Source organism: Anopheles moucheti, chromosome 2, assembly GCF_943734755.1.
Source record: "Anopheles moucheti chromosome 2, idAnoMoucSN_F20_07, whole genome shotgun sequence".
NCBI lineage: Eukaryota > Metazoa > Arthropoda > Insecta > Diptera > Culicidae > Anopheles > Anopheles moucheti.
The window spans coordinates 51104376-51389130 of record NC_069140.1 but is presented as its reverse complement, the minus strand read 5'-3'; the positions used below and the strand labels follow the sequence as shown (position 1 = coordinate 51389130).

The following is a 284755-nucleotide window of genomic DNA, read 5'->3' as shown; positions in this document are numbered from 1 at the left end:
ATTTTGTAGCACAGTGCTTTATCGAGGCAATTTGCTCTGCAAGTCAAACTGAATGCACCATTGTAAATTTACTATTATGTACGTTCATCAAACAAACGTCGTTTCATTTAGCGTAATAGTAACCTTTCACTGGTGCTGCAGCTTTACTTTTTATTTTATGCGATCATAAATACTATTAGCGATTGTGTACCGTACGCGTTTCAAAGTCTTCCCATTAGCAGAACAATAGTCGCCGCAGTTCGGAAAGTTGTACATCTTCACAAATCGTTAGCCGATGATGCTTGCGGAGTGGTGGGACGTCAGCTGTGGGGCATCATTTGTTACGCCAACCGGGTGCCACCGGTGCTCGGGTGTGGTTAATGTGCGGCAATGTTTACGTTTTTTTTTTTTTACAGTGACGCTAACGATTTTATGCGTTTTTATGAACCATTCTTCTCGACGATACACTTTCTTCATCCACATCGGCGTCGCTCTGACACGCTTCTCCATCCCAACAACGTTTAAATTGATGAGTGAATTTAGTAGTTGTTTTTTTGTGTACATATTATTATATTCCCATTTTGCACCTTTTTTGCATCCACAATCTACAGTTTATTTCCGCGTTTTATACTCCCGTGGTCGTATGGTACATCTTCGCTATTGCTTTTCATTTTTGCCTAAATAATCACGATCAAAGCAAACTTCAGTTCGATAGACCAAGTCCGTTTCAGTCATCTTATCTTAGTATTGGTTTGTTTATCTAATTTGACACTAAGAGTGAAAACGCCCTCTGTTATGAAATATTGCAAGTAGTACTGGTGAGTAGCGTAATTATTTATTTATTAACCCATTCGATTTGCATTAGGTACAATTATTTCTAGTTTTACCGAGTGTCGATTGGGGAATTAATCTTTACATGCAAACGACAATCTCACAGCCCACACTACTGTTTTGCTCGTAAATTTGCATTGCTGCGTAATCCTTTACGCTTTACGCATTCATTTCACTTCAAATCCCACAACATCCACGAACATGGAGTGTGAAGTTTGTTTGTTTTTGCATACCATTTACTGCGTGTTCGCTGAAACCGGGTTTTATGGCGTTCGGTATCTGGTGATTTGATAGACAGATTCTTAGTTTCGACACTTCCGCCTAGGCGGGACGCCCATAACGCGACTCGGTTCATTTGTCGTCGAATTAATCGGTTCGCCAACCAGCCATCCAAAAGCATTACGCTATACGTTTATTGTTTATTACGGTTTGCATTTCGTGCTTATGCTGCTAACCTTTCAAACTACTCGTCGTGCGATATATAATTTAGCTGTTCACAAATGAAGCGAATACAAAAAAAACACCCAAAGGCGAAACGAAACAAACACCTTTACCGAATATGGCCGACGACCTTTCCACTGGCAGCTTTAAAGTAGGAGATCGACAGGAGTAGAATACAGGTTTCCAAATAGTGGTGTTGCCTTCGTGACGAAATCTACACTCCAAGCCATAGTGCACACCGGCATGGCATGAGCCCAATAATTTGAGCCACATTGCGTAGGTGAGCAAGGGCGTACCGGTCGTGCATTTCGTTCCGCCGGCTGCTCCAGCTGTCATAATTCGGGAGTCGGTCGTGACGCATTCGAGTGACTCCACTGCAGCGCATCGTGCGATGAACGTTGAATGTCTTATGCGCTTTTGTGGAACCACAGGCTCCAATTCCACTCACACTGACAGTGGAGCTTCGAGGCTGTTTTGATTAAATTTCGACTTTGGCTATGACTTCGTGTTTGGCTCCGCTGAACGCCACCCATCATTAACTGTGACTGCACATTTCGCCCAAGGTTCCAAGGTCGACGGGCCAGAAGTTCACAGCAGTGGAGGCGCACCGGTGAACCCTCATTAGCTGGCGTACGTGGTGTGGCGTCGTGTCTGCAGAACACGGCGTGCTCCATACGCCTCAACTTCGGGCACGGTGCGTATGCAAAGTGTGCTACTGATTGTGTTGCAGTTGCAGCGGCAGTCTGTGTGACCCTTCGGAGCCGCTAGCTAATGAGCGTGAACGCAGATGATTCTCAGACGATGGTGTGAAGGACGTGGAGCTTAAGGGGGTGTTGTGGAACGAGTTTTTATTTGCCTGCGTGCGCCTAGAAGGTGACTGATTAAACCGATAACTCTAGACACTGACTTTGTCGATACTGGAGGAGAGAGGCCGGATCGTTTGAGTGGTTGTTATATTTATAAAATAAGCCTGAAACAGTAAATCAGTAAACGCGACATGAAGGCCTTTCAAGATACCCGCATTTATTAGCTACTGCTTAGGAGAGTCTAATCCTTTTATATGCATCGGCTACATTATTGACAATGGCATTCATGTTGTAGAAAAACTTTAATCCATATTTCGAACTGTACGGTCTAGTGAATCATTTATCGTTCAGTATGTTAGGTTAGGAGTAAATTGTACGTTTTTTTGTTCAATTCAAATGCAAAAATTAGCCTCTAATTGATATTAGTTCAGATGTTAATTTATGCGGAGATACGGACTTTATTAAATATTTCGTGCAATTAAATGTATTTAACAATACAATTATCCACAGTATAACATATAAACAGTGGTATATAATAGTATGCCAAGAATCATAACAATTGTTTTACAACTTAAGACAATCAATTGTCTAACAACACACCTTTTAGTTTCTTGTTTCACCATTAGTATTCCGCTACAAAACTCGTACATTTTCATTCAATCGTTGGGTTCCCTTTTACTAAACTAACTCTTTATTCCTTGTAGATCAGATTCGGAGTGTCCGTTTTTAGAACATTGCGCAGATCATTCAACTGACATTTGTGTAGCTGTCAGTTCGGCAAGGTTGGGTAGTTTCGGTGTGACATTACAAAATATTACAAATAATGTAATTATACCACCTATTACTAAATGCTTATTCGTCCAATGTGGCAGCACAACTTCTTTATTCGTCAGACGATCGAGCACCATCGTCTTCTTCTCAAGACAACAACAATCTCAAGAGATCTAAGCCTGCCACCTTTTCTGGCTTTCTTAGACTTTTTTTACTCTAAGGTGAATGGTCAGTCCTGCGTATGGAGGCCATCATCATCCTTAATACCAAGGACCATCATTCCATCACACCACTACTCATCTATCAATGTTGTCATAGATCATGACGAGGACCTCTGGATTTTTCGATGTCATTCTAATGCCCATCTAATGTCATTCCCTTCATCATAAATTATATAAATACTGCTATTTATTTTATTACCATTGCTATTACGGCTGGTACCAATATTAACACTTCTGCTGCCACTACTGCTGTGGCGGATTATTTTACTTTCTATTTTAATATTTGTTTCTATTTTCTTCTTCTCTTTTGTCTCAGTAGATCTGTTATTCACCAGTCCCGTCGTATGAAGACCCGGACCACTCTCACTATAACTACTGGGACCGACAGCAAAAAACAATTAACAAGACGTGAGTAGAAGATTGTAATTTAAGTAGAAAATGCGGCAATATAATATTCATTGCACATTGCACATCAATACATTAAATGTAACTTTCATTGCACAAAAAAAAATATTGCTGTTGGTATTCTATTAATCTCTATGTAGAAAGATAATTACAAAAAGTAAGAAAAAGTGCAACCAATTTCCACCTGATGACCTGCTCATCGATTGCACTGGAGCCACCACTACTTTCAGCAAGTTTTACAATAAATCATTTGCATACTCGTTAAACTGCAACCATAGTGTGCCGTTTAATCGCATTATTCTCCCTTGCTTAAACTGTTCCAACCATGATCGCCGTCCCACGCGATCACCCTGCCCTCGCTGACGTCGCCTATCAGAGAGGCAAACGCCGTGTACGGTGTACAATTTCTCACCGACGACACCATAATTCCTTTCGGGTGGTTAGAGCCATCATAAATTCTCGATGCTGACGATTGCTAAACTTCATCACTTTAATTTTTTATGCACCACACGGCTCATCATAGTCGTAATCTTGTACGCTATTTCATCCGAGCAGGGCTGGCAAGCAACGAAAAAAAAAACCCACCTAAACCATTGCACGCCACCGCTCTCGATCAAATAAGACTGCGCAGCCCCTTTTTTTTTTGGTCTAGCGTTGTTGCTATCCGCAGGGCTCAGGGCAAGGGCACAGAGACGTTTCTTCATGAGCGAAGAATGAAAACGGTTCGTAAAAAAATAGTAACGAGTTGTGGAAAACCTCAACACCACCGAAAGCTCGCTCACCCTCTAATACAACCGCAGCATCAACGGCTATGAGGATCGTGACATAATCTTAGCATAAATCATAGTGCACCATCTTCGCAGCCGAAGTAGACGAAACTTTGTGCAACAACGACAACGACGACAACGGCGGCGACTTTTGCCAACCGGCGATCTGGCGACTTTGGTGCGGTCGTAGCTGCCTCGCACCTCCGGTGTTGGAAAATTCCCCGCCAGGGTGGGGGCAGGCCCGAGTTGTGGCGATGCGACCTCGCGTTAACTTCTTGGCAATTTCCATAATTATCCCACCCGGCAAATGGGAGAGATACCACACCAAACCCCGGCTGCCCTTCATCATGATTACCATCGGCACGGCAGAACGTACCGTGCGTGGTGGATCAGGCAAGAAGGGCCAATGATGATGAGGAAAAAAATGTGTGCCATTTGTGGTGCAGTTTGGAAAAAGTTTGGAAAAATGCAACATATTCCACATTCGTTGGTAATTTCGTTCAGTTTAGTTGGTTACGGGTTGCTGACGAAACCCTTACGATGGCAAGCAAGATTATTGTTAAATGTACAATTTTATCACAATTTTAGAAGTTTGAAGATAATACGATTTTATGGTTAATAATTGTTTTTTGTAACAATGGCTAAAATGAACAATTATTTTTGGCAATATTTTGGGTTTGTATTTGCAAAACAGCTCTGAAATTAATAAAGATAATAACAAACAATTTTACGAACAGTATCAGCGTTGTCAACTAACAAATAAACTCAGAAAACGTTCCAATTAATTAGAATAGGTACTTTAATTAGAGCAGGTATTAAGAATTTGATGATTTAATTACGTCCGATACTGAGAATGACGTCAATCAACATCGATTTTTTTCTCAACTCTCCACAGACGTTATGTGGAGCTTCAGTTAGTGTTTTAAGCCGTTAGGATATTAAAACCACCCAAGGGTTAGGCGCTTTAACTTTGTCTAAAGCTATCTTCTACCAGCATACCGTGATAATGTGATGTACAGATACAAATTTAAATACGAAACGTTGCATCATCGCATAGCGCACGCCATAGCTCTGGGGGTGCGTGTGCACTTTTGCTGTGGTTGTTGTTCCGTGCCATGCAAGATGCAGCCGGTTGCATTTCACAGGAAGATGAAATGTCTTGCGCACATACACATCCACGCACCGAAGGGCGCACACACATGGCTGTGAGCGTTTTTTTTTGTGTCACGCTATCTTTTTCATGTGCACAATTGTGCATATTTGTTGATCGTGCCGAGATGCTGCTAAAAAGCAACAGCATCCACAGCACCACAGCACAATTCCCACCTTCGCACCTTACCCGATCCCTTCGTCACATAATATGCGTCCCACAATGAGTGCGAAAAACTCAAACAACAGAGTGGAAGAAAAAAAAACAGCGAACAGCCGCCCCGTAGCTGTGCCAACATTTTAACGAGTTCGCGTACCGCACGGCGATGACATATTTTAATTTTCCACAAGCTTTTCCACCATTCGCGCTTGCCGTATGCCTAATCCGCTTCGTGGCTTTCGAAAAAGGGCAAGCAAAGCGCTCAAAAGTTGAAAGTTTAACCATAAAACATATTTTATGCTTGTTTCTCAAACATTTGCCACTTTGCACTTTGCGCAGCCCTTTGCATTCAAATTGCATCGTGGGTCCGGGTGGTAACGGGACGAAAAGAAGGGTGCCTACCCTTAAACTGTGACAACGGGGAAAAAAACATACACACAGCTAAAGTGTGATTGTACGCGAAAGGCGCACTAGTGACACAAACAACTTTGTGCAACCGTCATAGGAGTCACAATTGACGCCCCTTCTCGGTGGTTTCATTCAACTGCTTGGCTCCAAAACTCTCAATGATTGTTCCGTTTAATGTTTCTTTTTTTTCATTTGAAACGACTTTGATGTTGGAAGATTTCGCCCATACCATGAAACACCCGAAGAACTTAAGGCTGACTGCAAGAGCCGTGGAGAAATGCATTCACTTTCATCAGCGTCGATCGCCTACGAAATGTGTTTGTCAACAATCGACTGTGTGGGTTGTTTTTTTGTTTATGCTTTTAGTAAAAGCGTGATCGATTTATTAGATTCAACAGAGCCCCTGTTGCGCGATATGATGTGAAAATACGTCGCTCGATTATTGACTAGAATAAGAAGTGAGTTTTTTCGTTCGTTCCAGGGGTTTATATAAAGCATAACCATACAAGACTTACGAAATACTAAATCATTTCAATTATATGAAATAAAATAAATGGATAAAGTTGATCATTTGGAAAAAGAAAGAATTTTTCTTCAAGAATTTTGAAAGCTGGAAGAATAAAGAACATTTTAACTGTTCTTCGAGTTATGAAGTTTAATTACTTCTATGCGATTTTCCATACCTTTCAAAAGAGTGAAAATTTTTATCAATCTACGTATGAAATTTGAAGCATACATTTAATGGCTTTTTTTATTGATTTCATGTCTTTCCAATACCTATCAATCAAAAAGCCATTTTCTATCAACGAACTCTTCCTCTCATGGTCAATAAAGTAGAATTACAACACACCGAAAGCGCACTAAATATACGGTGTCACTTTACAGTCCAACAGAAAAATAACAAAAACCAAATGATAAATGATCATTGTGCAGCAGCACGCAAACACTGCACTATTCTACCCACTGAACCCAGGAACGTTCTTTATTCTGATCCGTACACTTGCGACAGAGCCGTGGCACAATTTATTGGTTACCATCGCATCGCGGATGGTCTGTTTGCCACATGTGTAATGGATAGAATTTAAACAATTATATCACACTCTCCATTCTGTGTAGCTACCACTGGCTTCAATTCCGCTGGGTTTTATTGCCGACATAGCTCGTGAAACTACTGAACCTAAACCAGATGGCTTTAACGCTTCCAGGGGCGTATTTCATCGACCGCACTGCAGCACAGATAATGCACCGCTATGGATGTCAATAATTACATTATAAAATTATGATGTGCATGAGATTATGGTTCTTTTTTTTGCCGTATATTTTATAATGTTGCGTAGCTGGAGGTGGTGTAGCGTGGTAACAACAAATAGGCCATTTTGTAATAAAGCATGGTGCAAAAATAGCCCGAACCCAGCATTACACACCGCCGTCAATGTTTGCGTGTTTGCGGATATCCAGACCAACCGACGTCGACCTCAAAAGCCGTTTAGTGAGATTTCGTCATTTGCCATTGCGAGCGATCCATATGCATGGATGATGCACCGCCGCTGGATTACATTTTATGTGTTAACGATCTTTCCGGTTTCCGGCCAATTCCGGAATTTCCTCCACATGTGCTCGCTCCTGCCATGAGTTTAATGTACCCAGTCGGTATACCTTCACCGATTGTGTCGCTGATTACGCTGCACGCAACCCATGGAAAGCCTTTTTTATTGCCAATGACTGGTGCAATGCTCCAGCGTGCAGTTTCTACTAACGAATTTGCAGCGAGATCAATTTCATCGCTTCGTTTCTATGGCACACATTAATTCGCACGATAATTGGCTCAATTGCAACAAATTCGCATACATCAATCTAGTTTCATCTAGTCCAAATGAGCTGTAGGGAAATTTTATTGCGTTTCCTATAAGTACTGCAAGCTGCACAAGTAACACAATCAATCCATCAATACATAAATCCTAAACTATTAGCTCGTTATCAGCACTGATTACCTGAACACCTTACTGTGTCTTTTCGGTTGCCGATTGGTCGCCGTTGTATTGATGTTAATTTGTTTCGCATTTTGCTATCGATGTTTCGTACAATGACCGATCGTTAATTCGCTTCCAATCTGCGAAAGTGTGCACAAACAAACCATCCATTACAGGCACACGCAGGCGGGAAATGCTCACGACACTGTGTACGATCGAGCTTTCCACCGCCCAGAGGCTTTCCCAGCAAGGGAAGGGAAAACATAAATAAGGTAAACATAAAATCATCACAGGCTCCGATTTTAAGGCGTATCGAAAAGCACGAACCAATAACGCAAGTAATTACACCACGCAGGAGCTGAGCGCAGTAAAAAATGTTTACCCAATACGATACCGATGAAACTGGTGAAAGATTACAATTTGTCTCAACCGTGGTACAGCACCACTACTGCCACGATCGGCAGGCAAGCGTGCGCGTGCATGCTGATGGTTTGCTACAAAATTGCTCATTTATCAATGTCGGTAATCGGGCGTCTGCTGCCGGAAGGTGAAAGTTGCAAAAAGTGATTAAAAGTTTGGTCCGGTTCTTCCCGTTTTTTTTGTTTGCATTGACACATACCGGAAAATTGAGCGAGCGTGTGTGTGCTTCGTTCTGGCAGGTAATCGGAATGATTCGTTTTACGATTCGGGCATGACAAGCGAAATTAATTACAAATTGAAAACACACGTGCCAAATGGAAACTTAGCAAGTGAAAATGTGCAAGTTTACAGATTTCAAATGTAACCATGTTGGTCTGTTACATGTCTTTCGGTGGTTGTAGCTTAAAACTTTTTATCAGGCCTGTCTGCATGCTGAATAGTGCTTTGAGGCAGCTGAGAATCAACCGGTACTACTCGAGTAATCGAAATGACTATTTCATAGCACTGCTGTAATGAGTATATTTAATTCATTTGTTGCGACAAGCAACAGCGTTCTTTCAATAACGTAAAACACTAATGCGCAAACATAATAAAAACGCACAAACAGGACTTTCTTTAGCACACTTTATTTGTGGAGCTAAAAAATCACGTCCTCGTTCACCGGGTTAGCTTTATAGATTCCTCTACTCCTGGTCTTTTTATCCTTTTAGTTCGGGCGTGCTCGGCTCGATCAGTTACTCCGCTCGAAGTGGCGCCCTCTACAGCCAAACGGTCGACACCAATTGTCGCATTTGAATCGACCGTTGAATACTATTCAACACATTCGATGATCTTTGATATACCAGTCCGTATGCTGAGGCCTAAATCCACGACTAATCAAGAATTCCATGCTGCTACAAATCTACAATAGAGTCAAGTCCCGAGATACGCCGAAAATGTGCTCCAGAGATATCTACCTAATTAACCTAAATATTCTTCAAAACATCGCTTATACATCATATTAATGGATTGAATACTTATTTCACTTGGCGTTATTAAATTTAAAATCACATTCCACCATCACAACACCAGAAACTGTCAAAATTTACAAAATCCGCTTAAGTCGACACCTTTGCTATCAACAGTAAAATGGTCAGAAGTTGTTCTACGCTTTGTGCGTTATACGCTTCCTTAAAATCCTGATAACTTTTTCTTCAGCCATAGAAAATCCTGTTTCAACCAATTTTCATTAAACTGCCAATAGAACTTGAATGCAATTTTTTTAATTTAACATATTAGTTAATATATACTATTAACACTTGCAGATTAGTTTTAAGCTTAAAACACTTACAGATTGCTTGGTCCAAGCGATTGTTGGGGTTTTATTATCATCAAGAAAAACAACATTAATCTTGTAACAAAAATGGCCTTATAGCTCGATACGCAACCATTGGCATTATTCCCACCACCGCTTCTAAGCACATAATACCATCTACAAAGTAAACACATCGCCGCCAACAAGTGTTCACTTTTAAGGCCAAAGTGAACTACATTTCGCTCGAAACCGTGGGATATTTTTCGTTAAAGGTCTTCTTTGGGACTAAGAAGGGTAAAACCCAAAAAAAATCTACTTCCTCAACAATGTAACCTGCAACCTACAACAGAAAACCCCGCGACGCGACATTGTGCTATTATTGTGCCATGACTTGGCGCGAAAGAAAGCCAATTTCGTCAAATACGTACCATCGTCTCTGGTACGTCCTTCGCAATGACACTCAACCAGTCGGTGCCTCAATCCACATCCAATACGTCAAGGATCGTCAAGGGAAAAGAAATCTGAAACACCTTCCCGGCAGCGGAAGGTTCCACGCGTACACTGACTGGTACTGTTCATGATCCCACCGTGCAAGCTCACACAGTTTGTTTGGAGGCATCCCGTGTGGCAAATATTGCATTCGCAGTGTTTAATTAGTTTTCGGTTCCACGCAAGGCTTCCGGTGCATCTCGCTATGATGAAATTTTACAGCTATAGATTTGAAGTGGATTGGAGCAAAAAACGACTGCGTATAACGACTTTATACGGCAGCTTTAATGCTCGCACACGCACACACAATCCGTAGTTCGCGATGTGCTGGTCTGTTGGCAGCTGGCAACGAATCTGAAACAAAGTTAATCCCCTTAGGATGGAGAGTTTGGCCATAGACTCATCTCCGGAAGTAGTTTTCGCCGCCAGCGCGCATGTTGCCAGCACAAGAGCCCACACGACCGGACGAAGGACATGAGAAGGAACGTGAGAACCAGCGTCAGCTTTACGAGTGGGCCGTATGCATCATACGCTGTCGATGCTGATCGAGCAATTTTTGTTTTTGAGGCCGACCACGCGTACGAGATTTGTATCAATCTTTATTAAATCTTGTATCTAGATTCCAAAATTCCATTCCAGCGCTTGGCCTCTCCGGATGCATTTTTTTTTCTCTCTAAAACCCCCATCAGGTTACTTTCAACTTATTGGAACGAGAAAAAATTGCTGACGTGACTAGTTTGCTTTCTGCCGAAATCTTGTCTCATTTCTCGCTTAGAAGGTCGTTTTTTTTTTGAGGACGAAGGGATGGAGGGGCACCAACAGAACTGTTCGTCTTCAAGTGGCTTAAAGCTAAGCCGAAAATCACTTCAGCACCATGGCGCATGGATGTGCTGGATGCTTGAAGTTCGCTTTTCTCGCTTGCCAAATGGTAACCGATTAATTGGTCGGTTGTCTTCTCAATCTCTGCCAGCCGATAATTGGTTGCTGCCTTTACTCCCGTCCCGAGACATGCGAACGAAACGAAATGGGCGTTAGCAGAAGTGAGCCTTCTGCTTGCTTTAGCACCAGAATCGTTGTTGGCATGGTGTTTTCGGTGTTGGGGGTGTGTAAATCCCGGTCGAAGCTGTACCAGTGCAATCGAATGCCTTGCGCTAGCAGGAATCATCGGTAATTAGAGCTTTTGCTCGTTTGCTGGTACCTGAAAACGGTACGGTCGATTGATTAAACGTGTAATCCAGATACGGGCGCTGGCACTTTCATTTTACAGTCAGCGGTAAAATGAAGCTTCATTTTAAAGTTTCATTCTGTAATTTGTTGAACGCTTCACGTATTAAATCGTTTTAGGCTATTTGTGTGGAATTTGTTACAATTTGTTATGGCAATTAATAAAAAGTCTTACGAACCTTTAGGAACTTTATCGTTACGGTATGGTATGGTCAGCCACAGATGGAGGAGTAACGATGAAATAAGATACACAAACTATTATCTTAGATTTTGATTTTAACTGTTAACACCAATATAACCTCAGCATGAAAATACTGACAAATTTATCTGTTCTTGTCTGTTACTTAAAAGTTTGTTATTATATATCGAAGGTCGTAAAACCAATGTATAATTAATTCTGACAAAGTATGTCTTTTCATTAGAGTTAGCCAATATAACCGGCATAACCTAGGATACCGCGCTCTGAAGAGTCACACGAGTTAAACAGAAGAAAACCCACACAGAAGGAAATACACACAAGTATTCGATTTTTCAGATGACTGGGGACGCATTAAGCATTCCTATATTAAAAACCTTGCTCAGCTGTACCAAACAGAGCTTATCCCGTCTAGTAGGAATTAGTAAAAAGACTGGTTATTAAAACATTTACAAGTAAATGGGAATCAAAACTAACTGAGTCGTGTCGCGTAAACCCACAAAAAGTCCTACAAAATATGAACACCTTTCATGGAGTAAAAAATATTGTATTTCTTGTTTTCATTGCGTGCGCTCAAAATTTTACGCTCATTGGAAATTCCATCAAATCAATAAAAGTTTTCCCCTTACGAAAACATTTATACAATGTAGGTATCGAACACAACAAGTTTCGTACCATAGATATACACAAATTGTACATCTCAACAATGTTGCCACACCACAATATGAAGTTACTATTGTTACTACGCACAAACCATATCAATTGTGCTCAAGAGGCATCATAAAACTCGAAACTCATTTGCCCAAACAAAACTGTTTCTCTCACTTTCTGCTTGAAACAATATCATTTCGACTGGACAAGTTTCTCCTAGTGCAGCCGGCTAACGTGTTGCAGCTGGCGTCTTGCTGGTTGGTGTACTTTAGGGTGGTATTTTGTTTTATTTTGGTTTTACTTTCACCACTGTGTGGCTTAATTTTTGATAGCCACCGTCCAATCCAACCTTCAGCCCGTCGCGCCAAAGTTCCGCTGGGGTACTTTTATTGATACTAAAAATTTGAAACCCCTGGAAGGAAGTCGACTTGTATATGGTGGGTGCTAAGCTAACTTTACTATTATTATTTTTCTTCATCTTGCTAAAAATTGAATAAACGCAACAGCCCGCTGATCGGTAGGGCTGTACGCTTAGTAACGCCTATTGCGAGCTCCGCTAGCCGTGTGCTGCGGTATAATTCATTAGCATGCGCAAGTGCACGCCAAACTGCACGATGACGCTCAGCGGAACTAACTTTGGTCCGAACTGGTATCAACATTACCGGCGTAGAACAAGGTATGGAAATTAAATGAAGAACAACCACACACCCGGCTGGGGAACCACACACCCAGAAACACCCGGCTAGGGAAGCATGCAACGTGGACGCCGTAAAGTTCTTCCACCGCCAGGTAGTGCGTACCAGTGTGGTACCAGCGCAGCCTGCGAAAAGTTTTACTGCAACGTAACTTGCCGAAGAATTCCACGCTTCGCGTTCGTGTGCGCCACGACTTCATTCATCCATCCACGTTTTACCAGGGAACCAGCGATCTTGAGACAGCAAAAGTACAGAAACGCGTTACATCAGGCCGGTAAGGTAATTAAATTTAATATTTGAAACCATTATCTCAGCCGTCCATTTTAGCATAAAAACTGTATCATACCGTGGTCGATGGTACAACAGACAGCGTACCATTTCGTTGGCCTTGCTATGCTGCCAACACCCGTCAACTTTGTGCGGGTGCTTCCGAGTTTTCTCCGATGCGATGGGATGTGGGGGATGTAGATTTTTCACCGGGAGTGTGTAAGCGATTTGGACTGGAAGTTTTCGAGACTTTTTTGTTATTTATTTTCTGGTGTATGGCTATCGTATTTTATCTTTCGTTTTTTTTTTTTCAAACTCTTCCCTAATGTTTTTTGCTCTTTGACCCAACCATACATACGTAAACTGCCAGACAAAGCGCGTTGAAAGTACATCATAGTAGCATACCATGTGCATGTTGCATCATCATCGCCTACGCCGTATGCACCATTACGCCGTGCAAAAAGGGAATTTTTCTTCTGCCATTTCTCACACACCCACCGAAACGCACGACACGAACGATCTCAGTGAAGTTGAGGTGAGAAATTGAAAATAAATCAAAAAGACCGTTTAAGAAGTTATCCGTAGCCGGTTACCACAGTGCATAAAAATAAAACGCCAAAAGAAACAACGGTTGGAAAATAGCGTTAGTACATTTTTGTACATAATTTCTGAAAAACTTGGCCCAAATTACGTATCTCGCCTGTTGGTGTAACGATTTATGAACGTCAGGGTGCGCCCTCAACAAATTTAAGTCGAGCCGATCTACCGGTTCCAATGAAACGGTAGAAAATAACATAACAAAGCCATTAGAATTTATCCCAAGGACCGTTCGAGACTACCGCACTGTTTATTGATTTTACACTTCAAAAGCTCGTTCATGCCGTACGTTCGAAACACGTGCATCGTACCGGGCTGGGGCTTTCTTCAAGTGCATCCCAATCGAAGGATTTTTCCCTTACCACCACAACTGCTGCAATCGGTATCGATCCGATACCGATCATAAAATCATCAGCTAACGGAGAACGGAAGACAGCGAAGGCTACCGACATGCTAATGAAGTTCAGGCTGGGGAAAGATTTTGGGTTGCAGCAAGCAGCAGGCAAGACAATGCCCGTTACGCTTCCAACGCAAGTTCGTTCAATCTGTAGTAGTAGTAGCAGCAGTAGCAGCCGGAAATATCGCCAAATTCCAATGGCAGACTACTAACCCACATCAACGTCGACACCTGGAACGTTTGCTGCTGGTAACCCGTTCGGTAGTGATTTCACAACTCCGACCCCACTGATGCCTAGCTCCTCTGATTGAGTGGTATTTTGCATACCTCCGTCAGCAACACAACCGGGACGTGCCGAGAGTTTTGAACTATTCGAGCGAGTTTTGCGGATGTGGCCCTAGTGGAATAAATGCATGACGATGGGAAAATAGGATAAACATCAACACCGAGCATCGAGACCACCCCAGCACTCAACACTATCATCAACGTTCGCCTTCGTTCGCAATCCGTACCCCGTTCATTATGTTGATGTTTGTCTCTGCAGCGTTGTGGCCATCGTCGAAAGCATAACAATTCGATTCGGGGCTCGATGAGAAACTTACGTCTGCGGACAAAACGCATCGATAGAGGTGGGTTCGAGATAGCTACGAATCGTAACGAATGCACTTAAGAATTGGTGTGCGCTATCGAGCTCTCGGTACTGGCACGCATGCAAGACACACGGTCAGAAGACGATTAATGGGACGATCGACACTGGGCCCTTTGGGGCGGATTGCATTCTATTGCTTCCTGCTGAAACCTTCCAATCGATGAAACCTGCATGCACTAATCAAAAGCAGACACACTTTTCTTCAGAACCATACCGATTGCATCGTTTGATTGGTCGGAATCGGATAACCTTTTCTCACTCTTGAGCGTTTGAGCGGACGCCTCCGCCAAGTGGACGTGCGTGTTAACGATTAGCACGTGATATTTGTCTACCGCAAACTGAAGTGCTCGTCCCACTTTGAATAAATCCCGAAACGGGGGAAGATTTCTTTCCATCGGATGTGTACTTAGGCCGCTTTCCACATTCAGCCGAACTCGCACACTCCAAAGCACGCGCAAAACCACGCCATGGATCGTCTATTGATCGTGGTGAGATTTTTAGTTTTGTTTTTTTGCCGACCAATGCAGAAAAACAGTAGCTCCTCTTTATGCGTCCCATGCGTCTCAAAATCTTCGCTCGACCGACCCAGGCCCAGGCCGGTTTCTCGTTTTGTGGTTACGCATTTGCGCGTAATGCGGTCAATTGCAGGCTGCGGTCTTGGGCTGTAATTAAAACTCGTTCCGCTTCCGATGCACCCGCAGATTGGTTTATGCCACCGAGTGAAAACCACATCGGATACTTTCCACATTATGATACTTGTTTTAGTGTGTGTGCGTGTGTGTGTGTGTGTGTGTGTAAGGTACACTTTTCCTATCGATTTTCCCATCGTCGGTATCTGCAAAATCTGTGACGGGTGACAATCAATTAAAATAAAAATGTATACATTTTCCAACCCCACCGCTAGCGAGGCATGAAAAACCAAATAGCGTGGTGAGTTCAAGGGATGAGATATTAATTTTTCCCTCAAACAAACGCAACATTTCCTGCAGTGCAGTGGTCAGCAAAGTTGTGTTCCCAAAATTTTGAATTTCACTTCGTTTGTATGTATGCGATCATTATTTTCCCAGTTCCCTGTTTTTCGTTGACTTTTGCACCACGGTCACGGTACATAATTTGTATACTGTCATCAATTTCCGACGGTTGCATTTTATTATGGGAATTCGTTTTTCATGCCGGTGCCGGTTAAACACACCAATTTTAAATTGTGTTTTTTTTTCAACACACCGAACAGGGGCACGCTACAATGACCTTCTGGTGAGATCGATTGAATATTTAGGGGCTTGTTAAATAATTCATTATCGCCACCGGTAATTGCGAGCATAACCCCCTTAGCACGCTGTAGCTCAGCGTTTGTCGATGTCTACGATGCATCCGGTAGCACTTCCACCCAAGCTCGCTCCATTGCCCTGCGGCACTATAGCTGCTAAAGAAAGCTGCGAAATTTAGCGTACGTGTGACAAATTTTTAGGTGTACGTACATTGAAATTTAGCTACGGGAGTGTTTTGAGATGGTTGTATCATTTTAGCCAACGATATTTATTTAAGATTTTACAAAGAAGAGGCTATGAGTTTCATCGCAGTTTATGGTTTTTTTACAATGACTCAACGGTCGATACACACTAAAATTTACAAAAAAAGTAGCGTTTGCGATTTTTTCATGAAAGGGAATAATATTATTGATTTATTTGTATAAGTATTTCACCATGGGGATCCAATTTTTTTCTATTTTCTTTTTTCTTCTTTCATTCTTTTTCTTAAGATGTAATATCTTAAAGATTTGTTTGTTATTATCTAACTAAAATTTGTTAATTTAAACAGCAATTGTAGGACGATTAAATGAAGGTTTATGGTTTAATGTTCTAGTGTTGGCTTAACATTTGCCAGTATGTTGCCTATTAATGGAAAAAACAGTTTTCGTCAATAAATTGTAAAAAATTTCTGTTTGGAAATCTCCGGAAAAACTCAAGTCAATCGTTTCGCAGTTTTTTCAGTGTAGTTTTTCAAAACATTGTTGAAAAAAAGATTTTGAACTTTAAACATATAGATTTTTTATATGAGATACATTCACGTTTTTGGGCTGACGATTAGTTTATTTTCAGGATTTTTTACCGAGCTTTTAACCAGAATTTGAGCTACTTTAAAAGTCAGTACAAGAAACGCTTTTTTCACATGCTGATTGTATATCTGATTGTTAAATAACAAGTAATGAGCATAACTTATATGTGAATTGGATAAACCCATTATACTGCTTAGTTGCCCGGTGACATGCGATGGTCGGGAGTATCGAGATGTTGAAAATCAAGACATTTTTGAGTTAAGCATCATCCCACTCCTCTCTGTTTGACCTATTAACTTGTTAGTGACATAATTTTTGTATTCCCTTTTCATCCTCTTGGACTAATAAATAAGCTTACTTAACTTATTTTTTCCACATACGCGTATAATAATTCATTAATCAATATAATTCCAAGAAAAGCTACAAGTCTAGATGAGAATCAATCCACCATTCTCGGTGTATTAAACCGAGCCGCTAGACACAGGACCGTCGGGCCACGTAACCCTGTGCAGCTTTAAACCCCTATTTCATACACCCAATCGCTAAAAAAAAATCTACCAAGAAACTCAAGTTCATTCAGCTATCTCTTAATCAGCTTCATTAAATTAGGCTTGCAATTGGCTTGGACTGAAATTTCATACTTGTAAACAAACCGCTTAGATTGGGCACGCTAAAACCACGCAAACAAAAAGAGGCCATTAAATGTGATGAGTTCATCAAAAGTAAAACATAATTAATCATACGGCACCGTGCGGTGGTTGTACGCCACTGCCCTGTTGGCCGTATGCCGATGAGATGGCACAAAATGGCCGGAAACCGAGTACAACAGATCATGTTCGCGCACTATCGCTACAGCCTAGATCTATGGTACAGAAAATGGGAAGCACGTATTCCGGTAGTGCCGGTAGCATGTGTAAGCATGTGCCGCTCCGAACGATCGTTCATCTTGCAAATGATTTGGACTATCCGCAACGGGGGTTGCGTTTGTTGCAGCTGTCCGGTCTCGCACACTCTCCAACATCTTCGTGTTCTCGTGTTTCATCAGCATCCGATTAACTGGCCGGTGGGGTGGGTGTATTCGGCCCCTCCGATGCGTTTTACGTTGCGACGGCGTTCGTGCGTGATGTGAAGTTGGCCTACATTTTTGGCAACGACGTCCGGCAACGGCGGATGCCAACCCCCGGGTGGCTAATGCTATCGTGCATGATCGCACCCAAAACCGCACCACATCCCTTCCACCAAACGTCCGGTCGTGTAGATTCCACCCCACCCACACCGACACTCTCACGATCACCTTCCTTCAAGGGGTGGGATTTTGTTTGCACGATCTCTTCTGTTTTGGTCCGGCTGGTGTAACAATTTGTGTCGGCCTTTTCAAGTTCAGCTGTGGATGTGGAAATATTGCCCAGCGCATTTCGTATCCCCCCCCGAACCGAACTCATCGCCGATCGCCGCTCGTTGGTTCATTTGCACAAATTTGTACAATATTTATTTCACACGCCACGTAGAGCGCGCTGCTGTCCATTCGCATCGATGGAATTCGCACAAAGGCGGGCCTGACAGTGCGCGTCTCGCGTACACCGCAAAGCGTCTTCGCAGGGCCCTTTTTCTCGCTTGCCGTGTGTTGCCTCATCGCGATAACGATTTCAAGATGCCTATCGACTGCACACCACAAACAAACAGATCGCGCGTGCAGTGCCTTATGGGGCGGATGGTGAAGTCTTTCCCATTTTGTTTTGTTGCTCCACTTGAATTCTTTTCGCCCTTCTCTTGTGGCCCTTCGTCGTGCAGGTACATTACCTCACTGTTTTGTGTAGATTAATTCACCTAAAGGACCAGTGAATATTCCAACAAGATGTATTTGACTATTTGATGCACAAACTTGAGAGATATCTCTGATGTCTATGTAATCAATACTTCACAAAGAACGAGGCTAAGAAGTAGCGGATATTTAAGAGGACATTTTATATTTTACAACCGAAATTACCCTAGGCTATTAAAGCTTAAACTTCCAACAAATTGGCAATAAACAACAACATCGATGTGCTGCAGTCACGTCTCTGCAGGGAATTAGCAAGCCACCCCATTGCATGCTCTCTTGCGCAGCATCTTTACCCACAGGCGGACCGAATTTCCCAGACCGAAAGCAGCGGATTCGCATCTGAACGGAAATTGCATGTTTTCCTACCATTGACCAACAAACCCACCGCTTACAAGCAAGTCCAGCAAAAGGTGGTTGAGCAAAACTGTTTTTCACGAAACCGTTCGACCACATCCGGACATCGGTGTACCGCCTGCAATGCCATATCGCACATCTTCAAAGCGTTTCTGCCCTACCGCCCCAGGTGTGTTTGTCCCGCATTGTACATTGCTTTTATTTTTTCATATTTAAATCTTTACATCTACAATCGATCGATGCCATAACGAACAACCAGTTGGACGTGCCGATGACCCAAATGTACAGGCACGAAATTGGAACCACGCTGTACATGTGGTGTGTTTTTCATTAGGCGGCGTAAACGGGAAGCTGTTTAGCGGGAACCATTTGTCAAATGTGCAACTACACGAGCTACATTTTAATTAAACGCCGACTCTAGCGCTACGTGTGGTGTTGGCCCTTAGGGTTTCAGATTAATAAGCATATATTTTCCCCCGTTTTCGTCATCCGTTTCCTATCAGCCTGAGTTTACAACGTGACCAACCATTACCATTGTCCAACAGCGTGCAAACCTCAAACCAGTGGATTAATACATGTACCTCCCGCTCGAAAAAGGGCTTCGTCGTTTGATCGTATATCAAACGCGCAAAATATTCGCCAAACCGTGCCATTCGTGTCTCGCGACCAACACGGCACCGCGTGATTGATTTATCTCGTAATAATTGTTTCACTCTCCCGAGCCCGAGTACGACTACGATTAGCGCGTCGTCATGCCAACCAAACGGGCGCACGAATGCTTTTGCAAATCAGGTGGGTTTATGGTTTGTTTTTTTGAGGGAAAACAAAGCCCCCTTCATTCGGGCGTTGTGATGTAGATTAATGAAATTTTTCGATCAAAACCTCTCACGTTGACGTTGACCGGCCACCAAGGCGGGGGGGTTGAGTTTTCGGACGCCCTTACAAGTCAATAATATTATGGCGGCGCTAAAGTTTCCTGCAAAAAAAAAAACAGCACACAATCGCGGAAAGAGTTGTGATTTATGGAACTTTTCGCGTAATGACTCCTTTTCCCGGTCGGTTTTGTGGTCCGAAGGATTGGCAGCGTGAATAAATGGGTTTTGTTGTCAGCTAGCGCCGCGGTACAGGCGAACCGAGGGGGACATGAGCGCTACAAATGATAATTTCATGCTTGCCGGCCGGAGCTTTGCCTGCTCAGCTGGAAGCTGGAAGGCCGGTGGTCACTAGCGCTTAGAAAGTGCACGATCTACCAACGCGCACTGTTTCGCTGTTTTAAAAAGGTGCAAAAACGAGACACCCCGCGTTAGATCGCAATCGAAATCCGGTAGCCTAATAGGCAAACATTCGTTTTTTTTCCATTTCAATCACACCATTTACTAGCGCGACACGGGCCCAACACGCTACGCTTATGGTCTCAATTTAGCAGCAAAAGTGATTAGTAGGATGTAAGCTCGAACTTCAAGGCTCTTTCTTAATGTAAACTTTTTCGCGTCTTATTTTGTGTCTGTCTTTCAATTTAGTAGCGAAGCATATTTCATTCCGCGCCGTTACGATTACTCTTAGAGGTTACTTAGTAACGCTTTTAGTTAATTTATGTAATGAAAATTAATTCCGCTTGTGGTGTAAGCAATCCTAATGTGCATCCACCAAATAGACCATTTTGCTCAACGTTCCCTTTTGTATTACAAAATATTTTTCGAATCGCGCAAACCGGGTGCGTGTTCCTTTCATAATGAACCGTGCAATCTAATCAGAACCCACCCAAAACTTCCATTTCAAGTCCTCCATTAATCCTTCGGCCGGTCCTTCCACTTAATCAACTCATTAAATTTCAATCGAAGAAGCATCAAACCATAACCAAACGCTCATTATTGCAGGTTCGCGGGGTTGTTACACCGGTAGGTTCTAATCGAGACTGCCAGACGCAATCGAACCGCCACGCAATTGACACTAACAAGAAAGATTAGCTTGCGGGTCTAATTAAATTTCGTACCAAACCACCGAAACGCTATCGCGACGGCGAATGCTTTAAGCTCGATTTGAAACGCTTCGCAGCCATCACGGCTATTTCCCACATTTCCTCACCAAGTTTCGTTCACAAAACTCATTCATCTTCATTCGCAAAGGGGCCCTTCCCCAATCACCCATCAAAGTTGGAGCGCTTTTGCGTATCGATTGATGTCAATTACTACGTTTTCGGGAGCAAACTTCGATTCAGACCATTGCCAACACCTCGCACTCGAAGCAATAGCAACAATAATAGCAGTTGCATAACGCTTACGAGCCTAATCTCGTTTGGAAAGCGTGTGCCCTCGTGGTATGCGGGCTATGATGGTTTGGAATGGATGAGCTTGAACTAAAGAGGCCTAGACTGTTGCAATGGTTTGATTTGAATTATGGCGAGTGGTAGTCACTTCCAAAGGATGCACCGTAAGAGGTTGTTCAACATCGCGCAATGACACCGTTCGATTATGCATTCACATTACCCCTACACTGGTCATACAGTAATGAAATCCTCTCCGGTCACCGAATGTCGATCGCCTACCGATGGTCGAAGATGCACCACCTATCAGCTCCTTCATCATAGTGCACGCTTTGCAACACCTCGAGCACCAATATCACTTGTGAATCTCGTTAAAAATCTTCATAAAATCATCAGACGGTCTTTAGCTTTAGCTCCACAGTCGGTGGTTAATTAGCCGCTTCTTACCCACACAAGGGCGCGGCACTGGAGCTGTGTCTAAAGTAGAGAAACACTAAGGTAGAAAAACATCCCAATCACTCAAGCAAACTATCAATCCATCAACTCCTTCTTTATTATGTTTTCATTTGCTTTGTTTCGTTTTCCAAAAACGTTCACGTTTTCCCTTCTCTCTGCCTTCTCTGCTCCCCTTTCTGTTCCCTTTTATTCATATGTGCACCCGCTGCATATTGCACAAACTCCAGGGGAGGAGCCCGTGGTGAAATAATTATGTTTTCACTTTCCATCAAACCGCACGCACACGGCTTTTGTGTTGGGATGGGACTCGTGCTATCTAAGTTTCGGTTTCGGTCGGGACGAGCTGGATGATGGATGATGGAAGGAAGTGATAGATTTACGACTGTATGGGTTAGACAATTTGCAACACAGCGGCGGTTACAGTTGCGGCGGCAGGTATTTAAAGAGGCTATTAGTTAAAGTTTTTTTTTTTTGCAATCGGATCGCACGAACCGCAAAAGTTTTAATGGGCAGAACCATCGAAACATTGGGGCAACAACCATTTGCATCGATTAGAATGTTCGTAATTACGTTTTGTTGGAAATGTATTGGCAAAAAACCAGTAATCGTTTATGGACGTGTACAAGAAGCCCTTTTTTAGAAAACTGTCCGAATAATATTGAATAAACCATTTATATATCATGGAGAATTACGCCCGAAAGTGATCCTTAACTCAATACTTTTTTGTGCTTACTAATCAATACTATATTCCAATGGTTGTAGCCATTAAAATCAATGACAAAAGTACGAATTTTGATAATTAAATTCCTCGGAATTCTATTTGCTTAAAATAGATTTTGTAGAAAGATCTGCAACATAAAATGGTTACATAATGTATTATTTATGGAGAAAACTTTAATAAACACTACTAAGAATATTACATATTACATTACTATTGAGTCTAGTAGTTCATCTACAGTATAGTTGAAATGCCAACGCCAAATGGATGTATAATAATATTATATGTAATAATATTATATTATAATGAATGAATAAATTTAAGATAACCACCTACATGTATGCAAACATACTACAAAACAAGCAAAAACTATTTTTTCACAAATCATTTGATATGTAAGCACAATAGCAGCAATTCTTTTTTGTTTCAGGAAGTAGCATTCATCGTTTTCCATGTAACTTGTTAATACTTGAATCTATACCAAATAATCGTTTAACGTAAATTCCTAACGCAACTGCCGGACAAATTTTACGTCCCCACTCTTAATTAATAACTTTAATAGCGCAATGTTTAATAATCACGGCTTGATTCCCTCATCCATTCAAACTAGTCGGGATGAAAGCCCTAACACACACGTACAAACTGTCATCCCCACAATTATCTGAAAGCTATCAGGCGTCCCCAAAGATATCATTCACCATGAATAGGCCACAGTGACATACACAAGACAGGCAATTCAATCGGAAGAAACATTTCCATTACCGCACACATCCATCCCGTGTTTGCTGCATTATGGTCGGCATTGGCGCAATAATCGTCCCACACGCACTGGCCCCAGTCCCTCTTGCATCACGTAACCATTCATTTCTAATTGTCCCTTTGTTGGGTGGCTTATGATGGGTCGGATCACTAAAGTGAATGATTCCCTCAATCACACATCAGTCCCCATTGGTCCCGCCAATCCAAAGCGAACCAAGAGATGATGAGCAACCGAAGGGGGAGAAACAGTTTACACGAATTCCTGCACAAATGGCTATTTCAATTCTACACTACCCTAGGGTGCGTACGGAACACCCGGCGTAAATCTTCTACACTCCCATCTTTTCTCCCCGAAGGGCGCTTTACTGTTAATTAATTTGATCCATAAACACAAAGAGCATCTCGCCGGACGCAAAACGGTTCGGGCGCAGGGAAGCATTTAAAGCACCCGAAACATTCGATTACAATTTGGACGCTGTTGCTACAGTAAACCGTCACTCCTAATTCGGCCAACAACTGATGAAACATTTCAAATCCCAAACCACCCCAGAACGCGGCGCAGACCACGGCTTGAAGCGACTATTAATAAGTGTGCTACCTACTCCCTCGCACACTCCCACGTGGCAACGATTCAATCAAGCTTCAGCTTCATTAAACTGCAATTGCACCCGTGACTGCAATCGGGAGAAGAAGGGTTTATCGCCACCACCGTAACGCCGCATTGCCCCTCTCTCTCTCTCTGTAAAGTGCCCCGAGAGCAGAACGCGTAATTCAATTGCCAAAATGACGCCTTCCTCCCTCACCGAGTCTATAGTGGGACTTCAGCCAAAGGAACCATTTTTGCGTTCGATTGGGCAACCCCAAACGGGGCCCGGGGAATTGTGCGTATCGTGCGAATTATGCGCATGAAAATTATACCCCCTTTTAATGCGCTCCGTACCGCCTGTGCACAGCTGAGCAACGATTTGCATATGTGATTGTACGCATCGTTTTCTGTTTGATGCCAGACAACAAAATCATTATGGCTGTTTTGTCGACATTTGGTGATCGTGTGATAAATCGCGTTACGTTGCGAGAACGAACGAGACAAAGTGGAGCGAGGAAACATTTTCCCGGCAACTGGTTAGGACGTGCTTTATGGATTTTTGAATGTGCGAATAGGTTATTAATGTAATCGCAGCATACTACGGTTGTTAGGGTTCATACATGGGTCACATTTATTTTCAATTCCTTTTTTCTTCTAGACAGGCCTGACTGTATTGCTTTGTTTTCAATTACATTCTATTAATGTTATTGCTTGTTGTTGTTTTTTCCAGAACACTACATTACCATGATAGCAGCATAAGCTGGTAAGTGTCCAAATATTTAGAAATTATTTATTGTTTGTTATTAAATTTCCTTTCCGTCATACTTAAGTTATTCATAGTTCTTAGTAATTTGTTCTATTCTGTGTTTTGATTTTGTTTTCTCCTCGCAATCATCTTTTTTTCTAACAGTGTCTGAGTATAATTATATTTTTCGTTTTCATTGGAATTGTCATATTTACCTGGTTACTGGTTTTCTAAAGAATTTACTAATTATGAATTCAATGCAGTATTATTTTTTTATTATTACAGAATACTTATAAATTTATATTATTGCTGTAAATTATATCTTAATCTGTCAAAAAATAGGAGCGGCAAAAAATCTTTATGGTTTCGTAAATTGGTTCTGATTGGTTCGCGTTTTACGAGATGCCACATTACTGAGAAGAGCTCTACCGACCAAAGCTTGCATAAATCATCGACCAACTGTGACGTTTCGAAGCATGTTAAATTATTCAAACATAAGGTACAGATTATCTTTTATCACTGTCCATGCTCTCGAAGTATCCTGCGGCGAGTTTTTCGGAAATTCATTTTTCACCGATGTAGTCCCGTTGCCTACGCTCTTCCGCTACCCACGTAAAGCACCATCGATAGGACCGCCTGAAACATTGTTGCTAATTTCGAAGCAATTAAGATTTATCGGGTCAATAAATTTATCCTCTTACTGAAATCCGGCGATCCACTTCGATTCAGTCGCTCAACCCCCTCCAATACTGATGGCTTTTCGAAGTATCACCAGCCGGACGAGGAAAAAAAAAGCTTCAAATCGAATAGATGCCATTTTTATGTACGTATTCCATTTTTGCGCGACCTATAAACAGGAAGCGGAAACTTGAACCAATGGGTACATCCTTTCACTCCTATCCCTGTCGCAGCGTACAATCGACTGAACGACGGTCTGTTTTTCCTACCATCCCACATACAGAATCGTTCTTTTTCTCGATCCAGTGACCGTTTAACGTTCCTCGCTACCTCGTGAGGTTTAGCCATAAAAAGCGTACGAGAGGCTTAAAGCAGCGGGCTCAAAACAAAAAGAAAACCAAGAACACACCACATAAACCGTTCAACGAGGACGACAACGCAACGCAGCCTCACCCCTAATATGGCCTGGGAAGACTAGGCGAGCGCTTCACAAACATCCACCAAACTTCGGGGTGCAAGTTTGTAGCGAAACGTAAAAAGAAAACGGTTCACGTTTTTGTTTTACGTGAAAAATGCTTCCGATTTACTTTCGCGCATTCCCACGACTCTTTTCCTCTGGAGAATTTGTGTCCGGGAAAATGCATTCTTGGTAGAGTTCGTTCCAAAGCGCGATCAACTGCTTTGACACATACGGTCGCTTGCGGCATGAACGGTTTTTGGTTTTGGTTGAGGAACAGAAAACTTTAGCCATTAGTAACGGGGTTGCATTCTCTAGATACAGAACCATAGAAGGGGCATAGTGGGAAAACGTTAGACTTATGATCAGACAAATATTTTTAAGTTCTCTTTTATGAATTCTATCACTGTACGCATCTTTAAAAGAAATTAAAATACATTACGATGTGCTGCCTTAAATGTTACTTGAAGTTTACAGAGTTCAAGTGGTAAATTTCGGTTAACTGTTCAAGTTAAACTAGAATTTATTGAAATAGACGACAAAGGCTTTCCACTACACTTAACAGACGCATTAGTGATATCGAATAGCTTTGTCGGTATGTTGGCTAAAAAAGCTTTACACAATATCTATTTTACCTTACCAAGGCTCGAGAACCCCGGTTACCCAAAGTGGGGTTACCCAAGAACACCGAGGTAGTCCGAGGAGACGATCTAATTGATCTTACGTAGGACGAAATTTCCCATATGTTCACAGTGTTAGAGATGTATACAGCGTTCTTTATTAATTGTCTATCGCTAAATTATGAATTTCTTGCAATGTTGGAATTGTTGCAATTTCTTCTGTTTTGGTCTGCTTTCTGTACGAACCAATGTATATGGAAAGCTCTTTCAAAACCGAAACTTAAATTCGCGTATTATTAACCATATTTCTTTTCTCTAACATCTTTTATGTCCATATCTTTATCACTGTTCGGCATGAAAACTATGGAAAAAAATAAAACATCGCGTAGGCAAAAAATAGCCGCATTTGGATTGAGCTTTTCTCTACATCTACTTTTTATATTTTCCCCACCGATTTCGCGTATGTTTTTTATTCTTCTCTATAACTTCACCTGTTCTAAATACCTTTCGATGACCTCCGACCGGCATGCTTTCCATCGCAAGTGGTGAAAAACAAAAAAAACGGTTCCATACACATTTCCACACCGGCTTCAGTCACACCGTGCGGAAAATAGTTTACTTGCGCATTTGTGAGAAAATGGTAGAAATCAGGGTTAAAAGTTTTTAAGTTGTCGGTTGATTTATTCAAACCGTTTGCACAATCTTTACCTTGTTCGGTAGCCCTTTGAGTGCGATTTTATCATCGCTGCTGTTAGATCTATATCCACCGAGTTCAGTAATAGTTAAGATGTAAATCCGAGATGAAAAAGCACAGAAAAATCCCCTTTTCTATACACACATTGCTGTATAGATTCGAATAAAAAATCCTGGAATAATTATATCAACAAAGGAACTCCTACTTTTAAGCAAAGTTGAATGAAATTCGATATGATTTCAATTATTCGCGCTTCACCATTCGAACAAAAAACGAGAAACCGTAAATCACCACTACGAAGATGGAATAAAACAGACACAGAAATCTGTAACGCTTCACCAATTATACTGAACCGAGAGAATGATGAAACCTCGACGCGCCATCCAGTTGTCCATCCGCCGGACACATGAACGAGCTGAAAAGGATCTCACCCATCACCGGGGTAAATCCGGCATGCGGCAAATAAAAATCGACCATCGAGTGTGAGATCGAAAGTGATGAGATTATTGAATACGCTCCGTTCGCTCGAACCCACCACCACCCACAATATTGACCGTTGTGGTAGAATGGCAGCAACAGTAACTTCTTTATGCCCACGGTTCCCATTTCCACTGTGTGTTCCAGCATCGATCGCTGGTCAGACTGATGCAGTCGTAAAAAGTCGGTAAAAAATCAAATAACGAATGATCACATAATTCCTACCCGGCGCTTTTCGCCACCACCCTAAACCCGTCTCTCGTCCGCAGTTCGCAGCATCTCTCGGCAGCTAGGCGATTACTACGATTGACAGACAAATAAATCCTTATCCGCCAGCGTATCGGGATGGGAAGGCGAAATCGAAATAGAAACATTATTCTTTTCCCAGCTACTGTTACAAGCTACTACTTCTACTACTACTACTACTACTGCTGCTGTTCCGTACATTTTTGGGCACCATTTTGATGGCCATTTTGCACCAAAGTTTGCTGTGTATGCACTCTCGTTGCTTTCCGTTTCCAAATGCGACCTGGACGCATGAGGGAGTATCATGATCCCGCTGATCTCTTTTGTCGGGCGGAAAATCATAAAACTACCGTCCCGACCCAGCACATAATCAGAATTGGGGCGCAAACGATTTGTGTGATTTATTTTCAATTGTTTCAGCACCGTTTGGTACCGGCATTCGGTGGCTCTGGAAGAAGGAGAGAGGGGGATTTTTCGGTGCTGCTTGAAGTGGAAAAAATTCGAGTCCGTATGCAGTGCAGGACTCCCAAACGTTGACAAACGTTAACGAACTGAACCGCATTGACCCGAACCACAAATTTGTCCCCTGCTGTTGAACTCGTCGCTACGGACGGATCAGCCACTTAACCGACCACACGAATGAATAACGATGATCGTACCAAAGGCACTGGGAATGTATCGTCGTCTTCTGACCGGAACGAGATGCGGGACCAATCTCGACCACCGATACGAGACGACAAATGCCGTCCGGCTTTTCTAACGAGATTACACTCGAGTAAGGGAGCTTTGGTTCATGTACACTTTTTTTTCGGTTCTCAGCCTAATCTCGATGATACTTGAGGGACAAGAGAATTTCGTCCGGCCGTTGGGATGAGAAATCGAAACACACCCACTAGAGAAGCACCAGCACTGAAAGCCCAACAAACACACGACAACGATTGTCAGTTTTAATTTAATTCAAATACCACTACCCAAGCTACTGACGGTACGACAAATAAGGTCGAACGGTTCGAGCGTGCCGTCAGCACGTACCATTCGCAAAACTATCAAAAGCATCCCTGTGACACAAGTGTTTATAATCATCTACCTTCTTCACTCCGAAGCGGCCCACCGAAGGCCTTTTCTAATGCGGGACTAATTAATTAATCCTTTTATGGGATTTGCCGCACCGTACAAGCAGGAATGACTGGCATGTGGGTGGTTCCTCGGTGTGCGCAACCCACAACCCGCTTCTCGATAAGGATTTAATTTTGATAAGCCACAGCGCACGGTCTAAGGTTAAGAATTTTACTGAAACTCCCGGGAGTCAACGTAAACTGCCATATCAAATTCAATTTTTGCAAACCTGAGAATCTGCTTGCTCTAGAAGGAATGGCAAACCCCCTTCCAGTCCAAACACAACACATCCAATGGTGATTGTTAAAAAAAAAACACACACACACACACACACACATTTCACTCATTCCAATTTGGCCTCGTACGAAACGAATTCGAAAGCACCGAAAAGTGGAAAGGATTTCATGCATCACACACAAATGCGCTCTGCTCGAATGTCTGTCATTTTATCGACGGTCTGTTGACGTGTAATCTCGTGTGGGAGCTAGCCAACTTTGCGATTCATACCTCCTACCTTCTGGTTCTGGTCCTCTTTCCCATCACCGTTCCATTAAGAAGCGCTACGTCGAAATGTCACCGGACGAAAACGGGATGAACGAAAAGCTTCTCCGGTATGTGCTTCGCCGGCATAGAGGACACGAAATCATACACCATTGAAGGACAGATACGAACGCGCAATTGATATCGTTCTAGTACGGAACGTTAAAAAAAACCGGAGTAGCGTTAGTAGTGATGTGGAGAAATCGCTTTCATCTGGGTAGGGATTTGTTTTCCTTCTTACAGCATTCGATTCGCAAAGAAACGTGACAGAAGCAACGTTGTTTGACAGCTGATACTTTCCTACTACTACTACTTCTATCACCATTACACTACGGGGTGGGAGGTTCCAACAATCATAAATGTTATTTTGTTGCATCAATTAGGCTTTATATCACGTAGAATCTTGTTTAATGCGATTATTGCTTGTATAAACCCCTATTCTAAGTGTTTCAGTTGATGCTATTGTTACATACTTTTTAGCCACTACTTAGTACAGATTAGTTGAACATAAAAATTCATCTCTTCTTGAACATTTAATTTTTGTGTTGCCTTTACAGTTACAAATCTCTTAAAATAACTGTCTTCATTGTTAACCACACACAATATCGTTTATGGTTGAACTTCCTGTTCCTGTGGAAGCTTAATAACGGTTTTCCTCTTTTGTTCGTTAAATGTTCAGTAATCTGTCAGCTTTTTTAAAAAAATAACGCGTTACTGAAACTGAAATCAAACTTAGTATATCGTATACTAAGTATGCTATATCAACCCTTGAAAGGGGTTTATCAACAAATGTTTTAATTTTTAATACTTGAGTTTTGTATGATTAACTACAGAAGTCGCGTATCACATATAATATATCCGCATATAATATACCTGCCTGTACAAGATTATAAGTAGGTAGTCTACGATGTACACTATGCATATCTCTTTCCGAGTGTGTCAAATACCAGTACAGTATCGTTTATATTAATAGAGTTATGAAGTCGACTCTATAAACTCTCTCTTTCATTCTAAATCGAGTCGAAACGCTATCAAAGATCACAAAAAATGTTGGATTGCATTGTTCAAATTATAACAAGGTTTCTTGTGAATCTCCATGATCAGATCAGATGTAACACAAGTACATTCAGCATCACCGGCAAAAAATGTAGTCATACATTCAGCCCATTTACAGTCCCAACGACATCAAATTTAGTTTGTGAAAGCTTTAAACATATGAAGCTCTAGTCATTTCATTACCGATTTATAAATTAAACTCTAAACAATTTATCAAACGATCGAACATTCTTTATTGTAATTGATTACATACATCACCTGACTGTATAAACCTGGGGTTTGATATTTTCACATGACATAAAAAATACTTACACAATGTTTACGATTTGTTTAAAAGTCATACACATAAATATGCTTCAAACTGATTTTAAACATTATCAATTAAATGTTTAGAAAGCACTATAACAACAACCAAACCACCATTATTTTAATAATCATTATATTTAAAATTCACATTCCGTTTGTGAAAAATTAAAACAATTATTCAAGTGATTTGGTTATAAAAAATCTTGCTTCTATCACTTTAAAATACTTATTAATAATGTTTAAAAAGAGATATAAAATGAACTCTTCATCGGTTACTCCCGATAGTGCATTATGCTGCTAGATCGGTTCGTGCAAACAAACATTCACAGCTGTATCGGTTACAGTAGTGAAGAAGATGGGATTCACTCGACTAGATATATGCCAAAGGAATTTTCCTTTTTATGTGAAATTTGAATCGAAACCTATTGATGCGCATGCTAGTATAGAAATATCTTTCAATGATATATTCTGGGTATAACTGAATAGTTTTTTTTTTATGTGCGTGTCCTTTTTTCCCTTAAGATGGTTGCCCATTTTCCTACTCAAATCTTTCTGAGCGAGGAAAGTCGTGCGGATCATATCACGACTTATCAATCAACGTAATATATGCTGATGTAGTCTGCAGCTGAGTGACAAAAATCGTTACGCCAACGTCTGGGCCGCATGAACATGGGAAAGATTCACCATTTGACGACAAGAAATCCCCCGTACCCTTCGGCGGACCTCCAAAGGACACGTCAATCATTTGCAATGCCGATCCCTTCGCTTCACCGCAGCTATTGCAATGAATTATGTCACAATCTGCATGGGGATGCGGTGCACACGGCTGTCGCAGGAGGTCGACATAGCCACAAAAGTCATGCCACGATGATGTTTTCCTTTTCCGGTTGTGGTTCGAACGATGTCAAAACTTCCACTTGAAAGCGTTACGCCGGGTATGGAAACGCAATCGTTTGCCGATGAAGACATCGGCAACCGTAATCAATACCGGGTATCTTATTCTTCCCGGGTCACTGCAGTCAATGTCGGGTGTATCGATCCGTCGTTCGGTACGGTTCACTTGGTTTGTTGCAAAATCGAAGATCCATCGCCTGATGTTTTGTTACGTGGCCTAACGTTTCCCATTCCTGCGGGAATCGCACGGTATGCATCACACAGGGCTGCCGACAGCAGGAAGCTCTTTGCGCTCCCACCTACTGGCAAGGCTCATGGAAACCGAAATGAAGTGCTTCAGGTCTTGCCTGTGTGTGTGCTAACAACGGATGGCAACAAAACGATTAGCTTCCCGTCCTCGGAGAGATGCTGCTGCCTGCTAGCAATATCATCACAGGAATAGTTTCAGTTGACCTCAAAACCTCTTGGTAAAAGCTCGACAAACTCGGCAAAAGACACCCTGCTGCACACATACCATAAGGTTCCACTGCAAACTGCAATTCGTCGGTGTGCACCGATGTGCACCCATCAAAAGCATGGTCGATTTCATTCTAATTTACGGCTACTTTGAGGTTATAAGCCACATTGGTTTGGAAACCCTCCTGGCGCACCGTGTGGAGCTGATGAATAAGCTCAGCCTTGCACAAAGACAACCGTGCTCGGGTGACAACATTCTCCCTAACCTCTCAACATTGCTCCTACACCATCCATTGTTGTGCTTTATGGGTAAATATGGCAGATGTACTATCAGCACTCGAGTAGACCGGTGTGGTGTAGAAAACCACAAGAAGCAACTCCACCCGAACGGAAACGCTGGTGAGAATTAATTTGCAAAAGATTATAATTGATATCCTACCAATCGAGCTGATAAATGGAAAAAAAATACTAATGCATCCTTTTGATTCGCTCTGTGTTCAAGATACGCAAAGAAACAAAGACATTTGTGATAAATCCGCTCAGAACAGCTGCGATGATCAATTAATAAAACATTCTTTTCAAAAACTACGTCCTTTATCATACCATCGTCACGTGGTGCATTTGCAAACGATTGTTTTAGTTAAAAACTTGCCATTGCTAATCTCCTAACAACTAATCTCAATTTAGGTTTAAATTTAAACCATTTACTCGAATGAAAAAATCAAAACCATCCTTCGCCCACCAAAAAGGTTTCACAACACACCCTGTGCTATCTACAATGGTGTGATCTTTATGGTCCATTAGGATAATTAGAAACAAAAAATCGTAACATTCGCCAATTAATGCTCCAATTTAAATGGTACCGAACAATACTTCTAACGCTGAAATTAACTCAATTTATGGGTTTGCTCTTTAGCGCATCTCTTTTCTCCTTTTTAAGGTTGAATGCATTTTTTTTCTGCGCCACATTTTGGCTCGTAAACATTCTAACCCCTGCTGGAAACGAATGTTACTACACGCATAACCCATGCTTTAAATTCTGTCGATTAAACCCCCCGAAAGCTAGCCTCCAATGGTTGGAAACTTACACAAAGTCGTAAAACAGCATAACAACATTGCTCAGTAAGGCGAAAAATACAATTTACAACGATAATGATTGCGCCATTCCGAGGGGGGGAACATTGTGCCAGGGGGTTCGAGAATTCAGCGTGATTGGGTGGGTATGGACAGATTTTTTACACCGTGCACAACCATATCGCTTATCATCATAAATTAAAATCTAATTGCATCTAATTAATACGATGTGTCCAGTCAACCATTGGCGCGAGATAAAGTGTGCCGCCATTCCGCTCACTCTATCGTTCCATGCCATTGGGTTTTGTTTAGCAACAGATTCGATGACATTGTGGGACGAAATGTTTAAATTAAACCACTACACAGCATGACCACAACTATTAAAGCAAATTAAGTTAAAAAATGGGTACCCGTGTTCAAAACATTACACGCCCCATTGGTGTTTGGATTGGATTCATAGGGGGGCGGGGAAGAGGGAGCATCAAACGCACCCCCAAAACACACGCCTCATTTGAATACGCATCGCCCTCCAACCGTTTGCCTCCTGGCAAATCAGTTACTCACACCGAATCCGTATCCAATCCGAATTCATTTTCCCGATGCCTTTTCGCGCCAAATGACCAAAAGCTGGGCAGGTGTAATGCACCGTTAAAATGGTAGTTTTCTCCATCATTTTCCTTCGCCGACAGGGTGGTTTAGGACATAAATGTCTAATTACGTCTCCCAGTGCGGTAGGTGCCTCTCTCGCTGGCTCTAGTAGGTTTACCAGTGAGGTAGCTGGTTTAAAAGTCGCTAACCAGTCGGTCATATCGTTCCGCACATTTCGCATGTACAATTCTATTTTTAAGTGAAAAAAAAATTTTTGTTCCGTGCAAAAGTTTTGTTTCCCAGTTTAGCTGTTATGAAATTAACCAGGTGGTTAAACTCTGATAAAGTTACATGGTTACTTTACAGCTTGGTACATTCAAATTTTCCACGCCGGTAGAGGGATATTTTATGTATGCAATGTGCGTCACAGCTAGTAAATATTCGTAACTAAATTTTTAACAGATTGTTAGTCATGGACCGAAAAAAAAACTAAAATAACATTGGTTATGCAATTAAAGCTTGCACGAAACAATACAAAGCATTACGACGTATTTACACGGTAACAGCATCAGAATATTTTCAAACAGTGTTACGCTTTTTATAGATTTAATCAACATATAAACACATGAAGAAAACGAAAGCATATCGCTATACATCGCTATACAAATTTTAGTTGGAGGCGACTCATAACGTTTCCATGGTAACATTATTTCCAACACCCTTGGATCATTTTTTTAAGTGGAGCGTTTTGATTTCCCAGCTCTTCTTTAAACTGCTATCTTTCAACGTCTTCTATGATTCCCTCGCCAACAATTTATTTTTCCATGCATACTATGATTTTACCAAATGGAAGTTTTTTACACGGATCGACGTCCACAGACGCGCAATTTGTGAATGTTTTTATGTGTTGTCCTTGGGTATTCGCGCGTTTTCTTGCATTTTCAGTCGGATCCTTTACAAGATTTTCAAAAAGATTTTAATTTTGGTCGGTGATACAGAACGGTGAACGGTTTCTTAAACGACCTATTCGAGCCGTACCCCCGTACGCAGCACTCACTTCTTCTAAGAGGTCTGAACCTGCCATTTCTGGCTTTCTGTATCTTTATTTACCCGAAGCTGGATAGTCAGTCCTGAGTACGGGTGATTGATCCGGATGGGATTTTTGTCAGGTCCGATCGTGTGAAGATCGCTAGGGTCGCTACCATCAAACCACCGGGCCGCTCCAACGCTTCCAAGTGCCAAGTGAGCGACTCACTATCCTGATGAATACAAATCAAGGAAGACCAGAAATGGTCGTTCAATCCACGAAAATAGCAGCATTATTTTCTAAAACAATACCATGCTTTACAGTAGCTTATAAATATTTTAAAGTTAAAGTTTACTGCTTGATTCGCTGCAATTTTTCATGTTTTATTTTTCACTAAAAGAAATGCGAGATTGTTTCAGGAGTAATTGCTGTTGTTGTGCTATGTTGTTTACTTCTCAGTTTAAATAGAGAAATTTTTATCAAACCAGGTAACCGAGAAGATTTTTAGTAGGGTCAATATTTTTTTCAAATCCTCTGTATTTCAATAACCCATGACACAAGCACAACATCAAGAGATATTGGCCAGCAAATTCTGGGCCTTTTAACTTTATTTACCCGCAACCTGGATAGTTGTTCCTGGGAACGAGGGATTGGTTGGGTTGTAATTTTGTACCGGTCCTATCTAAAGAAGACTGGCGCCGCTACATCTGATTAAATGGCACCTTATGAAATTTAAACATGTGTGTGTCTATTACTGGAAAGACATGACTCAAATATACTGTCTGTGTGGAAAAAGTTAGAAAAAAAACATGGGAAATCTGTGGTACCTGAATGTGGATGGCTACTTAACCTTAGATATATCCAATCAGTTGCTTTTATCTGATTGTGAAAGACGTCGACTTTCGACGAAATTATGTGCGATGCCTACGAAAAGCATAAATGCATAGCAAGCAACTGGGGATCTGACGCAAAAATATTATAAAGTGCTTCATTGTAATTTAGAATACTCATGTTAAAATGATATGTTGCATATGATCCAGATGGGAGCTGCACGCAAACACGACGTGACGTATATTTTTACGATACATTTCATTCGTGATAAATGACCAAGGTTCGGGACTTATCAACCACTAAGATCAATATATATATATATATCAGACTAAGAGAAGAACGAAGTCATCAAGGCTCAAGGTCTGTTAAAACTAATAACAACAACAAAAGCTCAAAGCGACTTGGAATATGCTTTGCCAAATAGGTTTTTATGAGAGCCAAAGGGGCCCGAGGTGAGAAATTTGATAATTTATTAAACTAAATAAAATAAAATTAACAACATCCTCCAATTGGGAAGAAAACCTCTTTCTAAAACATCTTTGAGTTTGCGTACACAACAAAATTCTGTTGCATAGCCCTGTAACCGGGCCGATTAGCTAGTTACAAACAAAGTCGACTAACTTATCATCATTAATGGCAATAATAACATTGGGCATTTTCTATTACCAACGAGTGGCGCTAAGGTCAACAAATGATTTAAGTGCTCAAAGTTTTAAAATCAAAGATGTGTTAAACATACGCAAAATTGATTCTTGTGAATATTGAAACAACGCAAGATATACTCTCCGATTCATATACTCTTCGCATCCCGTAAGAACAAAGATGAGCTTTATTCACAAGCAGCAACACCCCATTCTTCGTTCTGTCAGAAATTTGCTAATAAAATATTGATTGTGTGCGGAAAATCATTTAAAATGTTCACTTGAAAATTTCTACTAACAAAATATAGCACAAGACTAGGTTTATCGGGTAAAAATCGGGTAATTAGGTAAAATAGTAATACTAGTACAAATAGATGACACCAGAACAGATGGAAACATATTCTTTTATTTTTTTTAAAAAAAACAGCTTTGAAAATCTATTGCCTCAATGGATTTAAATTTACGCTTTGCCACTCACCATTTCCACCAAGCATCAAGCCGTGAAACACGTTAAGATCTTTTCATAGATGCAAATTAAACATCAACAATCAATTAGCAGATCACCAGAATCAGAAACAGTTATCCCGGTCATTTTTTTCCCCCAACAACATGCTAATGATACCACTAAAGATCGACACGTGATCCGCTCAATAATGCACGCCGAGTGCATTAACATTAACCGCTACACCCATTAACATGCTACCGGCCAGCCTCGTCAATGAAAATTCCGTAGCATACTTGCAGGAGCACGGACTGACCGCAACGGGCACGGAGTCAACCACTCCAGACGATGATGCGATTTGCATACGAAATGCAAATGTCCTCAAACTAGGCGGAACTGTACCAAAGCCAAAACCACGCTAGGCAAACCGTGGTCGTACTAACCGACAAGTAATGGCTGACAGACTCATTACCCCTGGTCGTTTTATGAACCGGACCGTGTACAAGCGGTACAATTCAATTACAGCGTCGAAACCGGAGACGCTACCTACGTACGTACCCCTCCTAGTGGTCCCGTCGGTCAGCTACAGTGAGAAGCACCCAGTCCTTTGTCGACGACCACGAACCGAAGGGGCTCTTAGTATTCGAAGCGCTATAATTTTCATTATGCCATCCGACCGATTGCACAACGAAGATGAACTCGAAACTCCGCTCCCTGTCCACTGTCCATCTCGATTCCGGGTGCATCTTAACGTGCCCCGTAAACGAAGATGCTCCAAACCCACCGCCCGGCCATCGTCAGCGTCAGCCACCAAACGGTGCATGATTGCATTCCGATTGCGCTAGGCGTTCCCAATTTGATAATAGACGACCGTGCACAAAACGTGCACATTAAGTGCATCATTGCATCTGGCCAGCAGTTAGGCGATCGTCTTTGATCGGATGGCCAGCTATTTATGTTACCTCTGATTGTAATTCTATCCGCCTGCCAAACTGTGATAAGCACTGCCTGATATTCCAAAGATTGCACCTCTCCGAGGTGACTTGGTAAGACTACTATTTGGACAATCGAAGAAGGTGGTCATGGGGGGAATGGTCAACTGGCGCGCGAAAGAATAGAAAATGGTTGCAAAACCCAACCGATCGGACACCTTTGCACAGAATGGAGTTAAATAAATACCAGATCGTCCATCCCTGGCCATCGTTCACTAGTCAATTCCGAAATTGACGTAACACCGAACGGATTCGTACCGGCGTGCTTTAATTAATTATGTAGATAGCTTCTTTTACTGTGTGCTATTTCGTGCGACGAGATGCGCTCGTTAATCTACCGATAGTTGGCGAAAACCATTCCGTCTATAAATGCAATCCGTTGGCATTCGGCTGAACCGGCGCTGAAAGCGGAGCATTGGAAGAGCAAATCGATCGAACCACCGGCGCTGCATTTCGTGCAGTGAATATTTTATCACAAACCCATGAAAACGCGAATAGTTCATTATGACTTTTTTTTTCAACAACGGCGGAGAATTTACCCCGGCGAGACGGCTTCCAATCACAATCACGATTGATTACTGGGAATGGGATGGCTGCTAATGCGAGGAAAGCGAAGAGCAGAGGGAGTGGGTACGATTAAAATTTCATCACAATTCTCCCTATCCGCTCATGATGGTACGATAACTGCACGTAACTTTCATTTACTTCCGTCATGCAACGCAGAACTATTTTTAGAATTTACTTTTTTTTTATTCATTATTACTTTCTTTAATTAACATCAGTATAATCTCGCAGGATTAATTGATTAATCTTCTCCTTTAATGTGATTTGCAGGACTTAGCAACTTCTATTGAGAGCTATTTTAGAAGGATCCTGCTGCAACAATCAAGAGATGGATTTTGTGTTCAAGTGCAACATGACATATATTTACGCATAAAACATTGCTCTTCGCCATATTATCATACTATATATGAGCTGTAGTGTACACATTGCGCAAGGTATTTTCTCCTTGTCTTTTGCCCCATCACAGCTATCAGTTTAATTTTCATCTGCCCTTTAATAATAAATTTCAAACACAGTGTCTAAATCGAATTTTATATTTTAAACTAGGATAAATAAAACTTTCAAAACAAATGCACTGGTATTTTCCAAACAAATCTGTTTTTTTTTTGTAATATTGTTGATGTGATAATAGCCATTATACAAAGTTAATTAATTTCTTTATTCAATAGGAACGACTAGGCTTAGACTTAGTCTAAGGTGCAATTTATATTTATTTGAAGACATTTGTTTCTCCTAACAATCAAAGGTCACCTTATCCCAGATATACTAGGCCAAAGTTAAATCATTATGCTGATCTGAAACAATGTGTTTGTTTGTTGAAAAAAACGACTGAAAACATGCTTTTTTCTTATTAGTTTTATTTTATTTATCAGCCTCTTTATTACTCATATTTATAAGCTCAGACTTCAGAGCTCAGACTATAAGGCTTAATTTCATACTTTTCTTAGAAATCTTTTCTTATTATTCCCTATCATTATTATAACATAGCATAATTCCGTAACTTAATGTACCGATTGTTTCGTTATATTACTTGACACAACTTGATTTTATCTTTAACAAAATGCTGTCAAATTTTACATTTTAAAAGAGATTTTTAAGAAGAGGTTGGCTGAATTTATTTTTCCACTGTTACAATCCAACGATAATAACATCATCTCAATTTATTTTCCCTTATATAAATAAATTTTGCTGGACCCGTTTAAACTGAACTTACTAACAAGTATTAAATTATCTTAAATGTAACACTGCTGCTGTTCAAATTCCCAAAACATTCACCAACTTCCCAAAATTTGCGTACAAAATCGAAGGTCATAGGTCATTACATGCATTGTTCGGCCACATGCAGCTTTCCATTACCAAAATTCATTCACGCGACAATTCTAGATTGAACTGCCATTTCATGGTAGGCAGCAGCGTGGCCATTCTGCTCGAAATACCACATACCGGTTCGGAAAGGCATACCGTCCTAAAACAAAAACCGCCAATCTGCAATCAAATCAAAACCATCCAACCGCACAGCGAATGAGTTGGGTGCGTTGTTTTGCGATGCGCTAAACAAAAAGATTGGTAGCAAAATTAAAACACATTCCACACACGGCCGGTTTGTCACATTTGCTCGCTTAATTAATTTAGTAGCCGGCCTATGGTAGCTTCATTTCTGCGTATAATTTACACACTAAACGTTTGTTGATATCGATAAACGGTTGGTTCGATTTTTTCCTTCCTCGTTGTCCATACGTTACGGTCCATGAACGTTGGGAATCGTTTATTTACACCGGATGCCGGATGCTTTACGTTCGCTGAACTTTTTTATCAATCTTATTTGATTGGTTGATGCAATAAAGTAACCCGAAAGTACATAACTTTCCATCTTTTTTTTGTAGTTTGCAAACGCACTACACGGCGCGAAGGTCATGACGACGGGCGCAATAGAATTGCGAATGCATACCACAAATGCGCATCGAATCGATCGTTCCTGCACGCATGGACAGCCATTCCTAAATGCCCGCATCCAGCTGGCCGCGGAATGGACAAACAAAGTCATAATAAAATCTATCCGATGTCAATAGTGACACATAGGCCAAAATATTTGCGCACCATTCGCGCACTGCTGTTGGAAAATAAATAACTAAATAAACAATCACAAAACCACCACCGTGTGGGTGATTTTGCCGTAGCGAACAAAAAAATGCCAGCATTTTTGCATTCCACCTCGGCAATACCGAAAACAGTTGCGGTGCATCAAAATGCCGGTGCAATTGCGTTGCATCAATTGATAACTGATTTGTTTGTTTGTTGGTCAGCAGATACGGCGGGGAGATTGGAGAATTTGCGATTGGGAAACGGGATAGGTGGTTACAAAAAAAAAAGGAATTCGACACAAAATGCGATAAAACGTGCTTTGTTTGGTTGCTTTTTTTCCCATACATACACTATCGGGTTTATGATTTTCCATCTGGAGCAAATGTGATGGCAAGTGTTCCCAACAGCTGAACAAATAACGCATTTATGATGGTTTGTGTCGTATTTTTGTAAGTTTTTCCGAGTTCCCTCGAGACCATTTCCATCCCGATGAACTATGCTGTCCAAGTTTCATGCTGATGTCACTCAATTAACTCAAACGGATAGGAAAACCGAACGTAAGCTGCCTCTTTTGCCACCAACGCTTTGGCTCGTTTGTAGCGTTGGTTTATGTTTTCACAGCACAGAAGAATAGTTTCTGTTTTTTATTTTGTGTTTTGCACTTATTTCTATGTTTATTTCCCGTTCTGTGCGACCGAAATTACAACAGATGGTTGGTAAGAAGATTGTCAACCAAAACGATTGTTTGCAGTCTTCAATGGGTTTTTGGGAGAATGAAACGAATATAAAAAAACGCTCCAGCAAAATGTTTGACTCCCCCGGTCGACCTTTCCTTATGCCCGTTTTCTTGAAAAGATTCTAGCCTGGAGAAATGCTTTCGAAACAACTAACAAAGGCTAGAGTCTGTCATTGGACGGAAATCATCTGACAAAATGGTCCAGCAAATCGTGATGCTCCATTTATGCTTTGTTCTTAGTGTCTGCTGCTATAAATATGGCAGATTTGGGTCATTATTGTTTTGTTGCTGTTGCTATTTTTGTTTTGTGACAATAGAATGTTTGCCAAGGAAGAAAGCAAATGATGTCTCTTGATTGTCTCAAAGGATTTGGAAGTTTGTCGTACGGCGATCGTTAGCTGGGGATATTTGAACAGCTTTTGGAAGCTATTTAGTAGCTATGAAGGATCTTTTCCATCAAACAGTAGAAATGTTGATTTCTGTCTTTTATTGCGATGTTTTTCACCTTTGTTTCAGAATGCTTCATTAACTCACTTTATATTTTTGCGACAAAAGGTAAAAGCTCCTAAATATTTAATCACAACGTTTAAATTTTTTTTTAATAATTTATTTAACGAGGCGGCTAATAATAATAACTTGTCAGATATTATTTGTGAGACCCAATGTATTCTACAGAACTCCATAATATTAATTGAAAGGTATCAAATTACTATTCTATGCATTTATGGCAACAGCATCCACTATTTTTTAAACAACGATACTGTGGCTGAAGAACATATAATAATACTTTATTCAAATACATGTTCAATTTTTTAAATATTCGTTAAGCGCATGAGTTACTTTCAAGTTGGTATGATATATACTATACTATTGATTATTCAATGCTGTTTACAATTTATGCAATTTTTACAACTTATGCAAAGCAATTTTTGCAACTCTCTTCTCGATGTTTATTCTAAAGTTTATAAAAAAAACTATTCGTAGCATTGTGATGCACTAAAGATTAAGAAGCTTGACGTTCCTTTTAATACCCTTGAAATCCCTTGTCGGTTACACACAAGTACAACTCAACAACCTTCAGAAGTTGGTTTACAGACAGATCTTATCTAGTAAACTCACAGACTATATCACACTTAACCATCCATTAGACGTAACGGATTAAGATGACCTTGTCATATTCAGACTGAAGTATTTAAATATACATTATTTATCAATTTTAATCCTGGCCCATGGCATACGCATCTTCAATAAATGCGTTATTACCACCATCAATGAAGAATGTGGCTCAATGAAGAATGTATAGCCAACAAAGCCCTAAAGCATAAAAGCTCCTAACTGATTGTGATGTACATCACGAAAAGGAACATACCGTGAATATTACACCTATGCCTTTCAATGCTATTCACACCCAAGCAAACGACCAAAGGGACTGGGCTACGAGAAAGTGCTTCGCGTAGCATCCAGGGATGTTGGGGGCTTTAACCTAATAGCAATAATAGTAATAATAGTAATCTTCGACAATCAACACGACTTCAAGAACGAGACGGTACGTAGCTCGCATGCTGTCCCGGTTTGTCACTACCAAGACGGCTACGGAGGCTTATACGTTGGAAAATACGTTGCATCTACTTTCACCGTGAGCACGTTCGATGCAAAGGATTCACATTGTTCGCCTTTCATCCAGCTCATATGGGGCAAGCGGTGAAATTCAATCAAATAGTCGTCTGAAGCAATCAGAACGAATGTCCGTACAAGACCATGTAATTGGATCCTTACAATGTCTCGTAAGATGCACATTCTGCCCAATTGAAGCTTAATTGAACTGGTTTAAAGAATCGCTTTGCCTTTTTTAGCACGAATAAAATCAAATCCACCTCCAGTGATGTAATATTGCCTTAAACATTTGCAGTAACATTCATACGAATAAAGGATGGGAGCTACAGTGCAGTTACAAGCTTTTGGTAAAAATGTACAAAAATTTACAACATGAAGTAGTTCACTTCATTGGAATTGGAATACATACGACAATATGTATTGAGTATTGCATACTTTAAGGCTAATTTGTTACGATGCGTGATATTTTGAATCTTACTGACTGATACATTATAGTTTACGATTGTTTTACTTTCTGTTTAATAACACAATTAAATAATTTAACATTTCAAAATACTCTTAAATACTTTATTTTTATGTCTTTTATGTCTGTTCATTACATATGTCCGTCGATCGTTGATCGCAAAAAGTCCTTCTGGTCCTTAAAGTTTAATTTTCTTTTAATACCAACCGTACTCAAGGCTTATTAAATTCATAAACTATTGAACATGGCACACAAAACACATTCAACAAACAATACCATAAACCTATTTCACTGCACCTCTCTAGTATAGCCCGCCACGAACGACACAGCAACCGATATCGTTGTCAATAAATCTCCATCCCATCGTCAAAAATGGTCGCGCTGTGTGGTTTGTAAACCAACGGACTTAAAGCAACCAACCTTATGCTGGATTTAGCTTCCGGCAAAGGATGCGGAATGGTTCTACCACGAGGACCGCTCACCCATCAACAGCACGACTGGAATGTTTTGTCCGTTGGTCTAATATTTACGTGATCGTGTACATTGGCCGTTCGCGCAAAATGGCAACCAAAAACCCACCGCCTAGCGGATGACGAAAACGATGCTACAGATGCTTCCCTGCGTTCCCCCGTGCGTTCCTGCTCCTTCGCTCACAAAACCCATGTGCGGGCGTGATTGCGCTGCCATAAAGCTATCTCCGCACCCATAGCACCACAACGTCACCGATGAAGATAAATTTAATCGCTAATGAAGATGAATAGTGAGATACAATGCACGATTACCGTCGATTACGGTCGCCGCGATACGAAACGGCAGAGTATCGACATAAGCTGCCAACCATCGGTGGACCTAGGATAAGCTAGGGAAAGAAATTGAACGTCCAATGCGAACGGGCCAACACGAGGCTAAAGACAACAGAAATTATCCGTGCGCGTTCGTCCAAGCAGACGATGCATTTAGTAGCCATCGTTGAGCTGTCAAATGGTGCTGTCATCTCGGTAAAGGACACACGTCATAAACACGTACGCACTAAGCTGTCAGCGTTTCCCCGTCTATCGATCCGTCAACGGGTTACTTAGACGACGATAGTGCAGACCTGTATATAATTTGAGATTACATCTTCAGATTTAGAGACAAATTTGTATATTTCCTCAAGAAAAATGCCGATGGATATTATTTTAAGCTAATGGATTAGGTAGTGAAACCCAAATAAAAGCTCAAATGAACATGCTTTTTTATATACCAGGTCGGTTCAGCGGCGTATACACACGATACAAACGAATTTCTCGGCATAGTGCATCCGATGCATGTTTTTATGTACCGCATTTCTCTTCATCCCACACACGATTACATCAAGCTGATGAAGCTCACCGGGTTTTTGCAGCACGAACCCACCGTACACCTGCCCGGTTGATGGATGACTTTCAGCTTGTATTAGCTATGAATTGGTGCAAAATGACCATAAAAATTATGCAATGGGGCACGTTGCCGAACGTAGTCTGGACGAACGTACCACCATTGTTTGCAAGCGGCTGCAGTGATGTGATTGCATCGGGATACTGCAACCTCATCTGGCAAATGTTACGCAGTCAAGCCGTTAGCATGCAGCATACGGTAAGGGGAAGCGATTACTAACTAGCGCTGCTGCACAAAGTGTGAAATGAAGAAATTATCGTAGACATGCTTTCAAACGAGATACTATTTACTTCACGAAATGTCAACGCAATGACACCGGACTTAATTGGTTTTTACATGGTGGACAACCGTTCGTCTACAGGAGGGGTGGTAAAGGAGGGTATTTGTTTGTATTGGTGAGACAAGCTTAATGAAATTTCATTCAATTTCCCTCTTGCTTTAATTATGCAAAATCACAAAATGTTTTGCAATATTATAAATTTTGATTTTTTAAATAATATTGCAATAAATTTTGTAAATAAAATAAAAGAATTTGAAAACATCTTCGTATCAATACACCCTAAAGCGTCCTGTTAATGAGCTTCGGAAAATCTATTGCTCTTGACGCACGAAACGTTCGCGGTCTGACCGGTGCAATCTCTTGCGGCTGACGACGCTTCGAAACAATCCTACCTTATGCAACTCACTCTACCTAAACTTAGGCCAGACCAGAAGACCGCCGGGGGAAAATAACACATCATTCATATAAACATTATTTAATCGATTAGGATTTTTGTCTTCCTATTAGCTCCCCCTACAGCAGCATGAAACATTGCGCAAACGGAAAGTCCTTCACGAACGGGAACGAACACCGTACGCTAGCGAAAGCGAAGAAAAGGTCGTGCAGCGTGTTGTACGATGATTTGATTATCAGTTCGTTCGTGGACGTTCCCGGTCGGTACGCGCCAGTCACGGCAGGTGACATTTTACCATTACACCAGCACACGGCGACAACTGACGGTCGTCACATCGCAACGCGTATCCTACAAGTAGCGTACCCGTCTTGCACACAGGAACTAACATTCGCGTACACTAAAACCGAAGGGAAAAAAGGTTAATTCCATGCTCTTTCACTGCCATAAGCTGTATGCATCGTCGGTGAATGGTTGAACGGTTGAGCGGCGGTGCGCATCAGGGTGAGTTTCGGAAGGCACGAAGGGCAGGAAATGGTTTCTATTTGTCGGTATCGTTTCACCATCATGGATGCAAACGGTTGAAAAGGGTACACGAGAATCATGGGCGCTTGCGATTGAAGATGGGTTAACCGGGAGCCGCGGTACGGAAGGGATGAAATGTTTTACATGAGAAAACACCCCCGAGAAGGTGTTGAAGGTTTCAACACGGCACTACAAATGGCACTTGCCAACGGAATATAAGTAGGTCCTTATTTCATCAAAATGTACGCCACATTGACTACAGTGCCTGTTGGGCAGAGTGGTGCAGTGTGGTTGCTTTACTTTGGTATTTGCTACACCACTTCAGTTAGCGTTTTGACATTCCCAAATTAGCTCATAAATTTTTGGAACCTCCGGCAGATTACTTCGCGGAATGATCACAGTCAACACTGGATGAACCTTTTCCCTAACGACCTTCGCCGAAGTGAGGTTTGAAATGTCAAACGCTTACTACGATGTATCGTCGAAAGAACGCTAAAATGGACCATAGCATTTTGTACATAAATACCCCATAATAACCCGATCCACACACACACACAACACACAAATGGTGCATGAAGACGTTTCGCTGCATAAACAGCACCGAATTGCTCATCCGCTAATGCCAAACAATCGCGTTCGCCTAAAATTCACGCTCATCGAATCTAATTAAACTGTCCAAACGAACTGTTGCATACCCTGCAGGTCGGAGAGTTTTCATTTCCAAATACTTGTACCTTTGGAGCGAACTTGAACCGTCTATTAGCATCCAGCAATGCTGTTTTAAAGTCAATATCTCGAACCAATTGCGAAAGACAAAGTGCGGCCATTCTTTGGATTGGCGTCGTCTAATAGAAGGAGAAGTGGCCGCACTCGAATCTTCATCGGGGGGGGGGCCGGGCCAAGGTTGCGTGTCCAGTGCCCTTCACTCGTGGGGAGTGTTTGGTTTTGGGTATATTTTGGTGCAATTGCTAGCAAAAATCGAATTGAACACATGTATCAATTGTGTGATGGGCTGTGGTTGTGGTTATGAAATTGATGTTACCTGAAACACCCTTACTGACGGCAGTGCACACCATCTTGAACATGTATACTTCTTTTGTTCGTTTTTCTAATTTGAAAATCAGGTAATATTGGGCAAGATCTTGGGGAGAAAAATAAGATACCCGGTATTCGATCTCATAGTGAACTGATTTGAGCTTATTGAGATCTTGCTGTTGTAGCACTCTTAGGGCTCATTCAATTATTACGTAACGCTGATAGGGGGGGGAGGGGGTCAGTACCAGCGTTACGATTTGTTACATAAGGGAGAGGGGGGGGGTTTAACTTTTTGTTACGTAACATATAATAAGATTATACTTAGATTTCCACTTCATAGTATATGTATGAAAAATTTACTTATTTAAGGGATTATTATACAAATTCCATATTACCTATCTACTATTCGACTATTTAAAGGTCAAGTTTCTTGGTATCTTTTTATACCCACTCATTGATGACTTCTGATGTCTACTCAGATGGTGATTTTGGAACCCTGTGTGTTGTAGTGGATCCAGTTTGCATCCATTGTCACATAGCAAGCATCGTCGACTCTTAAAACTTACATTGAGCTTGAAGAGCTCTAAACAGACTCAGAATGATGCATCCAAGTTATCCACTATCTTAAAGAGCTTATACATCAGTTAATTATTCGATATTATTTAGTGCTCGGAAGCTCATTCACGGTACAATGAATAATTTTTGCCAAGTAGAACGTGCAACATCGTGATTGGTGCTTGTATGGCCGTGTTCGAAGTCAGCATACCGGCTAAAATTGTTGGGTCGTCTATTCTGCTGTACGTCTGTAGGTTCGCCGTACAACTCATAGAGCTCATCATTGTAGCGGCTCCATTGTCCTTCCACACATACGGGGCCAAAAAATCATCTGAGCATCTTCTTCTCGAACTCGGCTAAGTCAGTTTTGGACAAAGTCCATATCTCACTGGCGTATGTAAGTATTTGAGCTATTTAAGTTCTATATGCTCCCAGCTTGGTACAACTGAAAATTATTCACTAAATCTACTTTACCAACAAATGTATTTATACTTTCGTTATTTTTAAGATCCTTTAAATTTGTATTTTATCAAAAAATAAGATAGTTAAAAAAGAGAATGAATAATGAGAATTAACAGAAGACAACTACGCTAAAGAAAGGTTGCTGGATCAATAAGAAAGGAATAGTACTGATAAATAATTTACGTGCGAATTCTTGTTCTTAATAGATTACATCGATTCGTCATGTAATGTAAACTTTAAAACGAGCTTCTTAAGCTTCTCTCAGTGGACGATTAGCGAATGAATCCTTCGTTTGGGATCTGTGGTGTCAAAGACTTTTTTACGAAGCGTCTTCCAGAAATTACTATCTTTATTCAGAACCCATCCATCCTAGGTTTAGTTCACTTTGTACATGCCAATGATGAATTATATTGATGAAAGATACGGACAGCCGGAAAACAAACAAGGTTAATGAAGTATCGTACGCAGAATCGTAGCTGTATAGATAGAAGTAGGTTCTAAAACCGCTTCAAATTATTAGCAACGATTAAACAAGTCAGCCTGGCGTGAGTAGTAAATTTATTAGGCATATTTGTTTCTTTTTGCAGTAGTCGAAATACGATGGAATTACATGGATTACTTAAGAAAATTTCTTTTTTTTTTCAAACAAGGGAGGGGGGGGGTCAACGAAATGTTACGTAATTAATGGAGGAGGGTTGCGTCCAGTGTTACGTTTTGTTACAATAGAGGGGGAGGGGGTCGAAAATTGACATTTTTTGCGTTACGTAATAATTGAATGAGCCCTTATAGGAGTGTATTGGCACAGGCTGGAAACCGTCGGCAAGCAGAGACTCAGTTGAACTAGAGACTTTTCGAAGAGAGTGTAAACTCAAAACGACACCTTTACATGACTAACAATAGCTGCAGTAGAGTCTTTGTTTTTTAATGGTTTAGTACTGCTCTTGAAATTGACATTTGGAAGTCCTGTAGGAACAACCCTCATTTTGTTGCTTGCGTCTGATGGCAGCGACACAAAGTCCCTGGAATTAAATAGTAAATTATATTGTTTCGTCCTCATCTTTCACCCCGGACGCCCACTGGCAACCTGTTCTTTGGATGTGTTGATCCTGCCTTCATCAACACTTACTTCGGCACCCAAACCCCCGAAGCGACGATCCATTTGAACAGCTGCGCATCCCAGTCCCCAAGCAAAACAACAATTGGACCATTTTCCCATGTCAATTACGTTTTAAATTTAATTGCGCGTCTACTGCACACGCAAAACTGTTACCTTTGCCGCTACTGTACGGACCACGTGTACGGTTTCTTCGCGCACGCTTGGTACTGTTGCTGCTCCTGTGCTACTCCTGCGGCACCGCTGCAAGCTATCTAGTAGCATCTGAAGTTTGATCGTCCTGCTCCTGAATTGTGCAGAAGAGCTACCGTACCATATGCACCGGCGTAACTGCATCCAAATGTTCGCCTCAGGGTGCGTTTGTTCAACACAAGACAAGCTTTACGCTGTTTTCTTCGCCAATTCCGGCATGTCATCTTCAGCACCGATGACGATGATTACCGACGGGATGGCTGACTGACTGGCTTGGTGGATTGGGTAAATAATGCCACTAGCTACCGGGAACCGTGTTGGATCACGCGACTAATTGGTGCGGCAGAACGAAAACGAGTGTTTGTACAGGGAAAGAAAAGCAAGAATGTGTACAATGCGAATATTTGAAAAAGAGAGAGAATGAAGGGACAATTAGGGCAATTTTGTCACAGGTTATTGTCTGCTGGGAGTGATGCCCTCGATTAGCACGATCATTTAACAATTTTACTTTGCACAAATAATAACTAATTTAGTAAAATATACCTTCATAAAAATGTCAAAAAACTAATCGCAACATTCCCTTTGCATACATTCAGGCGTTATCCTTTATGATACGGGTTAGACACAAATCACTTACCCTCGGGCATGATCCATTTGCCGCTTGTTTTACGTCAAATTAAGCACAATACTTATCCCATCAAGTCGTTTCCAAACATTGTCGCTTGTGTTTTTGATTTTTTTTGCATCAACAATCCTGTGTGTGTCCTGTGGTTGCTAGCAACAATGCATTGCACTCATCAGTTTAAACTCATCCACTCTCCCAGCCTCACCGGAGCACTCCGGAAAGTATGAGTAATTGTCTTTCATACCACGCTGCACAACTGTGTGACACTTTTGTCTCAAAAAAGCTCCATCATACGACGTCGGAGAAGGGTAGTTGCCTCTCTAAGAGCGTTTCAGTGCAGGATTTACTTCAACGCCAAGCGAACCCTGTTCCTAGACGGAATGGGCAACTTCCTGTTAAATAAGTACCGTATAACGAATCCTAGCTCTACAGCGTCATCGTCAGCCGCGCTTACTGTGCTGAGCTTCTCGTCTAATGCTGCCGAGCTTCCCGAACGAATCCTTATCCCACGGATCGAGTGATGGAATGGTTATGGGTTTATGAGTTCCTTCCCGGTAGCAATGCGCGTCCACTATGTTATATTCGGGGAGGATCTGCGCTTGAATATTCATCCCCTTTCCTGGCCGACGGGTAATGAAAATTATTCATTTGGCTTGTTTACAGATGAGAAGCAAAGTTGAACCCGATCGTGTGTACATACAAACTTACATGTAGATTTGCGGTACGTAGGTGCGTTACGTGTGCAATCGTTGCTCATTTCACTGGTTTCGGATCGTGCAATAATGTTGCTACTTCAAACTTCTGCTACACGTGTTGCCAAAGTTCCACGAACTGGTTCTGAAGCTTACTTTATTGCTTAGGCACGCTTTTTAAGCACAAACCATGTTAAGCATTAGTCGTGCGAATAAAATGCGTTTTATGCTATTTTACTGGCCTAATCGTAATATTACTTCTTCACACATTTCTCCATTTAAATTTCGAACGATTTTGTATGCTTACATGCGTTTTAGTTCTCAATTCCATTTCACGCATTATCACCATCACCCAATCCTGGTTAGAGCCACACCTCCACTGCCCCAGAGGAAGCCCTAAGGACCTTAAAGGCTTGGCCATCCAGTGTCATTCTGATGATTTGACCAGCCTTAATGAGTTCATATTACAGCTCGTCATTCGACTCTTCCACTGTCTGTCTAAACATACGAAGCCATAAATCCTTTTGAGCATCTTGCTCTCGAACGTGGTTAAGAGGATTTCATCAGTTTTCATCTGAGTACTAGGACTATATAAGATCTATATATTTCAATAATTCCTACGTAGGCAAACCAGATTCGTTCGTCGAGACAGATAATATGAGTAAAGGAATTTTCCCAAACTCTGGAAAGACTGGTTCACTTCTATTTATAAAATAATTCATGCTCAACGTTATTCAAATGATAAGAATAGTTTCTTTAAATTTTAAGCAAGTTTCTACACTCAAAATAATGTTTACCAACTCATTCTGTTGTTTACAACTTCTTTCACGAACTCGGCAACTGTTGTCCTTTTTCATTCGTATTTGATTAACCGTCAATTTAAATGAAAAACGCACACTTCAAAACAAGCGTTACACCATCAATAAAACTACATTTTTATGTCAACATCTTCTAAAATTAAGCTCATTCAAATACTACAACTACTAATTATCCATAATTATTAGATATGATAATCGAGAAACAAAGCAAAGACTGAAATGAAAATATTTATTTCAAATCTCAAAACGCACACTTCAACGATGGTCCGTCTGGCAACACTGCCGTCAGCTTTGCTGAACGGAAGTAGCAGTGCTGTCACGCGCCGTCATCAGTTGTCAGAGAAAACAACTTTACCTCTCTCTTTTCCGGCCTGTATGGTGTTTGTCTGAACACATTTTTGTTGAGGTGCGATTAAATTTCCGATATTTTAGTGTAATTCTAGCATTGCGGGACTGTTTCGATCACTTAAACGAAGCTCATACCGGTCGCGCGTTGAAATGGATGCTGCATTCGTTGTTGGTTGTTGTAAAATTGGGTTAAATGAAAGCAAACTAACCACTACCGCTTGCCGTGTTGTTGGTGGCGTTCTATGAAAACTTCGTGGCGAACTTGTACTACCGTTAAGCGAGACACAATGCGATATCATTTTCAGATTTTAATCGTATGTTTTTTATCTGTGTAGTGTGCATCAAACCTAAGTGGAAGTTATATTCCTGTAACGCTATGTTAGAATATTCTTGTTTTCGCCAGCAACGACAGCAATCTCTGCTGCATCCATTTTGACGTTCGGGATCCTGCAACAGCAATTGTGATAACTTTGTACTTCGTCAAACTCCTTTCTGACCATACGTTTCTTCTTTTGTGTCGGTTTTAGGCACACGGCAGACAACAAATAACCCGTCAAGATGGTGAAGGGTAATCATATGATTTCTAATGGCCACTTCCATAAGTACTGGCAGCGGCACATTCGCACCTGGTTCAACCAACCGGCCCGCAAGTTCCGCAGACGGCAAAACCGCATTAAGAAGGCGAAGAGAGTCTTCCCCCGTCCGGCCAAGGGTCCGATCCGCCCGATCGTCCACTGCCCGTCGCAACGCTACAACACCAAGATCCGTGCGGGTCGTGGATTTACCCTTGCCGAGCTGAAGGTAAAAAAAACTGCCGGAACCGCTGCCTAGGCCAGTACTGTCCGTTTGGTTTCATTTTTGGTGTCGTTAACTTGATTTGCGCCATTTGGGCAAGAGAATCTATTACTATGGAGAGTACTTGATTAGATGGTATGCTATAGGGGACCAATGATTGATCACGTATTGGTAGACTATGTTGGCAAAAGGACTACACTGTGAGTCCAAGTCCAGTTCGCAAACCAAATTTAAAACCATATGACAGGATGGCTCTGTTACGAGCAGTGATCCCCTCATTTATGCCTCTATTGCCGCCTAGTAGAAATTTTCTTCTCATTCAATGGAAGGGATTTCGGCGGACAACGGAGGCTAGAGTAACACACAAGCGTAAAGTAAAATCGCTTCCAGAAGCTGAGAGGTCTACCGAGTTATTGATCAATGCTAGAAACCGAATAATAATGTAATGCTCTCTCTATTTCTGTGCTTCATCGTTTTAGGGCGCCGGATTGTCGAAGAACTTCGCGCAAACCGTTGGCATTGCGGTGGATCCGCGCCGTCAGAACAAATCGGTCGAAAGCCGCCAGGAGAACGTGCAGCGTCTGAAGGAGTACCGCAGCAAGCTGATTCTGTTCCCGGTGCACCGCAACAAGAAGCCACGCAAGGGCGAGGCCACACCGGAAGAGTGCAAGGTGGCCAAGCAGCTGAAGCGCACGGTGATGCCGATCCGTAACGCACGCCCGAAGGTGACGCTGGAACCGATCACGGAGGAGCAGAAGAAGTTCAGCGCTTACCAGGCACTGCATCAGGCGCGTCTGACCGCCCGGTACTTCGGTGTCCGTGCCAAGAAGGCGAGAGAAGCGGCGGAGAATGAAAGCAACCAGCCCGGCGGTGGTGGTGACAAGAAGGGCAAGAAGTAAACGGTGTTCGGTCGGGGTAGTGTGATTCCGTTTTTCCTCTTGATCCTCCCGTAGTCACCACATCTGTTCTCTGTTGCCGGCCGGTCACCATCATCATACTGGGGAGTGTACACGCGCTTTTAATCGCCTGTGCGCTTGCCGTGTTCCGGCGATTGTTACATTTCCGGCGGATAGAGGAGACAACACAAATAAATACTATTCCCTTACTCGTTTGATGAGCGAATTTATTGTCGAGCAAGGAGCTAAACAACACCGTGGAAATGCTTTATTTGCTTTCGATGTGTAACGGAAGTACCGATGACAAAGATTCCCTTTTTTGCATTGCGATCACAATGGAAAGAAAACGAAATAAATGGGACCCACTCAAAAAGGTAAAGTAGAAGAACAAGTAGATACGAATAAAACCATAGGCATTATCAGCATTCATTAATGAATTTATCGGCAGCTAATAACAACCGCATGATAGTTTACAAACATGCAACAAATAATACCATTAGTTTCATTTAATTATGCTAAATTCTCACTTTAAAATTCATTCAAAATTATAATGTAATTTTTTGAAATCGTTGTGCTAACATTTGTTTTCAACCACCTTGTAGTTGATGATCATCCGGTTAAATATCACCTCCTGATTTGGATTGACTCCTGTTACATAAAACGTAGCAATGGCGCAATTTGTGTACGCGTGACTCTCAAACTATCCATCGGCTGATACGAAATTCCATACAAACCAGCTGTTTTCAGATTTCCGATACCAGGAGAGCATGTTTTTCAAGAGGTGACACCTAGGAGCAAGATGGCGCACAACATTTACAATACATTACATAAACGAATAAATACGTATTACAATCGATTCCCAAAAGGCTACGACAGAAAATTACTTTATACCGTTCACTTTATTGACTGGATAATTCGTACAGTAACGAAAACATGCATTACGTTCCCAACCCCCACTGCCATTGCAGTTGTTTCAATGTACACGAGCAATCTTTACGGCCGGGTACGGTTCCCCTTTATTCATTAAAAAAAAAAACCGAATCTTTTTGACCACATCGATCTCTGCGCCAAGCGTTGCTAAGACAACACGAAGAGTAAAGCAATTCTATCGCCTGCCATGATTTTCACTCACATTTCGGCTATAATTCATTCCGTTCCTTCCCGTCCATAATAGCCAGGTTAAGCACATAAACGTTAAACATATACGTATGTATCGAGAGATGTAAGGCATCTCCCATGTTCCCTGATTTTTGTCAAGCTTTCCCTAGACGATGCGTTCCCAATCTGGCTGAGAATCCTCCCATCCCAAACAGTGAAGTTGTAATTGGAAAGAACGGTTTGACAGCTAGTCGCAGTACCACGTAAATAATCCCAGAAAACAATGATGCAGCACAGAAAAAAACGAGAGGTGCCAAGGGAAACACATTTCAAAAGTAGCCAATTTTCTCGCGTGTACCTACGACTGTTCGTACAGAATGTGCTTTGGTTCCACCGCATCCAGTCCGTCCTACAAAAACAAACGAAAAAATGTGTCCATTACCACCCGCCGTTTACAACAGTATCAACCCAACATCTTCCGGCTGCAAGCTCGGGCAGCGCCAGTTGTACAGGTAGTACTGCAGATTGCCGTCACCGATGCCGAACTTGAGCGGCACCAGAAACTGCTTGTTGTCCATCAGATCGAGCGCATTGAACACGTCGAAGCCGAGGTTTTTGGCCGATATTAGCGCATCGTTCATGAGATCGAGCCAGGGCGTCCGGGTCGATACGTTGTAGAAGCTGTACGCCGCCTTCACGTACTTGTGCACCGCATGGTGCATCACGGTCGAAGGCAGCGTGTAGTAGCTGACCATGTCCGTGATCGTGCCTGGACGGGCCGGATCTTCCACCACGAAACAATCGATGATGCCGTTCTGCGGCAGGAACCAGTGGCGCATCTCCGCCTCGTCAAACACCGGCGTCAGGTTGAAGCGCTGCAGATACGATTCCAGCAGCTTGTGTACCGCCTTTAGGTCCGTTTCGAGCAGCTTCCGGAAGCCGGCGGTTTTCGGCTGATCCGGCAGCTTGTACAGCTTGATCGTACGCTGCATCGTCATGTTGCGGGAAATGTAGGAGAATTTCACCTAAAATTATTCATTAAACAGAGCTGAATTAAGTTACGACCAGTCGCGCACCCGGTATGTCCCACCCGGTGTTGGCAAAATGACACCATTACTACCTCGATTAGTTTCTTCGGGTTTAGCGAACGGTGCCAGTAGCGGCAGGAGGAGACAGGCTTCGGAAGCACCACGCCCGCCGTGTACACTGCCTGGAAGATGCCGGTCAGATTGACGCGTCTCGTAATCTCCCGAATCAATACCGGCGCTAACCGCTTCGAGCGTAGCTTCTTGTGCACGCACAGGAAGTTAATCTCCACCATGCGCTGCTCCTTCCGGTGCACGTTCAACGTACCGGGGATGGCAGAAATAAAACCAACCAACCGTCCCGACTTAACCACACGCACGCCACAGTGCCAGTCACGCTTCCAGCCCGGAGGTTGCAGGGCCCACTGCAAAAATTCCGGCTGATAGTCAAACCGGAACATTGCGTCATCGTCCTCGACGTAATTCTCGTTCAGCAGCGTATACAGCTCCTTTAGCTGTAGCGGATCGTTCAGGTTCATTGTGTCCCAGGTAAACCCGTCCGGCAATGCGTACGGTTCCTGCCGGATCTCACTCAATGGTTTGTCCTCCTCGATCGGTTCGTTCGCCTGTATATTCTCGTCCATGCGCGGAACCGGCTGGGTGGACCAGAACTTGTACGATTTGTGTAGCGCCTCTTCGGGCGTTTTGGCCGGTTTTAGTAACCGCGAGCTGGAGAAGTGATTCGCTTTCAAACGCTCCAACATTTCCTGCACGGTCATCAACATTTCGTCCGGATTCGATCCGAACCCAGTGCCGGACATTCCCTCGCCGCCATCGAGTTCTCCGACCGCTTCCTGGCTTCCTGAGACTGCAACTTCAGACTGGCCCGGTTCTCCATTAAGCTGTGATGCTGCTACCACAGGGGAAACCGCTGGCCCTTGCTCGACCTGATTAGGTTTGTTCTTCTTTTTTTTATTCTTCGATTTTGCACTACCTTCACGGCCTGTCGCTCGTTCTTCCGTCGTCTGACCTCCACTCCCAACCAGCTCACCATTCGTCACAGGCACGGGTTTGCTTTCCTCCTGCTTGGCCGGACCTTTTTGGTGTTTCTTTTTGCTGTTTTTGTTCGTTGTCACTTCACCGCTTCCGGCAGAGCCTGCTACAGCCGTTTCCGCGACCGCAACGTTAACATTTGCATCACTCATCGCTGCAGTTACGTGTTTTCCGATGTTACTGGATAACTTTCTTGTGTACGCGCACCGTTCTACCTGGGAGTTCCGAATCGGTTTACTGCCAGCCTATTACACTGCGTTACTGAACTGCTTTTAGCACACCAGGCCAGAAACACTTGCTTTTGCCACACTCGCTCTCTCCCTTTCACTACCAACCTTCGGGCTAACTTCCACCTTCTACCAGTACGGTTCGGTTCAGGCTTTTGCTATCACGCGATCGATATCCGTGCGAACAAATTTGAACCACCTTTTGGGGGAAGATGATGACACAAGCCCTCCTTCGGAACACACACGCACTCACACACCTGCCAGCCAATACCAGCTCCAAGGTAGCAGTCGTTTTTCACTTCAAGACGGTACTCGACTCTTGTGAACTCCCACTCACACCGGGTTCAGGGGGTTTGAAGTTGAGGCAAAAGGTTCTGTTCTGGCCACTTGAAATCCGACGAGTCCGATGAATGACACGGCCGGGAGCGCTTGTGCAAAAAAGGCCCGAAAGTGTGAGTGGTGCGATTGTGCCGATTTCGATTTTTCCAACAAAAACACAAGCGCGTTGTCAGGTGCGATGACAGATGGAAGAAATGTTCGCAAATTAGCTGGATAAAAAGCACCGTTGTTTTCATTCGTTGGGAAATTAAATTAAATCATTTTGCTCGCAGTAGTATACTTTCTATCGTATGTTCTCAAATGATTAGTTAAAGTTCTTAAAATATCCCCCTTTAGTTTGTCTTCCACGCGGTTGTACATTATGCACAGAATGGAAAACAAATCGATTTCGCTTCTGTCAAAACCCAGCTGTCAACAAAGCATCGGGCGAAAAATGATAAAACTCAAATAGAAACAAACACCAACCTTCTCACCTTCGCGTTGCTTTTGTACTCGTAAAATATTGGTAACGTTGTTTGGTAAAAATGACCTCAAGAAGTCGTTCTCATAGCCGAAACAAGCGTGATACGAAAAGAAGTCATCGAGAAACTAGTTCCGGGTCAAGTTCTTCTACTAGCGATAGTTGTAGCCGCAGCAGCAGCGCCAGTAACCACAATGCAAAACACAAACGTAGCAATAGTGTTGAAACTAAGCGGAGAAACACAGAGAAACTATCCAACAAAAGACGCTCGAGGTCTCCCAAACGCAATGAATTCGTTTCAAAGGATCGTCGAGATGAATCATCGCTAAAGAATCACCATACAGAACGTAGGCGACAGTCTAGAACTCCCGAACGCAAACGCAGAGATTCCCGACACCACGACGAAGATCATCGTAATCGGCGGTCACCTAGTCCGCGAGAACGAAGAAGGGAAGAAAGAAATCGCCGTGGTGAGGATTCACGTACTACGCACAATTCCAGGCATGAACGTCGTCATCACAGATCTCGTAGTCCACGCGAACGAAGAGACATATCTGCTGAACGCTCACGCCGGCCGGATGAACGCAGTACCACACGACGCAGTGAAACCGAACGAAGAAATGGTAATGATCGAGCCAGAAATTCCCATCATCGATCACGCAGCCCGCGTGATCGAGCGGGTACCTCCAGAAATGAACGTAAAGAACGTTCCGACGAAGAACGTAACGATTATGGCAATCGGGGGCAACAGAACCGTTGGATGCATGACATGTATGAGACACACGATTCACAGCGCAATGTCGATCGTAGCTTCCGGAGATCGAATCGCGACACGATGGATGAAGATTTTATGCAGTCGCGACGTTTGCAGCGAGAGATCATCGGCACCGAGGGAGCACCGGATGCATGGGGTGACTCCCCTTCGGAAGGCAACAGTTCGGACGAAGAGTTAGAACCGTCGAAGGGGGCCTCAAAGCACAAAAAAGCCAAAACGAAAGGAAAGGACAAGAAAAAATCTTCCAAACATCGTTCAAAGAAGGATAAGAAAAAGAAGAAATCGTCTAAAAAGTCTAAAAAGACCAAGAGCTCTAAAAAGAAGAAGCAAAAGGCTAAAAAGGTGGAATCATCTTCATCTTCCGAGCCTTCGTCATCTTCTGAATCGTCTTCCTCCGGCGGTGAGGAAGAGGTATGGGTAGAAAAATCGGAAGCATCGGGATCGACAAACGCGAAAGGTACTGGATCCGGATCACTAGCAGCAACCTCACAGGCCCGTTCCGTCGAGGAGGATGGGGACAACCTGGTGGGACCGGTGAAAACGAGCGGTAATCTGAGCCAGAAAGATTTCGGTAGAGCTTTGCTACCTGGTGAAGGTGCAGCGATGGCAGCTTACGTCACTGAAGGCAAGCGAATCCCACGTCGTGGTGAGATCGGATTAACATCCGATGAAATTGCTAACTTTGAGCAGGTCGGGTATGTGATGAGCGGCAGTCGGCATCGACGCATGGAGGCTGTGCGTATACGTAAGGAAAATCAGATCTACTCGGCAGACGAAAAGCGCGCGTTAGCCATGTTCAGTAAGGAGGAAAGGCAGAAGCGCGAAAACAAAATTTTGACACAGTTCAAGGAGATGATCAGCGCAAAGTTGTCAGAGAACAAAAAATGAAATCGCATTTACATTCATGTACATTTCATTTAAATAGGATGAATAAAAAAACCACTACGGTATTGTACAATGGTGTAATTGGTTCACGTTTTTCACGCTGCTTGTTGAATTTATTTTGTAAAAAGTCACCTATCGCAGGTTATGCGTCAACTGCGCCACGATCTATTTTTAGTAGAAACGTGATCACGTGTCGGTTGCTACAGTTTAATATGCATCTCCGGTGCAACACCTCGGCGCATCTACATTTATTCACGGAACAAAGAACGATTCGATTTTGTTTTAGTTTTGTTTTTTTTACAAATCAAACAACAGTTGAGTATAGATGTAATATTTTCTACATGTTTACCGGTACGTTGAATAGTATCATACATTACAGGAACGGACTGGGCATGCGATCAGATGTTTTCTTCCTTGTTCAGCACCATCCTTTCCAAACCACACCCTCCATTCCGTTTGCTAACTACTGCTAACGCATCCTCTAAAAGCGTTTGGTTTCATTTCTCGAGCCCACTTCCATTGCTTATTTGAAACAATCGATAGACGGTGTATACCATCGGTGGATCGGGCTGTTGATAGAAGATGAAGTGAATCATACCGTGTTAGTACGGTAACAGACGGATTTTCCTTCCACCGCAAAAAGAGATGCTGCTCAACAACTAAGCGTTTTCATAGCAACCTAAGAGGTTTTTCTAGCTGAAAAATATCTGGACTCGATTTGTACAAACGAGAGATGAAATATAATCACATGTTTATGATGTTTGAGGATGCATTCGATATTCCCGAACGATGAACAATCGATCTGGCGAATGAAACATTTAATCGTAGATCGTACAACTACGGGATTAAAGATGATGCGAAAGAAACGATTTAGTTCGCTTTGATGTAGTTGCTATCGAAAATTTCCAGCTCATTCATGATGTAGTTGGCCTTATTTTTCAGTAGCTTGATTTGTTTCTGATTAGTTTCGATCACTGCAAGGGAGCTTTCGATTTGCTTCAGTTCTTCGTTCATCTCCGTGCTGGCGGTATCCACTACGCGGCATAAGCGGGCAAACGTACTGGACAGTTCCCTAGAGAAAAGCAGATTATGACGAGTAAGTTTAAATGTAGCAACAAGGATCAGTTTGTTTCACATCTTTTTTTTTTACTTACTGTTGCACTTGATGGCTACAGTTGGCCGAGGTCAAATCGACGATCAGCTTCAGTTTACGTGTTGCGTGTTCTACGTACTGATTCTTAAAGTTTCGTTCCTTTGCCGTGTTCGTCCAGGACAATCGTTCGTATAGGTAAACGCTGCCATATATTACACCTGCGCCGACAATTACTCGCCACCCGATGGTTTTTAACATCTATATGAACGACGAATACATAGAATCAGAAAAACTATAGCTTTAGAAAAGTTTTTTACAAGAAGGCAAACATATATGTTAAGACGTACCAAACCAGCCACCACAAGACCGAGTGTTCCCTGCGATCCTATCGAGGCAATGGCCACCTTTGAAATTACCGACAGTTGCTCGTTGGTTATCAACTCATTTTCTGGCATAAGACACATCGGTGAGGTTGGAGAAAGAACCTGTGACATCTGGAAGTGGATTACATTTTGCATTGATTAGTACACTTTCTTCCTGTTACTCGTATCTGTACGCGTATTCAATTGTAATTACATTCGTTCTGCTGTCCTGTCGCTGATACTTGATCGCTTTCCGGTTATTAGCTCTAATTTTACCATTAAATCGTGCAATCATGGCCCGAATACCCCAGGAGAACCGGAATTCCAGATCCTCCTGGAAATCAGCGCACAGATTCTGGCAATTGAGCGTATATAGCATCTCGAAAGGTTGGGTGCGAACGATCACCTGATGCTGCTGGGCAGCCATCTTTTCCGAGGGTAGCAACGCTGTCATACGGCCCGTCATTTCACGCTGTGCAGTTTCCACATTCATCGCCAGTGCCGTGCTAAGCCGTGCGCGTAAGTTCGATCCCAACCCATTCTCGACGTGCGCATTGATTTCCTTCTTGTACACATTCAGTACGAGCTGGTCCGTGTGGAACGGCAGATTGAACTCGTCCACCAGCACGTTCAACCGCCAGATTTCTTCGTTTAATGCTTTCGCCACCTTCTGTTCAACCTCCTCGACCATCGTGTGAATTTTCATCTTCATCTCGCGCGTTACCTGCATCAGTGAGGTTTCCGTGTTTGCAATACGATCCGTCAGCCGCTTCTTCTGTTCGAGTTTCTGGTTGCGCAACACGTTCGCCCGCTCGTAGATGCTGTCCAACATCATGCGCATATCACTAGCAATGTTTTTGCCCCGCGAGCTGTGCTGTTCGAACTTGGTCCGTACTGCACTTTTCGAAATGCATTCTTCAAATTTGCGCTCAAAGTCCTGAAACTCAAAGTACCGATTCTGAAAGCCGTCCGCAAGTGCACCAGCGATCGGTGGAAGGCCCTCCTGTTCCTTCAGCCGTGCCTGCAGTGTTTCGCGGGCCGACACGAAAAATACGCGCTCTTCGGCCTCTTTCGGTGTGGCTACCTTCAGTTCCTTAACTAGGAAATCTATGCAACGTTCCTGGTGTTGAGCTTTAACCTGGCAAGAGAAACATTAAAAAAGAGACGAGTGTTTAGTACAATGAACGAATTATCTTGAAATACATAAAGTGGTGCAATGCAAAAAAGAGGGAAAACTATTTTACACAAATAGGGCACACGGACAGAAAAGAATGAAAGCGTGCAAGGTTAACGTTCGTTCTGAAGCGATAACTTTCGGTGCACCCGAAACGCATTTCATTACCTTTTCCAGATCCATCTTAATGCGTATTTGGTACAAAATATGAATTGTGAATGGAATCATCGGGGGAAAAAGAGTAACAATTGTATTGGAAATGGTTAACCTCGTCAATGCTGTACCGATACTCACCGATTCTTGGAATTCGGGCTCCGACGCGGAAGCATCCCATCGATTATTCAGCACAAAAATGTTCGGTTTCGATAGCCGTGTCGACACTTCATGAAAGAAGGATTTTTCCTGTAAAAAGAAATAAACAAATTTTGTTTTGTACGACCCGATGCTGTTGATGTGATGCACAATGATGAACAAACATACCGCCAAAGTCATTGTAGACTCAGCATTTAACACCAGCACGAAAACGTCTGCATTCAAGCAGTGGTTATCAATCCAATCGTCGAGATTAGGCGATACGTCCACACCGGGTGAATCAACAAACACGACATCATCCCGCAACAAGCTGCAACGTTCGCGTGGCCAATATATTCGCACCAGCGAGCTTTCGCACAGCTTCTCTTGGCACAGCGCATTTGCCAATTGTTTCACTGACTACAATGGAAAATTAAATTTCTCCTTAATGGAACTTATCGGCAAGGAAACGACATTGATCACATACCGTTACGTTCAGCTTCTCGTCACTTCCCTCCTTCACCAGGTACGCCTCTTGTCCATCAATTCCCTCCACCTGGCAGAAGCAGTTAGTCGTATGCCCAATACCACTCGGAAGTATTTTATCGCGTAACATTGCATTTATGACAGAGCTTTTGCCATTGGATGTACGCCCGAAGAACGCCACCTTCATGTTATCTCTTGCCAACACCTCCCTAATTCCTCGCACCTTGAGCACATAGCTTTTGAACTGTTCTGCTTCCGCTTTGTCCACGATTTCAGTAGCTGCGGGTAGATCTACAAAATGGGAAACAAAGCACATTTAAACAACGGAAACAAGTCTAATGTATCTATGTCTCTTACCCTCGATGAACCCGGTCGTTTCGACAACATAATCATTGATCTCGACGAAGATATCATTGATCTTCTTTTTGGCTCGTACGAAGATCTGAAGCGGTGACACGTCCGTCGCGTTGTTGTGCAGCGTCCGTGCGTTCGGATCGATAAGGGCGGCCGTTTCGTACATGGAAGCGTTTCCGTTGCCGGTTACCATCGACAGTGTGCGATTCAGGTAGGTTGCCATCGGTGGACGAACGGTGGCAAACGGTGACAGTGGATCAGGGTATTAATCACGAAACGAGAGGAAGAGCGATCACGACACGTGACAATTCTTTTCGGCTGTTTTTTGCAACAAATTTCACAACCGATCGTTGCGAATCGAATGAGGATCTTTTATCAAGCAAAGCTCCAATTCGCTCGTTACACACGCTACAAACATAATACTTTTAAAACCGTATTCTTTTCCTAATCCGGTCGCTCGTCGTATACGCTAGGAAAGATAAGTTCGATTCTTCGTTTCCACTTCACGAGTCACGCTCAGTTGTAGCGCTAGGATGACGAAAAGAAAGCGACAACAGGGTACGAAAGATTCAATCCTTCAACACCTTTAGCAACACTCCCGTTCTGGGTGAAATGAATGAATGGTATGGATAAAACAGGCTCAAAATGATAACAAACTAAGCACTTTTTTCGCGGGAACTGATCAAAAATAAATCATTTAACACGGCCAACGTCACACGGCTACGGGTAAAGAAGCGATGGGAAAGGGATCGCGAATGTGGAACTTTCCTCGCGGTGTGCACCCAACCTTATCTACTCGAAATGGGAACTCTTTCTTTCTCCTTCGTACTGGTGCTAAGCAACGAACTGAAAATAAAAAGAAATCATAAGCAAAAAATAGTAAGGAATCAGTACTACGAAATTTAAACTACGGTAAATAGCGAACCAACACGAATGGTGCCTCTATCATCCTCGTCCTATACTGCACATTGGACAAACGGTAGGAAAATAAAAACAAACCAAGTAATCAATGATTGTAGCAAACGAATGGAAAAACTAACGGGAACAAAACAGTGCGGCAAAGGTGATAATTCTCATACGTAGTAGGCATACATGAGAAACCACAGAGTCGCGACCGAGAATATCTTTTTCGGGAACGATACATCGTAATTGCGCTCCCGAACAATTGCTCTTGTTTCACCTTCTTTCGAATGAGCAAAGGCCGCGCGCGAGTGGGTTGTATGATTAGCGTAAAGGCGTGAAGAATGGTATAAAAACACAAGCATGTAAAAAAAACACCGTGTGTTGGTTTTTTTTGTGGTTCGTTCCACTCGGGAAGGAGCTGATAAAACACACGTAATGAATGAGATGGTCAGGAGTACCACAAGGAATCGTGTCGTTTTTGCTCGCAGCAAGTAGAGCTACATCCCGACCCCCAAGACGACTCCACAGCATACCAACCTGCTTTGATTCGGTCATACTTTGTCGCGCCGAGGAAGCTGCCCAATATCCTTCGAGTAATGCTGATTACACAGGACGATGACGTCCTGAACGTTGCGTTCTCTTCCTCTGCGCTACAGCATGCTAGAAAACGCACACGGCGCACTTTTCGCTACCGCTCGGTGATGATTGTGGATCACTTGGCCTGGCTAACTGGTTCGGAATGAAAGCAACTACGCTATCGAGTATGGCCGTTTTACACACTCTGCACAGCGCGAAAACACCCAATCTGGGATATTGTTTGCTCCGATTGCTGCGTTTGTGAAATCGTGATGTAACTCTTTCTGCTGTATATTCGAGGTAACGAACGATGACAAAACGTCGATGAGAAACACGAACACCGTTTCCAGTGCGTTTTTCCGCTGTCAATGGATCGCACGCACACTTTTGCAAGTGAACTGTCAAGAATTTGACGCATGGATGTTTTGTTTACGTTTTCCAAGAAACCGTATGGTTCTAAAGCGTGACATGAATGGACCAATTGTCTGGAAGAGTGAAGTATTTCAAAGAAGTCTAGAATTAAAAAGAAATATCGTGTTAAAGCTAGAGTTGCTTTTATCATCGGAGTAGATATGAGTGAATTAGCTTTAGAATCCTCCGCATGGGAGGACTTAGCCAATATCCCAGCGGATCCACCTAGGATGAGGCCTGTGTGCACCAAATGCTGGTGAGTTGGAACGTCTTGCTTATTCTTGTAATCACGGTATTTCTTTTTTATTTGCTTGACTAAAATAAAAACGATGTACTAAGAAATGTAAATACGATTATAGAAGCATACAATCAACAAATAAAAAAACTGCTTTAAAATATAGTTTCAAGATTATCGAGTAAATGACACCAAAAGTTATGTTAAGAAGGCTTTACGTGAGCATTCCTCGAAGAAAATTACAACCAAAGTGTCTCATTTATAGCTTTACCTTTTTCCCTTTTAGTCGTCCCACACAGGTATGCTGGTGTTCAGCTCTACCTTCAGAACCACTTAATCCCGGTGGTCGCATAGTACTTCTACAGCATCCTGCCGAAGAAAAACGGTCCCTACGCACCGCTCCCATGTTATCTGTTGGACTCGCGCCAGGAAAATGTCTTATTTACAAGGGCAAAAAGTTTCCCCGCCACGATATGGAGCTAGAAACGATATTGGCCGACAAACGATCCCTGTTGCTATATCCCAGCGCAAACTCTGTTCCGATCGAACAAATCGATCCGAGCGAAGGTCCGTACAATTTGATACTGATCGATGGTACTTGGCCACAAGCGAAAGCTATCTATCACAGCTCAACCGCACTACACGGAATGCGACAGGTGAAGCTCGTATCATCCGGCACGAGTAGCTACATTATCCGAACCCAACCTACCGAAGGTTGTCTCAGTACTCTAGAGACGGCAATCGAAGCTCTCAGCGTATTGGAACGAGACGATCGGTACCGGGAACATTTACTGCAACCCCTGCACGTGCTGTGCCAATTCCAGCTGGCAAACGGTGCGGTTACGCATCAGTCGAAAGAGTTCCTCATCCGCCATAACCAATACCCGAAGCTGATCGGACGACGATTGAACCGGTTGCTGAAGCAGGCGGATAACTTTAAAGATGATCCAACGGAACCTACGGAAAGCAAGTCTTCGTAGCGCAATCGAAACAGAATGGTTTTACTTTTTATACTTTTATTATACCACTTTATATTGTACTGATTTCGTAACATAAAATAGAGCATAGCTTTATTATGTGTATATATACATTCACACAGCAGAACTATTGATGACCCATCGTCTGTCTGTCTTGCAGTTACGCTCCTTAACACTACGTTGCCATTTTGACGACTGTACGGTAGTTCTTTTAAAGATTAAATTTAGTTTCAACAATTTATTTTCTTTCGATTAAAATAATCCCCAATCTTAAGTTATTAAAAACGAACCAACGAAACAAACAATAAGGTATAATGCATCAGGTTAAAAAAGCTTCGATCGTAAGAATCAGCACACTTGTGCAGGAGTGATTGACTTGCTCGAATTGAGATTCCAAATGAGTAACTCCTTCGCTTTACCAGCTCTACACTTTCTCCACATGCGTTATCAAATGTAGCTTATCCCGTTGTTTCCTTCCTTTCGGTATGAACAGAACCGTGGTTATGAAATACTTAAACTTTACTGCAACAGCGTGTGCCATACTTCAAACTTGATCCTGCAACCAAAACAACCTCTGCCCCCATCAGTTAGAAATGCTACACTCCAAAGTAATTGGTAACACACTACGTATTCACAGCATTATTCTACGTTGTTTGATTTGCGCTTACCAAGAGTTGTATCTGTATGAGGGAACAGTTTTAAAATAGAACGCATAATACTATCCTTAAAAAGAACCTTTTCGTTTGCTGGGACCATTTCGCTTATGCGATCGCAGAACTATATGTACAACGGTACCGTGAGGTTACCGCTTTTGAGATAGAAATCGAAGCTATAAAAGCACACTTACTGTTTTGTTGCCGGCAACTACCGGGAAGGTACTATCAACTTTAAAAACAAAGCGAAAGTATAACGAACACAACCACACTAGCAATCAATCGCATCGATCCGCCTGTAAGGAGGATCTACTAAACCATTTCCGTACCCTGTCACTACTAACATCTACAGTAAATTAGACCATCCTTTGTCGGTTTTACACCCTTTCTGGCCATGCATTATTCTTGCACGTACATACATACTATTCTTCCAAAGAATCCCCTACGCTAATGGTGTCCTCCTTGGGTTCTTTCATAAAGAACCAATCGTTCGCATCCGTATCTAGGCATTCAAAGGGACAGCAGTACTACTCCTACATATTGACCATAGCCACCGCCTAGTTGCAGTTTATAAGGGCTTGCTTTTAAATATTTGCATTCAGTTTGCATCTTTTGCATCTACTACTGGTAGAGTAAATATGGTGTACCAAATTGTTAGCGTTCCCGTTCATTTCCCGCCTGGAGCGACCCACCAGAGCACTATCCCTTGGCTACGGCATGATCTTAGTGTCTCACTTCTGACAATCTTTTGCGAATTGTATACTTCCAGCTGTTTTTTTTTCTTCATACAAGCCTACAGAAGCACACATCATTTAGGCTAGGAAGGGAGTAGCATCAGCGCTGGAGTAGTATCGCGTGTGTGGAGTGCTTCAGGTGCTCTATTCTTCTTGATTAGCTCATTTGCTCTCATTTAATTTCTAGCCCCAACTGGTGTTGGGAAATCGTTGGAAAAGCGTGTGAAATGCAGTTCGAGTTTTCCAAAAGTCCTCCAAATAGATTCACCGCAACTGTACGTAGCAATCAGAATAGATATCCTTCTCTATGTGATGTGCATCTTTAAGGATCTGTTTAGTGTTTGTATATAATATATGTATATAGAACTCTTTTTGTCAATTTTATTCTTAAGCTCCTTTCTACTAGTGAGAACTAATGATGGGAAGGGTGATGTTGCTTTTGTTTAAATGGCGCTGGAGGTATCGTGTGAGAAGCAGGTGGTATAAAGTGGCGTGAATCATTGGAACTGTTAGATGTTCGATGGTGTTGAGTGATGTATGTAACGCAAAATAGTAAATTCTACACGTTAGACCATCAAAAGCTAGGAGCTACTAAATACTGCACAGATTCTGCGTTGCTAATGGTAATGTGTGTTAAGATGGGCAAAATGTCAGAGAATTCCATGTAGGTGATCAAAACCGATGGCAGTCCCAAGATGTGATGTGCTCGGGACTGAAATTTGTTAATTTGACGTGCTCTTCAATAGATGCCTTGTATGAGTTTTGATTCGCTTGATGGTGGATTCATCCTGGGTGTGTATATATGCTACTACAATTGTCTATCTTGCTCTTGTTCAGTTCATAAGGGACATATAGTCATTTGGTGGTTAACCTATTAAAGGTGAAACATGCTTCATCGAATGAAGAACATAAGCGAAACAAGACCACGACCACTGGGTGAACCTTCTTATTCGCGCAGCTTGTGCCAGTCTGCTATTTGACGACGTGGCGAGTTGCACACTTCCTTCCAGTGGTTCAGAGCCGATCCATTGCTGCGTGGTCCACCCAGCTCCAGACGGCCAATCACCTCATTCTTCGTCACCCGGTCCCAGTCCAGCAGCATCAGCTCGAGCGATACACCGTCCAGCGCGGCACCGGCACCTTCGGTGGTCGGTATGTCAAACGCGAAGCTTTCGTTAAAGACCGGGCTCAGGGTGCGCTTCTTAACGTGCGTCTTCTTCTTGGCGATGCGTTGCCCATTGTACAGCAGGTAGATCTTCACGTACGGATCCGCCAACCCGGTCACGTCCATGCGGGGTAGATTGCGTGCCTTCAGCAAAACCACGGTCAATCGTGCGGCGGCCGGTTGCCAGCAGAGCGAGATCAGCAGCTCACCACGCCCCTGGGCCCGTATCTTCAGGCTGCGCGGTTGGATCTCGCGACTCAGCGCGACCTGCTGGTTCTCGATCTGCTGCAGATCTATGCCACTGAGCGGGCACACCACCTCCCCGATCACGTCGTCCCGGCTGTACCGATCGAAGCTTAGCACCACGAAATGCAACGACATTCCAGTCAGCTCGTTCAGCGTTAATCCGTAGAAGGTAAAGTCCTCGTCGTACACCGGGTTACGGGTGTTGCGTAAAACTCTGGAAGAAAAAACGAACCGTGAAGGAAATGAACGACGGAAAGAAAAGCTGCGAAAATATCCAATCATTGCGATTACTTCGCACTTGAACGCCTGCGAAATGATTGTGTACCGTTGTCAGCACAGCCCTCAGGAAGATTATGCATTTATTTTTGGAAAACATCTGTGACCGCTCGGAAAGGATGGGAAGGAGAAGCGCCGGGAAAGGGTCCCTCTAAATGGATTACTTTTCAATTCCTCGCTCGTTACTGGGGAAAACTTTCTCCGCATCTGTTGCTATATTTATCACCCCAGCTGTTACAGCTTTCATTCGCATCGCAATGGTGGCCAAAGTTTTATTACTGTCGCCGATGTTCCGGCAAGGCATGCGTATGTTTTTCTCTCGCGGATTATTCCTGCTTTCATTCCTTGACCTTCAGAATTAATTGTCCTCCATTCCATTCTCCCCGACCCCGAGGTTCGCTGTGTTGTTGTTCGCTCGTGAGGCTCGATAAGACATTCAAATCCGCGATGAAGTTGAAACTTACCTAGTTTTCACCTTGTGCTGCTTGTCCGGCAACAGCTGCAATTTCACGTACGGATCGGTAGCCGTTTGCTTTCCGTTGGCGCTTCCATTGCACAGCGTACCGCCCGCCATCGTGCTGAGTTCGGCGACCGCCGTTCCATGGTTCTTGCCCGGTAGTCCACGGCACCGGACCACCGACACCACCAGCGCACTTCGGTCGGCCAGAAAGCGCAGCTTGAACACAATGGTACCGAGCTTACCGTGCTCGATGCCGTCGCCATTCTCGCTCATCGGATCGCCCAGTTCCGACACGTCCGGGGACTTTGGTTCCAGCTGCGCATTCTTCGGAATCAGTTCGTTCTCCTCGGTGTACTTGGTCGGCGGTACAATGCTCGTGGTGGTGGTGGTCGTTGTTGCCGCCACCGTCGCCTGCTCGGTCGGTGACTGTGCCGGCAGATGGCCCGGCAGTGGCTTAATGCTTGTCGGTGACGGCGATTTCTTCAGATACTGCGGTGGTTGGCCGCTCGGCGAGCGGACCGCTTTCGGTGGCCGCGGTGGCTGGAACGGTAGCGAGGATGCTTCATGGCCCGCCTTCTTGTTCTGCCGGCGGAAGCGACGGGCACAGAAGCATGCCGTCACGGCCAATATGGCGGCCGCCGTCAGCCCCAACACGGCCGGCACAACTGAAATGAGCACAACATAATCTGAATGAACGGCAACGCGTTAATGTCCTGGAGCCTGGGACGCGTTAGCCGGACGGGAAGCGAAAGAGTTCGGGAATCGGGGCACCGGAAGCACGAACGGGACGGAACGGTCACGGCTATCAAGCATTGCCGGCACCGGAATGGTTCATCTCGCAGGTACACACAGCACCAAGATGCTCGTAAAATGTGCGAAAACACCCAAAAGCATCATAAACTTGGCAGCCAATTCATTTTGCATTGGAAGCCCAATATTCGCTACTTCATTGTTTGGTTCTGGAAGCCCATTTCCAATGCGATGGTTGATTCGTTGGCATCATTACGGCATTACGCGATCCCTGAATGATATGCCGGCATCATAAAGTTGCCCCGGTGCTTTATGTATTGAGCTGCGGTCGGTTTTTCTAAGCGACCATAAGTAGTGCGTCAAATTGAAACCAGGATCAAATGGAATAGACCGAACACGCCAGACGAGCGTGTGTGTGTGTGTACTTTAGGCATATGCTTTATTTCAAAATGGTTTATTTTTCCACACTTTATCAATAATTTTATGTGCTGCCGTATGTTGGCCTCATAAAGCTCATAAAGATAACGTTTTGAGCTTGTTCGCGTACTGAGTTCAGCTCAATACTCAGCTCAGTTTTTATTCAGTAGTAAAAAGCTTATTTAGTTCATGGTGAAATTAAATTAGAGTCACAGATAAAGTTATAAGGGTTTACATAAAAACCTTTCCATTAAAGAGAAAATAATACCACGACAAAATGTAACATTTGCCATTACGTCATTTTAAGCATTCCCTTGCAATAGAGCTTTGGAATGGAAAGCGTTTTACGGGCAAAGAAAGGAAGGTGTATCGTCCATCCAACGCCTATTTGTCTTGTTGTAAAATTTGTTAAAAAAAGGACCCATAGCTGCAATTACGCAACTGCGGTCGTTTTGTCCTGTTCTATCCAATTTCTCTTATCGCCACAATCGCCGGGGTTAGCTTAGATAATGGGAAGCCATCAGCGGCGGATCAAACGGTAGGCGGAGTAGGCAGTCGCCTAGGGCCTCGCCGTATTGGGGGCCCCAAACAACTTGTGCCGATTGTGCGATTTTTTGAAATTTAGCAGCAGAGTTAATTTATAGCACAAAATCTAATTAAAAAGGTAGAAAATTGATCGAAAATATCCTTAGATTTTATACATCCTTGGTAAGATAATATTTTTTTTATTTGATTAGCTATGTCGGCCCGGTTACACGGCTTCGCAAGAGAAGTATGCAGTGTATTCAAACTCCTTCGTCTATATCGGCACGACATCTTTAGGATGTTTAAGCCTACCATTTCTATTTTTTTTTACTTTATTTACCCCCCTTTATTTTTTTAGGATAGTCAGTGCTGCGTACGGAAGTTTGGTGGTCCAAATGAAATTTTTCCGTGGCCCTGTCTTGTACAGACCGACTGCGCTACCAATACACCATCTGGCCGCCCCGTGAACCCTTATATGCCCTTTTACTTCAACCTATTCACGTATTCTACGTCTTGAACGGGATTTCATTCATCTGCTCGTAAATGATCCTACCGTTAGATGCTAGAATAGAAACCATGCTTGTTTTCACTTCCGCAATATTTGCAAGCTATTGCCATTACGATACTGCAGCGGCGGATCAAACGGTAGGCGGAGTAGGCGGTCGCCTAGGGCCTCACCGTGTTGGGGGCCCCAAAAAATTTGTGCCGATTGTGCGATTTTAGGAAATTTTAAAACAAAGTTAAATAATAACAAAAAAAATAATTTACAAGGTAGAAAATTAATCAAAAATATCTTCCTTGGTTATATAAAACATTTGTTTCTATGTGATAAATTAAATGCATAGAAGAATATGCAATGTATGAGAAAGTATGCAATGTTTAAACACTAATTTTCCCGTTGGTCGTGAAAAATTTCTTCGAAAACTACCAGTTTTCGAATGTATAGTACCAGGAGAGCATCCACGGAAGAGGTAGCTCCTGGTACTGCGCCGTAAGGTATGCAATGTGTATACACTAACTTTGCATCCAATTTTCCGCCGTAAGGTATGCAATGTTTATACACTAACTTTGCAACCAATTTTCCGCCGTAAGGTATGCAATGTTTATACACGAACTTTTCATACAAACCAGCTATTTTCAGATTTCCGATACCAGGAGAGCATGTTGTTCAAGAGGTACCATCTTCCATCCCCCTTCCCCCCCTTCCCTTCAAACTGGCAACCAAGATGGCGGCCAAGATGAAGGACACAAGATGGCGGCCAAGATGGCGAACAAGATGGCGGACAAGATGGCGGCCAAGATGGCGGACAAGATGGCGGCGAAGATGGCGGACAAGATGGCGGACAAGATGGCGGACAAGATGGCGGCGAAGATGGCGGACAAGATGGCAAACAAGATGGCGGCCAAGATGGCGGACAAGATGCCGGCCAAAATGGCGGACAAGATGGCGGACAAGATGGCGGACAAGATGGCGGACAAGATGGCGGACACAAGATGGCGGACAAGATGGCGGCGAAGATGGCGGACAAGATGGCGGCCAAGATGGCGGACACAAGATGGCGGACACAAGATGGCGGCCAAGATGGCGGACAAGATGGCGGACAAGATGGCGGCCAAGATGGCGGACAAGATGGCGGCCAAGATGGCGGACAAGATGGCGGCGAAGATGGCGGACAAGATGGCGGACAAGATGGCGGACAAGATGGCGACCAAGATGGCGGACAAGATGGCGGACAAGATGGCGGACACAAGATGGCGGACAAGATGGCGGCCAAGATGAAGGACACAAGATGGCGGCCAAGATGGCGAACAAGATGGCGGACAAGATGGCGGCCAAGATGGCGGACAAGATGGCGGACAAGATGGCGGACAAGATGGCGGCCAAGATGGCGGACAAGATGGCGGACAAGATGGCGGACCAAGATGGCGGACAAGATGGCGGACAAGATGGCGTACACAAGATGGCGGACAAGATGGCGGACAAGATGGCGGACAAGATGGCGTACACAAGATGGCGGACAAGATGGCGGCCAAGATGGCGCACAAGATGGCGGACAAGATGGCGGACAAGATGGTGGACACAAGATGGCGGACAAGATGGCGGCCAAGATGGCGGACAAGATGGCGGACAAGATGGCGGCCCAGATGGCGGCCAAGATGGCGGACACAAGAAGGCGGACAAGATGGCGGACAAGATGGCGGACAAGATGGCGGCCAAGATGGCGAACACGATGGCGGACACAAGATGGCGGACAAGATGGCGGACAAGATGGCGGCCAAGATGGCGGTCAAGATGGCGGACAAGATGGCGGCCAAGATGGCTGACAAGATGGCGGACAAGATGGCGGACACAAGATGGCGGACAAGATGGCGGCGAAGATGGCGGACAAGATGGCGGACAAGATGGCGGACAAGATGGCGGCCAAGATGGCGGCCAAGATGGTGGACAAGATGGCGGACAAGATGGCGGACAAGATGGCGTACACAAGATGGCGGACCAAGATGGCGGACAAGATGGCGGACACAAGATGGCGGACAAGATGGCGGACAAGATGGCGGACAAGATGGCGGACAAGATGGCGGACAAGATGGCGGCCAAGATGGCGGCCAAGATGGCGGACAAGATGGCGGCGAAGATGGCGGACAAGATGGCGGACAAGATGGCGGCCAAGATGGCGGCCAAGATGGCGCACAAGATGGCGGACACAAGATGGCGGACAAGATGGCGGACAAGATGGCGGACACAAGATGGCGGACAAGATGGCGGACAAGATGGCGGACAAGATGGCGTACAAGATGGCGGACAAGATGGCGGCCAAGATGGCGGACAAGATGGCGGACAAGATGGCGGACAAGATGGCGCACAAGATGGCGGACAAGATGGCGGCCCAGATGGTGAACAAGATGGCGGACACAAGATGGCGGACAAGATGGCGGACAAGATGGCGGGCAAGATGGCGGGCAAGATGGCGGCCCAGATGACGGCCAAGATGGTGGACAAGATGGCGGACACAAGATGGCGGACAAGATGGCGGCCAAGATGGCGGACAAGATGGCGGACAAGATGGCAGCCAAGATGGCGGACAAGATGGCGGTCAAGATGGCGGACACAAGATGGCGGACAAGATGGCGGACACAAGATGGCGGACACAAGATGGCGGCCAAGATGGCGGCCAAAATGGTGGACAAGATGGCGGACACAAGATGGCGGACAAGATGGCGGCCAAGATGGCGGACAAGATGGCAGCCAAGATGGCGGACAAGATGGCGGTCAAGATGGCGGACAAGATGGCGGACAAGATGGCGGACACAAGATGGCGGACACAAGATGGCGGCCAAGATGGCGGCCAAGATGGTGGACAAGATGGCAAACAAGATGGCGGCCAAGATGGCGGCCAAGATGGCGCACAAGATGGCGGACACAAGATGGCGGCCAAGATGGCGGACAAGATGGCGGACACAAGATGGCGGACAAGATGGTGGACAAGATGGCGGACAAGATGGCGTACAAGATGGCGGACAAGATGGCGGACAAGATGGCGGACAAGATGGCGGACAAGATGGCGGACAAGATGGCGGACAAGATGGCGGCCAAGATGGCGGCCCAGATGGTGAACAAGATGGCGGACACAAGATGGCGGACAAGATGGCGGACAAGATGGCGGGCAAGATGGCGGCCCAGATGACGGCCAAGATGGTGGACAAGATGGCGGCGAAGATGGCGGACAAGATGGTGGACAAGATGGCGGACACAAGATGGCGGACAAGATGGCGGTCAAGATGGCGGACAAGATGGCGGCCAAGATGGCGGTCAAGATGGCGGACAAGATGGCGGACACAAGATGGCGGACAAGATGGCGGCCAAGATGGCGGACAAGATGGCGGACAAGATGGCGGACAAGATGGCGGCCAAGATGGCGGCCAAGATGGTGGACAAGATGGCGGACAAGATGGCGCACAAGATGGCGGACCAAGATGGCGGACAAGATGGCGGCCAAGATGGCGGACACAAGATGGCGGCCAAGATGGCGGACACAAGATGGCGGACAAGATGGCGGACAAGATGGCGGACAAGATGGCGGACAAGATGGCGGACAAGATGGCGGCCAAGATGGCGGCGAAGATGGCGGACAAGATGGCGGACAAGATGGCGGCCAAGATGGCGGCCAAGATGGCGCACAAGATGGCGGACACAAGATGGCGGACAAGATGGCGGACAAGATGGCGGACACAAGATGGCGGACAAGATGGCGGACAAGATGGCGGACAAGATGGCGTACAAGATGGCGGACAAGATGGCGGCCAAGATGTCGGACAAGATGGCGGACAAGATGGCGGACAAGATGGCGGACAAGATGGCGGACAAGATGGCGGCCCAGATGGTGACCAAGATGGCGGACACAAGATGGCGGACAAGATGGCGGACAAGATGGCGGGCAAGATGGCGGGCAAGATGGCGGCCCAGATGACGGCCAAGATGGTAGACAAGATGGCGGACACAAGATGGCGGACAAGATGGCGGCCAAGATGGCGGACAAGATGGCGGACAAGATGGCAGCCAAGATGGCGGACAAGATGGCGGTCAAGATGGCGGACACAAGATGGCGGACAAGATGGCGGACAAGATGGCGGCCAAGATGGCGGACAAGATGGCGGACAAGATGGTGGACAAGATGGCGGACACAAGATGGCGGACAAGATGGCGGACAAGATGGCGGACAAGATGGCAGCCAAGATGGCGGACAAGATGGCGGTCAAGATGGCGGACACAAGATGGCGGACAAGATGGCGGACACAAGATGGCGGACACAAGATGGCGGCCAAGATGGCGGCCAAGATGGTGGACAAGATGGCGGACACAAGATGGCGGCCAAGATGGCGCACAAGATGGCGGACACAAGATGGCGGACAAGATGGCGGATAAGATGGAGGACACAAGATGGCGGACAAGATGGCGGACAAGATGGCGGACAAGATGGCGTACAAGATGGCGGACAAGATGGCGGCCAAGATGGCGGACAAGATGGCGGACAAGATGGCGGACAAGATGGCGCACAAGATGGCGGACAAGATGGCGGCCCAGATGGTGAACAAGATGGCGGACACAAGATGGCGGACAAGATGGCGGACAAGATGGCGGTCAAGATGGCGGGCAAGATGGCGGCCCAGATGACGGCCAAGATGGTGGACAAGATGGCGGCGAAGATGGCGGACAAGATGGCGGACAAGATGGCGGCCAAGATGGCGGACAAGATGGCGGACAAGATGGCGGACAAGATGGCGGCCAAGATGGCGGACAAGATGGCGGACAAGATGGCGGACACAAGATGGCGGCCAAGATGGCGGCCAAGATGGTGGACAAGATGGCGGACACAAGATGGCGGACAAGATGGCGGCCAAGATGGCGGACAAGATGGCGGCCAAGATGGCGGACAAGATGGCGGTCAAGATGGCGGACACAAGATGGCGGACAAGATGGCGGACACAAGATGGCGGACACAAGATGGCGGCCAAGATGGCGGCCAAGATGGTGGACAAGATGGCGGACACAACATAGCGGCCAAGATGGCGGCCAAGATGGCGGCCAAGATGGCGCACAAGATGGCGGACACAAGATGGCGGACAAGATGGCGGACAAGATGGCGGACACAAGATGGCGGACAAGATGGCGGACAAGATGGCGGACAAGATGGCGGACAAGATGGCGGACAAGATGGCGGCCAAGATGGCGGACAAGATGGCGGACAAGATGGCGGACAAGATGGCGCACAAGATGGCGGACAAGATGGCGGACAAGATGGCGGCCCAGATGGTGAACAAGATGGCGGACACAAGATGGCGGACAAGATGGCGGGCAAGATGGCGGGCAAGATGGCGGCCCAGATGACGGCCAAGATGGTGGACAAGATGGCGGCGAAGATGGCGGACAAGATGGCGGACAAGATGGCGGACAAGATGGCGGCCAAGATGGCGGACAAGATGGCGGACAAGATGGCGGACAAGATGGCGGACAAGATGGCGGACACAAGTTGGCGGCCAAGATGGCGGCCAAGATGGTGGACAAGATGGCGGATACAAGATGGCGGACAAGATGGCGGCCAAGATGGCGGACAAGATGGCGGCCAAGATGGCGGTCAAGATGGCGGACAAGATGGCGGACACAAGATGGCGGACAAGATGGCGGCCAAGATGGCGGACAAGATGGCGGACAAGATGGCGGACACAAGATGGCGGCCAAGATGGCGGCCAAGATGGTGGACAAGATGGCGGACACAAGATGGCGGACAAGATGGCGGCCAAGATGGCGGACACAAGATGGCGGACAAGATGGCGGCCAAGATGGCGGACAAGATGGCGGCCAAGATGGCGGTCAAGATGGCGGACAAGATGGCGGACAAGATGGCGGACAAGATGGCGGACAAGATGGCGGCCAAGATTGGGGCCAAGATGGCGGACAAGATGGCGTACACAAGATGGCGACAAAGAAGGCGGACAAGATGGCGGACAAGATGACGGCCAAGAAGGCGGGTGGTGGGTGGTGACTCGTAGGAGGTTGATGGCGGCCCGTGAGAGGTGAGTGGTGACACTTCTGAGGTGGGTGGTGACCCGTGGGAGGTGGGTGGTGACCCTCAGGTGTCTGAGTGGCTGAGGGTCATCTCTTGAAGTACATGCTCTCCTGGTATCGGAAATCTGAAAACAGCTGGTTTGTATGGAAAGTTAGTGTATAAACATTGCATACCTTTAGGCGGGCAAAATTACCAGGTGCTACCTCTTCCGTGGATGCTCTCCTGGTACTATACATTCGGAAACTGGTAGTTTTCGAAGAAATTTTTCTCCACCAACGGGAAAGTTAGTGTTGAAATATTGCATACCTTTCGGCGGTTTTCGACCAAAATTGCTGTAGAAGGTGCTACCTTCTCCGTGGATGCTCTCCTGGTACTATACACTCGGAAACTGAAGTTTTCGAAGAAATTTTTCACGACCAACGGGAAAGTTGATGTGTAAACATTGCATACCTTTCGGCGGTTTCGAGCAAAATTGCTGTACTATGTGCTCTTCCGTGGATGCTCTCCTGGTATCGGAAATCTGAAAACAGCATCTTCCTTAAACTAGTGAACGCTCTCACGGGTTTGATAGTAGGCAATGCAATAGTGATGGGCAAATTTATTCCACACTGCAGGTGTCACCTCTTGAAAAGCATGCTTTCCTGGTATCGCAAATCAAAAAACAATTGTGTTGTTCATCGCCTAAAACATCAACATGAGCGAAACAGGTTTCTAAGAAAATTCGATGATTGTTACTGAAGAAGTGAACCGATTGAAAACTATACCTTGGGCGAAAAATCGTAGAAGACGTTGGACAAATCAGGAATCGTAAATGTACGTAAATCGTATAAAATGTGATCCAAGTAGTGGCGTTATGGTTCTCCTTAGCTCATACAAACGTTTATATATAGACTAGCTTAACGGCCCGGTTTCAGGGCTACGCAATAGAACTCTGAGTTGTACGCAAGGGAACTTTGTTTTCTATACTTTGCTGATGTTTGTTTGATCATGGAGGTAGTCTTTCAACACAAAAACTTGACTTGATTTTTGTTTTCAAATGCTGAAAGCTATGCAAATCTAACCGGTTGTGCATAACACAAATTACTATTATTATTAAATAAAATTTGCGTTGTTTGCTTAATGGGATACACAATGTTAAACAATCCACTAAATAACAAATAAATAAAAGAATCCAAATTCACAACTTAGTAACTCGCTCATTCTGTATTGCAAATCGTACTGGACTATATTCCTGTTATCAAGACTCGGATCACAAGTTACGGTGATGAACAGATCTGGTTTGCCCAAAAGCACAAACAATGATCATTGAATTTTGATACTGTGTCCTCATGTATCCGCTGCAACTGAGTGTTGCATGGCGAATATCCCGGAAGCACTGCGAGCGAACCAATTCGATGGCAAAGTGCTCCTTGAATGCTGTAGTTGTAAATTCCACCACGTGCTGCTTCTCGAAATTGGCGTACGTATGATTGTAGCTCCATTTAGAAGAGTACAGATACAGTGGTAACTGGTGTTGGTGGTGATATAGCCGGTTCCGTTATTGTATTCGAAGATGGTGATGGCCCTGGCGGACCATTTGAAGAAGATGATTAGGGGTGGCCCAGCGGCGAATAAGACGGTAGGCGGAGTAGGCCCTTTCTTACTGCGCTTTTCGCCTTGTCTCATGCCAAGTCCCCTCAAAGTTCCCCTTCCCTCCTGCATCGATTTTAAAATAAGAGGCCCCAACTATAATTCCGCCCTGGGCCTCCAAGGGGATTGATCCTCCACTGGAAGCCATCCTGCTAAGCAAGCCAGCAGCTGTGCTCTTACAGCTGTAACACAGCTTATAAAATAGCACATAATTGATGACACTTTTATCTGGAAAACACAATTTCATACCAATTGAACGTTGCTAACAAGGGTGATGGTTTCCATCGTATTGGACCGATTGGATTGGAATACACCTCCATTAGCAATGGTGGACTTTTAGTTACTTAAAGAAATGAAAGAAGCTTTGAACGTTATAGAGCCTACCATCTTGGGTAGCACTTGGAGGAATAAATTACATTTGTTTCGAACAGCTGTTTCATTTCATGTAAGTATTCTGATTTATGATTCTGGCGCAAGTTCTGAAATACTCCAAATGCGAAGCAGATGAAATTTCCATTCTAGACAAAATCGCAAGTAAATGAAATGTTATCCCTATGCAATATGCTTCCATTTTTTACGACTTTTGTGACCTTCTGTCTGCTTATCCAGCTTTTCACCCGCTCGTGGTTTAAACCCTCTTGTGAAGCTCAGCAAAACATTCGACCAACGCTGCTACTGCCTACATCGCATCGTTGTTTTACACTATGGGAGCCATATAAAAAAGAGAAATACATTTTCTCAAACCTTGCCATCACAGCAAGAACTCCATTTGCTACGGCTCCCGACACATAGTTTAACGTTGCTTCAAGTCACGATGCGCTTTCCAGCAAAAACAAAATAAAATAACGCGTGTGTTGTGCGCAAAAGGTCGAAAGCTCCGTTTTTCGACAGCACTCACTCAATCGAATTTCGGAATAAAATATTCAACCGGCTACAACCGCACGTCTAACTGTAGCGAAGAATAGTGTTCATCATTTAGTTTCCCCGGGCCGCTCGCAACATGTATAAATAAGTAAACTCGCAGAAAAGTTTCTCGAGGAAATTCGACAACTTGAAAACTGAAAGCTAAGAATAAATTCCCAAACTGTTTTTCTGAATGGTGGAACAGTCAATGGTAAAAGGAAACCAAATTGACATCGGAAAGCCTTATTGTGTCCCGTGTTTCAAACCACTCATTCAGAACGCATTGAATTTGGAATGTATTTTTATCCCTCTTGCCTATGCCGCAATTCGTACTTCAAAGAACGCTTCCATTTTAAGTTATGAAATTCCAAGCTGAGCAAGGGAAAGAAAATCATTTTCTTTCCCTCGAAGAGCGTGCTATAGCAGGTTAGGCACTCGTTACTCGTTCATGCAAATCCACTTTAATTGGATTATTGACGATTGCTGGAACTGTTTGGATAAGCCTGGCTAGCTTTCGATGCAACAAAACCGTCACCTCAGCACAACAACGTAGGTCCCAAAAGTATCAGAATTTCATTAAAACATTTCTATTTCTTGTTGGGGGATTTCTTCTGTTGATCAGGCACGTCTAACGACCGTAATCAGTAACGAGTGTGAGAACGCGTCCAACTTCAACCATATTTGCACACGGTAATCCATTATGTTGGTAAGCGCAGTTGAGTGGACTAATCGATCTGTACTAGAGGGAAGGTACCGGCTGTTCTCCCAAAATGGCATTCCACCAATAGCGTTGGCCTGTAAGTAGTCCTTCCTAACAGCGCATTTTGGGGTCTTTTGTGCTGAATGTCCGATAAACTCCTTACACTGTGCTCTCGTTTGTCGCTGCAGTGGCTTTGGATGTTTGGCTGGACGAGTGTGGACGGTGGTCAACAGCTCTCAAGGGATCGAAAGAATGGGCTACAACGTTTGGTTCGTGCACAACACCCATAACGGCCAGTTGCCACTACCACTCGTGTCCTCACGAAACGACTCCACCGTATAGGGCGCTGGCTTCCGACATCATCTTCATTGAATTCATTTTCATTGCAGATCCACACCATTCGTCTCTTGAGGTGCTCCAATCGAAATACCTTCGCGCTCGTTTGCCTGCAGTGGTGGCAGATCCGTTCCAGGGTTGAAATGGACAAAACCGTCTTGGTTGGAAGTGCGTCTTCCGTGCCGAGTGTAAGTGACAACCCGACATGCAATGCAACGTGTCTCAAAAACTAGGCACCCGCCGGGGAGAAGGAAGCTTTCTCGTAAGATCCCATCCCGCATATTGTTTGCGTCGTTCAGCGCATCTCGGCTTGTTGCTCCCATCCTTTGCGTAGCAGCAGTAAAAGATGCCGGAATGACGGGGACTTTTGTGTCATCGAAGTTCAAGGAAATGCCTCGATGGTGGCAAACGGGCACGCAGCAACGAGGTGCGGGTACCAAGGACGTTGCAATGCTACACACGAAGGCACAGCGGGAATGCTCACGGTTGGCAGTTTCGTTATAAGATGTGGCCCGATGGGTTGGATTGCATTTGCTGCGCTAGTAATGCCAACACGCCTGGACGGGGCCAATCGATAAGAAAGCTCCAGCAATAGCTTCCACACCGAGCGAACGGTGGTGGATGAAAATAAGATGTTCTTCAGTTTTCCGTTTTTTTTTGGTTGTACGTGGATTGTACCTAATGCTGGTATGATTATTCCGCGTCCAGCATTTCGAACGTGACCAGCAATCGAAATGTATCTTATGAGTACCTGCGATAGTTGACACTTTGTGGAATTAGCCCAGCCCATGAATCAATCTCTTTGGTTGGCGGTTGGCGATTGGTGGTTCATAACTTTGCGTGGGAATGTAGGATTGTTGCACGGCGAATCGGTATCCCCAGCCGAAGGCATTACATTCAATCATCCCAACCGGAGAGAGTGGATTATGTTACATCGTTACGTTTGTTTGTCTTGCTTCAGATTTTTGCTGTAGCAATGATAATATCATAACAATAACTATGTGTTACAACAAATAGAAACTCATACGAAACTTAAGCTCCTTACGCAAAAAGCTTTGAGTCTAGATAGTAAAACATTGTAGTCACATCAAATAGGAAAACAAGAGGATAATGAGTTGTACATTGCGTTTAATATTATCCAGCAAATCAGACTAGCCAGAAATATTCAAGGGGGATGAACATGTGATTAGAATGACACCAGGCAACTGCATAGCATTTTTGGGCCGTCGCTTTAAAGAATTCCAGCAACAAAATATATAAAAGTTTTCTTATATACGATAATAACTATAAAACCAATAAATACATATTACTGAGGAATTCTTTACTTTCTGAGGAATACCCTAAACAATATGAAAAGTTGAAGAAGGCAGATATAACAGAGTATCAACAGATATCGCAGATATCGAAAAGATCAACATTTCTAATTGAATGTTAGTTCTTGTCCAATGTCAATCTTGTCCTACAAACAATTTCAAAAATTTTGCTGGTTTGACAGACGATGGGATTTGTATTAAACACCTTCCGGACCTTTTCCCCGTAGCATAAAATACCTATGGCAGTCAAGGTATAACTGAGTGAGTCGTTACACTAGGAAAAAAATTTCTGTACTCAATATTGTACTGTTGAGGCACTTTTGTATATGGGAAAGGCACGATTCAGTGTACATTTGCTCCCAGAGCTGACTTATTGTTGAGCCGTGTATATCCTAATCTTCTGTTTAATCCAGTCAGAATATGCACAGACGCTTCTAGAGTATCCCCACTAGAGTCTTCGTATCGCAAACCTATGCAATGGTTGTTGTGACACAGTTGGAACGTTGTGCCATGGTTATATAGCGTATCTTGAATAGATGCCAAGAAGCTTAATCTTATAACCAACAACAACCCAAACTCCGTGATGGACATGTGAAAATGCTAAAATCACCCAATCGACAATTAATGATCCGAAATACATACTGTTTAAAATCGATGCCTGTAAACTGGGAACATTAATTTTGCATTTATTATTGAACTTGCAACGAATTCCTCTTAGATGCATGTACATTCGTTTGAGATGTTCTTGTATGTACCGTAAGAACTGTTGGTGCCGCTGAGGTATATTCAGGACATTGCACTTTTCGCACCGTATGACTCATTGATCAGATGAGTCAGTTACACCTGTACAACCTGGTGGATTGTTTGCCAGTCACATTGGCTCCAGAAAATTACCTTCAGCGTGGTACCGGACAACACGCAACTGCAGGCGTCCGACTGTCGGGTGCATTGGCACCTTCATCAGAGATAATCGTCGAGTGCAATGTCAGCCATGTCCAAAATGCTCTTTTTTATGTACATCATATGCGTGAGTTAATATTTTGCATGTATCCCGGGATAAATAAGGGGAACTTAAACTCTGGATTGCCTCTTGTCCTATCAGCATTCATATAACCAAGCTATATGAAACTTCTCCTGTTCGAAGATGTCTGCCAATATCCTACCAATGCCGCCGGACACACTCGTTCCATCTTTCGTTCCCGTCCGCGTGGGCAGAATGCCCTACAACTGAAGTAGCCCTATATTACCAGTCTCCAGCGTGTTCATGTCCGGGCCGTGGTCGCCCATCTTGTTGATGATTCCGGACTCCACCGTTTTGCCGAACTGGGGCAGGATTCAGGCAGGAAACACACTCCGCGACGTCACCACAATGCACGGAAGATTACACAATTTGCTTAAAATCCGACCAGAAGTTTGATGTCTTCCGGACACGCACACACACACACAGCACACACAGCAGGTGCACACAAACACACCAGCGCACACAATACACAGGGATATGAACGCGCGCGCGCCCACCCACTCGTACAAAGGAGGTGTCCCACGGTATTTTGTGAACCACGTAAAAACGACACTTTTCTTCACTTTCGAGACGTTGGCCGTGTGCAGCAGCACTTGCAAAACGGGAATCTAATTATTGTGACACCTGTATGCAGTACCCACCATCGTGGTATCATTTGATGCGAAAAGCAAAACGGAGAACACTGGGTTGATGTACGGATTGCGTTGCTGAACGGAACTTCGCAATCGGTATGACCGCAATGTCGCACTTTTCCTATACGTGTGAGCAAAGATTCGAGCAGGCAAATCGATAAACCAAGCGGAACTGTACGGAACGCATGCGCCATTACAGCTTCGCTCTCGCTGGCAACACAACAACGACGTCCGGAGCTTTAAAGCTCTCCCTCAACCTCCCCAGCTGTGACAGTTGCTTGTTTTCGTCGCCTACTAATTGCTCCAGTTTTTGACTCCTACGCGGCATTTGGTATGAAATTTCAGAGAGCAGACGACGTAGGAGACAGAACCGCCCTTGAAGCGACAAACCAGCCAGGCCATCTACTGATATGCGGCCGAACTTTTCCGGAAGACTTTCAACTGTCAAAAGGACACGGCTAAACTTCAACGGTTCGTCCTGGTGCTTGTAACGTCATCTCTGTACAGTGGAGGATCAATCCCCTTGGAGGCCCAGGGCGGAAATATAGTTGGGGCCTCTAATTTTAAAAACGATGGAGGGAGGGAAGGGGAACATTGAGGGGACTTGAAATGAGACAAGTCGAAAAGCGCAGTAAGAAGGGGCCTACTCCGCCTACCGTTTGATCCGCCGCTGGGCCACCCCAAATCACCATCTTCGAATACAATAATGGAACCGGCTATATCACCACCAACAACAGTTACCACTGTACCTGCACTCTTCTAAATGGAGCTACAACCATACGTGCGCCAACTTCGAGAAGCTGCACGTGGTGGAATTTACAACTACAGCATCCAAGGAGCACTTTGCCATCGAATTGGTTCGCTCGCTATTCTTCCGGGATATTCGCCATGCAACACTCAGTTATACTTCTTCGATCTTAACTTAACTTAACAAAACACTCAAGCACCAGCATTTGGTGGTGGACATAATCGATATTGTCTGTCCTGCAGCGAGTATTTATCACACGCAATCTCCTAACATGAATGTTCAGTCATACGTATGAACGCATGAACTGTTCGCGATGAACTGCGCCTTTGCCTCCTTTCACGTATACCAGGTATTGACCAGTGCCGGAATAACGCACCGACTGCAGGTGAGGTGGGTCATGTGTGTTTGTGACGATATCACCGGTATCACGGAATATACACGGGAGATTGTGCTGCAACATCGTGCTGCAGGATCCTTAAGGCCAGTGTATGAGACCATCCAGATGATGCGTCCACTACAGTACCCGATCCTGTTTCCACGGGGTGAAGCCGGTTGGACTCATGGTATGGTTAAGATACGTCGCCGAGGAAGACAGCCGAGACCATCGAGCACGGCGACAAACACAGATAGTGGTGACGTCATCAATGAGAATGATCCCCAGATGGAGCCGAATGCAGAGGAAAATTCATCCAATCAAATTACTCCACGTAAATATGCCGCGTATATATTGCATATCCTGGCGGGAGATCGCTCATTCTCTGATGCATTGTGAGGGGTAGTCAGGCTGTCATACATTTTGCAATACAGAATGAGCGAGTTACTAAGTTGTGAAATTCGATTTTGATTTGAACGACTACATCCATGATCATTCGCTCACGTCGATGTTTTAGGCGATGAACAAAAATTAACGATTGATTTCTGCGGTGATCTTCTACTTACTGAACTACTTCAATAATCGATTATGGTTTATAGCATTCTTTGATCCATTAGGTGCACGGCCACGAGAGTTGACAAAATGCTGACAAATTTGTCCAATGACCAAATCAGCTGGTCAACTGTGAAAACCACTATACCATAGCCGCGCACACAATTGTTTTCAGATTTCCGATACCAGGAGAGAATGTTTTCAAGTGGTGACATCTGCAGCTTGGGACAAATTTGCCCATCACTATTGCTATTGCATACTATCAAACACGTGAGATCGCCAATGCAAGTGGGGTGGATGAAATGGGAAGTATCTCTAATCTCTCTCGCTCAAACTTTTCATCGACTGGTACGAAATTCCGTACAAACTCAGCTGTTTTCAGATTTCCGATACCAGGAGAGCATGTTTTTCAAGAGGTGACATCTTCTTTCCCCTCTCCCCCTTCTCCCTTCTTCGCTCACTTCCCGGCGCTTCCCGATAGTTGCAAATCCCAAGTGCAAGTGAGATGGATGAAATGGGAAACACATCTCTCTCGCTCAAACTTTCCATCGACTGGTACGAAATGCCATACAAAACCAGCTGTTTTCAAATTTCCGGTACCAGGAGAGCATGTTTTTCAAGAGGTGACATCTTCTTTCCCCCTCTCGCCCCTTCTCCCTTCATCGATCACTTAACGGCGCTTCCCGATGATAGTCGCAAATCCCAAGTGCAAGTGAGATGGACGAAATGAGAAGTATCCCTGATCTATCTCGCTCAAACTTTCCATTGACTGGTACGAAATTCCATACTAAACCAGCTGTTTGCAGATTTCCCATACCAGGAGAGTAAGTTTTTCAAGAGGTGACACCTGGTACAGCCGAGCAATATGGCGGTAGATGGCGTGCCACTTTTTAAGCAATTCCATGCCAATTCCATGCTATTTAGCCGTCTATTGGCCGTCGATTAGCCGTCGATTAGCCGTCTATTAGCCGTCTATAAGCCGTCGATTAACCGTCAATAAGCCGTCAATAAGCTGCCAACTAGCCGTCAAATGGCCGTCTATTAGCAAAAAATTAGCCGTTAATTAGCCGTCTATTAGCCGTCGATAAGCCGTCGATTAGCCGTCGATTGACCATCAATTAGCCGTCAATAAGCCGTCATCTCACCCACGTGTCACCTCACTCCTCGTGTCATCTCCCCCTCCCACGTGTCACCCCCCCCCTCCCACGTGTCACCCCCCACCTTCCACGGGTCACCATCCACCTCCCACGGGTCACCGCCCACCTCCCACGGGTCCCCACCCACCTCCCACGTGTCATCACCCACCTCCCACGGATCACCACTCACCACTCACGGTTCACCACCCACCTCCCACGGGTCACCACCCACTTCCCACGGGCACCACCCACCTCGCACGTGTCACCACCCACCTCCCACGGGTCACCACCCATCTCCCACGTGTCTCCACCCACCTCCCACGGGCTACCACACACCTCCCACGGGTCACCACCCACCTCCCACGGGTCAACACACACCTCCCATCCGCCTCTTGTCCGCCATCTTGTCCGCCATCTTGGCCGCCTTCTTGGCCGCCATCTTGTCCGCCATCTTGTCCGCCATCTTGTCCGCCATCTTGGTCCGCCATCTTGTCCGCCATCTTGTCCGCCATCTTGTCCGCCATCTTGTCCGCCATCTTGTCCGCCATCTTGGCTGCCATCTTGGACGCCATCTTGTCCGCCATCTTGCCCGCCATCTTCTCCACCATCTTGTCCGCCATCTTGGCCGCCATCTTGTCTGCCATCTTGGCCGCCATCTTGACCGCCATCTTGGTCCGCCATCTTGGCCGCCATCTTGTCCGCCATCTTGGTCCGCCATCTTGTCCGCCATCTTGTCCGCCATCTTGTCCGCCATCTTGGTCCGCCATCTTGGCCACCATCTTGGTCCACCATTTTGGTCCGCCATCTTATCCGCCATCTTGGTCCGCCATCTTGGTCCGCCATCTTGGCCGCCATCTTGTCCGCCATCTTGGCCGCCATCTTAGCCTCCATCTTGGCCGCCATCTTGTCCGCCATCTTGGTCCGCCATCTTGTCCGCCATCTTGTCCGCCATCTTGTCCGCCATCTTGTCCGCCATCTTGTCCGCCATCTTGTCCGCCATCTTGGTCCGCCATCTTGGCCACCATCTTGGTCCACCATTTTGGTCCGCCATCTTGGCCGCCATCTTGGTCCACCATCTTGGACCGCCATCTTGTCCGCCATCTTGGTCCGCCATCTTGGTCGCCATCTTGGTCCGCCATCTTGTCCGCCATCTTGTCCGCCATCTTGGTCCGCCATCTTGGTCCGCCATCTTGTCCGCCATCTTGTCCGCCATCTTGGTCCGCCATCTTGTCCGCCATCTTGTCCGCCATCTTGTCCGCCATCTTGGTCCGCCATCTTGTCCGCCATCTTGTCCGCCATCTTGTGTCCGCCATCTTGGTCCGCCATCTTAGCCGCCATCTTGGTCCGCCATCTTGGTCCGCCATCTTGTCCGCCATCTTGTCCGCCATCTTGTCCGCCATCTTGTCCGCCATCTTGGCCACCATCTTGGTCCGCCATCTTGTCCGCCATCTTGGTCGCCATCTTGGTCCGCCATCTTGTCCGCCATCTTGTCCGCAATCTTGGACCGCCATCTTGGTCCGCCATCTTGTCCGCCATCTTGGTCCGCCATCTTGTCCGCCATCTTGTCCGCCATCTTGTCCGCCATCTTGGCCACCATCTTGGTCCGCCATCTTGTCCACCATCTTGTCCGCCATCTTGGCCGCCATCTTGTCCGCCATCTTGGCCGCCATCTTGGCCGCCATCTTGGTCCGCCATCTTGGCCGCCATCTTGCTCGCCATCTTGGTCCGCCATCTTGTCCGCCATCTTGGTCCGCCACCTTGGCCGCCATCTTGGCCGCCATCTTGTCCGCCATCTTTTCCGCCATCTTGGTCCGCCATCTTATCCGCGATCTTGGTCCGCCATCTTGGTCCGCCATCTTGGCCGCCATCTTGTCCGCCATCTTGGCCACCATCTTAGCCGCCATCTTGGCAGCCATCTTGGCCGCCATCTTGGCCGCCATCTTGTCCGCCATCTTGTCCGCCATCTTGTCCGCCATCTTGTCCGCCATCTTGGCCACCATCTTGGTCCACCATTTTGGTCCGCCATCTTGGTCCGCCATCTTGGCCGCCATATTGTCCGCCATCTTGTCCGCCATCTTGGTCCGCCATCTTGTCCGCCATCTTGTCCGCCATCTTGGTCCGCCATATTGTCCGCCATCTTGGTCCGCAATCTTGGCCGCCATCTTGTCCGCCATCTTGGTCCGCCATCTTGGTCCGCCATCTTGGTCCGCCATCTTGTCCGCCATATTGTCCGCCATCTTGTTTGCCATCTTGGCCGCCATCTTGTCCGCCATCTTGTCCACCATCTTGGTCCGCCATCTTGGCCGCCATCTTGGTCCGCCATCTTGGTCCGCCATCTTGGTCCACCATCTTGGTCCGCCATCTTGTCCGCCATATTGTCCGCCATCTTGTCCGCTATCTTTTCCGCCATCTTGAACGCCATCTTGTCTGCCATCTTGGCCGCCATCTTGTCCGCCATCTTGTCCGCCATCTTGGTCCGCCATCTTGTCCGCCATCTTGTCCGCCATCTTGGCCGCCATCTTGTCCGCCATATTGTCCGCCATCTTGGCCGCCATCTTGTTCGCCATCTTGTCCGCCATCTTGGCCGCCATCTTGGCCGCCATCTTGGTCCGCCATCTTGGCCGCCATCTTGTCCGCCATCTTGGACGCCATCTTGTCCGCCATCTTGTCCGCCATCTTGGCCGCCATCTTGTCCGCCATCTTGATCCGCCATCTTGGCCGCTACCTTGGCCGCCATCTTGGCCGCCATCTTGGTCCGCCATCTTGTCCGCCATCTTGTCCGCCATCTTGTCCGCCATCTTGTCCGCCATCTTGGTCCGCCATCTTGTCCGCCATCTTGGCTGCCATCTTGGTCCGCCATCTTGTCCACCATCTTGTCCGCTATCTTGGCCGCCATCTTGGTCGCCATCTTGTCCGCCATCTTGGTCCGCCATTTTGTCCGCCATCTTGGCTGCCATCTTGGTCCACCACCTTGTCCGCCATCTTGGCCGCCATCTTGCCCGCCATCTTGGTCCGCCATCTTGGTCCGCCACCTTGGCCGCCATCTTGTCCGCCATCTTGTCCGCCATCTTGTCCGCCATCTTTTCCGCCATCTTGAACGCCATCTTGTCTGCCATCTTGGCCGCCATCTTGTCCGCCATTATGGCCACCATCTTGTCCGCCATCTTGTCCGCCATCTTGTCCGCCATCTTGGTCCGCCATCTTGGCCGCCATCTTGGCCGCCATCTTGGCCGCCATCTTGGTCCGCCATCTTGTCCGCCATCTTGTCCACCATCTTGTTCACTATCTTGGCCGCCATCTTGGCCGCCATCTTGTCCGCCATCTTGGTCCGCCATCTTGTCCGCAATCTTGGCTGCCATCTTGGTCCACCATCTTGTCCGCCATCTTGTCCGCCATCTTGGTCCGCCATCTTGTCCGCCATCTTGATCCGCCATCTTGTCCGTCAACTTGGCCGCCATCTTGTCCGCCATCTTGTCCGCCATCTTGGCCGCCATCTTGGCCGCCATCTTGCCCGCCATCTTGGTCCGCCATCTTGTCCGCCATCTTGTCCACCATCTTGTCCGCCATCTTGGTCCGCCATCTTGTCCGCCATCTTGGCCGCCATCTTGGCCGCCATCTTGTCCGCCATCTTGGTCCGCCATCTTGGCCAACATCTTGGTCCGCCATCTTGGTCCGCCATCCTGGTCCGCCATCTTGTCCGCCATCTTGGTCGCTATCTTGGTCCGCAATCTTGGCCGCCATCTTGTCCGCCATCTTGGTCCGCCATCTTGGTCCGCCATCTTGTCCGCCATCTTGTCCGCCATCTTGTCCGCCATCTTGGCCGCCATCTTGGTCCGCCATCTTGTCCGCCATCTTGTCCGCCATTATGGCCGCCATCTTTTCCGCCATATTGTCCGCCATCTTAGCCGCCATCTTGTCCGTCATCTTGGTCCACCATCTTGGTCCGCCATCTTGTCCGCCATATTGTCCGCCATCTTGTCCGCCATCTTTTCCGCCATCTTGAACGCCATCTTGTCTGCCATCTTGGCCGCCATCTTGTCCGCCATCTTGTCCACCATCTTGGTCCGCCATCTTGTCCGCCATCTTGGTCCGCCATCTTGGCCGCCATCTTGGTCCGCCATCTTGGCCGCCATCTTGTCGGCCATCTTGTCCGCCATCTTGGTCCGCCATCTTGGCCGCCATCTTGGCCGCCATCTTGGTCCGCCATATTGTCCGCCATCTAGGCTGCCATCTTTGTCCGCCATCTTGGTCCACCATCTTGTCCGCCATCTTGTCCGCCATCTTGTCCGCCATCTTCTCCACCATCTTGTCCGCCATCTTGTCCGCCATCTTGGCCGCCATCTTGGTCCGCCATCTTGGCCGCCATATTGTAAGCCATCTTGGCCGCCATCTTGTCCGCCATCTTGTCCGCCATATTGTCCGCCATCTTGTCCGCCATGTTGGTCCGCCATCTTGTCCGCCATCTTGGCCGCCATCTTGTCCGCCATCTTGGTCCGCCATCTTGGTCCGCCATCTTGTCCGCCATATTGTCCGCCATCTTGGTCGCCATCTTGGTCCGCCATCTTGTCCGCCATCTTGTCCGCCATCTTGGTCCGCCATCTTGTCCGCCATCTTGGTCCGCCATCTTGGCCGCCATCTTGGTCCGCCATCTTGTTCGCCATCTTGGTCCGCCATCTTGTCCGCCATCTTGGCCGCCATCTTGTCCGCCATCTTGGTCCTTCATCTTGTGTCCGCCATCTTGGTCCGCCATCTTGTCCGCCATCTTGTCCGCCATCTTGTCCGCCATCTTGGCCGCCATCTTGGTCCGCCATCTTGGTCCGCCATCTTGTCCGCCATCTTGGTCCGCCATCTTGGTCCGCCATCTTGTCCGCCATCTTGGTCCGCCATCTTGTCCGCCATCTTGTCCGCCATCTTGGCCGCCATCTTGTCCGCCATCTTGGTCCTTCATCTTGGTCCGCCATCTTGTCCGCCATCTTGTCCGCCATCTTGGTCCGCCATCTATTCCGCCATCTTGTCCGCCATCTTGGCCGCCATCTTGTCCGCCATCTTGGTCCGCCATCTTGTCCGCCATCTTGGTCCGCCATCTTGGTCCGCCATCTTGTCCACCATATTGTCCGCCATCTTGGTCGCCATCTTGGTCCGCCATCTTGTCCGCCATCTTGTGTCCGCCATCTTGGCCGCCATCTTGGCCGCCATCTTGTCCGCCTTATTGTCCGCCATCTTGGTCGCCATGTTGGTCCGCCATCTTGTCCGCCATCTTGGTCCGCCATCTTGTCCGCCATCTTGTCCGCCATCTTGGTCCGCCATCTTAGTCCGCCATCTTGTCCGCCATCTTGTCCGCCATCTTGTCCGCCATCTTGTCCGCCATCTTGTGTCCGCCATCTTGGTCCGCCATCTTAGCCGCCATCTTGGCCGCCATCTTGGCCGCCATCTTGACCGCCATCTTGTCCGCCATCTTGTCCGCCATCTTGTCCGCCATCTTGTGTCCGCCATCTTGGTCCGCCATCTTAGCCGCCATCTTAGCCGCCATCTTGGCCGCCATCTTGACCGCCATCTTGGTCCGCCATCTTGTCCGCCATCTTGGTCCGCCATCTTGGTCCGCCATCTTGTCCGCCATCTTGTCCGCCATCTTGTCCGCCATCTTGTGTCCGCCATCTTGGTCCGCCATCTTAGCCGCCATCTTGGCCGCCATCTTGGCCGCCATCTTGACCGCCATCTTGGCCGCCATCTTGTCCGCCATCTTGTCCGCCATCTTGTCCGCCATCTTGTGTCCGCCATCTTGGCCGCCATCTTGTCCGCCATCTTGTCCGCCATCTTGTGTCCGCCATCTTGTCCGCCATCTTGTCCGCCATCTTGTCCGCCATCTTGTCCGCCATCTTGTGTCCGCCATCTTGTGCGCCATCTTGGCCGCCATCTTGTCCGCCATCTTGTCCGCCATCTTGTGTCCGCCATCTTGGCCGCCATCTTGTCCGCCATCTGGGCCGCCATCTTGTCCGCCATCTTGTCCGCCATCTTGTCCGCCATCTTGTCCGCCATCTTGTGTCCGCCATCTTGGTCCGCCATCTTAGCCGCCATCTTGGCCGCCATCTTGACCGCCATCTTGGTCCGCCATCTTGTCCGCCATCTTGGTCCGCCATCTTGGTCCGCCATCTTGTCCACCATATTGTCCGCCATCTTGGCCGCCATCTTGTCCGCCATCTTGGTCCGCCATCTTGGTCCGCCATCTTGTCCGCCATATTGTCCGCCATCTTGGTCGCCATCTTGGTCCGCCATCTTGTCCGCCATCTTGTCCGCCATCTTGGTCCGCCATCTTGTCCGCCATCTTGGTCCGCCATCTTGGCCGCCATCTTGGTCCGCCATCTTGTTCGCCATCTTGGTCCGCCATCTTGTCCGCCATCTTGGCCGCCATCTTGTCCGCCATCTTGGTCCTTCATCTTGTGTCCGCCATCTTGTCCGCCATCTTGTCCGCCATCTTGTCCGCCATCTTGTCCGCCATCTTGGCCGCCATCTTGGTCCGCCATCTTGGTCCGCCATCTTGTCCGCCATCTTGGTCCGCCATCTTGGTCCGCCATCTTGGTCCGCCATCTTGTCCACCATATTGTCCGCCATCTTGTGCGCCATCTTGGCCGCCATCTTGTCCGCCATCTTGTCCGCCATCTTGTGTCCGCCATCTTGGCCGCCATCTTGTCCGCCATCTTGGCCGCCATCTTGTCCGCCATCTTGGTCCGCCATCTTGTCCGCCATCTTGGTCCGCCATCTTGGTCCGCCATCTTGTCCACCATATTGTCCGCCATCTTGGTCGCCATCTTGGTCCGCCATCTTGTCCGCCATCTTGTGTCCGCCATCTTGGCCGCCATCTTGGCCGCCATCTTGTCCGCCATCGTGGTCCGCCATCTTGTCCGCCATCTTGTCCGCCTTATTGTCCGCCATCTTGGTCGCCATGTTGGTCCGCCATCTTGTCCGCCATCTTGGTCCGCCATCTTGTCCGCCATCTTGTCCGCCATCTTGGTCCGCCATCTTAGTCCGCCATCTTGTCCGCCATATTGTCCGCCATCTTGGCCGCCATCTGGTCCGCCATCTTGTCCGCCATCTTGTCCGCTATCTTGGTCCGCCATCTTGTGCGCCATCTTGTCCGCCATCTTGGCCGCCATCTGGTCCGCCATCTTGTCCGCCATCTTGTCCGCCATCTTGGTCCGCCATCTTGTGCGCCATCTTGTCCGCCATCTTGGTCCGCCATCTTGTCCGCCATCTTGTCCGCCATCTTATCCGCCATCTTGGTCCGCCATCTTGTCCGCCATCTTGGTCCGCCATCTTGGTCCGCCATCTTGTCCGCCATCTTGTCCGCCATCTTGTCCGCCATCTTGTCCGCCATCTTGTGTCCGCCATCTTGTCCGCCATCTTGGTCCGCCATCTTGTGCGCCATCTTGGCCGCCATCTTGTCCGCCATCTTGTCCGCCATCTTGGCCGCCATCTTGTCCGCCATCTTTGTCCGCCATCTTGGCCCGCCATCTTGGCCGCCATCTGGGCCGCCATCTTGTCCGCCATCTTGTCCGCCATCTTATCCGCCATCTTGGTCCGCCATCTTGTCCGCCATCTTGGTCCGCCATCTTGGTCCGCCATCTTGTCCGCCATCTTGTCCGCCATCTTGTCCGCCATCTTATCCGCCATCTTGGTCCGCCATCTTGTCCGCCATCTTGGTCCGCCATCTTGTGCGCCATCTTGGCCGCCATCTTGTCCGCCATCTTGTCCGCCATCTTGGCCGCCATCTTGTCCGCCATCTTTGTCCGCCATCTTGGCCCGCCATCTTGGCCGCCATCTGGGCCGCCATCTTGTCCGCCATCTTGTCCGCCATCTTGTCCGCCATCTTGTCCGCCATCTTGTGTCCGCCATCTTGGTCCGCCATCTTAGCCGCCATCTTGGCCGCCATCTTGGCCGCCATCTTGACCGCCATCTTGGCCGCCATTTATGAGGGGAAGGGGGGGAGGGGGATGGAAGATGTTACCTCTTGAACAACATGCTCTCCTGGTATCGGAAATCTGAAAACAGCTGGTTTGTATGAAAAGTTAGTGTATAAACATTGCATACCTTACGGCGGAAAATTGGTTGCAATTTTAGTGTATACACATTGCATACCTTACGGCGGAAAATTGGTTGCAAAGTTAGTGTATACACATTGCATACTTTACGGCGCAGTACCAGGAGCTACCTCTTCCGTGGATGCTCTCCTGGTACTATACATTCGGAAACTGGTAGTTTTCGAAGAAATTTTGCTCCACCAACGAGAAAGTTAGTGCTTAAACATTGCATACTTTCCGGCGGTTTTCGAGCAAAATTGCTGCAAAATTTTACTCGACCCTCGGGAAAGTTAGTATTTAAATATTGCATACCTTTCGGCGGTTTTCGACCAAAATTGCTGTACAAGGTGCTACCTCTTCCGTGGATGCTTTCCTGGTATCGGCAATCTGAAAATAGCTGGTTTTGTATGGAATTTCGTACCAACCGACGGAAAGTTTGAGCGAGATGAAGGATGCTTTCCGTTTTATTGATATTATTTATTAGCGATCGTTCTCACGTGTTTGATAGTATGAATAGCAATTGTGATGGGCAAATTTGTCCCAAGCTGCAGATGTCACCTCTGGAAAAACATGCTCTCCTATTATCTGAAATCTGAAAACAGTTGCGTGCGCGGCTACGGCATAGTGGTTTTCACAGTTGCCCAGCTGATTTTGTCATTGAGCAAATTTGTCATCTCTCGTGGCCCTACACATATTAATGTGAATTTCGATCGTTCGATTAAATTTCGCGTATGAAGTTTGATGCTCCAATTTTAGATCGGTTGTCCGTGCGTCAAGAAATCCAAGGATTTCTGGGCCGATCTCTTCGGTCATTGTGAAGACACTTGAGATCATTTCGTCACATTTACATCAGTATGAAACACACTACGTGCTCCTCAGGCACAATTTGATAGTCAGTAGCCAATTATAGGGATGCAACACCACAATGCACTTACTAATTTTTCTCAAACAAACTGAGTTTTCAATGCAAAAAAACGAGACCGCTTTCAGTACGCACGACAATGTTTTAGCAAGACTACTATGATAGGTTCTTCACTGAACACATCGTTTTGATGTAAATGCATACTTGATTTCTTCAAGTATCTTTTTTCGTGTTCTTTTTTTAATTTAGATCAACGATTTCGCGGTGATGATCGTCAACCGTATGGATTTAGAATTGGAAATTTTAAAACAATTCCAGTCTAACAACGATGCAAATGTTACCGAGATTACAACAATGTAGTTTGAACAGTATTCTACACGGGGATATGATGAAGTGTTCGGACAGTTTGGGATGGGTGGACATAAGCTGAACCTACAATCCAGCTTCGATTAAGTAATAATCAAGAAAGACAGAAATGGTATTCCAAGAACCATGAGGTATGAAATATCAAACGGAAAAGAGAGTTCTAATGATTGCAATATGATTTTGCTCATTTTCTGTGACAATGCTAGCTATTTCGTAGTACACTGACAGATTGTGTCGGTTATAACATTATTACCGGCTTGCAAACTTGTAGAAATTGTGACAATCGAAATACTAAACTGTTGTGTCGTCACTCGTTAAAAATATATGCTGAGACAATTACACATTAAAACTCGTTTATTATAAAATTAAGACACGCACGGTAACATGAAAAACGACCGTCTCCAGTGGACGCACAAACGAGAAGAGAGACTGCACCAACGAGACAAGGGCCACACAAACGAGAAGGGCCCTAAGAATCGCGAGAGCGATCGGTACGCGCGAACAGTCTACGGCACATCGGTTGCTGTCGGTTCCCAGATAGCAACGAGTAATAGACTGGCTGCGTACGTGACCAAGGTGCACACAACATAAACACAACACTCCACCACAATACTGTTTCGAAACACGTAGGCTAGACATTTTCACGGTTCAATCGGGGAGAGAAAACAATATCACACCACGAGTATTGCAATGGCAATAGCTGGTAAATATTGCGGAAGTGAACATAAGCATGGTTTCTATTCTAGCATCTATAACGATAGGATCATTTACGAACAGATGAAAAAATCCCGTTCAAGAAATAGAATACATGAACAGGTTGAAGTAAAAGGGCATATAAGAGTTCACGGGGCGGCCAGATGGTGTATTGGTAGCGCCAAATCTCCGTACGCTGCACTGACTATCCTACGGGTAAATAAAGTAAAAATAAAAATAGAAATGGTAGGCTTAAACATCCTGAAGATGTCGTGCCGATAAAGAAGAAGGAGTTTGAATACACCGCATACTTCTCTTGCGAAGCGGTATAACCGGGCCGTTATAGCTAATCAAATAAAAAAAAATTAACTAACCAAGGATATATAAAATCTAAGGATATTTTGGATCAATTTTCTACCTTTTTAATTAGATTTTATGCTATAAATTAACTCTGCTGCCAAATTTCCAAAAATCGCACAATCGGCACAAGTTGTTTGGGGCCCCAAACACGGCGAGGCCCTAGGCGACCGCCTACTCCGCCTACCGTTTGATCCGCCGCTGTCTCTGTATCAAAGGTTTCCTCCCAGTTTTGATCCAGAAGTTTAAAATCTTGTGAACTGGTTTAGCAAACACGAGTCTTGCTTGCCTACTATGAAATCTGTGATATAAAAAAAGTTTTCCACAAAACATTGTATGACATTGTGAATAGTAGTATGGATCCATACACGCCTCATGGCGTACTTCAAACAAAACTTGAACTCGTAGTACTCTCCGGAGGGATAAACTCCCTTTTCAACCCCCTTTTTTGATTGAGGCTTCAAGGCTCGTGCCTACCTGACAACGTGATCACAGATCTCGTGCTTATCAAGCAGAGAGCAAAAAAAACCCATCCCCCACGAAATAAAAATCCTCACAGAACACAGTTATAGTGACGCACGGTTTCTGGATGTTTTACTTAAAATTATTTACCGTCCTCATAGTTTTATTCAAAAGATATAAATAATACATTTATCAAGAGAAAGTAGACGTTGGAAGATTGCACATGCTTCAACTGTTTGGTTTGGTGTTGTTAATATGTTTTTTTTTCCCGGATCTAAGACAGTGTGTCACCGCTCTCTCTTTCTCTCTCTCTCTGTTCGCTTCCTGCCGGGGAAGCAGTGCAGAGCCGGGTTCGGCATTGGGTGACTCCCAACACCGAAGTTGACTGACGGACACCACAGTACCACCCACTACACTACGATGCGCGCCCCCCGGTGGGCAAGGTTCTTTTACACAGGGCCCTATGCAAGCCTGGCGACTAGCAACAAATGACAACAACATCAACAACAACAACATGATCATATGGAACCTTGCATTTCTAGGATGGTCTCTTTGGGTGTTTACGAGGGCTTGGCTGATTTTTCTTTTCTGTTGGCTCCTGTACCATCTGGGACGGTGGTGTTAAATATCGCGTTTTAAGATGTTCTTAAGTACTCTCTCTCTCTTTTTCGCACTCCTTCTTACATTTTCTTCACAATTCTTTGTGTATGCTCCTGGCTGTTTACTAAGCTCGTCTCGATTATTTCGATCGCAAAAGTTGGTTAAAAATGCCTTCAAACGGTCGCACTGTTGACGGATAGGTTGGTAGTAATAGAGTTCTGCGCAGGTGTTTCGGAAGGTGCGATCCGGTTCCGGTGTACCAAAGTGCACCAGGACTGAGCATTCGCACACCCCTTCGATCGACCGTCCGATCGAGCCAGAAGGTAGCAGCTTAGTAGCCGGCCAACTCGGCGAACGTGGAGTCCATCTCGTCGGCCAAAGACTTGTATCGGTCCTTGTTGACGCCCAGCTCATCTGCGGAGAAGAGAAACTCGGTGTTACTTTCGCACGGTCTCGTAACGGTCGACCACTCGGCAAATGGATGTAACTCCAACGCGCAAAAAGTACACTTTAAAATACACAGCCACAGATCAGCCGGGGCCTGCCTGTCGGGCCCTTCGATTGACCTGTGGCAGACACGTGATATAGTCCCGCTGTCGATTCGGCCGATTCGATGTTGCAGGCCGCCCCATATTTAAGGGACGCACGTATGAGCCACAAACGTATACTTAAACACAGACGTAACGTTAATGCGTTTTTACGTACAAATGAGAGGTAATCGTTAGTGAAAGCTGGCACAATCCGGTTAGAACAATAAGAATGCAAGGAGTGCGGGATGTTACAAGCAGTAGTTTGCGCAGGTATCGGATGTGGATCTTACTCCTGGTAGAACGATACATGGGCCGGGCAAGAATGGGGGCTTTCGCGTAGATATGGCGGAACAACACAGACATTGGTTGATACATGTGTACACGCACGCACGTAAAAGTGCAACTGATGGTGAACATAGTTTATACAACACAACACAACAACAGAGGTGGAATGCTTTGCTGAATGCTGAACAGTTACGCCACAATTGAAAAGTCGTGTGTAGAAAAGATAACGCATGATTGTCTGTGAGAGCTGGTTGTGTGGCATCCCTGCCGCAAGGACTCAGCCGTGCGGAGCCGGGCCCAGAGATTGCAATGGGGAACTGTGTCGAGGATGTGCAGTTTTGGCAAGATGTATGGAAACACATTTACACATGAACGGAACATCAACGGAACGGAGCGGACGAGCACATTCGGAGGTGAGCATGTGACTGTGTCGGACTGGACATGGCGGACGAGCTTTACAGTGTCACAGTCAAACAAGCGCATTTGTTTCTGTTCCCCTCCACAAGGGGTTTGGGTTTGACAGAATGAAACGAAAATGTTTTGTAATGGAATATAATGGAGTCGAAAGTAAAAACAAAATGTAAATCAAATGGTTGTGTGAAAACTTTCAAAAATCAAATCGAAACGCATAGCAGAATCGTATGTAACGTGCGTTACACATAAATACCTAAAGGTCGATCGTTAGCATCACCGTTTGCTCGATCCATTTGCCGCACCACCAACCAACGTTAACGATGTGTGTACATAGTGCGCTTTGGCTATCGGTGCCGCCATTTTTGGACCGAGCGGAAAACGGCTAGTCGTAGGCAGAAGTACTCAGAAGGCAGAAGGCGCAGGCCGAAGGATATTTAACGAGAGAGCATGTACGCTGTGGGATGTAACTGTGGCTGGGGATGTAAAGGAGATCTTGGTGCAGCGCTTGGGAGTTGGAAAGATCGGGTAGATTGGAGATATAGAAAGAGTGAGAGAGAGGTAGAGTGGCAGCAGAGTGGGTAAGGGAGGTTTTGGAGCAAGCTGGTACGGGCAGGCAGTGACGCCCAACGTTAAGACGGAAGTTAGCGTGCAGTTTAGTATCCGGTAAGTTCGGCGAAGGTCGAATCCAGATCGTCGCAGATCGCCTTGTACTTCTCCTTTTCGTTCATCAGTTTGTCTGCAAGAGATTACAGAAAGGTAGTTGTTAGGATTGCGTGTTGTTCCTGTTGTTGCGGTTCCGAGCCGTGGACGTGGAGAGTTGGACGACGAGAGCGTGGACAAGGACACGAAGGGATTTTGCAGCCGGGTACCAACGGCCAGGCAGTTGGCATTCTCCGGTGTGCACCCAACCGTTCCGGACAGGTGACGTGACACATATGTAGTGTTGATCTCGTCGTGCGAAGTGGATCGCTTTGATCGGTTGTCGTCAGCATTCACTCTGCAACAACAACCATCGCCTAGCCGCCGGCGGGCTTCTAGACGATCGCGTCTTTCGTTCTGTTGTGTGTTTGATTTTGTTTTGGCAAACAGCAAAAGCATCCTTTCGGCTATTTACAGCTCGGGTTATTCAAGGAAGCATACAGCGTAGAGAAATAGAGGTATGTCTGTGTGAATTATGTGTGCGTATGTGTGTACGCGTATGTGGCATCTAACATCTACTGTTACTGGAAAGCCTACATAACATCGAGTATCAGTGTGCGCAATATTCAGTGAAGACTCGCCTCACCGTTGAGCAATCGATTGTCAATTTGTGACGTGTAATGTGCGCACCGGAAGGTAAGATCTTTCGGTTGCGCATACGGTAATGTTTGTACGAGTATGTGTTGCTGTGTGTTTGTGTACTTGGTTGTACATTAGATACAGAGGGCACAATTTCACGAACGTACCTTCTAGTCTGTCGACCTCCTTCTGGAGTTTCTTGACGTTCTTCTCGGCGTTTTCGGCGCGGGTCTCCGCCTCCTTCAGCTTGATGGTCAGGGTCTTCAGCTGGCGCTTGAACTCTTCCACTCTCTGGTTGGCCTTGTCTTCCGACACCTCCAGAGATTTCAGGGAGTTACCGACGACCTGTGGGAACGGAATGGAATGGATGAACTCAGTGAGCTGCACCTGCCGGACGCATAAGTTTTATAGCCTAACGCACCTTCAGCTCCTCCTCAAGCTCCATGATCTTGGCCTCGCCGGACTTGACACGATCCTCAGCGACTTCCAGCTCGTCTTCAACGAAGGCCAGCTTGCGGGACACTTCATCCGACTTGGTATCAGCATCTTCAGCGAGCATACGGGCTTCCTTCAGCTGGTTGGACAGCTGGTCCATACGCTCCTCATCCTGCTGGGAACGGTTCTCCAACACTTTGCACATACTACAAAAGCAAAACCAGCCCGTCAGTCGTACGCATGTCGATAACCACATCAACCAGACACCGCGTTCCCTTACCGGTTGTTCTCATCAGCCGACTGGGTGGCTTCCAGCAGCTTGGACAGCGCGGCGGACGAACGTTCCTCAGACTTTTCCAGATCCTCCTCAACCTGCTGCACCTTGCGGGTCAGGGCGGCTACGTTCGCCTCGGTGGAGGTGAGCAGCTTATCCTTCTCCTCGCAGTCCTTGGTCGCCTGTTCCAGCGACGCCTTGAACTTCTCATGATCCTGAGTGACCTGTTCCAGACGCTTGGTCAGCTCGGCGACCTCCTCCATGATCTTGTCCGCGCGGAGGTTAGCCTCCTTGGCCTGGTTCTCGCAGGTGTCGGCTTTGTCCTGCGCATTATCCTTCTCGATCTTCATCGCCTGCATTTTCTTCTTGATCGCGTCCATTTTGGATGGTTTGTTTTAGCTAACCTCGTGCCACAGAAAAGAAACAGGAAGGAGATTTCCTTAAGGTGCTAGCTGCCGGCAAGACAAATGAAAGGCGACGAATGATTAGCAGACATTATATTGGCTTTCTTACGGCTACACTAGAGAATTTCCCTAACTCAAAAGATGCATTAGACCGTCGACAAATAATCTCCAACACCTTTGTCATATCAACATAATTAATTTAGTACGGGAAAACATGTCAAAGTTCTTAAATAAGACGTCATGGCGCTAGTACCACACAGAGTTGAAAGCACCTTGAGGTAAAGGCTACACCAGTGGCACCAAATTTGCATGCCAGCTCATCCGAAAGCATCACAACGCGAAGGAAAAAACAAGTGCGTTTGGTTGTGCTGCGATTCCTAATTATAGAACATTCAGCTCCTCCATTCCAGCCTGAGCTAGGGTACAATATTGCTAGCTATATACGTACAAAAATCGGACACCGCATTCCATACCCAACGCAACATTCCACGCCCTATCCTTCCCACCAGGGCCCGTCTGCCCATCAGTGACTAGAGAACTGGTTATTTCAAGAAAATTTTCATAAATGTGTAGGCCGCAGGAAGGCAACAATTGCTTTGCTGCTGGCCACGGAGGAACGTGTGAGAGTAGAAGGGATTAGCAAGTAACACCTCCCAGAATCCGCTCATCCCGCCAAGGAAGGTTGTCGCGTGCAGGCAGAACGGAAAGAGGATCGCACACGCATACGCACTGGCTGCGCGTTAGCATTCGTGCGCATCGATTCTAGTAAAAATAGCATCCCAGCCTTTGGTACACAGGCAAGCACGGCAAGCAGCCGCCGAACGGACCTTATAAGAGGAAACGTTCGTCCGCCGGTTTGGCAAATTCTGACATGCGCAAACCAGCGGAAGATTAGTCGCTGCTAGCACGAACATACGATCGATGGCCATTTCTTTTTTTTTCTGGTCCATTTGTTCGATGACTTCAAGCCGGAATGTAATGCATCATGTACATTGCTGATGGAAATAAAGCCTTTTTGTTTCGAAATAAAGGACGTTCTCAAAACTGCACGACTGACCACGGTCCAACAGGCGGTTACTCAATCACACCAAACTCTCGATGGAGACTATTTTTAGTTTCGTGCTTCTTCTCACCTAATACACCCGCTAGCAAACGCGTGTAGCTATAGAGCATTTTTTTTGGTGCTTGTTTCGTGACAAGATTTAGGCTGCGTGGTTAATTATAACCGTTGCGTGAAAATTGTTCGCTCCTCGTGAAAAGGGGGCGCTATTTCGGGGACCCACATATCCCTGTCCAACTGACCGGGTCTTTCACGGACACCTGTATATGCGCACGGTACTGTCACTGCTGCTGGATCGTCACACAGAGAATCCTTGCCGTTTCACAACCTACCTCACCCTCCTCCCCCCCCCCCCCCACTCTTCCAATGCGTCCCCCCACCCACACCCTTTGTTGTTGTTGTTTTTGTGCGCTTGCTTCCAATCACTCCCAAATTCACATCTTTTTTTCTCGTGTTTTCCTTCGGTCCTTGGAGTCACAATTATTTTCCTTTCTTCTACATATTTCTACCAATTAAGAATCTCAACGTGAAGGAAGATGCACTTTAAATTGCACTTGTTTTTCATGTTCTTTGCAAAGCCACCGCCATAGTGTGCTCGGTTCATAGTTTGAATATTTTCTTACGATAAGTATTGTTCCACTTGTCCCTTAAGGATCCCTTAAAACTACAGATCGCTGATCGGCCAAAATAAAAAAAAACAACAAAAACAACAAAACCAACCTGAGCGCTTTCACTCAAATCCTCGCAAGACTAAAAACACGATAGCACTGAGTAGTGCAATACGAGGAAAACTCCGATTGACCCCTTGCGCCGACCGACGCACACAGTCGTACGGAAAACCCCCGGATAGTGCCCGAAGTCCACCACCACAATCTAAACTCGCACACACACACACACACGCACACAATTCCATACACACACAGATGGAGCCGAAAGGTGGGGAAAATTCGTGCGTACTGGTCGTGTGCTGCAAGATCGAAGAGCTGACGTCACCGTACCGATTTTCCCCTAATTTCCCGACCGAACATTCACTTCTCGAATGGTGGTAGTGGTAATGCGTGGGTCGCACATGTTCCCCGCCGTGTATCCATCACGATCGTGACGTTGGGGCGTGTGATCGTGATCGCACGCGCACTAAGCGTCATCCTTCGAAGCGATGGAAAACCCCCTTTTTAGCGAACTTCATTTGGTTCGTGGGTTGTAAAGAAACGCACAACCATAAAGCCGAGTCCGTGCATGAGCAGAAGATTTGCTGTTCGCTTCGGATTTTTTGCCGTGCTCGCCTGCTAACACGCTTTCGCTTTGCGCATCGATTCTAAATTTGAACGCGTACTGTTGAACACTGACGATGTTTTTTTTTTATTATTCCTTCACTCTGTTAATTTTTTCAACCCTAATTTTTCACCACCAACGGGCAACAGCGCAGGCAAGTGGTTTCGAGTCGGAAAAAATAACAAACGCTGAAGAAACATTTGGTTCGCCTTCGGTACCAAAAATATATCTTTGAAGGAATATTAAATTTTCATCATCCGGCTGGCCAGTTTCGTTTCCCCGTGCCTTTAGCCTTCGTCTTCCGGCGGTGGTGAGACGGTCAGTAAATTGACCCAAAAATTTAGATCACACGCCTGAGCGCATTTCAATTCTGGGAAGAAAAAAAAAACAAGATCTATGCATGGCAGCAGTTGGTTGCATATTTACATTCTTTTAAATTTCTTTTCTTTTAAGCACGAAGAATGAAGTTAGTCATGCTATGCCACACAGTTTAGGTGATATATTTCTAAACATTTTTTTCTTTTTGCGAGAGAAATGGTTTATAAGCATTCCCCAGGCGGACAATATAGTTTTCTTTAATGAATTTTATGATCTTTCTTAATTGAAAATTTCATTTAAAAAGAAATTAATTTAAAATACTGATAGCGAACCCTTCAAATGGCTAGTTGTTTTCATCCATTTTAGCAATTTTACCACGAATTAACCCATTACATCCCACGGGTACGATATCCTTATCCAAATCTGGGAAAATAATACCAAACGGAGAACTGGGACATTATTTTCTTTCAGTCATTTTCAGAACTCGAGCTATCTGAAGAACAAAAGTTCAATTTTTCGTATATTTTATATCATATTGTCATAAATTAGATCGTTCGTCTATTATATATATTTTTTTATTTATTCAAGAACGGAAAGGCCGTATTGTTTTTCGTCTATTATCATATTATCACAAATTTAATCAAAGTAGAATCCGTTAAAATGCATTTTTGCTCACTTTTTCTACTCGATTTTTCCCAAACTGTACACACTTCAATACACAACCAAAGCAAACCCACAAAGTGTTCCTGGCACTAATGCCACTACAGCATTACACTTTAATTATTTCTTGATTTCATTAAAAACAAGCTAGCCACTTCAGTTTAAAATATGCAGCATTTCATATGCTGGGATGTAATGTGTTTAACTCGATCTAGCTCCAGTAGTTTTGGTATCTGATTAGAATGACACCATGAAACTCAGTTCATTGATTCCTTTCAAAATCTTCACCTGAACAGAGCAGGTGTGGAATGCCCAAAGCGAGTTGAGCGAAGTAATAAAATGGAGCAAGATTAAGATTGTTCGTCCGGAGAGTTGCTGTAAAATTTTCAAAAATCGCACAATCGGCAGAAAAATTTTTGGGGCCTCCAACACGGCGAGGCCCTAGGCGACCGCCTACTGCGCCTACCGTTTGATCCGCTGCTGTTAAAACGTATTAGTAAAAGAATTACTAAACGGTCGCATTTGTCCTCTCGCATTTATCTTCACTAGATTTAAATTATATTTGTACACAGTGGAGGATCAATCCCCTTGGAGGCCCAGTGCGGAATTTTTAATGGGGGCCTATAATTTTGCTACGGCATTATCTTTGTTAGGGATGTGTACTTCAAACATGATTTAACAACACCAGCAAAGTCTCGGAAAGAAAGCTCCCTTGCGTACATCTCAGAGTTCTGTTGCGCAGCCCTGTAAACGGGCCTAGTATATATAAACGTTTGTATGCGCTAAGGAGAGCCATAACGCCACTACTTCGATCACATTTTCTATGACTCACGTACATTTACTATTCCTGATTAGTCCAACGCCTTCTACGATTATTCGCCCAAGGTACCGTTTTCAATCGGTTTACTTCTTCGGTAACAATCAGAGAAATTTCTTAGCAACCTATTTCGCTCATGTTGATTTTTTAGGCGATGAACAACACAATTGTTTTCGGATTTCCAATACCAGGAAAGCATGTTTTTCAAGAGGTGACACCTGCAGTGTGGAATTTATTTGCCCATCACTATTGCATTGCATACTATCAAACAATGGTTATATAAAAACATTTGTTTCTATGTGATGAATTAAATGCAGACAAGAATATCGACTTTGTGACTCTCAAGTATAAACGAAATTGCACCAGGACCAAGAACACAAATTTTCCAGTTAGTGGAGAAAAATTCCTTCGAAAACTACCAGTTTCCGAACGTATAATACCAGGAGAGCATCCACGGAAGAGGTAGCTCCTAGTACAGCAATTTTGCTCAAAAACCGCCGAAAGGTATGCAATGTTTACACATCAACTTTGCATACAAACCAGCTGTTTTCAGATTTTCGATACCAGGAGAGCATGTTTTTCAAGAGGTAACACCTGGTACCAGCCGAGTATCGAGATGTTGCACAACACATGTTGCGCAACACATGTTGCGCAACATATGTTGCACAACATCTGGCTTGCAACATATGTCGCGCAACATATGTTGCGCAACATCTGGCATGCAACATCTTACATGCAACAACTTGGGATTGCAACTTTGCTCAAAAACCGCCGAAAGGTATGCAATGTTTAAACACTAATTTTCCCGTTAATCGAGAAAAAAATTTTCGAAAACTACCAGTTTCCGAATGTAAGTACCAGGAGAGCATCCACGGAAGAGGTAGCTCCTGGTACTACGCCGTAAGGTATGCAATGTTTATATTGTGTATAAACATTGCATACCTTACGACGTTTATTTGATGTATAAACATTGCATACCTTACGGCGGTTTTTGAGCAAAATTGCTGTACTAGGAGCTACCTCTTCCGTGGATGCTCCCCTGGTATTATACGTTCGGAAACTGGTAGTTTTCGAAGAAATTTTTCTCCACTAACTGGAAAATTTGTGTTCTTGGTCCTGGTGCAATTTCGTTTATACTTGAGAGTCACAAAGTCGATATTCTTCTCTGCATTTAATTTATCACATAGAAACAAATGTTTTTATATAACCAAGGAAGATATTATTGATCAATTTTTTACCTTTTTAATTAAATTTTGTGCTATGAATTAACTCTGCTGTTAAATTTTCAAAAATCGCACAATCGACACACATTTTTTGGGGCCCCCAACACGGCGAGGCTCTAGGCGACCGCCTACTCCGCCTACCGTTTGAATCGCCGCTGTTTGTACAGAACAGCAGTAATCTTTCAGTAGATCACAAATTGTAATTGTTTCACATTATTTCCCCATACCTGAACGTCGACCATTTACGTCTGTTTCTTTCGTGCGAACGCTTATTCATTTGTAAAATAGTTTTAAAACAACTCTTACAACAACCCCGTCACCAAAAATATCACCGCCAGCTCATATTTATTTTTAAAACCGGCTGTCGCAAGAATTTCCTACACGTAAACAGCCGGTCTCAATTGATAACGTTTCCGTATTACATCGACGCAGCATCAATCGAATGCGCCATAGTATTATGCACGAGAGGTGCAACCATTCGCATCACTTCCACTACCATTGACCTATGCTCGGCACAATGCGATTTCATTTCGCGAAGCCCATCGACAGCTTCATCCCACATCCGATCTGGATGAGATGGCAAACAACATCAAACAGGTTCTCACGTACACGCATACCAGTGCCATCGGACAACGCGATAACGAACGTACGCTTGCACCACACAGCTACGAGAGACAGGGCTGCCCGTGTTGCAAAGCACACGGTCATTAGAAGCTTTGTAACCTTAGTTACGGTCAGCCGCTAACGCGTACAGTTCCACGCAATGTGTGCAATGTAAGATGGAAACGAAAACAAACCACTGAAAGTTTCTGCCTAATTTCATCTCACAAATGGTTCGCAAAAGAAAGTGGCTATTGTGGGGATTGCTTTGTACGTTGGCTCTAGTGACATCATCGAGCGGTAAGTAAGCTGTAAAACTAAGCAGGGTTCTCCCTGTTCTCGATGTGGGGATTCCCATGCGTGTGTTTTCTCTTCGCGTCAGCGCAGCAGCATCATCGTTTACGCGCGATCGTCGAAAAGTGTGCAACTATTACGAATGGAAGTGCAGCAGCGGACAGTGCATCGAGTCCCACCAGCAGTGCGACGGTGTGATCGACTGCAAGGACGGATCGGACGAAACGTCCAAAAGCTGTGCCTTTATACGTTGTCCTAGCTACGCATTTCGCTGCCAGTACGGTGCGTGCGTCGATGGGAACGCACTGTGCAATGGTGTACGGGAGTGTGCCGACCATTCCGACGAACACGCACACTGTCCCGGGAATAGTGGATTGATTTTGGCATCGCACGGCAACTGTTCGTAAGTATTTGTAGCATCATCAGGCAGGAGAACGCTGAAGTGTTTGATGACGATCTGTTTTGTTTCCAGCAATACCGAGTTTTCCTGCCGCTCGAGCGAATGCATACCGGCGGATCAGGTGTGCGACGGACAAGAAGATTGTCCGGACGGTACGGACGAAACGCAACAGCTCTGCAGCCTTGTATTCTGTCCATCGTTTTCGTTCCGCTGCGGCTACGGTGCGTGTATCGGTGGGTACTCCAAGTGTGACGGTGTCATAGACTGCCGGGATGGTTCGGATGAGGATGAGTTGCTTTGCGGAAAGCCGTTCCCATCCACGACACCACGATCGACTACTGCGGTGACCTCAACGACGACTACCACCTCGACCACAACACCGGCCCCAGTTACCGGACCACCGGGATCGTGCCGGGTTCCATCAGCACCGCCGCATGGACGAGTCCTGTTGGACGAAAGTGCCCAACACGTCCAGATAAGACCGGGAGAGTTTATCGAAAACTATAACTCCGTGTACATAGTGTGCGATGATAAGTACACACTGAAGGGAACTGCCACCATCGTCTGTCTCGATGGTGACTGGCTTGAACCGTTTCCGGTTTGTGAAAGTAAGCATAATCGATTGTTCTTGTGCCGCTTCGCCAGTATTGCCACATTCTAATGTTTGGTTGTATTGTTTCACGTTATTTTTCAGAATATTGCTCCGAAATTCCAATCAATGGAATTACGATCGAACCGTTCTGTGAGTATCAGCGTCGTCAAATTACCTGCAAGCGGCCACTTCCTCCGGCAACGAGAGTACGAATCGGTTGCCGGGTCGGCTACCAGAAACCACTCGAGCCCGTCAACGAAACGCTCAACTGTGTGGACGGAACGTGGGACGGTGCGGTGTTTCGCTGCGAGCCAGTATGCGGTACGCCAACACCTGACGCGGAAGCGTACATTATCGGTGGGCGTAAGGTGTCCATCGCCGAAGTTCCCTGGCATATGGCGATCTACAAAAATCTCAACGATTCCTCACTGTCCGATCTGCGATCGGTCGACTGGCAGTACGTGTGCGGTGGGTCCATCCTTACCGAGCGGCTCGTCGTGACCGCTGCCCACTGCTTCTGGGCAACGGAAGGGTTCTTCGACAAGCGCTTCTTCCGGCTGGTGGCCGGAAAGTACAGACGCAGTATAAGTGCGATCGAAGCACTACCGCCGCAGTACTTCCAGATTCACGAGATACTGCATCAGCCACAGTATCAGGACTTTTCCGGCTACTACAACCTGGACATTGCGATCGTGGTGTTGAGCGATTTCATTTCCTTCCGGACGTACATCCGGCCAATCTGTCTGGAGCGGAATTTTCGCACCGAAAGCGAAAAACGCATCAAGCCGAACAGTGTCGGTCGCGTGGCAGGGTGGGGCTTTACTACCTCCACCGGCAATCTGAGCAGTGTGCTGAAGGTGATCGATATTCCGACGGTGGATTATGTGACGTGCCGGGAGTTTTCACCCGTCGCTTATCGTCCATTCCTGACCGGTGATAAGTTCTGTGCCGGCGATCCACGCACCGGAACCGGCGTATGCCAGGGCGATAGCGGAGGTGGATTCGCACTGGGGAAGGAAGTGGGCGGGGACACCGTGTACTATCTGTACGGGTTGGTTAGCTCTGCACCGCGCGCATCGGACGGTGGGTGCGATAATAATAAGTACGTTGCCTTTACCGAGGTGCAAAACTACATTCCTATGATACTGGACGCGGAGGGTCGGTATCCGGTGATATAAACCAAACGGTTGCACACCTGCGCGGAAAGCATTTCATTGTGGATCGATCTTTATTACTGATTCTCTTGCCGTTAGCACTTTTACATTTAGGGTTTTAGATATATAGTTCTGGAATGCGAGCGAAAAACTTTCCTCTTTTGTTTTCTTCAACTTGATTACTTGAACTTGTTCACCACGGTGGTATCACCCTCTGATTTTCGTTTGCTGACCAAATACGGTCGCTTTCCTTCTTCTCCTAAATCGAAAAACCTAGCAGCAAATCACAAAAGCGTCACAAAATTTGCGTTTATCAGAATCAATAGAATCGGCTCGAGAGAGCTAATGAGGCTACCATCTTTCCCTCTATGCTTTGTCTTTCCCTCACGATTTGGATTTTATTTTAAATGTCATCAAGCGCACAATACCTACACACTTCTAAATAAGCTTTATATTTTATCTGTACTGGACCACCGCGCCACCATTGGATTGTACCGTGCTGGGACATACGCGCGATTTGTCTTGAGTGTATTTTACGCGGCGATAGCAGAGAAAATCAGTAAAACGTGCAATGATTGAAACCTAGACAAAATTAATAGTTCGATCCAGTACTGCGCCGTCTCTCGCAACATTGGAAAATGTAACATTTCTTCTGTTTTACTTCCTTGGAACCGTCAAAACGTTGCTAAGCGAATGTGTGCTTTGGCGTCAATAAATACCACAGCAGTTTGGAATGTGTTGTGTTGTTATATCTCCGGCCCGACCAGGCGGTGACGTGAATTGGCGAACGATGATGGATTAATGGTGATGCAATTTGGAAATGATTATGTCGTATCATTAGCGACCGTGCGAATACATCCCCGCCAGGTTTGTGCTGCGCTGCTGGTGACTGTACCGGGCAGTGGCAGTCGGTTAGTATCCGGACAGGTCAGCAAATGTAAGGTCCAGCTCGGCAGCGATTGCTTTGTACTTTGATTTCTCTTTGTTAAGATCATCTGCAAGAGGTAGTTGAAAAAGAGAAATGGGTGTTATACATACATAAAGTGTAGAAATTTTCTTCATGGTCGCAAATAAAATTCAAAGTATATGAACAAACGGGCAGTTCGTTCAAACGTGTTGTTCGTTTTGCATACTGTCAGGCGTTTACCGTAGCTATTTGCCCTGAAAGAACGTTACAGTTATGCGGATTGCATACTTTGAGTCTGTTAAGGTTCAATACACCCGAAAATGTTTTACTAATCTGTGTCACGCAATTCCACACAACTGTACATTATGTATTGTAATAAATGCGAATGGGTAATGAAATAAAAGTAGAACGCTACATGTTCTCTCAAATAATATTGTACTTTCACAATTTCAAATTTTTACTAAACTGCAAAACAAAAATACTTACGCAAAACCATAAAATACATTCACATCAACAGCTACAAGAAACAAAACGCAAAGCTTGAAAATAAAATTTTAAATTTATTTATTACATACAAATAAATGGTTCAAGGAAGAGAACAACAGTGAACGATCTCATTTCTCTATCTGGGAAGACGACACAAACCAAAAAGCAACTACGAAACATAGAAACTAGAAATGAAAACTCAAAACACGTGCTTCCTCCAATCGAGTTATACCGTTGTTGTTGTTGTTGATGTTGCATTTCTTGTCGTATAAGTACTCTTAGCTCTTTATTATTGGATTTCTCTCAGCGGTTTTACCTTTTTTTTCATTTATAATAAACATATCATAATACATCGAAATAAAGAAGATATTTTCTGTGTGTAAGTGCTTGTGTTTACTTTTTTGTTGGTTTCTTTGCTCACTCTCTGTTTGCGTTCTTTTTTTTTGTTTTAATTATTATAGGGCGCTTTCGCTCTTCTGTAAACATCAGAAAACGCATCCATTGCACTGCCTTATTAACCACTGCGCGCACCACCCTATCGGTACCAACATTCGACCGACATTGATTCTGGTTGATAAACTCTTTCGCTTTCTCTTTGTTGAACAAACAAACGGAAACGGCGATAACGACGGTGGCGATATATTGTACTTCCAAAATAAGCCAAACGACACCATTTCATCCAGACCGGAAGAAATGCGCCGTTCGCTCTCTACTCGTTGCGTAAACTCGGAAACAGTGCGCACACAAACAGCAAAGATTGATCGTACGCATTCAGCAGTACATGACGACCCTCACTAGGCCCCCTTAACCGGGCAAGTAGGGTGTTTCAGTTATTGAGTATTTTCATCCGTGTCTCTCGATGATTTTGCCTGCTTTCAGCCTATCATCCGGCGACAGGTGGTACTGACGGTGGTGGTTGTGGTGGCTTCAGGAATGCAGCGAACGTTTCCTTCTGTTCTGCGCTCCTCTCATCGTTGTGGCGCATGGTGATGTTCAGCACGCCAACCTTCTTGGGGGCCTCAACCCTGCACGGTACACCTACAGCCAGCCGATGGTAATTATGGTGGAACTGATGGTGACGTTGACACTGCCATTGGTGACCGCGCAAAGAAGCGGAAGCCTCGCATCCCTCCGGCAGGGATGGCTTATTCCTTGAGGATGAGCTCGACGAAGGCGGTGTCGAGATCGTCTCCGATTTCCCTGTACTTCTCCTTCTCCATGACGAGTTCGTCTGCGCGTATGAAGATGAACGGGTGTAGTGGGGTAGTAACCGTAGCGCAGTAGTAGTAGTGACAGTGATAGAACAGTATATGTAAGAAGAACGATGACACACAACCGCGACGCGAGTTCACGATGGCAAAAGAAACAGAACGGAAAATTCATAACGTAAGAATCGATTGACATCAACTGATACAGCTAGCGCTATGATCGACAATGATCTCTCCTCGGATGATGCGTTCGCTTTTCGTTACTTAGAAGCGGATGCGGTTGTTTGCTATTGCGATCTCAAACGCACATTCACAATTGGTCGCAAATTGCGAGTTAATAGCGAGCCGGTTTCTGTAAAAGCTGTACAATCTTAGCGTGGTCGTCGATCAGGTGAGGGGTTTTTTTTTCATAACCCAATCGCGATCCATTCAATACGGCGTTTGTTTATCGATTTATTGGTATTGATTTATAATAAAAAAGCACACATCTCTTGCAAACGAGGGCGGTATGAAAAGAAGAGTAAAAAAGGATAATTTGCTAAGCAAAACAAGCAAAGGAACGAGGACGCGCAGGAACGAGGTATAGCAAAAGCAGATGGGAGATAGATGGCAGCTCTCCGTAACGGGGGCGGATACGGAACTGGCACGAATCACCCTTTACGATGCTGGTGCTTCCGCTTCCGGTGCCGGTTCGGCGGGTGGAGCTTCCGGTGCTGGTGCCGCTTCCGCTGGTGGGGCTTCTCCTTCTGCCGGGGCAGCAGCAGCTTCTGCTGGTGCCGCATCGGCCGGTGGGGCCGCCTCTGCTGCACCTTCTGCTGGTGCTTCCGCCGGTGCTGCTTCCGGTGCGGGTGCCGCCGCTTCGGCCGGTGCCGCCTCCTTCGCCGGGGACGTCTTCGGTGTCGTGCCGGTGGACGAACGCACGTACGGCACCTCAGCCGCCTCTGGCGGGAAGTGCTTGCGCAGCTCGAACGGGCTCGGTGTACGGGCCTTGGACGGAGCGGCCGGAGCACCGTCGCCGCCTGCCGCAGCACCTTCGCCACCCTCGGCCGCCGCAGCAGCTTCCTCCTTCGGTGCTGGCGGTGGCGGTGGTGGCGTCGGCAGCTTCGGCGGCGGCGGTGGAGTCTTCGGCTTCGGACGACGCTCCGTCCAGATCGGGTCGATGCCGGGGATGAGATCGACGAAGGCAAAGTCAAGATCGTCACCGATTTCGGCGTAACGTAGCTTCTCGACGATCAGCTCATCTGAACGGGATATTTATATGCGATGCACAAGCGACGATCGAAGAGATCGTGGTGTCAAGGTGGCGAGCAGTTTTCGATTGAGCGTAAAGAAGCAAATGTGAACGCAGGTCACATAGGAGGCAAATAAGAAAATAAAAGCAAACAATAGCGTAAGCGAACACGCGTAAAATAAGAACAAAAACACAATATTACAGCACTAGGAACACAAACAGAAAACAAAATAGCACACACACATACAAGAGTTGTGGGATTTTTTACTCGATTTACGATAAAATAATATATTATAAACACTCAAATACAATAAAGGGGGTTTTCTCGCTGTTTTCCCCCACATTTAACCTGCGTTCGACTTGGTGTATGTGGTGGTCGTGTGTGTGTGTGTTTTTTTTTTCTTAAAGGAGAGTGTAATTTCGGTGTGTATTCGTGTATCGATGTGTGATCGTGTTGATAATGTTTTTTTTTTGTTTTTTTTGAAGCGAGGGAATTCCATCCTATGACCGGAAACAATTACACACGCACACACGCGTCTTCTTTAGATCTCCCTTTTCGCGTAAGCTTACCATCTAAACTAGCATTGAAGTGTATAAGAAAATTGAAACTCCTAAAGGCACGTTTTAACGGTCTTTTGCTGGCATTCGCGCATTCCTTTTCAATATCTGCCGGTATACATGCAAAATCGTGAGATGTTGATTACTTTCACGGTCCAATTTCTTACATCATTATGCTTTGACCTATTCTGTACTCTAACACTTGGTCATTCTCGTTGACACAGTGTTCATTAGATCAATTTATGCGACGCTCTTCTAGGGGGGGATAGAGAATTAGGGAACTAGGCTCCTGTTTCTTTTTCTTTTTTGCTATAGCACTACTTTTAAAGGCCGGAAAAGAGAACGATCAACCGTTACCGACGAGACCACCAGCGACGGATGCATTTCAAACATGCATATCCGTGCTTGTTACGTGACGGTCTTGCTCTAGTACTCACTACCGCGATTTCGTCCTGCATGCGTACACGCAAAGGTGTTGATTCAGTGGATACGGACAGGGAACGATGATGCGCAAGAGCTAAAATAACATTGTAAAGCGATAAAGAAGAAAAATCAACCAACGTGTACGTTACGGTGTGTTGGAAAGGACACATATTTCTTATCGTCAGCATGTGTGCGAAAATAATTAGAAGAATTGTAATCTTCATACCAAAAAAAAAAACATGGAGGAATAATACGATGCCCCAATGCGTTACGACACAATGGAGCTTCAAAAGTTTTGATTTACTAGTACTACTGCACACCTGTGTTCGGTGAAGCACGATCTCCTCTTAAATGTAATGTACAATGCGTAATCCTTCTTGTGTATTTGTTTCAAACGTCTTTTCAACACTAACTTTATTACCGGAATGCCATCGTTGGAATGTTCTGTCGGTCTTTCTCGGTGTGGATTTAAAATCGAAATAAAAAGCACGGCCCAAATTCCGCGTAACACGCGCCGGGAAGAAATGGGAATGGAAGATCGTAGAACCTTCAAAAAAAAAAACATGTAACCTATCTTATCCGGAAAAAGCCTGTCTTTTACACATTTTGTTTTGCTTTACAACGCATTTATGCTAGTTTAAAAAAAAACATACGTTATCTATTGCTCCTACGGTGCACGTCATGTGGCACACGGTGTGTGATGCCACCACTCTCAGCTTACAGATCAATCTCTAAAATGCAACAAACAAAAAAACTTAAAACATGACACGACACTAGTCACTCGCATTCGCTCATCTACTACCTTGTGTTTGTGTGTGTGCTTCTGACTTATGATAATCATGACTTATCAAGAAAATTATCTTCTGTTTTTTTACAATTGCATTAAATCCACAGTGGCTCATATAAATCGATCGTTTCACTTGTGTTTATGTTCCATTCGCACCGCTGGATGTGATTGTTTTTTCGCAACATTAACAAGGAGCTTGATATCCTTCTACACACTTTGCACACACTGCAATGTTGGTTTGTGCGTAATATTGTTCACAACAGAAAACCTACAATACTCGCTTTGCTATCTCTTCTTGCCAGAAATGTTTCGATTGTTCCTCACGATCCGCACACTGATCTCCTGATCATTGATCATCCATGCTTGTTCACGTGTTCTAGTGTCGCACGATCTGCTTTTCTTCTATACCTATACGCTGCAGGCGATGAGCGCTTTTAACTTCTTAAATGAATGGAGATGTATGGGGCAAAAATTGAATTCCATAGTAATGTGTACAGAAATGCGTTTATCTGTGTGTATGTGTGTGGTAAAATTGTTACGTGCGTGTGGGTTTTGTTTGTTGCTAGCTGTGAAGGATTTTGGCATACTGGTTGATCTGTGCGCACGCACGCCATTTTGCATATCCGGCTTGTCAATAATACATTAATTTTTTTCTCCAGCACAATTTTACAAACGTTTCTTCTTCCTTTTCCTTGTCGCTCACAAACATAATTCGCGTTTTTTGTTTTCGCTACATCTGGATCATCTTTTCCACTCCTTTTAACAACCACGAGGATACCACCGCGGGTATGCACGCCGAGGGTATTCTGGTGGCCCCCAACCCCACATGCATCATCATCCTCTTATTTCGGCAGCCACCGGATTTGCCGCAATTGCCATTTGCAAAAGGCCGACGCGTTCGCATTACATGTTCTGGATGTCGTGCAGGGTCGCTTCCATCTCCTCCTGAAGCATTTTGTTCTTGGCACGCTCGACCGTCAGCTCGTCTGCGGGGGCCCATCCCATCCCACATGTGATTTTTGTTTGAGTCGTGTTGATGTTCGTGGGATGTCACACGACGCAATGCAGGTGAGCGCCGATACGATACACAGGTGTTGCATTTGTGTTTTGTTGTTGTTGTTGCGATCATTCACGTGATCGGTTTTTGCGTTTAAATTCATGTTCATGTGTGAGAACACACCAGAGGGCGCACAACACACACACAGCATCATGTTCAGGCAAGGTAACAACAATGGTTCGGCAATACATTCGATTAGCGGATAGGCATGGTAGAAAGGCGCACACACACATCGCATTCAAAACGGGTTAAAGGACACCAAAAAAAAATAAGAAAAAAAAGAAAACAAAATGGTAAAACCACATTAAATAGAACCTTTAAAAACTAGCGTTTAATAAAACGAGCACTGTCTCATATAGATACTACATCGGAATCGAAATGTGCAAAAACTTAATCAAAAAATAAAAAACAAACAAAAATAATACTCTGCAAAGAGTACAACTGTACAACACATTTTTAAATACATTATCTTTTGTTCGTAATACTATTTAGTCTTTAAGAGAGATCGACACTTTTTTCCTAACAAACACTCATGTTTTTTTTCTTCTAGTGGTTAATAATAACATAAACAAACTCACAGCAATGGTGTTTAGCTTTGGGCAAAGGTTTAGCGATATTAATACAACTGCAAACTCAGTTTGTATGGTTGAGATCAGATGGATCTCTTCGGAACACTATTCGTTAGGAGCTATTTGACTGTTTTGAAGGGTGATTTTTGAAGTAAAGCACAAACAATCGGACACACGGACACACTTACCTTCGAGTCTGTCGACTTCCTTCTGCAACTTCTGAACGGAACGTTCAGCGAATTCAGCGCGGGCCTCAGCCTAATCGGGATATTCCAGGTAATAGTGGTAATTGGATGCAAAGTTGAAGAAGAAATGGAAAAAAAACATATTAATATTCTGGTACATGTAACGTAACATAGAAGCATCGTGCGTTGGAGCACTGCTAAATGTGAATCCTTATGAGAGTTTTGTTCATCCGTATCACACTAACTCACATTTAACATATACTCCGTTCGTTTTTTTGTTTTTAAATAGTTCAACTAAGCAAAACACTAATCTACTAATTGGCATGCATTTCATCAACAAACTCGTTTCCTACTTCTTATTCTGATATCCCTGTTGGCTTTGGAATTAGTGTGCGCAGCAGCAGGGACTCCATTTTAATGTACCCTACCCTTAGAGAGCGAGCAGCGCTAATAATGGCAAAAGCTGGTTATGTCGTTGGTTATTGGGCAGAGAGAAAAAAAAACGAAAAGCTACGGGGCTTTTTTGCGCAAAACCGCCCCATGGATAACGCAAGCTGGATATAACAACACAACAAACACACAGTTCATATAACACGGATACACAGTTGAGTTAGGTAACGGACAAAACCACCCCCTTACCTCACCGGTGCGCGCATTTTATATTGTCGTTATGTTGGAAGTTAGCGGTAGTACTTCTTGCAGACCATTCCTAATCACCCTATAATAAGCCTACATTCCTCGCCAAAACAACCCACACCACTGGAAGTAAGACTGATGATCATCACCCTAGCCAGGTTGGCGGTGGAAAGGCACTGTTTACTAATCTTTGCCGCCCTAGTAGTAGTAGCACTTGGAACACTCTGATCGCAGGGTTAATAAAGAACAGATTGTATGCAATAGTGAATACACCTTGTCTTCAGGGAATGGAGAGAAACTAACTATTAATTTAACCTTCTATACCCTGTTAATACAATTTTAACAAGATCAACTGTTTTGTGCTCGCGATATTTCTTCGCGTCCGTGTACACAAATCGTCCTTTTAGAAGCATTATTTTCTGAGCGAATTCCAACTCGTTTGCCGGCAGATCGTCGCACCGTATAGTGCTAGCGGAACGTCATGAAGTGAAAGACGCAGTTATGGAGTATGGGAAAGCGTAACCGAACCTGTTAAAGGGCATCAATTATGATAGGGCACAGTATCGAAATAGTAGGGAGGAAGGTTCTCGCGCCAGAACGCACCGGTAGCAGCAAACTTACGTTGGTCAGCTTGTCGTTCAGCTGATGGATCTTATCCTCAACGGAATCGCGAGATGCCATCGCCTGCGGTTACGGCACGGCGTGTCACATTTGACATTGTTTGGAATGAAGAGGAAGGATTAGATACGAAGGAACACAACCGGTAAGGTGTCGTAAATTGGCGGTCAGTCGAGTTGGAAAATGTTTACCCGAATTCGCATACACGCTCGTTGTCATTCCTTACGTTGGAAGCTTTTGGTGGTAGGGATATTGCTAGGTGAAACAAAAGCCCGATTAGAGCTGATCGGCGCTGATTGTCATTAGGGTCGTCATTAGAAAAACCTATCACGCCCTACCCATCGAAACGCTTCATCAACATCCCTTTCGCTAGGTTAACAGAGGTGTACAACGTTGAATGGGTGGTCTTCGGACAGAAGGATACGGACTTTGACACAAGGACAGAGGATCGACACGGACGTGACACGTGGGACAAACACGGACGCGCGGGCGACACAGACAGACGGACACACACACACGCGCGCGCGCGGACAGAAACGCATACATGTCACAGCTAAGCGGCGTGTAGAGGCGCGGCTGGACAGGCTCTGCTGGGTTGGCATCTTTTCTCTTGTGCAGTTTTGTTTTCCTTGCAGCAGCAGTTAGGCATATTTAACCTTTCTCGCTGTTGATAAAAAGAACAACATAACACATGGTGCGGGTATGTGTGTGTGAGCGATCAGTGTGTGACAAAGGGCATGTGTGTTTGGAAAGTTACAGTTTTGCGGGGAAATCAGCAAAAGTTAAATAGAAGGTAAAGGCATGGCATGCAGAACGCACCCCAAAAGGCCATGGGGGCCACAGCACCATATGGGACACTATTCAGGCGCGCATCATTAGGATCATGTCTAGGGAGTCGAGAGCTCCGGGGTGCATTCAAGTATAGAACAAGTACAAAAATAAAGGAACAGCGAAGTTCAACAAGTTTCGCATAACAATGGGAGTGTGTCTCAGTCTTGCGAATAGAGTCCCAACCAAGTTCTGGTAAGAGACAGTGCATTTAAGTTCGATTCTTCGGGAACTTAAAGAGATATAGTAGAAGCATATTAAAACTCGAATTCTAAGCCACGGTTAGTGTCTCAAATTTGTCGGTTGATCGATTCCTCTGTCCCGGTTCGTGTCCAGAGTTCGATACGTTCGTTACTGAAGACTCAGGGGAATAGCGGGACGACGACTCACAAACAGCGCAACATACAGTGGACGGGATGACAAGGACAAACAAGGACACAATGGTTGAAAAACGAAGACACAGACAGAAGAAGTCACAGCGAGAAAGGTCAACAAATGAGGTAACGCAAACACTACAACGGCTCTCAATGCTAAATCACTGAGAGGAACACTAGTACATGGTTGTGAAACAGGGCAGCAATAGAAGGGAGAAACGGGAGCAAGGCATTACAGATCCTGACGCTAACTATACCTTACGTTGCGGATTTGCACAATGCTAGAGCTCTAATGCCAGAACACTATTGATACTTAGTTAAAAGGTTCGAGAAAACGCATGTACGGCTGTGCCCATTCTACCCACCCATAAACACTAGAGACAAATTTACTATAGAAACGCTACACCTACTGCAAAAATTTGTCATTTCATGTTCATTGATCCTGTACCTCCTTGAGACGTTGATCCAACACTCTCACTTGGCCACCGTACGATTCCTCTCGTTGCGTTGCCTACGCGTGTCGTTCGTTTCGCAGCAGCACACCGGTCGATTGGTTGGTTACGGACATCGTTATGTCCCGTCGGCATACATCATCATCGTCAAGTCATCACACAATCACACACACACACACACGGTCAGTACATTTAAACCAGGCACGCACGCAAGCGCGTACACACATCCGACGCGCAAAACATCAAACGCGGTGATCATCGATCGGGCGAAGATCATGTTGTGTGTTTGGCGTTTTGGTGTGTATGTGTGTGCGTATGCGCGTTGATTATTGCATCGTCGATAATCGATTGTGTTCGATTTTTGTACATCATTTTTTTATTATTTGGTTGGTTGATGATGTGGTTGTTGTTGTTTGACGCAGGCAGGTTGTTAATCGATTTTGGCATGTTTATTTGGATGGGTTAGTAGTAGTTGGTTGATAACCGAACAGATGAGCACGCGTTCAACGGGAAGGAATACATATGGAAGTAATAAAATAGAATTTATTAGAAAACAGACTACCAGAGTGTGCTGTAGGTTTGAATGTGATTTTTCTTTGAAATTTTTTTAACCTTGAAAGAGAAATGTTGCAGTACGGAGAGTAAGTGTATTACTTCTCGCAACGCATCACCTGCTGTATTGTGGCTTAGAGATTACGCCTAAAGGTATGCAACAAACACTGCCAAATGTGGTTTTGCTATGCGTGTGGATTGCATACCTTTAGGCGTTGTGTAGCCACAAACACTTGCAGCAAGACGTGGAGCGTCGTAGTACACTTACGATATTTTGTGTACTACACCAAAGATGGAATTGCCTGTTAGGAGGGAGTGGTATTAAAGTCTTGTTTTATGAGAAAGTTCGCGAAAGAGAAAGTGAAACTGCTCGAAGAAAGTAAACACTCGCACACTCGCAAAAACAACATTTTCTTTAAAGAACAAGAAAAGGAGGTAAAATGTCCGTTTTTGTTGCTTTTCTTGCTCGAAACAAGAACGCCGAAGTGGGAACACAATGAAAATCCAAAAGCAAAACAACAACACAACATTCACTGCACACGGGGGGAGGGACGGTTGCATAAAGACAAAAATACTAGCGCACGGCAACACAATTGTTTTTTTTTTTTTTTTGCTGTACCTCCTTTAGACGGGTGGTGAGGGTCTTGATCTGGTTCTTGTACTCCTCCTCGCGTTGGTTAGCCTACGCAACAACGGGGGCACACAATACACAGTTGCCAAAAACAGAGCAATAGGATGAACGGTGGCGAAATAGTTGAACAAATATGCACATCACACCGTCGTTGCGATGTGGTGTATCAATGTGGGGCCACAAACAATGTTCGTTCGGGCAAACACAGAAGATAAACCGAACCGCGTAAACAGAGTAATGGTCGATAAAGGAGAGTATGGTAGAGCAATGGAATGGTTTGTTTGGAAACGAAACAAAAAAAATATTAAGTCCATTTAGACGAGTTTACACAATATAACAACTAGTGTGCGGTGGTGTATAAAGTGGGTAAATAGTTGAAGGATTATTTTTTTTGAAATGTTGATATCAGTCGGGCCAACCTTTACCGGTGTGGGCAAACTTTCGTGTCTGTTTGCGAATGGGTAAACCAAATTTGTGTCCAAAGTCTATAGTGAAAGATTTGTCTGGCGTTTGACGATAAAGAGTTGCAATCAACCATCGTTGATTGAACAATATAAACTCTAATAGACTCTTTATCTCAACCAACCGCCGCGGTACGGGGTGTCTTGTGTACGGTAAACCGGGTTGCAGGTTGATTTTCTTCGCAAAGAAAACCACACCTATTGGCCCGTTCTTGCAGTCGGAACATTCTTACCTTTTCTTCCGAGACTTCCAGCGACTTCAGGTTGTTACCGACCACGCGCAGCTCCTCCTCAAGTTCCACAATCTTGCTGTAAATGGTTCAAAATTGTTCGAAAAGAGGAAAAACTATATTAGTACATTGCTTACAAAATGATTGAAACATGCATATACTATTAAGCCAGTAATGCTAAATTAAGCTTTAGTAACGAATTCATTTACGCATTTGGTAGGCACCAAGTACCAAATAACCCAACAAAATAAGTGTTCTTTCTGGATTACCGGGCGATTAGTTAATATGCACATACAAACCTTTCGTTCATCTCGACCTTCTCCTCCGAGCGCTCGAGGTCTTGTTCCATCAGCACCAGCTTTCTGGCCACCTGTTCCAGTTCGGCCACCAGTGCGTCGGGTGTGGAAGCATCATCAACGGTTAGCACCGCCGTGGGCATATTGTTGTTATTGGTCGGGGGGGGCAAGCACAAATAAAAAAACACACGCAAACACACACACACACGGGAAAACAGTTTGCAGGCGGATGTGACGGATTTGCAGTGTACGGCCAAGCACCAGCCGTTGCCGTTATCGTCGTCGTTTTGGCCGATGACATCCGCCCGTTAAAAAGCCCAATCGTCGATATCCAAATCAGGCATTCGGGTGGCCGGCCCAGCAGACGGTTGGTGGTATTCGGTGTGGTTCGGGTGTTTTGTTTTATATTTATTTTTATTTAGTAGTTAAAGGCGAGGTGAGGGTTAATCGCAACACACACACACACACATAACCACACAAATTGATCATCCGTTCGATCCGGTGTTGTACAGCCGTTTTGCAAGCATACACGCGCGCGCACGAAAACAAGCAGAGCACGCAACAGCGACGATGTGCCAGCCCCCATTGTGTGTGCAGCCGATGAGGGAGGCGGGGAGGTTGGTAAAAGTAGACAAGAAAAAGGGGTTGAGGTTAGTATATCACTTCGGTAGGTCATGGTACTCCCATCATCGTCCGCTAGTCGTGTGTGTGAAGGTGTTGGTGAAACCTATAGCCACATCGCTGAACGGCAAAGAAGAGGACAGGCAAACTGGGCGCTGTATCTGAAGGACACCTTGGCGGATCCGTTGAAGGATACATGTACGTCATTCGTAGCCGTGTTAGCAAAACAAGGGATGGAGGGATTGGTTTCGCTTTTGCAGTGAAGATCCACCGCAGTTGCTCCTTTGTCTCTTCTTTGTGACCGATCAAGCGTGACATATACATTACACCTTACCTTCACAGCGTGACACACTGACGAGAAAGATCAGTTGATGATAGGAATTCGCTATGTATGATTGTCTTATTCGTAGATGAAACATGATGGTATCGAAGGGGAACACTGGGAAGGATGTGGAGTTTTGGGGGTGAAATATAGATTTTAAAAAATTCGTTCGTATTCCAGCGCAAACCTGGGACACGTTTGCGGGGCGGGAGGAGTTGAGTCCCCACAATGTCCCAGGATTAAAAATAGAAATTAAAAAGCGTACAACAAAAACACAAACAAACACAAACGCAAAACAGATTAGTGAAATATACACTCTAGAACCTTTATACTCCAGCAAGGCGAAGAGAAATTGGCGAACAAAAAACCTTACAAAAAGTACAACCAACTTAAAACGCTGATCGCAGATGGTGGATGATCAACGTTAGTGCATGCGCACCCGTTTTTCGGAATGCATCCGCCGGATCCGGTCTGCTTTCGAATATGGACCAATTAACAGCCTCCCACCTTTCACTCGGCCCAATAAACGTGATTTACTCGACCTCTGCTTCGAAACAGGGTGCCCCTGTTTACTTGACCCGCTGCATAATTTCCCTTTAACCACTTCATGCACACTCTAATTTTGTAATAAAATCCATCCATAAATCGGTGGACAGCAGCAGCCGGGAACGTTTGCACCGGAGGCACTAAAAAACACTGACGCTACAGTTGAACGATCATCGATCCAGCTGCAAAAGGGCGACCCCAAAAGGGCTTCTCTCGCAGCTAGAATTGGGCGAACATTTCCTACCTTTTATACTGGCCCGGTGTTCCTTCTCCGGGGTTAGAAAGAAAGAAACAAACCAAAACAACAAAAAACACCTCCGCAGCAGCAGTAGCAGTAATGTGTTAATAATGGCAAGAGTGTCTTTTAGCAGTACACAACAACAGTCCACAACGCACAACAAAACAACGGTGAAATAGGGGCAGAGAGTACGTACGCTTCACCGGCTTCGGCGCGCTCTTCGGCACGCTCAAGATCCGCCTCAACCATGGCCAATTTACGGGCGACCTACACATCCCACGCGTCCGATCAATCGCGTGAACGCGGACAGGGTGCGGGAAGACGCGCGAAAGGGGAAAGAAGAAATCGAAAGGTCTTAGTATCATCATAGGTAAGTGGACATTCTAGCGTATCCGCTTTCCATGCAATGCAAAACACATTTATACACTCGAAAAGACTTGGAGGGGTTTGCAAGTTTGTTAGTTGGAAGAACACAAAACTCCGAGGCACGTTAAATCTTTTCGACTAGCTTCGTCCTTAGCATCTATTGGTTCAGTGTACGTACAAAAACACGAGCATGCAAGTACATCAATTATCATCTCTATGGTTACTAGAAACTTCCTTTTTTTTCTAAAACAATTTTCGCACCACAAACTCTTCCACGAACGAATGCAATGCTGCTAGTAATGTGGTTGCTCATCATTATAATAGTTTTATTTCTTTGCTCATTTATCAGTACATATTATACGCTAGCCGAATCGTGTTCACCTTCATTCCATTTTGCAATTTATTCCAATGTCCTTTTGGCAGAGCACAGCAAACCTTCACTAAACACACGTTTCCGATGTCTGTATTAGCCTGAAGCTTAGCTTTAGAGATATTTCAGCTTTTTAGAGATATTTCATGAATATTCGTCGTAGACAATCTGCACTTTTTCCAATAGTATAAATTTTAAGTTTATAGCCGAGTACACTGGCGATAAGGTGCCCTTTCATCGTTTGGAGGATGATGTATGGTCTCCAAACAAATGTGCAGTGTTAAGTTAATATTCCAATGCAGATTTAGAGGACTCCTGCGGCAGTCCGAAATCACGAAGCGGTAGCACCACGTGATATGTAAGTAAGTAAGGGTTCCAAGAGATTTTAACAATACGATCAGGCTGTTCTTTTTGAATAAAACATTTAATTAAGTGTAGCCTAAAGTTGTTATAAATGTTCTAGAATTCTAATGCTATTCAAACATTTTACCCAAGAAGATGTTTGACGAGGTAAATATGCAAACAATTTTATATGATAAATCTGTTTTTGAACATTTTGGATTTTGGAAAAATATACTTGGATATTGATTGCGCACAGTCATGCAGTTCGTAGCTACTGATCTTACAAAACTTATGTTTAGCTCCTGGCTGAAGAGCCTTATCAGACCTGATGTTTTAATGACGATAATGGCGCTATTCAAACGCCACTAAAATTGAAATAAATGAAATCAAAGTTGATGAATATAACAATTAAATCTCAGGAGTTCACCGCAACATGCCTTTAAACCAAATTCAATGTAACCAGAACTAAGTAGAAAATTGCAAACAACTATCTGTTTAGCGTACTGGAGAATAGACCACAGTCTAGAACAGGGGGATCGAGAGCCTCCAATTCGGCCCGCGACGTTATTGCCAAAAATTAGCACATATGAAACAGGGATGTTCAAGCAAATTTGTATTTTTGCCAAACCGTTCATCTAATAAATAATGTTTTAGTTTTTTTTTAATTTAAAGCAATAATCAGTATAAATGGGCCGTAAAATACTGAATAATTGGCCCTGAGCTACGGTAGGTTCAATCAATGCAGCCCGCGGGATGAAACGTTTGAAGACCTCTGGTCTACAATGTTAATCTGTTGTTTAGATATCTACCATCGATATCGTACAATTTTGTATAACAATAGTATAAAAATCCATCTTTTGCAAATAGACATAAAGATAGTGAAGATAGACAGAGCCCAGTGAGGGAAACTTTCGAAAAACTTAAAAAATGCATCACAAAAAACAAGTGTTCAATATTTAATATTTATATGATGAAACAGAACACCTTTTTAAAAGGTCCAGTTTATAGGAAATCTATAATTAGAAGCGTACTTGAAGATAAATCTGTCGAGATACGCAACTATTCCGAAAGGCAAAACTACGACAAATTTATAAAAGATAAAGAGATATACCAGTCTGTTCTGATGGAATTTCGAGATGAAATTCGAATATCTATTTTCGAAATAACTATCCCAAATTTCGCCTCAATTAGCAGGCTATAGGTACACACTGCACGAAATGTAGTAAGAAAAAAATTATAAAATCTTTTAGTCACCTGTACCGCACAAAACTTTGAATGAAAAATTATATCTTTCATATAGATTAAGTGACCGGTAATTATTGTATCCCTATGATAACTATAAAACCCATTCGTATTGCAGTAATTCTCGTTTATTATTAGGTGCATTGTTTCGGACAACAGGAACATTGGACATTGGTAACAAATGGTATGAAGGCAAAAGCTACGATACTAGGTTAAAAATATTTTCATATAACTCTATAAACAGTACAACGATACTTTATTGCTTCTTTACTTTATACACGCAGAAACAAAAGACTTGATAGTACGCATACACACACACACAACACTCGTTGTTGCACAATACTTTATTTCCCCACAGTGGAGATAAATAAACTCGCAGCTTAATTGCTTCATTTTTTTTTTAAATATTACATATTTTTTTCAGCCAGTGGTGTTGCATTGTGTGTATGCATGTATGTATATATATATATTTATTTAGATATATCGCCTCGTTGTATTAATGAGTAGTTTTATTCCTTTATTAAGCAGCACTTTGACTATCGGGGGTTTCATTGTACCGATCCCGATTCGATCGCACGTTGCATCGGTTGAACGGGTGGGGGAGTAGGGGTTACTGTCAGTAATAACATAATTGAGGGGATTGAAATTGTCCCCGGGAGTATATTAACATAAACACCAATCAGCTTTCCTACGTACGTTTTAGTACCGACGTGCGTATTGCACCTACAATCGGTTATGAAATGGGCACAACGCGAGTCCTCTCCCATTTGAGCCACATTTCTCTTTCTCCGCATAGCAATTTTACATGAATTCATTTTTGGTAGCTCCTACTATACTCTGTTGTTAGCTAGATTCTGCCCTTCACTTCCGAATCGAATAATAAATTCGCTAGCTATTGGTAAGCGTTTTGTTTTTATTGCTTTTAAGATCGTTTAAATTCCCTCGCTGGAGAAGTTTCCATTTCGGTTTCCCAATGGACGGAACACATTGTTTTTTTTTATAAAAGAATTTAACTCGTTTGTTTTCTCTCCCGTACAACAAAAACCGCCAATCAAACCGCAATATAATAATGAAGGGGCAATACGAGGCACTATAGGATATTTTTCTTCGTGTAACATTCAAAATTATTGTCGAAACATTCCGCCCTGGGAGGGAAGGTGTGTGATTCGTGTATTGCTGCTACAAATCAGTGGCTATGCTAAAACATTGCGTTTATAAGTTCACGATACAATAGCTGCGATTAACAGATTAACCAAAAAGAGAAAAAATAGCTGCAGTTCGTCCTTTCCCTACCTTCGCACATTTTCGCTACACGTATAGTTCTACAAAAGCACCGATTGTGTTAATGTGATTGGCTTTTTATCACGGCCACAACAAGAAAAGGCACACGCGCGCATTCTTTGTACGCTTATCTCTTCGCATGCTCTCGCACCGATCGGCTTCGTATCGTTTAAACAACCACCTTCTGTCTCGTCCGCTGATGATGAGCAACAACATTCACTAACGAGAGCATTGCATCGTTTGTTTTTTTTTTTATAGTTTCATTTATGCTGAGCGAGAGGATGACCCCACTGGCACTGCCCACACGAAACGAGGGTCATAGCTTAGTCGTGTGTACCCGTCCGTGGGCACATTTTTCCCCCTTTAACCACACACCCCAAACCAAATAGCACAAAAATCGGGGTGAAAATTCACAACAGGATGTTGGGTGGTGCCCCGGCATCGCTTTTCCTGCCTGGGTGAACAGTTTTCTCAACACCCAGCGAAATAAACACACACACCAGTTGTTAGTTTAGCATACAAAGGAAAGCTTTGGTGTGCGCACAAGAATCATCATCGTCGCGGGGTTTCTTTGTAGGTTTTCTTGCTGTTTCTTGTTATTATTTTTGAGAAAAAAAAACATTTTAAGCAATGTTTCAAACAGCAAATGCAAGAACCGGTGGGAGGGGGGGTGCACCCGGCCTGCATAAATACGCATTCAAACGGATTCCTCCACCAGACACACGGTGGCCCAACCAAAGACGGGCCACTGTGTCTTAGGTGCGCTCTGAAAGAGGTCAACCATCATTTCTCTATTTGTGAACCATTTTCTCTGTCAACAAAACGATTGTCTGCATACAGCAACAAAAACGATTTCATCTACCTCTGGGGCTGGTCGATCGCGTTGAGCGCCATCCACTGGGTTCACAAGGGTGGGAGAGATTAAGAAAAGTAGATCTTTTGGAATAGACAATAAACAAAAATCATCATTTTTGCAAAGCAAAAGCCACACAAAATGTGGCGTGAAACACATAATCAGAAGGCGTAGGCTAACATAAAACAGACCATTAGACAATGGTGTTGATCACAGCGCCCTCAAAGAAGAACAAAAACTTTATCATAAAAGACATTACGAATGGACATTCCACAATTTTGGCAAGATTGCTGGCCTAGGATTACTAAATACTTAAGATGCTGATTACAATATTGCTTTTTGCCAGGGTAGAAAGGGTCATTAAACATCACGCAACGTTGGCAAGATATATTTTCCAAGCAGTGGCAATAACACATACAGTAGTGGTGCTAGCGCAGGCCATTTCTGATTTAACCGTTTTTTTTCAACCACCTCGAAGAAAAGCATTATCACATTCGTTTTTATCATTCACCAACCACATATGGTGGTGCGTTCTCAGTTGCGACCTACACATCTTATCTTTTTTTTTTTATTTCCTTAACCAGAACCGTAAGAAACCCCACACACGTGAGCATCCTCTTGGCGCATTCTATCAGCTTCATTCTTCAAACACACACCGAATTGGTCCACCCGGGGGCAAGGATGCAAGATGTTGATTGTGAAAGGAGTATAGAGTTGGGTGATTTGAATAAAAATAAGAAAAGTCTAGCTTGTGTGTCGTCCCGGGACCAGATTCGGTGTGCCTTTCTTGCATGTGTTAGTAGCAGTTGCACACCCATATTGCTATTCGATTTCCTACTGTTTCTCGCTTTCGCTATCAGCCAAATCCCTTTCATTCGAGAGTGCTACCAGATTTGTTTTGAATTTTAATTCAGATGTTTGTGCCACAATCAATCCAACGTACACTCATGTCAATCATCATCCATACATACACACACACACACGCTCAAACGCTCCCGTTGAGAGGAAAGCCATCCTTTTTGCTTAGATACAGAGGTGCACTCAATCAAACTCGCTTCCTTTCGTCCTCTGGCTCACACAGAGTAACACAAACATTCACCATGCTGTCCCTAGCCTTACCTAGCGCATTGCCACAAATCAAGCAAGAGAAAAGGATTTGTTGCCCAAACACACACACACACTAACAAAAAAAAACAACAGCCTAATCTAGTATTTTAGTCAAGTGATGTCTAGCGTTTGCACCTCATCGTATTTCTTATCGGCCTCCTCAGCCATGAATCGGGCCTCCTTCAGCTGGTTCTCAAGGGCGTCCATGCGCTCCTCATCGGCCAGGGCGCGGTTCTCAAGAACCTTGCGAGCGCTGCATTGTTTCCGACGCAAATTTTAATTGTTTGTTGTGCCGAGTAATACACACACGCGTGTGCCCAGGTTTTGTTGTCATTTTACGTTAAATTTAACCAAATGTATCGCAAGAGTTACATCATTATTGGCGTGTTTAAGTATAACCAGTTTCGGATATCAAAAGAATTTTTGTCGTTGTTGTTACAATTAAATTTGTTTACAATAAACGATGGCGGCCGGTGGGATCAAAAGGGGCGAGTGGGGGATGGCGAGTTTTTTCGAGTTGGCGGCGGGGCACGTAGAAGTTTTTTTTATGTTTTCAAACGTGGAGAGCAAGTGAGTGAGTGAGCGCAGGATACGGAAATTGTACGAAAATATCACAAAACATGCATCAAAAAATCACCAAACACCATTTTCATACAGGTGTGTACGGTGTTTTTTTTTTGCACGTGGAAAGGAATGGTAAACGCAGAAAGATAAAGAAAGAAAGAAAGAAAAAAAAACAAAGAACCATTATAAGTGATGTGGATCAAGTTTCCTTTCGGACACGGATCAGATCAGGCCAGGCACCAGACGACGTCAAAAAGACGCACACACACGCAATGACAAATTTCCACGCAGACGCACACATTACAGCGGAAAGGCGGCGATTTCCCGGTGGAACCCGCAACCGTGTGTGTGTGGCTCTACTGTGCGTGGATGTCGCGAATTCTTTTTTTCCCTTCGCTCGAAATAAGCAAACCGAGAAACTAAAAAAGGAGAAGGACAACGTCGAGAGTGGGACCCTAGCGAATGCACTAAATCACAAATGCGAAAATATGAAACTACTTTTCCAACGGTCATCCGTCAATGCACCATGGAACAAGAAAAACGAACACATTATTGCAAAGAACCGAACGAACGAAACTGGATATAAAATTATCTAGCGATATTTAAAGGATCAATACTACTGTTACTGGTAGGAATGAAGGAGTCGTTGATGGAATGTGTTTTATATTGTAAGGAAGTGGGATTAAACAAAAAATCGAGTAAATACGAATGTCTCCCCTTAACACCATTACTTTGGAAAGTGGCTTTACGATACGCAACACCTGGAAGTATGCATTCACTACTTTTTACGTCATTTGAAGCTTAGACCTTTTAACATTATAGCTTAATTTTGTGAGTTAAAGAAAGTTATCGAAGTTGCAAAACATTTCAGCTGTTCTAAATGATTTATAAATTATCCATCATTCAAACTAACACTTGATAGTTTTTAAAGAAAATTCTAAGTATAAAAAGGTGTTATTAGAATCAAAACAAACAACTCCCTACATTAGACTTTTTTTAGAATTGTGACTGTTGCTTGTCACGCGTCTTCCTGCGATGATTAGCGATTGCATTCCTCTAAGAAGTCCATATCACAAAAACCACAGTCAAAAGCCGGCGAGGGAAATCATACCAATAATGTACCAAGGAAGTAAGGAAGGGATGGTAGGTGTTTTTTGATGAGATGATACCCGCAGTGACATGTCCGAAGGAGTGGATATTGTGTACCTCTTCGTATTTTTTGTCTGCTTCCTCTGCTATTAGCTTGGCCTGGGCTAGCTGTGCCTCCAATATCGCTACCCTATCGTCTTCCATGTTTGTACGATTTTCAAGCGCTTTCCGGATCCTGTTGATAAGTGGGAAGGGCAAAGTGCGAATATTGTGAACGGTAAGCGATTTGATGGACGATGAGGAACGGAGTTTTGCAAGTTAGCAGAAAACTACTACAATCTTAACAGATGGGTAAAAACACTCCGTGAAAAAAGGGGAATTTGGTGACAGAAAGATCTTTCCAAGTTGGTTTACATGAGGTAGATCGCCTTTCACTTCCTGCTTTTCACGTTATCCTTCTCATTGCTTTTTATATCACGCGTGTGTGTTTTTTCTTCTTCTTCTTCAGTTTGATTTCGTTGGCCTTGGCTATCCGTGTGCCATGTTTCCGCGGGAAGAGTGACGCAGAGCCATGACAGTGTTGTCTCTGGCTCATATGCTCATCTTCCGATGTGTCTTGTTTTTTTTTGTTTGCTCTCACACGTCCGCCACTCACTAGAACCCAAACCACTTACCGTTCGCTCTCGTCGGCAGCGGCCGAAGCCTCTGACAGCTTAGCGGTGGCGGATGCCAAACGTTCTTCCGAACGTTCGAGATCCTCCTCCAGCAGCTGAATACGACGGTTCAGAGCGGCAACTTCCGATTCGGCCTACAAGTAGAAGAGAACAATAAAACGAAATTTGTTAGAAGTTTGTTGTAAAGCTGGGTTTAGATGTAATAAGTAGGAATGTTCTAAAAATTGATGGTTGAGATGGTACAGTCCGCGATATCAGTTCTTCTGCACAGCAAAAACTCTCAAATAACTAAGACCGTTACATTACGTTCTAGCATTGTCTACAATGTAAATCTTTAAATTACTAACATATTTTGCATATCATCAGTCTTTTACCGGAACTCGGTCACGTAACCTTCCCAAGGCAAAAAAGGGGCCACTACTAGTGAAAGTACAACACGCGTACATTAAACAACTACAGCAGTAACAACAACAATTCGTCCCTCCCCACCTTCCCTGGTTGCTGTCTCCTAGTGACCTCTCTTCCATCTGTGGTAAGCCGTTTTTTTATATCGTTTCTCCATTTCTGACTACACATTGCTACCAAATAAGGCAATCCCGCGCTCGAGTGAGGACAGAGGGCCGAAGCAAGAAACCATGCACAGTGTACAGTGTCGCGAGGAGGGATATCCGCAATGCTTGGACCACCAGAGTACGGTGCATATGCGATGAAAGGCGGATGATGTCATCCTGTGTGGTGGCTTTGAGACACCAAGCAAACTAGCACCAAACGGAAGACCACGGGCGACAAAAGGTGGCGTATGTGTCGGAGATTCATCGATCACGATCGCCTTCAAGTAACTCAGCAGATGAGTAGCAATAGTTAGAGTTGCGAGCGCATGGCGGACGACCAAACATCGCCAAACAGCCGTGATGTAAATTCTCGGCAGTAGCATGAACAATTACCACACCAAACCACGACACTCCGCGGTGTACCAATTTCACAATACGATGCGGGTTATCAATGCATAGGTGTGTGCTTGTACAGAAAAAGATAAGACACGGTTGCCGTTCGTGCCAAGGTGGAGCACACGCAGCTCAACCTCACCGGTGGCTCTGTGTCTGTTACATCCCGTCCCTATATGTGTAAACTAACACCCCCTCCCCAACACCCTCCCCCAACCACTCCCTTCGTCCAGCAAACGCACAAATCAACGTGACTCAATTAATGGTACACCAGACCTACACTAAATGTAAAAAACAAACTGCAGGTTGAAACGCAAAACTGTTTCATAAAAGCTGAACAATAACCCACCCGCCTGTGTTCGCGCTTATAGAAAAGCACTAAATCAGCATAATAATCACCGGCGCAATCTCCGAACACCCCCCTTGCTTTCGACAACGCTTTGATGAGTCGTCAAGTGCTTATAGAATTCGAAACAATTCCAAACGCAACCAATGGCAGGGAGGTGACACCAAAGCAGAAACACGATATCCCACCAGCACCCCGCCTCCTCTTCCAAAGTGCACCTTTCAAGTGGAGCATAATTCAACAACTGACCCTTCCCCTTTACGGCAATCTGAATGCGGGGAGGGATTTTTGCTTAACCCTGAAGAGATGACGGAAAACGGAACGCTGACATCATTCCGGTGCTGGAACCGTTCTTCGACTCCACGCTTCTTCGCAATGGAAGGGTTATATGCCTCCCCCCTCGGGTCGGTAATTATGCTCAAGGTCAATCGGTGTATCCAAACGATGTTGTTACGACGACATTGAGACCGCACTCCAGACACCTCGGTATTAGTGTATGCGTTAGACCTTCGGTGACATTTTTTTTCCAAGGATCCCAATTCCTCCATTATCCCGCAAGTCCTTGAAGAATTGCCAGTTGAAATAGCTTCCAATATCCTACAAAAATCCGACCCCTCGACAACTCCACCATTTTGAAGGTTTAAAATTAAGATTCAAACCTAACGCCACCCCCAACCGATTGGTGGTCAGTATCACCAACAAAAGCGCATTGTCACGGCAACAGGGCGTTGGTCGGCCGCGTAACGTTTGTGTATATGCACCAGCAAACAGTTACATGCCACTGTGGCACACCGTGTACCGGGATCATCATTTGCTGGCCATCCACTGGTGGAAGCATTCCAACCCCACGGGATAAACGTAATGGATCCGATGGCCACCGAGGCGGGGAGTGTAGGATTTGGTTGCATGTTTTCTTTCCCCTCTCATTTCAATTGAAACTCTTGACCACATCATCCCCCCCGCGGCCGGGTGGTTGAGGTGATATGCGTTACCCTGGGGCAAGGTGGCATTTCTTTCACTTCTGTATCCACACACACGCACGCCCCGTTTTTGCCGGTATCGCGAATTTACGCATACACATTCCGGCTTCGGAATGACCTCAACAAATATCCGGTCGTTTAACCGGGGGTGGGGGGGATGGAGGGTTGGTGCTGTCTGCTCGTTTCCTCTTTGTGCCGTTGTTTCTTGTTTGTGCGAGAAGGAACCGCGGCCACCGCAGCAAACGCCCAACGACCAAAGAAGAAAAGCGTATCTCATTCATAGCACGCTGCAACACCGGGACCGAGACAGCCTTTTGTGGTGGTATTGGTACGTTACATGGGCCGGCCGGGAAGGTTATGTCTATGCTGCCGGTTCGAGGGATGCGTCATTCTTCGCCAGCTTGCCACCCTTCCAGCAAGGGGTGCCCGGGCAAGATATCGGGCGCCGACTGCGGCAACACACACACACACACACACTGACGGATCTCTTTCGCTGGATTTGGGGTGGTGGTTTTTGCATTATTGCCCACACGCCCGCCCTTCTTGATCGGGTAAAGATGGGAAAGATGATCGACACGATCAGACACTTCATCCATCCATGCCGGCCGGTTTGTCGTTAGGTCGCGAGATACATCGACGAACAACTCTGTTTGGAACGGATGGAATAAAGAGAAAGCTTGGGGTGGGGAACAAAAAGGTAATCGTGAAGGAGGTCATTTTTCTTAACCGATGCTATAAAAATAGATATCAAATTGCTGTACAATTGTTGTGAATCCCCATTTTTTCGCCGATCCAGCTTGTGCGTACGTCGTTTCACCTCACGAATTGACACCATTTTCATCGATTTGTACGATCATAAAAACGGACTCTCCTTAAACGGCACCTGATTCAAGTGGCAGCTCCAGGGAAAAACCATCCCACTTAGCGATCTTAATTGATCGGAAAATCATGCTCGAACTTCTCAGTGCCGCAAAAACAAGAAAAGAAATTCGGTAGCCATTTTTTGCACCACAATAATGGACGATCATGTTTTGTTGGGACAGAAACCCGAACTCGCACGGACCTTTGTACCTGTTAGCGGAACGAGTCAAACAATTCAATTCATAATCGGATGGCGCTTCGGAACACAATCAATTAAGGGTTCGGGAAAAGGGAAATGATCATAAAAAAAACAACCAGCAACGGAAGAATAGAACAGCTCCATGTAGAAATGTATGCAAGAACGACCCTTCCAACACACACATTCATACATACAGACACGCTAAGAAACACTGCAAGCACAATACGCACACTGTGGCAAAATACTATGACGTGTTTTGTTCCCTCACAGTTTAGCTTGTGTAAATTAGCTTTTTGGGGAGGTTATGTTTTCCTTTTTGACAGGTTATTCTGCAGAATGTATGACACTAGATAGTCCATTCGCAGGTTGAATCATAGTATCCACTGTACAACATTCATGAACATTATTTCGAGAAAATATTTGTCCATGCATCACCATTCATACGAAACTCCTATCTCTATCTCTTTCTTCCCTTCAGACCGATGAGTGTATATGTCACATAATATGACTTCTACCGTTTCCCTGCTCTTTCTTTCCCACATTTGTTGTTCTTTTTGTAGTTTGGTCTTCTTTTTCAATCAATTTACGACCGGCTTCACCACACGCACACACGGTGGCAAGGTGGTTGTTTCTATGTTGTTTTCTTATTAATAGAACATCAATAGAACGCAACCACCCGGAGACCGACGGGAGTAACTGATCCTTTAAACAATAAAAACTCCTCCTGGAGTAAAACTGATGTTGTGCACAACAATTTGTTTGTTGGTAACAAATTTCGTGCAATTTCTTAACCGTGGGGTAAGGGAACAATGTCGCAACGGAACTTACTTCCTCACGCCTCATCACTTCGTTCTGGAGCTTTTTGTGAAACTCCTCGCACTCATCCTTGTACTTCTCCATCTCCTCCTTCGTCTGTCTCATCTTCTTCTTCAGCACGTCCAGCAGGTTGCCACCTTGTTGCACGTTTGCGGCCATGGTATCTATTTTGTTTGCTGGCGCTTTCCTTTCTTTTTTTCAATTAAAAGAAAAATATGGATCTGCTTTCTGGCCGCTTTTCAAGCTTATCTGTTTAGCGAGATAAGAATGCAACACCTGGAGGTACACACATGCACTTACACACACCACGGGGCACGCGTAATTTGACGTAGTAATTTTGGCGCAACCTACGATTAGAACTATGCTTTAGAGGTAATTGCCCGTGTCTTTACAGACGAACTATGCTTCTATCTGTAAAGTAAACCTTTGTTTTCCTGTTGCACACTTTTGCACACTCACTCACACGGGCACACTGTCGCGCGCACGGAAATAAATTTGCCTGTTTTCCTTGGAAAACGTGGAACGAACGGGTTGTGCTATAAAATTTGACTATCAAAAAGCAGCTTTTCTTTATACTACTACTAGAGAAAAGAAATAAGAAACGGCACAGGGTTTGCACGTTAGAACATGAAAAGATGCGTACCGAACCAACAAGGTACAGCACAACATATTGCTACTATGATTGATTTGAAGAACTTGAGTTTCTTCTTGAATTTCTTCTCGCCACGAGAATAATATCTTTACGTACTAAATAAATTATCAAAATACACACTACACAAACTATCCTTTTTGGGCATAATATCACATCGCGCGGGTTTGTGCAAAATTTTCGTTTGCTCTGAAACATAATCACATCATTCCTGCGAAGGGTGCAAGTGATAGTTGTGCTGTTTCTTTCTTTCCCGTTGCTGGTGCTATTACGCAACTTGCTCGCTCACTCGCATTCTCGGCTCGCTCCCGTATTCCTTATAATATTCCCGCAGAAGCGCGCACACACACTAGCGCACCGCGTAGCAGAACATCAGCGCAAACACACCAACACTCACGCACTCACACATTCGGTACGCACACGAGATATTTTTCATATCATTGGCTTTACCCTCCGAAGGAAAGATATAAATGATTGCCTCTTCTTCATTGCACCAACGGGCTATTTCATATTTCTTTGCTTCTTTCCATCAAACGATAGAATTGGCAAATGTATCACCGCACACAACGCAGTTACCACAGTTCAACACCACCATCGCGCGCGCGGGCTCTACATTCCGCACACAACGCCAAAAAGGGGAAAAGAAGACTGCACCACCAACAGACGAGAAAAAAGCAAGATTAGGATGCGGCAGAGACACACCCGTCACAAAACGGACGACTTGCGATCGATTTATCAGTTCGACAGTTGCATCTTTTACTTCGCACGTACGTGGAAAAGATCGCACAAAGTACTTTAAACGCGCCACAGAGTTCGTATTCTTCTGGTGGTGGAGAACAAAAAAAAGCCAACCAAGCGTTCGAGCCGCGGAGCAAAAGGTTACTCACTTCGATCAAAAGCACTACTGAACTGAGTGGACTATGGGCTCGACCTGCCACTGGAAACGCTTGTTCGCTGCCTCCGTAAAGTAATGGCTGCACCAACACTATCGCATACCCCTGCGAGGCAACCACCGCTTCGTGAACGGGCGCTAGAGCGGGACGGGCACATCTTCCAGTCAACGCACACTCTACTACACAGTTGAGTCGCCTGCTTGTTTCCAGCGAGGGCGCCGCATACACATTGCGCGGAATGGACCGGTATGCGGGAAAGGCAAACGGAGGGGATGGCCACGGTTGCCAATGAGTGCCCCAAGATGGAGCAAGGCAAACGGATGACGCTTTTATGGCAAACCGCGCTCCATATGCAGCCCCACCTCTGGCCGTTGGACGGGCCCAAGGTGTCCTTAAAAGGACAATATTATGCCGCAGACTGCCGCCGCTGACTAAACGGCGCCCCAAAAAGCACACTGTCGCCGTACCTTGACCCACAGGGCTGTGGTACAAGCTCAGAAAAGATTTCGGACCAGCTTTTATTTTTCTGCCTGATCGGACCCCAACACGTTGGGACAAACGGCCACTGGACAGCGGGCTGGACTGAGCGAGAAAGAGATGCACACGGTGAGAAAAGTGTGTGTATGTGTGTGTGTGTAAGTGTCATCCACCGTCCGCTTTCATTGTGGACTCTCGGAAATGTCAACACGCACACACACAGCAGCACTCTCTTTCTCTCTTTTACATTGACTCGCGCGCTGTCTGTGTTGCGCCTCCCGATGGAATTTCTGTGGGGCCTCTCGCGCCTGTGAGTATGTCCAGCGGATACGGCAAAAATGTGCCACCGATGTCCACAGCTGGGGACTGGGAATTCTGGAAGTGTGTCGAAATTGACAGAGGTGCACACGGTCGGGCACTGATCAGCATGTAGCTAATGGGAAAATTAACCAAAAACTCTCCACAATTTGTGCAGTTACGGGGAAACGTTTGGGCGCAATCTTCTCAAGGCACTCCATTCCAAGCATAACATTCAATAGAGCGCTGCGCCAATGGTAGATCGTACGCACCGTGCTCATTCAGCGCGTTTTTAAACCTTGTCCTAAAGAGCAACTAAAATACGTTTGGTTTTGACATAAATATGCCAGCGCTCTACCCCCACCGCAGAGAATCGCACAGAGCTGGCCATTAATTGATCAGATTTCTGTTTGCTTTTTGAACAGCAATCGGTCCGAGAATCAAACAACCATGAACTCTCAAACGCAGTCAATTCCGGCCACACAAAAAAAAAACCCGTACAATACACAACACACCGCGCCGAGTCACTGGACCATAACACGCACGTTCGAATACTCACTGGATGGCGTTGTTCTTTTGTAGCCACCTTCTACTACTTCCGCCCTGTGGCGCGTCGAACAAATCGGCTAAATGCATTCAAAAAGCTGGCATATTTTGGTGCCGTATCGTAACCCTGCGTGGACCGGTCCAAACCATTCAAATATAATGTGTTCGCAACCGAGACTAGCCCAGCTATTGGGGCACGGATGTATCGATCAATTGCATTGCCAACAGGTGAAGGCGTACCCGAGCGAGTATCGTACTTGCCCAACCCAAATGAAGACGATTAGAATAGAACGGAAACGGTCCGCCCTTTTTTGCAGGTGCTACCCCGTACGCGCATTCCAGCTGGACATTGTGTTGGAGAGCGGTGCCTCATCATGTCCCAAAATGTAGGGCCCTCGTCGAAATGCTCCAGGGGTTCCCAAAATACTAGACGCCCCTCCCTCCCGAATTGCATTGTTGTACTCCCCTACATCGGTGATATTTTGTTAAAACCCAAGCCCAACGATCTGGCACAACCTCCAGCCAGACAATATCCAGCCGATTGCCCCAAAGAAAGTTCCAATGTTGGGAACACTGTTTTGAGGGGGTCGAAAAAGTCGGGGACAAATGAAAATATACAAAAAAAGCCCAACAAACTTGCATACTCGAACAAGAATCAAAGGTCGGATTCCATGGAGAACAGTTGATTTGTGCGTTATTGAGGGGATGTTTGTCACTTTTCGCTTTTACCATTTGGGATCACTTTACATCGCTCTAACCTCGAACACAGGAGGCATGGTGGTGCAAGTACAGTAGAACGCGGTCACGTTTCATTATTCCATATAGCTTGCTTCCCTGCTCTTCCCTGCCGACTGCTGGTGCCACATTCCCCCATCTGAAGCCGATCAATCGGTCGGGAGGGAAGAAGATTTGTGTATCGAATCGATCGAATTACCGATTCACCGTGCGTTACAGCCCGGCCGGATCGACCCCATTGACGCAAACCAAAGGGGACCTTTCTCGCATGAAAACCACGACCACGCGATCGTCACCTGTTCCTTTGCGGCTAAATGTGAACGTGAAAAACAAACGAAGAAACGTTGAGACAAACCATCATCAATCGCGGTGTCAGCAGCAGCGGGCCGCGTTGTCCGTGGTCGTATCATCGTCAGCTGGTGTTTCTCCCCGGAAAACCTTACGGAACCGGCACAACCGGAGGTGTGACAACGGTACCGTCGCGTTTTAGATATCACCGGAGACAAGTGGCAATCGAGAGGCGTGATGGTTGAACGCATATTTCATTAATCTAACACCGCACACCAAGGTCATGGAGCCGTGTGGCAAATGAGCTGGAATGTACGCCTACGTCGTATAGCTGACTCTGACCCAGCAAGGATGCCGAAACTTATCAGCAGTTTGTTTTTGAGATTTTGAAGCTTCAAGAACCTTTGCGAATTAGGTTACCCACATAACCTGCGCCTTTGGACGTCCCGAAGCAACCAGGTGTTCCAATCCGAACTCTGCTGTTTGGTAGTGATGTGTCTCGGCGGTTTGGGGTACTTTTGCAGTACACCATGGGCACACGGTGTGCCCCTGTGTCGGATGAAGCAGGGCAGAACGAGCCGACGGGACGGGATTCTACCTTGAAAACGGTCCGCTGAGGGACGACAGTGAAGTAAAAAGCATACATAACACGTCCCAAGTTTCCATGCATAACCACTTACAACACCAGCACACCTCAACACCACCGCGAGAGCTTCTTGTCCGGCCAACGTGAATAGTACTGGTGGCCAACTCACACGCACACACCGGTCGAGGAAAAACGTAAAGATCAGTTCCTTAAATGGACAAAATCGCTCGCGCACTACATCCCCAGACTCCTATGTCAGTCACAGTCGCAGGCAATCGAACGTGTACCACGGTCAGACCAGCGATGACTATGTTTGTCTTTACCTTCTCACCCACCGCACCTCGCATCCCTTTCCATTTCCCAGCATAAGATTCCTCGCGGTCAACTTGGTGATACATGGGGTATATCATAAAATCCAATGCCATCGAGCGCTTGGCTTTCCGAAACCAACAAAAATGTAATGGAAAGCAATCTCTCGTAAAGGCGCCAGGCTCCGGGACACGTAATCGATCTTTCGCCGGCTGTGTACAGAGCACACGTCGCCTCATCTTGAACCATTCCTACAGTAGCTAAATCTCCGCCGCTTCATCTGCCGCATTTGCCTGCGCGCGCTGCAGAACTGCGCTGTAATTATTTATTTTTCATTCATCCGCTCGGTTCATTTCAACACGGTGGCAGTTCGACCGCAATTCGGCACACTGCAAATGTTGTCTGCACCAGTCAGCATGAGCAACTTCAAGGGTTGAAGTAAAAACATTCGCGCGTGCGAAACGTCAAAACAGTTTCATCGACCGAGCGCTAGATGGCGCCACATACGCACACGGTTTCGTCGTTTGAAAATGCAAACGGTTCGCTTCAACGTGTTCTGTAGCCTCCCGGTGCGGGGTTTAAAGCGACAGAAGAAACCATCCTGGACCGTTTCAGTTGTAGCATACAGAACATATACAATCATAAAAACATTGGTTGTGTTTGAGTTGAAATACAATTGATATCGCCGTTTAATGTCGCCTCTCAAAAAAAAAGTAGAAGCACCTAACTAACCGAAAAGCAATAATGTGAAATGAATCAGAATTTCGTATCATAAACCAACAGCAGTTTGCTAATGCTTGTTCGGTTTTCGTACGCCCAAACCGATGCGCATCGCTGGTATCGTTCTCTTCCGTCTCCAGCACTTAAATGTGCACCCACGAATAATGCAGACCACTGACCGTGATGGTGGTGGTGCCGCCGCTGCTGCTAATATCACACCGACGAAGGAAAAGCTAAGGCTCAACCTTAATGAAATGTATAAATATTTACACGGTCTCGTTACTTTCGCGGAGCAATAAACTGGAGTTGCGAAGCGCAAAACCCAACCCGTCGCGCGTCCACAGCGTTTGTAACACACACAAAATCTATTACGCTCACAACAGTTCACGGGCGTTCCACAAACCGGGTGGGGGTCGTAGAAACACCAAAAATCCACCACATTTGTTCGCCATTACTCCTGCTGATTTTGGGGATTCGATCGCGCACAGTGCGCTGTAGGCCAAGTTCCATTTCCCAATCGCTGTAATAGTAGTGAACCTTCCGATAAACTTTTAGATTATCTTGCCTAAGTATCCACCGATGGAAATCTTTGGCTTTGGGGAGATTTGTTGCCGATTGATAATTCATCATAATTTGGATAATCTTCTCCGTGCACCGTTGCACCGGGTGTTCCCCGGTTGGGCTACCGATTACAGTACGAAAGGGAAGCCAAAAGAAAACCGATACACAGCCAACAAAGAAAACCAATTTTACAGGGTTTCACCTTGGTGTAGCAGAACGACTTATTGTTAATGAATGAAATAAAGTTAATAAAGCTAATTTTTCCTGAAAAGCAAAAACAAAAGGTTATAAAATGTTGAAGTGCATTTCTACCCCTAACGTAAGTGTAAGTTTAAAACTTCACATGTGAAGGCAGTTGTGTACGTGCCAATCCCTGAACCGACAAAATGCCCCTATCTTGGCCATACGCATCAAACAAAAAAGATAAGATATCTGTTGTATTTGTGGCTCATCAATGAGGCATTTAGTTGCCCGTACTGTGAGGTATGATTCGTCTACAAAACGCTTCTCTAACCATGTTAATCATCACCATGCTTCACACTGTTTGGTACCCAAAGCGTTACAACCCCTGCAGTAATGAAGCATTTCAGCCTTCCTTACAATGTTATCAAACTAAATCCAAACTCCTGTTCCTCGTTTCAAGCGTGGCTAATAAAATAACCAAAACGGAAGGCTTCGAATTCATGCATACGTTATGTTATGCACAGATTCCACCAGCCCCAATATAAGTCGAATTATTTTTTGCCTTTTCCGAACTATACTGCCACCCGCAGCCGTACACCGTCTGTGAGTCGGTGTGTTGGAACTCTCTTCACCCAAAGGTGGGTGAAATCGAACTGCACACAAAAAAGCGGTGTAAAAAGAAAAACACCACGAAAATTGCCGCTCGCCGAGGTTAGAGATACTACATACCACCACACCCGGTGGTGTTTCGCGCACCCGTGTCTGTGGGGTTAGTTGCGTCTTTTGTGACCATGGCTGAGAAAGCGTGAGACTGAAAGAGAAGCAAGGAGACAAAGAGCAAAAAGGAAAGATCCAAAAAGGTGCACGTAGCGTAATCGCAATGGAAACGTATTGCGATCTTGGACCAAAACCCGTTACTATTACCCTTTGGTGAGAGATGGTTACGCTTTTGTTCGTTCGAAGGTACTACCTGCGACGGACTTCATGTGCCTTTGTCGGTAGGAAATTCAAAATAAATTCATCCACCCACCTTAGTAACGCAACTCAAGGTTGAGGGAGTTGGATATAACGAGGAAGTAACAGGCTGAGCATTCTTAACGCATCCGTGACGCGGCGGAGGACCTAGGCGAGAATGTATCTGCGCCAATTTTCTTCACCATCTCGGGGCAGAGTTAAGTTTAGAGCAATGGCGCACAATAGCAGAAGGCCATCGTCGCAATGGGGCCCTGCCCGATGATATCATCCTGCGTTTCGCTATGAACTTTGTAACGCGCACATCGTTCAAATCCCAGACCGAAGTGTGGTAGCACCGCAAACAATATTGCTAAACAGCAGCACCGCACACGTATGCCGCATGAAAAAGTCCGTTGGAAAATTCCCTTCTCGCGTGTTTGGCAGAAAGCGCAAGCGCTAAATAAACGGAACGGCCTACGCGCGATCTGCTTTTCGGGGGGGGATTTCATGGAAAATTCAGCATTTCAAGCACCGACCGCTCCCTTGTGTTGGCGCGGACAGTTAAAAATAGCTGCCTAGAAACCTGCGCGCACATCGCACAGCACAGAATCTGTCCCTGCCCCCGGGATGGTCAGACCAATTGCTTATAGTCTCGTTACCACGTTTGGCCGTTCCCGTGCGCACCGTGTAGCACTGTTGCTTTACGGTTGCTAAAATATACGAAGATTCCGAAATGAGGTTGCAGTGTGTATGATATTTACCCGCTTTAGCTGCGTTTTCATGATGTTGTGCAGCTCGTTCCGGATGATGTTAAACTTCATCATCGTATCGGAGCTAAAGATGGACCGCCCAAATGCCAATCCCGGATAGTCAGCACACCGCTTCTGCCTTCGATGTTCTCGCTCCGCAATAACCTCGGTCCGCTCGCTCGTACATCGTAGCTTCGCCCATTCCGCCACGTCCGGATCGTTCTCGTCGTTCAGCTGCTCCTTACTGCCATCACCTGCCAACCCGCCACCGTACTCAGCCGACCCTAAAAGCCCCCCGATCACAGCGTCCAGATCGCACGATGCTCCATCTCCCGATGCTCGCTGCTCCAACGCTGCCGCTGCCGCCGCCGCTGATGACTTGGATTTTTTCCGCTTCCCTCCATCGGTTCCAGTGCTGCTCGTCTTCGATGAGGATTTCTTGCTGCTGGAAGATGACTTCTTTTTCCCGCTGGCCGGTGTACCGGTGTCGTCCAACTGTGGGCTCCGTTTGCTACGCTTCAGCTTCTTGTTGATCTGCTGTACCAGCTCCTTCCCGCTCGTGATCTGATCCAGCTTCAGCTCTATGCTCTCCTCGTCGTCTGGTTCCGCGATGCGTGTGACCGGTTCCACTGGCGGCGGTCGCCCATCGATATTGGCCACCTCGTCGAGTGGTATCACATTTTTTGGACTAACGCTGCTGCGGGTGCTGCTGCTTTTGCTGCGATTGTTGTTTAGTAGGTCCTGTTCCGGTTCCGGGGTGTTTTCCTTGCTGGGCTCACCACTCCACCGTACCCCAAGCGCTGTGATGTTGTTGTTCTCGATATTACTATTTACAATGTCAGCTGTTGCTGCTGCTGATGCTGCCGCTAGCTCATAATCATCCAACAGTTCTGCATCGGGATCATCCGATCGCTTAGCAATCGTGGGTCCCTCCGTGACCAGTGGGTTGTTGTTGTTGGTACCATCACTGCCAGTCACTACTTTGTCACTGCCACCACCACCACCAACACTACCCGTAATCGACACGTTCAGGGACGAGGCAGAAGATGAGAGTGAAGACGAAGACAGCGAGTTGCTGCCACAGTCGAAGGCACCGCGCAGAGCAGCTATCACATCCTCCGCCGGAACAGCGGATTGTCTGGTGCCGCCGAAGCGGGGATGATGCTGGTGGCCCCGCTTCCGTCCACCCGTGCCAGGGCCCGGGCCGGAGTTATTTTCGCACATAATACTTGCACCAACGACGACACTACCACCACCGCCAGCTGCACCATTCACGACGTCTTGTTTATTTGCTGCTGAAATTGTGTCCGCCGACACACCAGCGTGATCCCATAGTTTCGTGTCAAACGTCTTGTCAACGAGTTCGAAAATGGAAGTTTGAACGCCGTTGTTTGGCCGTTTTTTCGAGTTCGAAAGCGCATCCCGTGTTCGGTCGCCGGCTTCAACTAGCATCCACACTTCGGCATGGTTCGGCAATCTTCGGTGATTTTCACCGCCATCGCGTTTTCTTCTGCCGCCGCGGGGCCGGCGGGACTGCCGGTCCTTTTTCGAATGCTGCTTCCGTTTGCTACCGTTCCCGTTGCCGCGTGCCTGTTTAGGGCGGCTACAGCAGTCCGGTTTCCGTTTCCGATTTCCGTACGATATTATACCGACCATGGTGCTGTTGCAGACGGTTTGCAAACCCGCCTTGGCTGTGCCGATCCGCTACCAACGGCTGGGAAAAACTTTCTCCGGGAGCACGGGGCGTATTCTACTGCCGCGCGTGTATGCGCTCTGCGCGGTACTACTATCTGGTGAATGAATCCCAAATGCGCTTTCTTTCGTCTGCCTTCACCCCAAACCCGAATAGTAGTCATCGCCTGTGACCCATTCTTTGTCTTCTTGTGTAAGTTTTTTTATTCCACCTCACTAACCGGCATCTTGACATTCCACACATCCCTCCCTCGAGTTCCCCACCGGCCCCACCGTCGTTGGTTGGATTCCGAAACCAATTCATTCAAATATTTGCACCGGATCGGAGATTTGGCTTGGGTCGGAATGCGTTTCACCACTGTACCGGCGTGCTTCTGGTCCATTATTAGCATATACTAAGAGGAAGGGACATTGATAAAATTAGAGGATGATGATCGGCATCTTGTGACAACCCATGTTGGTCCGGTCGCGCATCGATCACATATCTTTTCTTTCGAGTCCGCGACCACGGTACGTGGCAACACGATGAGGATGTGCGCGCCCACTGGTTACCGCGCCCGAGCCGGTGCGCAAGTCCCGAACTGCGCACAACGATCGCCACTGCGCACGTGCAAACGGCGCATCGGCGGAAAGCAACGCCTGTTACGGATTCATCTTCTTAACCCCACACGGGTGGTGTGTAAATACGCATTCCGTAGCCGGTTTCTGGTTTTTACGTGCTGGCTTACGTTTCGGTAAAAATAGACAATCGAATGGCAAGCCATATTTCCCGGTCCGTCCCGGCTTCCGGCGCTGCCAAACGGGGGTTGGTTTTAGAGCACGATGAGCTCATGGTGTAGAGTTTCACGATGCTCTTTAATTTTTAATGAAACATCAGCTCGCATATACCGTCAAATGCGTTAAAAAGATGTTATTTCGATCAATTGCTTGAAGACTTGCCCAACAGGTTATGCAACCGTTAATGGTTCGAATCAGTGTCACTGCACGACGATGCAGTTTATTCGTGCACTGCCCATCGGATGAAATGCAGCGAGAAAGTTTATTTTTAGCATCTCTTACGTGCCGCAGGGGCGTCAAACCTCTAACGCCCTTGCAATACGAAGGAAGCAAAACAGTACGTGTCAAAATTCGTCATGAATGCCACTAGACGAGACGAGAATATGTGTCATTCATTCCTCCTCAGTGTCCTGTATCCTGTATTCTTCTTGATGCTCTTTTCAACGCGAAATGGTCAGATTTTCAATTCGGGTTTCAAACGAAGTATACCGTACATTTCTTCATAAACAAAATTTCATTACTTTCCTCAAGAAAAAAAATCTTCAAATGATCTCATGTTAGAGAAACGCAAAATCAAGTACGCACGACGCATTTCTAGACTAGCCGCACATTGCACTACCTTTAAAAAAATCCAAAAATAACTCGATGATGTACTTCTCGTCTGCTCTCAGTTTTCCTCCGGAATATTCCTCCACTTTGCATCTTTTTCGCGTGTGTGTGCAGCACACAATTTTCCCGCAGGTCACATCTTCTAATCACCTGCTCTGGTGGCGAAAAGGGGTCACACGACGTTTTGCGCTTCTATTTTAGCCCACAAACCTAGACAAAAGAATTAGGTCAACCGCGTATTGTACCGCACACCTTTTGACACAAATACCTGCGAATTGCATTGAAGGTCCAATTCGGCATGAATGGCCATTGACAGATAGCGCGGACTGCTGTGGTATCTCAACGTATCATCTAATGGGATCATCTACTTACGTTCTGCAGAGCCTTCTCCTTCTCCTCCAGCTTGGTGTTGACTTGCATGAGCGTTTCCTGGGTCACATCGAGATCGTTCTCAATCGCCTGGATCTTCTTCTGGAGCTGGCGTGCCTCTTCCTCGGCCTTCTCAGCGCGCAGGTTAGCATCGCGCGCCTGCTGCTCGCAGAGAAGGGCCCGATCCAAGGCATTATCCTTCTCCAGCTTCATCGCCTGCATCTTCTTCTTAATCGCATCCATTTTGGAGTTTTGTTTGGGGTCACTTCACAACACAACTACGGAAGGTATACACTACACACAAACCGAATCGCACACGCGTAGCCTGTAAAGTTTTGGGAAAGAATGAAACAAAGTTTACATTAATGGATGTGTGTGCTTTATCGGTGAACTTAACGCTACATCGGAATAGAGTTTGGTACAGAAAAATAGGATAAAATAACAATTTTCATAACATGTTCACTAGTGAGTGTGCTCCATCGTTTGAATACACATCCAACTTCCAGCGGAACAATTCATTTTCAAACAGATGTTGCACTCGCCATTCTCACGTGGACGGCATAACCTTATTGTGTGGTGCATATGGTTTGGCTTTTGCCACAACTCCACCGGCGTTGACATTGTATAAATAAGCTCGAAATGATCCCAGCGCCACTGAGCATAATCATAGATCGGAGCCCAAACGGGCACACGCAAATGCAGACACCCATTCGGAACACAAACGGCCACAGCGGTGGTACAACTTGACACCAGACCGCGGCCTTCCGTTTACCTTTTACGGAAGAAAATCAGACAAACGTGAATTTCAATTTAATCGCGTTATTATATCGAATGTGGTCCGTCATCGAGCGTGTGTTTTTTAAAGGGATCCCCCCCACCGCACATTCGCTACATGCTTAAACCCATTAACCAGATGATCAATGAGCAACCAGCAAATGGTGGTTTGCCACCAATAGGACGAGATTTGTGTGCGACAGTGGCTCGTAAAGTAGTCGCCACACCGAGAAGCGACCTAATTGGATGTTTGGCCAGGGACGTGGCTTCCTATTTGAAATACGTAGATTTTCTACCAATGCAGGTTACACAAATTTCGCTTTCTACTGTCAGTTGGGATCGATCGAAACATCACTTATTTGGTTTATAAAACCTGCTTCAAAACTCTCTCCGTCTTTCTTTGTTGGAATTAAAGGATGTTCAACACAAGACCTTGGGCATTATGGAATTTTTAAGTAGGTGTAAGAGTAAGTCGAACCAGTTAATGTCATTCCATCTACCTATCTACATCTTTTTTTTCGGGTCAGAGTGCGCACATATATGGAATAAGGCAACATACTCGACCGGTTCGCGTCAAATTGAGTTGCAGCTTGCTGTTGAACAAACCAGCTGCTGGCAGTAAGGAATGTTTATTGTCATGTTTTCTTTCCGAATCATCAATCCGCACAACCGGAGACCTGGTGAGGTTTCACGTGTGTCATATCGCTTTTGTACGACTTGATCGTTTGCGAAACTATTCAAACCCAGGGTCGGATTGATATTTATCTCACCTTTCTGCAATAAATAGTCGAACAGGTTTAACTATGCATCGGTGCCATTTATTTTGTGGTACACAAATCGAAAATCTTCCCCGTCGAGTAACTTGGGGCAAATGAAACATTTGGCCCGGTTTGCTGGGTAGGTATCGGTTTGTAGTATGAACGAAACCTGCCCTGTGCCATGCACTGGCAACATGGTTCCAGGTGTAGTAAAAACACGTTAAACAGTCGCAAGATAACACCCTCTGCCACGGAGACCTTGTACGGTCGTCATCGTCCGGGAGCCCATGACCACGCTTCTAGGTGAATGTCACCGGCACGGAGCTAAACCGCAAAACATCATAATTACGGGTAGGATTTCACCAAGAGTGTGTGTGTCGTACGAAATGTGAACATCTTGAAACATCTTCTCCTCCCTGGCCTTCGCCACTTGTTTAGGAGGAAAAGGCGTTGCATCTTAAATTGTATACCAGCACTGTAACAACAGGCATTGGAGCACGGGAGAAAAGAAAGCGAAAGGTTCAGGGTATTGAAGGAAAATAAGCTATCTCACACTGCAATAACAAGCAAACTGAACTGTCCGATTGTACTAACAGGTTACGATCGCAAAAACTCGTTTCCCCGTTCCCGATGATCACTTTCTCTCTCTCTACCTTGTCCCCGCTATAGGGAGAGTATGAAATTTCGGTCAAATTGCAAACTTCACCAAGGTTCGCCAAGGCCAACCGGTGACGGTATCCGGTTACGCTGGATGTTAATTATTTAATCGTCTCGTCGTACGTGGCGATAAGTGCATGTGCATGTTCACAGCCCGAGAGAAAACAAATCGCGTCGCACGGTACGGTTGAATCATGCACGCGAAGGGTGCGATAAGAATAGAGCCACCACTAGAGCACTCGGCGGAATTTGGTCAAACAGATTCAAGTCGGCCCATCTCGGGACACACCTGCGACACCTGTCTGTATGAGTTGTGTGGAATGGCAGAACGGCACAGCACCGACAAAGAATTCGCATGCGGAATACGCCTTATCGAAGCAGTGCCAGAAGTGTGGCAGGAGCTCCTACTCCTACGCCCTTCAGTGACTTGCTGTGACAGGGTAGTGGTGTTGGGTAAGAAGTAGGTCATGCTGGCAAATAGTGAGTACTTGAGGTTTAACAAAGTACCACCAACTTTGTTGGAATAAAGACATCAATGTCCAAAACATAAGTTGATTCGTATTCACTAAACTCTAAATCGAAATTAGTGTTTGGATTCATGAATCTGAATGACTCCGCTGAACTGAATGAATGAGTCTGAATCACTATTTTTAAGATTAATGAATCAGCCAAGCTATGCTTGTCCCAACTGCCTTTAGGCCTCCAAGGGGCATGATACGTCAATGCTCTGGGGATTGATGAATCCTTTGAGAGTCGATTCCAGACTTGAATGACTCCTCACTAAAGAGTCGCATGAATGACTCTTCTCAAAAGAATCATCAGCCACAACATTAATGAAAATGGCATCTCATTCTTCTCCCATTCTTCTTGCTCTATATTAATGCCTCGCACAATCTTGCTCAAGTTCCGTGCATCCGTGATCGTAGCATATTGGCTTGACTTATGCCATCGCCACCATTTTCGCAGCAGCATCGAATAGCCGAGCAATGGTTTTAAAAATAAACTTTCTGCCACGGAGCGGGATGTCGAAATCTCCGACACACGCAAAGTGTCGGCCTCGCCAGGACGCAAACTTCGCGGCCGACTCCGACCCTGCCGGGCGGTTTGCCATAAGCGACGTGATCGTGAACGGATGTACGGATGGCCGAAAATAAACCCCAAGCCGCCCCAAAAGATGCTCGGGCCGTGCGCAGTGGTGCCGTGCATCCGAACGAACGTACCATGCGCACGCAAAAAACTGTACACCCGCGATGTCCTCCCGCAGGTTGACCACCACGGTTCTACCGCGTTCCGCGTAGTATGTCTGTGGATCTGGTAGCGCTACGGTCTGATTGCTACTCGCCGTGGTATGTGGATGCGCCTTGGTGGCGGACGAGCACATAACCGTTCGGGTGTTCTAAAAATACGATCACACAGCGCCATCCCACAAAACCCAACGATCGATTGGACCGGTTGCTTGAGACGGTTAGCTTGCTGCACGACACGTTGTGCGTGTACCGCACCGAATTTTCAAAACGGCTTCTTCCCAGTGCGCTTTCATTCTCCCCCTCCACTTCCTCTCCCTCTCTCGCGCGTCCAATCGGCTTAAGTTTTAAAAATATCGCACTCCTCGCAGAAAGCTCATGCGCACACCGGGGATTTCTTGTTGTTCCTTTTTATTTTGCCACCATTACACAATCGCATATCGGCGTCGGAAAGGGGAGTGGAAGAGAGAGAGAGAGAGTAAAAAGCCCCGAACATGGATGGGTTGAAAACTGGCCGTTTAGTTTCTGACATGCTCAGCACAAAATGTCCCACTAGGTGGTCACCATCCGAGGGCCCTTTGCTACTGGTTTTCGTTCCTCCATCGCCATGCTCGGCTCGTTATGCACATTCCTAACCGATGACTAGCGTAACATTGGCTGATACGCGTGTTTGCCCATTCCGTCGGGTGGGCAGGGTGGTGGTGGATAACATTCCACCAGTGACACCTTCCAGTTTGGATCAGCTGATTCCACAACGTCTACTTTGCACCATTATGCCAAAAGGGAAAAATAAACGAGACACGTTTCATTTGCACACTGCGGTAGAACGAATGTACCGATTCACACACACACACACACACAAACACACGTGCAATTCCACCCGCAACACATGCACACGTACACAAACACACACACACGCGCGCTACATCACAAACACTTCCGCTCTCCGGTGCGATCTTGGATGTCCTGCTCGCGGGCTGGAGAAGGTTCCTTTATTGGGCGGAGGTGGGGGGGGTTTTATGTTCCCTGCCAAATTAACCGTCTTATCCACATCAAACTAACAGAAAACTCATATGAACTTGACTTCATTGCACACTCTACGCATCACCAAACTGGAGCTCCCTCAGGTCACTGTGTATCCTTATGCCTCTGGAGAACCAGAACCATTTGCCTCGAATTTCCCTACAATTTTCCCCGTTCAAAATCGCACCACCAGCAGTGTCAGCGGAAGAAAAAAGTTATGCAGTAACGCCGCTGCTAGAATTCACGCGTCCAAAAAACCTTCAACAGAAACCTTCACAAAAATCGGCGGCTTGAGAACGCCCGCAGAACCAGAAAACAAACCCGGAGGACCTTACTTACACTTGAATCCGCGAGTTAAACAGTTTAAAGGCGAACTGAAAAACGTCGAAAAACCGTCTCGATAGTGGCGCACGGTGCGCACCCCAGACCCGGATGGAGTTGCACACCAGCGTGCCCGCGAACCGTGTGCGTACGCGCACCCATACACGTGCACGGTGCGGTTCGGGTCGCGATCGTGCGCACGAACCGCGAGGAGTCCTCTCGGGTGAAATGGGTCTCTCTTTCACAGGGGGAGGTGGAAATGAATGGAGCATGGCCAGCGTAATGTTGCTGTGCTGGTGGTTCGAAGAAATACACGCGTGTGCGTGCGTGTATGTGTACATTTATGTTGTACACTGTTCCAACCATATTCAAAAGCAGCATCTTCACAGCGATCTTCGGCTTCGGCATTTTTGCACCGAACGCAACGGCGCCTTGCTGTACGCAAATCGGACTGCGAATGCGCAAGTGAATTTTACCCTCTCCACAGAACGGTACATCCCCACTCGCGATCGTTTGCACGGTGCCCGTTCGAACGGCCTAGTCCCCACCATCGTACGATCGGTGGAAAACTTCCACCACTCCGTGGGTTACAATTTTTCTAGTTCTTTGGCCGATGTTTCCCTGCCGCTGGCCGTGCCGTTTGCCGGTGGCACTTTTCCGACCGTGCACTGCCGGGTGGGATTGGGTGCGCGAACGATCCTATTTTTAAACTGTCGATCGAGTCAGCAGTCGGTTGCTTGTTTATGCTCCTTTGCCGAAACCCGCTCTGTGACGTCATGCAATTTTTGGGCAACCACCGAAAACTAATGCGATCGCGTTTGTCTCGATGGACCACGCGTTGGAGGCTGGGCGACAGGTGGACGGAAGGATGAGAAATTTAGCTTCAATGAATCACACACCGTCAACATCGACCTGTTGCATTGGGCGTCTGACTTACGACCAGCCTGCGATGAGTCTTTGGTGGTGAACACTTCCGAGTGTGCTGCGGTTAAAACACCTTTTACATATCTGTAGATTGATAGTTTATTCAATATGTTTAAATTGTACAATAACGAACTGATCTTTGAGACGCCAGGTTAAGAAGAGAACTTCAGCTTTCGATCGCACAAGTTAACATGTTCATTATTTGACCAGAATTCAGGTTAAAAAAATTAAAATTTAAAAATATCAACCAGTTTCAGTGTGTCATATCGCCATTCCTCCAATCACATAATCTCCCTGCAACATCTGATTAATAAGTTATTGAACAAATGCAAGTAAATGGTCCCGGGTTCCATGGGCCGCACGAGTAAAATGCACCAACGTCAGTCAGCTGTCATATTAACGGGTAAAACGCAATTGGCGCCATACATTTACCAGTACGATTACCAGATGCTGTAAGCCAATGGTACAATATCTTATCGTTCATACACTCAGCCATTGCATTGTATATGGAGCGCACGATGGAAGGTACGCTTTACAGCGTAGTACGCCAGCCATCTCGTAGCGAACGTACACAGTGTCACATATTTCAGTCGTAGCTCTCCGAAACCCCAACGCCAAACGTCGGCAGGAACCGTGGCACAGCATCTACAGACCGTCTACTCTGTGACCATATTAGGCAAAAAAATCAGCTTAATAACGTTCTATTTCATGTGCCTCTTCGGACCGCTTGGAGCTTTCTTCTCCCGGCCGCAGCGTGTTTCTGTTTTTCCTTTTAATTGCATTACGTACACCACCGCAAATGGGGGAGCATATCCGCTCCCCCAGAAGGTCATGCATACGGATGGGTCATAAGGTCGACCCACATCAGGACACATCCACACTTATGTACCCGTCGAGTGAAGGCCCCAAATGGGGCTAGACAGATGGTAAGGTGCCATAAATCGCACCACCCCACTCCGTTGTTCAACCTGGTGTAAATCTGTCAAAAGAGACAAGCTGGAAGTTCATTTCAGATAACGATCATTCGTCATTTAGTGCATCACAAACTAGGAGAGCCTACTTTACCGAACGGGGAGTGAAAAAAAAGGATGGAAGCGATTGTACGGATGATAATTACCGAGTCATGTTACCCAGGTCGCCATCAGTGGATGCTTGGTGGTGCATTAGGTGATCCTGTTGAAGCCTTCATCGCTGCTGATATTCACTGGTTTCGTGTCAAACCCCGCACCTTAAGGCTCTTGGTGATCACCTTTGGGTGTTATGAGTGGCCGGTTCGGTTAATTACGGCAATTAATCAATTATTCAACTCTGCCCGGTTACAGACATTAGCACCTGCATGTGCAATGCGCTGCAAATGGTAGGTTGTCGATGCGGTGAACCACTTCACAGATTGCATTTCCCTTTTCGTGATCGCATCTATTGATGACTACATTTGACCTCAACAGTGTGATGAGAAATCGCTCGCGCAGATGAAATTGGTAATGTCTTAATGAATGTTTAAGCAGGTTTAGTACATTTCTGCTAAGGCAAATCTACTACTATCTATCTATCTATCTATCTACTTGAGCTGTAAAAACATAATGACTCGATTTAACGTAAAAGGCATTTCCTTGTTCACAAGATCCAGCTATAGATAATTTAAGTGAATTAAAATACTTATACTTATACTATGGCCAAAATTGTTAGCGCCACAATGTATAGAAGAAGAAGCAATACAAACACAATAAAATAAAGTAAATTCCATTTGGATATATTCGCATTCAACATTCTCCAAAATCATGCTACAGTATCCTACACACATCAGGTTACACGAATTTACTGTACGATTTACTACAGCTATTGAAGTCTTTAATCTTTGACCAGCACAGGTTGGAAAACTTTAAACATTTATTCTATTGTTGGATAAATTTGATGCGGATTCATGAATCTGAATGAATTTGTGCACTGAATGAATGAATCTGAAACGCTATTCCAAAGATTTCTCTATGATTGTTAAACCATCCAACATTGTATTACACTAAAAGGTTGATACACCATTGTTCTTAGGATTCATAAATCTTTTTTGAATGACTCCTCGCTAAAGATTCATATGAATGACTCTTTTCAAAAGATTCATTAAGCACAACACTAATCTATTCTATTGTCCTGCGATTGTATTTTTCTGCACTCTATTCCTACTTAGCCAGAGAGATCAGCCATAATGAGCAAAAACAAAACAGGTGAGCCCCGAAATTTATTATTAGTTTGGTTTTAAATAGATTTGCAACATCCGAAGGTTTTAACATCATTTTTGCACAGCATGAATGAATCACGTAATTGCATCGCTTGTGCACGATTGTTCTGCATATTTTTGTGTGAAGTGTTAACACGACCAACCAAAGGTCGCATATAAAATCTATTCTTAAGCCAGAGTGTTGCACACGCGGTACGTTTTGCTTGACGATAGAAAACGATTGAATTGCACAGCTTGATGCCTGTTTAACTCGATCTTATAGAATATTTAAGCAATGCAATACCTATGGTAAGATTGCTTTCGAAACCTTCAGTAATGTTATGACATAGAGTTCCGTGCTAATAAAGATTGTTATAACCTTTATTGTTATTGGAAGAGAATTTATTAACTTAAGGTCATTAGACAAAAAGATTGGAAAACATATATGGGCACCTAATGCATCATTTTCTTCTAGGCCTAATCTTACAGGGATCATAAAATACCTTACCGTCTAACTGTATGGGTGCGTTTAGATCAATAAGTTTCAGTAGACTAACCCAATCACTGAAGTGGAAGACCGCTCTCACAAAAAACCTAACCAGCATAGGTACCTATCAACGCTTCCAGAAAAAAAAACAACAGTCCATGGCTGTGGGATTTCTCTCAACCCAGTCATCATTCGAAGTCCAATGTGCAATCGGCAAAATAGTGAATCATTTCACAGAAATTTAAATGCAAACTACCTTTTCGAGCATATGTACATACAAGCGCCATATAAGGAAAAAGAGGGCTTTCGAAGCTCGACACTGCAGCAAGTTGAAACTGCCGCACCGCCTCGATCTCCAGTACAGTTCGACTGTTGGTGGCAATTGTGCTGCCCATAGGGTAGTGTCAAGCAGTGTTTGTCCACATCCATAATTTCATCGTATCCCCCCAAAACCCATCCCATCGGTGTATCGGGGGTTGACGGATTCTCGCGTCGATATCTTCGCCAAACTGGAGCCACCTCACGGTCGCAACACGATGTGCCCGCTGTTCCCCATGGAGAAGGCAAAGGAAAAGTGCGAACCGCGTTCGGTGGAGGTGGGGTAGAACACAGACGCAAGGACGACCGCATGTGCGCGCATTGTCGATGTCCATAAAGAACGAGTTTTTCGAAGATCAAACTGGTGGTTATTAATTTTCGCTCCACTCAATCCACCCGCTGCTCTCCCTATTCCGACCCCCGAACGGCAATACTCTGTATGGTCGCACCAGAAACATCAACCTAAACGGTGCGCGGATGGATATCGACGGTGGCCACTTTCCACGCTTATGGAGGATGATTTTCGACCCGAGGTCCGTTCAATTATTGTACCGATCTGTACCAGGTACCAGCTGGTGCACAACCTCCAAAAGGTCGTCTTGGCCGATTATGTCATCCCGGCGCACGCAGTATAGCAAGGATCTTTTTTTGTGCACATAAAAAGCATCGGCACACACGGTAGAGTAAAGCGAATGGAATATTTTCTCTACACAAAACACTGGTAAAGGGTTCAAAATATTTGCTCGACTTATGGGCACGTACCCGGCGCACCATATTCAACGATAAAACATGATGATTATTAGGTACTGATTGGTCGGTAAGGGCAGTTTAGCGTCGATGTTGCAACTTAAGCTAACTTCATCTTTTACCTCCATTCGCATCGTGTGGAAACAAACCTAATCTGGACGGTATTGGTGACACAAACTGAAGGTCCATGTACTGCGCCTGTTATTTTGGCGAGTAATAAATCTAATTACTGTCCAAGTACGTGTAATAACAAAATACTTAAATTGAATAATATAAATAAGAAATACATCTCGGTAAAAACATGGAATTTCACTTAATTCTGTCCTTCTTTTTACTACAATGTGAACCAGTTTCGCTTCCTAACAGTAGGACCATCTTGTAGCTCAAAATCCACACATCTTCGTAAAAATACCGATCACCCTACGCATCGCGCATCAATTACAAACAACCACCTCCCGTGCTGGGGTGTCCGTTCGTGTTTGGCAAAAAGATCACCCTGGTCTGGTCCGATTTTTCATTCATTGTGCCGGTGAAACATAAATAAAATGATGCACTGTTGTTTCTGCGCAACTGTCTGTGCCGAATTCCCTACCAGCCACGTTCCAACTTAGGATTGTTCCATCGACCCATGGGTATCGTGTACGAAATCAAATCCTTCAAACCCACGAACGAGAACGAGTGCGTTTCCATAAATAAAACTATTTATACTCGGTGCCCCAAGCATAACTGGGTACAAATGGGGCAGCACAATGTGGAAAGTTTGGAAAATTTCTCGAACAGTTCAGTTCAGCTAATAGGACACGAGCAAAAGGTGGACGAAAATCTATTTGCCAACCACGCACGCTAATGTTTTCTGTAATAAATTTGTCTCCTGCGTGATGTCATCATGAGTTGAAGTAAAATGGAAGACCAAAAGCTAATCAGTTTTGATCTTCTTATTCGATCACGACGTATTGTTTTTTTACGCAGGGTTCAAGGAGAACATGCGGGGGATTTCCAAGGACTGGCATATACCAACAACCAGTGCGTAGCACAATGTATGTCATCTATATCACGAAAATTTATAACAAACCGTTTCTTTTGCAGTCGTTCCTTAGCTAAGCAGTTTGAATTTCTTCATATATTTTTGCACCTCTTCTTTAGGGTATGGTTTCAGTGCAATGCATGTTGGTTGGTTTTCGGGCTGTTCTATCCACACCTTATGTTTGACCTCGTTCTGTTGCAACACTTCTCCCAGGCCAACAAGTTTAGCCGTGTCAGGTGCCTAAAAAAGGGAAATAGTAATAAAGCAGACACCGGGTAGAGACATATCAGAACATTTTTAAAAATTCTTTGCCTGCAATAAACAGTGTGAGGTATTTTATCCATTGATTTGAACAGTGCACACGTTGGCCTAGTAGTCTAGCAGTGGGCAGGCTGGTCGTACCGAGAATCCCAAAATAACCCCTTAAAACCGGCATAGACCGTCGATTGTGTGTGGCTAGTGTAGATTCTTTTCTTCTTTTCTTTTCGCTTCGCTAGCGCCTGTTACCGCGGCATATTGTGTAGGTGTTAGAAATTCTCTTCAAAATCCTAAAATAGCTTTCACACGCTCAAATATTCTTTACGCTATGCCAAACGATGGTATTTGTACTTCGGTAATGTAATGTCCGCACATCTGATGTGCGAACCCCTGAACTGTTTCAGACTGTCGTGCACATCGTCTTGCACACGCGACTGAATCGGAAGGTGCAGGTTGATCAATAGCGCTTTCTGTACTTGAACGTTGATGCGAAAAAGCAGAAATACTGTTTATATTAAACCTACTCCTGCTCACACGGTGTGTTATACTAACATACCATATGGGTATGCTTCCCACACTTACCTCGAGCACTACTTTATGCATATTATCTAGGTCCTTAAAATATTCTTCTGTGTCCGGATCAGCAGCGTACAAATGGCCAACAGCAGCCACCGCATGGCAACACTGTGCAATAAGTGCACCTTTCGGCCAGGTTTTGGCAATTTCTCCATTTACGACAATATACTGAACCAGCTTTACGGCCGACATTGTTCGAAGGGAACGGAACAAGATGGAACAAATTATTGGTGTAAATCCGATAAGCAGCCACAATCAGCCGGCGCGTTGTTTTGTTTACGTTGCGGGAAAACAGGCTACGCACAAGCTACATAGATGGAAGAAAAGAAGGCTGTGACGTTGAATTTGACAGCGTTTTGACAAGCGTGAGCTTTATTTTTGAACACAACCAAATGGGGTGCTTTTTCATTATAAAATTTCAACAACGAAAGATTACATGAAGATAAGCATGAAAACTCATGATGGAAAAGTATGTAAAGAAAATCGGGGCAGACTACAAGCCTCCTTTGAACAAATAGCATATAGCAATAATTTAACGGTCCAGTGATATGTTAACAACGTCAGAAATACCTTCGGGAAGAGTTCGAAATAATCAGAGATTTTTAAATAAATAAAACGTATAATATACGTAGAAAAAATACAATTTTATTCATTACGTTAACCTAAGTTCAAATGATACCATTGTTACCATTATAACAATACCAAATTACCATTATACCTTATCGAATGCCTTTACAAGGCCTTCCGATGGTACTCGGGACTGGTATTTACGTAGTGCTGCATGTTGAAAAGCGTACTGCTATTTTTTACCAAATACTTCAAAAAATCCTGAACGTGACCCAAGGAAGTTTGTATTGATTTTTCGTCCAAAGAGGTAAAGGCTAGCATCGGTCCCAGCTTCACAAAGAGTCGAAGCAAATGCACGGAACCGTAAATTTTAGCCATCGGCACTCCTGGATGTGCCTGTATCATTTCCGCGTATTGTGGTCTCTCGAATTTGTAGAGCAGCTGGGAGCCCAGCATAACGTTGAAATATTCAACTATTCCATTGCCAATGTCTGCCACGGCCGTTTCCTTTGTAGCCGTCGTTACCTTGCTCTGTTTCTTGTACTGTACGTAGTTGTCTACTATCTCCTGAACCGTCGTCTTAGCAGGTAATTCCAGCAACTTGTTCTGGCGCGATATTGCGTCCCAGTCGTCCACCAACCAAACCTTCAATTCGTCAGGAATTTTAATTTTTACCTCCACCTTAGAAATGAACTGATCCTCCGATTCTACATTGGACGAATTTGTATCGCTCCGTCCGCGTTTCTTCGTTTTGGAGTTGCTTTGCTCACTAGATGATTCTTCTTTTGTTTTTTCACTCGAATCCTTCGTTTCTGAACACTTGTTCTCTTTTCCGTTGGAAGCAGGTGCACTTGTTGCCGTCGCGGTAGAAGCCACTAATGTGGAAGATGTCGACGATGAAGTGGAGCTAGGGGACGAAGCAACACTCGCACTAGTCGCTGTAGTCTTAAGGGATCGATTCCTTCCTGTAGACGAAGATGTTCCTGACGAACTACCGCTAGTAGTGGTGGTAGTGGACACTGTCGTCGATGTCGAAGGTGTACTGATAGATAGTGCTACTGTGTCTTTCTCTTTCGTCACTTCTTTCGATGGTGTTGAAGCTCGTGAATCGTTATCTTTGCTCTGGTTATTGTTTCCACCCTGCGCGTCCGATTTTTTTGTCTTTGTACTGCTTTTCTTGTTCTTCACTAAAGGTGAATGCAACCGATGGACTTCCTGTTGCCGCTGACGATTTGCTTCGTTATACTTCAGGACGCGACTCTCCGGAACCCACTCATCCCAGCTGTGAGATGAAGCCGAATTAATTAAAATACACATGGCACAAATTCATCGCCATGTTCGATACGTACTTTTTGTTCCATCCGGCATAGTGCACCAGGTATTTTACCTGCTTTTCTTTCATCATCGCGCATCGAAGCAGTTTGGCTTCGTACAATAGCGGACCGTGAAAGCAAAGCACCTTTTCTCCTGAAACAGCAAGCCAACATCAGTTAAGCAAACTGTATATATTAACACGTTTAGACCGTAATTTACATACCCTCGGTGAATTTAAACTTGGGAGGCATCTTGCCGTCGTCGTTAGCACTTTTCTTATCCAGTTGTAAAGTTTTTCTTCAATTGTCTACAGCCAAAAAGTAAAGAAACAACGCTACTTCGATTTGGCGAAAGCTTTCCAACTGTCATCGTCCGATCTAAATCGTTTTAGGACAACATGTTAATTCAAGCTGGCTTGAAATGGGTAAACCATGCATCGAATGCCTACGAAAAGGGACTTGAGAACCTAGTCTGAAGAAATGCACATGGGCGTGTGAACAGAAACGTTGCCTGCGAATCGATTTTGTTTTCGAACACGTGAAACGCTCTCTTCGAAGATGCCGCTCCGAATGTTTAGCGCAGAAAAAGCTCGACACTTGTGAAAGCTTTCAACAAGCAGCGTCAGGCCGCCATATTGGTTTGCAGCAGTTTTCGTTGGTTTATAAGGCAACTTTTGTGCGAGTTCTCGAAACAAAGCACAATTTTGGTTTGACGAAGTGCTGCTAGAGTTGGAAAAAGCAGTTAAAAAGGACGCGCGGTGAACACAGTGTGCGTAACAATTAACTTATTCTACGGTGGCGTAGTGATTGTTTTTAAATTACCATACGCATTCTGCGAACCTTTGCATCGGCGTCAGCAAACACGGTGCAGTAGCGCACTTGTGGCGGGTGGTGAAATTGCTTTCTCGAATACCTCATCATTGGTCGCTTGATTCAAACCTGTTTTACAACCGATTTCCACCGGATGGATAATCAACAGGAGTTTGAAGCAATGATCGATCCGTTTAGTTGGTCTAGATTCGCAGTACTTTGATTTACGCTAATCGCTTCACTTTAGCCAAACATGCTCGTCCTATGCTGTGACAGTACGGCAAAGAAAGTTTGCTGATGTGAGATGTGTTGGAGGCGGAAGACTTCAAACGTAAACAAACTAGACGTGCCCTTGTCGTTAGCCCTTTAAATTATACACAGCCCAAAGAAACATCACCAGCCGGATAAAATGATGGTTATCAGTGTAAGATAGTATAGTAATTGTTTCCTTTTTGTTCGCGCTTCTAGGTATGTGACTGATGTGAGTGAAGTTTTCGCCCACCGCCAAAGCAGTACAAATGAACAAGATGACGCGATACGCGGAGGCCAAATCGGTGAAAGTGGACAACTGGGGTGTGTTCTTCCTGCAGAAACTGCAAAACTTTTTCAACAAAACCGACCACTGCGATCTGACGCTGCAGTTCAATGACAACTCTCAGCTGAAGGTGCACCGGCTGGTACTTTCCGCGTGTACGGATTACTTCAACCATCTGGAAAACATATGCGAGATGTACGACGATGTGCTGATCATGCCGATGGATCTGCAGGCCGATGTAATAGTCCCGATCGTCAACTTCATGTACACGGGAACGCTCGAATTCCAGTACAATATGTACGATCGGTTGTTGAAAACGGCTACCGATATGAACATGACCGTGCTGCTAAAGCTTCTCGAGGCCCACCGCCAAACGTCATCGCGCATCGTGAAGCAACCGGTGTTGCTAAACAAACAGGCACCCCGTGGCCGCGGAGTTGCCATGTACCAAGGAGCAGGGGCACGCGTCATGCCTGGACAAAGAGGTGGGCACAATGTTGGGCCAAGGCCGCGCTTGCCGATAATACGACATCCGATCCATTCGTACGGTCATAAGGGGAACGTCGGTCTTAGCGCAAAGGACGTCAAACCCGGCCCCTCACGATTTGATGATGGAGAAATGGGTGATGGTTTCGAAGGATCATTCGATGGGATTACGTACGAAACCAAACCACTGCTGACGGCGGATCAGGTCAAGAAAGAGGAAGAAACATCACCGTTCGAAAAGTTACGCAAAGGTTACACCAATGCAAATGTTGTGAAGCGCTCGTCTAGTGGTTCGCTCACATCACCGCCGGCCAAGAAGCCCAACCTGGATGAAGTGAAAGAATTCACCGAAGCGGCACGTATGCGTAGCCAGCTGACGACGCACGATGATGATTCGCCGGACTATGTTGATGACGATACACACTTTAATGATGATGATGATGAAGATTATCAGCCACCGGCCTCGGTAAAGGCTGCGTTGGCCAAGTCAGCTAACCAGCAGGGAACCTCGGTCAAGCTAAGCAACATCAAGCAGGAATCGAAATCACCCAGATCGGGTGAAGTTTCGTCCGCAATGAAACAGATCACCGTAAAGGATGAATCTGGCAGCGTTGACCACGCAAAGATTATTTCGGAGGTGCTGAAGAAATATCCTCATCTGGTGAAGAAGAACAAAAACATAAAATTAAAAATCATGCAGAAACCTTCACCCACCAATGCCAACAGCATAAGCGGTCCGACGTCATCCGGATCGAAGATGGAAGTTCGTACCGCAACGCCTTTAAAACAGGACCTCTCGATGGTACGCCGTGCGACGGCAAACATACGCAACGAGATGGTGAAACCCCCATCGAACGCTACGACATCCACCGGGAAGCCGGCCACTAGCGGCACAACTAAAACGATCGATGCAAAAACGATGCACGCGTTGATCGCAAAGGGTGCGGAAAACACAACCGGACCATGGTTGTGTCTGCGGTGTGGCATTAACGGGCGCCCGATTAGCATTCCGAGCTATAAAGCGTTCTACAACCATTTAATTCACAAACACAAGGAACGCATTGATGTGCGCATTTGTGAGCACTGCGGGTACAAGGCGCAGCAGCGCAATCCACATCTGATCTATCACTGGTTTACGGAACACAAAATTAAACCTACGATTAAATTCCCGCGGTGTGACGAATGTGATCACGTGGCGATGACTGCCGACGATCTGCAGAAACACGAAGAGGAAGCGCATTCCCGGGGCGATCTGCAGCAATGCATCTATTGCAACAAGGTGTTCGCGAAGGAGATGGAACTGTACGATCACATGAAAGTGCAGCACAAGGAGCGGGCGATCGCGGACGGCGTGCTGGAGTTTACCGACGACGAGGACTATCAAACAGAGGAGGAACTAACGTCTGCACAGACGAAATCGTACCCAACGGCTGGAACCAGCGGCGAGGGTAAGATTAAAATTCTTTCCAATATTACGCTTCCCCCCGCGAAAGGAACGAGCGGTACGGTACGCCACATCACACTCGAACCTTCGTCAGAAGCGGAAGCGCTCAGCAATGTGGCATCCGGTATTGCTACCAGCCTGACCCTTGTCGGTGACAATGGTGTAGTGATCGATGATCCCAACTATCAGAACCAGTTCATCGAGGCGGAACTTGCCAGTGTGCATGGTGAAAATGCAACAAGCGGTTCGGGCACGGAAACCGTCCCGAAGCTGGTGACCGCCGATGGAACCGAGCTGCAACTTACACAGTCTCAGAAAGATGAAATTATTTCCCAGCTGCAAAACACTGGCAGTGGTAAGTATTGAGCTGCTCGTTGGTTTTCTGGTTCTTTACTAAACCATGTTACACTTTCAACTCGACAGGAAACGACGTGGTAATGGTATTGAACGAGGACAACTTTGCGGTCGGATCCACGATACAGCTGGATGAAGGGGTGCAAATTGTCGATACGTCCGCGCAGAACATTATGGTAATGTACAGCCAAACGGCAGAGGGTGGCTCGGAACATAACGATAGTCAAAAGTCCGATTCCAAGGCGGCCGATGTGACTGCTTCGGAGGATGAACTTTCGCAAACATCCGTTGCGCTGTCTGAAGACAAGGCAGCATCGATCGACGACAAGCAAGCGTCGCTAGATGAAGCAGATGAAAGTGTACAATCGCGCCGTACGGGCGCATCAGACAAGCCGGATGAAGAGGAAGGTAACACAATGGACGACATCGACATGGAAACGAACGAAACGCTGCAGCAGGCCGTCAAAGATGAGTTGATGGACTTTGAGCACGAGTTGCGAGCACCGGACACGTCGACCGAAGGCGCAAAGGACGATGATTTGGACGACTCGGAAGATCGACAACAGTCCGATAAATTGAAGCTGATATCCGAGCTGGAAGGCGACTGGTCGGAAGATACTGCAGACGATCAGCCTGCCGCCACTCCGTCGACCGGTGCGGAAGTTTCGGAAAAGTCCACCAAAAAGGTGGCTGGTGATAAGAAACCAACTACTACACCTACTCCTGCCGTTGCTAAAACAGCCACCTTAAGGTCGGAGTCGGACAAAAGGGTGGCAACGGCGGAAGGAACCGCGACGGGCAAAAAGAAGGCTACTCCGACAGAAGCTCCGTCAGCCAAGGAGCGTAAAAAGTCCAACGATGAGAAGCAAATTTCGGAGAAGGAGATCGACAAACTGCTCGATGATTGGAACAACGAGGCCAAGCTGGATGAGCTCGCTGACGGGGCGGGTCTGGAGCAGGAAATGGCAGATGTAACCGGAGCGAAGGCAGCGGTCGGTGAGCGTGAAGGTAAATTGGTGAAAGAGATAAAAAAGGAACCATCTCCAGAGAAGGAAAATGCCGTACATGTGCCCGTTGACGATGGTAATAGTAAGCAAAAGGAAGATACAGTGAAGAAGTCACCAGAGGCAAAAGAAAGCGGTACGACGAAAGGTGTGAAGAAAAATGGAACAACAAGCGCTGAAAAGGCGGCAAAAAGCAAACAGGACACCAGTGCACCGGAAGAGGATGATGGTGGTGAAGATGAGGAGGATAAGGACAAATCAACCTCCAAGTCGAAAGAAGTTAGTTCGCTACTAGGCGAATGGGATGAGGACGATGATCTGTGAAGATGGGGGTAATCTTTTCCGTTGGCGACTTTCGTAGTACAATCGCCTATTTCACGTACTATAGCATATTACAAGGACTCAGTTATACTATTTACTTTGAAATTATTTCTTAATATGTCACGGAGCGCATAGTCGTCGATTTAATTTCATTTCGCACAGGAAGATTGTGGTATCTTTGGCCGAACGCTTAGTACAGCGTTCTGGAACCATTCGGCACAAACGTACGAGGAAGATAAGAAGAATTATCTTCATTTTGAATTTTGTTTGTTTGTTTTTTATTGTAACTAACGCAAAAAGTACTAATTGTAATCCGAGGAAAACGGTTATGGTTATTATAGGAAATTGTGAGGAAGATAATACGATGCAGTCAAATTTGTGGAACTTTTGTTCCAGTACAAACAGTATCTATTAATGCTAACCTTCTTTAAGGAAAGCGTTCTTTTACACTGTTTTAAAAAATTTCTATGATTTTTACGGCAATTTGATGAAGTTTCTTGAATGCTACTGTGCGTATTGTAACACTAATGGCTAAGATAAATCATGTTTCAAATAGAAATGCTGTTCTAACTGCATGTATGGAACCGGGAATTAATTTGAATTGCGTTGGAAAAGCACTAGAAATAGAACATATAGTTTTACTTCTCAGATATACAGATGATGGTGGAAAAAGCATTATGTTGTAAGCTATATTTGATGTGTCCTTAGGTGCGAAAGATGCAATAAATACAACTATTTCAAACGTAACCGTTGTTGTTGTAGTGTGATTCGGGTTGCAAGGATTCCGAGCAAGGATCTACTACATCCGTTCGAACAGAAAGATGCCCGGAAGAAATTTTGGTCCTGCATGGGTGAAAGTAAGAAATGAGGAAGTACGTCACTGGCCGATTCTGGTTCTCGAAAACGATTTGGAATTATGTTTTGTTATGTGATGGTTTCCCGATGAGTTTGGAAGATTCTTGCACCAGTTCACAATCACTCTGCGCCTGTGCCTGATGAAAAGGGAATTTTGTGATCGCCTTCGAAAGTTCTAAAAGTTTCCTTATTTCGTCGAAAGAACTGCCTCATCACTGCCTATCCTCACTTTAAAATACAAACCAGTGATGTTTGGAATTTATTGTGTCAAAGCAATAAATCAGTAAACAAAATGAAGAAAGGGCATATCCCAGTGATTAAATTATTGCTAGGCATTTATCGTACGACGTGGAACGAAACGGAGGTAGCGGAGGCTCATTAATGAACCTTACGTAAACGAGGAGCTTTTTTCAACGGTCTACAAAAGCTCGTAGTTCGAATTATATTCGAAATGCTTCGTTTGGTCTAAACACGGAAATAGATTTTCCCCAAGCTTGCTATATACCCAGCGGTATACGGGTAGCGGAAAACCTTGGCAACCGCGGAACAGACTTTAGATCGTTTTCGAAATTGTCAAATTTTGCTCAGGTTGGGCGAAAAACAGCTGTCAAAACGAACCGTTAAAATTAAAGTTCCCACACAGTTTAAAGAACAACAGTTTGCTTTTACTTCTTCGCACCAGTGCCACATAAAAGCGAAAGAAACGCATTTCTCAACATTCCGAACTGATTTACTGCGTAGTGTGCCTTAATCCTAACCAGTCCCATAACCATATCCGTTCTGTTTGCGGCCTCAGCATCAGACGCTGTGCCTCGCTGTGCCGTATTTGTTTTGCTCGACAATTTGCTCAAACATGGCGTGTAACAAAGAGAATCGTAAAATATTCACCGCACCGGCATCGGTAACTCCGGGCGCAACAACAATTGCATCCCATTCGGGAACATTGTTGGTTAAAAAAGGTACCACCGTTGCCGCACCGGTCGTAAACCAAGCGCTAAAAACAAATGCACCAAAAGTTGTCGGTAAGGTAGCGGAAGGACAAACCGTGGGAGTGTTCAAAGCTCCGCAATTACCACCACCTGTAATACGAATAGCAGCAGCTAGCAATAGCAAACCGGCCGTTGAAAAACCAGCCACTCCAAAGACTGATGGATCCCAACCGGAACCCATGGATACGACGCCGGCCGGTAGTGATAAGCCGGAAGTTGTACAGCCGAGCGGCACTAATTGCGACACTATCCAACCGGCACAGCAAAAACCGGCCAAAAAGGTATGGACACTCAGCAACTTCGACATCGGTAGACCGTTGGGCCGCGGCAAGTTCGGAAATGTATATCTAGCTCGTGAAAAGGAAACAAAATTTGTCATCGCACTGAAGGTGCTTTTCAAGAAGCAGGCAAGTATTTCATAATGGGTAATGGGTAACTTGAACAACATCAATAAACAGTTAACAAATTTCTACCGTTTCGCCTCCTTAGGTACACGCCCAGGGCATTGAGCATCAGGTGCGAAGAGAAATAGAAATTCAGTCCCATTTGCGACATCCGAACATCTTACGCATGTACGGTTACTTTCACGACGAGTCACGCATTTATCTCATCTTGGAGTACGCACCAGGCGGTACGCTTTTCAAGGAGCAACAGCAACAGCCAGGAAAACGGTTCCCAGAGAAACGGTGCGCCATCTACGTGTACTCGCTTGTATCTGCGCTGATCTATCTGCACGAGCGCAATGTGATACATCGTGACATTAAGCCGGAAAATCTACTCCTCGGTCATGGCGGTGAGCTGAAGATAGCCGATTTCGGGTGGTCCGTACACGAACCAACATCGTCTCGCACCACACTGTGCGGAACGCTCGATTATTTGTCGCCGGAAATGGTACAAGGACAACCCCATACGAAAACGGTTGATCTATGGAGTTTGGGAGTGCTGGCGTACGAACTGCTATGCGGCAAGGCACCATTCTTGGCCAACACTTATGAGGAAACGTACCGTAAGATTATGAAAGTGCAGTACACCGTGCCGCCGGATGTGACGAAAGCAGCTGCACACTTAATTTCGCGTTTGCTCGTCAAAGATCCTGCCAGCCGTATGCCGTTAGAAAATGTAGCCACCCACCCATGGATCCAGCTGCACGTGGACAAAAAATAAGCGAAGTGCCATTTACGTTAGGTTCGCCCGCGTGTTTCAACTGAATATTTTTATTGTGTCGACTTTAGTTCGTACGTTTTTTTATGTCAGAAGTAATGCTCAATTTGAAATAGAAAGTACTATCAGCAGTTAATAGGTGAAAGCAAATGTTCTGTAGATCGGTTCAATATTATAATTTTCCATAAAATACGCAACTTTTAGGATAACATACGCCTTCTATATCATCCGTGTTCTTATTGCTTTAAACTTCTTCCCGTGTTGCTGTTTGCATTAAAGTTTGCCAGTTTCCTATGGTCCGGCTGTTACGTTAACATATCTATCCAACCCGGACTGTTTGGCCGTAGCCTGGATTAAACATATTATTGGTTGTTGAAAAGATACTTTGAGTAGAGCGTCGCATCGAGCAATCGCTACTTCAAAAGCTGGTATGGTCTTTTCAAAAATCGATCTCGCCTCGCTTATCTATTAAGTGACCTAGCTTCATATTACTTTCATTTCGACTCATATATCGTTGCATATGTGTATATTACGAACCCGAAGAACTTCCAGATACAAGCTTCTCTACGAACGATTGAAATTTTTCATTGCATTCGTCAAGCATCTGTCGACTCATGTCTAGAAACTTCTGATCCGACTCTTCCTGCACTTTGCTGTACAGTCCAAACTGATAATCAATTAAGTTTTTTTGATTTCGATACGCTTCTTTTTCTGTAGTTATGCTGTATGGTGGAAAACATGTCTTTGGCGTCTCACTTCGGCGATATGTTGGACGTTTAACATTGCGCTTGGAACGTCTTGGACTGCATTTAACTGGCCGTGATTGCGTTATTATCGCAGGTTTTATATCGTTTTCCTCACTTCTTACGCCATCATCACCGGAATCCTCCTGCATCGTCGGAAGAGAATTCGTTTTGGTAAACACATTCTTCTCGACTGTGTTAGGCCTCAATTCAACTGCAAATGAAAAGTTGTAGTGATTAATGTTTGCAAGATCATAATGTTTAAGAGGTAGAGAGAAGAGAACTATCCACATACGACTTGAGATGCTCAATTCGTATAGTTTCGACATTGTGGCAGGTGGTTTCCCTTTTATCAGCACATCAATCTCATCGTAGTATTGGAATGGATTGGTTTCGATCAGATTGGGATCCCTCTGCAGGTCCATGTAGTGTTTCTTCAAATTCTTCCATCGGTACTCTATCTGCTTTGGGTCTCTGGTGTTGTACCCACGCTGCATCATTTCCTCGCACACCAAGCGGAAAGCTTTATCCTTGCGAAACGGTCTCCCGTTCATTGCTTTTAGGCTCTCTTGTTCGAACATTATGTTTAACATCTCTAGTGTTTCGTCGTAAGTCCAAATATTGCGCTTAGCCATCGTTGCTGCAAGGCTGCTTTAGGTACTGCTGATCTAAAAAGTAGCTGTTTTAAGCAATCACATTTCATTATTCGACATTCATCCGTGTGCAGTTCAAGGAATGATAAAATCCCGCCAGAATTATATGAAAAATACCTGCATTCAATTCAAAACAAACAATCGCAAAGTCGCACCTTTTCAACTCCACTTGGATACGCTCGTTGTGCTTGTCCAATTTCGCGAGTGAATTCCGTTTAGACAAGCAGGATCGAAGTCGAGTTCTTGGAATTGAGAAATCATAACGAGAACATTCTGCTCTATTTTATATCGATGAGCTTTCATAATTCGTTGGTAGTGCAAACCAATTTTATTTTGTAAACCTTAACATTTTGTTCCAAATTTTTATTGGTCAATTTACATATAAAAAATACAACTCTCTAATGTCAATTTTGACAGCTAGGATCAGTTGACGGTTCTGCATCGCGATGACAGAATTTAAAACTCTAGATAAAAAATATCAACCTGCAGCAAGAAGCACATTTTCGTGACCGCATCCCGGAACATTACAATTTAAGCTGATAACCCGAAACATTTAGAGAACAAATTAGAACACGTTACGTGAACAGTGAAAGTGTAAAAGTTCTGCCGTAATGTCGTGGTTATTCGGGTATAAAAGCCAAGCTCCCCCACAAGGAGGCGGAGATGGAGGTCCTGAACCACCGGGACCGCCACCCTCATCGACCGGTAGCGCCGGTCAGATGGCAGGTGATGCGAATTTGACCAAAGCGGAGCGGAAAGCCATGGAGGCCTATCGGTTCGATTCGTCAGCGCTGGAAAGGGCAGCCGAAGCGGCTCGTACTCTGGAACGATCGAGTAAGTTTTCCTTAAGGTTGCGTAATCGCACTGCCTCGTATTATGGTTTATCTGCTACTTCTTCCAATCTCCCGCAGAACATGCCCGCGAAGCGCTGGACTTGTCTAAAATGCAAGAAAATACTCGCCAGCAAGAGTATTTGGCCAAGGTGAAGGAATATGAAGCTCACATAGAATCGTCCAAGGTGGAACAAAAGCGTGTGGATCACGAAGAGCGCCGTAAAACCTTGGCCGAGGAGACAAAGCAGCAACAGCAGCGTGCTCAGTATCAGGATCAGCTGGCTAGGAAACGGTACGAAGAGCAGCTGGCCCAACAGCAGCGCGTACAGGAAGAAAACCTTCGCAAACAGGAGGAAAGCGTTGCGAAACAGGAAGCAATGCGTCGCAAGACGATCGAACATGAAATGGAACTGCGTGAGAAGAATAAGATGAAGCTGTTGGAGGCAGAACTGCGAGCGAAGGCTAAAGTGGATCGCGAAAACCGTGATCTCACGCTAGAGCAGATTCGTTTGAAGGCGGAAGAGAATCGAATCACCGTGATGGAAGGCATAAAGACGGCAGGATCCGTATTGGGGCAGGGTGCTACCGCTCTGCTAACCGATTGGAATAAGGTTGTAACCACGGTTGGTGGTTTATCGCTGCTGGCGCTCGGTGTTTACACGGCAAAGGGTGCAACGGGAGTGACGGCACGATATGTTGAAGCACGAATAGGAAAACCATCGTTGGTTAACGAAACATCGCGCTTTTCATTGCTGGAAGCGCTTAAACATCCCATCGATACGATAAAGCGGTTGAAGCACAAACCGACCGACGCCCTGCAGGGTGTTGTGTTGCAGCCCAAGCTTGAGGAGCGTCTACGCGACATCGCGATTGCTACAAAGAATACCAAGAACAATAAGGGTCTGTATCGGAACATCCTCATGCACGGACCTCCCGGAACTGGTAAGACCATGTTCGCCAAGCGACTTGCAACACACTCCGGTATGGACTACGCCATCATGACCGGCGGTGACGTTGGACCAATGGGTCGTGAAGCTGTGACGGCCATCCACAAGGTGTTCGATTGGGCCAACACTAGCAGACGCGGATTGCTGCTGTTCATCGACGAAGCCGATGCCTTCCTGCGCAAACGCTCATCCGAACAAATATCGGAAGACATGCGATCGGCATTGAATGCGTTCCTGTACCGTACTGGCGAGCAGAATCCAAGGTTTATGTTAGTGCTAGCTTCGAACACTCCCGAACAGTTCGATTACGCTATAAACGATCGATTGGACGAGATGGTGGAGTTCACGCTGCCCGGGCTAGACGAACGAGAACGATTGATACGCTTATACTTTGACAAATTTGTACTACAACCTGCTGCCGAAGGAAAGAAGTAAGTGAATGGCATCAATAACCATGTAACAGAATACTACAAAATATTCATTCGTTTTCAGGCGCTTCAAAGTAGAACAGTGGGACTATAGCGCAGTTTGCAGTAAAATGGCCAAGTTGTGCGAGGGTATGTCCGGTCGTGAAATCTCGAAGCTCGGTGTATCCTGGCAAGCGGCATGTTACGCCTCGGAAGAGGGTGTCCTCACGGAACAGATGGTGCTGGATCGGTGTGAAGCCGCCGCTCGGCAGCATCGTCAGAAGATGGCTTGGCTTTCGGAACAGGAAAAACTCGACCACAAATCCATCACCGGTGGTAAGGGGTTTCTGACACAGTAAAGGTTGCCTGCACTTACCGGAGTAAGTAGAAAGATATATGATAATCGGTGATGGGTGGTTTAGATGGATCGTTCGATTATATTCGATGTTCGAGTAACGATGCCCTATTATGCTGCTCATTAGATGCTTTCAATGGAAATGAGCGGGGTTCGTGAAACCGGAACAGTCGGAACACAATCGTTGTGGAAACAATGCATAGCAGTGTTGTAATAGGCCATTTCACCCCTTCATGCCATCCATCCCGTAGGGGTGTATCGTTCGACTGTAGGAGATTTATATTAAACTTCCTATGAGCGACCCCCCACAATAATCCACACCGTTCGACGGAATGCATTTTGAAAAGAACAGCTTTTAACGAAAGTGCATGTGGTTAGCATCCTTCTGGTCAAGTAGCTAACCCATCTTGTTGTACGACTCCGAATGTGTTCAAGTTCGATAGTGATAAGTCAAATGTTTCCTTCTCCCTTCTATGCGGTACATACCGGTAATGTTACAAAATGCCGTAAAAATGCGAATGTTGCCTGTTACGGAGTTTTAGTTATGTTTATCTCTCTTTTTTGTTTGTTTGCAACATCGGACATTGGAAGGCATGAAATACAAAACAGTGTAAAATGGGTATGATCTGAAGATACGTTCGGTGTGATGGTTGTTATGCGAAAGAAAGCTTGCTGATTTCTCGATCGATGCCCGACTCATATCACAAGTCCAGATTTTGTTGTACAAAACATTCGTTTATTTGTATTTATGACACTGTAATATCATAAAGCAATATTTGTTTGTTGATAAAATGAAAGAACCCACGGTTCATTGTATGAGAATCTTTCATAAAGTTTGTATAATCTACTTAAACATAGCAAAGAGAAGAAAAGTAAGGACTCGATCGCGCGGAACTCTGTTTTCCCGTTCATAAGCAAACTCCTGCTACCCAGATTCTTGACAAAACTTACTGATAACAATACCTGCCGGTAGATTTGTTGTGGGCTCGTCATTTCGTAACGAAACGTTGCGAATATGAAAAGGAATTTAAATTAATTTGTAGCTTTCCCGTGTGAATGACCCATCGGAAAAAGGTAATGCGTTAACCCATGCGTTGTCCGCTAAACCCATGCAAATTTCATCTACGATAACATCAAGTTCGTTTAGGCATCACCACACTGTCTAAAAACGGTTGAAGATTATTTGCTTCTCTTGCAACAAAAAAGGATATACATATATAATAGTAAACCAGCGAGAAACACCCCGAAACAATTGGGATATCTCTGCATTCGGCTGTAAGTCGCGTTCGTTCGACCGGAACGTGCGTCCTGTGCTGCTGTAGACAGCGCAAAACAGTCGACTAAATAAATTAAGTAACGAATCCGAAGGTCTTCTCCTATTTTGCGGCTTCTGTCTCGGGTTACTCGGCACCACTTCGACCGGGCAACAAGGCCGGTTCGGTTTGCTCGTCGCTCTCCCTGCGCCCTACCACACTTCACACTTGTGCTCCGGGTTCATGGGAGAACCGGCGGGGCAGTTGAAGTCCTTTGCAAACTCATGCATATTACTCATCGGACCAAGCACGCGGAACTGTCCGGGCGAATGAACACCCGTGGTGATGCGCATTTTCATCGTCTCGGGACGGTATACCGAGCACCAGGTCTGTGCGGCCGACAGCCAGAACATCTGTTCCGGGCTAAGGTTTAGCCCCGGAAGGCGTGGTTCGGGTCCGTGCTTTTCGGCCCACTTGCGGTACGCGTAGTACGCCTCCTTGATGCCACCGTTGTCCGCAATGTTCTCGCCCTGCGTGTTGATACCGTTCAGATTGAGCTTCACGTTCGGTTCCGTGTAGTTGCCATACTGCTCGATGATGCAGCGAGCCTTCTCCAGATATGCTTTCTTGGTGTCCGATTGCCACCAGTCGACCAAATTGCCGTTCTTGTCGAACTGTCTACCTTGGTCGTCGAAGCCGTGGGTGATCTCGTGACCGATGACGAAACCGATCGCACCATAGTTCATGTACTTCGGACGATCGTAGGAGAAGAACTGACCCTGCAGAATACCAGCCGGGAACTCTGTAAATAGGAAACCTTCGATCAGCAGATGGCCTACCGAATTGTGGAATGTCGCACTTACGTATGCTGTTCTCGATCGATGAGTAGAAAGCGTTGACGATCGCTGGTCTGGAGTGCGTGATCCAATCGGTTTTGTTGACCGGGATGCGTAGCTTCTTGAACGCTTTTGTCGTACCAAATTTGTTCATATACAGGATAGTGTTCAGATAGGTGCTGTCCGGCTGGAACTCTAAATCCTTGTAGTACTCGGCAATCTTCGCATTGTCCATTAGTTCATCCGGATAGCCGATGTGGGTGGCCATGGTCGAAACCTTCTCCAGCGCTGACACACGCGTTACCTCATCCATCCAATCGACCTTTTTCAGAATATCGACGAACACACTCTTGATGTCGTTTACCATATCCAGTGCGGCGCGCTTCGAATCCTCGCGGAAGTACTTCCGGATGTACAGTGCACCGACCGAAATCGGTAAGCTGCCGGAGGTGATGTCAACACATTCCTTCCATCGCGGTTCCTGCTCTTGCTTACCGCTCAGCGCGGTACTGTACTGCAGCTGACGTTTACGGAGCTTCTCCGTCAGGAAGAAGGACGAGAATCCACTGATACGCCACATCACGTAGTTAGCCATCACGCGCTTTGGTGTGTTCTGCAGCAATGGACCCAGCTCTTCCATAAACGTGGGTACACTGACAATGATCACTTCTTCCTCACCAATCACAATGCCGGTATCCTTCAGGATGGCGTTAAAGTAATCCAACCAATCGGTGTACGGATAGCGATGCTGGAACTCTTTCACCGTCATAGGATTGTAGAGAGCGGTAGCGTTACGGCGCTTTTCATTTGGCAGTGAAATGTTCGCCAATGCCATTTCAAAGTTGAGCGAATCCATCAATTCCCGCTTGGCGCGCTCTTCATCCGCACCAAACAGTACGGCCATATCGACCATGTAGTTGTAGTAGGCGGACACAATTGGATTTTCCATGCCCTTCACGAGATACTCTCGGCTAATGCCTAGCGAGGCTTGATCAGTCTGGGAAGGAGGACCAAGAAAGCGAATGTTAGCCAGCGCATTCATGGCTTGATTCCGGGATTTAAACTTACATCAATGATACGGCGGGTTGAATTCTTCAAATCGCTTCCGATGGAGAAATCGAAGAAGTAATCCGTACTGTAACCATTGTTTCGGAAATCCTTCACCGACTTTACCCACGACCACGACGAATTCAGATCCCAGCTGTCTCCCTTCAGTACGGGCCATCCTCCGAGCACATCCAGTATGTCCAACAGTGGCTTAATTCCCTTCTCCTCGATACGGGCTGTGTGAAATGAATTCCATCATCTGTTAGACACTGTTTCGAGACACATCAAGTCGAAGGAGTGATTGTCCTCTACTTACTCTTGTTCATGCACAGCTTGTACAGGTTCTTGGCGAGCTTGAACGGTGTCGCCTCACTATCGGAGATATCCTCGCTGACCAGTGAGCGGAGCTGTTGCTGAAGACGATCCCCAATCACGGAGAACGTGTTCACCGAAACCTTCTCGTCCGGGATGGTCGTTTCTTTGACAAACTTACCACAGGCGTAGTTGTAGAAATCGTCGCACGGTTCCACCTCCTGGTCCATCTGATCGAGCGCCTTCGAAGCTGTTCACGTAGGAATGGAAACGTTTACCAAACGCATTTTCTACAGTGCCCCGTGTCAATACTAACCAGAATGGATGCATCCTGGCGTGAGGCAAATATCTTCCGCACTCTTTTCAGCCACACCGTTGTAGGAGTTGGGATGCTTGGACAGGGCTTTGCCACGTCTGCCGGAGGTCAAGGGTTGAGCTGACGTTGAACTACTTTCACCTGCGAGAAAGCGAGAGAAAATTAGTGTATATCACACAAACAGAACCAACGTACGGCCGACGGATGGAATCTGTAAAAGGGATACATATTTGCAAACCATTTGCACACGCCGTTAAATGATCTTTTCAACCCGGAAGTGCTAATGAGCGAGCGTCACAGAACACGCGCGCAAGTGCGATCACCACGTTAAGGCTGATTGCGGTAGTCAAACAAACACCGAAATCGCACGTACCGGTTGGGACAGGACAATAAACCACCAACTGTATGTGCGCGGAAAACGATTAACCTCAAAACCTTAATATGGCGATGTCGCAGATTGCTGTGCGCTGTTTTTGGGGAGAGTGATCTTTTATTTGGAGAACCACAAAGGAGATGTCCAATTTGTGACTTTTCTGTAGTTACTTTCTTATGTTACGGACAGACATATCTGAGGTCTGAGTCATTCTATGGCAAACAGTGCCCTGACGGGGAGTTTCCAGTGTATAATTAATGTAAACTAATTAGGATCAATACATTGTGTCAAGATGACACACTTTGCAACTAACGCAATGACACACCTCTATTTGGTCTATGTTGTTTCTCCACGTTGAAGTTTTACTACTGTAGACGCTCAATGGTAAGAGATAAAAGTGCCGTCGAAGTGTAACTACAAGTTTCAGGTGAATGCCTCATCGGTAGCGATCGTAATTCTCTACATATTGTACGGTTATGGTCTTTCGACATTACTTACTTTGAATTCGGTCCGTCAGCACAACGGTGAGCAGCGATATGATCAACGCCACTACGGCTACTCCACACACGACGCTGATAAGCGTAAGAACCTTTTCCAGCGCGGTTCGGCGACGCCACCAGCTAGGATTTCTGAGAAGAAAGCAATGGGAGACGTGTGTGAGACACATACTACCTACACTGGTCGGAAGGGTCTCATGAAGCGTTGAACAAGATTCGGCAACCAAGGCCTGCTGCTGCAGCTGTTCTTCTGGGTGTCTTATCGCGCATGGCCTGCCTAAAATACACCACAAGCAACGTTGTCGGGTGATACAAATGAATGGGCGGCAGTAATTATGATACACCAGGCTGACCTTTGCTGATGTACTACCACCGCACCAGCACAACGCACAAAACACAACTTGTGTGCGTGTTTTTTGTTGTTGTTGTTATATTTCTCTTACGCTTACTGTAGAACAGTTGTTTTTATGCTGACAGACGACGACTTAAAAATGGAAAGTCTTCCGCATGTACTTCACGCGTTGTTCTGAGGTGTTGCCATACACGCACCCCCCGGGGTCAGCAGGAGTCAGCATTCTTAGTGTGGAATTTTGATGCGCATATTACAGGCAGTGTAAATAGCATCGTCCTCATTGTACCAAGCAACGCCGGAGATGTAGCAAACCTTCTGTAACACCCTGCAGTTCTGCTCGCGAAGGTCACGGAAGACGCGACAAACGTGTGTGATTGCGTTTTGTTTCATTTGGTCGGTTTTCTTTTTATCCTGATACCACCAAGCACAAATGGAAGAAAATTGGTCAGCATTTCGTGTCTGTAGCATGGCAAAATTTGTTTAACAATCGAGAAAAACAAACATTCCCTTTCCCTTACCACTCGCATCTCGCTGGCTACCTTCTTGAAGAATTTCCCAGTGTTACTGGCCACCATCACCTCAAAGGCCGTGGTCGTACACCCGGTGTCAGCGTTGTCGTTTTAGTTTTGAAAACAATTCTATGTCGTCAAAAAACGATCGCTACATTTGAGTGGGCCGAGCCCACCTGTTAGCGTAGTTCGTACGGACGCTTCCCGTGCATTCCCGTTGCGGATGTTTTGGAAATACGCCTACTACTCGAAGCATTCCTCCAGTCTGCCATATGTAACTTACTTGCCGCTGAACCGCTCGTAACTGATCGGGACGTCGTCCGGGTCGAAAATAGAGTTGCGCGCCCGGCGCAGTTCCTCGAGTACCATCATGTGCTGTGTGTTTTGCAGTTGCCTAACCCACGGTTGATCAGCACGCGAAAATGTGCTGGGCCAGACGTAGCGGTGTATAGTACAAACGTTTTTTTTTTCTTTTGAGGGAGAATTCTTTTCGTATACTATTAATATTCTTTCCGGTCCGTTTCTGTTCGACGCACGATCAAATGAAAGAGAGTGCAACAAAAATTCAACGATCACGATTGATCACAAACGAGTGAAAATTCATGCCGAAAGCGATTCCTTATGGCTCCACGGTCACAAAACAGTGGGATCCCAGTCACGGCACCAAGCAACACCTCAGAACGTGGCCGTTCTTTCTGCAGCAAAGGTTTGCATGTAACAAAAAGAACAGCAGAAAAAGCCACTCTGCGGCACCACGGAACAGGTTTTTGGCATCAATCAGTGCCAATTGATGGGGGTACGGGGCAGAAAATAACATAAAACTACGTGAAACACACACCTTCACGGTATAACGGTGCCCGGAAGAGAAAGAATCAAGCGCAGAGCACTCGGAAGAAGCGGCTGACCCACAAAGTAAAAAGTGCTGAAGTTCTGTACCGTGAAGCGCCGTCCGAGGATTTCGGATGCCTCCTTTGCATGTTTCGACCCGAAATGGCTCACAAATGTCATTTCTCGGAACCTTTCTCCTTTCCCCATTTTTGTTTTTCTGCATGATTGCACACTGAAGCTTGAAAGTTTGGTGAAATTGGACCGAATGGTCCAACCCGGCCAGCCAATCCTGGGGTGTTTCAAAATTTGCCCGGAGGGTGCCCAGAATCTCTCCCGGCAGAAGAAATCCGTTACTTTAACAACCCCTGTTTTGGACGATCGTAAAAGACGGTATGTTGACCGCTCGAAGGAGCGTGTAGATTAAATCAACGGAAAACCCGCCGCACAGCGACGACAGAGAACGCGTATTTCAGGATGTTATTAAAACCATCGCATAACAGTACCGTCGGTGGCCACTTTGGTGCATCAATTTTTATTAATTTGCCCCGGCAATCTATTTGGCGGAAGCAAAGCCAAAAGTAATTACCATTCGGGCAGAGCCCTAAGTCATATCGCGCCGTCCACACTGATTAAGCGGAGAGGCGAAATCGATAAACACCGTGCACGGCACTTGTCGTGGCGTAATAGAAAACAGCGCGAAACTGCACACACCGATATGCAGCGGATGCTGTGGTGGCAAGTGGCGCGAGTTCGTCGCATGTGCACTCGTTTAAGTGGAGGGCAGGAACTCGAAGCGATTCAAGCACTATTATAAGCTGCTGTATGTGCGAGTGTGTGTGGGGACAGTGGACTTAGTGGACGAAGCTTTGCTGTGTGTTTACACTGTCGGTACTGGGATGCGCACTAGCGAAACCGATTAGGACAAAATGGGGAAGTTAGGTGGATAGTAAATAAAAGAACTATTTGTAGTGCATAGAAACTAACTATAATTTGCAAATGAAAGCACACGAGTGCGTGTCCAGCCAATGTTTGGCTGAACGGTGCTCTGACCCTCTGTACAGCAAAAAAAGGTGTCATTAAGGTCGTCACACCTGACCACGATCAAGTGCGCGTTCTCGTGATTTTGGTGCCTAGAGTGCCCACGCGACAAATTACTTCGATAGGCGTCGAAAATGGTCAGCCGAGCGAGACGTTAATAATTTCGGTGTTATCTAGTGCGTACCATTTTCATTGTATGATGACCACCGGTAACAATGCCGTGTTATTGCGATTACCAAAACTTGAGTGAACAATTCTAAAACAGGGAACCATGGCTCATCGATGGTTTAGTCCAATTTATGTAATATTTCACCACCAACCGTTTGGGGTTGTGTGTGATGGGTTGCGATACTATCGGTCCGCGCAGATACCCAGCTAGCAGCTGTCCCCCGGTCTGTCCGATCGTATCTGACCAGTTCCGCAAATGGTTACGCAAGTCGCTTCGCGTTCGAAACATATTTTCATCCACGATTATGGCAGACCATGGCAGACCCCCCCCCCCCCCTCCGGGGCGAACCGGTTGCACGAATGATGATGGCAAAGAAGCCATGACAATGATCGACCTGCTGGCACAAAGCATATGCCCCTCGGACTCACGGACGATTACGATCGATCGCTTTCGATCGGCAATAGTGAGGAAAATGGTTTGATTTCCGAAAAGAAACGTAAAACTATTATACACACACCCGCAAACGGTTGTGGTGGCATTGACACGGGTGGCATGCCCACTCTGCATAACACGTCTTCGGCACCCATAAGTGTCCGGTTTCCGACCGGTGACCGTTGATGGCACGGCACAACCCTTACAAGGAAGTGGTGTAAAAGAAATTCACGCAACATGGTTGAAAATTTGCTAGACACTGGACGAACGAACGTTGTCGCTAATGTCATCGGACTCAATGCCCGAACATGTGGGAGAGGGGGTGGTGGGGGGGGGGGAGTCAGGAAATATTTTCTCTTCCATTTCCAACCGATTGGGGCTTTCGAGTCGTACAACCCCACTACATAAGCCTCCCATTACATCGTGGGGTCAAACATTCCCATCACTTCCACCTTCATTGAGTGTGACGCTAATGGGCCTTTGGGGGGGTGGTTGTATCCGGGGGGTTGATGTTTAGTTTCCGATCACAGCTGGCTTCCGCCACAGGCAACAGTTCGCAACAGATTGAACAGGCAGGATTGAACCTTCCCCGACCCGTACGCTGGCAGCATTTTTACGATTATTGATAATTATTATTATGGGTGCCTCACTGCCGGTGTCCGCACACAATGACGCCACGGCCAGCGACGCGAGCGCTAACCCTTGACCGGGAGACCGCATTTTGTCTTGAGTGAAAATCACCAGGGACAAACGCGTTCATTTGCTTCGGGCCTGGGCCGCATCTTTGTAACTGGTACGAGATTTATTGTCGTTTGTAATGCACTTTGCTAATTGAATGTGTTGCCCTTCCAGCAGTGGTTGGAACTTTCGATTAATTGTGTGTGTGTGTGTGTGAACATTCTCAACAACGTGCTTGGAGTGGGCACAAGCAAGCAGTCAAGTGGTGGACATTATGGGAGTTGCAACCCGTGACGTCTTCATGCCCTGACGCGGCACTTGATGGCTGCGAAGCACCTTGGCCCTGCCCGTTTCGCTACGCTCAAAGGTTGTCACGCTGCACGGTTGCACTGGCCGTAAGGTTATCGGTGCAATTTGTACCATTTGGCAGTCGGACGGCATACACGCTTTCGGACCTGACGTCGTGTTGTCAGTGCCTTCCGCTTGTACGAACTGTCCACAGGTCCATCGAAGATCGACCTTATGATGATTGAGGCAATGATTTATACAACAAACCACCGGTTCACTTTCCACCAAAGTGAGGAGGCCAACAACCAATGTGCCCCGGCACGACACGAATCGATGTGTTTGCAATGCAAACGACGTACAAACACCCGCACCACTGCAAAGACCCCATTCACACACCCGAGGACCTAGACGACCGTGACGAACGGATGGATATTGAGCGCACGATTGCTAAATTCTCACGTGCAACAAATTGATCGACTAATTTCGCGCGCTTTTTTTGGACGATCGATATTCGCTGGCCGCACGAGTTTGGCCAACAACTACACCGTGGCGCATCAGATTTTGCACTGCCATGATGGATTGAAAACCAACCGCCAATGCATCTGCTGCTCCGTCAGGCGTACGGAGAGACCCCCATTTTTAGAAGGCAAACGTAAGTGCTCAAACATGGCAACAAGCTGCTGATATAGATAAGAACCGCTCGTATCGCAGCGCACTTTTTTGCCTGTGTTAGACTGGCAAGATTGTTCCTGCCTGCGTGCGCTTGGATGTCACACATGGCAGAACGTGGGCTATATGGCTGTGGTGAGATTGTGAGCGCAGCTAGTAGAGTTGCACTGCCTTGAACTTGATGCGCCACAAGGGACACAATGCCGTACGCGGATTTGACAACTTATCTGCTTGGCCGGGGCCAAACGGAGGCTGGTAATTGGGCACCGATGTGGACGGGTCCGCTACTTCTATGTGTGAGACATGCGGTTAGAGTTACAACAGGCTCAGTAAATGCTACAATTAGGACGTTGTCGCTTTGGCAATACCTAGAACCCTATCACGTTTCGCTCTAACGAAGCGCGCGCAGAGGGATCTATTGCGTCAACCGGGGACAGTAAATAGAAGCAGACAGTACGTCGAATGACAGCAAATTTTGCGGTGAACTTTTTGACGATGGCGATGAGGATCACTGCAATGCAATGGTTGATCAAGTGGAGAAGATCACATTTTTGAATGGTGAGCTAATCCCTAAACTCTTCAACTCCTGCAAGGTCAAGTTGATGTGTGCTGCGGTCGTCTATATTCAGTATACTGTGTGGTGTGTGGGGCTTCCATCCATTGCAAAAAAAGCTTCAGACAGACAAACAGACTTGCAAACGTGACTAGCTTTATTACCTCATACCGTTCCTGGATAATCCTATTTTCCGTGGACCGCGTGGGCCTTAAGAACCGTGCACTAGAAGCGGTCAGTAATAGTGTTGTGTTTGAAAAATCTTTTGAATCTGTTGAGAGGAGTCATTCACATGAATCTTTAATGAGGAATCGTTCTAATCAGGAAACGACTCTCAAAAGAATACTGATTCCTCAGAGCTCAGAGCAGTGGAGGATCAAGCCCCTTAAGACCTTAAGGAATCTGGCAGGTTAGGACCCCTTTTTTGGAGGGAGCAGGGGGATGGAGGTTGGGGTCAGGTCATAAATCTTGAAGATTTACTAATCTTTCAAATAGAGATTTCATTCAGTTAAAAGATTCATGAAGAGTCATGAATCAGGATCAGATTCACCTAGCACTAGTAAGTACCTTGCACTAGAAGCGATCAGTAGCCTTGAAAGTCCATGTTGTTGTCCCTTGTTAGGTTGCAAAATGATGGGTATGATGTTTCACTGTACAGCAGGTAGTGCCTGTCCAGCATTTTAAACCCTTATGGCACAAGGAACTAAACGGTAATGACACTCGATGTTATGAAGTCACCGCGCAGGTCAGCAAAAAAAAACCTCCAATCCGTAAACCACCAAGTGCGTACCAAACAATCTCTCACTCTCTTCCTTGTTCTGGCCTCCCACCGTTCGGAGGTGTTTATTTTGTTCTAAAGAGTAAACAGAATTACGAAACAGCTTAGAATGCAGGGCAGACATTTTATTGTGCGGACCTTCAAGGTGAGCGGACCTTGCGAGAGTCGCATCAAAAATGCAAACCCGAAGGATAATCAACCGGCGTATATATTGTATTTGTCCTTGCCCCCCCGGATACCGTGTTGCTTCCCGTCCATCCACCCTGTGCCAGCGGAACCTTGTGTGGTTTATTATGCATTCCAAAGAGGACACCACGCGCTGTATTTTGCGATTGTTAGCACCGTGTACTCACTGTCACTCACAAGGGTGTTCAGGGGTAACTTTCATTGTAAAGTCAGCGAGACTCATCGCGTGAACGCACCTCAGACGGCACCGCCCGGACGGACGTGTGTCAAGGAGTGGTTCACCGTTCACCGTGTGACTTTAATGGGTTTTGTTTGCAATGTTCTACCATACATCTAATGATACTAATCCACGCTTCAATCTGCGTTGCGTGCGTACATCCTGCTCGCATTCCCGGCGGGAATCTCCCCGGGCAAGTGTACGTACGTACGGAATGGCAAAGGGGATGTTGTTGGCGATGTTGGAGGTTCGATTGAGCCCGCACTGTGATAGCGATTTGATCTCCGAAGTTCCCGGTTTGGCCATTTCCGGTAAAGATACTGCTGCCGCATGTTCGAAATGGGGCAGGACGACCAGCCCTGTTATGGGCTGGTGGCATGCAAGCGACCCATTTGGAAGTCCACGGCGGCGTGTTTGGGACGGTCTGTGCGGGGTCTGTGCACAATTTACAGCACCGGAATGCATTCCACATATCGGGGATAGTGGGCCTTGTCACGCATTTGGGTTGGGGGTTTTGGTAACGCGATACGAAGCGCCGCTGGTACGCAGAAGGCAAAGAAATTCGGATCGCGCAACATAGCTAGCGTCGATGATGCTTTTAAGTGTTGCTTCCCCGAGCTGTGCGGTGTGGGTGTGTATCGTAAATAGCAACAGGAAGAATGTGCCACTCCTGATTAAAGTAAGACATTAGCAAAGAGACAAGGTGTGTTATCTTTGGAGAACGAAAAAATAGAAGCATTTTCCAATGACTGTAACTGCCCGAACCCGAACGATATTCTGCTAGCTCTGTCATATGTAGGTCGACAGCAGATTGGTGCTGGTGAATGTACGCTACTTACGCGAAGACCCTGTTTAGACACAGGAGGAGTTTTCCCTCCGGACCACCCACACCATCATGTCGCATGCGTTAGAATTTTGTATTAACAGCTTGCGTTCAAGATGTGCCATCGTACGTTTAAAGAAAACATACAAAATCCGATGGATGCTCCGGGCACGATGGATCTCGTGCGCAACGGGTTAAGGGGCAATGTTTGCACCGCATAAACACATCATCTGTACGGTGACATTTTTTTCCCTACCGAATCCGAATAGATTAATCATTTCCTCAATCAATCATCGAAAGGACCTACTTGTTACATGCTGTGTCTCCGTACGCGAGGGTTCAGTGTTTGCGGTGTTCCGCTTCCGGCAGCAAAGCTTTCCCGCTGGTGCTGTTGACGAACCGCGGGCAGGGTCCGGTCAGTTGACCGTGGTGCCCGCACGGGTGGCACTTGGAAGGGTTCCGAACACACAAACCGAAACCGAGCGCGGGAAAAACTTTCCACTGGTGCCGGTTAACACGTTTTGAACCAATACTTAAATTCAATATTTATTATTTCCGCCATCCATCACCGGCAGGGAAAGGAGACAGTCACAGCATCCGTTTCCGATCGAACGTTGGTTGGTTGCTGAAGTGTCTCCGAAATTTGCTTGTGCAGTATTCTGCTGTTTGAATGCCGTTCGGCTCCCATCCACCGGGCAAAGCAAACCGTCGAGTGAGCTTTAACCTTCGCACAGGGTAAAAGCGGGGTAATTCTATTCTGAAATGAAGTTTCATCTCAACTCCGGTTGAGAGCATTTTTCGCAACTCATGCCCCCACCGTCGACCTTCCGAATGCCGAACAACCGCAAAAACCGATTGCCAACGATCAATCTCCAGTTGTTCCAGCACATCAAAGCGCTGGCGGCTAATGAACAGCGTTGCGGCTTATTAATACGCAACCGAGCGCTCGTTTCACCGGTTGCTTTTGGGTGATGATGGGTCAGCGATGATTAAAACCTTCAAAAAAAAAAAACTGCGCCATCAACGAGACGGGTTGTCCCGCAAACAAAATAAAAAGAAGCAAAGTGCAGAAAATATATGATCATAAAAGTTGCTTAATTGTCGTTTGAATTAACGTTGGCTAAAGCGTATTCTTCGCCGGCGTGTATGACAGTACCAAATGGTCGGCGAAAATTGTTTGAAAATGTTGCTCGATCATGGTTACAGAAAACTTCCACCCAAACGGTAGAAAGAAACGATCTCGGACTAGCGAGAGTTTCATTTAGTGTGACCTCTAGCGGTGGTCGTCTAAAGCAGGTAGAGGCAGGTTTCCAACTGAGCTGAGCTGAGCCTTCAGGCACCTCGAAGGTTTATGGCCCAATTGATATGGTAATGATTAAGAGCGAAGAACGAAGTACCGTTGATCGTATTGCGTGTGATCGTGACGATGCTCTGGCAAAACTCGCTTTCGAACCAACTGCTGCTGTAAGAGTGTTATCCACCATGGGAGTTGTAGTTCAACGTACGATAAACAGAAACACGGTGTCCGGGAGAAAGGTGCCGTTGATGTGACGTTATCCATGATTCCCTTTTTAAAGGTGTCTAACCGCCTCGCACACCCGGTTCTCCACTCCAACAGTGCAACAACCTGCCGATGGAGTTCCGGTGCTATTTGTTACAATTGTTACCTGAATTGTGTGCAGTTTCGCACGGGACATCCCCAGTGCCATTGTGCGTACGGTTGCAACTGAGAAAATTCAACAATGACTCACCGAGCAGATGCACCGATCAAATCTACTACGGCATAGCGGCACAATCCCCATGGAGACTGCTGTTGGCTTGTGATCTAACACACAAAACAGCCGTGATGGTGTAATACAATTGTAAGATGCAACTGTTTTTTTGTTCACAAATGAACCCAAAATAACATTCCACTGGCGCTGTGGTTGACTTTCGAATGCGTCTTGTAATAGAGTGGTGTTTTGATCTTAACCGCGTTTGATGAGCATTTCCCAGGCCTTCAATTTTGAATGCACAAACTCATCACGGTGCAAGCTCTTCCGGGACGGCACTTACTTCCGCTGGTCGTCCGATCAATAATAACAGCACACCTCGGGAGGCTCCCATCTCCGTATCCGTTTCTTCAAGCGAAACCGTAATTTCGGCCCGGGAATTGCATAATATCTCGACGCTTTTAATAACGTAATGAAATGAACAGTGCACAGTGCTTCACGCCTCGCACAAGACAAATGGTTTTTGAAAGCTTGGCGAGGTACATTATAAACGTGAGAATGTAGATTTGAAAAGCTGGAGGCATTTTGTCTCTGCTCGTCACTAGTTTTGTTATTTCATTAAAAAAAACCGTTTCGATAAATTTCGACACGCCGGTCCAAATGTGTCGGCCGGCAGCACGAACTCAGGTCACCTGCGAGTACAGTGTGCGGGGAAAAACCAGACTTTCCTCACCGAGCTTAGAAACCGGTCTGCGTACGAATGTTGAATTTCATCTCGATTTGGTGTAGTTCAGTAGCTTGACTTTGTCGGACGCATGTCTCCTGGCTTCTATCACAACACCATCCTTTAATCATGGACCGGTGCACGCCTAGTACTACTCGTCCACCCCAGCCTCGTCATCCACGAATATATTCTAGCCTTCTTCTGTTTGAGGATCACGATGGCATGCCGGAGTTGTGTCAACATGTGCATTCGACGTTTGTTTCACCTCACCTTGACCATATAGGTCGTCGGTGCCGTATGCAGCAGAAGCTGCGGACAGTGCGACATGTGTGTTGAAGCCGGTTGTACTCACTATCCAAACGGACGGCCCCTTTGGGGTGCTGATTTTGCTAGGGAAACGATTAGCAAACGAATAAATATGGTCGCCGATGGGCTGATGATCATCGTTTTGCGCAGTTCGTGGAATTCGGAATAATATTACTGGGATGATTTATGTAGATTGCTAACTGAAATAGAATGTTGTATCCCGATGGAAGGGATAGTGAGGCCCCAGGAGAGATTAAATGTACGATATTCTTGAAAGAACCTATCATTTTACATTCATATTTATTAAGAAGACTCATTTAGAGTGATACAACTTATATAAATAGCGATACTTTCTTGAATTATGCATTTGTGACGTTTCCTTTTTTTAAATCCTAATACAAAAATTTCCAATTTTTCCCATCTTTCCAATCCAATTTTTCAGACATCTTCAATATAGTTGTCCATAACATCATGAGTCTGTATTTCCTTCAGTGATATTGTATCAATCAGTTAACTGAATTTATTTCAGGTTACAAGTCTTGTCTGTGATACTGATTTTGGAGGACCTTACTATACTAAACTGCTCGTCGTTCAGATGTTTGTGGTTGACAAAATGTATTTAGATCCTCGAAGCTAATAGCTATTAGCTTGGTGGTGGGATGAAAAGAGATGATGATAAACGATTTAAGCATAACTGTTAACACCTGTTCAATCAGGTAACCAATTAACTGGAATACTGGCACTAGCAAAGCTGCGAAGACAATCACCTTTTAGCTGTTGGAAGATAAAACTCCTTATTTACGCCGCTTTAAGTTACACTTGGACGAAGTGTTCGTTGGTGTGATCCTATGCGTAACAAACCCGTTCGTTTCATGGCGAAACCCCAGTCATTAAAGGTGAGTCATACGACAGGAGGTACAACAGAGCAGTGCCCTGCGTTTAACTCAAAGGTTTACGAAGATGTACATCAATGTAAATCTGGTTGGAATCTATCGATGACCGTGTCGTGTGCATATGGCAGGAACATACTGAAATAATTGGTACCACCTTTTACAGCACAGCTGGTCAGCAGACCGTTTTCAGACCACAACCTGCCAGCATCGGACCTGTTGCAAGTTTACCGACGCAACTCCTCAGGAAAAGTGGAGAGAAGACGTATCGAGAAGTCGAGCTCATTTAAGATTCAACGTTTGGTTCATCCCTCAAAGGTTAAAAAACCGGTTGCTGGAGGGCAATACTGTTGACCGCGGAGGGCAATAACAAAACGAAGACGCACTCGGCCAGCCGTCTCCGTCGACCACTGAGCTGAGAGTGTGAGCAAATCATTCGAAAAAAATAGTTGTTACCTCACCGATTTTGACGAAATTTCTCCGGTGGCCAAGTTATGCCTGGACATATTCATTCTTTATCAGCACAACAACCTCAAGAGGTCTAAATACCTGTCATTTCTGGCTTTCTTTGACGTTATTTAATCGTAATCAGGAATAGCCACCAGTACTGTGTACGAAGGATTGATTCGTATGGGATTTTGGACCGGTCCTGTCGTATGAGGACCAACGCCGATACCGATACACCACAGGGCTGCCCAACATATTGGATATATAAGTTGGCCAATAAATTAGGTACTTGCCGTTACCAAGTCACACTATCAAGTATTACTTAGTGCCGCTAAATAGTTTACATCTTAACACACAGCAGATCCAAACTTAACAGCGCAGAATTGCCATTTTAGCCAACAACAAACCAACAATAAGAACCATATTTGAGTTTTCTATTTGATGACACGCAGTAAAACATTTCTTTTCGCGCCAATAAATGGCGGAACAGTTTCTCCATCCGGCGATCACAGCAAAACTAGCGACATTGGCCACCGGAGCAGCAGTGTACTTTATCGTTAATCGTTAGTCGTTGCACACGGTACAATAAAAAACCGTGTCAAGTAAACTAACGCAGACCGCGGACTTCCCGTACCAGTGAAAGCTTTTTTTTTCATCCATCACGCGTGTTTCGTAATAGCACGGCACAATTTGTACCGAATTCCACGCCACACGCGTGTCGATCGTGGCTTTTTGATTTGTGTAGTTTATCATTCCACACGCCCGCTGTTTAGACACAAAGTGTTTGCGTACAAGTGTGTTTGTTGGTTCCTTTGCAGTGGCGTATTTTTTTTATCTTCAGAGCTGCCGATTACTTTCACTGACGACGGTTAAAAAGTGTTCGGATATCGAGCAGTAAGTAGCCGGACAGTTCCGGGGCGGAAGGAATCGACTTTGCGCTTCCGTGCGCGAAGCAATGCGAATGGGCTGCCTTTCGGCAAGTTTCATGCTCGATGTATGGTGCAGTGCAGTATTATGCGCTTCGGTGTCTTTTTGCATCCAACATGCAACCTAATGGCCCATTGACGTGAAAGAACGGGGGAGGAGTGAGCGACTCGTCAAAGGAAAGCAAGCGACAAAGTCTTTACACCATGTCGGGAAGAAGTGTAGATATCCAATTGGTCCCAACAGGTGACCGGTTTACATTCGATTAGCATACTTTACACTCAACACACTATCACCTGTTTCTTTTCAGGTCAACTAAACACCGTCAGCCATAGCGCAACACATCAACGATCGGACATTTGTTATGAGAAATATGACACGCCGAAGGAGACCTAATTGCTAAGGAAGTTGTACAATGCGCTCAGTTTGGTGGTACGTACTTGATAACCGTCTGCATCGTATTGCTGGTCATTTGCGTTTGGGGTGTTGCTGCTGTGCTGCTACGACACCGATCGGTACCCGATCTTCACTTGTTCTTCCGTAGATCTCACTGCACGAATCACGACCACGTGAGCCAAGCGCACCAATTTATAGTCGGAAGTATGTGCGGGCACCCTGTACTGATAGTGCGTTCCGGTACTTTCCGGACCAGGGCTCTTCTGCACGACGGGATCTGTTCCAACCTGTATGGCCTTCACGCCCTATCACTCGCTAATGCCACCCGCTGGTCATCACCACGTAGCCTGGGCACAGTTGGGTGGTGCTGAAGATAGCTTTATTTTGGTGTCAATGCTGTTGTGCTATGCCGCGTCCAGCAGACCACAAAAGCTCAATTGCTTAAAGCTCCGAACCCCGAGGAGTTGGGGTATTGCGCGAATCGCACTCACGCAATGCTAATGGGCACCGCACGGTGGAAGAATTTTAAAAAAGTCTCACATGCACACAAACACACCCATACGCACATACACGCGCACGCACGCACAGATCCAATACACGGGCGTGTATGTTGCACAACGGAGAATGGGCGAAAGTACGACCGCTTCGCGAGGTCGCACTGCTTCGGAGGAACTGAAACGGTTCGTATGCCAGTTGCGTGCATTTATAGCATCGGGTGGAGTTCGCGCTACCACCCCCCCAGTCGCTGATGGTCGTTGTTGTTCCGTTCTCCCCGTTCCCGGCGTGGCCCGGTACTCGGTGTTTGGGGTTTGTTGGAGCGCTGTTGTTTGTTTGGTATGGTTTTGCTCTCCGTGGCCGTGAACACCGGTCGGTTTTCTTTGGCCGTACACGCTCTCCGTATGCTCTCGGGCCATTGAGATTAACTCTCGCTGGAGCTGCTGCGTACGTCTCGTGCGGTATCACGAACGATCCTCAATTTCCACCAATCTTTCTGGTGGAGGCAGTATTACAAGGGGGAAGATGATCTTCAAAGCTCTTTTGAGCGATCAGCAAAAAAAGTTCGGAAGTGTCCTGCTGTTGAATCGAACATTGCGTGCAAGCAGTCTTACTACATGTGGACGCATTATTTTTGGAAATCTGTTTATCACATACGTTATAAATAGTTGATCGGATAAGTATGAAGATAATGAAACATTGGCATTTGTGTTAGATTTATATTAAATTAAAGTAATATTTACAACGCAACAAAATAGCATAAAATTCCTTCGATTTAGCGAGCAGACCGTTAAACGGTGTAAACTAAAACAAAACTACAAGAAATGAAAAGAGGTCGGAACTTTCGTCCATTTTGTGCTGGACCGATCTGGTTCGATCTGGACTCAACGGCAAAGTCTTACCATCCCTAACCGATCTGCCACCATCTTCGTTCGATCCCATTAGTTGAAACGAGTTTGTTCATTTATATTCTTGCACCAGTTGTTGTGTTTTTTTCCCTCATCTCATCTCCATATATTGTTCGATAAATTGTTGTTTCATGATCAGCTGATAATTTCGCTAACGGAATTAAAACGAATCCCCGTTAGCCTTTCCCGTGCTGGTCTCGGCAAAAAGGACAACAGCGTATGATGACAATCGGTGCAGTCCCGGGGAATAGTTGGGCGGGATAATTTTCCACCACCAACAACCGGTCGGTGCTGCGCGGTTCTTGGCGAGCGTAATTATCAATGAAATAATTGGTGCACCGCATCGTTCCACTAATAGCTTCGAGTGGCCGTCTCGTTGCTAATGAGTAACTGTTGACCTATTCGGGAACTGGAAATGGTTCTACTGAACTTTTGCCGGTAGCGATACCGGTGCCAACGTGTCCACCAGGGTGACCGATCAAGCGTGCTGAGCTGTGCCATTGTTTTTTTTTCAGCGAATGAATGTGTTACAACATATTTTACGTTCCACAGGTGAGTTATGTGACTGACGACAGTATTGGTGTGATAAACCTTTTGCAATATTGTAATCACACAATTGTTCTGATAATCAAGACAACACATTATTGCATTCCTTTTTTCAACATGGCATTTGTTTCCTTTTTTGTTTAAAATACCATTTCACGAAGGTATTTGCTGACTTCATCATTGGAGAAAGCGGACATTCAAAGATATATCCCAGTTAAAATGCTTTTAGCAACACAACTCAAATACTTATATGAAATTACGGCGACAAAATGTTTATAGAACTCTAGAATAGTAGATGCTTGATTCATAGAATATTCAAATTACATGGCTAGAGCATCATCGTAGAACTGATTTAGTAGCACAGTGAAGGTTCCTCACTATTGTTGCGTGCAAGTTTCATGCAAGCTGTCCTACAATCTGTGCACAGTCAAGAGCGAAGTGTTTGCGAATTCAATAATAATTAGATAAAAACTTAAAATTTTCAGTATTATACAACACAGACGTTCTGTTTAATTGTTTTAGTTAAAGTAAATTAGAACCTTTCAAATGTTATGAAATCGAAACAACATTGTTCCTGTGTTTAATGGATTGTTCGTCTTTGAATCCTATTTTAGGTGCACGAAACAGCTCGTTCAGATCGTGATATATCCAGTTTGGGACATTGGCCTCTCAGGCCGTTATTGCCATCTCCGGCAGGGAGAGATTTATCTTTCGATAATTGAATTATTTAGCATAGTTTTATTGCCAACTTTTGCCAACACACAAAGTTAATCTTGATTATAAGTAATGTAAAAAGATAATGGCGTCGATATAGAAGAAGAAGGACAAAATTATAATGTATTTTTTTTTTTATTTTCATGTCTGTGACGAATTGTTCAACGAATGTTTAGGTATCGCATGTCAATATTCAAATATTGGGCTACTGAGCTCATGTCTTCAAAGTTGCTCAGCTGTCAAGCTGTCAAATGTGCATCGTGTTGAAGTTACGCACACATGCAAATGCTTTGCTACGGATTGTGTAGGGCTGTGCCAAAGTGTCGATGATTCGTCATACCACTCAGTGTATTATTTCCAAGTTCCTCACGGGCAGTGTGTGAAGAGAAAGGTTCATCATGCGATGAAACATAAATCCGTGCTGCCTTGGAATGGTTTAACGAGTTCAAAGCATAAATCGACGGCGCCCTAGCATTGTCACTGTGGCGTTAATGTGTGTATTGGTGTGGTGCGGTTGCGTTTTCGTGTTCGTGCGTGAATCCCCGAGAAAATATTTCCAGCACTCCGCCGAGATAAGCACCGTTGTGAGACAGTTTTTCTTGCTGGGGTGAATGGGTGCTGCTTCTTCCGGAGCAGCATTTTTAGTGTGGTGCGTTTGGGAGCGATCTTTTCCCCCTTTTCCAATTGGATTTGGCGTGTGATATTAAACAAAAAAGAGAAAAGTTAATCCGTGGAACAGGGCACTAGTTGTGAAGGTGCCATTCGGAGTGATTCTATTGTGTTTGCTACGGGTTACACTTATAGCGAATTGTACTGGAAATATACTACCAGCTACACATTGCCGTCGTAGGGTTTACATCACCGTCCCTTCTGGTTCTTCTCGTCTGTCGAAGTACTGCGTAAACGGACAAGATGATTAAAAACATTTTTGGTAGCAGACGGGCGAAGGATTCCGAGCGGAACAAAATTTCCGAAATCGGTCTCCCGACGAACGTTGTGCACGGGATGCACGTTAGCAAAAACCAGCAAACGGGTCACCTGGAGGGTTTGCCAAAATCATGGATCCGCATGATGGATGCGCTGATCACGCACGACGAACAGAGCAAAAACCCGGAGGCGGCCTATCAGGCGGTGAAGTTTTACAGCTACTCGATCAAAAAGAAGGAAGCGACGGAACCCTTCAAACCGTTCATCACGGAAGATGCTATCCACGAGGAGACGGAATCGATCGAACAGTTTCTCGATCAGAAAAGTACGCACAAAAGCGAAGACTCGCTGGCGGGGAGCAGCGAAGAGAACGAAAGTGTCCCACAGATACCTCCGCCTCCGCTGCCCAAAAAAAGCATGACCCTGCCGCCGAAGCCACTGCTGAAACCAAAGCCCAAGAATTACACCAGCAAGGTGTACAAAGGCATGGACAATCTGCATCTGATCGATTCGGGTAGCAACAGCGACACGATGATCATCCACAACGTTCCCCATCTGAACACGCACCAAAGTTCCTATGCGATCTGCACAAACGCCAACAATAACAACAGCCTTGACCAGGAGCCCGAACCAGCCGATAGTGATTTAATACTGCGACCGAAGGAAAAGCTGACCCGCCAGCCCAAGAGCGACGAGCAGGTCTACTTCGAGCTGAAGAAGATCTGTAACCTAAACGATCCGCTACAGCGGTACGAGAAGACGGTCGAGGTGGGCAAGGGTGCATCGGGGGTGGTGTTTATCGCGCTCGATCGTAACACTGGCTCGAAGGTGGCCATCAAAACGATCGACATGAAGAACCAATCGTCGAAGGAATCGATACTAAACGAGATAAACGTGCTGAAAGACTTTAACCATAAGAATTTGGTTAACTTTCTGGAGGCTTACTACCTGGAGGACGTAGACCAGCTGTGGGTAATTCTCGAGTACATGGACGGTGGTCCACTGACCGACGTCGTTACCGAAACGGTTATGAAGGACCGTCAGATTGCGGCCGTCTGTCGAGAGGTACTGCTGGCCATCGATTTCCTGCACGCGAAAGGCATCATCCATCGTGACATCAAGTCCGACAACGTGCTGCTCGGTATGGACGGTTCGGTAAAGGTGACCGACTTTGGTTTCTGCGCCAACATCGAGGGTGACGAGAAGCGGCAAACAATGGTCGGCACACCGTACTGGATGGCGCCGGAGGTGGTGACGCGCAAACAGTACGGCAAGAAGGTGGACATCTGGTCACTGGGCATTATGGCGATCGAGATGATTGAGGGCCAACCGCCGTACCTCAATCAGGCACCGCTGCGTGCGCTCTATCTGATTGCGGCCAACGGTCGACCGGACATCAAAAGCTGGGACAAGCTGTCGGACAATCTGAAGGACTTTCTCGACCGCTGCCTGCAGGTGGAGGTCGACATGCGTGCATCGGCTGACGAGCTGCTGCGGCATCCCTTCCTGCAGGACTGCATGGAGCTGCGGACGCTGACGCCACTGATAAAGGCCGCCCGGAGGTTGCTGAAGCGGGACAACTGAGCGACGGCATTTCCGAACGAATGCTGAAGAAAATGGTACGTCACTTCTTACAGGTAACGGTATCGTGTGTGATTAGAATGGACCGATCGAACGAAAACAAAAGTCAGATGTAGAACCGTGAGTAGAGGAACATTTTTGCCGTATGTGGCTGTGAGATTTAGTGCCTTTTTACACCGATCGACGGGAAAGGAATCCGATGATACGGAAAAAACGGAACGTAGAGCCAAAAGCAAACGCAGCAGGGCCCATTTGGTGCAAAATTTGGTTTTGATAAAAGTATACCGTAGACAGCGGAAGGATGGACGTAAAAAATAACCCCACGGTGTGTTGCGTTGCGCCACAGTGCGGCCCAGCAAATCACACCCCATAGTCATCGAGCTTAAAGATAAGGAAAAAGTAGAGCTTACATTAGATTCGCTGAACGAAAGATCGAAGGGAACATCGATAGCGGCAGCGTGTCAGAGGTTCGGTGCTGGTACAGCAGTAAGTTGATAAGGATTGGTGTCCATCGTTTGTCCCGCATGTGGCGGACGGACAATTGTGCCTGGCTTCGATTCGATGTTGGCTCGATGTAGAACGGAACAATCAATCATAACGCGCGTGACCCTTTTTGTTGCCACACGATCTGCATTTGCAGTGGGGCATTGAAACAGTATTGAAGCTCGTACACGCCTAAGTTGGTCGGAATCCGTAGGAAACATATGGATCCCCCATACATTCCTCCAAGAAGCGAAGAAAGCAAATGTTTTGCTTTTTTTGGATTGGAATTTGGTATTAGTAAACGTAATAACAGCAATCCAAGACAATATGCTTGCGCTGCATGCGTACGATCATTGATCGCGTCACTGCCACTTGATAGTTCTGTTAGGAGAAAATATGTGCTACACTACAATTGGTTTGGTATTTACATTTTGTGTGAACTGAAATGTCGCCAGTAATGGATAGGTTTTTGTTACGCTGTTGTATGTTGGGTTGGATCTGTGCCGTCATTTCAATATGAGGGTAAATAGTAACATTCCATTGCCAAAAAGAATGAGTAACGGAAGAAACGCACCATCGGCAGAGGCAGGGAACCATCGCCGCCATCCCCGCGTCTGGAAGAGTGTTGGTGTGTGAAGAAGTCCGAGAACGATAATAATGTCGCTTGTGATTAGCCGGAACCATCGCCGCCACGAGGCAGGAAAATGAAATAAAGCGCGTCTCGCGTCTGCTGTAGGAATACGAAACAAACGAGCATCCCTGTCTCATTCTGTCCAGTGCGAGTGACATTGCCAGACCCTAGCGATGGTGGTGTACTCGACGACCTCGATGATGACGATGGCAAGAGGACAAGCTCACTAGTGTCTGCCGATGGTTTCGATGTCGTCCTCCTTCGCGACCGTACCCGCTTACTGCCGTTCAACTCAATGAGCCAGTGCGGAACAAACCTTCAAGTTTACTTCTGATACACTCGATGGTGCTGGTGAGATGGAGTTGATGGTTGCCGTACCATCATCCATCACTTCTTGTCGCGAAGGAGAACGAAATGGTCGGGAGCGGTGGTGTCGTGGATCGTGCACAGAAAGTGCATTTGTTCAGTTATTGTGCGCTGCAACACCGTAGACGAAGTAAGAGACAGAGAGTGTGTATGTGTTTGCACTAAGCTCGGGTAGTGTGGCTGGAATTATTCTATTAAAATTTACATCTCATTGAAGAAAATCACGTTGGTGGCGGGTTCATTCCGCCGGGCATTACCGGTGCCGTTGTGGTTTTGTGACGTATGTTTTGTTCGCGATCGTACACTCGCGGGCGCCGCGGTACGACACTCTTGCCAATTTTCATTAGCACGGTGGTGCGATTTTACAGCCACGAAAGAAGTAAGATTGTTTTTCTTTCCTTTAAGGTCGAACCATCCATACCGAGCAAACAAAACAAATGCCTAAACCCCGTTCGGATCCGGACTGGTGGTGGCTTTGGAGGAATGGGAAAGAGTGCAAGAGATCGCTACTGCGTAGGGCCGTGTCTTAGACGATCGTATCTTGCAGACGACTGGTAAACGACACATCATGTCGCCAGCTGGAGTGAAATTCTTCCAAATGCGAAGAGCAATATAACCACGACGAGCATATGCACTGCGGCTCTAGTGCGCTTTAAAACCCGCGGTCTGAAGGCGCAAGGGACACAAAACGAACACATGAAAACAGGGAATTTTGATGTGCGTTTTATGTGTGTTATAAAAATAATTTGCCATCACAAATGTTGGCTCCACTGAAAGGTTCTTTTACGGGTTCCTTCCTTGCAACCACTTCCTGCAAAGGGAAAGACTGACGATTGAAGATGGAAGCATTCTGTTTGCAGCTAATGGCACTGCTTACAAGCATTTAAGCTTTTGTTTTTTTTTACATCTTCTCTTAACTTCTAAAACGCGTAGAAGCACATTTTGTGGGCAATTAGGATGATTATTCCATCACACCAAAATCACTACAAACCGAACCGGGAATCATAAAACCCCCTTGTGGTAAAGAAAGTGAGAGTGGTTCACGTACCTTGGCAAGATGGAAAGAGAGGCGGTGGTTAAAAGCCGATGAGTCAGCGTCAGTTTTTCACCAAAAATACCGGCATTAAACCTTCAACACTCGCCCAGACATAGCAACGCTACCTCGTGTCCGAGTGTCACGGGAGAAGGTGAGGACAGTAACGTGTTAGTTGCGGATGATTCATCCGTCGAAAGTCCACCCTTTACGACGGGAGCGAATACACATGGTCGTGCTGCCCAAAGGCGCGTCTCAAGCATCAAATGGATTAAATCCATAAGACTATTGTGGCTAGAGTTTGTCATCCGGTCGCAGTTAGATTGCAGATGGAGTTGCCCACAATCACGGGCCGAGTAGGAAGGTGGGAAATTTGATGTTACTTTGTTGGGGGGATTGTGTTCCCATCTTAACACCCGGTTGTGGCGGGGTTTTTTCTAGATATTGTACAGGGATGTAAATAAAACACTTCCGTAGCGTACGCTGCTTGCGTTCCATATTTGAACGTTGGTGTGGACCGGATTCATGCGCCAACACATGGCATGTGAGTACATCCGTCCTGGGGTAAAATGTAGGTTGGAGTACTGAGAAGGAGGAAAAAAAAACAATACAATAAAATATCTCGATTTTCTGTGATCTCAGATTTGCGCCTTGCAAGTGTCGGTGGAATAATCTGCTTCTGTTTCTGACTGTTGTATCCACTAGAATTAAACAATTACCTTAGCGGTTTGATGACACGGTAAAGAACGATTCGCTTTACCGTACCTTCCTAATGTAATTCGTGCCATGTTGATTATACGGTGCGCTTAGCAAACGGTGCTTTAATGTTTCACGCTCCACGGCAACAATAATCGCGTATGGTGCACTGACTCTGACACCTACAGGTCGCGCTCACAGCATACGCCTCGATGTCTATCGAAACGGTTACGGCACCACGGCCCTGATGATGGCACCCGGCATCGAACTCGGAAGCAGAGAGAATCGTACATGTAGTGTCTTGGTGATGAGGTAAATTAATTTGACCTTATGCTGCTCTGCACCACGACCATCTCCGGTAATGCTTTGGGAACCCGGACCGGGTAGAACTCCGCTCGTCCAATCACCGTTGTAAGCGAGTGCTCCTAGTTTTGCTACATGAAAGTAACTGAGCACTGTCCAAGGAAGTATGTGAGGAAATGAGCCGCTCGCACCGTCCGAATAGAATCAATTCAGATTTCCGGCTGAAGGCTTTCGAAATGATCACCCTCGCGAATTACGAGTTACATTCTTCTCCTGTGTCGGTGGCACGATCTTGATGATTCTGTAAAATGATTAGATAAAAACTGAGGGAGATAAGTTAAATTTGAAGCTAGCATTGTGAAGGACGCATCGGGTTCAAGGAGGTGGTCATCGATAAATTCAACCTTCGCTCTAGATGGCTAGATGTGGCAGTTACCATCATCACTATCGTGGACTATTGAGCAGAAAAAGTTCCATAATGCCCTGTTTGGTCTATTTTGTGAACGTCACTGGCTCGGTTGTCGATTTGCAATGCTGTTTATCAGCTGTTATCAGATAACAAATTGAAGCACAAAAAAGTAACTGGTAAAACTGTTCCGTTGCACCATTCTCAACATACCGGACTGCTTTCCTGCTGGGAGTCGAAAGGTGCTAATAATGATGAACTCCACTGCCTTCGGAAAAGTGGCGACATGCCTGTAACCTAACTCGTCTACAACCAAAGCTACACACACACGCGTTGTTGAATACTTCCGGTTATTTCTTATCAGCTAGCGGACATGAATTCACACTACATGTGAAACGATCTTGATGTGCTGTATTAATCTGTTGGTGCATTTGGTGCATCTTGTTTCATACTCGCTCCATCTGCAGTTAAGTTGTGGAATGGAAAGCGTTTAATTGTGTTGTTAAAAGCATACAGAAAAACAAATAACAGACAACACCACGATTCGAAGGTTTATCATTCGGCAATGGCAAACACACTGAAGTACGGTTTCGAACACATTCCCCCGCCCTATCCAGTATCTAGCTTGTTTGCCTTGAACACAGTATTTGGAGGTAACGCGTCGATCGCGTCGAGGTGTCCCGATCGAACAACAATAGTGCTCCGCGTGTAGCCTTAAATGAGGAAGCAGAAAACTCCAACGCCCTTACCGCAGCAGTAACATGTTGCACATGTTTCGCATAAGAAAAAACTCCCGCATCGGAGGGCCGCATTAAAAAACCCCAACACATATTGAACGGTAACGTCTTCCGCGGGCAAAGTGCCACTTACATCAGCGCCAACGTTACGTGCCCGTGGCGGTAGTACCAGAAGAACCGCCAGCTGATAGTCGTTAAAAAGAACGCGTGCAGTGTGCGCGCGCGGGGGTAATCGCAGGCACAAAAATTGCTCTCCGCACAAGAATGTCTGGTTGTACGCAGCAGCGAATTATGTTTGTTTAATGTAATAGAAATAGGTCCATCCGTCGCACATTATCTGTACTGGATACTGTGTTTGAAGCGGTACATCTGCATCGTCCATGTACAGTGAAACCATCCCCGGGCCATATTTTGGGTTTTTTTTTTTGGCGATCAGAGTACCGTCCAGCTGATTACGATCGATCCCCTGCAAACCAGTCAGCAGTTGTCCATTGTGCACGGTCAGCAATAAGCCAGCCAGTGGAACAGGAACTAAACAGATTTTTTGTTCTGTTTGCTAGCTATAGATGTCTGACTACTGTGTGTATATAGAACGAAATTGGTATTGGCTTCTCCCTGTAAGCGAAACATGTTCGCTAAGGTGTGCAAATGTGTAGCGCACGTTTTAGCTGATGCCAATAGGTGTAAATAGGTAGAGCATTACAGCACCCAAACCATCACAATCAATCTACCGATAAGAGATATAGGCACTTATGGAGGAGGAAGCTTGCTTTTTATGCGTAACTGTAGAACAAACATTCTGACCATGTGGTAGTAATCGCTTTTGATCGCTTAGTTTATAAAGGAGGTATGTATTTTTATACGTATTACACGGTTAAGAATTATGTGTAGTCCAAGCAATGGGAAACTGAAAGGAAAACTCTCTGACGTACGAAGCTTTTCTAGTGCCACATACTGCATTGTAAATCGCGTATGTGTGTGGGTGTACACGTGCGACTGCAAAATCCGGCATTTAGTGAAAACGTGTATTGGAGATCGTAACGTAAAAAAAATCAAAGTTTTTGAATATTTTTATTACAATATACACAGCGTAATAGTAACGATTACATGATAATAGGATATTATTAGCAGCAAATGTTTTTTTGAAGTATTTCTTTTCTCCAACGTGGACGCAACCATGCACAACCATTCATATTGTAAACAGCATTCAACACTGGAACTATGTCGCAGTAGATCGTGTTTTTTGGCAATATTGTTAAAAGCGTTTATGTTTAGAATATAGTTTTTCATAGGATGATAAAATTGGCCCAACGAATATACTTATTACCGAATTCCGAAAACTAACGAGCAAGTAGTGCAACATCTGGGATGATTCCGGTAAGTTGAACCTTGTTTAATGACCAATATCACACGAAACAATTGAGAGTGACGTTTAATATTCTCATTTTAATAATTAACAGTTTGCATGGATGCATTTGTATCGCTTGAAGCTATACGTTATCATGCAATTTATTACATTCACAATTTATGTATCGTTACAGCCATATATCTTCGCGATATTTACCGTCCTTCTTTAACCCACTAATAAGCGTTTTGATATCCTCTTCTGCTTCTGATGCTTCGGCAAGTATGTCGACTACAGTGTTAGTTATTTGTGGTAAAAGTATCTTCGAATCTCCACAAACATAAAACAGTGCATGAGGGTTGCGTATGTTTTCAACGATTTGGGAACGCTTTTCTTCCATCTGACTTTGGACATACTTGTGTCGGGTATCGGTATCTCGCGAAAAAGCTTCATTACAAGCGTCCAAAACGCCCGCCCTGAGATACTCTTCGATTTCATCTCTGCACAGGTAGTTACGCTCTCGATAGCGAAACCCAACAAACAGATCCGCACGACCTAGTGTTTCGCCTTTTGCTAGAGCATCTGCTCGCAGCTCGAGAAATGAAAGATATGGAGATATTCCCGTACCGGTGCCAACCATTACAATGTTTCGTTTCAGATCCATATCCTTGTACACAAACGCGCTACTCTGGCGGAAGTAAAAATATAGCGCTGCTCCTTTTTCCAACCTCCGAAGGTATGTAGTGGTAATGCCCGGATTATGTGCATTGTGCGAGAAAAGAAAGCGTACCGTGGGGTTGCCACCCTCCCTTTGCATGTTAGCTATCGAGTACGGGCGTGGCATTAATCTGGGAAGAAGTGCTACAAGTATTGCAGCCGTAGGTCTACACGAGGGCACTAGCTGCAGCAAAGAAATGATTCCCGTTCCGTTCTGTAGGACGATTTTCTCATACGCCGAATTTCCTTCTTTTGAGCATAAAATTTCCAGGAGTCGTCGATCGTCGCCATTCGTCGTGTACGATGTTAAAGAGCGTAGCAAGAGCTAAAACAAAATACCGTATCAATATGGTTTGATCGTTCAAGCACTTACTTTCAATTACTTTCTTTGGAACCGCATGGAGATCCAAACACTCCTTGAACAGACGTCGGTAATTTACAATACAAGGCACGAATATCGGGATCTTGGCTCCCTTCTTAGTTGTAGTTGGGTCAATCCCGACATTACATACAGTATCACTTTGAGATAGCAAATTCAAGCGGTCTAGAATGTAATCAACGTCGCTATCTGTGTTATAGGGTAAAATTCCGATCGTATCTCCGGGCCAAAATCGATGTCCTGTGTCAAGTTGGTAATTAAATGTTAAATCGTGCACAGATTTAACATCTTCACCCTCAACAATCGTCGTGATGTTGGTGACAAACGCTTCCAATACTTCTGTCGCGCCGAATGGTTGAGGAACATTTGCTTGCAAGTGTGCTGCTGGTAGTGGCACATATTCCTGCGGGGTGAAAGTATCTTTTAGCAATTGCGAATCAATGCCAGTGGTTTTCCTTACTGTGGCCTTTTCCAGGGCAATAAAATTCGAAGGAAGAACGGGCAATGTGAGCTTTTTCCCTTCAAATTGAAGTAGAACTTCCGAAGACATGCTGCCTGCCGGTTTGCAAATTTCGTCTTGTTCACAGCTAAACTGAACATAAACAAAACAGTCATGTCAAGCAGTGCTGCCAGTAGAAACGATGATGTCATGTTTTTTTTGCATTGTATGTACGTTTGTAATAACCAAATGTGTATGAATACTTTCTACTATTTTATTTTGATTTATTTTAAACTTTACTACGTAAGTTGACAACCAGTATACTCGGGTATTCCATATATTTTGTATGGAGCATGACGTTTCTCTTCTGCTTTTTTTCTTATTGTGCTTATTTTCGAGTCAAATTCAATGGATTTAAAATGTGAAATTAATCGTTAGTTTGATCATAACATAACAAACATTATGAATGAATCGCGTATTTTAAAAATCCATATAAAAAAGTCTGTTGACAACTATGCGTCTACGCCGTAGTGTCAAATCTCTCTCGTCTGAACAGAGTGTCAAGTTTGCTTTGACGGTTCTCGTCATTCACATGCGGTACATTGTTGTTCAACAATATGCTCCAAAAAAGTTAGTGCGTGAATTGATTTATTCGATTAATTCGCGAAAAGTTGCTTTATTGGCTACATTTACGTGGTGTCTTTAGTTGTAGATAAACAAAAGTTTCATCACCTACTACAGAATGGGACGATTCGGTCCTAAGCATCGTAAAATCCCCGTTCCCAAGCGGCATGGTGTACGTGATCCACTGAAACGACTCGCCGAGAAAGAAGCAGCGTAAGTAAAAGAATGCAAACAAGCCTAGTTTTCAATCTTCACATGAACTAACTGCACCGTTTCTCTTGCACGATAGCATTAAAGACAAAATCAACAATCCCCCTAAGGAACACGATGTCCAGGAGGTGTCGAATCGTTTCAAGCGGTTTATGGAACTCACCAAAAAAGTCAATCAACCCAGGCAAAGGATTAAACAAAAAAAGGAAAAACCAAAACTGCGGATCGGCAACACGGTTATTGAAAAGCGAAATCGAGAATCGGAAGAATCGTTCCTGCTGCGAGCGAGTAAAGTCCAGCATGATCGAGAGGTAGAGGGCGCATTCGGCGTCAAGTTCGGTGTTGAGGTGGAACATGATGATCGTACCGGAGCAATTCGTGTGGTCAAACGGAAAGGTGTCGAAGTTGATGGTATGTTGCAAACGATCAACGATGAAAAAGCAGCCAAATCAAAGGCACGAAAATTAAAAGCGGTGGAAACTGCTAAAGCTAAAAAAGCGTTGATCACTGAAAAGAAGCAGAAAATGTTAGATAAGCAAAGAGAGGAAGAAGATCTATTGCTGCGGGAGTATCAATACGAACGGGTGCCTTTTGGTGAGGTAGTAAAAGAGCCGCCAACGCTCCACACACTGCCACGGCGAGCCGTAAGGGAAGGAGTGGCACGGGTGCGTTGTTCATTAGTACACAATATGTTGTGGATCTTTTTCTTAATTGAATTATTCGTTTTTTCAGCCCGGATCAAAAAGTCTATTGCTTAGTTCGTTACTGGAACCAAAACAAACGGAAGATCAGGAAGAACCGGTTCCGAAGAAAACTTCCAAAAAGAAGGCGACGGAAACTAAATTAGATCTCAAAGGCAAACGAAAGAAACTGCCGGTTGCAACCCGAATGAAGATCGAACGTGAACAGCAGAGTGTCATCGAAATGTACCGGCAGATGAAGAAGAAACAAAGACAATAAATAAATTGTACGCCGTCTCCAACCGTTGGGAATCTTACAACAGGTATGTTATACTTCCTTATTACGTTCTTTCTTTTCTATTATTGTTTTAAAAATTCCTTGGGATTTTAAAAATTTGGATTGAATTTCCAATAATCGAAAGTTTAACGAAGTAGAACGTCCGAAATCGTTTATTATACACTACTCAGAGGTTGTCAGTTATAAATATGGGCTTTTCGTATTATACAGCCATTTCTACACACATCACCACACAAACAGAGATCCATCCGCTCAGTATCGTATCATCGAATAGTACAGATACTTCCCCGTCTTCTTATACTCCGCCAGCAGGTCAGCTGCTTCTGCTTTGGGCATAGATTTCACTTTACTCATACACGTCACTATCGTGTCCTGAATTCGAGGAAGCATAGTGCGGCCTTCCCCACATAGGTACAGCTTGGTGTTGTCATCGAGTAGCAGCTCTACTAATTCTTCCTTTCTATCCTCGATGATATCCTGCACATACTTGTACTGGCTATCGTCATCACGAGACGAAGCTACGTGCAACCGATCTAACACACCAGCTAGCATGAGGCCCTTCAGTTCGCTTTCGTAGAGATAGTTCCGATCCTGGTAGCGGCAACTCGTTAGCAACCAAGCAGATCCCATTTTAATCTTTCGATTAGAGCTCTTCATCTGCTTACGATACTCGAGGAATCCAATATACGGGGTAACACCAGTACCCGGTCCGATCATTATAATGTTCCGTTCGAGATCGTCCTCGCGATAGTTAAAGACAGGTTTCAACTGGCGAAGGTATATGTACAGATATTTGTCCCATTTGTTCGGATGCAGCAGTTTGCTTTCGAGCATGTGCGTCGTGATCCCAACATGACCATCGTTCAGCATAGCAAAGCCGATACGAATGTGATTCTCCCGTCCGTAACTAGCGATAGAATATGGTCGAGCCTGAAGCCGCGGCAGATGTTCAATCAGCAACGCCAACGGTGGCCTACTCGTAGCCACGTACTTGAGCACGTGCAAGAAGTTCATCTCGTTCTTCAGAATCAACTCATTGTAGAGGTTCGATCCTTCCTTCGAGGCTAAAATCTCCAGTAAACGCTTTTCACACTCATCTGCTGTGTGGGTGGCCATGGCCTGAAGCAACCCTTTCCGTGGTGTAATCCTAATATCCAAACACTCTGAGAGGAGCCTCCGAGGGGTGACGTACTTTGGAACGTAATGTGGTAACTCCAGGTTTTTCTTCTTTATCGGTTTTATCAGCTTCACTTCGTACGTCTGGTCTGCCGATTCAAGAAGATGCAACCGGTCCAGCACATAATCCACCTCACTCGCCAAATTGTACGTGAGAATTCCGATTGCATCACCGGGAGAATATTCCTCTTCCATGTTCTGAAACTCAATAAGGCTTGTTATGGGAGTTTGTGCTTTGCCTAAAAAGAATCTCTCTTACCGTTGGAAGCTTGATTGCGGTCTCGTACACGGTCTTCACGTCATCACCCTCGGCCAGGACGCGGTAATGCAGAATGCTTGTTTTGTAAACATTGCTCGAACCAAACGGTTGCCTCGTGGTGCTCTGCAAGTGGTCCGAGGGCTGCAAATGCAAAGAACGTGAATGTTTCATTTAAATCCTTCCAACTATCACAACACCTTACAACTTGTCCAGTTTCGGAAAGATTCGCCTCGACGAACGATGCCGGTAGTTTGCTAAGCGTCAGCGGTGTCGCTTTAAATTGCTCCAGAACGTTCATTTTTGTACCGTTGATGGTAGATGGAGCGTGTAAGGAGATGGAGATTAATGCACGATCTGTCTTTACCAATCAGGCTCGAATATTTGGAAGGATTGTTGTGACTTAGTTTGCAGAAGCTAAACGTTGCTTTAATACACATTTATTGCGGGTGATGGTGTTAATTGAATGTGCCGCAGGGTATCAGTACGGCATATCAGTTTTTAGAGCGACGTAACTATTCACTTTCAGCTTACAACTAAACAAATTTAATATTCTAAATTAAGAAAAAAGCTTCCTTTCACTCATTATAACCTAACCGCATGAAATATGCGTCGGATGACTGATTGTTCGGACTTAGTTTAATGCTTAATGCACTGAACATAGATTTGTTTTCGGGTTTTAAATGATATTTGTCACCACGATGTTGAAATGGGAATGCGTTCAACACCCTGAACACTACTATTTTTATGTTTAAAGATTAGGGAAACTTGTGCGGCTGCCTGAAGTGCGTATAGCGGACGCGTTATTGTGGCAGCAATTGTTGTAAATAAAGGCAGGCGTGTTGTGTAAACCTTGTCAAGGTTCGTACAAGGCAACGTGACAGCGTACTCCGAGGGGTAGGAATGGCATTACCAACGGCTGGTGCATTCCATTCACATCCCTCCCTATTTCGTGTTTCAAAAATTCAGTTGTGCTGCAATTGTATTGTAAATTATCGATCGATCCTAACTGTTTTTTTATTATTCTTATTTTTAAATTATCAAGTTCTTCAATTTATTTTTTCAGTAAATAACATACATTATTACTTGTGTTTTTTTTTGTTTTGGCAAACATCATTTTTGCAATCGTTTCTGTCGTGCAGATTAAAAAACAACCCTTTTTTATCCTCCTGAACCCAGTACTGCTTCGTTCTTTGGAACCATCATATTATTCACAACCGTTTGACAACGTTATCACTTAATTTGTAACAGTCCTTTTGAGGGTTTGCTCCAACGGCACACATAAAACTGGACCGATGAAACTCTTCGTATACACCCGGTCTAGCATCGGTCATATGTTTTATCATCTAGAGAAAGACCAGATAGCCAAACAGATGTCCTGTGCTACACACGCTGCACAAGACATCACCGAAAAGTGTTGCAAAATTTAACGGTTAACATCGAAGTGATCTTTTCGTTCCCTCTGAAAATTGAAGTAAGCAGCCAAACATAGAAGGAGTGTTTAAACTAGATGGAATATATCTGTGAAAGTGTTAGCCAACAGGCTTTCTAACAGTGGAAGTGAACTAACTGATGACTGCAGCGAAGAGTTAGAAAGTATTAAGCATCAGGCGAAAAATCTCTTGTGCTGGCTGCCAACCAGTCTTCTGAGCAAACTTCTCTACTCAAAACACCTGTCGAGACAAATGAAGCTGGGACTATATAGAACTTATTTAGTTCCATTACTTACATACAAACCCATACTTTGTCCCAAACTGACGAAACCTTCATAACTGCGTTCGAAAGGAAGATGCTCAGAAGGATTTTTGGTCCCGTAAGCTGTACGGCGAATTCAATGTCGTACAGCGGATTAGACTCGCCAAGCTCTGGTCACGTCATGACGACACAGCATGTAACCATGTGACCTTTTAGGTCGTACACATGGACAGAGAAGATTTGTCCGCCTGAAGATGTACAGTTAACATTATTGCAATAAAATCATTTATTTCATGTTTACTTCTGTGTTGTTCTAATATTATCATTAATAACAAATAAAAAACAACAAACATTTCGTATAGTAGCTGCAATTTTTGTATAGTTTTATATTGCTTTACATATTCCATGTTAGTTCAAACTACGTTGGTAGTGTTATCTCATGATGTAACAATTCAATTTATAACTGTGAATGCCATCATCGAGTTGAGTGAGAGTAATTGAATTATGTTAACAATATTGATGGTAGCTCATCAGGAACCATCATAAGAATATCTCCCGCCTGTTACGCACAATGTAAAAAGGCGATTACGCAAAAAATGCACAATTTATCAAATCAATCAATCGTTTCTCGATCGATGTTCGTTCCGGTTGATTGGGCTCTCCGTGGCGCCGTGGAGGTTAATTTTATTTACGCTTTTTTTAAACCATACAATCTTTCGCGCTCTCTTTCGGTCGCTATCAACATTCGATCCGTAATGGACGATCGATGAAAAAACAGCGAAAATGGTGAAAATGAAATCATTGCCAATTATCTAATTGATCGCCGAAGATGAATGGGTTGATCTTCGTCTCCTCCCGTTTCCGATACAATCACAAAATTAGGCAACCTGGCGGCTAATGTTAACACATGGGTTCATCTTTATGGAAAAATTGAAAATGCATGTGTCAGTTCTCCTTCTTCCATTTCTTTTTTTTTTCTTTTGAGCTGGGAAAATTCAGGTGGACCAATGAGAAATCATAAATCAAGATAAAGACCGTAGGGAAGAGCGAAATGGGAAAAGGTATGAAAGTAAATCAAGTAAATCACGATATTATCGTCATTCGCCCGCATACATAAAGGGGTCGTTCCGAATCCAAAAGGATGTTGCGCCTGGTTGGTTTGCATCAGCCTTGCATCTTCAGACATTCGGCTTACCGATGCCTCCCGGTGATCCGAAACACTGACAGGGTGGAATGTACATACGTATAGTTGGTATCTTCTGCTCCGGAGGCTGATGTAACTGCTGTGTAACTGAGCGGAGAAATAGCCATCGTCAGCGCCCTAACGCCGAGGTCCATAAAGGGCCCACGCACTGTAGGTCAAGCGAGAAGCTTTAGCGTTATATTCCACGTTTAATGGGTTGAAAGGTGTAAACAACAGTGGGCAGTTGAACGCTGGGTTCCTTGAGATGATATATTGACAATTGCCACTCATGCACTGTTTGAGAAGCATTCAAAATCAATTCAATTGATCTTCTTCAATCTCTTTACTTTGGAATGTAGCCACATTTGAATTGATGGGGACCTATTGCTTGTATAATCAATAAATATGATTTTTAGAACATAATTCCCCTACCGATATTAGGTTCTGTTCGGTGGAATATTGATTTACCATACTGATATTGATTATTGCAGCAGTAAATGTGGAAACAACACAACACGCTGACGTCCTTTCTTTTATTCGTATCAACGAGAACAAACCTAAAGTTGTCTAAATATATTTTCCCGCGTTTCAGGTAACTCCATCGCTCTGCACTGAAAGGATATTGATCCGAATGTGGGCTCAATCTCAGTGCAAGAAATAAATTAAGCGTGCTACGCAATGCTTAGTCCATCCCAGTGGAGGATCAATCCCCTTGGAGGCCCAGGGCGGAATTATAGTTGGGGCCTCTAATTTTAAAAACGATGCAGGAGAAACAGTAGAGGATCAATCCCCTTGGAGGCCCAGGGCGGAATTATAGTTGGGGCCTCTAATTTCAAAAACGATGGAGGGAGGGAAGGGGAACATTGAGGGGACTTGAAATGAGACAAGTCGAAAACCGCAGTAAGAAGGGGCCTACTCCGCCTACCGTTTGATCCGCCGCTGGGCCACCCCAAATCACCATCTTCGAATACAATAACGGAACCGGCTATATCACCACCAACAACAGTTACCACTGTACCTGCACTCTTCTAAATGGAGCTACAACCATACGTGCGCCAACTTCGAGAAGCTGCACGTGGTGGAATTTACAACTACAGCATCCAAGGAGCACTTTGCCATCGAATTGGTTCGCTCGCTGTGCTTTCGGGTGATTCGCCATGCAACACTCAGTTATACTTCTTCGATCTTAACTTAACTTTACAAAACATTCAAGCACCAGTAGTTGGTGGTGGACATAATCGATATTGTCTGTCCTGCAGCGAGTATTTATCACTCGCAATCTCCTAACTCGGATGTTCAGTCATACATATGAACGCATGTCTTTTCGCGATGAGCTGCGCCTTTGTCTCCTTTCACGTATACCAGGTATTGACCAGTGCCGGAACAACGCACCGACTGCAGGTGAGATAGGTCATGTGCAGTGGAAGATCAATCCCCTTGGAGGCCCAGGGCGGAATTTTTCAAGGGGGGCCCATAATTTTGCTACGGCATTATCGGTGTTAGGGAGATGTACTTTAAACATGATGTAACAACACCAGCAAAGTCTCGGAAAGAAAGCTCCCTTGCGTACATCTCAGAGTTCTGTTGCGTAGCCCTGTAAACGGGCCTAGTAAGCTAGTCTCTATATATTAACGTTTGTATGCGCTAAGGAGAACGATAACGCCACTACTTGGATCGCCATTAGCTGGTACGAAATTCCATACAAAACCAGCTGTTTTCAGATTGCCGATACCATGAGAGCATCCACGGAAGAGGTAGCACCTAGTACAGCAATTTTGGTCGAAACCCGCCGAAAGGTATGCAATGTTTAAACACTAACTTTCCCGTTGGTCGAGAAAAATTTCTTCTAAAACTACCTGTTTCCGAATGTATAATACCAGGAGAGCATCCACGGAAGAGGTAGCACCTAGTACAGCAATTTTGGTCGAAACCCGCCGAAAGGTATGCAATGTTTAAACACTAACTTTCCCGTTGGTCGTGAAAAATTTCTTCGAAAACTACCAGTTTCCGAATTTAAAGTACCAGGAGAGCATGCACGGAAGAGGTAGCTCCTGGTACTGCGCCGTAAGGTATGCAATGTTTATACACTAACCTTGCAACCAACTTGCAACGCAATGCGCCGTAAGGTATGCAATGTTTATACACTAACCTTGCAACCAACTTGCAATGCAAGTTTGGTGCATGCAAGAAACTTGCAAGATGGCGCCCAACTTCGTACTTGCATGCAACAAACTTGCAAGCAACAAACTTGCATGCAAACTTGCATGCAAGTTCTTGCAAGCAAATTCTTGCATGCAAGTTTGCATGCAAGTTTGCATGCAAGAACTTGCATGCAAGAATTTGCTTGCAAGAACTTGCATGCAAGTTTGCATGCAAGTTCTTGCATGCAAACTTGCATACAAACTTGCATGCAAACTTGCATGCAAGTTTGCATGCAAGAATTTGCTTGCAAGAACTTGCATGCAAGTTTGCATGCAAGCTTGCATGCAAGTACGAAGTTGGGCGCCATCTTGCTGCAAGTTTCTTGCATGCACCAAACTTGCATTGCAAGTTGGTTGCAAGGTTAGTGTATAAACATTGCATACCTTACGGCGGAAAATTGGATGCAAAGTTAGTGTATACACATTGCATACCTTACGGCGCAGTACCAGGAGCTACCTCTTCCGTGGATGCTCTCCTGGTACTATACATTCGAAAACTGGTAGTTTTCGAAGAAATTTTTCACGACCAACGGGAAAGTTAGTGTTTAAACATTGCATACCTTTCGGCGGTTTTTGAGCAAAATTGCTGCAAAATATGCATGCTCTCCTGGTATCAGGAGCTTGAAAAACTGGTAATTTTTGGCGAGTTTTCTGTCTCGATTGACACGGAAAAAGCATCCTACTGCGTTGGATGCTCACCTGGTATCAGGAGCTTGACAAACTGGTCGATTTGGGCGCGTTTTCTGTCTCCATTCACACGGAAAAAGCATCCTCCTGCGTTGGATGCTCTCCTGGTATCAGGAGCTTGACAAACTGGTCGTTTTTGGCGAGTTTTCTGTCTCGATTGACACGGAAAAAGCATCCTCCTGTGTTGCATGCTCTCCTGGTATCAGGAGCTTGAAAAACTGGTCATTTTTGGCGAGTTTTCTGTCTCGATTGACACGGAAAAGCATCCTCCTGCGTTGCATGCTCTCCTGGTATCAGGAGCTTGAAAAACTGGTCATTTTTGGCGAGTTTTCTGTCTCGATTGACACGGAAAAGCATCCTCCTGCGTTACATGCTCTCCTGGTATTGCAGGAGTGTTTAAAGTGTTTAAATATTGCATACCTTTCGGCGGTTTTCGACCAAAATTGCTGTACAAGGTGCTACCTCTTCCGTGGATGCTTCCTGGTATCGGAAATCGGAAAACAGCTGGTTTTGTATGGAATTTCGTACCAGCCGACGGAAAGTTTGAGCGAAATGAAGGATGCTTTCCGTTTTATTGATCTTCCTTATTAGCGATCGTTCTCACGTGTTTGATAGTATGCAATAGCAATAGTGATGGGCAAATTTGTCCCAAGCTGCAGATGTCACCTCTGGGAAACCATGCTCTCCTGGTATCGGAAATCTGAAAACAATTGTGTGCGAGGCAACGGTATAGTGGTTTTCACAGTTGCCCAGTTTATTTGGTCATTGGACAAATTTCAAACAAACAAACAAACTCTCGTGGCCCTGCACATATTAATGTGAATTTCGATAGTTCGATTAAATTTCGCGTATTAAATTTGATGCTCCAATTTTAGGTCGGTTGTCCGTGTGTCAAGAAATCCAAGAATTTCTGGGCCGATCTCTTCGCTCATTGTGAAGACACTTGCGATCATTTCGTCACATTTACACTTGCACATTTACATCAGTATGAAACACACTACGTGCTCCTCAGGCACAATTTGATAGTCAGTAGCAAAATATAGGGATACAAGACCACAAAGCACTCACTAATTTTTCTTAAACAAACTGAGTTTTCAATGCAAAAAACGAGACCGCTTTCAGCACGCATGACAATGTTTTAGCAAGACTTCTATGATAGGTTCTTCATTGAAAACATCGTTTTATATCAATGCATACTTGATTTCTTCAAGTATCTTTTTTCGTTTTTTTTTTAAATTTAGATCAACGATTTCGCAATGATGATCTTCAACCGTATGGATTTAGAATTGGAAATTTTAGAACAATTCCAGTCTAACAACGATGCAAATGTTACCGAGATTACAACAATGTAATTCGAACAGTATTCTACACGGGGATATGATGAAGTGTTTGGACAGTTTGGGATGGGTGGACATAAGCTGGACATACAATCCAGCTTCGAATAAGTAATAATCAAGAAAGACAGAAATAGTATTGCAGACAGACAGAAACAGTAGTTGTAAAATCAAACGAAAAAGATAGTTCTAATAATTACAATATGATTTTATTCATTTTCTATGACAATGCTAGCTATGTCGTAGTACACTGACAGATTGTGTCGGTTATAACATCATTACCGGCTTGCAAACTTGCAGAAATTGTGACAATCGAAATACTAAACACAATACTCCACCACAATACTGTTTCGAAACACGTAGGCTGGACATTTTCACGGTTCAATCGGTGAGAGAAAACAATACCACACCACGAGTATTGCAATGGCAATTGCTGGCAAATATTGCGGAAGTGAAAACAAACATGGTTTCTATTCTAGCATCTAAAGGTAGGATCATTTACGAACAGATGAAAAAATCCCGTTCAAGACATAGAATACATGAGTAGGTTGAAGTAAAATGGAATATAAGGTTTCACGGGGCGGCCAGATGGTGTATTGATAGCGCAGCCAGTCTGCACAAGACAGGACCACGGAAAAATGTTTTATATAACCAAGGATATATAAAATCCAAGGATATTTTCGATCAACTTTTAACGTTTTTAATTAGATTTTGTGCTATAAATTAACTCTGATGCTAAATTTCCAAAAATCGCACAATCGGCACAAATTGTTTGGGGCCCTCAACACGGCGAGGCCCTAGGCGACCGCCTACTCCGCATACCGTTTGATCCGCCGCTGGTCCATCCGATACCACTTCCCATGGTTGTGCAACCGCAAGCGTACAGTTTAGTTCCCTCGTCCGGATAGCAGCATGTTATTTTCGCATTTAAAAACCAAAGCATAATACTGAACCAACTGAAGCGATTCTCAGCGAACGAAGTGTTAGTAGACGGTACGGTAGAAGCGAAATGATTAATTTGCCCAACCCCTAGCACGCACCACATTTCTCCTGCTGTGAGCTTTTTTTTTGGCATTATTTAAACACCCAAAGTTTCGCGAATTCACGGCCGGAAGAAAAAGTTGTCGAACGCACCCACGTAATGAGCGCGCGCGAGATGGTCTAATGCCCTCATTCTTGCGCCAGACGTTGCTGGTGCTATTATTATGGTGGGTAGACCGAGTGAAGGTGAGTTGGTTAATTTAATTAACTTTACTCTCTTATTCAACCGATCAGCTGTGGACGTGTAACATACGCCACTCCGTAACGTGGATCACTTTCGTTTGCCAACAGTAACGCGTTGTAAATCACAACACATCTGACGGTGGTCGATCTAAAACGACATGCGCTTATCTCGATTGTTCATCCTGCAACAGCTTGTCTTTCCGCTCGAAAACAAAACTGGCAACGGGGGATTACTTTTGGCGCCCCGCCAGTTCCGATTTTTAACACGATCATTATAGATATTATTAGTATGAATCCTGCCAACAAGCGAAACGGAAATGTGAAGCGAAAACTGGGCACAATTAGTATGTTATCATTTTGTTTTAATCGTTTCTATCGGATGAATGATAGTGGCGATGGTGATGTTTTCGTTTGCGGTGAATAAATTTAAAACGTTTCTCGAGCATGTTGCTTATGCTCATAATCAGCAACAGGCAGATGGTATCGGTTGGGAGTTTAATAATTTACTATTTATTTATTCATCCATTGTGAAGGTATTTGCCGTATTTTCACAGTTTATCAATGTATTTTCAAATAAAATAGTGGTATGACTCCACTAGCTCAGACTGGGTAGTCTATACCAGGGTTCTCCAATTTTTCAGTTCTCGGGCCGTATTAGTTGAAGCTACCGTCGTTGAGGACACTTAACTTGCAGGGTAGTTACATAGAGCACAGTCTGGTTGCAGCATCGGACGCAGCTTGCGAATGTTGTGGAAGTGAAAACAAGCATGGTTTCTATTCTAGCATCCAACGGTAGGATCATTTACCAACAGATGAAAAAATCCCGTTCTTGAATACATTAGATAGAATAGAATACAAGAAGAAGGAGTTTGAGTACACTCCATACTTCTCTTGCGTAGCCGTGTAACCGGGCCGATATAGCTAATCAAATAGAAACAAATGTTTTATATAACGAAGGATATAAAAAATCCAAGGATATTTTCGATAAATATTTTACCTTTTTAATTAGATTTTGTGCTATAAATGTTAATGCTGTTAATTTTCCAAAAATCGCACAATCGGCACAAATTGTTTGGGGCCCCCAACACGGCGAGCCTACTCCGCATACCGTTTGATCCGCCGCTGATAGGAAGTATTGCAATCTTTTTTCCAGCCATTCTTTTCATAATTTTATCACAGTGGTCGTCACAGCTGATCGACGGTTGGTTAATCGGTTCCGAATCTTTCTGTTTTATTAATAATTATAACCGAATAATCTCCTTTTTCTTATTGGCATAATGGTGTATTGGGACCAATCCCCCCATATGCAGGTCTTAACTATCCGGCTACGGGCAGATAAAGTCAAAGAAAGCCAAGAATGGTGATCTTAGACCTCTTGAGGTTGTTGTGCCGTTAAGGAAGAAAGGGAGTACGTAGGGCTACTAGACCGTGGCCTATGTTTGTCACGTACTGGGAGTGCTCTAAATAGGATTTAGTACCGAACCTGCCGTGTGAAGTTCGGTGCAGCTTTCACTGTACTACAAGGCCTGATCACTTGAAGCATAGTGTCTGGGCCTATTCAAAAGGACAGGTTAGCTTTGGAAGAGTTCGGTTACGATTCTGATTATTGTAGCACCCAATCCAATCAGCAGGTTCGAAGAATCCAAATATTTTTTAATGCTTGGCTCTTGAGGCTGGAGGTTGAATGAATATCTTATATAATATAACAAATCAACATTTCGATACTCGATCAATATTCAGATAACAATTAAGTTACAGTCCAAAGAGTTAAATCATTACAATGCGGAAACTGCATATGTCAAAAAGCGAATATCGTTAAACAAAGTTTTACAAAATTACGCAAAAATAATACAATCTTTCAGTTTGTTTTCAATATTGTGTTTTTGGTGTTTGGTTGTTAAATACGATAGCAATGTTATATAGTTTGTTTTAAATGTAATGGCCCAAGTGAAATGGGGCGGCCCGGAGACGTTTATCTTTCTAAGCATGATTTCAATTTCTGCAATGTGGCAAGACCAATTTAGCGTGTTCAATTGCGATTGTACAGCTGCAAGCACGTTTACGAAAGTTCGGTATTGTGACAGTAGCACCATTTACCAAACCTCAATTCTCAACGAACAGTAACACGGGCAAATGATGTCTTTAGAATTGGGTCACCGAATGAATAGACTGAAATGCCTTTTTACACAACGCAGTACACTGCGTCGAATTAATCCGATTCGGTGGTGAGTAAAATATAGAACGTGATATTTTTCCGCACGTGATAAGATTCACCTCGGTAGCACCGGCTGCCAGAAGCAAGACAAATGCACACCCAAAACTCGCACAATGACGAGACACGGTAAGAGGCGTAATTATGCTTTAGACTGGGCATAACCAACTGGTCTGGTGTCATCGGGAAGATGGAGACCGTTTTGGGCAAATGTTACGAAACGCTACACTCACCATGACCATCACCGTCATAATCATTAATCAGGTACTTCCGCGGATAAGCGTTTAGCGCATGTTAATCGTTTTGCCTTCATAAAGTGTTTCTTCCATATTTATCCAAATTGTGTACCGCATTGAAATTGAAGATCAAACTGTTCAACGTCCAGGCGAGAGGCGTTATCGGTAAGCGGCGCTGTGCTTCCTTTGTTACTGCCGAACGGTGTAACGAATTTGGGGAAGTTAAAACGGAGGCATCCAACTGTGGTCAATCACGCGGTACAACGCTATCATTCGGATGGAAACGCATACGCATCCATGTGTAAAGTGCCGAGATCTGGACAGGGTTTTCCCTTTCGATTCTCCATTCGCCACAGCGGACGGTGACGCGCGCGCTTCCCACAATGCACCGTGCGGATGCGCCACCGTACGCCATTGCGCAACAGAGGATAAGAAGCAGGCCTTCATGTAACTCGGCTGTTGATATTCATCCCTGCGTTCGGCACTGGTTTTCCGCCACGGTTTGGAACGTTTGTTTGATATTGCTTCGCTTTTTTTCGCACTTCGTTTCGTGTCCACTTGTCTTGACCTGCGATAAGATTCGTGAAGGATGATTGAAGATGCCGGAACCGTACTTTGGTGGATGGTACCGCAGTACATCGCAAGCATCAAATGGTTTGTTTTTTGTTGCTGTGACTGTGCTGTGTGATTCAGATAATAATTTGCAAACAGTAACAGAAATGCTTGGCCGCTCATTAGGTTACATCTATTTCGTCGTTTTTTCTTTAATGGATTTTATGGAAAATTATCTTATCGAGAGGGAGACAAAACGACGCTGTTCGTTCGAAACAATCGAATGAAACCTCTTCACACACGAAGATCACGATCACGTGAAGCAAAACAAAACGAATGCAAACGTATCCGCGAACCTTCGGAAGGTACACTGGTCCAGTGACTGGGAACGAAGGAAAAACCGGTAACGAATGGGAAAAGAAGCAGCAGCAACAACAACAAAACTCACATTGCGGTTTTTATTACGCGCCTTTCTTCGGTGCCGGTGCGGATCGCTGCGGAAATCGCTGCCTGCAAAATGGGTGCGCACAGCCTAAGGAAGTTCGAACATTTCCTCCACTATCAACATTGCCCGGTGCACACTTATTCGGTCAAATTTTGAATTGAACCTTTTTGCCGAAACAAAAACGTCCACTTTTGACACATTTTTTGTGTGTGTTTGGTTGAGGCACCGTGCGCTCGAGCAGGCGCGGACGCCAGTGTGTACTTGAACGAAGAACACACACGTGTGAAGTGGCGACGATGAATGGATGTGATTAGTCTATGGATGCGTTTGCACTATGGGATGATCGAGGGATGATTAATGTATTTTCCAACCTCACCTTGTTTAATTATTAATTAAGATAAGCATATCAGATCTTCTGATTCTCGGCATCTATGATATAATTGATTGCGATCCATCTAAGTTACTAACAGGCGAATGCCATCTGAAAAGAAACTAGAAGAGGGAGCGGGAACGGAAAGCGGTCAAGGAAAGGTCCTGTATTTGGTTCAAAGATTAATTCAAATTTATTAATCCGAATGAGTGGCACTTGCAGTGGAGGATCAATCCCGTTGGAGGCCCACGGCGGAATTATCGCCCAAGGTACAGTTTTCAATCGGTTTACTTCTTCGGTAACAATCATCGAAATTTCTTAGAAACCTGTTGATGTTGATGTTTTAGGCGATGAACAGAAAAAACGGTTGATTTCTGTGGTGAGCTTTTACTTACTGAACTTTTTCTACAATTGACCTTGTTTTATAGCATTCTTCGATAAATCCGGTGACAAGAGTCGGTTGCCGCCGTGACAACACTACCAGTTTACGAATGTATAGTACCAGGAGAGCATCCACGGAAGAGGTAGCACCTGGTAATTTTATACAAACCACCTGTTTTCAGATTTCCGATACCAGGATAACTTGTTTTTCAAGAGGTAACACCTAGTACCAGCAGAGCAAGATGGCGCCCAACAATTCATGAAATGTTTCATGAAACTTTTCAGTGCGAAATTTCGCAAAGTAGCTCAATCTTGCAAAAAAATCCCACATCTCATTTCGAGACAATTTAGCGCCTACTGAGGCTGTCAAATCATTACATTGTTTTACAAGCCGGCTCGTTATCCAACTCCTCATGCTGAATCGAATGCATCAGTCGGCTCTGTCTTGCCCAAATGCGTGTCCTCATTCTTCTCATTGTTGAATAAATTCGTTTATAATCTACAACTTACAAAATAATATAATTTCAAACAACACCTACACCAAATTTTTATAAGTGTTTGTGAATCAATGACAGCCAAGATTGAGCTATTTCATACACGCGATGAAAACGACAAGTCGTTTTTTATGAAGACCGGCGCCGTCACCATCATGGCACCGGACCGGCTCAATGACAAATTTTATTTCTATTCGAAATTATCCTTCTACAGACGAAGTAGCATTTCTGTAGTACACATTACACAGTAAGTAGTACACAATGCACACTTATCAGTAGTTGTATACAAAAAACTGTTAAACAGACCAAATTTCTCCATAGTGCAGCGTAGGGAAATATGCTAGTCGCGCTTTCGATTTCGGATAGGCCCCGAACCTTTGTGTCCACGATTGCCCGGTCCAGCGATCCAGCAGGTGAAAGGAACCGAACGAACGGGAAAAACTATCGATAGAGAGGGACTCCGGGGCCAGCTTCCCATCGAAACGATGGCCATGTCGGGTAGGTGCGTACGCGGACAAATGAAACCGAACCACCAGCGTGTGCCATTTCATTTTCTATCGTTTTTCATCCATTTCTTTGTAGTACGTCTAGCGGAACCTAAGTAGTAGTAGCTGAAAAGCAAAACAGAGAGAGAGAGAGATAGAGCAGAATAGCAGGCCGTTGGGCTTAAACGAGGAAAACGAACGAAAGCAAAACAAACCACCCCGAACAAGAAAGATGGAGCAGCGTGACCAGCAGCAGTAATGGGTTCGTGTTTCGTGGATGTGTTTTTTTTTATCTGGTTTGTTTTCGCACGTGCTGGACGCAACCGCATGTGGTGTGTGCGCGGTTTCTTGAGGTGCATCTATAAAAATGCGCACGATCGAAGTCGGAAGGCAGCATTGGCGATTTGTCGGTTCGATTGTAAGGACGGCGCGTGTTCGAGTTCCATCTGGTGTGGCGTTTTATTTGGTGCATTTTTCGTGAGTTTTTTTTCGTGTTTTCGGGAGTACTCACACGTGTTTCCTTCAGTGAGCAGCAGCAGTGAGTTGCAGCTTTGTAGCAGTACGATAGTCATTTGAGTTTGTTGTCCATAATTGCACCGCCAAGTGTACACTTCCGGTAGGTCCGAGGTGTTACGGTTCGAGTGTGTGAGTTATATCCTCATTCTCTTTTTCACAATAATATAAACCCGAAGCCGGTGCGAGTCGAAGACAAGCTAGTGATTGAGTGGTGTTTTATTGCAAAAAGCGTTGCTGTGTGAACGGTAGTCGAACAACGCGTGGAAATCTTATTTTACGAAGCAATTTCATTTGTGGTACGTACAAAATCGTCGAATGAAGGCAAAACAATTGTTAAATTTAAATCAGAATCATCCATAACATAAGACATCATGCTAAAACATGTAGAGAAATTCATCGTTTGATTTTGGTTTATTTTATTGGTCAAAAAAATGAATCCTTTCAGAATTCGAAATCGCTAGTTTTATGAGTAAGGCCTACTGCCCCAGTAGGTCGTTGATTTTATTTACATTCATTGTTATGATCAAACTGTTTTGCAAATCTTATCACCAATGCTATAAACACTAGAAAAAGATGCAAGAAAAATTGCTTAGAAAGTACTATTATTAATCGATTATTTGTTATCAGTGTCAGTTATTGGTATTTGAAATAACTCATGTACTTGCATGCCAAAGGAACATCATGAAGTATCCCTAATGATTTAAAATAACATGCAAAAATGTGAAAGTTTATTTCATAGGATTCCAGGATTCCAAACAAGTTGCAAAGAAACGATAAACCATCCATATAGTAATGTATTTATTTGTAGTAGTTCGAACTATCAGAATGATATCGAATAATTGATTTATTTTTGTATTTTTTCACACTTTAAATATCTCTGAAACTTGACAAGTCATTTGCGAAGTTCCTAATCCTAAAGTCCTTAATTTCATTGTTAAATTCGTTGTGGTGAAAAAACTCCTTTTCTATTCACTATTTCTTCCACATTTTGTATCAATTTTACAAATCACGCATTTGCACCAAAGTTTTTATACATTTTTATGGTATTCGGCCCTTATGGACATTTGCTAAATTAAGATTTTCTTAAAAATTGCATATGCTTCTTTACTTTTCTTCATTTTAAAAAAAGTAAATTCTGATGGTCGTTAGTGGTAGAAAAAAAAAAATTGTGTTATGTTTTTAATGCATTAATGCATGTTTTCTTTCATGTTGCATTGCGATTCTTTGCAATAACACTACAATTATGGTTGTTGCGAGCTTAAACAAGCGAGAAAAGAGAATTGTTTTGAGGCCAATATATGTTTTCTTATGTACTTAATTGCAAAATAAAAGGTATTTTTTAAACTTCACGGTAGTTTAAATTAATTTCTTGCATGCATAACGTATAATATATTTAATCATCTTAATAGTCGTGATTTTGAATCAATTTTCAAAGAAATAATGCACAATTTGCTTCCTGGCATGAACTAATCATCATTTTAAAAAAAATCATTTTTAAATCTCTTTCCGTCGATACAAACCACTCGGAAGCGATACTTCCGATGCTCCCCCTAAATATGCGTTTTATAACCCTCCTATGGCAACCTTATGGAGATGAACATAATGGACCATCCTGCCCCAACCCGGTGCACGATTCAGCGTTTTGTGTGTTATGTAACACATTTCCACTAAACCATTGAAAACTCTCTATCGCTCTTACTGCCGGTCACGTGGACTGACGCGGAACACGAATCAATCAAAGAAAAATTCAACCAAACACCGGTCAGTAACGCTTTTCAACGCATTTCATGGCGCATCATAAAACACACATGGGTAACAAGCAAGAAAACAAAAAATAAACGCTAGCCACAAGCCAAAAATGAACAACAGATCGTAAAAAAAATATCACTTTTGGCAAAAAATTTCCCGGCCTGGGGCTCCCCGAAGCGAGCCTTCCGCGTTTTGTTAGTTCGCCATTTCCTAACCTTACTCGTGCCGAATTCATAACGAAACAGTAGTGGGTTTTGGCGGGTGCGGGAAGCGATGCAGGTGAAAGTGCGAAAGTCGATTACTTTCAACACTTGTGCGTTCCGGTACTCTCTGCTGCACGAAGGTTGCAAAGCAATGATGCACCTTCAGACAGAAGAATTATCAATAAATTGGCTGATTGGCATGAACCTTTTTTGCTAATTTGTACGAATTTGTTTTTGTAAAGGAAGGATCATTAAAACATATCAAATTACTTCCTTTTGTTTTTGGAGTGATCGTGTCATGTCTGTTTGTGGAAAGGTCAATGAGCGATAAATGTCGTTATGCGATTTTCTTATTAACATTATGCTCATTGGTTTGATAGATGATTTCAGAGTGCTAAGAATTGTAAATACTATACAGAAAGCAGCACAAAACAGGTTTAAATTAATGGTTACAGATTCAAACACTAACCGTCAAGTTTTAAAGCACACCATCAACTTATTGCTAAACATGCTAATTCACCTAATTTTCCGCACTATTTACGATCACTTCATAATCCAGAACAAATCACTGGCATTAAGCTTCTGATCTTCGGTGTTTAAAAAAGCATTTAAAAGTGACAACCGGTTGATGTTATGCGAAAAGAGCGAACAAAAACTCCGCATGACTAAACTAAACAACTGTAGCAAATAAATTTCTCCAGCCGTTCAGTCCCGACTTTGGCGCACACCTTTTTCATCACTTTCGACCCGTTCCCATCGATTGGCGGGAGACATTTTTTTTGGCCCCGTCTTTACCGCTGATCCGTGTGGAGACCTATTTCTTCTCCGGGGGGATTATCGAACGCGTTTTGTGTTTCAGCCGGTGTCGATCACTCTCGATACACGAAATATATGTAACAATGAATTGTTGTTTTTTTTTATTACTATTATTGCATTTAATTATGCAACAAACCGATCTGACGATTTTGGTTGGCTTTTGTTGTGTGGCCTCGCGATAGAAATCCCAACGTGTCGCGATGCTGGATCGGTTTTAATTGATTCCATTTCACGATCACCTGATCGATTATGCGGATGGTTGAGCTATCTTTCTTAAAGAAAGGAAGGAATTTATTAGCTTTCAATTTAAATTTAATTATAAAGCTACCGACAAGGGGGAACGATGATTTATATTTCATCAGATCAATCTACGATCATCTTCATTCACACGTTTTGCTCATCATCCTCTGCAGCTGCATCCTTTGTTGTTTCGTTTCCTTTACAGGGTGTGTGAGTGTGTTTGCTCATAACAGCTTTTGTTTAAGGCATACACAAGCCAACATTCTTCACACGTGAAAGTGTTAGGAAAAATCGTCGATCGTCCGATCGCGCCACGTGTGAGAAACATCACAACGGCACTATTTTTATCAAGTGTTGGAGAAATTCATTTTGATTTAATGCCGAATTGTTGTTGTCCAATCCAAGCAATGAAAATTTTGCAGCAAAAACACAAACATTGAATAAACATTCCGTGCTTCTTGGGCTTTCGTTTCGTTTAGTGAAGTATCAACTTGACTTGGTGAGTGTGTGTGTGTGTGTGTGTGTGTATGGGGTACGGAAAGAATGGTTCATCGCTGTTCGCTCGTTGAAGTCTCCGCGGTTCGTTTAGGTGAAATCTTCCAGCAAACGGTCGCTTTCATCGTTTCGAATAACACGGGATCATACGTACGTAGGAGTGGTGCTACCTATTTCATATAATTGTTTCGTTTTCGATTGATATCAGAATGCTGGTCATAATCATTATCATTTCCGAGGTAGAACGTCAATACTAGACGATCTTCTATTGCGAGACAACTATATGAAAAAACATTAGAACAGCTGATAACGTATGGTGAAGATTGTTATCCCTTGTTGCACTGTTGTTATCAGAAAACACGATGTCTGATCGTGATCGTAAGCATGCAATCAAACAATCCGTCGGTTGAAACGAAATGCAAATGTTCTTTTTTTGCGATTCATGTAAACTCCTTCCATTGATATGCTCATGCTATTGAAAATTGAAGAATTAAATTCATTTTAGAGGGTGATTAGGATTAAGGGGGATTTAAGCAATAGGAAAAAAGAATGAGCGGGTGTTCGTCTTTCCGGTAATTCATGCGAGTTGTAACTATTAAGAAGACATATTGCTATCGAAACAAAAATTGCTGGATGTACAATCAATTCACAAGAGCATAACAAGCTCCCATCGAATTAAACAATCTTTATTAAATTACCATTTCCACGCGCAATCATTCGCGAAATCATTCCAAAATTCGCTCGGAACCGTAACCATTCGTCATGTTTTGTTGGTTTTTATTTTTAAGGTAGTAAAGTATTGTCACATTACGCAACTTGCCGGACATGCAAAACGATTTTGCCACCTTTCTGCTTTGCAGTAACATGTTTCGTTTTGTTGTTCATTTCACTTGCAGCTTCCAGCGACAACGACGACGACAACGAAGATGAAGTCCGTTAATATCACCCTCGCCGTTGGTTTGGTGCTATGCCTGTTCGCCATCGGTACAGTATACATGCGCTCGCTCGGCACCACACATTTGCATCCGTATCGCGTTAAATCCGGCTTCATTTTCTCCACGCAACCGTGTTTTTATTTATCTTTTTGTTTTCGCAGATGGTATCGCGGCTCGATCGGGTGCGGACCGTAAGAAGGACTACGATTACGAGTACGAGTCGGGCGGCATTTCTAGCTCGGGCGGTGGATACAGCGGTTCGGGCAGCAGCTATTCGCCCAAATCGGGCTACAGTGCCGGCAGCGGGTTGCGTTCCATTGCGCAGGGTTCAGCCGATCAGGCCAACTCGGCCGTTGCTAATCAACATGCCGCAGCCAAACAGGCTGCGTACGTTGCACAGAACACGCTTGCTCAGGCCGCGTCGCAAGCAGCCGCGACCGCACAGGCCGCCCTCGCCGGCAAGCACGTGCTGCTGCAGGGTCTCGAGCAGCAAAGTCTCGAAGCCCACCAGGCGCTGGATGCGGAGATACAGCAGCTACAGCAAGCGAAACGGTCCGCGAAGGCGGCCCAGCACGCCGCCCAGCAGGCGCTGAACCACGTGCAGGTGCTGCAGTCCGCGCTGAACAATGCGCAGGTGGCTGCCGAACATGCGCAGCAGAGTGCGAGCGAAGCGGCAGCAGAGCTGGCCTCCCAGACGCAGATGGTCGGCTCGGCGAAGCAGCGGGTGGAAGCATTGGAGGAACAGCTGAACTCGGCCCGCGTAGACTTTGAGGCCACGCAGGAGGCGGCCCACAAGGCGGCGGCTTCCGCTCAGGAAGCGCAGAACAATGCGGCCGAGGCGGCGGCCCACGCAGCCATCCCGCTCGTACACGTGGCCCAAACGATCTCGGACGGGCACGGACTTGGCAGCAGCCACACGCTGCAGGCGAAGATCGGTAAGGTCGGCGGCAAGCAGCATCAGCAGCACCACGCATCGTCGGAGGATGAGATTAACAGTGGCGAGATTGAGGTGGCGGCCAACCACAACTATGGCGACTTTAAACCATCGCAGCAGACGTTCAGCTTCGCTGGATACTAAGCGTATCGGATCGTGATCCGGGCATCTTCTACAATACATCCCCACCATCATCATCATCATCATCATCATCAACACCACTACTGCTAATCGGCTGTGCCGCGGTACAGCAAAGATCTATGTTTTAATAGAGCCACATACAAACACACTCTCGTATTGGACGCAACTTTGAAGACATCGAGGAGGCACCGGAAGAAGCATGGAGGAGGTGATCAGTGCAACACTTCCCAAGATCAGTGTCAATGCGCCAGTGCACGCGCGCATTCAGAAGAAAGTGAAATCGATCGGATTTGATCGAGTTAGGGGCACTAGGGAGCTGACAGTGAAGTGGGGGAAAAGCGGAACTACATTAGCTCCATTGCAGCATGCGTCAAATACCGTAATCCCGGAAGGTTGGCTTTCACGGTCCCTGGCGCATTGCATTGCCAGAAGCCGGTTTCCACCACGATCGTGATGACCGCAGGGTGGGTGTAGAAGGGAGGGAGCATGAGGTAAGTTTTTCCTGCTCCTCCTGTTTGATATTTGTTCACCGGTAGTGCCTCGGAGTGTAGCAGTGACCAAACGAACGAACGCACCAAACCGACAGATAGACAGGGACGTAATCGCAATGTTTGTATTTATTTATGTGACTATCTAGGACGCGAGGAGGCTAGACAGCAACTTACGCGAGTGAGCGTTTGAGAGACACGCATTAGAATATAGTTAATATTGGTTGTGTTCTGTTTTGTTTCGGTTTTCCACTTCTACTGCTATTACTTTTACTTTTGCTAATTATGTTACTGTTTTGTTTTAGTACATGCAAGCTGATTGTGAAGATTTATGTAATAAAGAAAATACAAGAGAACGAATACGAACATGTAACGATCGTACCGTGCACGAATACGTGCTCGTTTATCGATGACATATCGACTTATAACAAGATTCTTACACTTTACTATTCATTAGCCAATCAAACACAAGGGTTAATCGTATCCGCCCTGACGTCAACCAAAACAGCGGTAATAACAAAAGTTAGAAAGAAAAAATCTCCATTTCCAATTATTTTGTGGCGGAGAGACGAAAAAAATACGCTAATTTATTTACCTCATACTATCAAACTCGTGAAAGCGATCGCTAGTTTAAATAAGCCGTGGAATAAATTTGCCCATCCCTGTTGCATTGCATACAACCAAACACGTGAGAGCGGTCGCTAGTGTAAGGAAGATGGATGAAACGGAAAGCATCCTTCGTTTCGCTCAAACTTTCCGTCGGCTGATACGAAATTCCATACAAAACAGCCGTTTTCAGATTTCCGATACCAGGATGGCATGCTTTTCAAGAGGTGACACCTAGTACCAGCAGAGCAAGCACAATTCACGCGCTTCCCGGTAGGTGGCGCGCAACTTCGTCAGCGCGCTGTCAGTCCTCGAACAAGACAAAACAAACCACACGACTAGAACAAACCCGTGTAATCATATGGAGGTGCGCTGTCAGCTTGTATCGAACATCCCACACAAACAAGACACAAAACAAACCCGCTTGGTTTTGTCTGGGATGCTTTTGTCATACCCTGAGACTATCTATGCCTTGGCAATCCGCATGGAACAGGCACAGTAGGCGAAGCCTTAACATATATTAATAAAACAGGTAAAATTTAGATGTCCTTAAACTTTAATGGGATCGTTCGCAAAATGGCTTTAAATCATATAAAAATTAATATAAACGGTAATATAAACGATTGATTATGATTTATCGTGCCGATCGAAACAGAAAACTCGCCAAAAAAGGACCAGTTTGTCAAGCTCTGATACCAGGAGAGCATCCAACGCAGGAGGATGCTTTTTCCGTGTTTTTCGAGGCAGAAAACTCGCCAAAAATGACCAGTTTGTCAAGCTCCTGATACCAGGAGAGCATCCAACGCAGGAGGATGTTTTTTCCGTGTTTTTCGAGGCAGAAAACTCGCCAAAAATGACCAGTTTGTCAAGCTCTGATACCAGGAGAGCATCCAACGCAGGAGGATGCTTTTTCCGTGTTTTTCGAGGCAGAAAACTCGCCAAAAATGACCAGTTTGTCAAGCTCCTGATACCAGGAGAGCATCCAACGCAGGAGGATGTTTTTTCCGTGTTTTTCGAGGCAGAAAACTCGCCAAAAATGACCAGTTTGTCAAGCTCTGATACCAGGAGAGCATCCAACGCAGGAGGATGTTTTTTCCGTGTTTTTCGAGGCAGAAAACTCGCCAAAAATGACCAGTTTGTCAAGCTCTGATACCAGGAGAGCATCCAACGCAGGAGGATGCTTTGTCCGTGTTTTTCGGGGCAGAAATCTCGCCAAAAATGACCAGTTTGTCAAGCTCTGATACCAGGAGAGCATCCAACGCAGGAGGATGCTTTCTCCGCGCTTTTCGAGGCAGAAAACTCGCCAAAAATGACCAGTTTGTCAAGCTCTGATACCAGGAGAGCATCCAACGCAGGAGGATGCTTTTTCCGTGTTTTTCGAGGCAGAAATCTCGTCAAAAATGACCAGTTTGTCAAGCTCTGATGCCAGGAGAGCATCCAACGCAGGAGGATGCTTTCTCCGTGCATTTCGAGGCAGAAAACTCGCCAAAAATGACCAGTTTGTCAAGCTCTGATACCAGGAGAGCATCCAACGCAGGAGGATGCTTTTTCCGTGTTTTTCGAGGCAGAAAACTCGCCAAAAATGACCAGTTTGTCAAGCTCTGATACCAGGAGAGCATCCAACGCAGGAGGATGCTTTTTCCGTGTTTTTCGAGGCAGAAATCTCGTCAAAAATGACCAGTTTGTCAAGCTCTGATACCAGGAGAGCATCCAACGCAGGAGGATGCTTTTTCCGTGTTTTTCGAGGCAGAAAACTCGCCAAAAATGACCAGTTTGTCAAGCTCTGATACCAGGAGAGCATCCAACGCAGGAGGATGCTTTATCCGTGTTTTTCGAGGCAGAAAACTCGCCAAAAATGACCAGTTTGTCAAGCTCTGATACCAGGAGAGCATCCAACGCAGGAGGATGCTTTTTCCGTGTTTTTCGAGGCAGAAAACTCGCCAAAAATGACCAGTTTGTCAAGCTCTGATACCAGGAGAGCATCCAACGCAGGAGGATGCTTTTTCCGTGTTTTTCGAGGCAGAAAACTCGCCAAAAATGACCAGTTTGTCAAGCTCTGATACCAGGAGAGCATCCAACGCAGGAGGATGCTTTTTTCATGTTTTTCGAGGCAGAAAACTCGCCAAAAATGACCAGTTTGTCAAGCTCTGATACCAGGAGAGCATCCAACGCAGGAGGATGCTTTTCCCGTGTTTTTCGAGGCAAAAAACTCGCCAAAAATGACCAGTTTGTCAAGCTCTGATACCAGGAGAGCATCCAACGCAGGAGGATGCTTTTTCCGTGTTTGCCGAGGCAGAAAACTCGCCAAAAATGACCAGTTTGTCAAGCTCTGATACCAGGAGAGCATCCAACGCAGGAGGATGCTTTTTCCGTGTTTTTCGAGGCAGAAATCTCGTCAAAAATGACCAGTTTGTCAAGCTCTGATACCAGGAGAGCATCCAACGCAGGAGGATGCTTTCTCCGTGCTTTTCGAGGCAGAAAACTCGCCAAAAATGACCAGTTTGTCAAGCTCCGATACCAAGAGAGCATCCAACGCAGGAGGATGCTTTTTCCGTGTTTTTCGAGGCAGAAAACTCGCCAAAAATGACCAGTTTGTTAAGCTCTGATACCAGGAGAGCATCCAACGCAGGAGGATGCTTTTTCCGTGTTTTTCGAGGCAGAAAACTCGCCAAAAATGACCAGTTTGTCAAGCTCTGATACCAGGAGAGCATCCAACGCAGGAGGATGCTTTTTTCATGTTTTTCGAGGCAGAAAACTCGCCAAAAATGACCAGTTTGTCAAGCTCTGATACCAGGAGAGCATCCAACGCAGGAGGATGCTTTGTCCGTGTTTTTCGAGGCAGAAAACTCGCCAAAAAGAACCAGTTTGTCAAGCTCTGATATCAGGAGAGCATCCAACGCAGGAGGATGCTTTTTTCATGTTTTTCGAGGCAGAAAACTCGCCAAAAATGACCAGTTTGTCAAGCTCTGATACCAGGAGAGCATCCAACGCAGGAGGATGCTTTTTCCGTGTTTTTCGAGGCAGAAATCTCGTCAAAAATGACCAGTTTGTCAAGCTCTGATACCAGGAGAGCATCCAACGCAGGAGGATGCTTTCTCCGTGTTTTTCGAGGCAGAAATCTCGCTAAAAATGACCAGTTTGTCAAGCTCTGATACCAGGAGAGCATCCAACGCAGGAGGATGCTTTTTCCGTGTTTTTCGAGGCAGAAAACTCGCCAAAAATGACCAGTTTGTCAAGCTCTGATACCAGGAGAGCATCCAACGCAGGAAGATCCTTTTTCGTGTTTTTCGAGGCAGAAAACTCGCCAAAAATGACCAGTTTGTCAAGCTCTGATACCAGGAGAGCATCCAACGCAGGAGGATGCTTTTCCCGTGTTTTTCGAGGCAGAAAACTCGCCAAAAATGACCAGTTTGTCAAGCTCTGATACCAGGAGAGCATCCAACGCAGGAGGATGCTTTTTCCGTGTTTTTCGAGGCAGAAAACTCGCCAAAAATGACCAGTTTGTCAAGCTCTGATACCAGGAGAGCATCCAACGCAGGAGGATGCTTTTTTCATGTTTTTCGAGGCAGAAAACTCGCCAAAAATGACCAGTTTGTCAAGCTCTGATACCAGGAGAGCATCCAACGCAGGAGGATGCTTTTTCCGTGTTTTTCGAGGCAGAAAACTCGCCAAAAATGACCAGTTTGTCAAGCTCTGATACCAGGAGAGCATCCAACGCAGGAGGATGCTTTTTCCGTGTTTGCCGAGGCAGAAAACTCGCCAAAAATGACCAGTTTGTCAAGCTCTGATACCAAGAGAGCATGCAACGCAGGAGGATGCTTTTTCCGAGGCAGTAAACTCGCCAAAAATGACCAGTTTGTCAAGCTCTGATACCAGGAGAGCATCCAACGCAGGAGGATGCTTTTCCGTGTTTTTCGAGGCAGAAAACTCGCCAAAAATGACCAGTTTGTCAAGCTCTGATACCAGGAGAGCATCCAACGCAGGAAGATCCTTTTTCGTGTTTTTCGAGGCAGAAAACTCGCCAAAAATGACCAGTTTGTCAAGCTCCGATACCAGGAGAGCATCCAACGCAGGAGGATGCTTTTCCCGTGTTTTTCGAGGCAGAAAACTCGCCAAAAATGACCAGTTTGTCAAGCTCTGATACCAGGAGAGCATCCAACGCAGGAGGATGCTTTTTCCGTGTTTTTCGAGGCAGAAAACTCGCCAAAAATGACCAGTTTGTCAAGCTCTGATACCAGGAGAGCATCCAACGCAGGAGGATGCTTTTCCCGTGTTTTTCGAGGCAAAAAACTCGCCAAAAATGACCAGTTTGTCAAGCTCTGATACCAGGAGAGCATCCAACGCAGGAGGATGCTTTTTCCGTGTTTGCCGAGGCAGAAAACTCGCCAAAAATGACCAGTTTGTCAAGCTCTGATACCAGGAGAGCATCCAACGCAGGAGGATGCTTTTTCCGTGTTTTTCGAGGCAGAAATCTCGTCAAAAATGACCAGTTTGTCAAGCTCTGATACCAGGAGAGCATCCAACGCAGGAGGATGCTTTCTCCGTGCTTTTCGAGGCAGAAAACTCGCCAAAAATGACCAGTTTGTCAAGCTCTGATACCAAGAGAGCATCCAACGCAGGAGGATGCTTTTTCCGTGTTTTTCGAGGCAGAAAACTCGCCAAAAATGACCAGTTTGTCAAGCTCTGATACCAGGAGAGCATCCAACGCAGGAGGATGCTTTTTCCGTGTTTGCCGAGGCAGAAAACTCGCCAAAAATGACCAGTTTGTCAAGCTCTGATACCAAGAGAGCATCCAACGCAGGAGGATGCTTTTTCCGTGTTTTTCGAGGCAGAAAACTCGCCAAAAATGACCAGTTTGTCAAGCTCTGATACCAGGAGAGCATCCAACGCAGGAGGATGCTTTTTTCGTGTTTTTCGAGACAGAAAACTCGCCAAAAATGACCAGTTTGTCAAGCTCTGATACCAGGAGAGCATCCAACGCAGGAGGATGCTTTTTCCGTGTTTTTCGAGGCAGAAATCTCGTCAAAAATGACCAGTTTGTCAAGCTCTGATACCAGGAGAGCATCCAACGCAGGAGGATGCTTTTTCCGTGTTTTTCGAGGCAGAAATCTCGCTAAAAATGACCAGTTTGTCAAGCTCTGATACCAGGAGAGCATCCAACGCAGGAGGATGCTTTTTCCGTGTTTTTCGAGGCAGAAAACTCGCCAAAAATGACCAGTTTGTCAAGCTCTGATACCAGGAGAGCATCCAACGCAGGAAGATCCTTTTTCGTGTTTTTCGAGGCAGAAAACTCGCCAAAAATGACCAGTTTGTCAAGCTCTGATACCAGGAGAGCATCCAACGCAGGAGGATGCTTTTTCCGTGTTTTTCGAGGCAGAAAACTCACCAAAAATGACCAGTTTGTCAAGCTCTGATACCAGGAGAGCATCCAACGCAGGAGGATGCTTTTTCCGTGCTTTTCGAGGCAGAAAACTCGCCAAAAATGACCAGTTTGTCAAGCTCTGATACCAGGAGAGCATCCAACGCAGGAGGATGCTTTTTCCGTGTTTTTCGAAGCAGAAAACTCGCCAAAAATGACCAGTTTGTCAAGCTCTGATACCAGGAGAGCATCCAACGCAGGAGGATGCTTTATCCGTGTTTTTCAAGGCAGAAAACTCGTCAAAAATGACCAGTTTGTCAAGCTCTGATACCAGGAGAGCATCCAACGCAGGAGGATCCTTTTTCGTGTTTTTCGAGGCAGAAAACTCGCCAAAAATGACCAGTTTGTCAAGCTCTGATACCAGGAGAGCATCCAACGCAGGAGGATGCTTTTTCCGTGTTTTTCGAGGCAGAAATCTCGCCAAAAATGACCAGTTTGTCAAGCTCTGATACCAGGAGAGCATCCAACGCAGGAGGATGCTTTCTCCGTGCTTTTCGAGGCAGAAAACTCGCCAAAAATGACCAGTTTGTCAAGCTCTGATACCAGGAGAGCATCCAACGCAGGAGGATGCTTTTTTCGTGTTTTTCGAGGCAGAAAACTCGCCAAAAATGACCAGTTTGTCAAGCTCTGATACCAGGAGAGCATCCAACGCAGGAGGATGCTTTTTCCGTGTTTTTCGAGGCAGAAAACTCGCCAAAAATGACCAGTTTGTCAAGCTCTGATACCAGGAGAGCATCCAACGCAGGAGGATGCTTTTTCCGTGTTTTTCGAGGCAGAAAACTCGCAAAAAAGGACCAGTTTGTCAAGCTCTGATACCAGGAGAGCATCCAACGCAGGAGGATGCTTTTTCCGTGTTTTTCGAGGCAGAAAACTCGCCAAAAATGACCAGTTTGTCAAGCTCTGATACCAGGAGAGCATCCAACGCAGGAGGATGCTTTTTCCGTGTTTGCCGAGGCAGAAAACTCGCCAAAAATGACCAGTTTGTCAAGCTCTGATACCAGGAGAGCATCCAACGCAGGAGGATGCTTTTTCGTGTTTTTCGAGGCAGAAATCTCGTCAAAAATGACCAGTTTGTCAAGCTCTGATACCAGGAGAGCATCCAACGCAGGAGGATGCTTTTTCCGTGTTTTTCGAGGCAGAAATCTCGCTAAAAATGACCAGTTTGTCAAGCTCTGATACCAGGAGAGCATCCAACGCAGGAGGATGCTTTTTCCGTGTTTTTCGAGGCAGAAAACTCGCCAAAAATGACCAGTTTGTCAAGCTCTGATACCAGGAGAGCATCCAACGCAGGAGGATCCTTTTTCGTGTTTTTCGAGGCAGAAAACACGCCAAAAATGACCAGTTTGTCAAGCTCTGATACCAGGAGAGCATCCAACGCAGGAGGATGCTTTTTCCGTGTTTTTCGAGGCAGAAAACTCGCCAAAAATGACCAGTTTGTCAAGCTCTGATACCAGGAGAGCATCCAACGCAGGAGGATGCTTTTTCCGTGTTTCCCGCGGCAGAAAACTCGCCAAAAATGACCAGTTTGTCAAGCTCTGATACCAGGAGAGCATCCAACGCAGGAGGATGCTTTTTCCGTGTTTTTCAAGGCAGTCAACTCGCCAAAAATGACCAGTTTGTCAAGCTCCTGATACCAGGAGAGCATCCAACGCAGGAGGATGCTTTTTCCGCGTTTTTCGAGGCAGAAAACTCGCCAAAAAAGACCAGTTTGTCAAGCTCTGATACCAGGAGAGCATCCAACGCAGGAGGATGCTTTCTCCGTGTTTTTCGAGGCAGAAAACTCGCCAAAAATGACCAGTTTGTCAAGCTCCTGATACCAGGAGAGCATCCAACGCAGGAGGATGCTTTATCCGTGTATTTCGAGGCAGTAAACTCGCCAAAAATGACCAGTTTGTCAAGCTCTGATACCAGGAGAGCATCCAACGCAGGTGGATGCTTTTTCTGCGTTTTTCGAGGCAGAAAACTCGCCAAAAAGGACCAGTTTGTCAAGCTCTGATACCAGGAGAGCATCCAACGCAGGAGGATGCTTTCTCCGTGCTTTTCAAGGCAGAAAACTCGCCAAAAATGACCAGTTTGTCAAGCTCTGATACCAGGAGAGCATAGGAGGATGCTTTTTCCGTGTTTCCCGCGGCAGAAAACTCGCCAAAAATGACCAGTTTGTCAAGCTCTGATACCAGGAGAGCATCCAACGCAGAAGGATGCTTTTTCCGTGTTTTTCGTGGCAGAAAACTCGCCAAAAATGACCAGTTTGTCAAGCTCTGATACCAGGAGAGCATCCAACGCAGGAAGATGCTTTTTCCGTGTTTTTCGAGGCAGAAAACTCGCCAAAAATGACCAGTTTGTCAAGCTCTGATACCAGGAGAGCATCCAACGCAGGTGGATGCTTTTTCTGCGTTTTTCGAGGCAGAAAACTCGCCAAAAAGGACCAGTTTGTCAAGCTCTGATACCAGGAGAGCATCCAACGCAGGAGGATGCTTTCTCCGTGCTTTTCAAGGCAGAGAAACTCGCCAAAAATGACCAGTTTGTCAAGCTCTGATACCAGGAGAGCATCCAACGCAGGAGGATGCTTTTTCCGTGTTTTTCGAGGCAGAAAACTCGCCAAAAATGACCAGTTTGTCAAGCTCTGATACCAGGAGAGCATCCAACGCAGGAGGATGCTTTTTCCGTGTTTCCCGCGGCAGAAAACTCGCCAAAAATGACCAGTTTGTCAAGCTCTGATACCAGGAGAGCATCCAACGCAGGAGGATGCTTTTTCCGTGTTTTTCAAGGCAGTCAACTCGCCAAAAATGACCAGTTTGTCAAGCTCCTGATACCAGGAGAGCATCCAACGCAGGAGGATGCTTTTTCCGCGTTTTTCGAGGCAGAAAACTCGCCAAAAAAGACCAGTTTGTCAAGCTCTGATACCAGGAGAGCATCCAACGCAGGAAGATCCTTTTTCGTGTTTTTCGAGGCAGAAAACTCGCCAAAAATGACCAGTTTGTCAAGCTCTGATACCAGGAGAGCATCCAATGCAAGAGGATGCTTTGTCCGTGTTTTTCGAGGCAGAAAACTCGCCAAAAATGAAAAGTTTGTCAAGCTCTGATACCAGGAGAGCATCCAACGCAGGAGGATGCTTTTTCCGTGTTTTTCGAGGCAGAAAACTCGCCAAAAATGACCAGTTTGTCAAGCTCTGATACCAGGAGAGCATCCAACGCAGAAGGATGCTTTTTCATGTTTTTCAAGGCAGAAAACACGCCAAAAATGACCAGTTTGTCAAGCTCTGATACCAGGAGAGCATCCAACGCAGGAGGATGCTTTTTCCGTGTTTTTCGAGGCAGAAAACTCGCCAAAAATGACCAGTTTGTCAAGCTCTGATACCAGGAGAGCATCCAACGCAGAAGGATGCTTTTTCCGTGTTTTTCGTGGGCAGAAAACTCGCCAAAAATGACCAGTTTGTCAAGCTCTGATACCAGGAGAGCATCCAACGCAGGAAGATGCTTTTTCCGTGTTTTTCGGAGGCAGAAAACTCGCCAAAAATGACCAGTTTGTCAAGCTCTGATACCAGGAGAGCATCCAACGCAGGAGGATGCTTTTTCCGTGTTTTTCGAGGCAGAAAACTCGCCAAAAATGACCAGTTTGTCAAGCTCTGATACCAGGAGAGCATCCAACGCAGGAGGATGCTTTTTCCGTATTTTTCGAGGCAGAAAACTCGCCAAAAATGACCAGTTTTGTCAAGCTCTGATACCAGGAGAGCATCCAACGCAGGAGGATGCTTTTTCCGTGTTTTTTCGAGGCAGAAAACTCGCCAAAAATGACCAGTTTGTCAAGCTCTGATACCAGGAGAGCATCCAACGCAGGAGGATCCTTTTTCGTGTTTTTCGAGGCAGAAAACTCGCCAAAAATGACCAGTTTGTCAAGCTCTGATACCAGGAGAGCATCCAACGCAGGAGGATGCTTTTTCCGTATTTTTCGAGGCAGAAAACTCGCCAAAAATGACCAGTTTGTCAAGCTTTGATACCAGGAGAGCATCCAACGCAGGAGGATGCTTTTTTCCGTGTTTTTCGAGGCAGAAAACTCGCCAAAAATGACCAGTTTGTCAAGCTCTGATACCAGGAGAGCATCCAACGCAGGAGGATCCTTTTTCGTGTTTTTTCGAGGCAGAAAACTCGCAAAAAAATGACCAGTTTGTCAAGCTCTGATACCAGGAGAGCATCCAACGCAGGAGGATGCTTTTTCCGTGTTTTTTCGAGGCAGAAAACTCGCCAAAAATGACCAGTTTGTCAAGCTCTGATACCAGGAGAGCATCCAACGCAGGAGGATGCTTTTTCCGTGTTTTTCGAGGCAGAAAACTCGCCAAAAATGACCAGTTTGTCAAGCTCCTGATACCAGGAGAGCATCCAACGCAGGAGGATGCTTTATCCGTGTTTCCAGAGGCAGAAAACTCGCCAAAAATGACCAGTTTGTCAAGCTCTGATACCAGGAGAGCATCCAACGCAGGAGGATGCTTTTTCCGTGTGTTTTCGAGGCAGAAAACTCGCCAAAAATGACCAGTTTGTCAAGCTCTGATACCAGGAGAGCATCCAACGCAGGAGGATCCTTTTTCGTGTTTTTCGAGGCAGAAAACTCGCCAAAAATGACCAGTTTGTCAAGCTCTGATACCAGGAGAGCATCCAACGCAGGAGGATGCTTTTTCCGTGTTTTTCGAGGCAGAAAACTCGCCAAAAATGACCAGTTTGTCAAGCTCTGATACCAGGAGAGCATCCAACGCAGGAGGATGCTTTTCCGTGTTTTTCGTGGCAGAAAACTCGCCAAAAATGACCAGTTTGTCAAGCTCTGATACCAGGAGAGCATCCAACGCAGGAGGATCCTTTTTCGTGTTTTTCGAGGCAGAAAACTCGCCCAAAAATGACCAGTTTGTCAAGCTCTGATACCAGGAGAGCATCCAACGCAGGAGGATCCTTTTTCGTGTTTTTCGAGGCAGAAAACTCGCCAAAAATGACCAGTTTGTCAAGCTCTGATACCAGGAGAGCATCCAACGCAGGAGGATGCTTTTTCCGTATTTTTCGAGGCAGAAAACTCGCCAAAAATGACCAGTTTGTCAAGCTCTGATACCAGGAGAGCATCCAACGCAGGAGGATGCTTTTTCCGTGTTTTTCGAGGCAGAAAACTCGCCAAAAATGACCAGTTTGTCAAGCTCTGATACCAGGAGAGCATCCAACGCAGGAGGATCCTTTTTCGTGTTTTTTGAGGCAGAAAACTCGCCAAAAATGACCAGTTTGTCAAGCTCTGATACCAGGAGAGCATCCAACGCAGGAGGATGCTTTTTCCGTATTTTTCGAGGCAGAAAACTCGCCAAAAATGACCAGTTTGTCAAGCTCTGATACCAGGAGAGCATCCAACGCAGGAGGATGCTTTTTCCGTATTTTTCGAGGCAGAAAACTCGCCAAAAATGACCAGTTTGTCAAGCTCTGATACCAGGAGAGCATCCAACGCAGGAAGATGCTTTTTCCGTGTTTTTCGAGGCAGAAAACTCGCCAAAAATGACCAGTTTGTCAAGCTCCTGATACCAGGAGAGCATCCAACGCAGGAGGATGCTTTATCCGTGTATTTCGAGGCAGTAAACTCGCCAAAAATGACCAGTTTGTCAAGCTCTGATACCAGGAGAGCATCCAACGCAGGAGGATGCTTTTCCCGTGTTTTTCGAGGCAAAAAACTCGCCAAAAATGACCAGTTTGTCAAGCTCTGATACCAGGAGAGCATCCAACGCAGGAGGATGCTTTTTCCGTGTTTTTCGAGGCAGAAATCTCGCCAAAAATGACCAGTTTGTCAAGCTCTGATACCAGGAGAGCATCCAACGCAGGAGGATGCTTTCTCCGTGTTTTTCGCGGCAGAAAACTCGCCAAAAAAGGACCGGTTTGTCAAGCTCTGATACCAGGAGAGCATCCAACGCAGGAGGATGTTTTTCCGTGTTTTTCGTGGCAGAAAACTCGCCAAAAATGACCAGTTTGTCAAGCTCTGATACCAGGAGAGCATCCAACGCAGGAGGATGCTTTCTCCGTGCTTTTCAAGGCAGTAAACTCGCCAAAAATGACCAGTTTGTCAAGTTCTGATACCAGGAGAGCATCCAACGCAGGAGGATGCTTTCTCCGTGTTTTTCGAGGCAGAAAACTCGCCAAGAATGGACGTGTTTGTCAAGCTCTGATACCAGGAGAGCATCCAACGCAGGAGGATGCTTCTTCCGTGTTTTTCGAGGCAGAAAACTCGCCAAAAATGACCAGTTTGTCAAGCTCTGATACCAGGAGAGCATCCAACGCAGGAGGATGCTTTTTCCGTGTTTTTCGAGGCAGAAAACTCGCCAAAAATGACCAGTTTGTCAAGCTCTGATACCAGGAGAGCATCCAACGCAGGAGGATGCTTTCTCCGTGTTTTTCGAGGCAGAAAACTCGCCAAAAAAGGACCGGTTTGTCAAGCTCTGATACCAGGAGAGCATCCAACGCAGGAGGATGTTTTTCCGTGTTTTTCGTGGCAGAAAACTCGCCAAAAATGACCAGTTTGTCAAGCTCTGATACCAGGAGAGCATCCAACGCAGGAGGATGCTTTCTCCGTGCTTTTCAAGGCAGTAAACTCGCCAAAAATGACCAGTTTGTCAAGTTCTGATACCAGGAGAGCATCCAACGCAGGAGGATGCTTTCTCCGTGTTTTTCGAGGCAGAAAACTCGCCAAAAATGGACGTGTTTGTCAAGCTCTGATACCAGGAGAGCATCCAACGCAGGAGGATGCTTCTTCCGTGTTTTTCGAGGCAGAAAACTCGCCAAAAATGACCAGTTTGTCAAGCTCTGATACCAGGAGAGCATCCAACGCAGGAGGATGCTTTTTCCGTGTTTTTCGAGGCAGAAAACTCGCCAAAAATGACCAGTTTGTCAAGCTCTGATACCAGGAGAGCATCCAACGCAGGAGGATGCTTTTCCGTGTTTTTCGTGGCAGAAAACTCGCCAAAAATGACCAGTTTGTCAAGCTCTGATACCAGGAGAGCATCCAACGCAGGAGGATGCTTTTTCCGTGTTTTTCGAGGCAGAAATCTCGCCAAAAATGACCAGTTTGTCAAGCTCTGATACCAGGAGAGCATCCAACGCAGGAGGATGCTTTCTCCGTGTTTTTCGAGGCAGAAAACTCGCCAAAAAAGGACCGGTTTGTCAAGCTCTGATACCAGGAGAGCATCCAACGCAGGAGGATGTTTTTCCGTGTTTTTCGTGGCAGAAAACTCGCCAAAAATGACCAGTTTGTCAAGCTCTGATACCAGGAGAGCATCCAACGCAGGAGGATGCTTTCTCCGTGCTTTTCAAGGCAGTAAACTCGCCAAAAATGACCAGTTCGTCAAGTTCTGATACCAGGAGAGCATCCAACGCAGGAGGATGCTTTCTCCGTGTTTTTCGAGGCAGAAAACTCGCCAAAAATGGACGTGTTTGTCAAGCTCTGATACCAGGAGAGCATCCAACGCAGGAGGATGCTTCTTCCGTGTTTTTCGAGGCAGAAATCTCGCCAAAAATGACCAGTTTGTCAAGCTCTGATACCAGGAGAGCATCCAACGCAGGAGGATGCTTTTCCGTGTTTTTCGAGGCAGAAAACTCGCAAAAAATGACCAGTTTGTCAAGCTCTGATACCAGGAGAGCATCCAACGCAGGAGGATGCTTCTTCCGTGTTTTTCGAGGCAGAAAACTCGCCAAAAATGACCAGTTTGTCAAGCTCTGATACCAGGAGAGCATCCAACGCAGGAGGATGCTTTTTCCGTGTTTTTCGAGGCAGAAATCTCGCCAAAAATGACCAGTTTGTCAAGCTCTGATACCAAGAGAGCATCCAACGCAGGAGGATGCTTTCTCCGTGTTTTTCGAGGCAGAAAACTCGCCAAAAAAGGACCGGTTTGTCAAGCTCTGATACCAGGAGAGCATCCAACGCAGGAGGATGTTTTTCCGTGTTTTTCGTGGCAGAAAACTCGCCAAAAATGACCAGTTTGTCAAGCTCTGATACCAGGAGAGCATCCAACGCAGGAGGATGCTTTCTCCGTGCTTTTCAAGGCAGTAAACTCGCCAAAAATGACCAGTTTGTCAAGTTCTGATACCAGGAGAGCATCCAACGCAGGAGGATGCTTTCTCCGTGTTTTTCGAGGCAGAAAACTCGCCAAAAATGGACGTGTTTGTCAAGCTCTGATACCAGGAGAGCATCCAACGCAGGAGGATGCTTCTTCCGTGTTTTTCGAGGCAGAAATCTCGCCAAAAATGACCAGTTTGTCAAGCTCTGATACCAGGAGAGCATCCAACGCAGGAGGATGCTTTTCCGTGTTTTTCGTGGCAGAAAACTCGCAAAAAATGACCAGTTTGTCAAGCTCTGATACCAGGAGAGCATCCAACGCAGGAGGATGCATTTTCCGTGTTTTTCGAGACAGAAAACTCGCCAAAAATGACCAGTTTGTCAAGCTCTGATACCAGGAGAGCATCCAACGCAGGAGGATGCTTTTTCCGTGTTTTTCAAGGCAGAAAACTCGCCAAAAAGGACCAGTTTGTCAAGCTCTGATACCAGGAGAGCATCCAACGCAGCTTTTTCCGTGTTTTTCGAGGCAGAAAACTCGCCAAAAATGACCAGTTTGTCAAGCTCTGATACCAGGAGAGCATGCAACGCAGGAGGATGCTTTTTCCGTGTTTTTCGAGGCAGAAAACTCGCCAAAAATGACCAGTTTGTCAAGCTCTGATACCAGGAGAGCATCCAACGCAGGAGGATGCTTTTTCCGTGTTTTTCGAGGCAGAAAACTCGCCAAAAATGACCAGTTTGTCGAGCTCCTGATACCAGGAGAGCATCCAACGCAGGAGGATGCTTTTTCCGTGTTTTTCGAGGCAGAAAACTCGCCAAAAATGACCAGTTTGTCAAGCTCTGATACCAGGAGAGCATCCAACGCAGGAGGATGCTTTTTTCCGTGTTTTTCGAGGCAGAAAACTCGCCAAAAATGACCAGTTTGTCAAGCTCTGATACCAGGAGAGCATGCAACGCAGGAGGATGCTTTTTTCCGTGTTTTTAGAGGCAGAAAACTCGCCAAAAATGACCAGTTTGTCGAGCTCCTGATACCAGGAGAGCATCCAACGGCAGGAGAATGTTTTTCCGTGTTTTTCGAGGCAGAAAACTCGCGCAAAAATGACCAGTTTGTCAAGCTCTGATACCAGGAGAGCATCCAACGCAGGAGGATGCTTTTTCCGTGTTTTTCGAGGCAGAAAACTCACCAAAAATGGACCAGTTTGTCAAGCTCTGATACCAGGAGAGCATGCAACGCAGGAGGATGCTTATTCCGTGTTTTTCGAGGCAGAAAAACTCGCCAAAAATGACCAGTTTGACAAGCTCTGATACCAGGAGAGCATCCAACGCAGGAGAATGCCTTTTCCGTGTTTTTCGAGGCAGAAAACCTCGCCAAAAATGACCAGTTTGTCAAGCTCTGATACCAGGAGAGCATCCAACGCAGGAGGATGCTTTTTCCGTGTTTTTCGAGGCAGAAAACTCGCCAAAAATGACCAGTTTGTCAAGCTCTGATACCAGGAGAGCATGCAACGCAGGAGGATGCTTTTTACGTGTTTTTCGAGGCAGAAAACTCGCCAAAAATGACCTGTTTGTCAAGCTCTGATACCAGGAGAGCATCCAACGCAGGAGGATGCTTTTTTCCGTGTTTTTCGAGGCAGAAAACTCGCCAAAAATGACCAGTTTGTCAAGCTCTGATACCAGGAGAGCATCCAATGCAGGAGGATGCTTTTTCCGTGTTTTTCGAGGCAGAAAACTCGCCAAAAATGACCAGTTTGTCGAGCTCTGATACCAGGAGAGCATCCAACGCAGGAGGATGCTTTTTCCGTGCTTTTCGAGGCAGAAAACTCGCCAAAAATGACCAGTTTGTCAAGCTCTGATACCAGGAGAGCATCCAACGCAGGAGGATGCTTTTTCCGTGTTTTTCGAGGCAGAAAACTCGCCAAAAATGACCAGTTTGTCAAGCTCTGATACCAGGAGAGCATCCAACGCAGGAGGATGCTTTTCCGTGTTTTTCGTGGCAGAAAACTCGCAAAAAATGACCAGTTTGTCAAGCTCTGATACCAGGAGAGCATCCAACGCAGGAGGATGCTTTTTCCGTGTTTTTTCGAGACAGAAAACTCGCCAAAAATGACCAGTTTGTCAAGCTCTGATACCAGGAGAGCATCCAACGCAGGAGGATGCTTTTTCCGTGTTTTTCGAGGCAGAAAACTCGCCAAAAAGGACCAGTTTGTCAAGCTCTGATACCAGGAGAGCATCCAACGCAGGAGGATGCTTTTTCCGTGTTTTTCGAGGCAGAAAACTCGCCAAAAATGACCAGTTTGTCAAGCTCTGATACCAGGAGAGCATCCAACGCAGGAGGATGCTTTTTCCGTGTTTTTCGAGGCAGAAAACTCGCCAAAAATGACCAGTTTGTCAAGCTCTGATACCAGGAGAGCATCCAACGCAGGAGGATGCTTTTTCCGTGTTTTTCGAGACAGAAAACTCGCCAAAAATGACCAGTTTGTCAAGCTCTGATACCAGGAGAGCATCCAACGCAGGAGGATGCTTTTTCCGTGTTTTTCGAGGCAGAAATCTCGCCAAAAATGACCAGTTTGTCAAGCTCTGATACCAGGAGAGCATCCAACGCAGGAGGATGCTTTCTCCGTGTTTTTCGAGGCAGAAAACTCGCCAAAAAAGGACCGGTTTGTCAAGCTCTGATACCAGGAGAGCATCCAACGCAGGAGGATGCTTTTTCCATATTTTTCGTGGCAGAAAACTCGCCAAAAATGACCAGTTTGTCAAGCTCTGATACCAGGAGAGCATCCAACGCAGGAGGATGCTTTCTCCGTGCTTTTCAAGGCAGTAAACTCGCCAAAAATGACCAGTTTGTCAAGTTCTGATACCAGGAGAGCATCCAACGCAGGAGGATGCTTTCTCCGTGTTTTTCGAGGCAGAAAACTCGCCAAAAATGGACGTGTTTGTCAAGCTCTGATACCAGGAGAGCATCCAACGCAGGAGGATGCTTTTTCCGTGTTTTTCGAGGCAGAAAACTCGCCAAAAATGACCAGTTTGTCAAGCTCTGATACCAGGAGAGCATCCAACGCAGGAGGATGCTTTTTCCGTGTTTTTCGAGGCAGAAAACTCACCAAAAATGACCAGTTTGTCAAGCTCTGATACCAGGAGAGCATGCAACGCAGGAGGATGCTTCTTCCGTGTTTTTCGAGGCAGAAAACTCGCCAAAAATGACCAGTTTGTCAAGCTCTGATACCAGGAGAGCATCCAACGCAGGAGGATGCTTTTTCCGTGTTTTTCGAGGCAGAAAACTCGCCAAAAATGACCAGTTTGTCAAGCTCTGATACCAGGAGAGCATGCAACGCAGGAGGATGCTTTTTACGTGTTTTTCGAGGCAGAAAACTCGCCAAAAATGACCTGTTTGTCAAGCTCTGATACCAGGAGAGCATCCAACGCAGGAGGATGCTTTTTCCGTGTTTTTCGAGGCAGAAAACTCGCCAAAAATGACCAGTTTGTCAAGCTCTGATACCAGGAGAGCATCCAACGCAGGAGGATGCTTTTTCCGTGTTTTTCGAGGCAGAAAACTCGCCAAAAATGACCAGTTTGTCGAGCTCTGATACCAGGAGAGCATCCAACGCAGGAGGATGCTTTTTCCGTGCTTTTCGAGGCAGAAAACTCGCCAAAAATGACCAGTTTGTCAAGCTCTGATACCAGGAGAGCATCCAACGCAGGAGGATGCTTTTTCCGTGTTTTTCGAGGCAGAAAACTCGCCAAAAATGACCAGTTTGTCAAGCTCTGATACCAGGAGAGCATCCAACGCAGGAGGATGCTTTTCCGTGTTTTTCGTGGCAGAAAACTCGCAAAAAATGACCAGTTTGTCAAGCTCTGATACCAGGAGAGCATCCAACGCAGGAGGATGCTTTTTCCGTGTTTTTCGAGACAGAAAACTCGCCAAAAATGACCAGTTTGTCAAGCTCTGATACCAGGAGAGCATCCAACGCAGGAGGATGCTTTTTCCGTGTTTTTCGAGGCAGAAAACTCGCCAAAAAGGACCAGTTTGTCAAGCTCTGATACCAGGAGAGCATCCAACGCAGGAGGATGCTTTTTCCGTGTTTTTCGAGGCAGAAAACTCGCCAAAAATGACCAGTTTGTCAAGCTCTGATACCAGGAGAGCATGCAACGCAGGAGGATGCTTTTTCCGTGTTTTTCGAGGCAGAAAACTCGCCAAAAATGACCAGTTTGTCAAGCTCTGATACCAGGAGAGCATCCAACGCAGGAGGATGCTTTTTCCGTGTTTTTCGAGGCAGAAAACTCGCCAAAAATGACCAGTTTGTCGAGCTCCTGATACCAGGAGAGCATCCAACGCAGGAGGATGCTTTTTCCGTGTTTTTCGAGGCAGAAAACTCGCCAAAAATGACCAGTTTGTCAAGCTCTGATACCAGGAGAGCATCCAACGCAGGAGGATGCTTTTTCCGTGTTTTTCGAGGCAGAAAACTCGCCAAAAATGACCAGTTTGTCAAGCTCTGATACCAGGAGAGCATGCAACGCAGGAGGATGCTTTTTCCGTGTTTTTCGAGGCAGAAAACTCGCCAAAAATGACCAGTTTGTCGAGCTCCTGATACCAGGAGAGCATCCAACGCAGGAGAATGTTTTTCCGTGTTTTTCGAGGCAGAAAACTCGCCAAAAATGACCAGTTTGTCAAGCTCTGATACCAGGAGAGCATCCAACGCAGGAGGATGCTTTTTCCGTGTTTTTCGAGGCAGAAAACTCAATAAAAATGACCAGTTTGTCAAGCTCTGATACCAGGAGAGCATGCAACGCAGGAGGATGCTTCTTCCGTGTTTTTCGAGGCAGAAAACTCGCCAAAAATGACCAGTTTGACAAGCTCTGATACCAGGAGAGCATCCAACGCAGGAGAATGCCTTTTCCGTGTTTTTCGAGGCAGAAAACTCGCCAAAAATGACCAGTTTGTCAAGCTCTGATACCAGGAGAGCATCCAACGCAGGAGGATGCTTTTTCCGTGTTTTTCGAGGCAGAAAACTCGCCAAAAATGACCAGTTTGTCAAGCTCTGATACCAGGAGAGCATGCAACGCAGGAGGATGCTTTTTACGTGTTTTTCGAGGCAGAAAACTCGCCAAAAATGACCTGTTTGTCAAGCTCTGATACCAGGAGAGCATCCAACGCAGGAGGATGCTTTTTCCGTGTTTTTCGAGGCAGAAAACTCGCCAAAAATGACCAGTTTGTCAAGCTCTGATACCAGGAGAGCATCCAATGCAGGAGGATGCTTTTTCCGTGTTTTTCGAGGCAGAAAACTCGCCAAAAATGACCAGTTTGTCGAGCTCTGATACCAGGAGAGCATCCAACGCAGGAGGATGCTTTTTCCGTGTTTTTCGAGGCAGAAAACTCGCCAAAAATGACCAGTTTGTCAAGCTCTGATACCAGGAGAGCATCCAACGCAGGAGGATGCTTTTTCCGTGTTTTTCGAGGCAGAAAACTCGCCAAAAATGACCAGTTTGTCAAGCTCTGATACCAGGAGAGCATCCAACGCAGGAGGATGCTTTATCCGTGTTTTTCAAGGCAGAAAACTCGTCAAAAATGACCAGTTTGTCAAGCTCTGATACCAGGAGAGCATCCAACGCAGGAGGATCCTTTTTCGTGTTTTTCGAGGCAGAAAACTCGCCAAAAATGACCAGTTTGTCAAGCTCTGATACCAGGAGAGCATCCAACGCAGGAGGATGCTTTATCCGTGTTTTTCGAGGCAGAAAACTCGCCAAAAATGACCAGTTTGTCAAGCTCTGATACCAGGAGAGCATCCAACGCAGGAGGATCCTTTTTCGTGTTTTTCGAGGCAGAAAACTCGCCAAAAATGACCAGTTTGTCAAGCTCTGATACCAGGACAGCATCCAACGCAGGAGGATGCTTATTCCGTGTTTTTCGAGGCAGAAAACTCGCCAAAAAGGACCAGTTTGTCAAGCTCTGATACCAGGAGAGCATCCAACGCAGGAGGATGCTTTTTCCGTGTTTTTCGAGGCAGAAAACTCGCCAAAAATGACCAGTTTGTCAAGCTCTGATACCAGGAGAGCATCCAACGCAGGAGAATGCTTTCTCCGTGCTTTTCGAGGCAGAAAACTCGCCAAAAATGACCAGTTTGTCAAGCTCTGATACCAGGAGAGCATCCAACGCAGGAGGATGCTTTTTCCGTGTTTTTCGAGGCAGAAAACTCGCCAAAAATGACCAGTTTGTCAAGCTCTGATACCAGGAGAGCATCCAACGCAGGAGGATGCTTTATCCGTGTTTTTCGAGGCAGAAAACTCGCCAAAAATGACCAGTTTGTCAAGCTCTGATACCAGGAGAGCATCCAACGCAGGAGGATGCTTTTTCCGTGTTTTTCGAGGCAGAAAACTCGCCAAAAAGGACCAGTTTGTCAAGCTCTGATACCAGGAGAGCATCCAACGCAGGAGGATGCTTTTCCCGTGTTTTTCGAGGCAGAAAACTCGCCAAAAATGACCAGTTTGTCAAGCTCTGATACCAGGAGAGCATCCAACGCAGGAGGATGCTTTTTCCGCGTTTTTCGAGGCAGAAAACTCGCCAAAAATGACCAGTTTGTCAAGCTCTGATACCAGGAGAGCATCCAACGCAGGAGGATGCTTTTTCCGTGTTTTTCGAGGCAGAAATCTCGTCAAAAATGACCAGTTTGTCAAGCTCTGATACCAGGAGAGCATCCAACGCAGGAGGATGCTTTTTCCGTGTTTTTCGAGGCAGAAATCTCGCTAAAAATGACCAGTTTGTCAAGCTCTGATACCAGGAGAGCATCCAACGCAGGAGGATGCTTTTTCCGTGTTTTTCAAGGCAGTCAACTCGCCAAAAATGACCAGTTTGTCAAGCTCCTGATACCAGGAGAGCATCCAACGCAGGAGGATGCTTTTTCCGCGTTTTTCGAGGCAGAAAACTCGCCAAAAAAGACCAGTTTGTCAAGCTCTGATACCAGGAGAGCATCCAACGCAGGAGGATGCTTTTTCCGTGTTTTTCGAGGCAGAAAACTCGCCAAAAAAGACCAGTTTGTCAAGCTCCTGATACCAGGAGAGCATCCAACGCAGGAGGATTCTTTTTCCGTGTTTTTCGAGGCAGAAATCTCGCCTAAATGACCAGTTTGTCAAGCTCTGATACCAGGAGAGCATCCAACGCAGGAGGATGCTTTTTCCGTGTTTTTCGAGGCAGAAAACTCGCCAAAAATGACCAGTTTGTCAAGCTCTGATACCAGGAGAGCATCCAACGCAGGAGGATGCTTTTTCCGTGTTTTTCGAGGCAGAAAACTCGCCAAAAATGACCAGTTTGTCAAGCTCTGATACCAGGAGAGCATCCAACGCAGGAGGATGCTTTTTCCGTGTTTTTCGAGGCAGAAAACTCGCCAAAAATGACCAGTTTGTCAAGCTCTGATACCAGGAGAGCATCCAACGCAGGAGGATCCTTTTTCGTGTTTTTCGAGGCAGAAAACACGCCAAAAATGACCAGTTTGTCAAGCTCTGATACCAGGAGAGCATCCAACGCAGGAGGATGCTTTTTCCGTGTTTTTCGAGGCAGAAAACTCGCCAAAAATGACCAGTTTGTCAAGCTCTGATACCAGGAGAGCATCCAACGCAGGAGGATGCTTTCTCCGTGTTTTTCGAGGCAGAAAACTCGCCAAAAATGACCAGTTTGTCAAGCTCCTGATACCAGGAGAGCATCCAACGCAGGAGGATGCTTTAACCGTGTATTTCGAGGCAGAAAACTCGCCAAAAATGACCAGTTTGTCAAGCTCTGATACCAGGAGAGCATCCAACGCAGGTGGATGCTTTTTCCGCGTTTTTCGAGGCAGAAAACTCGCCAAAAAGGACCAGTTTGTCAAGCTCTGATACCAGGAGAGCATCCAACGCAGGAGGATGCTTTTTCCGTGCTTTTCAAGGCAGAAAACTCGCCAAAAATGACCAGTTTGTCAAGCTCTGATACCAGGAGAGCATCCAACGCAGGAGGATGCTTTTTCCGCGTTTTTCGAGGCAGAAAACTCGCCAAAAAGGACCAGTTTGTCAAGCTCTGATACCAGGAGAGCATCCAACGCAGGAGGATGCTTTTTCCGTGCTTTTCAAGGCAGAAAACTCGCCAAAAATGACCAGTTTGTCAAGCTCTGATACCAGGAGAGCATCCAACGCAGGAGGATGCTTTATCCGTGTTTTTCGAGGCAGAAAACTCGCCAAAAATGACCAGTTTGTCAAGCTCTGATACCAGGAGAGCATCCAACGCAGGAGGATGCTTTTTCCGTGTTTTTCGAGGCAGAAAACTCGCCAAAAAGGACCAGTTTGTCAAGCTCTGATACCAGGAGAGCATCCAACGCAGGAGGATGCTTTTCCCGTGTTTTTCGAGGCAGAAAACTCGCCAAAAATGACCAGTTTGTCAAGCTCTGATACCAGGAGAGCATCCAACGCAGGAGGATGCTTTTTCCGCGTTTTTCGAGGCAGAAAACTCGCCAAAAATGACCAGTTTGTCAAGCTCTGATACCAGGAGAGCATCCAACGCAGGAGGATGCTTTTTCCGTGTTTTTCGAGGCAGAAATCTCGTCAAAAATGACCAGTTTGTCAAGCTCTGATACCAGGAGAGCATCCAACGCAGGAGGATGCTTTTTCCGTGTTTTTCGAGGCAGAAATCTCGCTAAAAATGACCAGTTTGTCAAGCTCTGATACCAGGAGAGCATCCAACGCAGGAGGATGCTTTTTCCGTGTTTTTCAAGGCAGAAAACTCGCCAAAAATGACCAGTTTGTCAAGCTCCTGATACCAGGAGAGCATCCAACGCAGGAGGATGCTTTTTCCGCGTTTTTCGAGGCAGAAAACTCGCCAAAAAAGACCAGTTTGTCAAGCTCTGATACCAGGAGAGCATCCAACGCAGGAGGATGCTTTTTCCGTGTTTTTCGAGGCAGAAAACTCGCCAAAAAAGACCAGTTTGTCAAGCTCCTGATACCAGGAGAGCATCCAACGCAGGAGGATTCTTTTTCCGTGTTTTTCGAGGCAGAAATCTCGCCTAAATGACCAGTTTGTCAAGCTCTGATACCAGGAGAGCATCCAACGCAGGAGGATGCTTTTTCGTGTTTTTCGAGGCAGAAAACTCGCCAAAAATGACCAGTTTGTCAAGCTCTGATACCAGGAGAGCATCCAACGCAGGAGGATGCTTTTTCCGTGTTTTTCGAGGCAGAAAACTCGCCAAAAATGACCAGTTTGTCAAGCTCTGATACCAGGAGAGCATCCAACGCAGGAGGATGCTTTTTCCGTGTTTTTCGAGGCAGAAAACTCGCCAAAAATGACCAGTTTGTCAAGCTCTGATACCAGGAGAGCATCCAACGCAGGAGGATGCTTTTTCCGTGTTTTTCGAGGCAGAAATCTCGTCAAAAATGACCAGTTTGTCAAGCTCTGATACCAGGAGAGCATCCAACGCAGGAGGATGCTTTTTCGTGTTTTTCGAGGCAGAAAACTCGCCAAAAATGACCAGTTTGTCAAGCTCTGATACCAGGAGAGCATCCAACGCAGGAGGATGCTTTTTCCGTGTTTTTCGAGGCAGAAAACTCGCCAAAAATGACCAGTTTGTCAAGCTCTGATACCAGGAGAGCATCCAACGCAGGAGGATGCTTTTTCCGTGTTTTTCGAGGCAGAAAACTCGCCAAAAATGACCAGTTTGTCAAGCTCTGATACCAGGAGAGCATCCAACGCAGGAGGATGCTTTTTCCGTGTTTTTCGAGGCAGAAATCTCGCTAAAAATGACCAGTTTGTCAAGCTCTGATACCAGGAGAGCATCCAACGCAGGAGGATGCTTTTTCCGTGTTTTTCAAGGCAGTCAACTCGCCAAAAATGACCAGTTTGTCAAGCTCCTGATACCAGGAGAGCATCCAACGCAGGAGGATGCTTTTTCCGCGTTTTTCGAGGCAGAAAACTCGCCAAAAAAGACCAGTTTGTCAAGCTCTGATACCAGGAGAGCATCCAACGCAGGAGGATGCTTTTTCCGTGTTTTTCGAGGCAGAAAACTCGCCAAAAAAGACCAGTTTGTCAAGCTCCTGATACCAGGAGAGCATCCAACGCAGGAGGATTCTTTTTCCGTGTTTTTCGAGGCAGAAATCTCGCCTAAATGACCAGTTTGTCAAGCTCTGATACCAGGAGAGCATCCAACGCAGGAGGATGCTTTTTCGTGTTTTTCGAGGCAGAAAACTCGCCAAAAATGACCAGTTTGTCAAGCTCTGATACCAGGAGAGCATCCAACGCAGGAGGATGCTTTTTCCGTGTTTTTCGAGGCAGAAAACTCGCCAAAAATGACCAGTTTGTCAAGCTCTGATACCAGGAGAGCATCCAACGCAGGAGGATGCTTTTTCCGTGTTTTTCGAGGCAGAAAACTCGCCAAAAATGACCAGTTTGTCAAGCTCTGATACCAGGAGAGCATCCAACGCAGGAGGATCCTTTTTCGTGTTTTTCGAGGCAGAAAACACGCCAAAAATGACCAGTTTGTCAAGCTCTGATACCAGGAGAGCATCCAACGCAGGAGGATGCTTTTTTCCGTGTTTTTCGAGGCAGAAAACTCGCCAAAAATGACCAGTTTGTCAAGCTCTGATACCAGGAGAGCATCCAACGCAGGAGGATGCTTTCTCCGTGTTTTTCGAGGCAGAAAACTCGCCAAAAATGACCAGTTTGTCAAGCTCCTGATACCAGGAGAGCATCCAACGCAGGAGGATGCTTTAACCGTGTATTTCGAGGCAGAAAACTCGCCAAAAATGACCAGTTTGTCAAGCTCTGATACCAGGAGAGCATCCAACGCAGGTGGATGCTTTTTCCGCGTTTTTCGAGGCAGAAAACTCGCCAAAAAGGACCAGTTTGTCAAGCTCTGATACCAGGAGAGCATCCAACGCAGGAGGATGCTTTTTCCGTGCTTTTCAAGGCAGAAAACTCGCCAAAAATGACCAGTTTGTCAAGCTCTGATACCAGGAGAGCATCCAACGCAGGAGGATGCTTTTTCCGCGTTTTTCGAGGCAGAAAACTCGCCAAAAAGGACCAGTTTGTCAAGCTCTGATACCAGGAGAGCATCCAACGCAGGAGGATGCTTTTTCCGTGCTTTTCAAGGCAGAAAACTCGCCAAAAATGACCAGTTTGTCAAGCTCTGATACCAGGAGAGCATCCAACGCAGGAGGATGCTTTATCCGTGTTTTTCGAGGCAGAAAACTCGCCAAAAATGACCAGTTTGTCAAGCTCTGATACCAGGAGAGCATCCAACGCAGGAGGATGCTTTTTCCGTGTTTTTCGAGGCAGAAAACTCGCCAAAAAGGACCAGTTTGTCAAGCTCTGATACCAGGAGAGCATCCAACGCAGGAGGATGCTTTTCCCGTGTTTTTCGAGGCAGAAAACTCGCCAAAAATGACCAGTTTGTCAAGCTCTGATACCAGGAGAGCATCCAACGCAGGAGGATGCTTTTTCCGCGTTTTTCGAGGCAGAAAACTCGCCAAAAATGACCAGTTTGTCAAGCTCTGATACCAGGAGAGCATCCAACGCAGGAGGATGCTTTTTCCGTGTTTTTCGAGGCAGAAATCTCGTCAAAAATGACCAGTTTGTCAAGCTCTGATACCAGGAGAGCATCCAACGCAGGAGGATGCTTTTTCCGTGTTTTTCGAGGCAGAAATCTCGCTAAAAATGACCAGTTTGTCAAGCTCTGATACCAGGAGAGCATCCAACGCAGGAGGATGCTTTTTCCGTGTTTTTCAAGGCAGTCAACTCGCCAAAAATGACCAGTTTGTCAAGCTCCTGATACCAGGAGAGCATCCAACGCAGGAGGATGCTTTTTCCGCGTTTTTCGAGGCAGAAAACTCGCCAAAAAAGACCAGTTTGTCAAGCTCTGATACCAGGAGAGCATCCAACGCAGGAGGATGCTTTTTCCGTGTTTTTCGAGGCAGAAAACTCGCCAAAAAAGACCAGTTTGTCAAGCTCCTGATACCAGGAGAGCATCCAACGCAGGAGGATTCTTTTTCCGTGTTTTTCGAGGCAGAAATCTCGCCTAAATGACCAGTTTGTCAAGCTCTGATACCAGGAGAGCATCCAACGCAGGAGGATGCTTTTTCGTGTTTTTCGAGGCAGAAAACTCGCCAAAAATGACCAGTTTGTCAAGCTCTGATACCAGGAGAGCATCCAACGCAGGAGGATGCTTTTTCCGTGTTTTTCGAGGCAGAAAACTCGCCAAAAATGACCAGTTTGTCAAGCTCTGATACCAGGAGAGCATCCAACGCAGGAGGATGCTTTTTCCGTGTTTTTCGAGGCAGAAAACTCGCCAAAAATGACCAGTTTGTCAAGCTCTGATACCAGGAGAGCATCCAACGCAGGAGGATCCTTTTTCGTGTTTTTCGAGGCAGAAAACACGCCAAAAATGACCAGTTTGTCAAGCTCTGATACCAGGAGAGCATCCAACGCAGGAGGATGCTTTTTCCGTGTTTTTCGAGGCAGAAAACTCGCCAAAAATGACCAGTTTGTCAAGCTCTGATACCAGGAGAGCATCCAACGCAGGAGGATGCTTTCTCCGTGTTTTTCGAGGCAGAAAACTCGCCAAAAATGACCAGTTTGTCAAGCTCCTGATACCAGGAGAGCATCCAACGCAGGAGGATGCTTTAACCGTGTATTTCGAGGCAGAAAACTCGCCAAAAATGACCAGTTTGTCAAGCTCTGATACCAGGAGAGCATCCAACGCAGGTGGATGCTTTTTCCGCGTTTTTCGAGGCAGAAAACTCGCCAAAAAGGACCAGTTTGTCAAGCTCTGATACCAGGAGAGCATCCAACGCAGGAGGATGCTTTTTCCGTGCTTTTCAAGGCAGAAAACTCGCCAAAAATGACCAGTTTGTCAAGCTCTGATACCAGGAGAGCATCCAACGCAGGAGGATGCTTTTTCCGCGTTTTTCGAGGCAGAAAACTCGCCAAAAAGGACCAGTTTGTCAAGCTCTGATACCAGGAGAGCATCCAACGCAGGAGGATGCTTTTTCCGTGCTTTTCAAGGCAGAAAACTCGCCAAAAATGACCAGTTTGTCAAGCTCTGATACCAGGAGAGCATCCAACGCAGGAGGATCCTTTTTCGTGTTTTTCGAGGCAGAAAACACGCCAAAAATGACCAGTTTGTCAAGCTCTGATACCAGGAGAGCATCCAACGCAGGAGGATGCTTTTTCCGTGTTTTTCGAGGCAGAAAACTCGCCAAAAATGACCAGTTTGTCAAGCTCTGATACCAGGAGAGCATCCAACGCAGGAGGATGCTTTTTCCGTGTTTTTCGAGGCAGAAAACTCGCCAAAAATGACCAGTTTGTCAAGCTCTGATACCAGGAGAGCATCCAACGCAGGAAGATCCTTTTTCGTGTTTTTCGAGGCAGAAAACTCGCCAAAAATGACCAGTTTGTCAAGCTCTGATACCAGGAGAGCATCCAATGCAAGAGGATGCTTTGTCCGTGTTTTTCGAGGCAGAAAACTCGCCAAAAATGACCAGTTTGTCAAGCTCTGATACCAGGAGAGCATCCAACGCAGGAGGATGCTTTTTCCGTGTTTGTCGAGGCAGAAAACTCGCCAAAAATGACCAGTTTGTCAAGCTCTGATACCAGGAGAGCATCCAACGCAGGAGGATGCTTTTTTCATGTTTTTCGAGGCAGAAAACACGCCAAAAATGACCAGTTTGTCAAGCTCTGATACCAGGAGAGCATCCAACGCAGGAGGATGCTTTTTCCGTGTTTTTCGAGGCAGAAAACTCGCCAAAAATGACCAGTTTGTCAAGCTCTGATACCAGGAGAGCATCCAACGCAGAAGGATGCTTTTTCCGTGTTTTTCGAGGCAGAAAACTCGCCAAAAATGACCAGTTTGTCAAGCTCCTGATACCAGGAGAGCATCCAACGCAGGAGGATGCTTTATCCGTGTTTCCAGAGGCAGAAAACTCGCCAAAAATGACCAGTTTGTCAAGCTCTGATACCAGGAGAGCATCCAATGCAGGAGGATGCTTTTTCCGTGTTTTTCGAGGCAGAAAACTCGCCAAAAATGACCAGTTTGTCAAGCTCTGATACCAGGAGAGCATCCAACGCAGGAGGATCCTTTTTCGTGTTTTTCGAGGCAGAAAACTCGCCAAAAATGACCAGTTTGTCAAGCTCTGATACCAGGAGAGCATCCAACGCAGTAGGCTTTTCCGTGTTTTTCGATTCAGAAAACTCGCCAAAAATGACCAGTTTGCCAAGTTCTGATACCAGGAGAGCATCCAACGCAGGAGGATGCTTTTTCCGTGTTTTTCGAGGCAGAAAACTCGCCAAAAATGACCAGTTTGTCAAGCTCCTGATACCAGAAGAGCATCCAACGCAGGAGGATGCTTTTTCCGTGTTTTTCAAGGCAGTAAACTCGCCAAAAATGACCAGTTTGTCAAGGTCCTGATACCAGAAAAGCATCCAACGCAGGAGGATGCTTTTTCCGCGTTTTTCGAGGCAGAAATCTCGCCAGAAATGACCAGTTTGTCAAGCTCTGATACCAGGAGAGCATCCAACGCAGGAGGATGCTTTCTCCGTGCTTTTCAAGGCAGTAAACTCGCCAAAAAGGACCAGTTTGTCAAGCTCCTGATACCAGAAGAGCATCCAACGCAGGAGGATGCTTTTTCCGTGTTTTTCAAGGCAGAAAACTCGCCAAAAATGACCAGTTTGTCAAGCTGCTGATACCAGGAGAGCATCCAACGCAGTAGGCTTTTCCGTGTTTTTCGATTCAGAAAACTCGCCAAAAATGACCAGTTTGCCAAGTTCTGATACCAGGAGAGCATCCAACGCAGGAGGATGCTTTTTCCGTGTTTTTCGAGGCAGAAAACTCGCCAAAAATGACCAGTTTGTCAAGCTCTGATACCAGGAGAGCATCCAACGCAGGAGGATGCTTTTTCCGTGTTTTTCGTGGCAGAAAACTCGCCAAAAATGACCAGTTTGTCAAGCTCTGATACCAGGAGAGCATCCAACGCAGGAGGATGCTTTCTCCGTGCTTTTCAAGGCAGAAAACTCGCCAAAAATGACCAGTTTGTCAAGCTCTGATACCAGGAGAGCATCCAACGCAGGAGGATGCTTTCTCCGTGTTTTTCGAGGCAGAAAACTCGCCAAAAAAGGACCGGTTTGTCAAGCTCTGATACCAGGAGAGCATCCAACGCAGGAGGATGCTTTTTCCGTGTTTTTCGTGGCAGAAAACTCGCCAAAAATGACCAGTTTGTCAAGCTCTGATACCAGGAGAGCATCCAACGCAGGAGGATGCTTTCTCCGTGCTTTTCAAGGCAGAAAACTCGCCAAAAATGACCAGTTTGTCAAGTTCTGATACCAGGAGAGCATCCAACGCAGGAGGATGCTTTCTCCGTGTTTTTCGAGGCAGAAAACTCGCCAAAAAAGGACCGGTTTGTCAAGCTCTGATACCAGGAGAGCATCCAACGCAGGAGGATGCTTTTTCCGTGTTTTTCGAGGCAGAAAACTCGCCAAAAATGACCAGTTTGTCAAGCTCTGATACCAGGAGAGCATCCAACGCAGGAGGATGCTTTTTCCGTGTTTTTCGAGGCAGAAAACTCGCCAAAAAAGACCAGTTTGTCAAGCTCTGATACCAGGAGAGCATCCAACGCAGGAGGATGCTTTTTCCGTGTTTTTCGAGGCAGAAAACTCGCCAAAAATGACCAGTTTGTCAAGCTCTGATACCAGGAGAGCATCCAACGCAGGAGGATGCTTTTCCGTGTTTTTCGTGGCAGAAAACTCGCCAAAAATGACCAGTTTGTCAAGCTCTGATACCAGGAGAGCATCCAACGCAGGAGGATGCTTTTTCCGTGTTTTTCGAGACAGAAAACTCGCCAAAAATGACCAGTTTGTCAAGCTCTGATACCAGGAGAGCATCCAACGCAGGAGGATGCTTTTTCCGTGTTTTTCGAGGCAGAAAACTCGCCAAACATGACCATTTTGTCAAGCTCTGATACCAGGAGAGCATCCAACGCAGGAGGATGCTTTTTCCGTGTTTTTCGAGGCAGAAAACTCGCCAAAAATGACCAGTTTGTCAAGCTCTGATACCAGGAGAGCATGCAACGCAGGAGGATGCTTTTTCCGTGTTTTTCGAGGCAGAAAACTCGCCAAAAATGACCAGTTTGTCAAGCTCTGATACCAGGAGAGCATCCAACGCAGGAGGATGCTTTTTCCGTGTTTTTCGAGGCAGAAAACTCGCCAAAAATGACCAGTTTGTCGAGCTCCTGATACCAGGAGAGCATCCAACGCAGGAGGATGCTTTTTCCGTGTTTTTCGAGGCAGAAAACTCGCCAAAAATGACCAGTTTGTCAAGCTCTGATACCAGGAGAGCATCCAACGCAGGAGGATGCTTTTTCCGTGTTTTTCGAGGCAGAAAACTCGCCAAAAATGACCAGTTTGTCAAGCTCTGATACCAGGAGAGCATGCAACGCAGGAGGATGCTTTTTCCGTGTTTTTCGAAGCAGAAAACTCGCCAAAAATGACCAGTTTGTCGAGCTCCTGATACCAGGAGAGCATCCAACGCAGGAGAATGTTTTTCCGTGTTTTTCGAGGCAGAAAACTCGCCAAAAATGACCAGTTTGTCAAGCTCTGATACCAGGAGAGCATCCAACGCAGGAGGATGCTTTTTCCGTGTTTTTCGAGGCAGAAAACTCACCAAAAATTACCAGTTTGACAAGCTCAGATACCAGGAGAGCATCCAACGCAGGAGGATGCTTTTTCCGTGTTTTTCGAGGCAGAAAACTCGCCAAAAATGACCAGTTTGTCAAGCTCTGATACCAGGAGAGCATGCAACGCAGGAGGATGCTTCTTCCGTGTTTTTCGAGGCAGAAAACTCGCCAAAAATGACCAGTTTGACAAGCTCTGATACCAGGAGAGCATCCAACGCAGGAGAATGCCTTTTCCGTGTTTTTCGAGGCAGAAAACTCGCCAAAAATGACCAGTTTGTCAAGCTCTGATACCAGGAGAGCATCCAACGCAGGAGGATGCTTTTTCCGTGTTTTTCGAGGCAGAAAACTCGCCAAAAATGACCAGTTTGTCAAGCTCTGATACCAGGAGAGCATGCAACGCAGGAGGATGCTTTTTACGTGTTTTTCGAGGCAGAAAACTCGCCAAAAATGACCAGTTTGTCAAGCTCTGATACCAGGAGAGCATCCAACGCAGGAGGATGCTTTTTCCGTGTTTTTCGAGGCAGAAAACTCGCCAAAAATGACCAGTTTGTCAAGCTCTGATACCAGGAGAGCATCCAATGCAGGAGGATGCTTTTTCCGTGTTTTTCGAGGCAGAAAACTCGCCAAAAATGACCAGTTTGTCGAGCTCTGATACCAGGAGAGCATCCAACGCAGGAGGATGCTTTTTCCGTGTTTTTCGAGGCAGAAAACTCGCCAAAAATGACCAGTTTGTCAAGCTCTGATACCAGGAGAGCATCCAACGCAGGAGGATGCTTTTTCCGTGTTTTTCGAGGCAGAAAACTCGCCAAAAATGACCAGTTTGTCAAGCTCTGATACCAGGAGAGCATCCAACGCAGGAGGATGCTTTTTCCGTGTTTTTCAAGGCAGAAAACTCGTCAAAAATGACCAGTTTGTCAAGCTCTGATACCAGGAGAGCATCCAACGCAGGAGGATCCTTTTTCGTGTTTTTCGAGGCAGAAAACTCGCCAAAAATGACCAGTTTGTCAAGCTCTGATACCAGGAGAGCATCCAACGCAGGAGGATGCTTTATCCGTGTTTTTCAAGGCAGAAAACTCGCCAAAAATGACCAGTTTGTCAAGCTCTGATACCAGGAGAGCATCCAACGCAGGAGGATCTTTTTCGTGTTTTTCGAGGCAGAAAAACTCGCCAAAAATGACCAGTTTGTCAAGCTCTGATACCAGGAGAGCATCCAACGCAGGAGGATGCTTATTCCGTGTTTTTCGAGGCAGAAAACTCGCCAAAAATGACCAGTTTGTCAAGCTCTGATACCAGGAGAGCATCCAACGCAGGAGGATGCTTTTTCCGTGTTTTTCGAGGCAGAAATCTCGCCAAAAATGACCAGTTTGTCAAGCTCTGATACCAGGAGAGCATCCAACGCAGGAGGATGCTTTCTCCGTGCTTTTCGAGGCAGAAAACTCGCCAAAAATGACCAGTTTGACAAGCTCTGATACCAGGAGAGCATCCAACGCAGGAGGATGCTTTTTCCGTGTTTTTCGAGGCAGAAAACTCGCCAAAAATGACCAGTTTGTCAAGCTCTGATACCAGGAGAGCATCCAACGCAGGAGGATGCTTTATCCGTGTTTTTCGAGGCAGAAAACTCGCCAAAAATGACCAGTTTGTCAAGCTCTGATACCAGGAGAGCATCCAACGCAGGAGGATGCTTTTTCCGTGTTTTTCGAGGCAGAAAACTCGCCAAAAGACCAGTTTGTCAAGCTCTGATACCAGGAGAGCATCCAACGCAGGAGGATGCTTTTCCCGTGTTTTTCGAGGCAGAAAACTCGCCAAAAATGACCAGTTTGTCAAGCTCTGATACCAGGAGAGCATCCAACGCAGGAGGATGCTTTTTTCCGTGTTTGCCGAGGCAGAAAACTCGCCAAAAATGACCAGTTTGTCAAGCTCTGATACCAGGAGAGCATCCAACGCAGGAGGATGCTTTTTCCGTGTTTTTCAAGGCAGAAAACTCGTCAAAAATGACCAGTTTGTCAAGCTCTGATACCAGGAGAGCATCCCAACGCAGGAGGATGCTTTTTCCGCGTTTTTCGAGGCAGAAAACTCGCCAAAAAAGACCAGTTTGTCAAGCTCTGATACCAGGAGAGCATCCAACGCAGGAGGATGATTTCTCCGTGTTTTTCGAGGCAGAAAACTCGCACAAAAATGACCAGTTTGTCAAGCTCCTGATACCAGGAGAGCATCCAACGCAGGAGGATGCTTTTTCCGTGTATTTCGAGGCAGTAAACTCGCCAAAAATGACCAGTTTGTCAAGCTCTGATACCAGGAGAAGCATCCAACGTAGGTGGATGCTTTTTCCGCGTTTTTCGAGGCAGAAAACTCGCCAAAAAGGACCAGTTTGTCAAGCTCTGATACCAGGAGAGCATCCAACGCAGGAGGATGCTTTTTTCCGTGCTTTTCAAGGCAGAAAACTCGCCAAAAATGACCAGTTTGTCAAGCTCTGATACCAGGAGAGCATCCAACGCAGGAGGATCCTTTTTCGTGTTTTTCGAGGCAGAAAACACGCCAAAAAATGACCAGTTTGTCAAGCTCTGATACCAGGAGAGCATCCAACGCAGGAGGATGTCTTTTCCGTGTTTTTCGAGGCAGAAAACATCGCCAAAAATGACCAGTTTGTCAAGCTCTGATACCAGGAGAGCATCCCAACGCAGGAGGATGCTTTTTCCGTGTTTTTTCGAGGCAGAAAACTCGCCAAAAATGACCAGTTTGTCAAGCTCTGATACCAGGAGAGCATCCAACGCAGGAAGATCCTTTTTTCGTGTTTTTCGAGGCAGAAAAACTCGCCAAAAATGACCAGTTTGTCAAGCTCTGATACCAGGAGAGCATCCAACGCAGGAGGATGCTTTTTCCGTGTTTTTTCGAGGCAGAAAACTCGCCAAAAATGACCAGTTTGTCAAGCTCTGATACCAGGAGAGCATCCAACGCAGGAGGATGCCTTTTTCCGTGTTTTTCGAGGCAGAAAACTCGCCAAAAATGACCAGTTTGTCAAGCTCTGATACCAGGAGAGCATCCAACGCAGGAGGATGCTTTTTTCATGTTTTTCGAGGCAGAAAAACACGCCAAAAATGACCAGTTTGTCAAGCTCTGATACCAGGAGAGCATCCAACGCAGGAGGATGCTTTTTTCCGTGTTTTTCGAGGGCAGAAAACTCGCCAAAAATGACCAGTTTGTCAAGCTCTGATACCAGGAGAGCATCCAACGCAGAAGGATGCTTTTTCCGTGTTTTTCGAGGCAGAAAACTCGCCAAAAATGACCAGTTTGTCAAGCTCCTGATACCAGGAGAGCATCCAACGCAGGAGGATGCTTTATCCGTGTTTCCAGAGGCAGAAAACTCGCCAAAAATGACCAGTTTGTCAAGCTCTGATACCAGGAGAGCATCCAACGCAGGAGGATGCTTTTTCCGTGTTTTTCGAGGCAGAAAACTCGCCAAAAATGACCAGTTTGTCAAGCTCTGATACCAGGAGAGCATCCAACGCAGGAGGATCCTTTTTCGTGTTTTTCGAGGCAGAAAACTCGCCAAAAATGACCAGTTTGTCAAGCTCTGATACCAGGAGAGCATCCAACGCAGGAGGATGCTTTTTCCGTGTTTTTTCGAGGCAGAAAACTCGCCAAAAATGACCAGTTTGTCAAGCTCTGATACCAGGAGAGCATCCAACGCAGGAGGATGCTTTCTCCGTGTTTTTCGAGGCAGAAAACTCGCCAAAAATGACCAGTTTGTCAAGCTCCTGATACCAGAAGAGCATCCAACGCAGGAGGATGCTTTTTCCGTGTTTTTCAAGGCAGTAAACTCGCCAAAAATGACCAGTTTGTCAAGCTCCTGATACCAAAAGAGCATCCAACGCAGGAGGATGCTTTTTCCGTGTTTTTCGAGGCAGAAAACTCGCCAACAAGGACCAGTTTGTCGAGCTCCTGATACCAGGAGAGCATCCAACGCAGGAGGATGCTTTTTCCGTGTTTTTCGAGGCAGAAAACTCGCCAAAAATGACCAGTTTGTCAAGCTCTGATACCAGGAGAGCATCCAACGCAGGAGGATGCTTTTTCCGTGTTTTTCGAGGCAGAAAACTCGCCAAAAATGACCAGTTTGTCAAGCTCTGATACCAGGAGAGCATCCAACGCAGGAGGATCCTTTTTCGTGTTTTTCGAGGCAGAAAACTCGCCAAAAATGACCAGTTTGTCAAGCTCTGAAACCAGGAGAGCATCCAACGCAGGAGGATGCTTTTTCCGTGTTTTTCGAGGCAGAAAACTCGCCAAAAATGACCAGTTTGTCAAGCTCTGATACCAGGAGAGCATCCAACGCAGGAGGATGCTTTCTCCGTGTTTTTCGAGGCAGAAAACTCGCCAAAAATGACCAGTTTGTCAAGCTCCTGATACCAGAAGAGCATCCAACGCAGGAGGATGCTTTTTCCGTGTTTTTCAAGGCAGTAAACTCGCCAAAAATGACCAGTTTGTCAAGCTCCTGATACCAGAAGAGCATTCCAACGCAGGAGGATGCTTTTTCCGCGTTTTTCGAGGCAGAAATCTCGCCAGAAATGACCAGTTTGTCAAGCTCTGATACCAGGAGAGCATCCAACGCAGGAGGATGCTTTCTCCGTGCTTTTCAAGGCAGTAAACTCGCCAAAAATGACCAGTTTGTCAAGCTCCTGATACCAGAAGAGCATCCAACGCAGGAGGATGCTTTTTCCGTGTTTTTCGAGGCAGAAAACTCGCCAAAAATGACCAGTTTGTCAAGCTCTGATACCAGGAGAGCATCCAACGCAGGAGGATGCTTTTTCCGTGTTTTTCAAGGCAGAAAACTCGCCAAAAATGACCAGTTTGTCAAGCTCTGATACCAGGAGAGCATCCAACGCAGGAGGATGCTTTTTCCGTGTTTTTCGAGGCAGAAAACTCGCCAAAAATGACCAGTTTGTCAAGCTCTGATACCAGGAGAGCATCCAACGCAGGAGGATGCTTTTCCGTGTTTTTCAAGGCAGAAAACTCGCAAAAAATGACCAGTTTGTCAAGCTCTGATACCAGGAGAGCATCCAACGCAGGAGGATGCTTTTTCCGTGTTTTTCGAGGCAGAAAACTCGCCAAAAATGACCAGTTTGTCAAGCTCTGATACCAGGAGAGCATCCAACGCAGGAGGATGCTTTTTTCATGTTTTTCGAGGCAGAAAACACGCCAAAAATGATCAGTTTGTCAAGCTCTGATACCAGGAGAGCATCCAACGCAGGAGGATGCTTTTTCCGTGTTTTTCGAGGCAGAAAACTCGCCAAAAATGACCAGTTTGTCAAGCTCTGATACCAGGAGAGCATCCAACGCAGAAGGATGCTTTTTCCGTGTTTTTCGAGGCAGAAAACTCGCCAAAAATGACCAGTTTGTCAAGCTCCTGATACCAGGAGAGCATCCAACGCAGGAGGATGCTTTATCCGTGTTTCCAGAGGCAGAAAACTCGCCAAAAATGACCAGTTTGTCAAGCTCTGATACCAGGAGAGCATCCAACGCAGGAGGATGCTTTTTCCGTGTTTTTCGAGGCAGAAAACTCGCCAAAAATGACCAGTTTGTCAAGCTCTGATACCAGGAGAGCATCCAACGCAGGAGGATCCTTTTTCGTGTTTTTCGAGGCAGAAAACTCGCCAAAAATGACCAGTTTGTCAAGCTCTGATACCAGGAGAGCATCCAACGCAGGAGGATGCTTTTTCCGTGTTTTTCGAGGCAGAAAACTCGCCAAAAATGACCAGTTTGTCAAGCTCTGATACCAGGAGAGCATCCAACGCAGGAGGATGCTTTCTCCGTGTTTTTCGAGGCAGAAAACTCGCCAAAAATGACCAGTTTGTCAAGCTCCTGATACCAGAAGAGCATCCAACGCAGGAGGATGCTTTTTCCGTGTTTTTCGAGGCAGTAAACTCGCCAAAAATGACCAGTTTGTCAAGCTCCTGATACCAGAAGAGCATTCCAACGCAGGAGGATGCTTTTTCCGCGTTTTTCGAGGCAGAAATCTCGCCAGAAATGACCAGTTTGTCAAGCTCTGATACCAGGAGAGCATCCAACGCAGGAGGATGCTTTCTCCGTGCTTTTCAAGGCAGTAAACTCGCCAAAAATGACCAGTTTGTCAAGCTCCTGATACCAGAAGAGCATCCAACGCAGGAGGATGCTTTTTCCGTGTTTTTCGAGGCAGAAAACTCGCCAAAAATGACCAGTTTGTCAAGCTCTGATACCAGGAGAGCATCCAACGCAGGAGGATGCTTTTTCCGTGTTTTTCAAGGCAGAAAACTCGCCAAAAATGACCAGTTTGTCAAGCTCTGATACCAGGAGAGCATCCAACGCAGGAGGATGCTTTTTCCGTGTTTTTCGAGGCAGAAAACTCGCCAAAAATGACCAGTTTGTCAAGCTCTGATACCAGGAGAGCATCCAACGCAGGAGGATGCTTTTTCCGTGTTTTTCGAGGCAGAAAACTCGCCAAAAATGACCAGTTTGTCAAGCTCTGATACCAGGAGAGCATCCAACGCAGGAGGATGCTTTCTCCGTGCTTTTCAAGGCAGTAAACTCGCCAAAAATGACCAGTTTGTCAAGCTCCTGATACCAGAAGAGCATCCAACGCAGGAGGATGCTTTTTCCGTGTTTTTCGAGGCAGAAAACTCGCCAAAAATGACCAGTTTGTCAAGCTCTGATACCAGGAGAGCATCCAACGCAGGAGGATGCTTTTTCCGTGTTTTTCGAGGCAGAAAACTCGCCAAAAATGACCAGTTTGCCAAGTTCTGATACCAGGAGAGCATCCAACGCAGGAGGATGCTTTTTCCGTGTTTTTCGAGGCAGAAAACTCGCCAAAAATGACCAGTTTGTCAAGCTCTGATACCAGGAGAGCATCCAACGCAGGAGGATGCTTCTTCCGTGTTTTTCGTGGCAGAAAACTCGCCAAAAATGACCAGTTTGTCAAGCTCTGATACCAGGAGAGCATCCAACGCAGGAGGATGCTTTTTCCGCGTTTTTCGAGGCAGAAAACTCGCCAAAAAAGACCAGTTTGTCAAGCTCTGATACCAGGAGAGCATCCAACGCAGGAGGATGCTTTTTCCGTGTTTTTCGAGGCAGAAAACTCGCCAAAAATGACCAGTTTGTCAAGCTCTGATACCAGGAGAGCATCCAACGCAGGAGGATGCTTTATCCGTGTTTTTCGAGGCAGAAAACTCGCCAAAAATGACCAGTTTGTCAAGCTCTGATACCAGGAGAGCATCCAACGCAGGAGGATGCTTTTTCCGCGTTTTTCGAGGCAGAAAACTCGCCAAAAAAGACCAGTTTGTCAAGCTCTGATACCAGGAGAGCATCCAACGCAGGAGGATGCTTTCTCCGTGTTTTTCGAGGCAGAAAACTCGCCAAAAATGACCAGTTTGTCAAGCTCCTGATACCAGGAGAGCATCCAACGCAGGAGAATGCTTTAGCCGTGTATTTCGAGGCAGTAAACTCGCCAAAAATGACCAGTTTGTCAAGCTCTGATACCAGGAGAGCATCCAACGCAGGAAGATGCTTTTTCCGCGTTTTTCGAGGCAGAAAACTCGCCAAAAAGGACCAGTTTGTCAAGCACTGATACCAGGAGAGCATCCAACGCAGGAGGATGCTTTTTCCGTGTTTTTCAAGGCAGAAAACTCGCCAAAAATGACCAGTTTGTCAAGCTCTGATACCAGGAGAGCATCCAACGCAGGAGGATCCTTTTTCGTGTTTTTCGAGGCAGAAAACACGCCAAAAATGACCAGTTTGTCAAGCTCTGATACCAGGAGAGCATCCAACGCAGGAGGATGCTTTTTCCGTGTTTTTCGAGGCAGAAAACTCGCCAAAAATGACCAGTTTGTCAAGCTCTGATACCAGGAGAGCATCCAACGCAGGAGGATGCTTTTTTCGTGTTTTTCGAGGCAGAAAACTCGCCAAAAATGACCTGTTTGTCAAGCTCTGATACCAGGAGAGCATCCAACGCAGGAAGATCCTTTTTCGTGTTTTTCGAGGCAGAAAACTCGCCAAAAATGACCAGTTTGTCAAGCTCTGATACCAGGAGAGCATCCAACGCAGGAGGATGCTTTTTCCGTGTTTTTCGAGGCAGAAAACTCGCCAAAAATGACCAGTTTGTCAAGCTCTGATACCAGGAGAGCATCCAACGCAGGAGGATGCTTTTTCCGTGTTTTTCGAGGCAGAAAACTCGCCAAAAATGACCAGTTTGTCAAGCTCTGATACCAGGAGAGCATCCAACGCAGGAGGATGCTTTTTTCATGTTTTTCGAGGCAGAAAACACGCCTAAAATGACCAGTTTGTCAAGCTCTGATACCAGGAGAGCATCCAACGCAGGAGGATGCTTTTTCCGTGTTTTTCGAGGCAGAAAACTCGCCAAAAATGACCAGTTTGTCAAGCTCTGATACCAGGAGAGCATCCAACGCAGAAGGATGCTTTTTCCGTGTTTTTCGAGGCAGAAAACTCGCCAAAAATGACCAGTTTGTCAAGCTCCTGATACCAGGAGAGCATCCAACGCAGGAGGATGCTTTATCCGTGTTTCCAGAGGCAGAAAACTCGCCAAAAATGACCAGTTTGTCAAGCTCTGATACCAGGAGAGCATCCAACGCAGGAGGATGCTTTTTCCGTGTTTTTCGAGGCAGAAAACTCGCCAAAAATGACCAGTTTGTCAAGCTCTGATACCAGGAGAGCATCCAACGCAGGAGGATCCTTTTTCGTGTTTTTCGAGGCAGAAAACTCGCCAAAAATGACCAGTTTGTCAAGCTCTGATACCAGGAGAGCATCCAACGCAGGAGGATGCTTTTTCCGTGTTTTTCGAGGCAGAAAACTCGCCAAAAATGACCAGTTTGTCAAGCTCTGATACCAGGAGAGCATCCAACGCAGGAGGATGCTTTCTCCGTGTTTTTCGAGGCAGAAAACTCGCCAAAAATGACCAGTTTGTCAAGCTCCTGATACCAGAAGAGCATCCAACGCAGGAGGATGCTTTTTCCGTGTTTTTCAAGGCAGTAAACTCGCCAAAAATGACCAGTTTGTCAAGCTCCTGATACCAGAAGAGCATTCCAACGCAGGAGGATGCTTTTTCCGCGTTTTTCGAGGCAGAAATCTCGCCAGAAATGACCAGTTTGTCAAGCTCTGATACCAGGAGAGCATCCAACGCAGGAGGATGCTTTCTCCGTGCTTTTCAAGGCAGTAAACTCGCCAAAAATGACCAGTTTGTCAAGCCCCTGATACCAGGAGAGCATCCAACGCAGGAGGATGCTTTTTCCGTGTTTCTCGAGGCAGAAAACTCGCCAAAAATGACCAGTTTGTCAAGCTCCTGATACCAGGAGAGCATCCAACGCAGGAGGATGCTTTTTCCGTGTTTTTCGAGGCAGAAAACTCGCCAAAAATGACCAGTTTGTCAAGCTCTGATACCAGGAGAGCATCCAACGCAGGAGGATGCTTTTTCCGTGTTTTTCGAGGCAGAAAACTCGCCAAAAATGACCAGTTTGTCAAGCTCTGATACCAGGAGAGCATCCAACGCAGGAGGATGCTTTTCCGTGTTTTTCGTGGCAGAAAACTCGCAAAAAATGACCAGTTTGTCAAGCTCTGATACCAGGAGAGCATCCAACGCAGGAGGATGCTTTTTCCGTGTTTTTCGAGACAGAAAACTCGCCAAAAATGACCAGTTTGTCAAGCTCTGATACCAGGAGAGCATCCAACGCAGGAGGATGCTTTTTCCGTGTTTTTCGAGGCAGAAAACTCGCCAAAAATGACCATTTTGTCAAGCTCTGATACCAGGAGAGCATCCAACGCAGGAGGATGCTTTTTCCGTGTTTTTCGAGGCAGAAAACTCGCCAAAAATGACCAGTTTGTCAAGCTCTGATACCAGGAGAGCATCCAACGCAGGAGGATGCTTTCTCCGTGTTTTTCAAGGCAGTAAACTCGCCAAAAATGACCAGTTTGTCAAGCTCCTGATACCAGGAGAGCATCCAACGCAGGAGGATGCTTTTTCCGTGTTTTTCGAGGCAGAAAACTCGCCAAAAATGACCAGTTTGCCAAGTTCTGATACCAGGAGAGCATCCAACGCAGGAGGATGCTTTTTCCGTGTTTTTCGAGGCAGAAAACTCGCCAAAAATGACCAGTTTGTCAAGCTCTGATACCAGGAGAGCATCCAACGCAGGAGGATGCTTTTTCCGTGTTTTTCGAGGCAGAAAACTCGCCAAAAATGACCAGTTTGTCAAGCTCTGATACCAGGAGAGCATCCAACGCAGGAGGATGCTTTCTCCGTGCTTTTCAAGGCAGAAAACTCGCCAAAAATGACCAGTTTGTCAAGCTCTGATACCAGGAGAGCATCCAACGCAGAAGGATGCTTTCTCCGTGTTTTTCGAGGCAGAAAACTCGCCAAAAAGGACCGGTTTGTCAAGCTCTGATACCAGGAGAGCATCCAACGCAGGAGGATGCTTTTTCCGTGTTTTTCGAGGCAGAAAACTCGCCAAAAATGACCAGTTTGTCAAGCTCTGATACCAGGAGAGCATCCAACGCAGGAGGATGCTTTTTCCGTGTTTTTCGAGGCAGAAAACTCGCCAAAAATGACCAGTTTGTCAAGCTCTGATACCAGGAGAGCATCCAACGCAGGAGGATGCTTTTTCAGTGTTTTTCGAGGCAGAAAACTCGCCAAAAATGACCAGTTTGTCAAGCTCTGATACCAGGAGAGCACCCAACGCAGGAGGATGCTTTTCCGTGTTTTTCGTGGCAGAAAACTCGCAAAAAATGACCAGTTTGTCAAGCTCTGATACCAGGAGAGCATCCAACGCAGGAGGATGCTTTTTCCGTGTTTTTCGAGACAGAAAACTCGCCAAAAATGACCAGTTTGTCAAGCTCTGATACCAGGAGAGCATCCAACGCAGGAGGATGCTTTTTCCGTGTTTTTCGAGGCAGAAAACTCGCCAAAAATGACCAGTTTGTCAAGCTCTGATACCAGGAGAGCATCCAACGCAGGAGGATGCTTTTTCCGTGTTTTTCGAGGCAGAAAACTCGCCAAAAATGACCAGTTTGTCAAGCTCTGATACCAGGAGAGCATGCAACGCAGGAGGATGCTTTTTCCGTATTTTTCGAGGCAGAAAACTCGCCAACAAGGACCAGTTTGTCAAGCTCTGATACCAGGAGAGCATCCAACGCAGGAGGATGCTTTTTCCGTGTTTTTCGAGGCAGAAAACTCGCCAAAAATGACCAGTTTGTCAAGCTCTGATACCAGGAGAGCATGCAACGCAGGAGGATGCTTTTTCCGTGTTTTTCGAGGCAGAAAACTCGCCAACAAGGACCAGTTTGTCGAGCTCCTGATACCAGGAGAGCATCCAACGCAGGAGGATGCTTTTTCCGTGTTTTTCGAGGCAGAAAACTCGCCAACAAGGACCAGTTTGTCGAGCTCCTGATACCAGGAGAGCATCCAACGCAGGAGGATGCTTTTTCCGTGTTTTTCGAGGCAGAAAACTCGCCAAAAATGACCAGTTTGTCAAGCTCTGATACCAGGAGAGCATCCAACGCAGGAGGATGCTTTTTCCGTGTTTTTCGAGGCAGAAAACTCGCCAAAAATGACCAGTTTGTCAAGCTCTGATACCAGGAGAGCATCCAACGCAGGAGGATGCTTTTTCCGTGTTTTTCGAGGCAGAAAACTCGCCAAAAATGACCAGTTTGTCAAGCTCTGATACCAGGAGAGCACCCAACGCAGGAGGATGCTTTTCCGTGTTTTTCGTGGCAGAAAACTCGCAAAAAATGACCAGTTTGTCAAGCTCTGATACCAGGAGAGCATCCAACGCAGGAGGATGCTTTTTCCGTGTTTTTCGAGACAGAAAACTCGCCAAAAATGACCAGTTTGTCAAGCTCTGATACCAGGAGAGCATCCAACGCAGGAGGATGCTTTTTCCGTGTTTTTCGAGGCAGAAAACTCGCCAAAAATGACCAGTTTGTCAAGCTCTGATACCAGGAGAGCACCCAACGCAGGAGGATGCTTTTCCGTGTTTTTCGTGGCAGAAAACTCGCAAAAAATGACCAGTTTGTCAAGCTCTGATACCAGGAGAGCATCCAACGCAGGAGGATGCTTTTTCCGTGTTTTTCGAGACAGAAAACTCGCCAAAAATGACCAGTTTGTCAAGCTCTGATACCAGGAGAGCATCCAACGCAGGAGGATGCTTTTTCCGTGTTTTTCGAGGCAGAAAACTCGCCAAAAATGACCAGTTTGTCAAGCTCTGATACCAGGAGAGCATGCAACGCAGGAGGATGCTTTTTCCGTGTTTTTCGAGGCAGAAAACTCGCCAACAAGGACCAGTTTGTCGAGCTCCTGATACCAGGAGAGCATCCAACGCAGGAGGATGCTTTTTCCGTGTTTTTCGAGGCAGAAAACTCGCCAAAAATGACCAGTTTGTCGAGCTCCTGATACCAGGAGAGCATCCAACGCAGGAGAATGTTTTTCCGTGTTTTTCGAGGCAGAAAACTCGCCAAAAATGACCAGTTTGTCAAGCTCTGATACCAGGAGAGCATCCAACGCAGGAGGATGCTTTTTCCGTGTTTTTCGAGGCAGAAAACTCGCCAAAAATGACCAGTTTGTCGAGCTCCTGATACCAGGAGAGCATCCAACGCAGGAGAATGTTTTTCCGTGTTTTTCGAGGCAGAAAACTCGCCAAAAATGACCAGTTTGTCAAGCTCTGATACCAGGAGAGCATCCAACGCAGGAGGATGCTTTTTCCGTGTTTTTCGAGGCAGAAAACTCGCCAAAAATGACCAGTTTGTCAAGCTCTGATACCAGGAGAGCATCCAATGCAGGAGGATGCTTTTTCCGTGTTTTTCGAGGCAGAAAACTCGCCAAAAATGACCAGTTTGTCGAGCTCTGATACCAGGAGAGCATCCAACGCAGGAGGATGCTTTTTCCGTGCTTTTCGAGGCAGAAAACTCGCCAAAAATGACCAGTTTGTCAAGCTCTGATACCAGGAGAGCATCCAACGCAGGAGGATGCTTTTTCCGTGTTTTTCGAGGCAGAAAACTCGCCAAAAATGACCAGTTTGTCAAGCTCTGATACCAGGAGAGCATCCAACGCAGGAGGATGCTTTTTCCGTGTTTTTCAAGGCAGAAAACTCGTCAAAAATGACCAGTTTGTCAAGCTCTGATACCAGGAGAGCATCCAACGCAGGAGGATGCTTTTTCCGTGTTTTTCGAGGCAGAAAACTCGCCAAAAATGACCAGTTTGTCAAGCTCTGATACCAGGAGAGCATCCAACGCAGGAGGATACTTTATCCGTGTTTTTCAAGGCAGAAAACTCGCCAAAAATGACCAGTTTGTCAAGCTCTGATACCAGGAGAGCATCCAACGCAGGAGGATCCTTTTTCGTGTTTTTCGAGGCAGAAAACTCGCCAAAAATGACCAGTTTGTCAAGCTCTGATACCAGAAGAGCATCCAACGCAGGAGGATGCTTATTCCGTGTTTCCCGCGGCAGAAAACTCGCCAAAAATGACCAGTTTGTCAAGCTCTGATACCAGGAGAGCATCCAACGCAGGAGGATGCTTTTTCCGTGTTTTTCGAGGCAGAAATCTCGCCAAAAATGACCAGTTTGTCAAGCTCTGATACCAGGAGAGCATCCAACGCAGGAGGATGCTTTTTCCGTGTTTTTCGAGGCAGAAAACTCGCAAAAAATGACCAGTTTGTCAAGCTCTGATACCAGGAGAGCATCCAACGCAGGAGGATGCTTTTTCCGTGTTTTTCAAGGCAGAAAACTCGCCAAAAATGACCAGTTTGTCAAGCTCTGATACCAGGAGAGCATCCAACGCAGGAGGATGCTTTTTCCGTGTTTTTCGAGGCAGAAATCTCGCCAAAAATGACCAGTTTGTCAAGCTCTGATACCAGGAGAGCATCCAACGCAGGAGGATGCTTTCTCCGTGCTTTTCGAGGCAGAAAACTCGCCAAAAATGACCAGTTTGTCAAGCTCTGATACCAGGAGAGCATCCAACGCAGGAGGATGCTTTTTCCGTGTTTTTCGAGGCAGAAAACTCGCCAAAAATGACCAGTTTGTCAAGCTCTGATACCAGGTGAGCATCCAACGCAGGAGGATGCTTTATCCGTGTTTTTCGAGGCAGAAAACTCGCCAAAAATGACCAGTTTGTCAAGCTCTGATACCAGGAGAGCATCCAACGCAGGAGGATGCTTTTTCCGTGTTTTTCGAGGCAGAAAACTCGCCAAAAATGACCAGTTTGTCAAGCTCTGATACCAGGAGAGCATCCAACGCAGGAGGATGCTTTTTCCGTGTTTTTCAAGGCAGTCAACTCGCCAAAAATGACCAGTTTGTCAAGCTCCTGATACCAGGAGAGCATCCAACGCAGGAGGATGCTTTTTCCGCGTTTTTCGAGGCAGAAAACTCGCCAAAAATGACCAGTTTGTCAAGCTCTGATACCAGGAGAGCATCCAACGCAGGAGGATGCTTTATCCGTGTTTTTCAAGGCAGTCAACTCGCCAAAAATGACCAGTTTGTCAAGCTCCTGATACCAGGAGAGCATCCAACGCAGGAGGATGCTTTATCCGTGTTTTTCGAGGCAGAAAACTCGCCAAAAATGACCAGTTTGTCAAGCTCTGATACCAGGAGAGCATCCAACGCAGGAGGATGCTTTATCCGTGTTTCCAGAGGCAGAAAACTCGCCAAAAATGACCAGTTTGTCAAGCTCTGATACCAGGAGAGCATCCAACGCAGGAGGATGCTTTTTCCGTGTTTTTCGAGGCAGAAAACTCGCCAAAAATGACCAGTTTGTCAAGCTCTGATACCAGGAGAGCATCCAACGCAGGAGGATCCTTTTTCGTGTTTTTCGAGGCAGAAAACTCGCCAAAAATGACCAGTTTGTCAAGCTCTGATACCAGGAGAGCATCCAACGCAGGAGGATGCTTTTTCCGTGTTTTTCGAGGCAGAAAACTCGCCAAAAATGACCAGTTTGTCAAGCTCTGATACCAGGAGAGCATCCAACGCAGGAGGATGCTTTATCCGTGTTTTTCAAGGCAGTCAACTCGCCAAAAATGACCAGTTTGTCAAGCTCCTGATACCAGGAGAGCATCCAACGCAGGAGGATGCTTTATCCGTGTTTTTCGAGGCAGAAAACTCGCCAAAAATGACCAGTTTGTCAAGCTCTGATACCAGGAGAGCATCCAACGCAGGAGGATGCTTTATCCGTGTTTCCAGAGGCAGAAAACTCGCCAAAAATGACCAGTTTGTCAAGCTCTGATACCAGGAGAGCATCCAACGCAGGAGGATGCTTTTTCCGTGTTTTTCGAGGCAGAAAACTCGCCAAAAATGACCAGTTTGTCAAGCTCTGATACCAGGAGAGCATCCAACGCAGGAGGATCCTTTTTCGTGTTTTTCGAGGCAGAAAACTCGCCAAAAATGACCAGTTTGTCAAGCTCTGATACCAGGAGAGCATCCAACGCAGGAGGATGCTTTTTCCGTGTTTTTCGAGGCAGAAAACTCGCCAAAAATGACCAGTTTGTCAAGCTCTGATACCAGGAGAGCATCCAACGCAGGAGGATGCTTTCTCCGTGTTTTTCGAGGCAGAAAACTCGCCAAAAAAGACCAGTTTGTCAAGCTCCTGATACCAGAAGAGCATCCAACGCAGGAGGATGCTTTTTCCGTGTTTTTCGAGGCAGTAAACTCGCCAAAAATGACCAGTTTGTCAAGCTCCTGATACCAGAAGAGCATTCCAACGCAGGAGGATGCTTTTTCCGCGTTTTTCGAGGCAGAAATCTCGCCAGAAATGACCAGTTTGTCAAGCTCTGATACCAGGAGAGCATCCAACGCAGGAGGATGCTTTCTCCGTGCTTTTCAAGGCAGTAAACTCGCCAAAAATGACCAGTTTGTCAAGCTCCTGATACCAGAAGAGCATCCAACGCAGGAGGATGCTTTTTCCGTGTTTTTCGAGGCAGAAAACTCGCCAAAAATGACCAGTTTGTCAAGCTCTGATACCAGGAGAGCATCCAACGCAGGAGGATGCTTTTTCCGTGTTTTTCGAGGCAGAAAACTCGCCAAAAATGACCAGTTTGTCAAGCTCTGATACCAGGAGAGCATCCAACGCAGGAGGATGCTTTTTCCGTGTTTTTCGAGGCAGAAAACTCGCCAAAAATGACCAGTTTGTCAAGCTCTGATACCAGGAGAGCATCCAACGCAGGAGGATGCTTTTCCGTGTTTTTCGTGGCAGAAAACTCGCAAAAAATGACCAGTTTGTCAAGCTCTGATATCAGGAGAGCATCCAACGCAGGAGGATGCTTTTTCCGTGTTTTTCGAGACAGAAAACTCGCCAAAAATGACCAGTTTGTCAAGCTCTGATACCAGGAGAGCATCCAACGCAGGAGGATGCTTTTTCCGTGTTTTTCGAGGCAGAAAACTCGCCAAAAATGACCATTTTGTCAAGCTCTGATACCAGGAGAGCATCCAACGCAGGAGGATGCTTTTTCCGTGTTTTTCGAGGCAGAAAACTCGCCAAAAATGACCAGTTTGTCAAGCTCTGATACCAGGAGAGCATCCAACGCAGGAGGATGCTTTCTCCGTGTTTTTCGAGGCAGAAAACTCGCCAAAAATGACCAGTTTGCCAAGCTCCTGATACCAGAAGAGCATCCAACGCAGGAGGATGCTTTTTCCGTGTTTTTCAAGGCAGTAAACTCGCCAAAAATGACCAGTTTGTCAAGCTCCTGATACCAGAAGAGCATTCCAACGCAGGAGGATGCTTTTTCCGCGTTTTTCGAGGCAGAAATCTCGCCAGAAATGACCAGTTTGTCAAGCTCTGATACCAGGAGAGCATCCAACGCAGGAGGATGCTTTCTCCGTGCTTTTCAAGGCAGTAAACTCGCCAAAAATGACCAGTTTGTCAAGCTCCTGATACCAGAAGAGCATCCAACGCAGGAGGATGCTTTATCCGTGTTTTTCAAGGCAGTAAACTCGCCAAAAATGACCAGTTTGTCAAGCTCCTGATACCAGGAGAGCATCCAACGCAGGAGGATGCTTTTTCCGTGTTTTTCGAGGCAGAAAACTCGCCAAAAATGACCAGTTTGCCAAGTTCTGATACCAGGAGAGCATCCAACGCAGGAGGATGCTTTTTCCGTGTTTTTCGAGGCAGAAAACTCGCCAAAAATGACCAGTTTGTCAAGCTCTGATACCAGGAGAGCATCCAACGCAGGAGGATGCTTTTTCCGTGTTTTTCGTGGCAGAAAACTCGCCAAAAATGACCAGTTTGTCAAGCTCTGATACCAGGAGAGCATCCAACGCAGGAGGATGCTTTTTCCGCGTTTTTCGAGGCAGAAAACTCGCCAAAAAAGACCAGTTTGTCAAGCTCTGATACCAGGAGAGCATCCAACGCAGGAGGATGCTTTTTCCGTGTTTTTCGAGGCAGAAAACTCGCCAAAAATGACCAGTTTGCCAAGTTCTGATACCAGGAGAGCATCCAACGCAGGAGGATGCTTTCTCCGTGTTTTTCAAGGCAGTAAACTCGCCAAAAATGACCAGTTTGTCAAGCTCCTGATACCAGGAGAGCATCCAACGCAGGAGGATGCTTTTTCCGTGTTTTTCGAGGCAGAAAACTCGCCAAAAATGACCAGTTTGCCAAGTTCTGATACCAGGAGAGCATCCAACGCAGGAGGATGCTTTTTCCGTGTTTTTCGAGGCAGAAAACTCGCCAAAAATGACCAGTTTGTCAAGCTCTGATACCAGGAGAGCATCCAACGCAGGAGGATGCTTTTTCCGTGTTTTTCGTGGCAGAAAACTCGCCAAAAATGACCAGTTTGTCAAGCTCTGATACCAGGAGAGCATCCAACGCAGGAGGATGCTTTTTCCGCGTTTTTCGAGGCAGAAAACTCGCCAAAAAAGACCAGTTTGTCAAGCTCTGATACCAGGAGAGCATCCAACGCAGGAGGATGCTTTTTCCGTGTTTTTCGAGGCAGAAAACTCGCCAAAAATGACCAGTTTGTCAAGCTCTGATACCAGGAGAGCATCCAACGCAGGAGGATGCTTTATCCGTGTTTTTCGAGGCAGAAAACTCGCCAAAAATGACCAGTTTGTCAAGCTCTGATACCAGGAGAGCATCCAACGCAGGAGGATGCTTTTTCCGCGTTTTTCGAGGCAGAAAACTCGCCAAAAAAGACCAGTTTGTCAAGCTCTGATACCAGGAGAGCATCCAACGCAGGAGGATGCTTTCTCCGTGTTTTTCGAGGCAGAAAACTCGCCAAAAATGACCAGTTTGTCAAGCTCCTGATACCAGGAGAGCATCCAACGCAGGAGAATGCTTTATCCGTGTATTTCGATTCAGTAAACTCGCCAAAAATGACCAGTTTGTCAAGCTCTGATACCAGGAGAGCATCCAACGCAAGAGGATGCTTTTTCCGCGTTTTTCGAGGCAGAAAACTCGCCAAAAAGGACCAGTTTGTCAAGCACTGATACCAGGAGAGCATCCAACGCAGGAGGATGCTTTTTCCGTGCTTTTCAAGGCAGAAAACTCGCCAAAAATGACCAGTTTGTCAAGCTCTGATACCAGGAGAGCATCCAACGCAGGAGGATCCTTTTTCGTGTTTTTCGAGGCAGAAAACTCGCCAAAAAAGACCAGTTTGTCAAGCTCTGATACCAGGAGAGCATCCAACGCAGGAGGATGCTTTCTCCGTGTTTTTCGAGGCAGAAAACTCGCCAAAAATGACCAGTTTGTCAAGCTCCTGATACCAGGAGAGCATCCAACGCAGGAGAATGCTTTATCCGTGTATTTCGAGGCAGTAAACTCGCCAAAAATGACCAGTTTGTCAAGCTCTGATACCAGGAGAGCATCCAACGCAGGAGGATGCTTTTTCCGTGTTTTTCGAGGCAGAAAACTCGCCAAAAATGACCAGTTTGTCAAGCTCTGATACCAGGAGAGCATCTAACGCAGGAGGATGCTTTTTCCGTGTTTTTCGAGGCAGAAAACTCGCCAAAAATGACCAGTTTGTCAAGCACTGATACCAGGAGAGCATCTAACGCAGGAGGATGCTTCTTCCGTGTTTTTCGAGGCAGAAAACTCGCCAAAAATGACCAGTTTGTCAAGCTCTGATACCAGGAGAGCATCCAACGCAGGAGGATGCTTTTTCCGTGTTTTTCGAGGCAGAAAACTCGCCAAAAATGACCAGTTTGTCAAGGTCTGATACCAGGAGAGCATCCAACGCAGGAGGATGCTTTTTCCGTGTTTTTCGAGGCAGAAAACTCGCCAAAAATGACCAGTTTGTCAAGCTCTGATACCAGGAGAGCATCCAACGCAGGAGGATGCTTTTTCCGTGTTTTTCGAGGCAGAAAACTCGCCAAAAATGACCAGTTTGTCAAGCTCTGATACCAGGAGAGCATCCAACGCAGGAGGATGCTTTTTTCATGTTTTTCGAGGCAGAAAACACGCCAAAAATGACCAGTTTGTCAAGCTCTGATACCAGGAGAGCATCCAACGCAGGAGGATGCTTTTTCCGTGTTTTTCGAGGCAGAAAACTCGCCAAAAATGACCAGTTTGTCAAGCTCTGATACCAGGAGAGCATCCAACGCAGAAGGATGCTTTTTCCGTGTTTTTCGAGGCAGAAATCTCGTCAAAAATGACCAGTTTGTCAAGCTCTGATACCAGGAGAGCATCCAACGCAGGAGGATGCTTTTTCCGTGTTTCCAGAGGCAGAAAACTCGCCAAAAATGACCAGTTTGTCAAGCTCTGATACCAGGAGAGCATCCAACGCAGGAGGATGCTTTCTCCGTGTTTTTCGAGGCAGAAAACTCGCCAAAAATGACCAGTTTTGTCAAGCTCTGATACCAGGAGAGCATCCAACGCAGGAGGATGCTTTTTCCGTGTTTTTCGAGGCAGAAAACTCGCCAAAAATGACCAGTTTGTCAAGCTCTGATACCAGGAGAGCATCCAAGCCAGGAGGATGCTTTTTCCGTGTTTTTCGAGGCAGAAAACTCGCCAAAAATGACCAGTTTGTCAAGCTCTGATACCAGGAGAGCATCCAACGCAGGAGGATGCTTTCTCCGTGTTTTTCGAGGCAGAAAACTCGCCAAAAATGACCAGTTTGTCAAGCTCCTGATACCAGAAGAGCATCCAACGCAGGAGGATGCTTTTTCCGTGTTTTTCAAGGCAGTAAACTCGCCAAAAATGACCAGTTTGTCAAGCTCCTGATACCAGAAGAGCATTCCAACGCAGGAGGATGCTTTTTCCGCGTTTTTCGAGGCAGAAATCTCGCCAGAAATGACCAGTTTGTCAAGCTCTGATACCAGGAGAGCATCCAACGCAGGAGGATGCTTTCTCCGTGCTTTTCAAGGCAGTAAACTCGCCAAAAATGACCAGTTTGTCAAGCCCCTGATACCAGAAGAGCATCCAACGCAGGAGGATGCTTTTTCCGTGTTTTTCGAGGCAGAAAACTCGCCAAAAATGACCAGTTTGTCAAGCTCTGATACCAGGAGAGCATCCAACGCAGGAGGATGCTTTTTCCGTGTTTTTCGAGGCAGAAAACTCGCCAAAAATGACCAGTTTGTCAAGCTCTGATACCAGGAGAGCATCCAACGCAGGAGGATGCTTTTTCCGTGTTTTTCGAGGCAGAAAACTCGCCAAAAATGACCAGTTTGTCAAGCTCTGATACCAGGAGAGCATCCAACGCAGGAGGATGCTTTTCCGTGTTTTTCGTGGCAGAAAACTCGCAAAAAATGACCAGTTTGTCAAGCTCTGATACCAGGAGAGCATCCAACGCAGGAGGATGCTTTTTCCGTGTTTTTCGAGACAGAAAACTCGCCAAAAATGACCAGTTTGTCAAGCTCTGATACCAGGAGAGCATCCAACGCAGGAGGATGCTTTTTCCGTGTTTTTCGAGGCAGAAAACTCGCCAAAAATGACCATTTTGTCAAGCTCTGATACCAGGAGAGCATCCAACGCAGGAGGATGCTTTTTCCGTGTTTTTCGAGGCAGAAAACTCGCCAAAAATGACCAGTTTGTCAAGCTCTGATACCAGGAGAGCATCCAACGCAGGAGGATGCTTTCTCCGTGTTTTTCGAGGCAGAAAACTCGCCAAAAAGGACCAGTTTGTCAAGCTCTGATACCAGAAGAGCATCCAACGCAGGAGGATGCTTTTTCCGTGTTTTTCAAGGCAGTAAACTCGCCAAAAATGACCAGTTTGTCAAGCTCCTGATACCAGAAGAGCATTCCAACGCAGGAGGATGCTTTTTCCGCGTTTTTCAAGGCAGAAAACTCGCCAGAAATGACCAGTTTGTCAAGCTCTGATACCAGGAGAGCATCCAACGCAGGAGGATGCTTTCTCCGTGCTTTTCAAGGCAGTAAACTCGCCAAAAATGACCAGTTTGTCAAGCTCCTGATACCAGAAGAGCATCCAACGCAGAAGGATGCTTTTACCGTGTTTTTCAAGGCAGTAAACTCGCCAAAAATGACCAGTTTGTCAAGCTCCTGATACCAGGAGAGCATCCAACGCAGGAGGATGCTTTTTCCGTGTTTTTCGAGGCAGAAAACTCGCCAAAAATGACCAGTTTGCCAAGTTCTGATACCAGGAGAGCATCCAACGCAGGAGGATGCTTTTCCGTGTTTTTCGAGGCAGAAAACTCGCCAAAAATGACCAGCTTGTCAAGCTCTGATACCAGGAGAGCATCCAACGCAGGAGGATGCTTTTTCCGTGTTTTTCGTGGCAGAAAACTCGCCAAAAATGACCAGTTTGTCAAGCTCTGATACCAGGAGAGCATCCAACGCAGGAGGATGCTTTCTCCGTGCTTTTCAAGGCAGAAAACTCGCCAAAAATGACCAGTTTGTCAAGCTCTGATACCAGGAGAGCATCCAACGCAGGAGGATGCTTTCTCCGTGTTTTTCGAGGCAGAAAACTCGCCAAAAAAGGACCGGTTTGTCAAGCTCTGATACCAGGAGAGCATCCAACGCAGGAGGATGCTTTTTCCGTGTTTTTCGAGGCAGAAAACTCGCCAAAAATGACCAGTTTGTCAAGCTCTGATACCAGGAGAGCATCCAACGCAGGAGGATGCTTTTTCCGTGTTTTTCGAGGCAGAAAACTCGCCAAAAATGACCAGTTTGTCAAGCTCTGATACCAGGAGAGCATCCAACGCAGGAGGATGCTTTTTCCGTGTTTTTCGAGGCAGAAAACTCGCCAAAAATGACCAGTTTGTCAAGCTCTGATACCAGGAGAGCACCCAACGCAGGAGGATGCTTTTCCGTGTTTTTCGTGGCAGAAAACTCGCAAAAAATGACCAGTTTGTCAAGCTCTGATACCAGGAGAGCATCCAACGCAGGAGGATGCTTTTTCCGTGTTTTTCGAGACAGAAAACTCGCCAAAAATGACCAGTTTGTCAAGCTCTGATACCAGGAGAGCATCCAACGCAGGAGGATGCTTTTTCCGTGTTTTTCGAGGCAGAAAACTCGCCAAAAATGACCAGTTTGTCAAGCTCTGATACCAGGAGAGCATCCAACGCAGGAGGATGCTTTTTCCGTGTTTTTCGAGGCAGAAAACTCGCCAAAAATGACCAGTTTGTCAAGCTCTGATACCAGGAGAGCATGCAACGCAGGAGGATGCTTTTTCCGTGTTTTTCGAGGCAGAAAACTCGCCAAAAATGACCAGTTTGTCAAGCTCTGATACCAGGAGAGCATGCAACGCAGGAGGATGCTTTTTCCGTGTTTTTCGAGGCAGAAAACTCGCCAACAAGGACCAGTTTGTCGAGCTCCTGATACCAGGAGAGCATCCAACGCAGGAGGATGCTTTTTCCGTGTTTTTCGAGGCAGAAAACTCGCCAAAAATGACCAGTTTGTCAAGCTCTGATACCAGGAGAGCATCCAACGCAGGAGGATGCTTTTTCCGTGTTTTTCGAGGCAGAAAACTCGCCAAAAATGACCAGTTTGTCAAGCTCTGATACCAGGAGAGCATCCAACGCAGGAGGATGCTTTTTCCGTGTTTTTCGAGGCAGAAAACTCGCCAAAAATGACCAGTTTGTCGAGCTCCTGATACCAGGAGAGCATCCAACGCAGGAGGATGCTTTTCCGTGTTTTTCGAGGCAGAAAACTCGCCAAAAATGACCAGTTTGTCAAGCTCTGATACCAGGAGAGCATCCAACGCAGGAGGATGCTTTTTCCGTGTTTTTCGAGGCAGAAAACTCACCAAAAATGACCAGTTTGTCAAGCTCTGATACCAGGAGAGCATGCAACGCAGGAGGATGCTTCTTCCGTGTTTTTCGAGGCAGAAAACTCGCCAAAAATGACCAGTTTGACAAGCTCTGATACCAGGAGAGCATCCAACGCAGGAGAATGCCTTTTCCGTGTTTTTCGAGGCAGAAAACTCGCCAAAAATGACCAGTTTGTCGAGCTCTGATACCAGGAGAGCATCCAACGCAGGAGGATGCTTTTTCCGTGTTTTTCGAGGCAGAAAACTCGCCAAAAATGACCAGTTTGTCAAGCTCTGATACCAGGAGAGCATGCAACGCAGGAGGATGCTTTTTACGTGTTTTTCGAGGCAGAAAACTCGCCAAAAATGACCTGTTTGTCAAGCTCTGATACCAGGAGAGCATCCAACGCAGGAGGATGCTTTTTCCGTGTTTTTCGAGGCAGAAAACTCGCCAAAAATGACCAGTTTGTCAAGCTCTGATACCAGGAGAGCATCCAATGCAGGAGGATGCTTTTTCCGTGTTTTTCGAGGCAGAAAACTCGCCAAAAATGACCAGTTTGTCGAGCTCTGATACCAGGAGAGCATCCAACGCAGGAGGATGCTTTTTCCGTGCTTTTCGAGGCAGAAAACTCGCCAAAAATGACCAGTTTGTCAAGCTCTGATACCAGGAGAGCATCCAACGCAGGAGGATGCTTTTTCCGTGTTTTTCGAGGCAGAAAACTCGCCAAAAATGACCAGTTTGTCAAGCTCTGATACCAGGAGAGCATCCAACGCAGGAGGATGCTTTTTCCGTGTTTTTCAAGGCAGAAAACTCGTCAAAAATGACCAGTTTGTCAAGCTCTGATACCAGGAGAGCATCCAACGCAGGAGGATGCTTTTTCCGTGTTTTTCGAGGCAGAAAACTCGCCAAAAATGACCAGTTTGTCAAGCTCTGATACCAGGAGAGCATCCAACGCAGGAGGATGCTTTATCCGTGTTTTTCGAGGCAGAAAACTCGCCAAAAATGACCAGTTTGTCAAGCTCTGATACCAGGAGAGCATCCAACGCAGGAGGATCCTTTTTCGTGTTTTTCGAGGCAGAAAACTCGCCAAAAATGACCAGTTTGTCAAGCTCTGATACCAGGAGAGCATCCAACGCAGGAGGATGCTTATTCCGTGTTTCCCGCGGCAGAAATCTCGCCAAAAATGACCAGTTTGTCAAGCTCTGATACCAGGAGAGCATCCAACGCAGGAGGATGCTTTTTCCGTGTTTTTCGAGGCAGAAATCTCGCCAAAAATGACCAGTTTGTCAAGCTCTGATACCAGGAGAGCATCCAACGCAGGAGGATGCTTTTTCCGTGTTTTTCGAGGCAGAAAACTCGCAAAAAATGACCAGTTTGTCAAGCTCTGATACCAGGAGAGCATCCAACGCAGGAGGATGCTTTTTCCGTGTTTTTCGAGGCAGAAAACTCGCCAAAAATGACCAGTTTGTCAAGCTCTGATACCAGGAGAGCATCCAACGCAGGAGGATGCTTTCTCCGTGCTTTTCGAGGCAGAAAACTCGCCAAAAATGACCAGTTTGTCAAGCTCTGATACCAGGAGAGCATCCAACGCAGGAGGATGCTTTTTCCGTGTTTTTCGAGGCAGAAAACTCGCCAAAAATGACCAGTTTGTCAAGCTCTGATACCAGGTGAGCATCCAACGCAGGAGGATGCTTTTTCCGTGTTTTTCGAGGCAGAAAACTCGCCAAAAATGACCAGTTTGTCAAGCTCTGATACCAGGAGAGCATCCAACGCAGGAGGATGCTTTTTCCGTGTTTTTCGAGGCAGAAAACTCGCCAAAAAGGACCAGTTTGTCAAGCTCTGATACCAGGAGAGCATCCAACGCAGGAGGATGCTTTTCCCGTGTTTTTCGAGGCAGAAAACTCGCCAAAAATGACCAGTTTGTCAAGCTCTGATACCAGGAGAGCATCCAACGCAGGAGGATGCTTTTTCCGTGTTTTTCGAGGCAGAAAACTCGCCAAAAATGACCAGTTTGTCAAGCTCTGATACCAGGAGAGCATCCAACGCAGGAGGATGCTTTTTCCGTGTTTTTCGAGGCAGAAATCTCGTCAAAAATGACCAGTTTGTCAAGCTCTGATACCAGGAGAGCATCCAACGCAGGAGGATGCTTTTTCCGTGTTTTTCGAGGCAGAAATCTCGCTAAAAATGACCAGTTTGTCAAGCTCTGATACCAGGAGAGCATCCAACGCAGGAGGATGCTTTCTCCGTGTTTTTCAAGGCAGTCAACTTCGCCAAAAATGACCAGTTTGTCAAGCTCCTGATACCAGGAGAGCATCCAACGCAGGAGGATGCTTTTTCCGCGTTTTTCGAGGCAGAAAACTCGCCAAAAATGACCAGTTTGTCAAGCTCTGATACCAGGAGAGCATCCAACGCAGGAGGTTGCTTTTCCGTGTTTTTTCGAGGCAGAAAACTCGCCAAAAATGACCAGTTTGTCAAGCTCTGATACCAGGAGAGCATCCAAACGCAGGAGGATGCTTTTTCCGTGTTTCCCGCGGCAGAAAACTCGCCAAAAATGACCAGTTTGTCAAGCTCTGATACCAGGAGAGCATCCAACGCAGGAGGATGCTTTTTCCGTGTTTTTCGAGGCAGTCAACTCGCCAAAAATGACCAGTTTGTCAAGCTCCTGATACCAGGAGAGCATCCAACGCAGGAGGATGCTTTTTCCGCGTTTTTCGAGGCAGAAAACTCGCCAAAAATGACCAGTTTGTCAAGCTCTGATACCAGGAGAGCATCCAACGCAGGAGATGCTTTCTCCGTGTTTTTCGAGGCAGAAAACTCGCCAAAAATGACCAGTTTGTCAAGCTCCCTGATACCAGGAGAGCATCCAACGCAGGAGGATGCTTTATCCGTGTTTCCAGAGGCAGAAAACTCGCCAAAAATGACCAGTTTGTCAAGCTCTGATACCAGGAGAGCATCCAACGCAGGAGGATGCTTTTTCCGTGTTTTTCGAGGCAGAAAACTCGCCAAAAATGACCAGTTTGTCAAGCTCTGATACCAGGAGAGCATCCAACGCAGGAGGATCCTTTTTCGTGTTTTTCGAGGCAGAAAACACGCCAAAAATGACCAGTTTGTCAAGCTCTGATACCAGGAGAGCATCCAACGCAGGAGGATGCTTTTCCGTGTTTTTCGAGGCAGAAAACTCGCCAAAAATGACCAGTTTGTCAAGCTCTGATACCAGGAGAGCATCCAACGCAGGAGGATGCTTTTTCCGTGTTTTTCGAGGCAGAAAACTCGCCAAAAATGACCAGTTTGTCAAGCTCTGATACCAGGAGTGCATCCAACGCAGGAAGATCCTTTTTCGTGTTTTTCGAGGCAGAAAACTTGCCAAAAATGACCAGTTTGTCAAGCTCTGATACCAGGAGAGCATCCAATGCAAGAGGATGCTTTTTCCGTGTTTTTCGAGGCAGAAAACTCGCCAAAAATGACCAGTTTGTCAAGCTCTGATACCAGGAGAGCATCCAACGCAGGAGGATGCTTTTTCCGTGTTTTTCGAGGCAGAAAACTCGCCAAAAATGACCAGTTTGTCAAGCTCTGATACCAGGAGAGCATCCAACGCAGGAGGATGCTTTTTTCATGTTTTTCGAGGCAGAAAACACGCCAAAAATGACCAGTTTGTCAAGCTCTGATACCAGGAGAGCATCCAACGCAGGAGGATGCTTTTTCCGTGTTTTTCGAGGCAGAAAAACTCGCCAAAATTGACCAGTTTGTCAAGCTCTGATACCAGGAGAGCATCCAACGCAGAAGGATGCTTTTTTCCGTGTTTTTCGAGGCAGAAAACTCGCCAAAAATGACCAGTTTGTCAAGCTCCTGATACCAGGAGAGCATCCAACGCAGGAGGATGCTTTCTCCGTGTTTTTCGAGGCAGAAAACTCGCCAAAAATGACCAGTTTGTCAAGCTCCTGATACCAGGAGAGCATCCAACGCAGGAGGATGCTTTTTCCGTGTTTTTCGAGGCAGAAAACTCGCCAAAAATGACCAGTTT

The 284755-nt window shown here is 45.5% G+C and overlaps 21 protein-coding genes across 40 annotated transcripts; 10 read left to right on the top strand and 11 right to left on the bottom strand.

Annotated features, from left to right (window-relative positions):
* Window positions 1–51576: 51576 nt before the first annotated feature.
* LOC128301733 (60S ribosomal protein L13) lies at window positions 51577–53537 on the top strand. The gene is made up of 3 exons (XM_053038351.1): window positions 51577–51651; window positions 52121–52394; window positions 52868–53537. The coding sequence occupies exons 2-3, from the start codon at window positions 52152–52154 to the stop codon at window positions 53285–53287; spliced, it is 663 nt and encodes a 220-aa protein (XP_052894311.1). The 5' UTR covers window positions 51577–51651; window positions 52121–52151; the 3' UTR covers window positions 53288–53537.
* A 640-nt stretch (window positions 53538–54177) lies between these two features.
* On the bottom strand, window positions 54178–57165 carry LOC128297998 (glycylpeptide N-tetradecanoyltransferase). The gene is made up of 2 exons (XM_053033722.1): window positions 55503–57165; window positions 54178–55407 (listed from the first exon to the last, which is right to left on the bottom strand). The coding sequence occupies exons 1-2, from the start codon at window positions 56610–56612 to the stop codon at window positions 54835–54837; spliced, it is 1683 nt and encodes a 560-aa protein (XP_052889682.1). The 5' UTR covers window positions 56613–57165; the 3' UTR covers window positions 54178–54834.
* A 326-nt stretch (window positions 57166–57491) lies between these two features.
* LOC128309940 (NKAP family protein CG6066) lies at window positions 57492–59213 on the top strand. Its single transcript, XM_053046455.1, has one exon. It carries the CDS (start codon window positions 57551–57553, stop codon window positions 59147–59149), a length of 1599 nt encoding a protein of 532 aa, XP_052902415.1. The 5' UTR covers window positions 57492–57550; the 3' UTR covers window positions 59150–59213.
* A 364-nt stretch (window positions 59214–59577) lies between these two features.
* LOC128309939 (transmembrane GTPase Marf) lies at window positions 59578–64695 on the bottom strand. Of its 2 annotated transcripts, none has more exons than XM_053046452.1 (9): window positions 64347–64695; window positions 62910–63752; window positions 62554–62843; window positions 62256–62486; window positions 62070–62177; window positions 60816–61739; window positions 60587–60733; window positions 60301–60497; window positions 59578–60218 (listed from the first exon to the last, which is right to left on the bottom strand). In XM_053046452.1, the coding sequence occupies exons 2-9, from the start codon at window positions 63127–63129 to the stop codon at window positions 60017–60019; spliced, it is 2319 nt and encodes a 772-aa protein (XP_052902412.1). In that variant the 5' UTR covers window positions 63130–63752; window positions 64347–64695; the 3' UTR covers window positions 59578–60016. The 2 variants fall into 2 exon arrangements, with proteins under 2 accessions (XP_052902412.1, XP_052902414.1); XM_053046454.1 differs by having other exon boundaries at window positions 62910–63434.
* A 174-nt stretch (window positions 64696–64869) lies between these two features.
* LOC128300216 (tRNA-uridine aminocarboxypropyltransferase 2) lies at window positions 64870–66186 on the top strand. The gene is made up of 2 exons (XM_053036243.1): window positions 64870–65052; window positions 65318–66186. Exons 1-2 carry the CDS (start codon window positions 64958–64960, stop codon window positions 66009–66011), a joined length of 789 nt encoding a protein of 262 aa, XP_052892203.1. The 5' UTR covers window positions 64870–64957; the 3' UTR covers window positions 66012–66186.
* LOC128300107 (synaptotagmin-4) lies at window positions 66051–83968 on the bottom strand. The gene is made up of 3 exons (XM_053036122.1): window positions 83929–83968; window positions 69547–70228; window positions 66051–69020 (listed from the first exon to the last, which is right to left on the bottom strand). The coding sequence occupies exons 1-3, from the start codon at window positions 83966–83968 to the stop codon at window positions 68342–68344; spliced, it is 1401 nt and encodes a 466-aa protein (XP_052892082.1). The 3' UTR covers window positions 66051–68341.
* A 14100-nt stretch (window positions 83969–98068) lies between these two features.
* On the bottom strand, window positions 98069–103998 carry LOC128299369 (tropomyosin-1). Of its 2 annotated transcripts, none has more exons than XM_053035315.1 (5): window positions 103959–103998; window positions 101781–102226; window positions 101487–101706; window positions 101233–101410; window positions 98069–98972 (listed from the first exon to the last, which is right to left on the bottom strand). In XM_053035315.1, the coding sequence occupies exons 2-5, from the start codon at window positions 102152–102154 to the stop codon at window positions 98890–98892; spliced, it is 855 nt and encodes a 284-aa protein (XP_052891275.1). In that variant the 5' UTR covers window positions 102155–102226; window positions 103959–103998; the 3' UTR covers window positions 98069–98889. The 2 variants fall into 2 exon arrangements, with proteins under 2 accessions (XP_052891275.1, XP_052891274.1); XM_053035314.1 differs by lacking the exon at window positions 98069–98972 and adding an exon at window positions 100290–100523.
* A 4262-nt stretch (window positions 103999–108260) lies between these two features.
* Window positions 108261–110638, top strand: LOC128301399 (modular serine protease-like). The gene is made up of 4 exons (XM_053037852.1): window positions 108261–108428; window positions 108516–108825; window positions 108895–109430; window positions 109517–110638. The coding sequence occupies exons 1-4, from the start codon at window positions 108359–108361 to the stop codon at window positions 110590–110592; spliced, it is 1992 nt and encodes a 663-aa protein (XP_052893812.1). The 5' UTR covers window positions 108261–108358; the 3' UTR covers window positions 110593–110638.
* A 19-nt stretch (window positions 110639–110657) lies between these two features.
* On the bottom strand, window positions 110658–153092 carry LOC128301409 (tropomyosin-2). Of its 15 annotated transcripts, none has more exons than XM_053037985.1 (9): window positions 138320–138335; window positions 136831–137399; window positions 132673–132806; window positions 132116–132233; window positions 123061–123131; window positions 122765–122840; window positions 122059–122121; window positions 117983–118052; window positions 110660–111563 (listed from the first exon to the last, which is right to left on the bottom strand). In XM_053037985.1, the coding sequence occupies exons 2-9, from the start codon at window positions 136975–136977 to the stop codon at window positions 111481–111483; spliced, it is 762 nt and encodes a 253-aa protein (XP_052893945.1). In that variant the 5' UTR covers window positions 136978–137399; window positions 138320–138335; the 3' UTR covers window positions 110660–111480. The 15 variants fall into 15 exon arrangements, with proteins under 15 accessions (XP_052893878.1, XP_052893945.1, XP_052893860.1 ...); XM_053037961.1 differs by lacking the exons at window positions 122059–122121; window positions 136831–137399; window positions 138320–138335 and adding exons at window positions 120884–120946; window positions 148216–148537; window positions 153008–153092 and having other exon boundaries at window positions 110666–111563; XM_053037944.1 differs by lacking the exons at window positions 123061–123131; window positions 132116–132233; window positions 136831–137399; window positions 138320–138335 and adding exons at window positions 124981–125051; window positions 130481–130598; window positions 148216–148537; window positions 153008–153092 and having other exon boundaries at window positions 111336–111563.
* Window positions 148429–159815, bottom strand: LOC128301481 (putative peptidyl-tRNA hydrolase PTRHD1). Of its 2 annotated transcripts, XM_053038007.1 has the most exons (3): window positions 159542–159815; window positions 158750–158941; window positions 148429–148537 (listed from the first exon to the last, which is right to left on the bottom strand). In XM_053038007.1, exons 1-2 carry the CDS (start codon window positions 159725–159727, stop codon window positions 158771–158773), a joined length of 357 nt encoding a protein of 118 aa, XP_052893967.1. In that variant the 5' UTR covers window positions 159728–159815; the 3' UTR covers window positions 148429–148537; window positions 158750–158770. The 2 variants fall into 2 exon arrangements, with proteins under 2 accessions (XP_052893967.1, XP_052893960.1); XM_053038000.1 differs by lacking the exon at window positions 148429–148537 and having other exon boundaries at window positions 158622–158941.
* A 360-nt stretch (window positions 159816–160175) lies between these two features.
* LOC128297023 (mortality factor 4-like protein 1) lies at window positions 160176–161765 on the bottom strand. Its single transcript, XM_053032572.1, has 3 exons — window positions 161640–161765; window positions 161452–161569; window positions 160176–161384 (listed from the first exon to the last, which is right to left on the bottom strand). The coding sequence occupies exons 1-3, from the start codon at window positions 161665–161667 to the stop codon at window positions 160268–160270; spliced, it is 1263 nt and encodes a 420-aa protein (XP_052888532.1). The 5' UTR covers window positions 161668–161765; the 3' UTR covers window positions 160176–160267.
* A 303-nt stretch (window positions 161766–162068) lies between these two features.
* LOC128305913 (centrosome-associated zinc finger protein CP190) lies at window positions 162069–166946 on the top strand. The gene is made up of 3 exons (XM_053043553.1): window positions 162069–162184; window positions 162694–165045; window positions 165114–166946. The coding sequence occupies exons 2-3, from the start codon at window positions 162744–162746 to the stop codon at window positions 166370–166372; spliced, it is 3561 nt and encodes a 1186-aa protein (XP_052899513.1). The 5' UTR covers window positions 162069–162184; window positions 162694–162743; the 3' UTR covers window positions 166373–166946.
* Window positions 166947–167906: 960 nt separating this feature from the next.
* LOC128310674 (aurora kinase C-like) lies at window positions 167907–169421 on the top strand. The gene is made up of 2 exons (XM_053047373.1): window positions 167907–168620; window positions 168703–169421. Exons 1-2 carry the CDS (start codon window positions 168078–168080, stop codon window positions 169375–169377), a joined length of 1218 nt encoding a protein of 405 aa, XP_052903333.1. The 5' UTR covers window positions 167907–168077; the 3' UTR covers window positions 169378–169421.
* On the bottom strand, window positions 169413–171008 carry LOC128310675 (uncharacterized). Its single transcript, XM_053047374.1, has 3 exons — window positions 170888–171008; window positions 170413–170796; window positions 169413–170331 (listed from the first exon to the last, which is right to left on the bottom strand). The coding sequence occupies exons 2-3, from the start codon at window positions 170750–170752 to the stop codon at window positions 169904–169906; spliced, it is 768 nt and encodes a 255-aa protein (XP_052903334.1). The 5' UTR covers window positions 170753–170796; window positions 170888–171008; the 3' UTR covers window positions 169413–169903.
* A 252-nt stretch (window positions 171009–171260) lies between these two features.
* Window positions 171261–173925, top strand: LOC128309983 (ATPase family AAA domain-containing protein 3A homolog). 2 transcript variants are annotated; one of them, XM_053046506.1, is made up of 4 exons: window positions 171261–171604; window positions 171682–172981; window positions 173043–173337; window positions 173440–173925. In XM_053046506.1, the coding sequence occupies exons 1-3, from the start codon at window positions 171382–171384 to the stop codon at window positions 173314–173316; spliced, it is 1797 nt and encodes a 598-aa protein (XP_052902466.1). In that variant the 5' UTR covers window positions 171261–171381; the 3' UTR covers window positions 173317–173337; window positions 173440–173925. The 2 variants fall into 2 exon arrangements, with proteins under 2 accessions (XP_052902466.1, XP_052902465.1); XM_053046505.1 differs by having other exon boundaries at window positions 173043–173925.
* Window positions 173926–174041: 116 nt separating this feature from the next.
* Window positions 174042–191346, bottom strand: LOC128299789 (neprilysin-2). Of its 2 annotated transcripts, none has more exons than XM_053035870.1 (7): window positions 190910–191346; window positions 177948–178078; window positions 177077–177217; window positions 176765–177010; window positions 176470–176684; window positions 175429–176398; window positions 174042–175367 (listed from the first exon to the last, which is right to left on the bottom strand). In XM_053035870.1, exons 1-7 carry the CDS (start codon window positions 190939–190941, stop codon window positions 174778–174780), a joined length of 2325 nt encoding a protein of 774 aa, XP_052891830.1. In that variant the 5' UTR covers window positions 190942–191346; the 3' UTR covers window positions 174042–174777. The 2 variants fall into 2 exon arrangements, with proteins under 2 accessions (XP_052891830.1, XP_052891829.1); XM_053035869.1 differs by lacking the exon at window positions 190910–191346 and adding an exon at window positions 179091–179179.
* Window positions 191347–193832: 2486 nt separating this feature from the next.
* On the top strand, window positions 193833–201820 carry LOC128299582 (serine/threonine-protein kinase PAK 1). The gene has a single exon (XM_053035586.1). It carries the CDS (start codon window positions 194441–194443, stop codon window positions 196037–196039), a length of 1599 nt encoding a protein of 532 aa, XP_052891546.1. The 5' UTR covers window positions 193833–194440; the 3' UTR covers window positions 196040–201820.
* Window positions 201821–201824: 4 nt separating this feature from the next.
* Window positions 201825–203698, bottom strand: LOC128299583 (methionine synthase reductase-like). The gene is made up of 3 exons (XM_053035587.1): window positions 203593–203698; window positions 203137–203535; window positions 201825–203078 (listed from the first exon to the last, which is right to left on the bottom strand). Exons 1-3 carry the CDS (start codon window positions 203680–203682, stop codon window positions 202227–202229), a joined length of 1341 nt encoding a protein of 446 aa, XP_052891547.1. The 5' UTR covers window positions 203683–203698; the 3' UTR covers window positions 201825–202226.
* A 481-nt stretch (window positions 203699–204179) lies between these two features.
* On the top strand, window positions 204180–205402 carry LOC128297846 (coiled-coil domain-containing protein 137). The gene is made up of 3 exons (XM_053033552.1): window positions 204180–204408; window positions 204485–205070; window positions 205138–205402. Exons 1-3 carry the CDS (start codon window positions 204314–204316, stop codon window positions 205363–205365), a joined length of 909 nt encoding a protein of 302 aa, XP_052889512.1. The 5' UTR covers window positions 204180–204313; the 3' UTR covers window positions 205366–205402.
* A 125-nt stretch (window positions 205403–205527) lies between these two features.
* On the bottom strand, window positions 205528–207599 carry LOC128297364 (methionine synthase reductase). Its single transcript, XM_053032993.1, has 3 exons — window positions 207021–207599; window positions 206819–206959; window positions 205528–206757 (listed from the first exon to the last, which is right to left on the bottom strand). Exons 1-3 carry the CDS (start codon window positions 207114–207116, stop codon window positions 205636–205638), a joined length of 1359 nt encoding a protein of 452 aa, XP_052888953.1. The 5' UTR covers window positions 207117–207599; the 3' UTR covers window positions 205528–205635.
* A 17660-nt stretch (window positions 207600–225259) lies between these two features.
* On the top strand, window positions 225260–226346 carry LOC128298104 (uncharacterized). The gene is made up of 2 exons (XM_053033839.1): window positions 225260–225317; window positions 225430–226346. The coding sequence occupies exons 1-2, from the start codon at window positions 225260–225262 to the stop codon at window positions 226344–226346; spliced, it is 975 nt and encodes a 324-aa protein (XP_052889799.1).
* The last annotated feature ends 58409 nt before the right edge of the window (window positions 226347–284755 follow it).

Coding starts and splice junctions, on each gene's coding strand:
- LOC128297364 (XM_053032993.1), bottom strand. CDS start 207,116: ATGAACGTTCTGGAGCAATTTAAAGCGACACCGCTGACGCTTAGCAAA. Junction 206,960..207,020: donor TTTCCGAAACTGGACAAGTT/GTAAGGTGTTGT, acceptor TTGCATTTGCAG/CCCTCGGACCACTTGCAGAG. Junction 206,758..206,818: donor CCGCAATCAAGCTTCCAACG/GTAAGAGAGATT, acceptor ATTGAGTTTCAG/AACATGGAAGAGGAATATTC.
- LOC128310674 (XM_053047373.1), top strand. CDS start 168,078: ATGGCGTGTAACAAAGAGAATCGTAAAATATTCACCGCACCGGCATCG. Junction 168,621..168,702: donor AGGTGCTTTTCAAGAAGCAG/GCAAGTATTTCA, acceptor TCGCCTCCTTAG/GTACACGCCCAGGGCATTGA.
- LOC128301481 (XM_053038007.1), bottom strand. CDS start 159,727: ATGTCGGCCGTAAAGCTGGTTCAGTATATTGTCGTAAATGGAGAAATT. Junction 158,942..159,541: donor TGCATAAAGTAGTGCTCGAG/GTAAGTGTGGGA, acceptor TCCCTTTTTTAG/GCACCTGACACGGCTAAACT.
- LOC128310675 (XM_053047374.1), bottom strand. CDS start 170,752: ATGGCTAAGCGCAATATTTGGACTTACGACGAAACACTAGAGATGTTA. Junction 170,332..170,412: donor CGAATTGAGCATCTCAAGTC/GTATGTGGATAG, acceptor TTTCATTTGCAG/TTGAATTGAGGCCTAACACA.
- LOC128299582 (XM_053035586.1), top strand. CDS start 194,441: ATGATTAAAAACATTTTTGGTAGCAGACGGGCGAAGGATTCCGAGCGG.
- LOC128301409 (XM_053037864.1), bottom strand. CDS start 145,989: ATGTGCGAAAATAACTCCGGCCCGGGCCCTGGCACGGGTGGACGGAAG. Junction 132,234..132,672: donor GCTGCCGACGAGAGCGAACG/GTAAGTGGTTTG, acceptor ACTTATCAACAG/GATCCGGAAAGCGCTTGAAA. Junction 122,122..122,764: donor TGGAAGTCTCGGAAGAAAAG/GTAAGAATGTTC, acceptor GTTGTTGCGTAG/GCTAACCAACGCGAGGAGGA.
- LOC128300107 (XM_053036122.1), bottom strand. CDS start 83,968: ATGGGCGACCACGGCCCGGACATGAACACGCTGGAGACTG. Junction 70,229..83,928: donor CATGAACACGCTGGAGACTG/GTAATATAGGGC, acceptor CCGTTCATTCAG/ATTATGTTGTGCTCATTTCA. Junction 69,021..69,546: donor CAGCACAAGGTGAAAACTAG/GTAAGTTTCAAC, acceptor TTTTTCTTCCAG/AGTTTTACGCAACACCCGTA.
- LOC128301733 (XM_053038351.1), top strand. CDS start 52,152: ATGGTGAAGGGTAATCATATGATTTCTAATGGCCACTTCCATAAGTAC. Junction 52,395..52,867: donor TTACCCTTGCCGAGCTGAAG/GTAAAAAAAACT, acceptor TCATCGTTTTAG/GGCGCCGGATTGTCGAAGAA.
- LOC128309983 (XM_053046506.1), top strand. CDS start 171,382: ATGTCGTGGTTATTCGGGTATAAAAGCCAAGCTCCCCCACAAGGAGGC. Junction 171,605..171,681: donor TCGTACTCTGGAACGATCGA/GTAAGTTTTCCT, acceptor AATCTCCCGCAG/AACATGCCCGCGAAGCGCTG. Junction 172,982..173,042: donor CCTGCTGCCGAAGGAAAGAA/GTAAGTGAATGG, acceptor ATTCGTTTTCAG/GCGCTTCAAAGTAGAACAGT.
- LOC128297998 (XM_053033722.1), bottom strand. CDS start 56,612: ATGAGTGATGCAAATGTTAACGTTGCGGTCGCGGAAACGGCTGTAGCA. Junction 55,408..55,502: donor ACCCGAAGAAACTAATCGAG/GTAGTAATGGTG, acceptor GAATAATTTTAG/GTGAAATTCTCCTACATTTC.
- LOC128297023 (XM_053032572.1), bottom strand. CDS start 161,667: ATGCCTCCCAAGTTTAAATTCACCGAGG. Junction 161,570..161,639: donor CAAGTTTAAATTCACCGAGG/GTATGTAAATTA, acceptor TTGCTGTTTCAG/GAGAAAAGGTGCTTTGCTTT. Junction 161,385..161,451: donor TATGCCGGATGGAACAAAAA/GTACGTATCGAA, acceptor TTCATCTCACAG/CTGGGATGAGTGGGTTCCGG.
- LOC128299369 (XM_053035315.1), bottom strand. CDS start 102,154: ATGGACGCGATCAAGAAGAAAATGCAGGCGATGAAGATCGAGAAGGAT. Junction 101,707..101,780: donor TCGGCTGATGAGAACAACCG/GTAAGGGAACGC, acceptor TTGCTTTTGTAG/TATGTGCAAAGTGTTGGAGA. Junction 101,411..101,486: donor AGCTTGAGGAGGAGCTGAAG/GTGCGTTAGGCT, acceptor CCGTTCCCACAG/GTCGTCGGTAACTCCCTGAA.
- LOC128298104 (XM_053033839.1), top strand. CDS start 225,260: ATGAAGTCCGTTAATATCACCCTCGCCGTTGGTTTGGTGCTATGCCTG. Junction 225,318..225,429: donor GCTATGCCTGTTCGCCATCG/GTACAGTATACA, acceptor TTGTTTTCGCAG/ATGGTATCGCGGCTCGATCG.
- LOC128305913 (XM_053043553.1), top strand. CDS start 162,744: ATGAACAAGATGACGCGATACGCGGAGGCCAAATCGGTGAAAGTGGAC. Junction 165,046..165,113: donor GCTGCAAAACACTGGCAGTG/GTAAGTATTGAG, acceptor TCAACTCGACAG/GAAACGACGTGGTAATGGTA.
- LOC128309940 (XM_053046455.1), top strand. CDS start 57,551: ATGACCTCAAGAAGTCGTTCTCATAGCCGAAACAAGCGTGATACGAAA.
- LOC128300216 (XM_053036243.1), top strand. CDS start 64,958: ATGAGTGAATTAGCTTTAGAATCCTCCGCATGGGAGGACTTAGCCAAT. Junction 65,053..65,317: donor CCTGTGTGCACCAAATGCTG/GTGAGTTGGAAC, acceptor TTTCCCTTTTAG/TCGTCCCACACAGGTATGCT.
- LOC128297846 (XM_053033552.1), top strand. CDS start 204,314: ATGGGACGATTCGGTCCTAAGCATCGTAAAATCCCCGTTCCCAAGCGG. Junction 204,409..204,484: donor CTCGCCGAGAAAGAAGCAGC/GTAAGTAAAAGA, acceptor CTTGCACGATAG/CATTAAAGACAAAATCAACA. Junction 205,071..205,137: donor TAAGGGAAGGAGTGGCACGG/GTGCGTTGTTCA, acceptor TCGTTTTTTCAG/CCCGGATCAAAAAGTCTATT.
- LOC128309939 (XM_053046452.1), bottom strand. CDS start 63,129: ATGGCAACCTACCTGAATCGCACACTGTCGATGGTAACCGGCAACGGA. Junction 62,487..62,553: donor ACGAGAAGCTGAACGTAACG/GTATGTGATCAA, acceptor TTTCCATTGTAG/TCAGTGAAACAATTGGCAAA. Junction 60,734..60,815: donor GACAGGACAGCAGAACGAAT/GTAATTACAATT, acceptor ATCCACTTCCAG/ATGTCACAGGTTCTTTCTCC.
- LOC128299789 (XM_053035869.1), bottom strand. CDS start 179,179: ATGATGGTACTCGAGGAACTGCGCCGGGCGCGCAACTCTATTTTCGAC. Junction 177,218..177,947: donor GCTGACGGACCGAATTCAAA/GTAAGTAATGTC, acceptor GCTTTCTCGCAG/GTGAAAGTAGTTCAACGTCA. Junction 177,011..177,076: donor GCCAGGATGCATCCATTCTG/GTTAGTATTGAC, acceptor CTACGTGAACAG/CTTCGAAGGCGCTCGATCAG.
- LOC128301399 (XM_053037852.1), top strand. CDS start 108,359: ATGGTTCGCAAAAGAAAGTGGCTATTGTGGGGATTGCTTTGTACGTTG. Junction 108,826..108,894: donor GCATCGCACGGCAACTGTTC/GTAAGTATTTGT, acceptor TTTTGTTTCCAG/CAATACCGAGTTTTCCTGCC. Junction 109,431..109,516: donor ACCGTTTCCGGTTTGTGAAA/GTAAGCATAATC, acceptor GTTATTTTTCAG/AATATTGCTCCGAAATTCCA.
- LOC128299583 (XM_053035587.1), bottom strand. CDS start 203,682: ATGTCTTCGGAAGTTCTACTTCAATTTGAAGGGAAAAAGCTCACATTG. Junction 203,536..203,592: donor TTGCCCTGGAAAAGGCCACA/GTAAGGAAAACC, acceptor TTCACCCCGCAG/GAATATGTGCCACTACCAGC. Junction 203,079..203,136: donor TCCATGCGGTTCCAAAGAAA/GTAATTGAAAGT, acceptor ATTTTGTTTTAG/CTCTTGCTACGCTCTTTAAC.